Below are 288,358 nucleotides of genomic sequence, written 5' to 3'. Positions count from 1 at the left end.
CGGCGAGGCGCCCAACAAACAAGGTCCCGCTCTGGACCGCGGCTCTACTGTGGCCTGAACACCCTCACAGAGCGCTTCACGTGCCCAAACCGTGGCCGCGACCAAATACTGGTAAACTGCGTCGATCCAGGAACACCAACGGACAGGCCACCGGCACCCCAAATATAAGATTTGTGTCATGCGTTTTCTTAAAAGCTTAAAAGAAATATTTAAGTAATAATAAAAATACTTATGTTTAAAGTATTATGTTATGGCTACATTGCATATCATGTTTTAAAATAATATAAAAGGAAAAGAATATAAAATAACTTTATAATAAAGCTTTTATGGTTTAAAGTATTTACTGTTGCTTTTATTGTCTTTAAATTTGCAAGACCAGACTGCCTTTGGTGTGTCTACAAATAATCCTTTCACCAAAACTAAGATTCCATTGAACTTCGGGCCTTGGTGGTATTCCCTACTAGCCTCACTTCTGGTAAAATCTTTATCAGAATGTGAGCTCGGTAGAACACGAACAGCCTCTAAACTATATGAAATACACACATTTTTTTGAAATGATTAGCGCACTACCTACTTTAAAATGGTTGTACTAATTCAGAAACCTTCGTGGGCATGCGCTAACAACACACCAAAGATTTATCACAATCGGATGAATGGTATAGGAAGGCATATGGGACAAACAAACAAACATTAATTTTTGACGTGATAACGTCTAATAAATCGATGAACGCCGGCTGCACGCACGAAAAAGTGCCCCACTACGGATGTCCCACTACGGATGTGTCCTGTTTGCTCATTATACGCATGCGTGGCATCTCTCTTCCACTCGATTGGAACAACCATCGATTTGACTTTTCAATCATATTTTCGTCGTTCGAATTATTAATATTATGTAATTTAACGATCATCCACCGATTTTCAGCACAATCGGTACGGTTATTTAAAAGTAATGTTGAATATTCAAATACGTTTTGAACCAACAATGGTGTTTTACAGTTACACATAATAACTCAAATTACACCCGGGATCTTTTGCACAATGTTTTAAAAAATATTGTAACACATTATAAATAAGTTTGATGTATTTGGGATGCGTATTTGTTATAAAATCGTGTTATAAAAACGAAATACTATTATTCCCCTACCGTGAACCAAATTTTTATACATATGTATATGACATCTGAAACAAATAATATTCAGGTATGGCCTCGTGGCCGCGCGGTCAGAGTCGCAAACTAGCAATTCAAAGGTTGTCGGTTAGAATCCCGGCAGCTGCGAAATGTTTTTTTTGTACTTGTAAAAATAAATACGGCGCATGCATTTCAAAAGTAATAAATATATTTGAATTAATGAATGCAAATAAAAGTAAATTTATTAATTAAATTGTACATTTCATTTCACTCCTTTGTATCCATACAAAATAGTGATAATTCAATAAAAATGATTCAATTTTATTCATAAAAGTATGCAGAGGTAGATGTTTTCATACAAAAGATAGAAAAATTTCAAAAAAAAAATTCTTCCTCAAAGAATATATTTTTAATGCCTAAATGGTTTGGTTGCAAAAACCTATTGTAACGTGCCGCTGCGCTCAATATGAAAGTTCGTCTAAAGAACAAATATAGATTGGCCGTGGAAGCGCCAGGCAGAAACAGTACTAAACACATTACCCATAGGGGCACAGCGCACGCACAACAAATTTAAAATTAACCTCCCTGACAGTAGGAAAGGTTACGTGGATTGTGGTTTCAAGTAGCAGCAAATGAAAACACTCGTATGGTTTGGTTTCATTAGAGGCTTTTACTGTTGATTAGTAGTTTAGTATATTTTCATTGCCGGATTCTTACATTTGAAAATATCTTACGGCATTACAGCCATTACAAACAAAACTGGTAACAATGTCAGATTCTTATTTTTGATACATTACATTGAGTACACTAACGAATAAAATAAAAAAAGGGGGGGGGCGGGGGAACATCATTTCATGCTATACTAAGTTCAACTGTTTAGGAACATTGAGCTCGCAGGCTCGAAAAACAAATATATGTGTTTAAAATACAATATTTTATAATAATAAGGAAAACGTCCTAAAACTGGCGGAGTTATAAAGCTGTTCTTCACTTCTTTTTGAGGGGTGCCGAAAGATGGAGGGAGACTCCGTTATAGAGGCTCACGAGTTACATTTTGAGGTGCAAAATGTGGCGCCGGAACTGGGCCGCCATCTTGAACTGGTCTGGGGTCCTTGAAGCACTCTGGAATTCTTGAGTACTCTGGGATTCTGGAACCCTCTGGGATTCTGGAACCCTGCCTATAACCAATAATCCACCTGGATTAGCTTGGTTAGCAGGCAGTTTATGCCGGGCGAAGTTAAGCCCCAAAAAAAGGCACCCTAACAGGTTTGTGTGGGACGAAGTGCAGCTTACCTTAGCTGGCAGGGTGAAGTAGATAGTGGCTGTCCCTGGGGGTGATCCGGGGACGCGCGGCGCGGGAGCTCGCGTTAGCCATAGAAGAAATAATTATGCCGAAAACAAAAAAAAACTAAAGTTAAACTTAACTATTTGGGCAGCTACGAAGAAAAACTAAAAAAATCTAGGCGACATGGCCTGGCTCAGAAAGCAACTACATTATTGCCGAAAGCGGATCACGATAGCTGCTGGTCGTTACTGCGACCTGTTGCGAAGATGCGCGCTGGACGAGAGCTGCCCTCAAAATCCCTGAAATGGCGCCGGGACGCTAACTTAAAATTAAGTCCGGTCGTCTGTTCCTCTGGAGGAGGGGATCGGGAAACCCGAAGTGCTCCGAAGGGCTCCGAAAGAAAAAAAAGGGCTCCTGCGACCTATCGACTGAGTGTGAGGTCGACTGTTTCTCCTGGTGGGGATAGGATGGTCAGTAGTGCGCTCTCGCTCTCAGATGGTTCGTCCTTTCGCCGATAGATGGTGTGGGCATGCGGATCGGAGTCTCGCAGAGACCATTGCGGCACTTGGTGGCCGCCATTTTGCAAGTGGGGGGGATTTTGGCCTTGGTGTTGGTCACTGCCCCGGCTGGCCGATGACTGCTGTGGACCAGGACGGGGCGGGGGGTATGTCCGGTGAATGACCTGCCCTGGGAGACTTCGCCGGCCAGGCGTCGGGACGTGCGGCGGAGCTTGAAAAAAGGGCACCAAAACGTGTTAGAGACCGCAAACTTCAGCACACCTCCGAGAAGGGGTTGGGGTGACCATGGGAAGCTTAGGGCGGCTACTTTCGTCACGCGTAGCGCTAAACTCGTGACGAGACGCGACGGCCAGTGGATACCGTTGCTGATGATAGCCCTGTAGTCGGCTAGACCCAGCAAATTTGGTGGGAAACGGCGGTGAGAGCACTATACTGCTCAACAAGCTAACCTGCCGGTACACTCGACCGAACAAGTTTGGATGGGGGCGAAAGCAGCGGGCGAAGGAGGAAAATTGAAGTTATATAAAAATTTAAAATTTTGTAAAACTAAGAAAATAAAAAAAAATCGTGCCTAAAGTAGCACTGATTCGGCACACTATTACGGCTCAGTCTCAGGCCAAATATGATATTTCCTTTTCTTCTGTATTAATCATTTCATCAATGTTTTGTTATGACGTTGTCACGTTAAACTATCGTCCGTAAACCGACTTTACAGACAACCAATTTTTATAATATATAAAGTTATTAGGCTTTATAAAGTTACGATTTTTTTTTGCTGTACTATTGCTAACCAGCTGACTTCAACTTCAGAACTGACACCATGGAGGTAATATGACTGACACCCACTCCAGAGACTTCTAATACCTCCATGGATAGGATAAAGTGACCGAATATCGGATACTTTTTCAAAATTGAAATTTTCATAATTAAAAAAATGATATTAAGAATCACAATTTATTCCGTTATTATCTTTGTTAAACAAAGTTTACACTGACATGTATTTCGAGTACGCAAATAGTTCACGGAAATATTAAAATAATAAAAAGCAAAACAAATTGTTTTCAGTTCTGAAAAAAAGTAGCCTAATATCAGATACTAGGTGTTCCTAATATCGGATAGTAGGTGTTTTTAAAATTAGATTATGAAATAAGGTATAATTCTTCCCAGCAGTTGAACAAGTACAATACATAACTGTTAGACTTAAAGAAAAAGAACTAAAAATATATCAAGCATTGATTGCAAGGAACCTGAGTTCTGTGGCACATATTAAACGTCTGTCTGAAACAAACAAATTAACAAAATCACAAACCACAGTTTTCACAAACAAATGTTTTCCATCTGTGTTTACCAATTACAGCAAATTTTTCATGTACCCATCCTAGACAGCGAATGCACCGAATCCAGTCGCTTCCAGAATGATCTTCGCGATATGGCACACCACAGTACAGGCACTATTTATCTACACTGTCGCTGTCATCCGTTGAAACAAGAGGTGGTTCGTCCTCCAAATCCGAAACTTCCGAATCTGTGAAATTTGCCTTTAAAGTTCCTTTCTTTCCACATGCCTTAGGCAAGGCTGTCTTCCTAGAAATGGACGTTGTTGCTCCCTTCAAGATTTTTTATTTTTTTACAATTTCTTTCTTGGAACTCATTGGAAGATTCTGCTTACGTTTCCTTAACTCTGCATTTTGTAAAGAGACTGTAAGCTGTGCCTTGTATGGAGATAAAGTGATGTCGGCTGTTTGTCCAGACCTTCGACTCTTTTTAGAAGGCCCTGGTAGGCTAGGACATGGGCGTACATGTAACGGGCTGATTGTAACTGCACCATTTCTCTTCTTCTGAGCCTCAAAAGTTTTTGGAATGTCATTGATTTCATCCATGAATGTATCATGGCTTGTTCCTTCTTGGTCCTTTGTCCTGTCTTCAAATCCTTCATCAAATTAGAAAGAGGAATTTCCGGTCATGGTTACTTCATTTTCATGTTCCAAATGTTGACCTGTTTTGTGATTCTGCTTTTCTTCAGGAAGGAAATCTTGTTCTCCAAAGACTAGTGGATCAAATGGTGATATACCACACTTTATGAACACGTTTACAGCCGATTCCATGGTAACTGCTCTCATGCAGGCGCGTCCCATTAAACTTCCAACTTTGTAAACAGAAACAGCTCTGAAAGGATGGGCATCCAACCAATTTTCAATATTAGCAGAATAAAACTTTTAAATGGAGCCATGAAAGCTACATCTAAGGGTTGTAGCTTGCATGTCGAATGTGGTGGAAGGCAAATTATTTTCACCCCGTTTTGCCGTGCTAGTTCTATCACATCTAAATTTCTTATATGGGAGTAATGCCCATCAAGAATCAAACAGACAGGGTTATCAACAGTTGGCTTGACTATTTTTTAGGTTCAAATCTCTAAAATCATTGAGTTTAATGCCACATGAAAATTATGTGCAAATTAGGCTGTCAAAATTATTTAAATAATACAACACATATTTTTATTTAACATTCCCAAATTATAATTACTGTTTTTATAAATTTATTTCCATAATTCAAAGTTGTTTTTCGTGAAGCACCTTTTTGTGGTAAAATTAGACTTGGAGCCCTATTCTCGGATATCCGATATTCAGCATCCCTCAGTATCCGATATTAGGCATCATACAACTTTGGTTGTTACATTTTTCCGTGTCAAAACCAAACTTGTGTATGCATAAACAACACTTACACATTAAACTACAAAACTTGTATGTTCATCTAATGTATAGATGTGGTTTGTAACTACTCACCTTCTACCCGCAATCTGCAGTTCAAAACTCTCCTTGAAAATTTAGAAACTTCATAAAACACACAAACGATAATGGCGTCTAACACGCTGGTGACAACAGTCGCGCATTCTCGCGAGTGCAAAGAGTACTTAAAGACAACTGTTTAATACCACCACCGTTAACGTGCAGCATCTGTGTGACTTGATGTAATCTTTTGGACATACACCATTGCTAAGCACTCCCATTGCACAAATCTTTCAAAGATAATAGCAACTGTGTGTTCAAATATCCTGGTATACGATATTAGCAACCTATCCGATATTCGGTCACTTTACCCTACGACTCGCGCGCCACCTTTTGTACATTGACGAAAGCAGGGGCGAATATTCTACGTAAGCATTGTAAGCAGTGCTTACAGTTTGAAAATGTCCTACATATGTGGTAATGCATTCTGAAGTGGCATCTATCAATGATAAACGCTTGAATAGCTAACACACAGTCTTTTATCATACCGCCGCATTGACGACTTGCTGTTTGCAATTGTTAGACAGTGGACACCCCTCCCTAACCGCATGTCATCCCTACAGGCTGGCTGAAGTCGGCCGAGCTGCCTACTCGCCCTCACCCCTCTGCGGCAGCGCGACACCCCTCTGTAAGCACTTCTCCTCTTGAATACAGACAGCTGTGAGCTCTTATTGGCCAGACCTTCACCCCCTCCCACGAATGTGCGTGCCAGAGGGAGGGCGGAGGTCCGCTCAGCTGAGCATCACGTTACCATCCGCCTGTAAGTTGACAACCCAGCCGTGCACGCTGTAAGCAGATAGCTTCCAGCTTGCAGCCACTATCAGCTGACTGGAAATTCAGACACCACTTATCGAAGCGGGGAAAGGGGAAACTCTCCTCTACGATGATCTTAGCGCCATGATTGGCCTGTCAACAGCTTTCTTGTTTTAATCATGTAATGTACAGCGATTATCAATAATTGAAACGTGGTTAAAGTGCGAGATATTATAAACGCATTAGGAACAAGGTTTAGAAAAGTTTTTATTTTATGTGGTGTTAAAAATGCATTGAAAGGGTAGAACAATTTCAGCAATATCTTGAGAAACTACGTGACAGTTTCGATGGTTTCTGGTGCAAAATTGAGGATAATTTGGTAGCTTAGAAGATAGTCAGCCCAAAAAAAGAAGGGATAGATAACATTTCGGATGACAAGAATACTTGTTACAGACGATTATATTTTGAAATCATAGACATAATTCAAGAAATAATAAGTCAAAGATTTGGTGATATTGGCAGTCTCTTCTTCATTGGTTTGCTCAATTTCATTGAGTTTTCTGTTTATTCACGATCATTTCCCGAAAAACTATTCCAGTCCTTAAAATTTTCTTATGGACAATTCTTCGATTTTGCCAGACTGAGAAGCGAACTTTCCGTGGTTTATTCTTCAAACGAATTTCACAAGAACAGCGTGGCAGAGTTACATAAATATTTGTACTTGAATGATTTGCATGAAACTCTTCCCGAAGCATAGAAACTTATTTGTTTGGTGTTGACGATTCCGACCACTAGTTCATCTGCAGAAAGATCCTTCTGTCCTGAAGAGAATAAAATATACAGGTATTTCCGTAACTCTCAAGGGCAATTGGGGTCTCAGCATTGTCTTTGTTATCAATTGAAAAAAAAAAGGTATTGCAAGACCTAACAAAAAATAATACGTTTTACGAAGATATGATCAACATGTTTGCGAAGCAGGGCCGTCGAAATCAGCTTATGTATAAATAGTGACTGAACACTTGGGTTACGTTTGGTATTTTTAGAACTAAAAACATTAGTTTTTAGCTTTCCTTTCATGACACAGAGAATTAAGTTCATGAGCGTCGTCCATCTTGGCGGAGCGAGTCACCACCAGTACCAGGCTCATCAAATCTGAGGGTGAGTTTACATCTACTAAGGCAGGGATTTACAACCACTCGTGATAAATTAGTAAATAAACATTATAAACATTTTACTAAAACAAAATTCTCTATTCCTTAGGCATGTTAGTTTTCTGAACTGTCTCCTAGTAGTATATGGCCGGTTGGGCTCTCGAGGATGAATATAAGCTTCCGGTTTATGCCGAAGGGAAGTTAGAAGTTTGTGTTCCTCTGTCCATGCTTCTTGGATTCGCTGAGGACTACAAGCATATAATCATTAATTCGAAACAAGAGCTCGTACTGCTTCTAGCCAACACGCACATTAATGCAATTGTCGCTGCTGCAGAAAACCCTCAAGATGTCTCGCTAACACTACAGTCTATCGAGTGGATGCTGCCCCACATCCAAGTGAGCACCGTTGAACGAGTCAAGATGTTGAAGAACATAGAAAATGGCAAGAACTTCGATGTGCCATTCCGATCCTGGAGCCTGGAAACTTATCCTGGCTTGCCTCATAGTCAGCGTATCAAATGGATAGTAAAGTCCAGCTTCGCCACGGAAAAACCAAGATACATCATCGTCGGGCTTCAGACCGGAAGACAGCTCAATGCAGGAGTAAGTCGCTCCGTATTCGATAGCTGTCAAATACGCAATGTAAAAATATTTTTAAACAGCGAAAGTTATCCGTACGTTGACATGAACATGGATTTTGAAAGTGGAAGATTTCTTCTCGCATATCAAATGTATGCCAAGTTTCAGCAAGCTTACTATGGGCGGAGACAGTCACCGATACTGAGTCCCGACAGTTTCAAGAACAAGGCTCCGTTAATGGTGTTTGACGTTTCCAAACAGGATGATCGAATAAATTCAAACATCATCGACTGTAGGATCGAGATAACGACTAGCGGAAATATTCCACCAAACACCTATGCTTTTTGTCTGATACTTCACGATCGGCTTGCATCGTACAATTGTCGAGACAAACTTGTGAAAATTCTGACATAAATACTGTTTCGTTTTCGATAATAATTTAGTTACGACCGAGCATTGCTAGCGACAAGATGTACTGCAACCTGCAAGGTTTCCAGAGTCAAAATGGATTCGTGCTCAAGGAAATTAGCGTCACCTCCGGAGACAAGACTCGAACTCGCACCTTCCGACCTCCATATCCTTGGAAACTACTAGACGAAAAAAGTAAACGGTCGGATGAATGGCTATGTAAATATTATCACGGACTAGAGTGGGACGAAGGAAAAATTCCATACCACCAAGTAAAAAACACTATTGAAGATTTACTAGTTCAAAACGAAATAATCTACGTTGCCGGACCTGAACAGAAGAAATGGCTGAGCAAGTTGTGTGATGCATCAGTTGTAATTGTAGACCTACAGACCGACTACGGCTATTCTTCCCTGCGCAAGCTTAGTGCAATATACGACGTGCAGCCACGTGACAAGTTTGATCGTGTCTGTGCCTGTACAAACTCGCAGTTAATGCAGAAATGGCACACACAATGTTAGTAGGAGCCTGCATATATAAATGGCATACATACGTACGTGCTTTCAGTTGTCGTTCTACCCGCAAGAATATGTTTACGTTTCATCCTGCTAACGTGTACGTGAGCGCAAGACCTAGCTTCAGCAGTGTCGAGTACAGCTACTGGGATTCCGGGTACATATACAGAAACCTGTGATGGAGGCGCTCAGCATTGGCGGTTTGCGCACTTTCCTGTGTCCTACAAACCGACTCAGCAGCTGGTAGATTGTTGCGAACCTGGAAACTGTGCCGTCTATCACATGAGACCACACACAATCCTTCCTGCTAGCATCGCTGAGGTAGTCGCCTCGTCTGCATGTGCAACACCAAACATGGACGTGTTGCAACCTGTTGCGACCTGTGATGCTTCTACGCAGACGTCCAAACGGTGTGCGTCTCGTCGTCGCAGTTCAGGCAGTGAATCTGTCCCAACTAGCACTGAGCCTAAGCCCAGGCGTAGACGTGGTCACAGACGTCACCGACCATGTCTTGTCGGAGTTGTCGACGTCGCAGAAGATGACCAGCTGGAAACCTGTGTTCCTGATCCCGTGACCGGCGAACCAGTTGGAACCGGAGTCAACGAACCAGTTGGAACCGGAGTCAACGAACCAGTTGGAACCGGAGTCGACGAGTCAGTTCGTGCGGCATTAAAGACTTTGCTTGTGAAAATGCTTGATTCCTTAACCTAATATGTATTTGTGTACTTTTTATAAATAAATGTGTAAAACTTGAACTCGTGTGTTTTTTATTTCTACAATTTATAGATACCTAATAGTAAAAAAATCATTTTAAATACAGACAATATTTTGACTCATGTAGTATACCAGTAGACCAAGGGTATATAAGCGAGGTTCAGACGACTGGACCCGCAGTTCACCTCTGGCCACGGTGCAGTACGGACGTGCTCTCTCCAGTAAGTTTCGTGAGATTTAGTTACTGTTCCAATGTCGACCGGAATAGACTGTTTACCGTCAGCAGCGGGGACCTCGATGGCAGCAACGATGATGGAGTTGGAGATCCCGATACCATTTGCAGAGGAGACCACGGCAGCGGAGAGCTCAATGGCTGCGGTGTCGACAGCTGTGGAGATCCCGATACCGACTGCGGAGGAGATATCGATACGTGCTGTTCCACCATCAGCTGACGTTTCATCATCTGCATTCCAGACATCAATTAATGAAGAGCGTACATCGCATCAATGCAAATATTGTGGTGCATCAATAACCTGCAGTAGGTCTCTGACAATCTCTCGAGAGACATATAAGTGCGACAAATGCGATAAGGTTTTTCGCATTGTAACAGTCTGGATAGTCACAAGATTATGTGCATAGGAAAAGAATCAAGTGATAGTATGCTTCCATACCATCAGACATCCTCATTTATTGCTTTACCTGAGGCGATAGTCAACAAAAGAGCAGTAGTGAATTGCCAAAACTTGAAGGACCAGTTTCGTTTTAAATGAAGTATTTTGGCAAGATTTGTCGAGGGAAGTCATCAAAACCGTGTTGATAAGAGGTATTATGCTTTGGAGAATAAGTACAACTTCGATGGACTGTGCTATCCGCCACCATTAAATCAGATAAAAGTTTTTCAGAAAAATAACCCTGAAGTCTCAGTTAATGTGTATGTGCTAAATGAGGATAATGTGTGTCCGATTCGGGTAACCAAACAAGAAAGAAAAAATGATTTCGATTTGTTGCTTGTGACAAATGAAAGCGGTGGTGCACACTACTGCTACATCAAAAACTTCTCCCGACTTGTGAGACCCCAGGTTACAAAACATCAACATAAGATTTATGTGTGTAAGATGTGCTTTAAGTATTTCGCTAATCGACCTCGAAAATCAGGACTTACAGCTATACAGTGTCTTGAACAGCACAAGATTAAATGCGGAAATAAATTTTAACCAAGTTTTTAGTCATTTGTCTGTGTGTTTTTTTGTACTTGTAGTAGTGTAGAATGTATGTAATAAAAGTTTTTTTTTAAAAAGAACTTGCGGTGTTTTTATTTTCTCAAACCTGCCACTATAGTGGTACTTTTTTAAAATATTAAAGTTGTTTTGCATCGGCCAGGGATCGAACCAAGGACCTTAGTCGATCTAATCAATCAGTATATAGATTACAAATTTATTTAATGAATTTTGAACTTTTTCCCGAATCTCTAGCATTAAAATTATGAATTTCCAATATGGTGGTCTTGATGTCTGATAGGATGATGGTAGTAGAGGATTTAAAGTCTCTGTACGAATGTTGAACATGGTTTATTGAAATTATTATTTTTTACATAAAATTAAACGTTATTGCATTTATCGGGTATCGAACCGAGGACAGGAATCAATCGAATCAATATGTAAATTAATGAGTGATTTATTTAATGAATTTTTGGAACTTTTCCCGAATTTCTTTCTAAATAATTACGGATTTTCAAGATGGCGGCCAAATGACATGATGGCGGGTGTCACAGCAATAATAAATTATTACTGCACTCTAGCGGGTAAGAATTCAACTAACATGTCGTCAGCGCACTCTAGCAGGCGATAACAAGATGGTGTCTTCCAGCAGACGAAGACAAGATGGCGGACATGACATCATACTAGTTGATGATATATACCTTGTTATTGGTGGTAGGTTAGTCTGTAGGTGGCTTCTGTGGAGGAAGGATCGTTCACCATTTTTAGTTTTTTTGCACTCGTCGGGTTCGAACCGAGGACTCCGAGCTCCGTGTCGTAAATGTTTATTTTTTAAAAAATTTTTTTATTAAAATTTTATTAATTGAATTTTATTATAAATTTTAATATTTTTCATTAAAATCGGATAATAAATTTAAAGATGGCGGGCGTAACGATAATTTCTACGGTGACGTCATCCATGATGACGTCAGAGGCTTATCGGAGGCTGTAGACATGGATGCTTAAGCCTACATATGGACATTTCTAGCTGCTGGGATTTTTAAGGACTAAAACAGGAAATTTTTCCTCAAAACGGGAATTTTTGAGTCATTTTGAGTCATTTTGAGTCATTTTTGAGTCAAAAATGGCCGCCGTGACGTCACAATCCAATATGGCGGACACCGTCTCCGGCTCCACACCCTGAACCCTGATCTCGGAAATACTATCACACACTACTATAAACATTTTACTAAAACAAAATTCTCTATTCCTTAGGCATGTTAGTTTTCTGAACTGTCTCCTAGTAGTAAGTTCGTAATGATTTAGTAATTTAAGTTAAAATGGGTTAATGCATTGCTTACACATCCAATCAACCCACGCCTCGCCACTGGACGAAAGTAACCTTCCTCGTTTTTCCAAGGTCAAGTGTGCAAAGTTTCATCGCTTTCTGAAGAAACGTTTAGGATCGCATAAAGGACAAACAAACAAACATTTATATATATAATGGTCCATAATAATGTTTTTCACATACTTTATTACATGTTTTTATTTGTATGCTGTTTTACATACTCCATCGTGTTTGTTTGAACATTTTTTTATAACAATATATTTCTGCTAGATAGAAACATGAGCATTATATTGAACAGGTAGCTCATCTCAGTCACAATGTTTGCTATGGAGCACGGAGAGTATGTTTCTAGTTCTAACAACACACATCGATGAAAGAACCAGTGAAATAAATCTCTTGCATGAGGGTTATTCTATCGTTAGTTCATTAAGATATACTGCTAATGACATTAGAGCCAATAAACATAATCAATTGGTCCTATTGTGCAAGTAAGCTTTACATTCATACAGCACAACATTTTTAAAATTATACATATATACATCGCTTTTATTTTATAAAAAATAATAAAAACCCTAACATAGTTGGTTTTTCAATTATGTTTGAACACTCTGATCAAAAGTAATTGTAAGATTTCTTTCTCCTATTTGTAATACAGATTTGGGGGGCTTTAAGTAAAGATAAGTTTTAATCTTGTGTAATAAAGCCATAGTCAATACATTGTTACAAACTGTATACTTGAAAATATATTTTGATTAGTTTAACTAACCTTTTTACAATATTCAGAATACAATTTGGAATATAAGAGCTATGCAAACAAAAACCCCTGGTAATTTCTATAAACATGCTAGTTATGATCAGCAGCCCATATGTGATTTAAGTCTGCACAATCTCATCCAAAAAACTAAGACATTAACATGTAAACACTAACTTACCAATAAAAAAAATCGCGAGAGTCCTTCAGTACTCGCCAGTGATGTGTCAACATCTGACCTCGGTAACACGACAATTCAAGTGTTCTCATGCTGCAAATAAACTTATAATACGAAACTCGGACACGAAATTTGACGTAGAATTCTTTAAAATAATACCGAGTGTGATAAATATACAAAAAGTATTAATTTTAAGAAAACAAATTTCCTCCTTTTCAAAACTAACTATAATTCTGTTCAACGAGATGGTGTAATTGACTTCTCAGTGCTAGCCTAACAACAGGAGTACCAAACGCGTCGCATGTTAATGCCTCAACGCTGAACCTGCGACTTCCGTTCTATTCACGAAATTACCCCTACCAAATGCCGTATACCGAGAGTTAAGAGGTTTACACAATTAAAAAAAAACTCAATTTTAAATTATGCTCATGATCGTAAAAAATTAAACTCTCTAACTTTTTTTGGCTACAGTTTGTTTAGTAAGATCAATCATGGCACGTGAAAAATTGCAGTATTATTCACACATTTTCATTATTATGAAGGATGCTGAAAAATGAAAAACATAAAACCAAATGTACTAAAAGAAATACAAAACCCACAATGTGAAAGTGTAATTTACAAAACTAACCATGTTAACTGGTTAATATATGTGCAAGTTCAAGTCAAAACATATTGTTATCAGTGTAAAGTAATAAAAGCTTCATTTGATAAAACTGTGCGAGTCTCAGAGACAAGGTTGGAGCACAAACTGGATCGCGGAGAAGATGAGGCACCTTACGATGCACAGGGAGGACATGATCCCTTCTGCGCCTGCTCTCGCACGTAGTCATGCACGTTGAACCTCGTGTCGTCCGGGTTGTCTGAGCGGTGACACTTGAGCCGTCTGCAAACACACACTGACATGGCACATGCTGCATGAAGGCAACCTCATGACGTGAAGGGTAGACATGATCCCTTCTGCGCCTGCTCTCGCACGTAGTCATGCACGTTGAACCTCGTGTCGTCCGGGTTGTCTGAGCGGTGACACTTGAGCCGTCTGCAAACACACACTGACATGGCACATGCTGCATGAAGGCAACCTCATGACGTGAAGGGTAGACATGATCCCTTCTGCGCCTGCTCTCGCACGTAGTCATGCACGTTGAACCTCGTGTCGTCCGGGTTGTCTGAGCGGTGACACTTGAGCCGTCTGCAAACACACACTGACATGGCACATGCTGCATGAAGGCAACCTCATGGCGTGAAGGGTAGACATGATCCCTTCTGCGCCTGCTCTCGCACGTAGTCATGCACTTTGAACCTCGTGTCGTCCGGGTTGTCTGAGCGGTGACACTTGAGCCGCCTGCAAACACACACTGACATGGCACATGCTGCATGAAGGCAACCTCATGACGTGAAGGGTACACATGATCCCTTCTGCGCCTGCTCTCGCACATAGTCATGCACGTTGAACCTCGTGTCGTCTGGGTTGTCTGAGCGGTGACACTTGAGCCGTCTGCAAACACACACTGACATGGCACATGCTGCATGAAGGCAACCTCATGACGTGAAGGGTAGACATGATCCCTTCTGCGCCTGCTCTCGCACATAGTCATGCACGTTGAACCTCGTGTCGTCTGGGTTGTCTGAGCGGTGACACTTGAGCCGCCTGCAAACACACACTGACATGGCACATGCTGCATGAAGGCAACCTCATGACGTGAAGGGTAGACATGATCCCTTCTGCGCCTGCTCTCGCACATAGTCATGCACGTTGAACCTCGTGTCGTCTGGGTTGTCTGAGCGGTGACACTTGAGCCGTCTGCAAACACACACTGACATGGCACATGCTGCATGAAGGCAACCTCATGGCGTGAAGGGTAGACATGATCCCTTCTGCGCCTGCTCTCGCACGTAGTCATGCACTTTGAACCTCGTGTCGTCCGGGTTGTCTGAGCGGTGACACTTGAGCCGTCTGCAAACACACACTGACATGGCACATGCTGCATGAAGGCAACCTCATGACGTGAAGGGTACACATGATCCCTTCTGCGCCTGCTCTCGCACATAGTCATGCACGTTGAACCTCGTGTCGTCTGGGTTGTCTGAGCGGTGACACTTTATTACTTAATAAATAGGGTTTTTGTTTTTTCAGGGGTCTTAATTTAAAACTATTTCATTATTGAATTCTGTGTCCTTTCATCTTTATCTCTCCGCAGGCAACTCGACTGCCGCTAATTTCCCAGCGCAGAGTGGCCTCAGGCTGCACAGGCCCTTATTCCAAGTTGTGTTAGCAACTGCCTTGCTGTACTTAAGGCATCAGTAGCCTCAAACAGGCATCAAGTTTTCAGAAATGGCATCATTCCCTGCGCCAGTGTCTCCTGGCATGCCCGTTCGGACACCAGAATTGAGTTTTAACACTGCTGTGTGATGAGCATTACCCTGTTATAGCTTTATGAGGATTTTCTTCCCCCTCTCACCCCTCACCAAAACCATTTTTTCCCCTTCTCGAATTTCCGTAGCCGGGATTACACTCTCTTTTTGCTTTTAAGTGCCCGTAGACTGGGCTGTCTACCGTCGCTCTGCAGCGCACCACACCTGTACTAACTTTACGCCCTCTCTGTGTTCTGCTTTTCTCCGCACAGCCATGTTGTACCCCCTGTCGGCCATAGTTAAAACTACTTGGGCCCGGCACTATGCTTGCTTTCACTTTCTGTACGCCACCTCTCGTCCACTTTGGCTCCTGATGCTGTATACCTGCTGACGAGCCACCTCCAGCACCTATAGGGGTTCCCTCCCCGGGCCAAACCACTGCAGGGGCCTTGAACCTTAGCAGTACTGTGTCGGCCAGCATGTGCGATTCTTTTGCATGGCCTTCCCATGTTCTACAGTGTGCCGGAAATTAGCAATTTCAACACGGTTTTTTAAAATTTTTTTATTATTTTAAATTATTTTTGGAAATTTTATTTTGCTCTATAATTTGGTTACTAAAGGGCGATTTACTCTTTGTTAGGCTGGTGTACTCCCCTTAGTTAAACTTTGTGCCAGTAGACAGAAACACCTTTCCCAGAGACCTATAGGATCTTTTGCAGATCTAAGACTTTGTTGGCTGCCCGTTTGAAATTTCCCTAGCTTACAGGCACGTCCCAGGCCTGTAACGTTACTTCACTTCATGACTAAAACTGCACACAACAGCTCTGGACGAGTTGTTACCATTTCTCAGAGGCGAGCTGACCATAGCCTTTACCGTCACAAATACGTATTAGGTTCTCACCTCAAAAAGCACGTGATGGACGCGCGTTCCCAGCGGTGTTGCGTTTTATGGCCCCCACTTACTCCACTCCCCTCCTTCAGTTCTAAGAATTCGCCTAAGACCAATGACCGCTCATAAACCCCAGCAGACAGCGACCGTCTACAAGGGCGACTGGCATAAAAAATGTGTGTGCCAAGATGGACCGCACACGACATCTAGCGGCGAACTCGCTAACCGCCCAGCCAACTTACCCTGTAGGCCGCCAGAGCGCAGCACCTGACTGCCCCTTTATTCCTTTGTTAAAGCAGACGCCTTGGGCGAGTCGATTCTTTTTTATTTCAGACACCCTTTAACAGGTAGAGCTAAGGTCGGCCAGTGCTACCAACTTCGAAACATCAAAGTCAGAGTTTTTTATGACGCCCACTCGGGGAACTTCGGAACCTTTCGGTCCGGACGTCCCAGTCCCCCCCTCCACTTTTGATTTAACATTTACTTTTAATTACGAGACGCGGTTCTTCGCGGGACACTTCGCGTCGCGACTGCAGACGGATCGTTTGCGATTATCGGCGAATCGGCGAGACTCTGCAAGACTTCCATCCGGCCGCAACCGACTATGTAGTCGCTTAAATAAGGGATGCTATCCCTGTAATCTTCCTTATGTAGTTTAGTCCGTCTGCACAGTAAGAAACATAATAGTTAGTTTTCTTTTAAATTTTTTTTTGAAATGAAGAAAACGTCTGCGCCCAGCCTCGTATTCGCGGGATCCAGTTCCCGGCTGGCGAAGCATCGGAAATCTGAAGACAACTTCCCTGTCTGGTGAGTGACGATCCGCGACTTTCCCCAAACCTCCCCTTAACTTTTCCGGGCATTTTCTGCCCCGTATACTGTCTGTGTACAAGTTCTGATCAGTTTTGATTTGGACTGTTCGCAGACAGGGACCGAGAGCCGGACGCCGAATTTGCATTTTCATCAACCTTCCTCTACAACACACAGGCGCCCTGGCATCACTATCCCGATGGATCTCCGGGAAGCGAAGCCCCGACCTCCGGTACTTCTGTATCTTTTAACCTTTTCTGAACTTTCTTAAACTACGCCGTTAGACGAAGTTCATCAGATAAACGCCACATCTGGACTTTGAGAATACTGGGATAGTTTAAACATATTTGTATTTTTTTATTGGTTTATGTATTTTTTAATGGAACCTTTTTTTATAATTTAATTTAGGGCTAGCCCATTTTTCTCTTTAAATATATCTGAAAGCTAATTAATTAAGTAATTGATATTGTATGTCTAATTTTTTAATATCTGTTATAAATTTTCCTATAATAAATTTGACGTAATTATATTCAGACGGAATCACACCTTGTTTCTGTTCATTTCTAATAACATTGTGAAACCTTAAAGATCCCCAGCACAACAGCCAGGCTGCTTTTGCAATAATTGATCACAGGATGAAACAAACTTAAATTGGAAATTAGTTTCCCATATTTATTTTTTCTCACCCTTTCGTCAAAGATTTTTTTTCTTGTGGCGTGTCTCCGCCTTACTGGGATTTCTGGAACAAGCTCTCCATGTTGGGGTCAGAATCCTCTCCATTAAAGGAGTAAGTTCGAGCCACCGATATATTTTGTTCTTAGGTTTTTTATGGTTTTGTCCGCTTACGGAATACATCGTTTTGCCTCTTGTTCATGTCTGCGTAGTTTATTTATTTATTTTGCATATTGGGTTCAAGTACCTCCCACAAGGATAAACTCACCACTTGATCTTCTAGAACTGCTGGGTTTCCTTTGAACCGCAGTTGCTCGGCGTTACGTGTAACCCATGTCCTTGAGCCATCTCCCGCCACCCTGAAGCCGGCACGGGGCAGAGAAGTCATAACAGAAGTGTGATTTCAAGTAATATCACATTTGAGTGAACCAGCTCTACTTTCGGAACTTAGCGGAATAACTTACAAACCTTTTCTTTAAAACCAATGTCCAGTACTCTTCCCAGATAAGTCCATCTATGTTCATTTAAAAACATAATATAAAAAAGAACATTTAATCTAATTTTCTATAAATACTTATCAGCTCTTATGATATATCTATGAGAATGTCAATTAAAAATAAAAAATTAAATGGTAGCCAGGCAGGTTTTATAATAGTTAAGACAGATACATTTTTGAGAAAAAATTATTTTGAGATTCCTATTTAACATATTTTTAAGTACACCATACCTTACACCCTAAGTCATTAAATATTGGAGACATACCTAAATCTGACTTTCATTACTTGAATTTGTAAATGTCCTATAAGAATCCCTTTTGTAGATATTTACAATATTGATGCTATATTTTGTAAGACTATTATCTTCCTTTTTTGTGTACTGTAAGTACAAGCGATCCACACAAACCCTTACGAAGGCTTGTTTAGCAGCAAATTAATGTTGCCTGTGTACTAAATTAAGTAAACATTGGCTCAAAGAATCAGCACACCAAGAAATTTAAACTCCCTTAACAATTACATACAACCCATAATTAATTAGTCTATAATGAAAAACAGTATTTTAGAATCATTCCTTATGGCACATCATAGCATGCAGTAACTTGCACACTCGCTCACTCCCCAGAGGAGTTCTTGCTGCTTCCCTCGTCAACTAGGTACTTAGCTCGACCCAGATGTCAGTAGGACCATACCTTATGGCACCTTATAGCATTTAGTAACTTGCACACTCGTAGCGTCGCCAGAGGAGTTCCTGCTGCTTCCCTCGTCAACTAGGTACTACTTCGACCCAGATGTCAGTAGAATCATACCTTATGGCACCTTATAGCATGCAGTAACTTGCACATTCGTAGCGTCGCCAGAGGAGTTCCTGCTGCTTCCCTCGTCAACTAGGTACTTAGCTCTACCAAGATGTCAGTAGAACCATACCTTATGGCACCTTATAGCATTTAGTAACTTGCACACTCGTAGCGTCGCCAGAGGCGTTCTTGCTGCTTCCCTCGTCAACTAGGTACTTAGCACGACCCAGCTGTCAGTAGAACCATATCTTATGACACATTATAGCAAGCAGTAACTTGCACACTCGTAGCGTCGCCAGAGGAGTTCCTGCTGCTTCCCTCGTCAACTAGGTACTACGTCGACCCAGATGTCAGTAGAATCATACCTTATGGCACCTTACAGCATGCAGTAACTTGCATATTCGTAGCGTCGCCAGAGGAGTTCCTGCTGCTTCCCTCGTCAACTAGGTACTACGTCGACCCAGATGTCAGTAGAATCATACCTTATGGCACCTTACAGCATGCAGTAACTTGCATATTCGTAGCGTCGCCAGAGGAGTTCCTGCTGCTTCCCTCGTCAACTAGGTACTACTTCGACCCAGATGTCAGTAGAATCATACCTTATGGCACCTTATAGCATGCAGTAACTTGCACAATCGTAGCGTCGCCAGAGGAGTTCCTGCTACTTCCCTCGTCAACTAGGTACTTAGCTAGACCCAGATGTCAGTAGAATCATACCTTATGGCACCTTATAGCATGGAGTAACTTGCACAATCGTAGCGTCGCCAGAGGAGTTCCTGCTACTTCCCTCGTCAACTAGGTACTTAGCTAGACCCAGATGTCAGTAGAATCATACCTTATGGCACCTTATAGCATGGAGTAACTTGCACAATCGTAGCGTCGCCAGAGGAGTTCCTGCTGCTTCCCTCGTCAACTAGGTACTTAGCTAGACCCAGATGTCAGTAGAATCATACCTTATGGCACCTTATAGCATGGAGTAACTTGCACAATCGTAGCGTCGCCAGAGGAGTTCCTGCTACTTCCCTCGTCAACTAGGTACTTAGCTAGACCCAGATGTCAGTAGAATCATACCTTATGGCACCTTATAGCATGGAGTAACTTGCACAATCGTAGCGTCGCCAGAGGAGTTCCTGCTACTTCCCTCGTCAACTAGGTACTTAGCTAGACCCAGATGTCAGTAGAATCATACCTTATGGCACCTTATAGCATGGAGTAACTTGCACAATCGTAGCGTCGCCAGAGGAGTTCCTGCTACTTCCCTCGTCAACTAGGAACTTTGTTCGACCCAGATGTCAGTAGAATCATACCTTATGGCACCTTACAGCATGCAGTAACTTGCATATTCGTAGCATCGCCAGAGGAGTTCCTGCTGCTTCCCTCGCCAACTAGGTACTAAGCTCTACTAAGATGTCACTAGAACCATACCTTATAACACCTTACAGCATGCAGTAACTTGCATATTCGTAGCATCGCCAGAGGAGTTCCTGCTGCTTCCCTCGCCAACTAGGTACTAAGCTCTACTCAGATGTCAGTAGAACCATACCTTATAACACCTTACAGCATGCAGTAACTTGCCCACTCGCTCACTCCCCAGAGGAGTTCCTGCTGCTTCCCTCGTCAACTAGGTACTGAGCTCGACCCAGATGTCAGTAGAACCATACCTTATGGCACCTTGTAGCATGCAGTAACTTGCACACTCGCTCACTCCCCAGAGGAGTTCTTGCTGCTTCCCTCGTCAACTAGGTACTTAGCTCTACCCAGATGTCAGTAGAACCATACCTCATGGCACCTTAAAGCATGCAGTAACTTGCACACTCGCTCACTTCCCAGAGGATTTCCTGCTGCTTCCCTTGTCAACTAGGTACTTAGCTCGACACAGATGGCAGTAGAACCATATCTTATGGCACCTTATAGCATGGAGTAACTTGCACAATCGTAGCGTCACCAGAGGAGTTCCTGCTGCTTCCCTCGTCAACTTGGTACTTAGCACGACCCAGCTGTCAGTAGAACCATATCTTATGGCACCTTATAGCATGCAGTATCTTGCACACTCGTAGCTTCACCAAAGGAGTTCCTGCTGCTTCCCTCGTCAACTAGGTACTTAGCTCGACACAGATGTCAGTAGAACCATACCTAATGGCACCTTATAGCATGCTGTAACTTGCACACTCGTAGCATCGCCAGAGGAGTTCCAGCTGCTTCCCTCGTCAACTAGGTACTTAGTTCGACCCAGATGTCAGTAGTATCATACTTTATGGCACCTTAAAGCATGCAGTAACTTGAATATTCGTAGCGTCGCCAGAGGAGTTCCTGCAGCTTCCCTTGTCAACTAGGTACTACCTCGACCCAGATGTCAGTAGAATCATACCTTATGGCACCTAATAGCATGCAGTAACTTGCATATTCGTAGAGTCGCCAGAGGAGTCCCTGCTCCTTCCCTCGTCAACTAGGTACTTAGTTCGACCCAGATATCAGTAGAACCATACCTTATGGCACCTTACAGCATGCAGTTACTTGCATACTCGCTAACTCCCCAGAGGAGTTCTTGCTGCTTCCCTCGTCAGTTAGGTACTTAGCTAGACCCAGATGTCAGTAGAACCATACCATATGGCACCTTATAGCATGCTGTAACTTGCCCACTCGCTCACTCCCCAGAGGAGTTACTGCTGCTTCCCTCGTCAACTAGGTACTTAGTTCGACCCAGATGTCAGTAGAACCATACCTTATGGCACCTTACAGCATGCAGTAACTTGCCCACTCGCTCACTACCCAGAGGAGTTACTGCTGCTTCCCTCGTCAACTAGGTACTTAGTTCGACCCAGATGTCAGTAGAACCATACCTTATGGCACCTTACAGCATGCAGTAACTTGCCCACTCGCTCACTACCCAGAGGAGTTACTGCTGCTTCCCTCGTCAACTAGGTACTTAGTTCGACCCAGATGTCAGTAGAACCATACCTTATGGCACCTTACAGCATGCAGTAACTTGCCCACTCGCTCACTACCCAGAGGAGTTACTGCTGCTTCCCTCGTCAACTAGGTACTTAGTTCGACCCAGATGTCAGTAGAACCATACCTTATGGCACCTTACAGCATGCGGTAACTTGCCCACTCGCTCACTACCCAGAGGAGTTACTGCTGCTTCCCTCGTCAACTAGGTACTTAGTTCGACCCAGATGTCAGTAGAACCATACCTTATGGCACCTTATAGCATGCTGTAACTTGCCCACTCGCTCACTCCCCAGAGGAGTTCTTGCTGCTTCCCTCGTCAGTTAGGTACTTAGCTAGACCCAGATGTCAGTAGAACCATACCTTATAACACCTTACAGCATGCAGTAACTTGCCCACTCGCTCACTACCCAGAGGAGTTACTGCTGCTTCCCTCGTCAACTAGGTACTTAGCTCTACCCAGATGTCAGTAGAACCATACCTTATGGCACCTTACAGCATGCAGTAACTTGCCCACTCGCTCACTCCCCAGAGGAGTTCTTGCTGCTTCCCTCGTCAGTTAGGTACTTAGCTAGACCCAGATGTCAGTAGAACCATACCTTATAACACCTTACAGCATGCAGTAACTTGCCCACTCGCTCACTACCCAGAGGAGTTACTGCTGCTTCCCTCGTCAACTATGTACTTAGCTAGACCCAGATGTCAGTAGAACCATACCTTATAACACCTTACAGCATGCAGTAAATTGCCCACTCGCTCACTACCCAGAGGAGTTACTGCTGCTTCCCTCGTCAACTAGGTACTTAGCTAGACCCAGATGTCAGTAGAACCATACCAAATGGCACCTTATAGCATGCTGTAACTTGCACATTCGTAGCATCGCCAGAGGAGTTTCTGCTGCTTCCCTCGTCAACTAGGTACTTAGCTAGACCCAGATGTCAGTAGAACCATACCTTATAACACCTTACAGCATGCAGTAACTTGCCCACTCGCTCACTAACCAGAGGAGTTCTTGCTGCTTCCCTCGTCAGTTAGGTACTTAGCTAGACCCAGATGTCAGTAGAACCATACCTTATAACACCTTACAGCATGCAGTAACTTGCCCACTCGCTCACTACCCAGAGGAGTTCTTGCTGCTTCCCTCGTCAGTTAGGTACTTAGCTAGACCCAGATGTGAGTAGAACCATACCTTATAACACCTTACAGCATGCAGTAACTTGCCCACTCGCTCACTACCCAGAGGAGTTACTGCTGCTTCCCTCGTCAACTAGGTACTTAGCTAGACCCAGATGTCAGTAGAACCATACCATATGGCACCTTATAGCATGCTGTAACTTGCACATTCGTAGCATCGCCAGAGGAGTTTCTGCTGCTTCCCTCGTCAACTAGGTACTTAGCTCTACCCAGATGTCAGTAGAACCATATCTTATGGCACATCATAGCATGCAGTATCTTGCACACTCGTAGCATCGCCAGAGGAGTTCCTGCTGCTTTCCTCGTCAACTAGGTACTTAGTTCGACCCAGATGTCAGTAGAACCATACCTTATAACACCTTACAGCATGCAGTAACTTGTACACTCGCTCACTCCCCAGAGGAGTTCTTGCTGCTTCCCTCGTCAACTAGGTACTTAGCTAGACCCAGATGTCAGTAGAACCATACCTTATAACACCTTACAGCATGCAGTAACTTGCCCACTCGCTCACTAACCAGAGGAGTTACTGCTGCTTCTCTCGTCAACTAGGTACTTAGCTCTACCCAGATGTCAGTAGAACCATACCTTATGGCACCTTACAGCATGCAGTAACTTGCCCACTCGCTCACTCCCCAGAGGAGTTCTTGCTGCTTCCCTCGTAAGTTAGGTACTTAGCTAGACCCAGATGTCAGTAGAACCATACCTTATAACACCTTACAGCATGCAGTAACTTGCCCACTCGCTCACTACCCAGAGGAGTTACTGCTGCTTCCCTCGTCAACTATGTACTTAGCTCTACCCAGATGTCAGTAGAACCATACCTTATAACACCTTACAGCATGCAGTAACTTGCCCTCTCGCTCACTACCCAGAGGAGTTACTTCTGCTTTCCTCGTCAACTAGGTACTTAGCTAGACCCAGATGTCAGTAGAACCATACCATATGGCACCTTATAGCATGCTGTATCTTGCACATTCGTAGCACCGCCAGAGGAGTTTCTGCTGCTTCCCTCGTCAACTAGGTACTTAGTTCGACCCAGATGTCAGTAGAACCATATCTTATGGCACCTTACAAGCATGCAGTAACTTGTACACTCGCTCACTCCCCAGAGGAGTTCTTGCTGCTTCCCTCGTCAGTTAGGTACTTAGCTAGACCCAGATGTCAGTAGAACCATACCTTATAACACCTTACAGCATGCAGTAACTTGCGCACTCGCTCACTACCCAGAGGAGTTACTGCTGCTTCCCTCGTCAACTAGGTACTTAGCTAGACCCAGATGTCAGTAGAACCATACCTTATAACACCTTACAGCATGCAGTAACTTGCCCACTCGCTCACTACCCAGAGGAGTTCTTGCTGCTTCCCTCGTCAGTTAGGTACTTAGCTAGACCCAGATGTCAGTAGAACCATACCTTATAACACCTTACAGCATGCAGTAACTTGCCCACTCGCTCACTACCCAGAGGAGTTACTGCTGCTTCCCTCGTCAACTAGGTACTTAGCTAGACCCAGATGTCAGTAGAACCATACCATATGGCACCTTATAGCATGCTGTAACTTGCACATTCGTAGCATCGCCAGAGGAGTTTCTGCTGCTTCCCTCGTCAACTGGGTACTTAGCTCGACCCAGATGTCAGTAGAACCATATCTTATGGCACATCATAGCATGCAGTATCTTGCACACTCGTAGCATCGCCAGAGGAGTTTCTGCTGCTTCCCTCGTCAACTAGGTACTTAGTTCGACCCAGATGTCAGTAGAACCATACCTTATGGCACCTTACAGCATGCAGTAACTTGTACACTCGCTCACTCCCCAGAGGAGTTCTTGCTGCTTCCCTCGTCAACTAGGTACTTAGCTAGACCCAGATGTCAGTAGAACCATACCTTATGGCACCTTGTAGCATGCAGTAACTTGTACACTCGCTCACTCCCCAGAGGAGTTCTTGCTGCTTCCCTCGTCAGTTAGGTACTTAGCTAGACCCAGATGTCAGTAGAACCATACCTTATAACACCTTACAGCATGCAGTAACTTGCCCACTCGCTCACTACCCAGAGGAGTTACTGCTGCTTCCCTCGTCAACTAGGTACTTAGCTCTACCCAGATGTCAGTAGAACCATACCTTATGGCACCTTACAGCATGCAGTAACTTGCCCTCTCGCTCACTACCCAGAGGAGTTACTGCTGCTTCCCTCGTCAACTAGGTACTTAGCTCTACCCAGATGTCAGTAGAACCATACCTTATGGCACCTTACAGCATGCAGTAACTTGCCCTCTCGCTCACTACCCAGAGGAGTTACTTCTGCTTTCCTCGTCAACTAGGTACTTAGCTAGACCCAGATGTCAGTAGAACCATACCATATGGCACCTTATAGCATGCTGTAACTTGCACATTCGTAGCATCGCCAGAGGAGTTTCTGCTGCTTCCCTCGTCAACTAGGTACTTAGTTCGACCCAGATGTCAGTAGAACCATATCTTATGGCACCTTACAGCATGCAGTAACTTGTACACTCGCTCACTCCCCAGAGGAGTTCTTGCTGCTTCCCTCGTCAGTTAGGTACTTAGCTAGACCCAGATGTCAGTAGAACCATACCTTATAACACCTTACAGCATGCAGTAACTTGCCCACTCGCTCACTACCCAGAGGAGTTACTGCAGCTTCCCTCGTCAACTAGGTACTTAGCTAGACGCAGATGTCAGTAGAACCATACAATATGGCACCTTATAGCATGCTGTAACTTGCACACTCGTAGCATCGCCAGAGGAGTTCCTGCTGCTTTCCTCGTCAACTAGGTACTTAGTTCGACCCAGATGTCAGTAGAACCATACCTTATGGCACCTTACAGCATGCAGTAACTTGCCCACTCGCTCACTACCCAGAGGAGTTACTGCTGCTTCCCTCGTCAACTAGGTACTTAGCTAGACCCAGATGTCAGAAGAACTATACCATATGGCACCCTATAGCATGCTGTAACTTGCACATTCGTAGCATCGCCAGAGGAGTTTCTGCTGCTTCCCTCGTCAACTAGGTACTGAGCTCGACCCAGATGTCAGTAGAACCATACCTTATGGCACCTTGTAGCATGCAGTAACTTGCACACTCGCTCACTCCCCAGAGGAGTTCTTGCTGCTTCCCTCGTCAACTAGGTACTTAGCTCTACCCAGATGTCAGTAGAACCATACCTCATGGCACCTTAAAGCATGCAGTAACTTGCACACTCGCTCACTTCCCAGAGGATTTCCTGCTGCTTCCCTTGTCAACTAGGTACTTAGCTCGACACAGATGGCAGTAGAACCATATCTTATGGCACCTTATAGCATGGAGTAACTTGCACAATCGTAGCGTCACCAGAGGAGTTCCTGCTGCTTCCCTCGTCAACTTGGTACTTAGCACGACCCAGCTGTCAGTAGAACCATATCTTATGGCACCTTATAGCATGCAGTATCTTGCACACTCGTAGCTTCACCAAAGGAGTTCCTGCTGCTTCCCTCGTCAACTAGGTACTTAGCTCGACACAGATGTCAGTAGAACCATACCTAATGGCACCTTATAGCATGCTGTAACTTGCACACTCGTAGCATCGCCAGAGGAGTTCCAGCTGCTTCCCTCGTCAACTAGGTACTTAGTTCGACCCAGATGTCAGTAGTATCATACTTTATGGCACCTTAAAGCATGCAGTAACTTGAATATTCGTAGCGTCGCCAGAGGAGTTCCTGCAGCTTCCCTTGTCAACTAGGTACTACCTCGACCCAGATGTCAGTAGAATCATACCTTATGGCACCTAATAGCATGCAGTAACTTGCATATTCGTAGAGTCGCCAGAGGAGTCCCTGCTCCTTCCCTCGTCAACTAGGTACTTAGTTCGACCCAGATATCAGTAGAACCATACCTTATGGCACCTTACAGCATGCAGTTACTTGCATACTCGCTAACTCCCCAGAGGAGTTCTTGCTGCTTCCCTCGTCAGTTAGGTACTTAGCTAGACCCAGATGTCAGTAGAACCATACCATATGGCACCTTATAGCATGCTGTAACTTGCCCACTCGCTCACTCCCCAGAGGAGTTACTGCTGCTTCCCTCGTCAACTAGGTACTTAGTTCGACCCAGATGTCAGTAGAACCATACCTTATGGCACCTTACAGCATGCAGTAACTTGCCCACTCGCTCACTACCCAGAGGAGTTACTGCTGCTTCCCTCGTCAACTAGGTACTTAGTTCGACCCAGATGTCAGTAGAACCATACCTTATGGCACCTTACAGCATGCAGTAACTTGCCCACTCGCTCACTACCCAGAGGAGTTACTGCTGCTTCCCTCGTCAACTAGGTACTTAGTTCGACCCAGATGTCAGTAGAACCATACCTTATGGCACCTTACAGCATGCAGTAACTTGCCCACTCGCTCACTACCCAGAGGAGTTACTGCTGCTTCCCTCGTCAACTAGGTACTTAGTTCGACCCAGATGTCAGTAGAACCATACCTTATGGCACCTTACAGCATGCGGTAACTTGCCCACTCGCTCACTACCCAGAGGAGTTACTGCTGCTTCCCTCGTCAACTAGGTACTTAGTTCGACCCAGATGTCAGTAGAACCATACCTTATGGCACCTTATAGCATGCTGTAACTTGCCCACTCGCTCACTCCCCAGAGGAGTTCTTGCTGCTTCCCTCGTCAGTTAGGTACTTAGCTAGACCCAGATGTCAGTAGAACCATACCTTATAACACCTTACAGCATGCAGTAACTTGCCCACTCGCTCACTACCCAGAGGAGTTACTGCTGCTTCCCTCGTCAACTAGGTACTTAGCTCTACCCAGATGTCAGTAGAACCATACCTTATGGCACCTTACAGCATGCAGTAACTTGCCCACTCGCTCACTCCCCAGAGGAGTTCTTGCTGCTTCCCTCGTCAGTTAGGTACTTAGCTAGACCCAGATGTCAGTAGAACCATACCTTATAACACCTTACAGCATGCAGTAACTTGCCCACTCGCTCACTACCCAGAGGAGTTACTGCTGCTTCCCTCGTCAACTATGTACTTAGCTAGACCCAGATGTCAGTAGAACCATACCTTATAACACCTTACAGCATGCAGTAAATTGCCCACTCGCTCACTACCCAGAGGAGTTACTGCTGCTTCCCTCGTCAACTAGGTACTTAGCTAGACCCAGATGTCAGTAGAACCATACCAAATGGCACCTTATAGCATGCTGTAACTTGCACATTCGTAGCATCGCCAGAGGAGTTTCTGCTGCTTCCCTCGTCAACTAGGTACTTAGCTAGACCCAGATGTCAGTAGAACCATACCTTATAACACCTTACAGCATGCAGTAACTTGCCCACTCGCTCACTAACCAGAGGAGTTCTTGCTGCTTCCCTCGTCAGTTAGGTACTTAGCTAGACCCAGATGTCAGTAGAACCATACCTTATAACACCTTACAGCATGCAGTAACTTGCCCACTCGCTCACTACCCAGAGGAGTTCTTGCTGCTTCCCTCGTCAGTTAGGTACTTAGCTAGACCCAGATGTGAGTAGAACCATACCTTATAACACCTTACAGCATGCAGTAACTTGCCCACTCGCTCACTACCCAGAGGAGTTACTGCTGCTTCCCTCGTCAACTAGGTACTTAGCTAGACCCAGATGTCAGTAGAACCATACCATATGGCACCTTATAGCATGCTGTAACTTGCACATTCGTAGCATCGCCAGAGGAGTTTCTGCTGCTTCCCTCGTCAACTAGGTACTTAGCTCTACCCAGATGTCAGTAGAACCATATCTTATGGCACATCATAGCATGCAGTATCTTGCACACTCGTAGCATCGCCAGAGGAGTTCCTGCTGCTTTCCTCGTCAACTAGGTACTTAGTTCGACCCAGATGTCAGTAGAACCATACCTTATAACACCTTACAGCATGCAGTAACTTGTACACTCGCTCACTCCCCAGAGGAGTTCTTGCTGCTTCCCTCGTCAACTAGGTACTTAGCTAGACCCAGATGTCAGTAGAACCATACCTTATAACACCTTACAGCATGCAGTAACTTGCCCACTCGCTCACTAACCAGAGGAGTTACTGCTGCTTCTCTCGTCAACTAGGTACTTAGCTCTACCCAGATGTCAGTAGAACCATACCTTATGGCACCTTACAGCATGCAGTAACTTGCCCACTCGCTCACTCCCCAGAGGAGTTCTTGCTGCTTCCCTCGTCAGTTAGGTACTTAGCTAGACCCAGATGTCAGTAGAACCATACCTTATAACACCTTACAGCATGCAGTAACTTGCCCACTCGCTCACTACCCAGAGGAGTTACTGCTGCTTCCCTCGTCAACTATGTACTTAGCTCTACCCAGATGTCAGTAGAACCATACCTTATAACACCTTACAGCATGCAGTAACTTGCCCTCTCGCTCACTACCCAGAGGAGTTACTTCTGCTTTCCTCGTCAACTAGGTACTTAGCTAGACCCAGATGTCAGTAGAACCATACCATATGGCACCTTATAGCATGCTGTATCTTGCACATTCGTAGCACCGCCAGAGGAGTTTCTGCTGCTTCCCTCGTCAACTAGGTACTTAGTTCGACCCAGATGTCAGTAGAACCATATCTTATGGCACCTTACAAGCATGCAGTAACTTGTACACTCGCTCACTCCCCAGAGGAGTTCTTGCTGCTTCCCTCGTCAGTTAGGTACTTAGCTAGACCCAGATGTCAGTAGAACCATACCTTATAACACCTTACAGCATGCAGTAACTTGCGCACTCGCTCACTACCCAGAGGAGTTACTGCTGCTTCCCTCGTCAACTAGGTACTTAGCTAGACCCAGATGTCAGTAGAACCATACCTTATAACACCTTACAGCATGCAGTAACTTGCCCACTCGCTCACTACCCAGAGGAGTTCTTGCTGCTTCCCTCGTCAGTTAGGTACTTAGCTAGACCCAGATGTCAGTAGAACCATACCTTATAACACCTTACAGCATGCAGTAACTTGCCCACTCGCTCACTACCCAGAGGAGTTACTGCTGCTTCCCTCGTCAACTAGGTACTTAGCTAGACCCAGATGTCAGTAGAACCATACCATATGGCACCTTATAGCATGCTGTAACTTGCACATTCGTAGCATCGCCAGAGGAGTTTCTGCTGCTTCCCTCGTCAACTGGGTACTTAGCTCGACCCAGATGTCAGTAGAACCATATCTTATGGCACATCATAGCATGCAGTATCTTGCACACTCGTAGCATCGCCAGAGGAGTTTCTGCTGCTTCCCTCGTCAACTAGGTACTTAGTTCGACCCAGATGTCAGTAGAACCATACCTTATGGCACCTTACAGCATGCAGTAACTTGTACACTCGCTCACTCCCCAGAGGAGTTCTTGCTGCTTCCCTCGTCAACTAGGTACTTAGCTAGACCCAGATGTCAGTAGAACCATACCTTATGGCACCTTGTAGCATGCAGTAACTTGTACACTCGCTCACTCCCCAGAGGAGTTCTTGCTGCTTCCCTCGTCAGTTAGGTACTTAGCTAGACCCAGATGTCAGTAGAACCATACCTTATAACACCTTACAGCATGCAGTAACTTGCCCACTCGCTCACTACCCAGAGGAGTTACTGCTGCTTCCCTCGTCAACTAGGTACTTAGCTCTACCCAGATGTCAGTAGAACCATACCTTATGGCACCTTACAGCATGCAGTAACTTGCCCTCTCGCTCACTACCCAGAGGAGTTACTGCTGCTTCCCTCGTCAACTAGGTACTTAGCTCTACCCAGATGTCAGTAGAACCATACCTTATGGCACCTTACAGCATGCAGTAACTTGCCCTCTCGCTCACTACCCAGAGGAGTTACTTCTGCTTTCCTCGTCAACTAGGTACTTAGCTAGACCCAGATGTCAGTAGAACCATACCATATGGCACCTTATAGCATGCTGTAACTTGCACATTCGTAGCATCGCCAGAGGAGTTTCTGCTGCTTCCCTCGTCAACTAGGTACTTAGTTCGACCCAGATGTCAGTAGAACCATATCTTATGGCACCTTACAGCATGCAGTAACTTGTACACTCGCTCACTCCCCAGAGGAGTTCTTGCTGCTTCCCTCGTCAGTTAGGTACTTAGCTAGACCCAGATGTCAGTAGAACCATACCTTATAACACCTTACAGCATGCAGTAACTTGCCCACTCGCTCACTACCCAGAGGAGTTACTGCAGCTTCCCTCGTCAACTAGGTACTTAGCTAGACGCAGATGTCAGTAGAACCATACAATATGGCACCTTATAGCATGCTGTAACTTGCACACTCGTAGCATCGCCAGAGGAGTTCCTGCTGCTTTCCTCGTCAACTAGGTACTTAGTTCGACCCAGATGTCAGTAGAACCATACCTTATGGCACCTTACAGCATGCAGTAACTTGCCCACTCGCTCACTACCCAGAGGAGTTACTGCTGCTTCCCTCGTCAACTAGGTACTTAGCTAGACCCAGATGTCAGAAGAACTATACCATATGGCACCCTATAGCATGCTGTAACTTGCACATTCGTAGCATCGCCAGAGGAGTTTCTGCTGCTTCCCTCGTCAACTAGGTACTTAGCTCGACCCAGATGTCAGTAGAACAATATCTTATGGCACATCATAGCATGCAGTAACTTGTACACTCGCTCACTCCCCAGAGGAGTTCTTGCTGCTTCCCTCGTCAGTTAGGTACTTAGCTCTACCCAGATGTCAGTAGAACCATACCATATGGCACCTTATAGCATGCTGTAACTTGCACATTCGTAGCATCGCCAGAGGAGTTTCTGCTGCTTCCCTCGTCAACTAGGTACTTAGTTCGACCCAGATGTCAGTAGAACCATATCTTATGGCACCTTACAGCATGCAGTAACTTGTACACTCTCTCACTCCCCAGAGGAGTTCTTGCTGCTTCCCTCGTCAGTTAGGTACTTAGCTAGACCCAGATGTCAGTAGAACCATACCTTATAACACCTTACAGCATGCAGTAACTTGCACACTCGCTCACTACCCAGAGGAGTTACTGCTGCTTCCCTCGTCAACTAGGTACTTAGCTAGACCCAGATGTCAGTAGAACCATACCATATGGCACCTTATAGCATGCTGTAACTTGCACATTCGTAGCATCGCCAGAGGAGTTTCTGCTGCTTCCCTCGTCAACTAGGTACTTAGTTCGACCCAGATGTCAGTAGAACCATATCTTATGGCACCTTACAGCATGCAGTAACTTGTACACTCGCTCACTCCCTAGAGGAGTTCTTGCTGCTTCCCTCGACAGTTAGGTAATTAGCTAGACCCAGATGTCAGTAGAACCATACCTTATAACACCTTACAGCATGCAGTAACTTGCACACTCGCTCACTACCCAGAGGAGTTACTGCTGCTTCCCTCGTCAACTAGGTACTTAGCTAGACCCAGATGTCAGTAGAACCATACCATATGGCACCTTATAGCATGCTGTAACTTGCACATTCGTAGCATCGCCAGAGGAGTTTCTGCTGCTTCCCTCGTCAACTAGGTACTTAGCTCGACCCAGATGTCAGTAGAACCATATCTTATGGCACATCATAGCATGCAGTAACTTGTACACTCGCTCACTCCCCAGAGGAGTTCTTGCTGCTTCCCTCGTCAGTTAGGTACTTAGCTCTACCCAGATGTCAGTAGAACCATACCATATGGCACCTTATAGCATTCTGTAACTTGCACATTCGTAGCATCGCCAGAGGAGTTTCTGCTGCTTCCCTCGTCAACTAGGTACTTCGCTCGACCCAGATGTCAGTAGAACCATATCTTATGGCACATCATAGCATGCTGTAACTTGCACATTCGTAGCATCGCCAGAGGAGTTTCTGCTGATTCCCTCGTCAACTAGGTACTTAGCTCGACCCAGATGTCAGTAGAACCATATCTTATGGCACATCATAGCATGCAGTAACTTGCACATTCGTAGCATCGCCAGAGGAGTTTCTGCTGCTTCCCTCGTCAACTAGGTACTTAGTTCGACCCAGATGTTAGTAGAACCATACCATATGGCACCTTATAGCATGCTGTAACTTGCACATTCGTAGCATCGCCAGAGGAGTTTCTGCTGCTTCCCTCGTCAACTAGGTACTTAGCTCGACCCAGATGTCAGTAGAACCATATCTTATGGCACATCATAGCATGCAGTAACTTGCACATTCGTAGCATCGCCAGAGGAGTTTCTGCTGCTTCCCTCGTCAACTAGGTACTTCGCTCGACCCAGATGTCAGTAGAACCATATCTTATGGCACATCATAGCATGCTGTAACTTTCACATTCGTAGCATCGCCAGAGGAGTTTCTGCTGCTTCCCTCGTCAACTAGGTACTTAGCTCGACCCAGATGTCAGTAGAACCATATCTTATGGCACATCATAGCATGCAGTAACTTGCACATTCGTAGCATCGCCAGAGGAGTTTCTGCTGCTTCCCTCGTCAACTAGGTACTTAGTTCGACCCAGATGTCAGTAGAACCATATCTTATGGCACATCATAGCATGCAGTAACTTGCACATTCGTAGCATCGCCAGAGGAGTTTCTGCTGCTTCCCTCGTCAACTAGGTACTTAGCTCGACCCAGATGTCAGTAGAACCATACCTTATGGCACATCATAGCATGCAGTAACTTGCACACTCGTAGCATCGCCAGAGGAGTTCCTGCTGCTTTCCTCGTCAACTAGGTACTTAGTTCGACCCAGATGTCAGTAGAACCATACCTTATAACACCTTACAGCATGCAGTAACTTGCCCACTCGCTCACTAACCAGAGGAGTTACTGCTGCTTCCCTCGTCAACTAGGTACTTAGTTCGACCCAGATGTCAGTAGAACCATACCATATGGCACCTTATAGCATGCTGTAACTTGCACATTCGTAGCATCGCCAGAGGAGTTTCTGCTGCTTCCCTCGTCAACTAGGTACTTAGCTCGACCCAGATGTCAGTAGAACCATATCTTATGGCACATCATAGCATGCAGTAACTTGCACATTCGTAGCATCACCAGAGGAGTTTCTGCTGCTTCCCTCGTCAACTAGGTACTTCGCTCGACCCAGATGTCAGTAGAACCATTCCATATGGCTCCTTATAGCATGCTGTAACTTGCACATTCGTAGCATCGCCAGAGGAGTTTCTGCTGCTTCCCTTGTCAACTAGGTACTTAGCTCGACCCAGATGTCAGTAGACCATATCTTATAGCACATCATAGCATGCAGTAACTTGTACACTCGCTCACTCCCCAGAGGAGTTCTTGCTGCTTCCCTCGTCAGTTAGGTACTTCGCTCGACCCAGATGTCAGTAGAACCATACCATATGGCACCTTATAGCATGCTGTAACTTGCAAATTCGTAGCATCGCCAGAGGAGTTTCTGCTGCTTCCCTCGTCAACTAGGTACTTCGCTCGACCCAGATGTCAGTAGGACCATACCTTATGGCACCTTACAGCATGCAGTAACTTGTACACTCGCTCACTCCCCAGAGGAGTTCTTGCTGCTTCCCTCGTCAGTTAGGTACTTAGCTCTACCCAGATGTCAGTAGAACCATACCATATGGCACTTTATAGCATTCTGTAACTTGCACATTCGTAGCATCGCCAGAGGAGTTTCTGCTGCTTCCCTCGTCAGTTAGGTACTTAGCTAGACCCAGATGTCAGTAGAACCATACCTTATAACACCTTACAGCATGCAGTAACTTGCACACTCGCTCACTACCCAGAGGAGTTACTGCTGCTTCCCTCGTCAACTAGGTACTTAGCTAGACCCAGATGTCAGTAGAACCATACCATATGGCACCTTATAGCATGCTGTAACTTGCACATTCGTAGCATCGCCAGAGGAGTTTCTGCTGCTTCCGTCGTCACCTAGGTACTTAGTTCGACCCAGATGTCAGTAGAACCATACCATATGGCACCTTATAGCATGCTGTAACTTGCCCACTCGCTCACTCCCCAGAGGAGTTACTGCTGCTTCCCTCGTCAACTAGGTACTTAGTTCGACCCAGATGTCAGTAGAACCATACCTTATGGCACCTTACAGCATGCAGTAACTTGCCCACTCGCTCACTACCCAGAGGAGTTACTGCTGCTTCCCTCGTCAACTAGGTACTTAGTTCGACCCAGATGTCAGTAGAACCATACCTTATGGCACCTTACAGCATGCAGTAACTTGCCCACTCGCTCACTACCCAGAGGAGTTACTGCTGCTTCCCTCGTCAACTAGGTACTTAGTTCGACCTAGATGTCAGTAGAACCATACCTTATGGCACCTTACAGCATGCAGTAACTTGCCCACTCGCTCACTACCCAGAGGAGTTACTGCTGCTTCCCTCGTCAACTAGGTACTTAGTTCGACCCAGATGTCAGTAGAACCATACCTTATGGCACCTTACAGCATGCGGTAACTTGCCCACTCGCTCACTACCCAGAGGAGTTACTGCTGCTTCATTCGTCAACTAGGTACTTACTTCGACCCAGATGTCAGTAGAACCATACCTTATGGCACCTTACAGCATGCAGTAACTTGCCCACTCGCTCACTCCCCAGAGGAGTTCTTGCTGCTTCCCTCGTCAGTTAGGTACTTAGCTAGACCCAGATGTCAGTAGAACCATACCTTATAACACCTTACAGCATGCAGTAACTTGCCCACTCGCTCACTACCCAGAGGAGTTACTGCTGCTTCCCTCGTCAACTAGGTACTTAGCTCTACCCAGATGTCAGTAGAACCATACCTTATGGCACCTTACAGCATGCAGTAACTTGCCCACTCGCTCACTCCCCAGAGGAGTTCTTGCTGCTTCTCTCGTCAGTTAGGTACTTAGCTAGACCCAGATGTCAGTAGAACCATACCTTATAACACCTTAGAGCATGCAGTAACTTGCCCACTCGCTCACTACCCAGAGGAGTTACTGCTGCTTCCCTCGTCAACTATGTACTTAGCTCTACCCAGATGTCAGTAGAACCATACCTTATAACACCTTACAGCATGCAGTAAATTGCCCACTCGCTCACTACCCAGAGGAGTTACTGCTGCTTCCCTCGTCAACTAGGTACTTAGCTAGACCCAGATGTCAGTAGAACCATACCAAATGGCACCTTATAGCATGCTGTAACTTGCACATTCGTAGCATCGCCAAAGGAGTTTCTGCTGCTTCCCTCGTCAACTAGGTACTTAGCTAGACCCAGATGTCAGTAGAACCATACCTTATAACACCTTACAGCATGCAGTAACTTGCCCACTCGCTCACTAACCAGAGGAGTTCTTGCTGCTTCCCTCGTCAGTTAGGTACTTAGCTAGACCCAGATGTCAGTAGAACCATACCTTATAACACCTTACAGCATGCAGTAACTTGCCCACTCGCTCACTACCCAGAGGAGTTCTTGCTGCTTCCCTCGTCAGTTAGGTACTTAGCTAGACCCAGATGTGTGTAGAACCATACCTTATAACACCTTACAGCATGCAGTAACTTGCCCACTCGCTCACTACCCAGAGGAGTTACTGCTGCTTCCCTCGTCAACTAGGTACTTAGCTAGACCCAGATGTCAGTAGAACCATACCATATGGCACCTTATAGCATTTTGTAACTTGCACATTCGTAGCATCGCCAGAGGAGTTTCTGCTGCTTCCGTCGTCAACTAGGTACTTAGCTCTACCCAGATGTCAGTAGAACCATATCTTATGGCACATCATAGCATGCAGTATCTTGCACACTCGTAGCATCGCCAGAGGAGTTTCTGCTGCTTCCCTCGTCAACTAGGTACTTAGTTCGACCCAGATGTCAGTAGAACCATACCTTATGGCACCTTACAGCATGCAGTAACTTGTACACTCGCTCACTCCCCAGAGGAGTTTTTGCTGCTTCCCTCGTCAACTAGGTACTTAGCTAGACCCAGATGTCAGTAGAACCATACCTTATAACACCTTACAGCATGCAGTAACTTGCCCACTCGCTCACTACCCAGAGGAGTTCTTGCTGCTTCCCTCGTCAGTTAGGTACTTAGCTAGACCCAGATGTCAGTAGAACCATACCTTATAACACCTTACAGCATGCAGTAACTTGCCCACTCGCTCACTACCCAGAGGAGTTACTGCTGCTTCCCTCGTCAACTATGTACTTAGCTCTACCCAGATGTCCGTAGAACCATACCTTATAACACCTTAAAGCATGCAGTAACTTGCCCTCTCGCTCACTACCCAGAGGAGTTACTTCTGCTTTCCTCGTCAACTAGGAACTTAGCTAGACCCAGATGTCAGTAGAACCATACCATATGGCACCTTATAGCATGCTGTAACTTGCACATTCGTAGCATCGCCAGAGGAGTTTCTGCTGCTTCCCTCGTCAACTAGGTACTTAGTTCGACCCAGATGTCAGTAGAACCATATCTTATGGCACCTTACAGCATGCAGTATTTTGTACACTCGCTCACTCCCCAGAGGAGTTCTTGCTGCTTCCCTCGTCAGTTAGGTACTTAGCTAGACCCAGATGTCAGTAGAACCATACCTTATAACACCTTACAGCATGCAGTAACTTGCCCACTCGCTCACTACCCAGAGGAGTTACTGCTGCTTCCTTCGTCAACTAGGTACTTAGCTAGACCCAGATGTCAGTAGAACCATAACTTATAACACCTTACAGCATGCAGTAACTTGCCCACTCGCTCACTACCCAGAGGAGTTCTTGCTGCTTCCCTCGTCAGTTAGGTACTTAGCTAGACCCAGATGTCAGTAGAACCATACCTTATAACACCTTACAGCATGCAGTAACTTGCCCACTCGCTCACTACCCAGAGGAGTTACTGCTGCTTCCCTCGTCAACTAGGTACTTAGCTAGACCCAGATGTCAGTAGAACCATACCATATGGCACCTTATAGCATGCTGTAACTTGCACATTCGTAGCATCGCCAGAGGAGTTTCTGCTGCTTCCCTCGTCAACTAGGTACTTAGCTCGACCCAGATGTCAGTAGAACCATATCTTATGGCACATCATAGCATGCAGTATCTTGCACACTCGTAGCATCGCCAGAGGAGTTTCTGCTGCTTCCCTCGTCAACTAGGTACTTAGTTCGACCCAGATGTCAGTAGAACCATACCTTATGGCACCTTACAGCATGCAGTAACTTGTACACTCGCTCACTCCCCAGAGGAGTTCTTGCTGCTTCCCTCGTCAACTAGGTACTTAGCTAGACCCAGATGTCAGTAGAACCATACCTTATGGCACCTTGTAGCATGCAGTATTTTGTACACTCGCTCACTCCCCAGAGGAGTTCTTGCTGCTTCCCTCGTCAGTTAGGTACTTAGCTAGACCCAGATGTCAGTAGAACCATACCTTATAACACCTTACAGCATGCAGTAACTTGCCCACTCGCTCACTACCCAGAGGAGTTACTGCTGCTTCCCTCGTCAACTAGGTACTTAGCTCTACCCAGATGTCAGTAGAACCATACCTTATGGCACCTTACAGCATGCAGTAACTTGCCCTCTCGCTCACTACCCAGAGGAGTTACTGCTGCTTCCCTCGTCAACTAGGTACTTAGCTCTACCCAGATGTCAGTAGAACCATACCTTATGGCACCTTACAGCATGCAGTAACTTGCCCTCTCGCTTACTACCCAGAGGAGTTACTTCTGCTTTCCTCGTCAACTAGGTACTTAGCTAGACCCAGATGTCAGTAGAACCATACCATATGGCACCTTATAGCATGCTGTAACTTGCAAATTCGTAGCATCGCCAGAGGAGTTTCTGCTGCTTCCCTCGTCAACTAGGTACTTAGTTCGACCCAGATGTCAGTAGAACCATATCTTATGGCACCTTACAGCATGCAGTAACTTGTACACTCGCTCACTCCCCAGAGGAGTTCTTGCTGCTTCCCTCGTCAGTTAGGTACTTAGCTAGACCCAGATGTCAGTAGAACCATACCTTATAACACCTTACAGCATGCAGTAACTTGCCCACTCGCTCACGACCCAGAGGAGTTACTGCTGCTTCCCTCGTCAACTAGGTACTTAGCTAGACCCAGATGTCAGTAGAACCATACCTTATAACACCTTACAGCATGCAGTAACTTGCCCTCTCGCTCACTACCCAGAGGAGTTACTTCTGCTTTCCTCGTCAACTAGGTACTTAGCTAGACCCAGATGTCAGTAGAACCATACCATATGGCACCTTATAGCATGCTGTAACTTGCACATTCGTAGCATCGCCAGAGGAGTTTCTGCTGCTTCCCTCGTCAACTAGGTACTTAGTTCGACCCAGATGTCAGTAGAACCATATCTTATGGCACCTTACAGCATGCAGTAACTTGTACACTCGCTCACTCCCCAGAGGAGTTCTTGCTGCTTCCCTCGTCAGTTAGGTACTTAGCTAGACCCAGATGTCAGTAGAACCATACCTTATAACACCTTACAGCATGCAGTAACTTGCCCACTCGCTCACTACCCAGAGGAGTTACTGCTGCTTCCCTCGTCAACTAGGTACTTAGCTAGACCCAGATGTCAGTAGAACCATACCTTATAACACCTTACAGCATGCAGTAACTTGCCCACTCGCTCACTACCCAGAGGAGTTCTTGCTGCTTCCCTCGTCAGTTAGGTACTTAGCTAGACCCAGATGTCAGTAGAACCATACCTTATAACACCTTACAGCATGCAGTAACTTGCCCACTCGCTCACTACCCAGAGGAGTTACTGCTGCTTCCCTCGTCAACTAGGTACTTAGCTAGACCCAGATGTCAGTAGAACCATACCATATGGCACCTTATAGCATGCTGTAACTTGCACATTCGTAGCATCGCCAGAGGAGTTTCTGCTGCTTCCCTCGTCAGTTAGGTACTTAGCTAGACCCAGATGTCAGTAGAACCATACCTTATAACACCTTACAGCATTCAGTAACTTGCACACTCGCTCACTACCCAGAGGAGTTACTGCTGCTTCTCTCGTCAACTAGGTACTTAGCTAGACCCAGATGTCAGTAGAACCATACCATATGGCACCTTATAGCATGCTGTAACTTGCACATTCGTAGCATCGCCAGAGGAGTTTCTGCTGCTTCCGTCGTCAACTAGGTACTTAGTTCGACCCAGATGTCAGTAGAACCATATCTTATGGCACAACCAAGCATGCAGTAACTTGCACACTCGTAGCATCGCCAGAGGAGTTCCTGCTGCTTTCCTCGTCAACTAGGTACTTAGTTCGACCCAGATGTCAGTAGAACCATACCTTATGGCACCTTACAGCATGCAGTAACTTGCACACTCGTAGCATCGCCAGAGGAGTTTCTGCTGCTTCCCTCGTCAACTAGGTACTTAGTTCGACCCAGATGTCAGTAGAACCATACCATATGGCACCTTATAGCATGCTGTAACTTGCACATTCGTAGCATCGCCAGAGGAGTTTCTGCTGCTTCCCTCGTCAACTAGGTACTTAGCTCGACCCAGATGTCAGTAGAACCATATCTTATGGCACATCATAGCATGCAGTAACTTGCACATTCGTAGCATCGCCAGAGGAGTTTCTGCTGCTTCCCTCGTCAACTAGGTACTTCGCTCGACCCAGATGTCAGTAGAACCATATCTTATGGCACATCATAGCATGCTGTAACTTGCACATTCGTAGCATCGCCAGAGGAGTTTCTGCTGCTTCCCTCGTCAACTAGGTACTTAGCTCGACCCAGATGTCAGTAGAACCATATCTTATGGCACATCATAGCATGCAGTAACTTGCACATTCGTAGCATCGCCAGAGGAGTTTCTGCTGCTTCCCTCGTCAACTAGGTACTTAGTTCGACCCAGATGTCAGTAGAACCATATCTTATGGCACATCATAGCATGCAGTAACTTGCACATTCGTAGCATCGCCAGAGGAGTTTCTGCTGCTTCCCTCGTCAACTAGGTACTTAGCTCGACCCAGATGTCAGTAGAACCATATCTTATGGCACATCATAGCATGCAGTAACTTGCACACTCGTAGCATCGCCAGAGGAGTTCCTGCTGCTTTCCTCGTCAACTAGGTACTTAGTTCGACCCAGATGTCAGTAGAACCATACCTTATAACACCTTACAGCATGCAGTAACTTGCCCACTCGCTCACTACCCAGAGGAGTTACTGCTGCTTCCCTCGTCAACTAGGTACTTAGTTCGACCCAGATGTCAGTAGAACCATACCATATGGCACCTTATAGCATGCTGTAACTTGCACATTCGTAGCATCGCCAGAGGAGTTTCTGCTGCTTCCCTCGTTAACTAGGTACTTAGCTCGACCCAGATTTCAGTAGAACCATATCTTATGGCACATCATAGCATGCAGTAACTTGCACATTCGTAGCATCACCAGAGGAGTTTCTGCTGCTTCCCTCGTCAACTAGGTACTTCGCTCGACCCAGATGTCAGTAGAACCATACCATATGGCTCCTTATAGCATGCTGTAACTTGCACATTCGTAGCATCGCCAGAGGAGTTTCTGCTGCTTCCCTCGTCAACTAGGTACTTAGCTCGACCCAGATGTCAGTAGAACCATATCTTATAGCACATCATAGCATGCAGTAACTTGTACACTCGCTCACTCCCCAGAGGAGTTCTTGCTGCTTCCCTCGTCAGTTAGGTACTTCGCTCGACCCAGATGTCAGTAGAACCATACCATATGGCACCTTATAGCATGCTGTAACTTGCACATCCATAGCATCGCCAGAGGAGTTTCTGCTGCTTCCCTCGTCAACTAGGTACTTCGCTCGACCCAGATGTCAGTAGGACCATACCTTATGGCACCTTACAGCATGCAGTAACTTGTACACTCACTCACTCCCCAGAGTAGTTCTTGCTGCTTCCCTCGTCAGTTAGGTACTTAGCTCTACCCAGATGTCAGTAGAACCATACCATATGGCACTTTATAGCATTCTGTAACTTGCACATTCGTAGCATCGCCAGAGGAGTTTCTGCTGCTTCCCTCGTCAGTTAGGTACTTAGCTAGACCCAGATGTCAGTAGAACCATACCTTATAACACCTTACAGCATTCAGTAACTTGCACACTCGCTCACTACCCAGAGGAGTTACTGCTGCTTCTCTCGTCAACTAGGTACTTAGCTAGACCCAGATGTCAGTAGAACCATACCATATGGCACCTTATAGCATGCTATAACTTGCACATTCGTAGCATCGCCAGAGGAGTTTCTGCTGCTTCCGTCGTCAACTAGGTACTTAGTTCGACCCAGATGTCAGTAGAACCATATCTTATGGCACATCATAGCATGCAGTAACTTGTACACTCGCTCACTCCCCAGAGGAGTTCTTGCTGCTTCCCTCGTCAGTTAGGTACTTAGCTCTACCCAGATGTCAGTAGAACCATACCATATGGCACCTTATAGCATGCTGTAACTTGCACATTCGTAGCATCGCCAGAGGAGTTTCTGCTGCTTCCCTCGTCAACTAGGTACTTAGTTCGACCCAGATGTCAGTAGAACCATATCTTATGGCACCTTACAGCATGCAGTAACTTGTACACTCGCTCACTCCCCAGAGGAGTTCTTGCTGCTTCCCTCGTCAGTTAGGTACTTAGCTAGACCCAGATGTCAGTAGAACCATACCTTATAACACCTTACAGCATGCAGTAACATGCACACTCGCTCACTACCCAGAGGAGTTACTGCTGCTTCCCTCGTCAACTAGGTACTTAGCTAGACCCAGATGTCAGTAGAACCATACCATATGGCACCTTATAGCATGCTGTAACTTGCACATTCGTAGCATCGCCAGAGGAGTTTCTGCTGCTTCCCTCGTCAACTAGGTACTTAGTTCGACCCAGATGTCAGTAGAACCATATCTTATGGCACCTTACAGCATGCAGTAACTTGTACACTCGCTCACTCCCTAGAGGAGTTCTTGCTGCTTCCCTCGACAGTTAGGTAATTAGCTAGACCCAGATGTCAGTAGAACCATACCTTATAACACCTTACAGCATGCAGTAACTTGCACACTCGCTCACTACCCAGAGGAGTTACTGCTGCTTCCCTCGTCAACTAGGTACTTAGCTAGACCCAGATGTCAGTAGAACCATACCATATGGCACCTTATAGCATGCTGTAACTTGCACATTCGTAGCATCGCCAGAGGAGTTTCTGATGCTTCCCTCGTAAACTAGGTACTTAGCTCGACCCAGATGTCAGTAGAACCATATCTTATGGCACATCATAGCATGCAGTAACTTGTACACTCGCTCACTCCCCAGAGGAGTTCTTGCTGCTTCCCTCGTCAGTTAGGTACTTAGCTCTACCCAGATGTCAGTAGAACCATACCATATGGCACCTTATAGCATTCTGTAACTTGCACATTCGTAGCATCGCCAGAGGAGTTTCTGCTGCTTCCCTCGTCAACTAGGTACTTCGCTCGACCCAGATGTCAGTAGAACCATATCTTATAGCACATCATAGCATGCTGTAACTTGCACATTCGTAGCATCGCCAGAGGAGTTTCTGCTGCTTCCCTCGTCAACTAGGTACTTAAATCGACCCAGATGTCAGTAGAACCATATCTTATGGCACATCATAGCATGCAGTAACTTGCACATTCGTAGCATCGCCAGAGGAGTTTCTGCTGCTTCCCTCGTCAACTAGGTACTTAGTTCGACCCAGATGTTAGTAGAACCATACCATATGGCACCTTATAGCATGCTGTAACTTGCACATTCGTAGCATCGCCAGAGGAGTTTCTGCTGCTTCCCTCGTCAACTAGGTACTTAGCTCGACCCAGATGTCAGTAGAACCATATCTTATGGCACATCATAGCATGCAGTAACTTGCACATTCGTAGCATCGCCAGAGGAGTTTCTGCTGCTTCCCTCGTCAACTAGGTACTTCGCTCGACCCAGATGTCAGTAGAACCATATCTTATGGCACATCATAGCATGCTGTAACTTGCACATTCGTAGCATCGCCAGAGGAGTTTCTGCTGCTTCCCTCGTCAACTAGGTACTTAGCTCGACCCAGATGTCAGTAGAACCATATCTTATGGCACATCATAGCATGCAGTAACTTGCACATTCGTAGCATCGCCAGAGGAGTTTCTGCTGCTTCCCTCGTCAACTAGGTACTTAGTTCGACCCAGATGTCAGTAGAACCATATCTTATGGCACATCATAGCATGCAGTAACTTGCACATTCGTAGCATCGCCAGAGGAGTTTCTGCTGCTTCCCTCGTCAACTTGGTACTTAGCTCGACCCAGATGTCAGTAGAACCATATCTTATGGCACATCATAGCATGCAGTAACTTGCACACTCGTAGCATCGCCAGAGGAGTTTCTGCTGCTTCCCTCGTCAACTAGGTACTTCGCTCGACCCAGATGTCAGTAGGACCATACCTTATGGCACCTTACAGCATGCAGTAACTTGTACACTCGCTCACTCCCCAGAGGAGTTCTTGCTGCTTCCCTCGTCAGTTAGGTACTTAGCTCTACCCAGATGTCAGTAGAACCATACCATATGGAACTTTATAGCATTCTGTAACTTGCACATTCGTAGCATCGCCAGAGGAGTTTCTGCTGCTTCCCTCGTCAGTTAGGTACTTAGCTAGACCCAGATGTCAGTAGAACCATACCTTATAACACCTTACAGCATGCAGTAACTTGCACACTCGCTCACTACCCAGAGGAGTTACTGCTGCTTCCCTCGTCAACTAGGTACTTAGCTAGACCCAGATGTCAGAAGAACTATACCATATGGCACCTTATAGCATGCTGTAACTTGCACATTCGTAGCATCGCCAGAGGAGTTTCTGCTGCTTCCCTCGTCAACTAGGTACTTAGCTCGACCCAGATGTCAGTAGAACCATATCTTATGGCACATCATAGCATGCAGTAACTTGTACACTCGCTCACTCCCCAGAGGAGTTCTTGCTGCTTCCCTCGTCAGTTAGGTACTTAGCTCTACCCAGATGTCAGTAGAACCATACCATATGGCACCTTATAGCATGCTGTAACTTGCACATTCGTAGCATCGCCAGAGGAGTTTCTGCTGCTTCCCTCGTCAACTAGGTACTTAGTTCGACCCAGATGTCAGTAGAACCATATCTTATGGCACCTTACAGCATGCAGTAACTTGTACACTCGCTCACTCCCCAGAGGAGTTCTTGCTGCTTCCCTCGTCAGTTAGGTACTTAGCTAGACCCAGATGTCAGTAGAACCATACCTTATAACACCTTACAGCATGCAGTAACTTGCACACTCGCTCACTACCCAGAGGAGTTACTGCTGCTTCCCTCGTCAACTAGGTACTTAGCTAGACCCAGATGTCAGTAGAACCATACCATATGGCACCTTATAGCATGCTGTAACTTGCACATTCGTAGCATCGCCAGAGGAGTTTCTGCTGCTTCCCTCGTCAACTAGGTACTTAGTTCGACCCAGATGTCAGTAGAACCATATCTTATGGCACCTTACAGCATGCAGTAACTTGTACACTCGCTCACTCCCCAGAGGAGTTCTTGCTGCTTCCCTCGTCAGTTAGGTACTTAGCTAGACCCAGATGTCAGTAGAACCATACCTTATAACACCTTACAGCATGCAGTAACTTGCACATCCGCTCACTACCCAGAGGAGTTACTGCTGCTTCCCTCGTCAACTAGGTACTTAGCTAGACCCAGATGTCAGTAGAACCATACCATATGGCACCTTATAGCATGCTGTAACTTGCACATTCGTAGCATCGCCAGAGGAGTTTCTGCTGCTTCCCTCGTCAACTAGGTACTTAGCTCGACCCAGATGTCAGTAGAACCATATCTTATGGCACATCATAGCATGCAGTAACTTGTACACTCGCTCACTCCCCCAGAGGAGTTCTTGCTGCTTCCCTCGTCAGTTAGGTACTTAGCTCTACCCAGATGTCAGTAGAACCATACCATATGGCACCTTATAGCATTCTGTAACTTGCACATTCGTAGCATCGCCAGAGGAGTTTCTACTGCTTCCCTCGTCAACTAGGTACTTCGCTCGACCCAGATGTCAGTAGAACCATATCTTATGGCACATCATAGCATGCTGTAATTTGCACATTCGTAGCATCGCCAGAGGAGTTTCTGCTGCTTCCCTCGTCAACTAGGTACTTAGCTCGACCCAGATGTCAGTAGAACCATATCTTATGGCACATCATAGCATGCAGTAACTTGCACATTCGTAGCATCGCCAGAGGAGTTTCTGCTGCTTCCCTCGTCAACTAGGTACTTAGTTCGACCCAGATGTCAGTAGAACCATACCATATGGCACCTTATAGCATGCTGTAACTTGCACATTCGTAGCATCGCCAGAGGAGTTTCTGCTGCTTCCCTCGTCAACTAGGTACTTAGCTCGACCCAGATGTCAGTAGAACCATATCTTATGGCACATCATAGCATGCAGTAACTTGCACATTCGTAGCATCGCCAGAGGAGTTTCTGCTGCTTCCCTCGTCAACTAGGTACTTCGCTCGACCCAGATGTCAGTAGAACCATATCTTATGGCACATCATAGCATGCTGTAACTTGCACATTCGTAGCATCGCCAGAGGAGTTTCTGCTGCTTCCCTCGTCAACTAGGTACTTAGCTCGACCCAGATGTCAGTAGAACCATATCTTATGGCACATCATAGCATGCAGTAACTTGCACATTCGTAGCATCGCCAGAGGAGTTTCTGCTGCTTCCCTCGTCAACTAGGTACTTAGTTCGACCCAGATGTCAGTAGAACCATATCTTATGGCACATCATAGCATGCAGTAACTTGCACATTCGTAGCATCGCCAGAGGAGTTTCTGCTGCTTCCCTCGTCAACTAGGTACTTAGCTCGACCCAGATGTCAGTAGAACCATATCTTATGGCACATCATAGCATGCAGTAACTTGCACACTCGTAGCATCGCCAGAGGAGTTCCTGCTGCTTTCCTCGTCAACTAGGTACTTAGTTCGACCCAGATGTCAGTAGAACCATACCTTATAACACCTTACAGCATGCAGTAACTTGCCCACTCGCTCACTACCCAGAGGAGTTACTGCTGCTTCCCTCGTCAACTAGGTACTTAGTTCGACCCAGATGTCAGTAGAACCATACCATATGGCACCTTATAGCATGCTGTAACTTGCACATTCGTAGCATCGCCAGAGGAGTTTCTGCTGCTTCCCTCGTTAACTAGGTACTTAGCTCGACCCAGATTTCAGTAGAACCATATCTTATGGCACATCATAGCATGCAGTAACTTGCACATTCGTAGCATCACCAGAGGAGTTTCTGCTGCTTCCCTCGTCAACTAGGTACTTCGCTCGACCCAGATGTCAGTAGAACCATACCATATGGCTCCTTATAGCATGCTGTAACTTGCACATTCGTAGCATCGCCAGAGGAGTTTCTGCTGCTTCCCTCGTCAACTAGGTACTTAGCTCGACCCAGATGTCAGTAGAACCATATCTTATAGCACATCATAGCATGCAGTAACTTGTACACTCGCTCACTCCCCAGAGGAGTTCTTGCTGCTTCCCTCGTCAGTTAGGTACTTCGCTCGACCCAGATGTCAGTAGAACCATACCATATGGCACCTTATAGCATGCTGTAACTTGCACATCCGTAGCATCGCCAGAGGAGTTTCTGCTGCTTCCCTCGTCAACTAGGTACTTCGCTCGACCCAGATGTCAGTAGGACCATACCTTATGGCACCTTACAGCATGCAGTAACTTGTACACTCACTCACTCCCCAGAGTAGTTCTTGCTGCTTCCCTCGTCAGTTAGGTACTTAGCTCTACCCAGATGTCAGTAGAACCATACCATATGGCACTTTATAGCATTCTGTAACTTGCACATTCGTAGCATCGCCAGAGGAGTTTCTGCTGCTTCCCTCGTCAGTTAGGTACTTAGCTAGACCCAGATGTCAGTAGAACCATACCTTATAACACCTTACAGCATTCAGTAACTTGCACACTCGCTCACTACCCAGAGGAGTTACTGCTGCTTCTCTCGTCAACTAGGTACTTAGCTAGACCCAGATGTCAGTAGAACCATACCATATGGCACCTTATAGCATGCTGTAACTTGCACATTCGTAGCATCGCCAGAGGAGTTTCTGCTGCTTCCGTCGTCAACTAGGTACTTAGTTCGACCCAGATGTCAGTAGAACCATATCTTATGGCACAACCAAGCATGCAGTAACTTGCACACTCGTAGCATCGCCAGAGGAGTTCCTGCTGCTTTCCTCGTCAACTAGGTACTTAGTTCGACCCAGATGTCAGTAGAACCATACCTTATGGCACCTTACAGCATGCAGTAACTTGTACAATCGCTCACTCCCCAGAGGAGTTCTTGCTGCTTCCCTCGTCAGTTAGGTACTTTGCTCTACCTAGATGTCAGTAGAACCATACCATATGGCTCCTTATAGCATGCTGTAACTTGCACATTCGTAGCATCGCCAGAGGAGTTTCTGCTGCTTCCCTCGTCAACTAGGTACTTAGCTCGACCCAGATGTCAGTAGAACCATATCTTATAGCACATCATAGCATGCAGTAACTTGTACACTCGCACACTCCCCAGAGGAGTTCTTGCTGCTTCCCTCGTCAGTTAGGTACTTCGCTCGACCCAGATGTCAGTAGAACCATACCATATGGCACCTTATAGCATGCTGTAACTTGCACATTCGTAGCATCGCCAGAGGAGTTTCTGCTGCTTCCCTCGTCAACTAGGTACTTCGCTCGACCCAGATGTCAGTAGGACCATACCTTATGGCACCTTACAGCATGCAGTAACTTGTACACTCGCTCACTCCCCAGAGGAGTTCTTGCTGCTTCCCTCGTCAGTTAGGTACTTAGCTCTACCCAGATGTCAGTAGAACCATACCATATGGCACTTTATAGCATTCTGTAACTTGCACATTCGTAGCATCGCCAGAGGAGTTTCTGCTGCTTCCCTCGTCAGTTAGGTACTTAGCTAGACCCAGATGTCAGTAGAACCATACCTTATAACACCTTACAGCATGCAGTAACTAGCACACTCGCTCACTACCCAGAGGAGTTACTGCTGCTTCCCTCGTCAACTAGGTACTTAGCTAGACCCAGATGTCAGTAGAACCATACCATATGGCACCTTATAGCATGCTGTAACTTGCACATTCGCTCACTCCCCAGAGGAGTTACTGCTGCTTCCCTCGTCAACTAGGTACTTAGTTCGACCCAGATGTCAGTAGAACCATACCTTATGGCACCTTACAGCATGCAGTAACTTGCCCACTCGCTCACTACCCAGAGGAGTTACTGCTGCTTCCCTCGTCAACTAGGTACTTAGTTCGACCCAGATGTCAGTAGAACCATACCTTATGGCACCTTACAGCATGCAGTAACTTGCCCACTCGCTCACTACCCAGAGGAGTTACTGCTGCTTCCCTCGTCAACTAGGTACTTAGTTCGACCCAGATGTCAGTAGAACCATACCTTATGGCACCTTACAGCATGCAGTAACTTGCCCACTCGCTCACTACCCAGAGGAGTTACTGCTGCTTCCCTCGTCAACTAGGTACTTAGTTCGACCCAGATGTCAGTAGAACCATACCTTATGGCACCTTACAGCATGCGGTTACTTGCCCACTCGCTCACTACCCAGAGGAGTTACTGCTGCTTCCCTCGTCAACTAGGTACTTAGTTCGACCCAGATGTCAGTAGAACCATACCTTATGGCACCTTACAGCATGCAGTAACTTGCCCACTCGCTCACTCCCCAGAGGAGTTCTTCCTGCTTCCCTCGTCAGTTAGGTACTTAGCTAGACCCAGATGTCAGTAGAACCATACCTTATAACACCTTACAGCATGCAATAACTTGCCCACTCGCTCACTACCCAGAGGAGTTACTGCTGCTTCCCTCGTCAACTAGGTACTTAGCTCTACCCAGATGTCAGTAGAACCATACCTTATGGCACCTTACAGCATGCAGTAACTTGCCCACTCGCTCACTCCCCAGAGGAGTTCTTGCTGCTTCCCTCGTCAGTTAGGTACTTAGCTAGACCCAGATGTCAGTAGAACCATACTATATAACACCTTACAAAATGCAGTAACTTGCCCACTCGCTCACTACCCAGAGGAGTTACTGCTGCTTCCCTCGTCAACTATGTACTTAGCTCTACCCAGATGTCAGTAGAACCATACCTTATAACACCTTACAGCATGCAGTAAATTGCCCACTCGCTCACTACCCAGAGGAGTTACTGCTGCTTCCCTCGTCAACTAGGTACTTAGCTAGACCCAGATGTCAGTAGAACCATACCAAATGGCACCTTATAGCATGCTGTAACTTGCACATTCGTAGCATCGCCAGAGGAGTTTCTGCTGCTTCCCTCGTCAACTAGGTACTTAGCTAGACCCAGATGTCAGTAGAACCATACCTTATAACACCTTACAGCATGCAGTAACTTGCCCACTCGCTCACTAACCAGAGGAGTTCTTGCTGCTTCCCTCGTCAGTTAGGTACTTAGCTAGACCCAGATGTCAGTAGAACCATACCTTATAACACCTTACAGCATGCAGTAACTTGCCCACTCGCTCACTACCCAGAGGAGTTCTTGCTGCTTCCCTCGTCAGTTAGGTACTTAGCTAGACCCAGATGTGAGTAGAACCATACCTTATAACACCTTACAGCATGCAGTAACTTGCCCACTCGCTCACTACCCAGAGGAGTTACTGCTGCTTCCCTCGTCAACTAGGTACTTAGCTAGACCCAGATGTCAGTAGAACCATACCATATGGCACCTTATAGCATGCTGTAACTTGCACATTCGTAGCATCGCCAGAGGAGTTTCTGCTGCTTCCCTCGTCAACTAGGTACTTAGCTCTACCCAGATGTCAGTAGAACCATATGTTATGGCACATCATAGCATGCAGTATCTTGCACACTCGTAGCATCGCCAGAGGAGTTTCTGCTGCTTCCCTCGTCAACTAGGTACTTAGTTCGACCCAGATGTCAGTAGAACCATACCTTATGGCACCTTACAGCATGCAGTAACTTGTACACTCGCTCACTCCCCAGAGGAGTTCTTGCTGCTTCCCTCGTCAACTAGGTACTTAGCTAGACCCAGATGTCAGTAGAACCATACCTTATAACACCTTACAGCATGCAGTAACTTGCCCACTCGCTCACTACCCAGAGGAGTTACTGCTGCTTCTCTCGTCAACTAGGTACTTAGCTCTACCCAGATGTCAGTAGAACCATACCTTATGGCATCTTACAGCATGCAGTAACTTGCCCACTCGCTCACTCCCCAGAGGAGTTCTTGCTGCTTCCCTCGTCAGTTAGGTACTTAGCTAGACCCAGATGTCAGTAGAACCATACCTTATAACACCTTACAGCATGCAGTAACTTGCCCACTCGCTCACTACCCAGAGGAGTTACTGCTGCTTCCCTCGTCAACTATGTACTTAGCTCTACCCAGATGTCAGTAGAACCATACCTTATAACACCTTACAGCATGCAGTAACTTGCCCTCTCGCTCACTACCCAGAGGAGTTACTTCTGCTTTCCTCGTCAACTAGGTACTTAGCTAGACCCAGATGTCAGTAGAACCATACCATATGGCACCTTATAGCATGCTGTAACTTGCACATTCGTAGCATCGCCAGAGGAGTTTCTGCTGCTTCCCTCGTCAACTAGGTACTTAGTTCGACCCAGATGTCAGTAGAACCATATCTTATGGCACCTTACAGCATGCAGTAACTTGTACACTCGCTCACTCCCCAGAGGAGTTCTTGCTGCTTCCCTCGTCAGTTAGGTACTTAGCTAGACCCAGATGTCAGTAGAACCATACCTTATAACACCTTACAGCATGCAGTAACTTGCCCACTCGCTCACTACCCAAAGGAGTTACTGCTGCTTCCCTAGTCAACTAGGTACTTAGCTAGACCCAGATGTCAGTAGAACCATACCTTATAACACCTTACAGCATGCAGTAACTTGCCCACTCGCTCACTACCCAGAGGAGTTCTTGCTGCTTCCCTCGTCAGTTAGGTACTTAGTTAGACCCAGATGTCAGTAGAACCATACCTTATAACACCTTACAGCATGCAGTAACTTGCCCACTCGCTCACTACCCAGAGGAGTTACTGCTGCTTCCCTCGTCAACTAGGTACTTAGCTAGACCCAGATGTCAGTAGAAACATACCATATGGCACCTTATAGCATGCTGTAACTTGCACATTCGTAGCATCGCCAGAGGAGTTTCTGCTGCTTCCCTCGTCAACTAGGTACTTAGCTCGACCCAGATGTCAGTAGAACCATATCTTATGGCACATCATAGCATGCAGTATCTTGCACACTCGTAGCATCGCCAGAGGAGTTTCTGCTGCTTCCCTCGTCAACTAGGTACTTAGTTCGACCCAGATGTCAGTAGAACCATACCTTATGGCACCTTACAGCATGTAGTAACTTGTACACTCGCTCACTCCCCAGAGGAGTTCTTGCTGCTTCCCTCGTCAACTAGGTACTTAGCTAGACCCAGATGTCAGTAGAACCATACCTTATGGCACCTTGTAGCATGCAGTAACTTGTACACTCGCTCACTCCCCAGAGGAGTTCTTGCTGCTTCCCTCGTCAGTTAGGTACTTAGCTAGACCCAGATGTCAGTAGAACCATACCTTATAACACCTTACAGCATGCAGTAACTTGCCCACTCGCTCACTACCCAGAGGAGATACTGCTGCTTCCCTCGTCAACTAGGTACTTAGCTCTACCCAGATGTCAGTAGAACCATACCTTATGGCACCTTACAGCATGCAGTAACTTGCCCTCTCGCTCACTACCCAGAGGAGTTACTGCTGCTTCCCTCGTCAACTAGGTACTTAGCTCTACCCAGATGTCAGTAGAACCATACCTTATGGCACCTTACAGCATGCAGTAACTTGCCCTCTCGCTCACTACCCAGAGGAGTTACTTCTGCTTTCCTCGTCAACTAGGTACTTAGCTAGACCCAGATGTCAGTAGAACCATACCATATGGCACCTTATAGCATGCTGTAACTTGCACATTCGTAGCATCGCCAGAGGAGTTTCTGCTGCTTCCCTCGTCAACTAGGTACTTAGTTCGACCCAGATGTCAGTAGAACCATATCTTATGGCACCTTACAGCATGCAGTAACTTGTACACTCGCTCACTCCCCAGAGGAGTTCTTGCTGCTTCCCTCGTCAGTTAGGTACTTAGCTCTACCCAGATGTCAGTAGAACCATACCATATGGCACCTTATAGCATGCTGTAACTTGCACATTCGTAGCATCGCCAGAGGAGTTTCTGCTGCTTCCCTCGTCAACTAGGTACTTAGTTCGACCCAGATGTCAGTAGAACCATATCTTATGGCACCTTACAGCATGCAGTAACTTGTACACTCGCTCACTCTCCAGAGGAGTTCTTGCTGCTTCCCTCGTCAGTTAGGTACTTAGCTAGACCCAGATGTCAGTAGAACCATTACTTATAACACCTTACAGCATGCAGTAACTTGCACACTCGCTTACTACCCAGAGGAGTTACTGCTGCTTCCCTCGTCAACTAGGTACTTAGCTAGACCCAGATGTCAGTAGAACCATACCATATGGCACCTTATAGCATGCTGTAACTTGCACATTCGTAGCATCGCCAGAGGAGTTACTGCTGCTTCCCTCGTCAACTAGGTACTTAGTTCGACCCAGATGTCAGTAGAACCATATCTTATGGCACCTTACAGCATGCAGTAACTTGTACACTCGCTCACTCCCCAGAGGAGTTCTTGCTGCTTCCCTCGTCAGTTAGGTACTAAGCTAGACCCAGATGTCAGTAGAACCATACCTTATAACACCTGACAGCAAGCAGTAACTTGCACACTCGCTCACTTCCCAGAGGAGTTACTGCTGCTTCCCTCGTCAACTAGGTACTTAGCTAGACCCAGATGTCAGTAGAACCATACCATATGGCACCTTATAGCATGCTGTAACTTGCACATTCGTAGCATCGCCAGAGGAGTTTCTGCTGCTTCCCTCGTCAACTAGGTACTTAGCTCGACCCAGATGTCAGTAGAACCATATCTTATGGCACATCATAGCATGCAGTAACTTGTACACTCGCTCACTCCCCAGAGGAGTTCTTGCTGCTTCCCTCGTCAGTTAGGTACTTAGCTCTACCCAGATGTCAGTAGAACCATACCATATGGCACCTTATAGCATTCTGTAACTTGCACATTCGTAGCATCGCCAGAGGAGTTTCTGCTGCTTCCCTCGTCAACTAGGTACTTCGCTCGACCCAGATGTCAGTAGAACCATATCTTATGGCACATCATAGCATGCTGTAACTTGCACATTCGTAGCATCGCCAGAGGAGTTTCTGCTGCTTCCCTCGTCAACTAGGTACTTAGCTCGACCCAGATGTCAGTAGAACCATATCTTATGGCACATCATAGCATGCAGTAACTTGCACATTCGTAGCATCGCCAGAGGAGTTTCTGCTGCTTCCCTCGTCAACTAGGTACTTCGCTCGACCCAGATGTCAGTAGAACCATATCTTATGGCACATCATAGCATGCTGTAACTTGCACATTCGTAGCATCGCCAGAGGAGTGTCTGCTGCTTCCCTCGTCAACTAGGTACTTAGCTCGACCCAGATGTCAGTAGAACCATATCTTATGGCACATCATAGCATGCAGTAACTTGCCCACTCGCTCACTAACCAGAGGAGTTCTTGCTGCTTCCCTCGTCAGTTAGGTACTTAGCTAGACCCAGATGTCAGTAGAACCATACCTTATAACACCTTACAGCATGCAGTAACTTGCCCACTCGCTCACTACCCAGAGGAGTTCTTGCTGCTTCCCTCGTCAGTTAGGTACTTAGCTAGACCCAGATGTGAGTAGAACCATACCTTATAACACCTTACAGCATGCAGTAACTTGCCCACTCGCTCACTACCCAGAGGAGTTACTGCTGCTTCCCTCGTCAACTAGGTACTTAGCTAGACCCAGATGTCAGTAGAACCATACCATATGGCACCTTATAGCATGCTGTAACTTGCACATTCGTAGCATCGCCAGAGGAGTTTCTGCTGCTTCCCTCGTCAACTAGGTACTTAGCTCTACCCAGATGTCAGTAGAACCATATGTTATGGCACATCATAGCATGCAGTATCTTGCACACTCGTAGCATCGCCAGAGGAGTTTCTGCTGCTTCCCTCGTCAACTAGGTACTTAGTTCGACCCAGATGTCAGTAGAACCATACCTTATGGCACCTTACAGCATGCAGTAACTTGTACACTCGCTCACTCCCCAGAGGAGTTCTTGCTGCTTCCCTCGTCAACTAGGTACTTAGCTAGACCCAGATGTCAGTAGAACCATACCTTATAACACCTTACAGCATGCAGTAACTTGCCCACTCGCTCACTACCCAGAGGAGTTACTGCTGCTTCTCTCGTCAACTAGGTACTTAGCTCTACCCAGATGTCAGTAGAACCATACCTTATGGCATCTTACAGCATGCAGTAACTTGCCCACTCGCTCACTCCCCAGAGGAGTTCTTGCTGCTTCCCTCGTCAGTTAGGTACTTAGCTAGACCCAGATGTCAGTAGAACCATACCTTATAACACCTTACAGCATGCAGTAACTTGCCCACTCGCTCACTACCCAGAGGAGTTACTGCTGCTTCCCTCGTCAACTATGTACTTAGCTCTACCCAGATGTCAGTAGAACCATACCTTATAACACCTTACAGCATGCAGTAACTTGCCCTCTCGCTCACTACCCAGAGGAGTTACTTCTGCTTTCCTCGTCAACTAGGTACTTAGCTAGACCCAGATGTCAGTAGAACCATACCATATGGCACCTTATAGCATGCTGTAACTTGCACATTCGTAGCATCGCCAGAGGAGTTTCTGCTGCTTCCCTCGTCAACTAGGTACTTAGTTCGACCCAGATGTCAGTAGAACCATATCTTATGGCACCTTACAGCATGCAGTAACTTGTACACTCGCTCACTCCCCAGAGGAGTTCTTGCTGCTTCCCTCGTCAGTTAGGTACTTAGCTAGACCCAGATGTCAGTAGAACCATACCTTATAACACCTTACAGCATGCAGTAACTTGCCCACTCGCTCACTACCCAGAGGAGTTACTGCTGCTTCCCTAGTCAACTAGGTACTTAGCTAGACCCAGATGTCAGTAGAACCATACCTTATAACACCTTACAGCATGCAGTAACTTGCCCACTCGCTCACTACCCAGAGGAGTTCTTGCTGCTTCCCTCGTCAGTTAGGTACTTAGTTAGACCCAGATGTCAGTAGAACCATACCTTATAACACCTTACAGCATGCAGTAACTTGCCCACTCGCTCACTACCCAGAGGAGTTACTGCTGCTTCCCTCGTCAACTAGGTACTTAGCTAGACCCAGATGTCAGTAGAAACATACCATATGGCACCTTATAGCATGCTGTAACTTGCACATTCGTAGCATCGCCAGAGGAGTTTCTGCTGCTTCCCTCGTCAACTAGGTACTTAGCTCGACCCAGATGTCAGTAGAACCATATCTTATGGCACATCATAGCATGCAGTATCTTGCACACTCGTAGCATCGCCAGAGGAGTTTCTGCTGCTTCCCTCGTCAACTAGGTACTTAGTTCGACCCAGATGTCAGTAGAACCATACCTTATGGCACCTTACAGCATGCAGTAACTTGTACACTCGCTCACTCCCCAGAGGAGTTCTTGCTGCTTCCCTCGTCAACTAGGTACTTAGCTAGACCCAGATGTCAGTAGAACCATACCTTATGGCACCTTGTAGCATGCAGTAACTTGTACACTCGCTCACTCCCCAGAGGAGTTCTTGCTGCTTCCCTCGTCAGTTAGGTACTTAGCTAGACCCAGATGTCAGTAGAACCATACCTTATAACACCTTACAGCATGCAGTAACTTGCCCACTCGCTCACTACCCAGAGGAGATACTGCTGCTTCCCTCGTCAACTAGGTACTTAGCTCTACCCAGATGTCAGTAGAACCATACCTTATGGCACCTTACAGCATGCAGTAACTTGCCCTCTCGCTCACTACCCAGAGGAGTTACTGCTGCTTCCCTCGTCAACTAGGTACTTAGCTCTACCCAGATGTCAGTAGAACCATACCTTATGGCACCTTACAGCATGCAGTAACTTGCCCTCTCGCTCACTACCCAGAGGAGTTACTTCTGCTTTCCTCGTCAACTAGGTACTTAGCTAGACCCAGATGTCAGTAGAACCATACCATATGGCACCTTATAGCATGCTGTAACTTGCACATTCGTAGCATCGCCAGAGGAGTTTCTGCTGCTTCCCTCGTCAACTAGGTACTTAGTTCGACCCAGATGTCAGTAGAACCATATCTTATGGCACCTTACAGCATGCAGTAACTTGTACACTCGCTCACTCCCCAGAGGAGTTCTTGCTGCTTCCCTCGTCAGTTAGGTACTTAGCTCTACCCAGATGTCAGTAGAACCATACCATATGGCACCTTATAGCATGCTGTAACTTGCACATTCGTAGCATCGCCAGAGGAGTTTCTGCTGCTTCCCTCGTCAACTAGGTACTTAGTTCGACCCAGATGTCAGTAGAACCATATCTTATGGCACCTTACAGCATGCAGTAACTTGTACACTCGCTCACTCTCCAGAGGAGTTCTTGCTGCTTCCCTCGTCAGTTAGGTACTTAGCTAGACCCAGATGTCAGTAGAACCATTACTTATAACACCTTACAGCATGCAGTAACTTGCACACTCGCTTACTACCCAGAGGAGTTACTGCTGCTTCCCTCGTCAACTAGGTACTTAGCTAGACCCAGATGTCAGTAGAACCATACCATATGGCACCTTATAGCATGCTGTAACTTGCATATTCGTAGCATCGCCAGAGGAGTTACTGCTGCTTCCCTCGTCAACTAGGTACTTAGTTCGACCCAGATGTCAGTAGAACCATATCTTATGGCACCTTACAGCATGCAGTAACTTGTACACTCGCTCACTCCCCAGAGGAGTTCTTGCTGCTTCCCTCGTCAGTTAGGTACTAAGCTAGACCCAGATGTCAGTAGAACCATACCTTATAACACCTGACAGCAAGCAGTAACTTGCACACTCGCTCACTTCCCAGAGGAGTTACTGCTGCTTCCCTCGTCAACTAGGTACTTAGCTAGACCCAGATGTCAGTAGAACCATACCATATGGCACCTTATAGCATGCTGTAACTTGCACATTCGTAGCATCGCCAGAGGAGTTTCTGCTGCTTCCCTCGTCAACTAGGTACTTAGCTCGACCCAGATGTCAGTAGAACCATATCTTATGGCACATCATAGCATGCAGTAACTTGTACACTCGCTCACTCCCCAGAGGAGTTCTTGCTGCTTCCCTCGTCAGTTAGGTACTTAGCTCTACCCAGATGTCAGTAGAACCATACCATATGGCACCTTATAGCATTCTGTAACTTGCACATTCGTAGCATCGCCAGAGGAGTTTCTGCTGCTTCCCTCGTCAACTAGGTACTTCGCTCGACCCAGATGTCAGTAGAACCATATCTTATGGCACATCATAGCATGCTGTAACTTGCACATTCGTAGCATCGCCAGAGGAGTTTCTGCTGCTTCCCTCGTCAACTAGGTACTTAGCTCGACCCAGATGTCAGTAGAACCATATCTTATGGCACATCATAGCATGCAGTAACTTGCACATTCGTAGCATCGCCAGAGGAGTTTCTGCTGCTTCCCTCGTCAACTAGGTACTTCGCTCGACCCAGATGTCAGTAGAACCATATCTTATGGCACATCATAGCATGCTGTAACTTGCACATTCGTAGCATCGCCAGAGGAGTGTCTGCTGCTTCCCTCGTCAACTAGGTACTTAGCTCGACCCAGATGTCAGTAGAACCATATCTTATGGCACATCATAGCATGCAGTAACTTGCACATTCGTAGCATCGCCAGAGGAGTTTCTGCTGCTTCCCTCGTCAACTAGGTACTTAGTTCGACCCAGATGTCAGTAGAACCATATCTTATGGCACATCATAGCATGCAGTAACTTGCACATTCGTAGCATCGCCAGAGGAGTTTCTGCTGCTTCCCTCGTCAACTAGGTACTTAGCTCGACCCAGATGTCAGTAGAACCATATCTTATGGCACATCATAGCATGCAGTAACTTGCACACTCGTAGCATCGCCAGAGGAGTTTCTGCTGCTTTCCTCGTCAACTAGGTACTTAGTTCGACCCAGATGTCAGTAGAACCATACCTTATAACACCTTACATCATGCAGTAACTTGCCCACTCGCTCACTACCCAGAGGAGTTACTGCTGCTTCCCTCGTCAACTAGGTACTTAGTTCGACCCAGATGTCAGTAGAACCATACCATATGGCACCTTATAGCATGCTGTAACTTGCACATTCGTAGCATCGCCAGAGGAGTTTCTGCTGCTTCCCTCGTCAACTAGGTACTTAGCTCGACCCAGATGTCAGTAGAACCATATCTTATGGCACATCATAGCATGCAGTAACTTGCACATTCGTAGCATCACCAGAGGAGTTTCTGCTGCTTCCCTCGTCAACTAGGTACTTCGCTCGACCCAGATGTCAGTAGAACCATACCATATGGCTCCTTATAGCATGCTGTAACTTGCACATTCGTAGCATCGCCAGAGGAGTTTCTGCTGCTTCCCTCGTCAACTAGGTACTTAGCTCGACCCAGATGTCAGTAGAACCATATCTTATAGCACATCATAGCATGCAGTAACTTGTACACTCGCTCACTCCCCAGAGGAGTTCTTGCTGCTTCCCTCGTCAGTTAGGTACTTCGCTCGACCCAGATGTCAGTAGAACCATACCATATGGCACCTTATAGCATGCTGTAACTTGCACATTCGTAGCATCGCCAGAGGAGTTTCTGCTGCTTCCCTCGTCAACTAGGTACTTCGCTCGACCCAGATGTCAGTAGGACCATACCTTATGGCACCTTACAGCATGCAGTAACTTGTACACTCGCTCACTCCCCAGAGGAGTTCTTGCTGCTTCCCTCGTCAGTTAGGTACTTAGCTCTACCCAGATGTCAGTAGAACCATACCATATGGCACTTTATAGCATTCTGTAACTAGCACATTCGTAGCATCGCCAGAGGAGTTTCTGCTGCTTCCCTCGTCAGTTAGGTACTTAGCTAGACCCAGATGTCAGTAGAACCATAACTTATAACACCTTACAGCATGCTTTAACTTGCACACTCGCTCACTACCCAGAGGAGTTACTGCTGCTTCCCTCGTCAACTAGGTACTTAGCTAGACCCAGATGTCAGTAGAACCATACCATATGGCACCTTATAGCATGCTGTAACTTGCACATTCGTAGCATCGCCAGAGGAGTTTCTGCTGCTTCCGTCGTCAACTAGGTACTTAGTTCGACCCAGATGTCAGTAGAACCATATCTTATGGCACATCATAGCATGCAGTAACTTGCACACTCGTAGCATCGCCAGAGGAGTTCCTGCTGCTTTCCTCGTCAACTAGGTACTTAGTTCGACCCAGATGTCAGTAGAACCATACCTTATGGCACCTTACAGCATGCAGTAACTTGTACACTCGCTCACTCCCCAGAGGAGTTCTTGCTGCTTCCCTCGTCAGTTAGGTACTTTGCTCTACCTAGATGTCAGTAGAACCATACCATATGGCACCTTATAGCATTCTGTAACTTGCACATTCGTAGCATCGCCAGAGGAGTTTCTGCTGCTTCCCTCGTCAACTAGGTACTTCGCTCGACCCAGATGTCAGTAGAACCATATCTCTTGGCACATCATAGCATGCAGTAACTTGTACACTCGCTCACTACCCAGAGGAGTTACTGCTGCTTTTCTCGTCAACTAGGTACTTAGCTAGACCCAGATGTCAGTAGAACCATACCATATGGCACCTTATAGCATGCTGTAACTTGCACATTCGTAGCATCGCCAGAGGTGTTTCTGCTGCTTCCCTCGTCAACTAGGTACTTAGTTCGACCCAGATGTCAGTAGAACCATACCTTATGGCACCTTACATAATGCAGTAACTTGTACACTCGCTCACTCCCCAGAGGAGTTCTTGCTGCTTCCCTCGTCAGTTAGGTACTTAGCTCTACCCAGATGTCAGTAGGACCATACCTTATAACACCTTACAGCATGCAGTAACTTGCCCACTCGCTCACTACCCAGAGGAGTTACTGCTGCTTCCCTCGTCAACTAGGTACTTAGCTAGACCCAGATGTCAGTAGAACCATACCATATGGCACCTTATAGCATGCTGTAACTTGCACATTCGTAGCATCGCCAGAGGAGTTTCTGCTGCTTCCCTCGTCAACTAGGTACTTCGCTTGACCCAGATGTCAGTAGAACCATATCTTATGGCACATCATAGCATGCAGTAACTTGCACACTCGTAGCATCGCCAGAGGAGTTCCTTCTGCTTTCCTCGTCAACTAGGTACTTAGTTCGACCCAGATGTCAGTAGAACCATACCTTATGGCACCTTACAGCATGCAGTAACTTGTACACTCGCTCACTCCCCAGAGGAGTTCTTGCTGCTTCCCTCGTCAGTTAGGTACTTTGCTCTACCTAGATGTCAGTAGAACCATACCATATGGCACCTTATAGCATTCTGTAACTTGCACATTCGTAGCATCGCCAGAGGAGTTTCTGCTGCTTCCCTCGTCAACTAGGTACTTCGCTCGACCCAGATGTCAGTAGAACCATATCTCTTGGCACATCATAGCATGCAGTAACTTGTACACTCGCTCACTACCCAGAGGAGTTACTGCTGCTTTTCTCGTCAACTAGGTACTTAGCTAGACCCAGATGTCAGTAGAACCATACCATATGGCACCTTATAGCATGCTGTAACTTGCACATTCGTAGCATCGCCAGAGGTGTTTCTGCTGCTTCCCTCGTCAACTAGGTACTTAGTTCGACCCAGATGTCAGTAGAACCATACCTTATGGCACCTTACAGCATGCAGTAACTTGTACACTCGCTCACTCCCCAGAGGAGTTCTTGCTGCTTCCCTCGTCAGTTAGGTACTTAGCTCTACCCAGATGTCAGTAGGACCATACCTTATAACACCTTACAGCATGCAGTAACTTGCCCACTCGCTCACTACCCAGAGGAGTTACTGCTGCTTCCCTCGTCAACTAGGTACTTAGCTAGACCCAGATGTCAGTAGAACCATACCATATGGCACCTTATAGCATGCTGTAACTTGCACATTCGTAGCATCGCCAGAGGAGTTTCTGCTGCTTCCCTCGTCAACTAGGTACTTCGCTTGACCCAGATGTCAGTAGAACCATATCTTATGGCACATCATAGCATGCAGTAACTTGCACACTCGTAGCATCGCCAGAGGAGTTCCTTCTGCTTTCCTCGTCAACTAGGTACTTACCTCGACCCAGATGTCAGTAGAACCATAGATTATTGCATCTTACAGCATGCAGTAACTTGCATACTCTTAGCGTCGCCAGAGGAGTCCCTGCTGCTTCCCTCGTCAACTAGGTACTTAGTTCGACCCTGATGTCAGTAGAACCATACCTTATGGCACATTATAGCAAGCAGTAACTTGCACACTCGCCCACTCCCTAGAGGAATTTCTGCTGCTTCCCTCGTCAACTAGGTACTTAGTTCGACCCAGATGTCAGTAGAACCATACCTTATGGCACCTTATAGCATGCAGTAACTTGAACACTCGTAGCGTCGCTAGAGGAGTTCCTGATGCTTATAAAATTACGAAGCCAGTGATAAGGAGGATAGTTGAGTTCAGACTATCTATAATTACATTTTGTGACATACATGGTTGTTAAAACCACCTGACCTGTTAGTGTAAAGGAGCTACACTTGTTACTAGACAAACTCCCTCATTTGTATCATGAACCTATATAGAGTGAAGTTTGAACTAAATGTGTGTATACTTAGCCTAGTGTAAGCGCTCTCACATAGTTTAAGGGCAATTGAGGGGTTTAGTAGTCTAAAGCGAACATGCCACGTCACGTCGGGTGCCGGGTCGTTCCCAGCAGGCAATCCACCAGCCAGCACAGCACTGCACTACCGAGCAGACCACGTGTGGGACTGCGAGCCACTGAACTACCGAGCAGACCACGTGTGGGACTGCGAACCACTGCACTACCGAGCAGACCACGTGTGGGACTGCGAGCCACTGCACTACCGAGCAGACCACGTGTGGGACTGCGAGCCACTGCACTACCGAGCAGACCACGTGTGGGACTGCGAGCCACTGCACTACCGAGCAGACCACGTGTGGGACTGCGAGCCACTGCACTACCGAGCAGACCACGTGTGGGACTGCGAGCCACTGCACTACCGAGCAGACCACGTGTGGGACTGCGAGCCACTGCACTACCGAGCAGACCACGTGTGGGACTGCGAGCCACTGCACTACCGAGCAGACCACGTGTGGGACTGCGAGCCACTGCACTACCGAGCAGACCACGTGTGGGACTGCGAGCCACTGCACTACCGAGCAGACCACGTGTGGGACTGCGAGCCACTGCACTACCGAGCAAACCACGTGTGGGACTGCGAGCCACTGCACTACCGAGCAGACCACGTGTGGGACTGCAAGCAGGAGCACGACCATAGCCGGCGGGAGCGGGGAACGGGGAGGACGAACCCGCCGCACGTCTGCCCGGACTCTCACGAGGTCTCCCGAGGAACCAGCAGTCAGCTGCAGTCGGCGACCACTGTCCTGGTGGAGGCAGCTGAGCAGCGAAGACACCAGCGACAGCAACACGCCAATCAGGATGCGGCCAGGGAGGTGGTCGAGACAACTACGCTGCGAGTGCGAGTTGGAGTTGGAGTTGGAGTTTTCCAGTACGGATGATGGCGTCACACAATCCCGGAGCCAGGATTTGCTAGTTCGGAAACAGTCCAGAAAGGAAACTTCGGGTGGGGAGAAAGAACCAGCAGAACGACGCGACGGTGGATATTTAAAGCCGAGCACTAGAATAGTCTCCACCCACACAGCCACAGGGGTATAGTTGATACAATGCTAGATGGTTTCCCTTAACCAGTAATGGACTTGAAAATTCAATCGTTTATTTACGTGCATAGTGAATCAGTATGATTTTGTAAATAGAACAGTAGGGGCTCAATATTTGCAGTTTAATTAAAAGTCACTGTTGGTTAAGGCCTACCGGACTGTACATAATAAATTCCAGGCGCACTGCACGCTGTCATAGTTGTGAACGTTAACTTATGATCCAATTATATGTAATCGGTTTTATGAAATTTAATTTATGGTGGGCCAACTATATATTTATCACATGATAAATATCAAAATATAAGTGTTTAAACATAATGCCTGCCAGATGTGGAAACTGCCTAACAGTGAGTTGAAAACTGTGTCCATTTGAAACTTTTTATTTTGTTATGTATTTTCAAGAGGAATTATATGTATTATTTTCAGAAATAGTCTTTGTCATCGAGTGTCGTCGTTGAGTCAGTACTCCCAACGGTTCAAAACAAACTTCCAAAGTATTAGGCTCTGTATGCAATATATATAATTTAATTAGTATTTCTTAATATTGGGGTTAATTTTTTCCCAAAAAAGTTAGAGTTATTTGATAATGGACGAAAGTGTTTTAAAATTTTAACGGAATGTTATTTTTAATTTCTTAAAGTATATTTCTCTTAGAAAACAATTAAGTTTACATAGCCGCCAAGCGCAATCTGACTTGTCAGCCCCATCCAAAAATCTACGACTGCCAAATATCGAGACAACTGTCGTTCAGACATGGGGAAGCGGTCATGTTGCTAATCAAACAACTGCAACTTAGTTATAAAATACATGGTATTTTCATAAAGTCTGATTAATATCGTAACATTTTTGGGATTATTTAGAAGTGATTCCACACAATTGTGTTTTGCATTGTAATAGGTTACAATCATAATTATTTAACTCTAAACAAATACTGCACTAAGGCTGTGTGTGTGTGTGTGTGTTCCTATGAAATTTCACAAATATCTGTCATAAATGAAAATGTTAAAAACATATTCTAGGATCAAATTTAAATATAAACTGTACTAAAAACCAATTAAATAAAATAAATAAAATTCAAAAACCTTAACTAATAATCATGTGACCTAGCCATTAGGATTAAAATTTAAAAATATACAACTAATATTATTATTAGAAACCAAAAATAACTTTGAGAAGACAAAGGTTCTGCAATACTTCAAGTTTCAATACAACTATGGAACTTAGTATAGTTGTGTTGGGACTTTATGGTCGATAGTCTGAAGTTCAATGCAAGGGAGATTAGTAAAGGACTTTTAAAAGCAGTGTGAGTAGAGCAGTAGAGTCACCTGGCCACAGTCATGAAGGTCAGCTCCACGTTCATGCCGGTCTTGGCAGATGTCTCCATGAACGCAACATTGTACTCTCTGGCCAGTCTGTGGCCTTCATCCTGGTGCACTTCGCGCTCCGCCCCGGAGTCCGCCTTGTTGCCTGTGCACACAAATATGTACACATCAGCTGGTAGCCCGTACACAGTGTGGCCGGCAGGGCCACATTTTTACGTGTAATTTATTTTTGTTGCTGGTCTCTAGTTTTACATGGTTTTTTATTTCACGTATTTATACGCCTTTTTTAATTAATGTTAATTTTTCTGTAAATTTTTTTTAATTATATTTGTTTCTGTTAATTAGTAATACGCCGTTTGGTAGCTATCGATTATGAGTTTAAGAACATCGATTGTGTTTCACGTAAATACCACTTGGCGAGCGCCCGGCGGTTGGCTGATGACGTCAGATATTCGGCTTGCCGGGAGTGAAAATCAGCTGGGGCCGCGTGGAGTGTGTGGCGAGCGACCGTCGAGGACAGAGCCATGTGACGGCGCGGACTGGTGTGCCGGACGGCAACGGGCGACGAAGAGTATGGGGGTGGAGACTCCACGCTGGGTGACAGGGCAATGGTTTGCCCTGTGATACTGAACTTATCAAGGTAAAGAGAGGCCGCAATTTTGATTTTTACCCTCGTGGTGCTGCACTGGTTTTTGGCAAACCTAGTGAACTGTGTATTTTCCCATACTAAATTTTATTTGGACGGAACTTTTATTAGCCTGTTTGGTGAAGAGACCCATTCGTTTCACACGTTGTTCCAGTGTGAGATTTTTTAAAAAGGTCGCCCGTTTGCCTGTAGTTGTAATAAAAGTATAAGTTTGGAAGAAACGAACATTTTGCAATTTGTTTTTGAGACTTTGTCTTCGTAATTTGCATACTTAAAGTTGGCTTTAGCTAATATAATCAGTTTGTGCAGTATTATTAAAAGTATGCGATCTGTATTGGACTACATGCGCAGTCTGATGTTGGTTGGTGCGGCCATTCTACGTTTTTATGAAATCATTGGCAAGTTAATAAAGAAGTAAGACTTTGTTTGAAGTAGATGATAAATACTTCTGCGGTAACATAGTTATGTTACGTGAAGAGTTTTTGCTACATTTCCCTTAAAAATAAGATAATTTTTTTTTGATCATCGTTCACGCCTTTGTGAATTCGTACCTATGGCCCGGCGTGGCATTAGACTCTGGAGTTGGTAAGGAAGGTCAGGAAGCCAGCGCACGCCTAGGATATTAACTTTGTTTTTTTTGGCAAGTCTTTAGCAACGAACATCAGAAGAAAGACTCTGTTGATTGAGAGTTTAAGAACTTTATTTAAATAAATTTTTTGTACTTCAGTTTTATTATTGTAGAATTTTTATATATTTGTATTGATTGTCTTGTTTGATTTTTGGTATTAGGGCAGTCAGTAAATTTTGATATTTTATAGTGGCCACGCCTCACGCCCTTATATATTTTTATACTTGTTGTTATCAGTATTTATATTTTTACGATGTTTTGAAGGTTATTGTTAGTATCGCAAATGGGGATAAGATGCTGCCATTATTAACGTCAGCTTTTGTAACTAAGCTTGTATGGTTATGTATAGTAAATACTATTTTTGCAAATTTCTATTTTTTAATAACATACGTCCAAAGTCTTGCCTCTTGTTTGTTTAATGGTTACTCTGCTATTATATCCTTTGAAGTTTTTGGCCTGACCCCTGGGCAGTGGTGTGGGGAATTTATATTGTTTAGCTTTTTATGCCTGGTTTTAATATTTATTTTTTCCCTTCGCGCCCAGAGTGAGTCGGGGACGCAACCCCTCTTCCAATTAAGGAGGAAGAAGGGTTACAACCTGCGCCACTCTGCTGGGCAGAGACTTTGGACTTTTGCGATTTTGCTGACTTCTTTGATTTTTTTAATAATGGCAGTTTCTTGGATTTATAAACTTCCCAAAGAACAGGTTTACGCTAATTTGCAAGCAGCGGGAGTAGAGAGTGGTCTGGAGGATGACATTGATACCTTACGCAGTTTAACTAGTTGTAACCCTTCTTCCTCCTTAATTGGAAGAGGGCTTGCGTCCCCGACTCACTCTGGGCGCGAAGGGAAAAAATAAATATTAAAACCAGGCATAAAAAGCTAAACAATATAAATTCCCCACACCACTGCCCAGGGGCAGGCCAAAAACTTCAAAGGATATAATAGCAGAGTAACCATTAAACAAACAAGAGGCAAGACTTTGGACGTATGTTATTAAAAAATAGAAATTTGCAAAAATAGTATTTACTATACATAACCATACAAGCTTAGTTACAAAAGCTGACGTTAATAATGGCAGCATCTTATCCCCATTTGCGATACTAACAATAACCTTTAAAACATCGTAAAAATATAAATACTGATAACAACAAGTATAAAAATATATAAGGGCGTGAGGCGTGGCCACTATAAAATATCAAAATTTACTGACTGCCCTAATACCAAAAATCAAACAAGACAATCAATACAAATATATAAAAATTCTACAATAATAAAACTGAAGTACAAAAAATTTATTTAAATAAAGTTCTTAAACTCTCAATCAACGGTTTAGTCTTTCTTCTGATGTTCGTTGCTAAAGACTTGCCAAAAAAACAAAGTTAATATCCTAGGCGTGCGCTGGCTTCCTGACCTTCCTCACCGACTCCAGAGTCTAATGCCACGCCGGGCCATAGGTACGAATTCACAAAGGCGTGAACGATGATCAAAAAAAAAAAATTATCTTATTTTTAAGGGAAATGTAGCAAAAACTCTTCACGTAACATAACTATGTTACCGCAGAAGTATTTATCATCTACTTCAAACAAAGTCTTACTTCTTTATTAACTTGCCAATGATTTCATAAAAACGTAGAATGGCCGCACCAACCAACATCAGACTGCGCATGTAGTCCAATACAGATCGCATACTTTTAATAATACTGCACAAACTGATTATATTAGCTAAAGCCAACTTTAAGTATGCAAATTACGAAGACAAAGTCTCAAAAACAAATTGCAAAATGTTCGTTTCTTCCAAACTTATACTTTTATTACAACTACAGGCAAACGGGCGACCTTTTTAAAAAATCCCACACTGGAACAACGTGTGAAACGAATGGGTCTCTTCACCAAACAGGCTAATAAAAGTTCCGTCCAAATAAAATTTAGTATGGGAAAATACACAGTTCACTAGGTTTGCCAAAAACCAGTGCAGCACCACGAGGGTAAAAATCAAAATTGCGGCCTCTCTTTACCTTGATAAGTTCAGTATCACAGGGCAAACCATTGCCCTGTCACCCAGCGTGGAGTCTCCACCCCCATACTCTTCGTCGCCCGTTGCCGTCCGGCACACCAGTCCGCGCCGTCACATGGCTCTGTCCTCGACGGTCGCTCGCCACACACTCCACGCGGCCCCAGCTGATTTTCACTCCCGGCAAGCCGAATATCTGACGTCATCAGCCAACCGCCGGGCGCTCGCCAAGTGGTATTTACGTGAAACACAATCGATGTTCTTAAACTCATAATCGATAGCTACCAAACGGCGTATTACTAATTAACAGAAACAAATATAATTAAAAAAAATTTACAGATAAATTAACATTAATTAAAAAAGGCGTATAAATACGTGAAATAAAAAACCATGTAAAACTAGAGACCAGCAACAAAAATAAATTACACGTAAAAATGTGGCCCTGCCGGCCACAACAGAAATATGTACACTTGCCACCCTACACATTAGACTAGTAGTATGTAAAAGGGGCACCGAGCACACGGTCCAGGTTGAGGAGCTGATAAACAGACTGCCATTTTGGACTGTGATGAGTAGTATATAATAGCCGGTCCGAGCCCAGGCTTCAAGGCTGAGGATTGTCGACGCCGTCTTGGATTGTGATGTCACGGCAGCCATCTTGGATAATCTTGAAGTTTGACCTTGACCTTAAATATTTGCCAGAAATGACTCAAAATTTGACGAAATTTTCTCAAAATTCGCCAAACTCTGACCAAAATGTCTAGGTTTTTTGGGGGAAAAAATCCCGCAAAAAATATTGAAAAATAAAAAATTTCCATATTTCGAGGGAAAAATTCCCGTTTTGAGAGAAAAATTCCCGTTTTTGTACTCAAAAATGCCAAAGGCTTGAAAATTTCTAAAAGCGGCTTAAAGTCCTAATATCAAGCCGCCATAAGCCACCAAGGTCATGACCTCGACCATTAGGACGACACGGCCACCATCTTGAATTATGAAATAACCATTACAATTATCGTTACGGCCGCCATCTTGATAATCGAGAAAAAATTTTAAATTTATAAATAATTAATTAATAAAATTTAAATAAAAATATACTGACATCTTGGATTATGATGTCACAGCCACCATATTGAAAAAAAAAATATTATTATCAAAACATTAAACAAATTTAAAATTAAAAAATTATCAAATTGTAATAAGATTTTAATTTAAAAACACACTTAAGTCATGAAGTCTTCAGTTAGAACCCGGTGAGGTCAAAAACCATTATGGCAGATCTTTCCTCCACAGAAGCCACCATCAGGCTGACCTCTCGCCACTAATTACAAGGTATAGATATCGCCAGCTAGTATAACGTCACATTCGCCATCTTGTTTTCTTCTGCTGGAGGCCGCCATCATGTTTTCGTCTCCTGGAGGCCGCTATCTTGTTTTCGTTTGCTGGAGGCCACCAACTTGTTTTCATCTGCTGGAGACCGCCATCTTGTTTTCGTCTGCTGGTGGCCACCTTATTGTTTTAGTCTGCTAGCGGGCACTGCCCCCCATGTTAGTTTAATTTTTACCCGCTAGAATGCAGTAATCATTTATTACTTTGGCGCCCACAATCTTGACATTTGGATAAAATCTTGGAAATCTCTAATTACTTAACTATAAATTCGGGGAAAATTCCAAAATTCGTCAAAACAATCACTTTATAAAATAAAGATTGATTAAAAATGTAATTTTATGTAAAAAATAATAATAATACAATAAATATGACAAAACATCCTAAAGAGCAGCTTAAATTCCTTTACTACCAGACTCTAGTAAGCCGATGATGACATATTGACAGCCATCTTGAAAATTCGTAATAATTAAACTATAAATTCGGTGAAATATCCAAAAATTATCAAAAATGCATTCATTAATTTACTGATCAATACAAAAAACGTTTATTTAATTAAAATTACCAAAAAATAACGTTATCTCTCGTACGTGGTCGTGTGCCCAAAGAGCAGATACACAACAATGAATTGATTTGTTGTAGGGTGTGGTGACATTGAAAACACACAGCGAGCCATGGCGTCGCGGACATACAGTGCCTGCATGAGCATGTAAGGACACAGAGGCGGGCGCTGGTGGCGTGGCACTCACCCAGCAGCATGATGACGACATCGTCCTGGGCATATTCCCGGATCTCACCGAGCCAGGCACGGATGTTGTCGAAGCTGGTTTTGCTGGTGACGTCATAGAGCAGCAACAGCGCTGCAACAACACCCCAGCAGGGCCATCACGAGGGAGGAACAGAGGGGCAGGAATCACAGGGGGCGAAGAGAGGGTACTGTTGAACAGGGGCAGGGGAGCAGAGGGGCAGAAGAGCCCCGGTTGAGTTTGGACATTTTTTTTAATGTTGTGTTTACCCTGATATGATAAGAAAAAATTACACCACTATTGCCCGGAAAATTTTTAAACATTTTAAATCCAACCTGCAACTTAAAATTTGACGATGGTTAAATTAATTTATTTTAAGATATTTTGATATTATTTCCTGATAAAATATTCTTGCCTCAATTTTATAAATGCTTAAGATAAAATTTACTGTATAGTCACATAACTATACATAAAATAAAATCTTTGAAATTTTTTAAAATGTGAAACCATGAATGGACCCGCACATTAAGTAAAGAGAGTTTAATTTTCTTTGTCCCACGAATGTCCAGACAGGCGAGGCGCGGGGCCCGGGCGACTGCCCACGCTCTGGTGCACGCGTGCTAACAGAACACTGCCAAATAATACATGTCATCTAACACAAATGAATTCAATAAAATAACACTAACAGATAGTTGTTAGATGTTCTGACTAGATGGTGTGGTGAAAGGGGTTACTCGCAAAATCTTCAATAAAGTTGTATGTAAAATATGCTGCAACTGAACTTAGCCTCAGTAGGTAGGTTTGGTGTTATGGGGGCACTGGGTCTAGAGTCGGGAACCAGGGAGCCACGGCGGCCATCTTGGATGACCTTGACCTTGACTTCAATGGCCATCTTGGTTTCCGCCATTTTGTTTTCTAGAACATTCCTTAATTTTAAATTATGATGTCAAGTCCACGATTTTGTTTTCTAGTACCTACTTTCTGCCATTTTCAATTATGTGGTCACATCTGCCATTTTTGTTTTTTAGAACTTTCTGCCATTTTTAAATTACTATGTCGCAATCCAAGATTGCGCTCCTTGTGGTCAATTATTGCACTAAATATGATGGCACCCTCTGACAACTAATTTTTGAAGTCTAAATGTCTTGCTCTCAGGTAGCCTGAAGTAGAATTAAAGATGGTGACACCCTCTGGCAACTGATTTTTTAAGTTTTAACGAGAAGCCCTCTGGCAATATTTTTTGAAATTTAAACATAGCACTCCCTGACATACGTCGCTGCTACTACTACTGTTAGCTTAAAAACATACTTTTAAAGCATGTAGCTATACCTTATCTGTTTCTTTATTCTTCAACAGGTCTGTTAGCCTAGCGGATAAAGTTGTATGTTTTGGATTGGACTTTTGGAAAAGTTAAGTACTATCAAGAGTGGTCGGAACTTAGATGTGTGACCACGATGTTTGTACAAAATATGGCAGAAAAACAAGATGGTGGTAACCAGCAGACTAAAACAAGATGGTGGCCTCCAGCAGACCGGAGATGCTAGTGGTTTTGGATTTTAAGCCTCTTTTAGAATTTTTCAACCTTCGACATATTTGGGGAATAAAACGGGAAATTTTCCCTCGAAAAGGGAAACATTCCCCCGAAATATGGAAATTTTTGGGTTAATAATGAGGACTTTTGAGGTGTTTTAGGGGATAAAAAGGGAAATTTTGGATGTATTCAGTGATGGCCGCCGCCTCATCACTTTTCCGCCTGGCGTGTAAGCTCCATTATCTTACTACTGAAATATGTACTTATATAATATCCACAGGACTTTATTGGATTGGTAGCGATAGCAAGTTCATTTTTTAAAAAAAATATCACTATCGATCATTTATATCTATGTATATGTTCATCTTTGGATTTATTTTACAGCAATTCCAGGGTACACTAAACGTAGATCTTGATTTCAACTGCCATCGTTCATTATTGGTCAATAGCCATTTGGACGCAGCAGGACTAAACCTCTGAGGCTACCACCAACAGTCACGATATCTGCTCCTGAATAACCAACAATATTTTGGAGAAGAAAAGGGGGGGGGGGGAGGTTACCTAGCCACTCCTTCTGCTATTGATCTCACTTTTATTTCATAAAACTTAGAAAATACCTTAAAATGGGAAGTTTTTGACAGTAATTGGGGTAGCGATAATTATACCATACTGATAATTATGACTGACAAGGATAAGGACCATATCTCAAATAAGAGCAACATTTATGACTATCCTAAACTCCAAACTAAAAAGGCCGACTGGAATTGATTAAAAAAAAAATTAGATAAATTTATACAGAACATTCCTAACATTTTGACACAAAATATTGAAACATGTTATTCATTTTTAATTTGCAAATTCTTTCAGCAGTTCATGCTCCATGATGCAAACAAACAATTATTACCTTTTATGCATAATGGTGTAATGATAATCAAATAAAGTCAAATGGAATGCTTAAACGCTCTGAAAGTATATAAAAAACCACCCCACTTTTTAAAAAAAAATACAACTAAAAAGACAACAAGCGCTTGCGAAAGATACGTGGGAAACTCAATAATCGCGAAAGCTGGATAAAATTTTGTAATAATGTGTCTTGTTCATGTCCACTAAATGAGTATGGTCAAAATTCGGGCACCTGTATTGCAAAACCACTGTTTCATAGCGGGAAAGAATATGCCAAAACATGTAGCCTATTTCAAGATTTCCAAAAATGTATAACAATTTTAAGAGAATAATTTATATTGCATAGATTTCTCATTTTCATTTCTTTAATACATATTTTTTACTTATAAATTATTATTAAAAAATGATATCGTTGCTCAACAAGTTAAACAATTCATATGAATTCGCTAAATTGCAAGTACTCGAAATTAAAAGATAATATTCAGCTACAGAATTTCAACTTATTGATTCTAGGTTTGGGAGAAAAAATTGTATTATAGATAGAAAGTATAAAATTGCATTACTATATCTTTATGAAAATAAGTTTGATATTTTTTTATTTTTAGAATTTATAAATGGAAAAGATTTTCTAGCAAATTAAGTTTTAAAAGACATGAGAAATGGAAAATCTATGCATGATATGAAATTTTCTTGGATTCATGTAATTTTATTGTTACCTTGCTTTTTTATTTGTGTCACTTTTATTGTACATTATAAATATCACAAAAATGTACTGTCCTAGAAAATACACGATTTCATTATAAAATATCACAATGTCATCTGCGTTGGAATCTGTAATTTACAAATATTTAACTGGAAAGAAAAGAATTTGTTTTTTGAAAAATGTTCCCAGTAAATAGTCGACTGACGTACTGCGGCACCACTTACACTAGGCGAGGCCTCACCAGGCTCGGGCATCCCGGTCGTACACCCCGCAACAGTGTAATGGAGTCCGGGGGAATTTAACAGGGAAGTGAGCTAGTGCACTATAATCGGGCTTTTAGGTAGAAGTAGCGTGTTATTATATTATACATGGTTGCGTATGCAGCCTGCCACTCGGTGTTATATTCCGCTCTAGTGTGGGTGCTGTGTTGCACAATACAGTCGTGGTAGTATTGTGTATGCTCTTGTTTGTGTTGCAGTATTTGTGCCGTACTGGATTCTGATACTTTAGCCACGTAAAACACAAGTACTGCAATAGCAACAATCAACAACAACACACACTTGCCTATAGCTTGTGACGAAACCTTAACAAAAAAGTGATGTTTTCAAAACATATATTTTTTTATATGGCTCCAGAATTATACGTTTTCCAGCGTAAACAAATACCAAAGCTATCAGGGTATCATGCAAAACCTATGACTGACGAAACAATAACAATGGACAGTTGACAGCTAACAGTTTAAACAAGGCTCGCTAGGGCGCTAAACAAAACACTATATTTCAATCCTTCAATAAAAGATAAGTAGTCTGTGTCACACGAATGCAAATTAAAAACTGTTAAGTCGGACATTCTCACCAAAACAGTTAGTTCATCACAAAACTATAGTCTTCATGTTACAATTGCTTCTCAGGGTTTTAGTTTTTGATATTATAAATTTTTCTGGCTAACAGTAATCCATTGGTAGACACAAAATCCATTCAAAGGACCACTGGGCCAAACTAGACCGATATTCGCAGTGTTGGCGAACAATAGCTTGTTTACAAAATGTCAATTGGACACAGATCATCGTAAGGGAAAATTAGATGGTTGCGTTTCTATTGTTATGACCTCCAATGGCGTAACAAGGAATTGTTACCTGCGGTGCGCCGTGGGGGAAACAGCTGCCAGCACAGGAATCACCGGTAGGACGGCCGGTGTAGCGACTTACTTACGGCTATTATTGCGTCGCACTCACACACACCCTCAGTCCTATAACGCATCTCGGTCTATCGTGTATAGGGTCTACGAGAAAAGCAGTTGCTATTTCAAAATGTCAAAGTTGAAGTCAAAATTGGCGCCTAAATATACGGCTGAGTGTACCAGGAGGCACGAGGAACTACCCAAAGAAACGGAATCTGGAGTTTATATACCGGCGCCGGCGTGCCGACGCCTTGCTGGGATTGGTCCAAATTTGGCGCCTAGGCGTCTAACGCAACAATTGCAATAAACAACAATCCGAATTAAAAGTTACGTAGTGGTGCATACACCACAACACCCGTAGTAATTATTGGCGTATTAGAAAAAGTTTAATAAAATTGTACTTAATAATTAATATGAAAATACTTCCCGCGGCTTCCTGATAAGTTACAGGTGTGAAACCCCACTTCCGGTTATTAGAAACTTGGTCCACGAAGTACTGCGTCTATAGAATTCTCTCAAAACGTAAACAATGAAACAATGGAGCATAATTCATGGCAGAAACGAGCACGGGAGGCGACAGTTCATAATTTTTATGTTTTTAAGGTTTATATTTATTGTATTTAACTTCGTGTGGGCCGTGCATCAGCGGGAAAGAGAAAGTAAAATCAAGCATTTTTCATTTTACTGGCTGCCACAAGAAAGTTGTCGCTGAAGTGGAAGGTACCCAACAGATAGGGTGATGCCTGGACCACCGCACATCTCCCGTGCTCCATCTGGACGCAGCGAGGTGCAACTCGGCGTGAAACCAGGGATCAGGCGGTACTGTACGGTACTGTACGGTACTGACCATGTGCGTCCCTGTAGTAGGCGTGTGTCACGCTTCTGAAGCGCTCCTGGCCCGCCGTGTCCCAGATCTGCAGCTTCACCTTGCTGCCGTCCACAGTCACCACCTTGTTCTGCAACACGCAGGCACCACACTCTCTCTTACAACACGGACATACGACAGCTTATTCATTTTCATCGTCTTGTAAATAAAACGCGGAGCGAGTAGACTACCCTTTCGCGTTAGGTGGCCCTGTCCAGTAGGGTACATTAAATAAAGAAATTTGAGGCAAAGAATATTCATGAACAGAATTAATATCAACAAATGCTTGTAGAATGACAGTTATAAGTAAAAGGAAAAAGGGGATGCGGGAACAATGTTATTCTTATGGGATTAGCTCAGACTGTTTGCTTGATGAGACAACACTGCGACAACACTGCGACACTGTATTGACAGTTGCCACAGCCACTGCAGGCCTCGTGGTCCGTGTGCCAGAGCCGAGCATCGAACCAAGGACTTGTGAGGAGTCCCAGGCCACTGCCTCTTGTTGGATGACATTATGTCCTCCATTTTGCATTTCTGCCATCTTGGAAATCTGTAATTATTCAGTTAGAAATTTGGAAAAAATTCCAAAAATTATATTTAAAAAATTCTTATTAAAATAATGATTGATTCGATCGATCCTTGTCCTCGGTTAGATCCCGACAAAGCCAATTTAATAAAATATTAATTAAAATTTCCAAAAAAAAATTTAAAATTAAGAAAAAATTAATTGGAATACTTTTAAAAGCTACACATAGAGTACTTAGTTCAATTTTCGGCGAATGCACTTGTGAAAATAAACAGCCAATTTCCAAGAAAAAAGCTTCCACTAAACCGATTGACTACTAACAAACCTGATATTAGGATACAGATCAGTATGATGTCATTGAAGCCATCTTGGATCCACCAGCCTATTTCATCTGCTAGTGATTGTTCTCATACAAGTTTAATTTTTTACCTTCTAGACTACAGTATTCCCAGACAATAAACTATCACGATATCCACCATCTAGTCGGACATGTTGGCTTCCATCTTGGAAATCTGTAATTACTAACCAAAAAATCGGGATAGATTCTAAAATTCATCAAAAAATCAACAATTAATTTCCTGATTGATTCGATCGATTTCAGTGCTTGGTTAGAACCCTGGTCGATGCAAAAAGTTAATTTCAAGTAAAAAGATTTTTTTTTATTAGAGTTTACCTTTAAAGAGACTGGTTCAAGAAATAAAACAACAAAATTACAAATAAAAAAATCTTTTAGGGCCGACGTATATTCTAAAATTACAAAAACAAAAACAAAAAAAAATCTAGATTTTCTCGATTTCTACAGTCTTTATGGAGTGAGAGTCCTTTTGCGTGCCTTGGCATGTGTTTTCAGTATAGTTCTGGATAACAGTCGATTAACCACACACGTCTGTTCAGTAGCCAGACAAGTAATCGGCGGTCAGGTCCGTTCAGATTGTGACCAGGCCCGACCCGGTGAATAATTATGAATTTCCAAGATGGCAGTCAATTTGTCCAAATCGGCTTATGGAGGTTGGTAGATGAGGAATTTAAGCTGTTTTTAAGATTTTTCACCATATTTTATTGAAAAAGTGTTTTCTTACCCACAATAATTTTTTTTGTGTTAAGAATCTAACCACAGACAGGAAACGATCGAGACAATCGCTACTTTAATAAGCGAGTTTTTGATGATTTGTGGAATTTTTCCCAAATTGATAGCTTAATAATTATGGATTTTCAAGATGATAGCCCAGATAGCATTGGAAGCTTACTGACAGACGTAATACATTTCTTGGCATTTGTGGCGTGTGTCAGTCTGCTGGTAACCTCCGTGGAGAATGGATTCGTCGTCTTTATTATGCCCTCACCAGGTTCGATCAGAAGACTCTATGACGTTTTTACTAAAATTTTATTTATATTGCAATTATTTTTTTTATGAATTTTAATTTTTTCCCTATTTTATAATATGGCGGATGTGACATCATCCAAGATGGCGGCCGAGATCAAGGTAAAGTTAAAAGCTCCCCTCCAGAGGCTTATTGGAGGCTTGTAAATGGGGAATTTAAGCCTCTCTGGGGACGTTTTAAGCCTCTGGCATTTTTGGGAGAAATAAAACAGAAAAATTTTAAGTGAAAAGAGTATTTTTTCCTCGACATAGAATTATTTTATTATTATTGAGATTTTTGGAGGAATCATTTCCCTAAAAACTGGAAATAGTGGCGTATTTTTGGTATATTTAGGCAAATTTGGAGTCTTTTTTGGAAAATTTTGGCAAAATTTTGAAAGTCAATATTAAAGTTTAAGGTCATCCAAGTTGGCCTTTTTGAAGTCACAATCCAAGTTTGTAAACCCCATCCACAATCAACAACATTGATCCTGTAGCAGGAGGCTCATTCAGATACTACATAATATCGATTTATTTTGACGGATTACATTCTTTTTTTTTTTTTTCATATCTACAGTATGATGCATCTCAGAAAGTGTCATCGTAAAGAGAGGCATTAGAGTTTGTAGTGTCTGACATTATCTGACATTTTATACTTATGTATGGAGAAAGGTTCGGAGTCAAAATATAGTATGAGGAAGACGGCTATTATTGAAACATGGTACATTTGAACATAAGATGCAGAAAGTGACACTCCAACAGCGTAACATCGGAAAAACACCACTGAAAGCCGCACGCTGTTATTTCCGAGAGGTGTGTTGAGGCGACCTCAAAGGGCGAGCGGTGCCACTCACAGTGAAGCCGATGCCCACAGTCGCGGAGAAGTTCCCGGACTGAAACCTGCCGGTATCGAACTGCACGAGCAGAGAGGTCTTGCCGACCCCGCTGTCTCCCAGGAGGATTGTCTGCAACAGCAAGACACTGCACTACCTCCGCACTGGCTTTTATCACTTTCCTGGATGAAAGGGCACATCAAATAATATGCATTAACCGAGTATTAGAAACTTAGTTTTCTAATCACATGCATACCTCGTGCGACAGATCGCACATATGATGGTTCGGAATTAAGTTGTCTATAACCTCAGTCAGTAAATAAGAATAGTAAACTGGCTGGGGCCAGTCGCGTCATTCCGCGCCGACCCGACGCCAGAATTGTCCAGACAGGCGTCGGCAGCTCTTGCGGCGTCCCGCGGAACTCCCAGCTGCGGAGGGGAGGAGGGGGGAGCGGCGACCCTTGTAATCCACCAGGCGCGCGGCACGTCTCACGTTGCGGCGGCCACGTGACGCCAGTGGCCGAGCTGGGCCGCCAGCCCGCCGCGGCCCTGCTCACGTTCCTAACTATATATATATATATATATATATATATATATATATATATATATATATATATATACTAGCACCGGAGAATAACTTTAAATTCGCAGGTCTCTAGCTAAGGAGCATCACTTTGATGACACATCAATAGGGGTAGTAACTGAGTTATTCAAATACCTGAAAATTGTCTCTACAGTTATATAATCATATAAGTTTATTTTTTTTAATACTCTTTCAATTTAATAATGTTTGAATCAGGCTGGTGATAGAATTAATTTGATTTATTGTGCTTATCATCACATATAATAGAAGTTTATACTGCAGGATGAAGAAATGAAATGGAGATATTTGCAATATACATTAATGTTTATTGACACGTCACTCATACAGTCGTCGCTTTTGTTATGTTCTTAACGGGAGATTAGTGGTTATAGTACATAACCCTTGAAATTCCGCCCTTCGGCAATCTTTGTGGTTTGTTTGCTGTTGTTTTAGATTCAACTAAAGTGTCTAGCCCGGAGTTTCAAAGCCGTGTCTCGAAAATAGTCGCAATACATGTTTTAAGTTCCCGGCGGATGTAGGTATGCTCGGTTATTAATAACGGACATAACACACTAGACCTGGCCAGTCCAGTAAGTGTGTTTGCACGAGGAGTTAAATTGACACGATTGGGCTAGGCTCTACACCGAAATGCACGGGTAATGAAGTGCACAGCCGAACAAGACGCACCTTGTGCACCATCTGCTCGACCTCCTGCTCGGCTCGCTCGTGCAGCCGCAGCACCCCCGCGGGCGGCTGGTAGTCGGGGTAGCCCGTGGGCGAGGGCCGGCAGTACTTGAGCGCCGGGGGACCCAGCCCGCTCTCCGAGGCCTCGAACACGTCGTCGCTCATGCTGTCGTCCGTCGCCAGCACCTGCTGCAGTCGGTGGGCCATCAGCAAACAAGTGTGGCACAACACAACATTTACCCTACTAAATACAAGGGAAACTCTCCCAGAAATATATGTTTTTAATGTTAACTGGTAAACACGCCTTTTCAGCTATATGAATACTCTTTTCAGTTTTATAAATAGTATGCTTAAATATAAACAAAACAGATTATGACCTGAATAGATATATAGAATTTATAGGATAACATATACTTATTTCTGCAAAAAAATGATAACATTATTAAAAAGAAAAATGGGGAAAAAATGAAAATATTCAGCGTCCTTTAAACTTGTTTTAGTTAACCTATTTTCAGTCATAATCTATTTAGATAAATGTTAATTCTTTTTACTTATTTACTGGATGTGACATGGGAGAGTGCAGATGATCTGAAAAAAAAAGTACTTTTAGATTTGACAAATCTGCTGCCAGTTTGTAGGCTTGGACAGCATGTTTAGGCAGATCACCGGGCTTGGATAACTACTTCATTTTAAACATACTAAGCTCTTCCTTCACAGCAGAAAAAACAACGAAAATTTTTTCAGGCAAACTCAGGTCCGACGTAAGGTCTGGCGTAATAAGTTTCTGAAGTTCGTAAATTTTAATGATTTCGTAATTCTAGAAGAGAGTTCACTAATAAGATAATCTGAGACTGGCACATAAATACTGATTCAAAAATACTCTTCCTCAGACTCTGCGTCAATATTTTATATATTTTTTGTAACTTAATACCCTTGGCTTTTTTAATTAGTTCCTAAATTATGAGCTGACTATTCTACATTTACTCAGAAATATTTAAACTTATCATTGCTGTTATTTCGGTTCCCTTTTATGAATAATTTTGGGGTAATAACTAGCTGCATTGCTTTGAATGCATCGATGTACTCAGTCTGTAGCTTTCGAGCCAAGGTAAAGTTAACCCTAAAATATCACCTACACCAACGACATAGACGACAAACTCCGATGGCAGAATGCAAGATAACAATACAAGTGCATTGTTTCTCTCATATGATGTTTGAGCTATTGTCTGTAGAACTGAGTCGAGAACAGGGAGAGCCTCTAAATATTTAAATGTGGTAGTCAATCAAAAATGTTTTCTACTGAATAAATCGCCCACGAAGCAGACTTAACTTATAGCCAAAGTATGCTTTTGATTAGCACAATAGGCGTAAAGGGCCAGTGGCTGCACCTTTATTAGTCTAGTTTGAAGGCCTTTAGACTTTACGCTTAAATTTGACCCACCGTCAAATGCATGACCACAATAGTTTGTGGCAATGATTTGCTCCATAATATTTTTGTCTGTCTTTTTATAATTTTAATTTTTAAATTGTAATTATTTTTCAGTTGCTCACATGGTTTGTTATGTAAGTGATTTGCTGCTTTGGCTTTATATATTTTGTTTTTCATCAATTTGGCAGACATTTACTGTTGTTATGGCTTTGATTTTCCGGTTTAAGCTCAATTAATTTGTAAATGTTTTAAAATTATTTTATAAAGCTTCGGTAATAAAAAAATGTCAATTAAAGGCTTATTCTAGACCTGGCATTTTATTTTAAGTCCATATGCTCCTGTGACTAACTTAACTTCATTTTGTGAGACTTTTTCGAGGAGGGAGCAAAGCCAGTTTTAAATCTGTATGGAAAATGGTTTCTGCAATTAAAAAAATTAGTTTCAGAACAACTTGAGACGTCTTGGCGAAATGCAAAGCACGTTAGCAAAGCAATAGTTGAATGGTGGCACAGGCAATTCTGGTACAATGATGTTCCCTACGAGGCAACTTACTTGCATAACTGATCGTTGTATATAAACGGAAACCAAAATAAATTTGCCAAAATTTGGCATTTTCAAATTCCAAAAACATTCTCCAGGTGTCACGTCTCGCCAAAGGTGTGACCTTTGATACACACATCACAGGGCATGCCTCGACAAGCTCGTAGACCATTCTTCACTACATTGCACATCGTTATGTTATGTCCGTAAACATATTTCCTGAGCGAACCGCACCGCCCGATCACGCCAAGTATACCCATCTTACTCCTCGCATGGCTTTCCCTTCTTCCAAATATGTCACAACATCCCCTACTCCCCGGGTTCCACATTCGCGCGCGAAGCCAGCTGTCCACTCTGTTAAAGTATTTTTATTATCACAGTCATGTTGCTTTTTACCATATACGTAATTATTTATTATTTTCAATGTTCTCACTAAAATGCTTTTAAAAGATAATCACAACTATGAAATATTAATGCGAGACATTCGGTCATACTGTTTTATTGACACGGCGCGGCCTGTTGACATTGCCGTTATCCCATCTGGAGCCTGAGCTGACGCAGCACGTCCTTACGTTCGCTGATTTGCACTGCGAGGTGAAGTAACGTGGCTATTATCCAATAGCAGGCCTTCTGGCCACTAGGTGCGCAGTGCGCAGTGCGCAGGCGCCCTCGGCGTCCTACCTTGGTTCAAAGTTCTGCAGCGGCGATGATTTCATGCAGGTGGAGCCATTACAGTTACACTACAACTCAAGGGCGGAGACCATCCCCCAATGGTCGCACTATCAACAAACACGAATACCCTTAACACATGCAATACCAACTCACTAAAAGCCACAAGGCACATGGGTGATCACTACGTAGTAGGCATAACAATGTGGCACACCGCCTTAATTTAAACTACCGCCACGTGGGCGGAACAAAATGTGTATCCAGAAGTCCTCAGGTCGAGTTGATTGAAAGGGGATGACTAAGTGCGGCTACCCGCAGGGCCAATGAAGGGTGATGGTGATGGTGATGGTGATGGTGATGGTGATGGTGATGGTGATGGTGATGGTGATGGTGATGGTGATGGTGATGGTGATGGTGATGGTGATGGTGATGGTGATGGTGATGGTGATGGTGATGGTGATGGTGATGGTGATGGTGATGGTGATGGTGATGGTGATGGTGATGGTGATGGTGATGGTGATGGTGATGGTGATGGTGATGGTGATGGTGATGGTGATGGTGATGGTGATGGTGATGGTGATGGTGATGGTGATGGTGATGGTGATGGTGATGGTGATGGTGATGGTGATGGTGATGGTGATGGTGATGGTGATGGTGATGGTGATGGTGATGGTGATGGTGATGGTGATGGTGATGGTGATGGTGATGGTGATGGTGATGCGATGGTGAGAGCGCCACCAGGCGCGGTGGCAGGATGAGACACCAGCCTGGATCCGCGCGCCACCTCGGCCTGGCATGGCGCGGGTGTTTCCAGCCTGCTCACGCAAAAACATAATTGCTTACTGTTTAATCCAAGTTCGTTCCTGCCTCCTTTTTCGTGGGGGCAGTTAGTGTCTCCGCGATGGTTACAGTCGGGGGCGGTGGGCAGGGCAGCAGTTACCCATGCCCACGTCTCCCACGCACGTGAAGCCAACTGTCCACTCTGTTAATGCATTTTTATTATCATAGTTCTATTGCTTTTTACCATATACGTAACCATTTATTATTTTTGACGTGACAACGTCTAATAAATCGATGAACGTCGGCTGCACGCACGAAAAAGTGTCCCGTTACGCACATTGTCCCGTTACGCTCATTGTAAGCTTGCGTCGCATCTATCTCTCTTTCACTCGATTGGAACAACCATCGATTTGACTTTTTCGAGGCACATTAAACTTGAAACACTCCCATTCGTTTCCTACTTTTCCTATCATCGTCCTATCCTTAACAGAATAACACAAATTGGAAGAAGTTAAATAGCAAACATGTATAAAAGTTATAGTTAAAATAATTTCTTGGTTAAAGTAATAAACATATTTGAATTAATGAGTGCAAATAAAAGTAAAATTTTCAATTAAATTGTATATTTCACTTCACTTCTTCTTTCTATCCATACAAAATAGTGATAATTCAATAAAAATTATTCAATTTTATTCACAAAATTATGCAATCATTTCATCAATGTTTTGTTATGACGTCACGTTAAACTATTGTCCGTAAACCGACTTTACAGACAGCCAATTTTTTTTATTGTTCCCTCTTAAATTATTTTAAAAGATAATCACAATAATGATACCTAATGTTACAAGTTATTTACTTCAAATTTAACCTTCAAATAACATTAAATTAATAAAATTCACAATATCTTGCACTGAATGTAATAATTGTTAAAAGCAAATACACTATATTTTTTACCAACAAATCATAACTACATTAGCTGTACATTTCCTCACTAGAAGTAAAGATGGCAATCCGCCTAGTACTCCCGGCGAATGCCCTAGAATGGCATTCCACTTCGGACCCGCAATAGCCGTGACAGCTCAGTGGCAGCCAGCAGGAGCTGCCCGAAACTGCTTTGTTAAGCAACTATTCTCAACAGGTATATAAACCACCTGATTTCCAGTGTGTCAGTTCCCTCAATGTTGCAACTTTTTTGTCGTAATAATCATTCTGTGTTCGTCTGTGCTGTCGTCATTGTGGTGTCCAGAATATATGGATGTCCATTTTGCCGTTGTGTTACCCACATTACCTGTTTTATATCATCGTTGGTTTCGTTTGTTTGTCGCTGTGTTTTCCCGGGTCTTTTATTGTCTTTATTTACTGTTCTTGTTGCAACTGTCTCGTCGTTAGCCTACAGTGTTCGCCTGTGCAGTGATATTATTTCTGACATAATTCTCTGTGCTCTCTATGCATTTAACCTTTGACATCTGCTAAATTTAGCTTGTTTTCTGAGTATTTGTATATTCATCTTTATTGTATGTTATCGAAGTCTGTCATGACATACCGAGTAACCAGCAACGGTGGGGAGATTTATGATAATACAATACAAGAATGGGAGGAAAGAACATGACTGGGTCATGTGACCTTGGAAGTGATCCAAAATGCTGCTGAGCACAAAAGCGAAGAGGTGGACTGGCGTGAAGTTACATACGCTAAGAGAGGAAGAAGTCTGCTCCGTCACCAACATGGCAGTATCTCGCAGCAGGTAGCACGGTAGGTGACAGGGCACATTTGGTGTTGCACTGCAAAGTGTTGGTACACTTGCACGTGCTCAGACCCATTCCATCTGCAACAACCCACACACCATTTTTACCTTTTCTAGCCTATGATGGAGTATAGCTAGAGGCTATACATTTTCACTGTTGACAATCTTTAGGCCAAGCTTTACAAAGTTTCACATCATTCATTTATGCTCAGAGAATTAATAAACTATTATTGTGGTGGCTGTCTGGCAGCAACAGGCTGTTTCTCACGCTGGAAAGGGCATACCGCAACCGCCAATAATCTCAACTGCTGCTGTCGGGCACAAACTGGCTGTGAAGAGCGAGACTGACTTACCTTAGGAACCAACATCAGAAACAAAGATGGCGAACTCAATCAGTCGAAGTCAAGATGGCGGTATCCACTAAACGAAAGCAAGATGGCTACCTCCAGAAGATGCTGGTGGTGCCAGCATAACGAAAAGTGTAACTAACGGTATTATGGTACTCGCTGATGTCATCGTAACTAAAATTGCAATGCATGGAAGTGGGGCACGCGATGATGTCATCGTAACCTACAATGTAACACTCAGATGTGGGGCGCTCGATGATATCATTGTGTTTTTTAATTAAATTTTTAAAACAATATTTTTTATAATTTCCATTTTTTCTAAGTTAGTAATTACAGATTTTCAAAATGGTCGGCATGTCATAATTAAAAATGGCGGAATGTTCTAGAAAACAAAATAGCGGAAGGAATCAAAGATGACCGTCGGGGTCAAAGGTCAAGGTCATCCAATATGGCCGCCAGAATTGATGTAATCCCATATGGCTGCCGTGGCTCCCGACCCTGGACCTAATGTCCCCATAAATATTATATATTTACCTATTACCTAGATATATAATGTTATGTTTGATAGAAACTATTTCATTTAATACAAAAGACCATTTGGGAGTGCATACTCTACCTTGAAGCGAATTTCATGTTATATTTTATTATATATATGTGTGTGTGTGTCTGTGTCTGTATCTATTATAATTATTATCATCATAGCAAAAATTGATGGTTCTGAAGGGTTGTTCATAATGCTAATATTAATTACAATTTCACTGAAAGCACCTACATGCAGGGGAGGGGGGTCGAGTCACGTGGGATGTAATGATGTAATATTATCATTGATATATGAGTATTGGGTCATAACCAATAATTACGATGTGTTATAAATTTTACTCATACAGATTATAACACATGTTTGTAAGATCGTCTGAAGTTAAAAGTGACTATGGGTGCTATCATTATTACACACAAAATGCAAAAACTAAATTAAATGCGTTCAAAGATACATTACATGTTGAATGGTTATCATAAAGATGTAATATTATCGATCAATAAACTAAGTATTTTAAGCAACAACTCTAATCAAAATCACAAAACCGGATTAAATAAATTATAAATTAAATTAAATGGTTACCTGTCACGGAAATAAATCATTTACGAAATCATAGTTATTTTTCTTACTTCTTATAAACTTACAAACTTCTGTTAGGTGGGCATACTTACATAGTCACAGCATCATTCCACATTTGTGATTTTCTGAATTTAACACCAGACCTACTATACTACCTCTTGAAGAAAACTCTCAGATTGCAGACAAGCCGAATTATGGTGTTACTGTCCCCCGAGAATCGATTTGAAGGTGGCTCTTGCCCATTAAATGTTTGTGTAGTCGGGCAGAACGGTCAACAGTGTTGTTGAAAAGGGATGTATATTTCCTGTAATTATTAAGCTACAGATTTATAACTACAAATCCCCTAGAGTAAGTAAGCATGCCGCTGTTATGAACATTCAACGCTTACCTAGCAACATTTTTATTTTTGTTTAATGTGGATCATTGTGTAACCAGGGCCAGTTATATTAGTTAAGTGTTTTAATTGTTACCACTTATAAACTAATATAAAGCGTTAATATTTTACTTATAATATGAAAACGTAAGTTTCTTAACGTATCTTTATAATTTGAAACCAATCTGGTAATAATAAGTATGACTATTTGTTGCGTCACATAATGAGCAATTGTGAAAACGTTTATAGCGTAAGCCTTAAAAATCTCGAGGGCCTAAAAATCGAAAAATTGACACGATAAATTCCTAGTACTTAGTTGTATGTTTTTAACAAATACCATCAGTAACACTGTGCCAAAATTCAGCTTCATTTTTTGTGACAGGTTCGAGTCATTCTTTATCTAATTTGACTGGACTACAATACTTAATGAAAGTGTGTGTTTACTCGGCAGTCAATAAAATATTTTGAGTAAAGTTTCAAGAGAAATGAATATGAGAGAGTATGTGTTGTGTATACGTAAGTATGTATAGCAAATACATGTTCGGCCTTAAAAATGATTGCGATTACTTCGCAAATGCTGTATTTTCTCTCTCTCTCTCTCTCTCTCTCTCTCTCTCTCTCTCTCTATATATATATATATATATATATATATATATATAACATTTTTATATAAAATATATCTGATAATTATCTTTGTGAGAGAAATTATTTGTAAAAGATTTGACAGAATCAGATACATAATGGCATATGAAGTTGTTGATTTAGAATATAGTTTTACTGCCTGAAAATAACAGTAAATATTTCATGTTATATGAAATATGTATTTTTAACTTAATTAATTGTATTGTGAACTTTGAATAATTTCTGCCTATATTATTTTTGCTAAATAATACATTTAACAGAACGTAATCAAAGAAAAGTAGTCATCTTTTTTTCCTAGTTCATCTAGTAATATCTACACAAATCGAAGAGTTATTACGTACGCGGTTATTTTTTTTTCTATTTTAGTATAACAGCTGTTAAAGTAAAATGATAAGGCTTGAAAGCATATTAGCAGCAGGTAACTGCAGGAATAGTAACTCACGGCCAGCTGCTATGCTCCCAGATGACCGCGCCAGCTACACTCGTGCCAACCTCCCAGCGCCAGCAGCCTGCAGGTCTGCGCATGCGCGAACACGCAGCCAGGTCTGCGCATGCGCGCGAGTTCACGCGGAGGGAGTTGTATGTCAGGGTGTACGCACTATATCTAGAGGTGTAAAAGTAACGAAAAAAATCGTACCCGTATGTATTCGTTACTATAACAATTAGTACTCGTTACTATCATTACGTTACTCGTTACTTCTGATACCGCATAGCATGCTATGTTATGTTGCAGCAACGAATCGAGTCGTATTGCGTACGCGTACAGTATCAGTATGACGTCGCGTAAATAATAATAAATAGAATATAAACAATTAACAATATTTGATAATTAACCGTTTTTGTTAACCAAGAAACAATTAAATCTCATTAGAGCGGCTTTATTTTATCATCTCCTTTAAGATAAGAACAAAAAACACGTGAAAACACGATAATAAAAAACAAAAACATATTTCTAATTTGTAAAAAATACTTTCTTACGTTGTTTCTGTTCCAATCTCAAACTTTGTCTACACACACATACCTTTAATAAACAGTAAAAAACTTGGACGACGAATTTCCAAATTATACTTTACTTAAAATAAACAAACATCGTTCTTTGTAACGTAAATTCATCGAATATGCGCGCGCATGCGTAAAACATAGGAAAAATGCGAGTAACGAGATGCAGCCGTGTGTAACGTTTCGTTACTCGTTACTAGATGGCGCACCCGTTACTCAGTACCGAATACATACGGTTTGCTACAGCTCTAACTATATCTTATATAGTCTTTGCACTACATGTAATATCACATGTAATGAGCGCCTGTAATGCCACACCACTAGCTTCTCCCAGCACTCACGAAGGATGACATCAGCAGGATTTAAATATGTACATAATTCTGTAAATATGTATTTATTTTCAATAGCCTTCACACAAACTCGAAAGCAAACTGAAAAGATTCACTTCCCGTCTTATATCATGTCTAAACATCAAGATACAAAAATATCCCAGGCTGTTGCGGCCATTTTCACGAGTCAACAGTCAACCTCTGCGTGGCGACTCTGAGTTGACTCTTCGATGATCTCGCTGTCGGGCGTCATGTCCGCGAGCATATCAAGTTGATTCTATTTTCCTGGTCGGCGTAGGATTTCCTCATTGGAATTAAATGCTCTATACTGTCAAATTAATTTAGTTAAAATTGGTAACTACCTAAATCTTTAAGTTTTTGAAAATTGTATATAGTAAAGTGTGGTGTGAATGTTTTTTTTTTGAAGCTCTGGCGAGGCAAGTGCTTAGCACACACGATCATCTAACTTGTTCTTAGAACCTCGTGGCTTACAAGTCACAAATACTGTTTTTTCCAACCTGTATTTAAAGGTAACTTGAAAGGGTGCCAGTCATTTCTATTAACCCTTGGAACGATTGTTAGTGTCCCTTGTGAGAAGGCGAATACATGTTTTCTAAGGGCATCGTGCGGAGCCGACAGTCAGTTTGTGTGTTTCTCGACCTGCGTAGCGCAGTTGTCGGACTGCAGGCCCACAGGCCCACAGACCCCGCAGGATGGACTCGTCCGCGGACAGGTGTGTGTGGGCGTGGCCCGCCAATCAATGAGCGCTTGGAGGGCATATCGAGCGAGCCAGATGCGCGCAAGGTCGCTCACACTCACACTCTGGCCAGTCGGTTCTAAACCAACAACAGGGGTCACATCTGGCTTGTCTTAGGAAACCAACTTCGTGCGTCTGTGCTGCTGTAGTTGGGGTGTCACATCGCTGGGTTCGCCTGTGCGACTGTGTTTTCCAAAATCAGGTTTTGTCATCATTCACTCTTTCGTTATTAATCATTCATTCTTTATCTATTCCTCATTCATTCACAATCAATAATACATGATTCATTCATTAGTAATTTATCATGCATCCATCGATCAGTATTCACAATTCATAATTTACTTATTCACCATTAATTTATCATTTATTCATCATTCATTTACCATTCATTCTTTCATTTGTCATTTATTCATGTTACCTTCTTTATCATTTTGTAGTTGTTAGATGTCTAAGGCACCCCTTTGATGAATGAGGAATATAACAATCAATTTAATATACAAAATAAATTATTAAAATTTCAGTTTATTTTAATATTGTGCAAATGAAAAAAAAAAATATTGCACAGTGCGACACACACATTCGGAAATAAATTAGCAATATTGAGGTCTGTTGATTGTTTGATCAATTTTAGAGGCTGCAGAGTAGAATCAGAAATGATAAGTCTTGTGAATCACTTTAAGATACTTGCCTTCTTCTGTTAAGTCTGAGCTCACATCACTGTTGTATTCTTGAACAAACTGATGGCTGGCCGTTTCAATTTCACTCTCTGTTAGTTCCAGATAGTTCCAAAGAAAAGAAAAGCTATTGTTAAGAATTTTCAGCGATAAAAATCTTGAAATGAAATTTCCTACCAGTGCATCAATTATTTTGAAAAACACTTCAATCTTAAAGCAATGTTTTTGTTTGACTTGTACTAGATGTATACGGAGCTTAATTTTTTTGTCCTTACAATTGGGAATTCAGTTTCTATTGCATTATTTTCTACAACATTTTTAGCTTCTGATAACAATTTACCTACTGTAGGGCCGCGACGTCTTGGCGTGTCGTTTTGCGGTGGAGCGGGGAAGAGTAAATGAGAGGGGAAGCAGCTGCGCGCGCACATCAGCCGCTATGCGGTTCATAGCAAAAACATCAGGCGCCACGCTCTCAGTCTGAAGTGAACAATGGAGACCGACACAGGACATTCAAGATACAATAAAGTAATACATAGTGGGGAGAGGGGAATTATAAGTAGTGTAATCCAGTGTTGTGATGAAGAAGCTGCCAGCAAATGTCTGCTAGTACCTCTTGCAAAAGCAACAGAAAGAGCTGCGCGATACACAGGTAGGCCTATAAGCCAAAGATCAGTTTCGCTTATCCGAAAACACAACAGAGAGACGCCAAATAACAAACAAACAACACCAGGCAAAAAGGTAATTATAACTTTAAATAATAATACTTACATTATAAGTTTTTCAACGCATTCCCCGTAATTTCACCCGCGGTTTGTTTGTTTTGCATTTGGCAATTTTCCAGACTTTCTGCACCGCTTGTTAGAATATTTGTTAGCTACAAGTGTAGCCGATATTGCTACACATTATATTGCATTATATTACATGATATTATATTACATTACATACATTATACATGCATATACATTATATATTGCATTGGGTATATATTTTATGATATATATGATTTTATGTATATTACATTAATATATTATTTATTTACAATTTATATATACATATATATAACACTCCTTTATTTGACCGTAAAACAGCCTCTCATGTTTAATTATTCATTTCAGGCAAAAAAAACTGGGAAACGTTTTTTGTCAGTTGATGACTTTGATAGAAGAGTGATCAGAGACACTATCCACGAATTTTATGCAGTGAAAAAACGATTTCCCACAACAAGGAAACTACCGCCAGTTTTGAAAGAAAAAATCGGATGGAGTTGGGGAAAGACATCGCTGCGTAAAATACTCAAAGAAATATGTTTTTTGTGGAGAAGAAGCCAATATAAGCGAATGCTTCTTCTCGAAAGATCTGACGTTGTTGCTTGGCGATCACGGTACCTGACTCAGATGAAACAGTGCAGGGAGGCTGGGAAGAAGATATTTTACATGGATGAATCCTGGATTGACACTAATTTAACCTTTCAGAAATGTTGGCAAAAGAAATGTGACGTTGAAGGTGTAATGGCAACAGGAAATGCAGCGCACAGACTGATAGTTGTACGCATTGGTTCTAGGCAGGGCTTCCTTCCCGGAGCCTCTCTTGTTTATAAAGCAGGCACAACGACAGGAGACTACCACGGCCAGATGAACTCTGGAAACTTTGAAAAATGGATTACGGAAAAAGTGATTCCAAATTTTCCACCCGCTTCAGTCTTGGTTATGGATAATGCTCCATACCATTGCAAGCAGGAAGACAAACCGCCATCAAAGTACGAAAGTAAATGTGCAATGATAGCTTGGTTTAAGAGAAAAGGTATGAAATGTGACAATAAAATGCGGAAAACAACACTTACAGAAATTGTTGAAAAACATCGACCGAGAGAAAAACGTTTCAGAGTAGACAGGTTAGCTGAGCTACATGGTCATCGTGTAATTCGTCTGCCTCCCTATAATTGTGAATTAAATGCTATTGGGCTCGCGAGGGCCAAAATGAAGCGTTTAATTCGTGAGAACAATACATCTGGTGAACTTTCGTTGCAAGCGTTGCAGTCGCAAACCACCTTAGATTCCATCACAAGCACCGACTGGGAAGGTTACTGTTAACACGTGGTCAGTAAAGAGGACGAGTATTGGGAAAAGGACTGTGCCATGGAGGATGTATTGGAAGGTTTTATTATAAATATGTGTAATGACAGCGATGACAGTGCATCTGAACATAGTGACGCAACTACTGACAGTAGTGATGAATCTGTTCTTGCTGTCCCATTGTGAGATTCATATACACGCTGCTATGCAACACTGTTTATTTCAGATTCTCTAAACGGCCAAACTTTGTTGCCTGGTTTTAACCACCCATGGCATCTAATTTTCGGAAAATGTCATCCTGCGTAACATAAGGTACATTACTGTGAAGTTTCAAGTCTGTAAAATATATATACTTGAAAAAAAATGGCAATTTTTGATATTTAAAGTACCCGCCAAAATTTCAACGATGATGAGGACTGCACTAACAATGACATAGTCGTTGCCATAGAGACGAATGAAGCATCAACAAAGCAACAGCCGTTGCCATGGTGATTTCCTACCAAAAACTGGAAATTTTGATATATTACGCCCCCGAAACTCCCCTTGGGATCGGATTTCCGCAGAATCCGTTCTTAGTGAGCGTCTATATCACAAAATGAGTAACTATGCTAAATTTCAAGTCAATCGAGTGTATAGTTTTAGAGATCTCGTGATGAGTGAGTCAGTGAGTGGTATTTTATCCCCTTGGGGGTAGAATTAATCAAAATCCTTTCTTAGCGGATGCCTACGTCATAACATCTACCTGCATGCCAAATTTCATCCCGATCCGTCCAGTGGTTTGGGCTGTGCGTTGATAGATCACTATGTCAGTCAGTCACCTTTGAGTTATATATATTTAGATGTTACTATTGTGTTATGACTGTGTTATTTTTTCTGTTTTAATACTATTGTTGCGAAACATTGTTACTATTATCGTGTTTTTAATGTTAACATTATTTCACACTGCTGTCATTCATCAATTTTAAATCTCTACTGGCTGCTAAATAATGTTATAATAGCATTCATTCGTGTTATTTTCTGAGTCAAAGTACTAAACGTTTTGTCAGTATGTAGGATTGTACATGAAAAGAATATACGTTTATCTATGGGTCAATGTTTTATAAAATACCCGAGGATGGTTTGTCAGAAATATGGTTTTCGGCCCCCTCGAAATGACTAAAATGGTTCTTTCAGAGTGCTGTTATGGAAAAAATACCAACCCGAGTGCATAAAAGTGTTAAGGTTCTTGACGTGCGTGAAAGTGTCATGTCGATCGTCTTCACGTTTCAGCCAAACCAAATGGAAAAGAAAGCATTAGCGAGGGAGTTACCTGCAAGTCTTAATTAATTGTGTTTCCTGCAGCAACCCTCAATTACAAATTTAGTTCTTAACTTAAAAGTATTGTATAGCTATGTTTAACTATGTTTAACTAAGCTGCCCAGTCGAGCAATTAGTGCACTACCTTTAAATAATAAATTACCGTAAAGCATTATCGCATCTTTGTATCATTAAGATCTGCGCTGTGTTGCACCGTACGTGAGATTGTTCTCGACCAATGTTTTCGGAACGGCATGGAGACTTCCAGGCCGTTGCTATCAGCGGAGCAGGCAAGGCGGGACGTGTCGATTACAAGGTCGCTGAGCTCTAGGGAGTCCACCCGCCAAGACGTCGCGGCCCTACAGTAGTTGCGTAGTTTACTCAAACCTTTTACCAGACTTTTGATGTTTTCCATCTCAGAATCTATACTCATTTCTACAGACTGCATCAGCTGACTTCTGTAGTTAACCCAAATTGAGGACATAACCCCACAGCGAAATGATTGCAGGTATTCAAGTGCACCTGCAATCGTATATGAATCTATATATATATTTTTTTCCTCTTCTTGTTTTGTTGTCTTCCAAACATATATGCTTGATATGCTTGTACAAAGTTACCATGGCCATGATTGTAAACATGATATCTTAAAGTTTCCAACTTGTAATTTTTGTCTATGCATAAAAAAAGTCTTGAAATGTAACCAGGCACCTCCGTTTCCCGGGCCCCAGATCGGGTGTGCAATTTGTGGTGTTCACGGACTAGAGATAAAGGTGTGAAGTGCCACTACACTGGTGAGGGGTTTATTCTGTAATTACAGTTAGAATTTTTTTTTTTTTTTTTAAAGATTGCTGTCTGTAGGCAATCATAACTAGTTCAAGATTTCTGAAACTTCATTTAGCATTCAGGCTCTGAATGGCTACAACCTGCGAAAGTTCTTGTTAATAATGTAGATTGAAGTATTTTAGCATATATTCGGTTTACCATTTGTAAAATGATGTACATGATGTATGAAATGATAATTATCCAAAGTTATTTATAGTAAACGTGTGTATAATGTAATTATTTATTACCTTGCGATTGTGCCTTACAAAAGATAATTTATCAGACGCCAGGAGCTTATAGGGGGTATTTTTTTCTCTATTATATTTAAAATATTCATTAGTCAATGATTGTGTTCATTCCATTCTTTTACTTTTAACAGCCGTATCACTATCTAAAGTGAAATGAAGAAAACCAATCTCTGGAATACATTACTTACAACTTAAAATATGAAAGAATTCACAAGTTGAAATAAGTGTTTTAGTCCCCAAAAACAAATTGAGAAGAATGCCACTGCTGATGAAATTAGAGGTGAGAGTTGGCTATGCATGAAAAAACAATACAGTAATTGAAATAAATTTTAATAACATTTACAGCTACAAGCTATATACTTCATTCTGTGTACAGAAAAGTTATTACACTAAATAGTTAGCCATTTTCTACAGATTCTCAATGCTGATGTCTACTAGGCACAATCAACCAACAGTTTTATAAATAAATGACGTAAGATAAACCACTAGCTATAACTTAATGAAATGGACACTTTAACCAAAACAAAAAAAAATTTGTTACAAAATATTTACAAGAAACATAACACTGGCTACAAATAACTCGCAAAGTTATTGACTTTCCAATAAAAAAAATTAAGTACCCAATTTTTATAAACATCATTAAAATTTTACTAATAACTCTTCACAGATCCACTACAATCATTTCTTCCATTATCTCTCGCATTAAGTACATCAAACTATTATGATCAAACATAAAATATTATTTAAAATTAGCTCACAAATTTATGATATTTTTGTAATTAAGAATTTAAAAAATACTATCCAGTGACATGTATACATCTTAAATGGCTATATAGACAATTTATTATCTACAAATATGTTTTCACATAGTGTACATTATACAATGCAAGATTGCAACATATTGTAAAAAATATACAACGGTAATAGTGACATAAGTTATTTGTACAAGCACAATTTAGAAATTTTAAAATATCACTTACAGATGTACAAAATAAAATAAAAGTCCACAAGCAACAGAAGTGAGTGCATAATCATTATGAGAAGTTTGGGAGGGTCAATCAAAAGATTCTGGTTGAAAAGCAATTATCGTCAGTCTCGTTTCTGACAAAATTAGTAGTGAATACAAAACCCGTTTTGTTGTTAGATGAAAAATAAAACCACCTTTACGCCTTTGAATAAGTAGATGGAGAGCATGTGGCTTGTGTTCCTCAGCTGTCGGCACGAAGGGTTTGTTCGTTATTCACAATCACTTGCACGACGTATCCGGGCAGCACCTTCGCCTCCTCGATGCGAAGCTTGTCTCCCAAGAGCTTGCCCCCGAAGAACCACCGCTGCCGCGATGGCTCCAGCCCCTCCTGGCTCTGCAACCACACGTGTTCCCCAACATCACCTTTCAAAACACATTTACACTTAAATGGTCTACAATATTTATCTATTAACTAAAAACTTTGGCTTGGAAAAAAGATTTAGCTATACTTTTCCAAGGTTTTGAAGCATTTACTTTCTAAAATATATGAGAAATCAAAGAAAACTAAGGAAAATCTAAAATAAAAACTGTAAATTTAACAAATAATGGGCAATACAAAATTTAAACACCTAAAAATGTTTTGTTACACTTATCAGCTGCTTACCGCCACTTCTTGGGAGAAGAGCCACAGCTATGCTGTCACAGGGCCATTCATTGGTCAGCGGCCTTGCAGCCGTACTCATGTCAGAGTGCTACTGGGATATGGCTTATGGGCCACTACATCAATTGCATTATGGCTGTGCTGATTTACCAGAGAGCTTCTGGGTATTAGGTTTATGGGCCTAATCATCAGTGACCTCATGGTCATGACTGTGCTGATGTCACAGAGAGCTACTACGGATTAGTCCGTAACTTTGCTGCTGTGCTTATGTCACAAATTACTAATGGGGATTGGTTTATAGACCTCATTATCAGTAACCTCACGTCTGTGCTAGAAAAATCTCCCGGCGATCGAGGCTTCCACAGCCTGGGAAAAACCTGGCGCTCGGGCTATGTGTCTACAGCTCGACACAGTCATTTGAGAGTATGTCACAGAGAGCTTCTTGGAATTGGTTTATGGGTCTCATTTTCAGTGAGTGGCCTCATGGCGGTGCTGTGCTGAAATCACCGAGAGCAACTGGGGATTGGTAGATAGTCCTGTGGAAAGGGTGCTGCATTGCATCATCATGCAAGGCTTTACGTCTGGCAAGGGAAGAAAAACATTTTTGTGCATTGTGGGCCGGGTCTTTAGATTGTACTGCTGAGGGTCTGCAGTGGCAATATACTGGACAGAGCTGATTGACTGAGACTATAGCTAACTAGAGCTGGCATTCTAACAGCTGATCAGAAGTTGGAGCAAGATAACGCAAGAGACGTTTAAGATAGGTTAGGTATTTATCTCACTGTACAGTAACGCAAGCTGTTGACGTATTTATCAAAGAAGTTATTTATCATCAGAATTTAAATATAAACATCTTGCTGTACACATTCTCTAGTAATACCAATGATGCTTCTTTGTTCAGAAATTATAAATAAAGTAATTTTCTGGATCTTTATAACACCATTAAAAATTATGAGTGGTCATTTTTTTTACAGTTCTTCCAATGTTAATGATCTTGCTGATCAATTAACAAACTGTATATCCAATAAAATGAATACCTTTATACCATAAACTTCCAAAAAGACATCTAATTATTCCCTATGTTTTTGTAGTGAATTATTTCAAGCTGTAAAATCGAAGAAACACTTTCACAAACTATTTAAAAATGAAATAACTTGTACTATTATTCACAGTTATCTCATTTTCACAGATAGGTGAAATTTTTTATTTAACATGATGAAATTCAGTGGATCTAGACCATGATCAACAAATATTAAGAATAACCTCATGGCTTATGGGCCTGGTTTTGGTTTTGCCAAAATTTAAATGCAATGAATTACACATGTTTTTAAGCCATACATGTAACTATATATATAGAGAGATAGAGAGTTATATAATATATAACTATATTATAGTTTATTTCTTTAGGATCATTTAAAGACAAATGTAATATACAACTCGGCGATAGGGCTACCTACATTAACTCATCACATAATTTTTAAACAAACTTCGATGAATAGGACGAAGAAGTATTTGTGAGCAGTATTCAATTAGATCATTGAATTCTGCATTAAACTCATTTGTAATTTCTCAAATAGTCATCCTCACTATCACTGTTAAAGAACTAACCTCGTATAATATCTAGCCACTTTCTTTTCTGATGCTTGTTAGCTCCAGGTTAACCAGCTAGCCAACAGTTTATCTACGGTAAACTTTAATCGAAAGATTATCTCATAGTAAAGCATTAACTGAATGTCGTAATACTAAAATAAGAGCTATCTAGCAGTTACGTTTTAGTGTTAGGTTTACCCAAAGTTCATAAAACCGCTACTTTGACATGGTCGGGGGTATTGTAAATGAGGCGTACGAGTTTATTGGGCGCCACCGTGTCAAGGGGCACGGACCCGGCGGAGACTCTCGCCTCAGGGCGTGACTCGACCCCCTTGCTGCAGTTCTCGGCGACACCTGAACCTGGCCCGATCTCAGCGCCGGGCACGCTCTGATGATTAGATGGGTAGGTTCTTAGGGTGTCCCACACGCCAGACGTCGAGGAGGCAAACACGTGATCCGGCACTCAGACAACACGCACGTGGTAGCACTGAGCTGACTGTCACGGGCGCGTGCGCACAGATTGTCCACATGTTTAGTTACGAATCCAACTCTACAAGGTAACTCATACTCCAATAAACACTCCGCGGTACGTCCGGTTTACGTCGAGTTCAGCTCCCTCTCACCGCGATGACGAAGAAGAACTGCCGGGAAAAACATGGCTGCCGGGTAGCCTCAACAAAAGCCTCTCGCGCCATCTTTTCCAGGTCCGTGGCACTCTATCCCCCCACTACACACGCGGCGGGAGGTTTGAATGCCGTGGCTGGAGGGGACGGTGGGAGGGTACTGGCGTATCGGGCTCGGAGGCTCGGACGATGTCAACTTAATAGTTTCAGTCTTTAATTAATTTTTCCTACAGATTTTTTTTTTTAAATTTCATCTACAGGCCTAACGGACTCGATGGGCCACTTCCCTTCATGGACCTCTTCGGCCTTCCTGTCCAGATGCTTGCGTTAGCTGTGGGACAGATAACTTATGCCCTATCATAACTCTGGGCACAGCAACCACACCAGATCTTAAGCATGCAGTCACGTAGCACGGCTCAGGTGTTCTTGGCATAAGTCTCACACTGACAGATAAGATGGTTGTTTCCTGAAACGCCTATATCGTCTGGCTGTACGTCAGCCGTGTTCCCCGCACTCATCCTGTGATTGGCTGCATGCAGGGCTGATAACAGGATGCCAGTGAAGCACATTTCCCACTACACGAACATTTTCTCTACCCCGTCTTCCCTCCAACTCCTGTGCATTGTGCATTGCGAGCTCCCCCCCTCCCCATGATGCTCTAGTCCTGCAGCACCCAGTGTTTCACGATCACCCCGTGTTCTCTGGTACTAGCTCGCTTTCACGCCACCTCTTGCCCTGTTTGTCACCTAAATTCAGGTACCTAAGCCTCTATTTGGTGTTGCACGTGCCATCTTCAGCGCTCCGGGTCGATTACCATTTCTTTCTACTGCCCGAGAGGGCCTTTAATTTTGTCTCTCCTACCCCTACACAGCAGCTCGTTCGGCGGTGTTACTGAGCTCGTGCGATCTAACTACTGGTGTCTCGCTGGCAAAGTACTACGTAAACATTTAGCCTGGATGTAGTTACGGAGAAAAGGAATTCTTAATTTTTATCACGTAGAGTTTTAGTTCCTTTTCCTCATTTAATCAGAGTTTACTTTGATGCTCGGATCAGCTGGTTCCTGATGTCTTGACTACTTCCCAAGTTTACCCACTCCAGCATTAAGTAAGATCCACTGGTCTTTCCCCATAAGTTGAGACTTTAGGTGTATATTTTTGCTAGACTCTGGTCTTTTTACCCTTTTATCACTGCGCAAGGTATTCTTTTTGTGCAGTGGGGTCCTAGGCTCCGGCCTAGTCCAAGCTCCCAGTCCATCGCTCAGAATGGATTGGCTGCCAAATGTCAAGTTCCCTTGGTCCCACTGAAGTAACGTCACGGACAGACTTGCAAACTGCCGGCATGGAGCAGCTAAGTCTCCCCAATAATGAAACCTTCAGCAGCCTACTAGATTAAGTAAAACTTATAATACCATCAGCACTTAGTCCAGTGAGTGAACATAAACTGTTTTAGTATTAACATAGGAACTAATCAAAATATCCTATTACACTAGCCTATAACATGAGAATTACACTTTAAAATGTCCTTACTCTTACTACGCATTGTGTTTGTTTACTGATTATCATTTAAAGTTATACATGATGTACAACTGATCAGTTATTTAATTCCTTTTTTTAAAAAGAAATTTGGGTTAAGATATTTTATTAGTAATTTCTTTTAATACTATTATTCAAACATTCTTGTGCTTAATAATTTTTGTTGAATTCATGTTTAAACTATGAAATTTGCAACTAGTAATAACAAGATAAGAGAACAAACTAGGAGTAACCATTTTTATTTCTTAGTTTATATTTTCAAATTAGGTCCTTTATCAATAAAACCAAAACTTAAGCAATAAAATCTAGCAGGAAACTTTTTAATCTAAAATAAAAACTTTTTTCTTACAGATAATAGATAAGGCGCATAGTCTGTGATCCACATAAGTATAAAACAGTTGTATCAGATTATTATAATATAAAATTATTAAAATTTAATTGCAAAAATGGGTTTTATTTAAGTATCCATCTAAACATTTTTAAAGAAGAAACGAGTGTGTCACTTTATTTAGCACGAATTCAATTTATAATTGGCCACAATAATTTGTTTTCGGGCGAAAAGCACATCCATTCTTCTGTCTGACTTTGGAGTATAATTTCTTCCTAAATTAGATAAAATTTTCTATTTGAGTACACATTTATCATGTAGGAATTTCAAAATGCTTATTTTTATTTATGTTTTAAATATTTTAATTTTTATAATACTGACAAAAAATTTTTTTTTATAATTACTGCAATTCCAAATTTTATTTTAAATCTGTTATAAAATAAATATCCATCCAGTACCGAACTAAGAGAAAGCAAGGAATATGTAATTGAACATATAGGAGTCTGAACATTTATAAGTTTAAGCTAAAGAATAAGTATTAATCACACCGAAGGTGGATTAATTATATAGTGACAAAATGGTGAATACAAAGAAAAGCAGCTGATATAAAAATAAAAATTATACTCAAGCACTTGTGGTAGCTGATTAATAAGTGTAATGGTTATAATTATTAAATATGGACCATTTAAATAGATACCGTGTTTTCTCGTATAATCGTCGCACATTTTATTCTAAAATCAATTTTGAAAAGTAGGGGTGCGACGAATGTGCGGAAAATTTTTTTTTTGTTAGGTAAAGTCATTCATAAAAACAAAACCCGTTCATGGAAAGTATGTTTATTTAAAAAAAGGTGGAGTATACAAGAGCACGCCAAACAATCTATATTAATAATTCCTTAAACAAAAACCTTTCTTCAACTTTAAATAGAAAAAACCAAACTCTAACGCGAACGCAAGCCACTTGAACCTGACGTGAACTAACGTGTCGTAGTACACACTTGCCACGAAAGAATGTGGGCTATCAAATGTAGTTAACTCTGCACCTGACAGAGAGCGCGCTCGTTGTATGCACTCGGCGAGATATTGATATTTGACTACGTGCACGCGCTCTATACGGGAAGCAACATAACCAAACATGAATGATGCGCTGGCTACATTTTTATAAGCGGTACGCCGCGGCAACGCAGACAATCAGATAAAGAAAATTATGTTTAAAAACGTCTTTATAAGAAAATTTACACGTCAAACAACTTCTTATTTTTCTGTTAATTTATTAAGTAAGTGGTAATGACCGAATAAATATTAGATTTCTACTTTAAAATACATAGTTTTATACAGAAAAGATACCTACACAAAGCGCTCAGCATCTACTAGCGGGACCAAAAACATCAAGCGACGTTTACGCGAGAAGTTTTTCTATCCCAATTTTGACTGCCTAAAATATGGTTGCGACGTTTGCACGCGTGCGACCATTGTGCGATAAAACACGGTATTTATGTGCTGTGTGTCAAAATAAATGTACAAAATAAATGAAAATCATGAGAATGTGAAAACACTTATCAGTTATCACTAACTTAGCTTATTTACTGAACTTGCTAGAATTTTGAACAAAGGCACAGTCTAATGTTCCAAACCACTGTTTTCAATTCAACACATTTATTTTATAAGTGAGAAGTTATTTGAAAGGAACTCTTGATACATGGAAGTGCTACCATCATAAATATTATGTGCAGTTTGTGGACAGCAAGACAATAAAGTTCAATACTGTGAGAAAAAAATCACAACAGAATGGCAGCCAGGTAGAGACCAGCCAAGTGTTCCTCCCGAGAATAGTAGACGCCAGAGAGGTGTCGCAAAATCACAACCTGTTAATTAGTTGTAAATATCAAAAAATTGCAGTCATAGTCTGAGATTCATCGTACAAGCAACTGTGATCAGAGTACCAATATTATTGATCACGCCCGCCGATCTGGTAAATACAGGAGCTTGGAAACAACGATTGCTCCCGTACCACCAATGGCGGGGCAACTTTCAGTAAACTGTGACTGCTCTCAAACAAGTAAATGAAATGCAGCTTTACTTCCCTTGAAACTGTGACTGTTCCCAAACAACCAATAGTAGCACATAGAGATGGATCATAAAATCACATCTTTGAATCAGTCACAGACATCAAGTAATGGCACGACTAGCACTACAGTCAATATGGAAACTGTGATTGCTCCTACTTCATTAAACTGTGAATGCTCCCAAACCACCAATAGCTACACAGCTTCAGTTCCTGTGAAACTGTGATTGTTCTTAAACAACCAATAGCACCTTTTCTTTTACCATCTTATATATTTATTATTATTACTTTTTTTTTACTTTGTGAAAAATTGAACATTACATATTTAAACACCAATACTACTTCACTGGCCAACAGAGTACAGCTCCTGTTCCTACCACAATAAATACAGGAAAAGCTATTTTATTTGTAAATTATGATTGTAATAATATTTTATGGAGCTATTTTGCAGCATTACATAGCAATGGCAGTTGTTGACGAAGTAAAGGAAAATAATATAATATTTCAGAGGTACCTTATAATTAACATTTTTTTTTGCAATTTTTGAATTTTTATTTTTAACGTTAATTTTAGTAGTAAAACATTTTATAGTTTGGCGATATATCACTTGATTTATCATTGTTTTTATAACAAAACTTTCTTTATGCAGTATACTTTATTTATATTAATTACTATAAATTCATTAATTGGTTTCTTTATGGGTACATGTTTTCAAACAACTTGCATTCGTTAAATCAGCACATGCTGTTTACTCAATTATTACTTACACCATTAGAGCAGACACCAAGAGGTGCTTGGACTGTGATTGGATCACAGCTAGAAACCTCCACCTCTAGTGGACAATGCCTGACATAGGGCACACAGGGCTGCTCCGGTTGAGAGAGGACAGTGTGAAGAAGAGAGAAAGGGACTACGAGTGGCCTGTACACGAGAGGGAGGCAGAATGTTTCTCTGCCTCATCACCATTCTTGGAGGAAAAACTACAGGTTTCGAGGTCTTATGGGCTTTGTGCCCTAAGGCAGGTGCCAACCTTACTCAAACTTCAGGTTACGAGGCTCAAGGAAAACAAAATATGAGTCAATAATACATTTTAAATGAAAGCAAAACACCAAAAATTGATGAATGACTTGCCATACCAACCAAGACAGCAACTATAGTATGATCACCCCCCTTCCTCCCCTCCTTTTGTTAATAATATTTCAATTGACTAGAACACAAATATGTGAAAAGCAAAAAATGTAAAAAAGAAAAAAGTTAGGAAATTTTAATTTATTATCTTCTTATGAGAAAACAATAATGGAAGATACCAGATATAAACTTAACCAAATAAATTGCCAAGATAATCTTACAATTTTACACAATAAATAGAACTTAATTATCTGACACTACAAAAACCACAGATCCAGGCTTGTGGTATTTCAAAATTGTTTTCAAAGTTGAACAAAAATATTAAGTTCTTAGGCCATAGCTATGACCATTTCAACATATCCAGCTTTTTTAATATGATGAGATTGCCTTACATTTTTCTCTGATATTGTGAATTATCACACATTAACATTTAATTAATTTAAGTTTTTGTCCAAAACAGTTTAATTAAACAGACACAGTCCCCTTCAAACAATTGTATGGATCAGCATCTTCTATCAAGTCTATACCTTAAGGCTACACACACAATATATGCATAGAAATATAATGCCAAACTAATGAACATCTTAGGACACTATCATTCCCAATAATTCTCAATTTAGTAATACAATTTTTAAAATGTAAAAATCAAATTAAATAAAAAAAAATACCTGAAGTTTCTTCTTGGCCATGGCGATAGAGTCATTAGAGCAGACAGGCAACTTTACATCAACACAAGTAGATGACAGTCGCAGCTTCAACACTAGATCTGTGCCTCCATCCACCGGTTCTGCAAGACAAAAATATCACAGTAAATAACTCTCCAGCCACACACACATCTTCAGTCCAAAAACTACTGCAGGCCCAATAGCCTCACAGTAAGCCAATCTCGAAACAACCACCTCTGCAGTCCAAGAACTCTGCAGACCAAGGGCCTGAAAGTAAACCAAACTCCGGCCACACACCTCTGCAGTCCAAGAACTCTGCAGACCAAGGGCCTGAAAGTAAACCAAACTCCGGCCACACACCTCTGCAGTCCAAGAACTCTGCAGACCAAGAGCCTGAAAGTAAACCAAACTCCGGCCTCACACCTCTGCAGTCCAAGAGCCTGAAAGTAAACCAAACTCCGGCCACACACCTCTGCAGTCCAAGAACTCTGCAGACCAAGGGCCTGTAAGTAAACCAAACTCCGGCCACACACCTCTGCAGTCCAAGAACTCTGCAGACCAAGAGCCTGAAAGTAAACCAAACTCCGGCCACACACCTCTGCAGTCCAAGAACTCTGCAGACCAAGGGCCTGAAAGTAAACTAAACTCCAGCCACACACCTCTGCAGTCCAAGAACTCTGCTGACCAAGAGCCTGAAAGTAAACCAAACTCCGGCCACACACCTCTGCAGTCCAAGAACTCTGCTGACCAAGAGCCTGAAAGTAAACAAAACTCCGGCCACACACCTCTGCAGTCCAAGAGCCTGAAAGTAAACCAAACACCGGCCACACACCTCTGCAGTCCTAGAGCCTGAAAGTAAACCAAACTCCGGCCACACACCTCTGCAGTCCAAGAACTCTGCAGACCAAGAGCCTGAAAGTAAACCAAACTCCGGTCACACACCTCTGCAGTCCAAGAGCCTGAAAGTAAACCAAACTCCGGCCACACACCTCTGCAGTCCAAGAACTCTGCAGACCAAGAGCCTGAAAGTAAACCAAACTCCGGCCACACACCTTTGCAGACCAAGAGCCTGAAAGTAAACCAAACTCTGGCCACACACCTCTGCAGTCCAAGAACTCTGCAGACCAAGAGCCTCAAAGTAAACCAAACTCCGGCCACACACCTCTGCAGTCCAAGAGCCTGAAAGTAAACCAAACTCCGGCCACACACCTCTGCAGTTCAAGAGCCTGAAAGTAAACCAAACTCCGGCCACACACCTCTGCAGTCCAAGAACTCTGCAGACCAAGAGCCTGAAAGTAAACCAAACTCCGGCCTCACACCTCTGCAGTCCAAGAGCCTGAAAGTAAACCAAACTCCGGCCACACACCTCTGCAGTCCAAGAACTCTGCAGACCAAAAGCCTGAAAGTAAACCAAACTCCGGCCACACACCTCTGCAGACCAAGAGCCTGAAAGTAAACCAAACTCCGGCCACACACCTCTGCAGTCCAAGAACTCTGCAGACCAAGAGCCTCAAAGTAAACCAAACTCCGGCCACACACCTCTGCAGTCCAAGAGCCTGAAAGTAAACCAAACTCCGGCCACACACCTCTGCAGTCCAAGAACTCTGCAGACCAAGAGCCTGAAAGTAAACCAAACTCCGGCCACACACCTCTGCAGTCCATAAACTCTGCAGACCAAGAGCCTGAAAGTAAACCAAACTCCGGCCACACACCTCTGCAGTCCAAGAACTCTGCAGACCAAGGGCCTGAAAGTAAACCAAACTCCGGCCGCACACCTCTGCAGCCAAGAACTCTGCTGACCAAGAGCCTGAAAGTAAACCAAACTCCGGCCACACACCTCTGCAGTCCAAGAACTCTGCAGTCCAAGAGCCTGAAAGTAAACCAAACTCCGGCCACACACCTCTGCAGTCCAAGAACTCTGCTGACCAAGAGCCTGAAAGTAAACCAAACTCCGGCCACACACCTCTGCAGTCCAAGAACTCTGCAGTCCAAGAGCCTGAAAGTAAACAAACTCAGGCCACACACCTCTGCAGTCCAAGAGCCTGAAAGTAAACCAAACTCCGGCCACACACCTCTGCAGTCCAAGAGCCTGAAAGTAAACCAAACTCCGGCCGCACACCTCTGCAGTCCAAGAGCCTGAAAGAAAACCAAACTCCGGCCGCACACCTCTGCAGTCCAAGAGCCTGAAAGTAAACCAAACTCCGGCCACACACCTCTGCAGTCCAAGAGCCTGAAAGTAAACCAAACTCCGGCCACACACCTCTGCAGTCCAAGAGCCTGAAAGTAAACCAAACTCCGGCCGCACACCTCTGCAGTCCAAGAACTCTGCTGACCAAGAGCCTGAAAGTAAACCAAACTCCGGCCACACACCTCTGCAGTCCAAGAACTCTGCAGTCCAAGAGCCTGAAAGTAAACCAAACTCCGGCCACACACCTCTGTAATCCAAGAACTCTGCTGACCAAGAGCCTGAAAGTAAACCAAACTCGGGCCACACACCTCTACAGAACAAGAACTCTGCAGTCCAATAGCCTGAAAGTAAACCAAACTCCGGCCACACACCTCTGCAGTCCAAGAACTCTGCTGACCAAGAGCCTGAAAGTAAACCAAACTCCGGCCACACACCTCTGCAGTCCAAGAACTCTGCAGTCCAAGAGCCTGAAAGTAAACCAAACTCCGGCCACACAGCTCTGCAGTCCAAGAACTCTGCAGACCAAGAGCCTCAAAGTAAACCAAACTCCGGCCACACACCTCTGCAGTCCAAGAGCCTGAAAGTAAACCAAACTCCGGCCACACACCTCTGCAGTCCAAGAGCCTGAAAGTAAACCAAACTCCGGCCACACACCTCTGCAGTCCAAGAACTCTGCAGACCAAGAGCCTGAAAGTAAACCAAACTCCGGCCACACACCTCTGCAGTCCAAGAACTCTGCAGACCAAGGGCCTGAAAGTAAACCAAACTCCGGCCGCACACCTCTGCAGTCCAAGAACTCTGCTGACCAAGAGCCTGAAAGTAAACCAAACTCCGGCCACACACCTCTGCAGTCCAAGAGCCTCAAAGTAAACCAAACTCCGGCCACAAACCTCTGCAGTCCAAGAGCCTGAAAGTAAACCAAACTCCGGCCACACACCTCTGCAGTCCAAGATCTCTGCAGACCAAGGGCCTGAAAGTAAACCAAACTCCGGCCACACACCTCTGCAGTCCAAGAACACTGCAGACCAAGAGCCTGAAAGTAAACCAAACTCCGGCCACTCACCTCTGCAGTCCAAGAACTCTGCAGACCAAGGGCCTGAAAGTAAACCAAACTCCGGCCGCATTCCTCTGCAGTCCAAGAACTCTGCTGACCAAGAGCCTGAAAGTAAACCAAACTCCGGCCACACACCTCTGCAGTCCAAGAACTCTGCAGTCCAAGAGCCTGAAAGTAAACCAAACTCCGGCCACACACCTCTGCAGTCCAAGAACTCTGCTGACCAAGAGCCTGAAAGTAAACCAAACTCCGGCCACACACCTCTGCAGTCCAAGTACTCTGCAGTCCAAGAGCCTGAAAGTCAACCAAAACCCGACCACACACCTCTGCAGTCCAAGAGCCTGAAAGTAAACCAAACTCCGGCCACACACCTCTGCAGTCCAAGAGCCTGAAAGTAAACCAAACTCCGGCCGCACACCTCTGCAGTCCAAGAGCCTGAAAGTAAACCAAACTCCGGCCACACACCTCTGCAGTCCAAGAGCCTGAAAGTAAACCAAACTCCGGCCGCACACCTCTGCAGTCCAAGAGCCTGAAAGTAAACCAAACTCCGGCCACACACCTCTGCAGTCCAAGAGCCTGAAAGTAAACCAAACTCCGGCCACACACCTCTGCAGTCCAAGAGCCTGAAAGTAAACCAAACTCCGGCCGCACACCTCTGCAGTCCAAGAGCCTGAAAGTAAACCAAACTCCGGCCGCACACCTCTGCAGTCTAAGAACTCTGCTGACCAAGAGCCTGAAAGTAAACCAAACTCCGGCCACACACCTCTGCAGTCCAAGAACTCTGCAGACCAAGAGCCTGAAAGTAAACCAAACTCCGGCCACACACCTCTGCAGAACAAGAACTCTGCAGTCCAAGAGCCTGAAAGTAAACCAAACTCCGGCCACACACCTCTGCAGTCCAAGAACTCTGCTGACCAAGATCCTGAAAGTAAACCAAACTCCGGCCACACACCTCTGCAGTCCAAGAACTCTGCAGTCCAAGAGCCTGAAAGTAAACCAAACTCCGGCCACACACCTCTGCAGTCCAAGAGCCTGAAAGTAAACCAAACTCCGGCCACACACCTCTGCAGTCCAAGAGCCTGAAAGTAAACCAAACTCCGGCCACACACCTCTGCAGTCCAAGAGCCTGAAAGTAAACCAAACTCCGGCCACACACCTCTGCAGTCCAAGAACTCTGCAGACCAAGAGCCTGAAAGTAAACCAAACTCCGGCCACACACCTCTGCAGTCCAAGAACTCTGCAGACCAAGAGCCTGAAAGTAAACCAAACTCCGGCCACACACCTCTGCAGAACAAGAACTCTGCAGACCACGAGCCTGAAAGTAAACCAAACTCCGGCCACACACCTCTGCAGTCCAAGAACTCTGCAGACCAAGGGCCTGAAAGTAAACCAAACTCCGGCCACACACCTCTGCAGAACAAGAACTCTGCTGACCAAGAGCCTGAAAGTAAACCAAACTCCGGCCACACACCTCTGCAGTCCAAGAACTCTGCAGACCAAGGGCCTGAAAGTAAACCAAACTCCGGCCACACACCTCTGCAGTCCAAGAACTCTGCAGACCAAGGGCCTGAAAGTAAACCAAACTCCGGCCACACACCTCTGCAGAACAAGAACTCTGCAGACCAAGAGCCTGAAAGTAAACCAAACTCCGGCCACACACCTCTGCAGTCCAAGAACTCTGCAGACCAAGGGCCTGAAAGTAAACCAAACTCAGGCCACACACCTCTGCAGTCCAAGAACTCTGCTGACAAAAGCCTGAAAGTAAACCAAACTCCGGCCACACACCTCTGCAGAACAAGAACTCTGCAGACCAAGAGCCTCAAAGTAAACCAAACTCCGGCCACACACCTCTGCAGTCCAAGAGCCTGAAAGTAAACCAAACTCCGGCCACACACCTCTGCAGTCCAAGAGCCTGAAAGTAAACCAAACTCCGGCCACACACCTCTGCAGTCCAAGAGCCTGAAAGTAAACCAAACTCCGGCCACACACCTCTGCAGTCCAAGAGCCTGAAAGTAAACCAAACTCCGGCCACACACCTCTGCAGTCCAAGAGCCTGAAAGTAAACCAAACTCCGGCCACACACCTCTGCAGTCCAAGAGCCTGAAAGTAAACCAAACTCCGGCCACACACCTCTGCAGTCCAAGAGCCTGAAAGTAAACCAAACTCCGGCCACACACCTCTGCAGTCCAAGAGCCTGAAAGTAAACCAAACTCCGGCCACACACCTCTGCAGAACAAGAACTCTGCAGACCAAGAGCCTGAAAGTAAACCAAACTCCGGCCACTCACCTCTGCAGTCCAAGAACTCTGCAGACCAAGGGCCTGAAAGTAAACCAAACTCCTGCCACACACCTCTGCAGTCCAAGAACTCTGCTGACCAAGAGCCTGAAAGTAAACCAAACTCCGGCCACACACCTCTGCAGAACAAGAACTCTGCAGTCCAAGAGCCTAAAAGTAAACCAAACTCCGGCCACACACCTCTGCAGTCCAAGAACTCTGCTGACCAAGAGCCTGAAAGTAAACCAAACTCCGGCCACACACCTCTGCAGTCCAAGAACTCTGCAGTCCAAGAGCCTGAAAGTTAACCAAACTCCGGCCACACACCTCAGCAGTCCAAGAGCCTGAAAGTAAACCAAACTCCGGCCACACACCTCTGCAGTCCAAGAGCCTGAAAGTAAACCAAACTCCGGCCACACACCTCTGCAGTCCAAGAACTCTGCTGACCAAGAGCCTGAAAGTAAACCAAACTCCGGCCACACACCTCTGCAGTCCAAGAACTCTGCAGACCAAGAGCCTGAAAGTAAACCAAACTCCGGCCACACACCTCTGCAGTCCAAGAACTCTGCAGACCAAGAGCCTGAAAGTAAACCAAACTCCGGCCACACACCTCTGCAGTCCAAGAACTCTGCAGACCAAGAGCCTGAAAGTAAACCAAACTCCGGCCACACACCTCTGCAGTCCAAGAACTCTGCAGACCAAGGGCCTGAAAGTAAACCATACTCCGGCCACACACCTCTGCAGTCCAAGAACTCTGCAGACCAAGAGCCTGAAAGTAAACCAAACTCCGGCCACACACCTCTGCAGTCCAAGAACTCTGCAGACCAAGAGCCTGAAAGTAAACCAAACTCCGGCCACACACCTCTGCAGAACAAGAACTCTGCAGACCAAGAGCCTGAAAGTAAACCAAACTCCGGCCACACACCTCTGCAGTCCAAGAACTCTGCAGACCAAGGGCCTGAAAGTAAACCAAACTCCGGCCACACACCTCTGCAGAACAAGAACTCTGCTGACCAAGAGCCTGAAAGTAAACCAAACTCCGGCCACACACCTCTGCAGTCCAAGAACTCTGCAGACCAAGGGCCTGAAAGTAAACCAAACTCCGGCCACACACCTCTGCAGTCCAAGAACTCTGCAGACCAAGGGCCTGAAAGTAAACCAAACTCCGGCCACACACCTCTGCAGTCCAAGAACTCTGCTGACCAAGAGCCTGAAAGTAAACCAAACTCCGGCCACACACCTCTGCAGTCCAAGAACTCTGCTGACCAAGAGCCTGAAAGTAAACCAAACTCCGGCCACACACCTCTGCAGTCCAAGAACTCTGCAGACCAAGAGCCTCAAAGTAATCCAAACTCCGGCCACACACCTCTGCAGTCCAAGAGCCTCAAAGTAAACCAAAGTCCGGCCACACACCTCTGCAGTCCAAGAGCCTGAAAGTAAACCAAACTCCGGCCACACACCTCTGCAGTCCAAGAGCCTGAAAGTAAACCAAACTCCGGCCACACACCTCTGCAGAACAAGAACTCTGCAGACCAAGAGCCTGAAAGTAAACCAAACTCCGGCCACACACCTCTGCAGTCCAAGAACTCTGCAGACCAAGGGCCTGAAAGTAAACCAAACTCCGGCCACACACCTCTGCAGTCCAAGAACTCTGCTGACCAAGAGCCAGAAAGTAAACCAAACTCCGGCCACACACCTCTGCAGTCCAAGAACTCTGCTGACCAAGAGCCTGAAAGTAAACCAAACTCCGGCCACACACCTCTGCAGTCCAAGAACTCTGCAGACCAAGAGCCTCAAAGTAAACCAAACTCCGGCCACACACCTCTGCAGTCCAAGAGCCTGAAAGTAAACCAAACTCCGGCCACACACCTCTGCAGTCCAAGAACTCTGCAGACCAAGAGCCTCAAAGTAAACCAAACTCCGACCACACACCTCTGCAGAACAAGAGCCTCAAAGTAAACCAAACTCCGGCCACACACCTCTTCAGTCCGAAAACTCTGCAGGCAATGTGTTGTTTAAACTGTGTTTCCGCTACCACCGTCAAAATTCTGTTTGCATATCAGGCTCTTTCTCTTGTAACTCTGTCTTTTGAATTTGTTTGCTTAATCATACAGTATGAACCTATGATCGGAACCTCTGCATTGAATCAGTCCGATTTTTCATCTAAGCCTTACGATTAATTTAACTCCTTTCTTGGCGTGCACGAATAAATTCCATATAAAAAGATGTTGAATAATTTTGCTCCTATATTTTCCTTGTCTTAAAATGACTTATTCAGCTATGTTTTGACACGCAATTAATATTCACATCTGGATCTGTGGATTGTGTATTCCCTACTAATTCTAGTCATTTAGCAAGCTTTTATTACTGTTGATGTCAATTTCAATTTTTTTTTCATTATATTAAAACAGATGTTTTCGAAAAGTTTATTTTAATACCTGTCTTGTCAATATAGTATTTTGTCTGAGCTAGTACAGTGACTTGCCTTAAAGTAATTTGTAGTTTTACTACACCCGCAAACATGTCTAACATCTTTTGTGTGTAATTTTTGGCAATTTTTTTTGAAGTTATACTTCTAATGCGACTTCTAACAAGGTTGCGTTAAACGTTTAACGCTACCATGGAGAATATTACGCTACCATGGAGAATTATTTGCATGCAATTAAAAACTATTTTTTAATGATGCCAAAGAAGTACAACTTCTCACGCGCGTACCTAAGTACATGCACCCATTTTTTGATTGGATGTCAAACTATTCAATATAAAATTTTGTGTCACTGAGTTTATTTAAACCCTGGTTCTTGAATCATTATTTACAGAAACTAATAAATAAATAAATAAATAAATAAATAAATAAATAAATACAGTTTGTTCTGGGGTGGCAATCCTTTTAAACTGGAGTTGTATGTTATAAACAAATATTGTCTTGTCCAGTTCCCTGGTTCATCAGCCTTCGCACACTGGAGCTGCCAGATGTCCTAATCAGAAGGAATCCAGCTGTTAATTTGCATGTGCTATTGTATCATTGTAAGCAGGTTTGAAACATCCTCCGACAAAGGTACCATCACAAAACATTTCAAACCTGCACTCACTGTTTTTCTAGAAGCAGTTTTCTCTGTGATTTTTTTTTTGCATGTCACCATGGCATGTTTGGCCACGGGTGTATGGGTTTACTTGTTACATCACACCGATTTGGTGATTTTCTGGAAGAAAATGAGGTGCCTTTCAAAATGTTCGAGATCATGAAAAAACTATGTTCAAATAAATCCAGCACATACGAGGTTCCTGGGAGGCATCATCCAAGCCTCAACCTGACTGTGACCCGGCTAATGTAAGTCGTACCAATGACTCTTCATTTAACCTTAAATTATTTATTTCCCAGTCTCAAGGCTTTCCCGAAGCTAGAGGGTAATGATCTGTCTTAGCCCTTTCAAAGAAAGCCACACAAGTGCAAATCTTGCAATGGTTACATTCAGCTGTTGAGCGAGAAAGTGGCTCAAAATTACTCCTTTCAAAAATTTAAAAAAAAGTTTGTTGAATTGTTTTGTCTGCCACAAGCACTGGAAAACTTTTAAGTGTGAATTAGTTTTTTAGATGCAATCTCGGTGGTGACATATGCAGAGGTGCTTGAGTTACTGCTGTCAAAAACTATAAACTGATGCAAGTTTTTTCAGACATTGTGTCTACTTCGGTTGTGCAACACAACACCATTCTTGCCCTTGTGTCGATAACGTGTGTCGCACGAGGCCGCGTGCACAGCGGGTCCCGCGGAGTGATACCTGATTCAAGGACAGTTTATGAGCTTTGGAATGGTTGAGCTGAACAATTGTTAAGTTTGTCTGCAAGTGAATTAAATACAAAATAAATTTGCAAAAAAAGTTATTTTACTAGTTTGATCTGCTACGATGCAATCCCTGGCCGGGTGCTGAATCCGGCACATAGCAACAGTTGCCTGATGCCTTCCAACGCTTTTTCCCACAGTCTCTGAGCTCTGTCCCTCTCATCATCGGCTACACTATTGCATCAACTTCCCAGACAAAAAACCATGGCTAGAAAAATTACATACAGAAGAAATTAGATTGCAGTTCTTATTTACGCACAAAGACACACAAGCAATAAAAATAATATATTAAAGCACCAAAAAATGTAAATTGACACACCAACATGTAAAAATAGATTAAAGGGCTTATTCACTGCAAAGGTAGCAATTCCTTAAAATAAATGGTAACGCATGAGATAATATAAATTATGATTATAAAACAACTGGTGAACTTATAACTGCTTCCTAGAAAGAATAACAAACTGTTACTTAAATTGTATGAAAGAAAACTAACCTTAGCATTTACTATAAGATAACTTAATAAAATGTAAATTTAACAATTTATCAAGTACAATTTACTATAAGATAACATAACAAAATTGTAAATTTAACTATTTATCAAGTAGGAAGGTTGCTGTTTAAAATATGAGAGTAGCAATCAACAGACAATTTTAAGAAAAGACAGCATTGGTACAAATAATACAGCAAACCATAAGGGCACATCCAAAATTATAACAGTGCCAAGGATAAAAACAGTTTACACATAATAACAATTACTAACATAAACAATAAAAATCCTCTCCAGTATCTTTATTGTTTCAGTACTATAAAACACGTTCCCAGATTAAATTAATCATAGAGAACCTTCCAGACAGTAATCTCCCCATTATGAATTTTGAGTTCCAAAAGTTCCTTTCCACTTATCAATCTTATCTTTTTACTACTCACTTTTAGTAAATCACTTTCATACTGTGTAACAGTTCGCTTTATGAAATAAAAAGCAAACTTCCGTTGAAAGTTTTTTTTTTTCGAAAGACGAAACAACTGCATCCAATCACATTCAAACAGTTCTATCCCTCATTCAACTAGTACATCCGACTTTCGAGAATTGCTCACTACTCGGGCGATGAGAATTATCAAAAAATAACGTAGACTAAGTCTTTTCGCAAAATCTTTCTGGAAGTACACGATAAGTGTGTGGCCACCAATCTGACCTCCCCTGGCTAACCGCAGTAGCCACGAGCCGAAATGCCGACGATGATGGTCACAATTTATAATTAAATGTTCGAAATAACAAATAAAACAATAGGTTAATCTTTTAAGACTCCGGCATGGCTCTAACCACCGACGTTTAATTATTTCTCCCAAACTTAACTACATTTTTTGTGAGACGCCGCTGAAACGCGCCTTCGCAGTGCTACGATCGACAGACGACTGGTGAACTCATGGCACTGTGTCCTTCACACAGGGAGGAGAAGTCACATGACCTCACCGACCAATCACACATGCACTTCATTCACACTACAAATCACAAGCCAATAGGAATACAAGACATAAATTGAAAACAGTTTTCTATACACAGAGCCAGGGACTTTACATTCTCGTTCTCTCTCCCACACCGTGAGACAGCAGTTATCACTCAGTTCCCATGACTAGTGAGGAGTCCTAGCTTTTGTCTCTGTTGGCAGGGAATCCCAGTGTCTGTCTCACTCTTTCTTACAAATCTCATATCCCTCTTTATCTCTATTTACATCCGCCACAGACACAGTTCCTTGTTATAGAACCATTATGCAATATGTTAATGAAAGTTAAAAACAGCAATCATTATTCAAATTACTTGACAAAATTACACTTATTTAGAAAAACCTGAAAAGTAGGCCAAAACAGGCAAAAATCCAGTACAACGGCTTATTTGTGAACAATTACATAGAAAATAGTAATGATTTAAAATGTCTGTTAAAATACAACGTACATTCTTAAAACACACAGCAAGTGCAAATATCAACCCTTAAAAATGGTAAAATATCACTAGAAAAGCTTTTCAAGAACTGTAAATATCAGGCAAACCTTATTTACAACATATATTAATATCCATAATGTCTGCTTATACTCATTCAGAATACATATACTATATACTGCTCAAAAAACATTGACTTATTAATACTTACATATACAAAAAAGAGTTTAAAAGAAAATGATTTAGCTGGGAGGGCAGTGGCCTTGCAACGTTACAACTGGCTGTAGAAAAAATATATCTAATAAAATTTGTAATAATAAAATTTTAATACACAGATATGTTCTCTTCTTAAGGTACACAGCCCTTAAAAATCTTATTTATTAAGAAACTAAAAAAAAATTATGATACTATCAGCTAGTCCATTTTCTTCCATGCTCAACATTATTTTATTGGTTTTATACTGCAATAGAGCCTCCAGTCTTTTCACGTAACAAATCAAAGCATTAGTTTTAGGTCATGGCTTCTGTTTATTACACTAGAGTCCCGTTATAGCGAGGTGTCACGGTTCCGGGTTTGATCCTCGCTATAACCGTGTCCTCGTTATAACAGAATTGGACAAATTTTGGCCCCCAAAAATTAAAATTAACCGAAAATAACATAAAAATTGTGTTTAAACCTGTATAATTGGAAAATAACAGGTTATATTAACGAAATCTTAATTTCTGTGAGCAGATGTGTGAATTCTCTTTAAAACGATACCCCATAAGTACGGATGTGATCACCGATTGCGTCAAAATAACCAGAATACCCTACCATCCACGTAAGTATAGCATCTCAGCCCGCAGCCGACGCAGCATTGTCCTGCTATCTATTGTCGACGCGGGCAGTCTGCTGGCGGCCATGTTGGTTCGGGATGTTGCTAACAGGTGGTGCTAGTGTAGCACGATGATTTAATTCCTTACAAAAAAGCAGGAGTGCGTCTGCGGCAACGCACGTACGCCTCAAACGAAATAGTCGCTGGAAAACTATACTTTTTTCATTTAAAGAAACCTGTCAACTTTTTTTGAAAATAAATTTGGGATTAAACTCAAACCATCACCACCCCTTTCCCGGACAGATACCGCAACAACTGACCGAAACAAAAGTTACAAGAAAACTGCCCTAGCGATTCGGAAATAAATACGGTAGTGCCTACTAGAGGTGTAAAAGTAACGAAAAAATGTGTACCAGTATGTATTCGTTACTATAACAATTAGTACTCGTTACTATCGTTACGTTACTCGTTACTTCTGATACCGCATAACATGCTATGTTATGTTGCAGCAACGAATCCAGTCGTATTGCGTACGCGTACAGTATGCCGTCGCGTAAATAATAATAAATAGAATATAAACAATTAACAATGTTTGATAATAGTTTTTGTTAACCAAGAAACAATTAAATCTCATTAGAGTGGCTTTTTAATATTATCTCTTTTAAGATAACAATAAAAAAACGTGAAAATACGCGATTATAAAAACAAAAACATATTTCTAATTTGTAAAAAATACTTTCTTATGTTGTTTCTGTTCCAATCTCAAACTTTGTCTACACACGGCAGACGGCACAGATAACTAACGGAAGTTTGATAAAAGAAAGAAAGAATAGGATTCTATTTTTAAAGCCACGCACTTAGGTGGCGACTGCAAGGCTGAATAATGTGACAGGCGTCAACGGCAAGATGTCTAATAGCGAGCGAGAGGGGTGGAGATAAAGCAGACAAATAACAAAAGCGCGCTTCAAGCGCTCACGCCGTAAATTCCTCAAAAATACCTCGTTATAGCCGTGTTCTCGCTATTACCGTGCTCGCTATAACGAGATTCTACTGTATTTATTATTACAGCAGAAAGCTGCAGCTTTAAACGTAAATTTTTTATTTTCGCCCATGTTTGTGTTAAATTTTATCTATGTTCCTGCTAAACAATATTTGCTGCCAAACACCTCTTGGATGAACTTGCTCTAGGAATTGCGGGAATAACGCCGGGGCATGCCACTTGCACACGCACCTGAGCACTCGGCCGGGGAGTCCCGCCCACTGTCCTCCTTCACTATGTTGATCGGGTAGGACAGGCAATACACAGGCACTTGGTAGCGCGCGCCCAGCTCGTCGTAGCACTCCGTCAGGAAGCCTGCAACAGCCCAGCGCCACCAACACTGCTCTTACTACCAGCTTTATTCTCAACGTCATGATTCAAACTCATTTCAGGAATTTTGGAATAGTTTATGAGTTCTCAGATCTATTTTTAATGAGTGTAAATTTTGTCCAATTGGTTTTGTTTAAGGTACGGTACAATCGTGATTTAAATTAGTTAATTTGTGAGGTATTTCTCTATGCCAGTACAATGTTTATTGAATGTGATGTCGTTGGTAGAAAAAATAAAGTTTTTGATTTTAGAAAATATTAAATAAAACTAATCAACTTGAGTGTTCATGAGGTGAAACTACAAAAAAACATGTATAAAACAGAACCTCCTAACAAGGTACATATGTTTCAAGAGCACATTATTAAGTAAGGGTACTTGTCTTTATACCAAAATAAAGAAGATAATCATTCAAGAAGGCTCATAAAGGTAAGTTCTCACTATTTATCACTTTACTGTGAGCAAAAAATGTATGTTTCAGATTTTTGGAATTTCAATACACATGTGTGTATGTATATATGTACAGGGACTGGAAGTAACGCGCTACTAGTAACGACGTTATTTGTAACAGTTACTTTTTATGGTAACGATCGTGGTAACGCAATATATTAGGTTTTCAGTAACTGTAACTGAATTACATTTTTCTGCCTTAAAGTAACGATAATTGTCGTTACTTCTTGTGTTACATTTTTTTAATGTATTTCTTATTGAACGAACAACGATTTGTTGATTTTTTCAATCCCAGAACGAAAATCCCGACAAGCATATTATTTGCGATGGTATTGCTTGTACTTGTAAAACTGCTGTTGGCTAGCCTGCGCTCGTATTTTGATTGTCATTTATTTAATATTTGCGACATGCGGGTTTACTGCTGTGCTGTTTAATTAATTAACCTACCTGTGCACATGAGCGAAAGCAGTGACATAATCGAATGAAACGAGAAGCCTAGAAAGCAGTCCAGAATTTTCGTTGCCGTGGCCTTCATGTTATCTTTAAAAGATTTGTGCAATGGGAGTGCATGACTTGATGTAAGTTTTTGGACATACGCCATTGCTAAGAACTTTTTCTGTTGAAGAAAAACTAATAAATAAAATAAATAAATAAAAATAAAAATAAAAATACTCAAAAAAAGATACAAAAAACACACAAAATTAAGCAAACAATTGCTGTTGTCAACAAGGATATGAACACCACAAAATATTCCGAAACAGGAATATGGTCAGCAAACAAAGAAAAAACAAAGAAAAATGTACTAAGAGAACGAAAAAATCCCCACAAATGATGACAACACAAAAATATTGAAACCCAAAATAATTCAGCACAACAGTTGAAGCGAGACAAAAAACATGACAAAACGAAAAAACAAACAAATACAATAGTTTTACCTAAACAGAAACAAGCGACGTTTCGGGAACTGTTATCTGCTCCCGTCCTCAGGCAGAGACGCACATGGCACGGAAACACAGGTGCGACTGAGAAGGGGCTGGAAAATGAGGGTATTTATCAGAGAAAGGGCTACATCTTGCTCAGCCAATGACAGACGGGCTGTCTCCCCATTGGCTGTGCACCATGTAGTTAAAGCGGATTGGTTATGGTGGGTTGAGTATTGGCTATTGTTTTGTGCTGCAGGGATGTTTCTCTCTTTATCAAAGGGATCCACATATTTTTTAATTCAATGCTCTGCTGGCTGAAAATATTTTTATTGCTAATAATGAAGGCTGATTCTTTGATTTTCCTTTTTATTTTATCGGATTCCTGTATGAGTGGTGTGGAGTCTTCCCAGAGAATTTTGTGGCTATTTTCCCATGTATGTTCAGCAAGTCTGGATTTTAGGGTTTCACCCTTCTTGCAGTTGTTTTTGTGTTCTTTGATTCGGGTGGATAGAGCTCTGCCAGTTTCACCTATGTACATGTGGCCACATTCACAGGGGATTTGATACACACAGTTGTGAGTTTGTAATTTTTCTGTGGCTGGTTTCACCTTGGTAACAATACTTTTAATAGTAGATTTAGAATGGAATGCTGTTTGAAGTCCATATTTATTTCCTAGGCGTCTTATTTTTTCTGAAAGCCCTTGAACATATGGAATAACTAGGGTTCCTGCAGGTTTCTCAGTTTCTGTGGATTTGAGTGTTTTGTTGGATTTCAAATGCTGTTTGATGGTGTTGACAGGGTAACCATTGGCTATGAGTTCTTTTTTTATATGATTGTGTTCAACCGCAATAGATTTCTCATCAGAACAAATAATCTCAGCTCGGTTGGTTAGTGTGTGAATTATGCCAGTTTTTGTTGTTTTGGGATGGTTGGATGCAAAATTAAGGTATTGGCCTGTGTGCGTAGGTTTCCTGTATACTTTTGTTTCCAGGCTGTTGTTTTTTCTGCTGACTAGTACATCCAGGAAAGGAATGCTACCTTTGGTTTCTTTTTCATATGTGAATTTTATTGATGACCATATTCCTGTTTCGGAATATTTTGTGGTGTTCATATCCTTGTTGACAACAGCAATTGTTTGCTTAATTTTGTGTGTTTTTTGTATCTTTTTTTGAGTATTTTTATTTTTATTTTTATTTATTTATTTTATTTATTAGTTTTTCTTCAACAGAAAAAGTTCTTAGCAATGGCGTATGTCCAAAAACTTACATCAAGTCGTGGCCTTCATATTCTAATTTTTTCGAAGTTCGGTCCACTGATAAAAGTAACCTTATTGTGAAGTGCTTGTTGTGTGGTGCTGCGAACAATTTTGTAGTGTGAACTAATTACTCAATGTAATTTAAGAGCTATTTAAATGTTTTCAGTTTAAATAAACATATATCTTTACTAAACACAATATGTTATATTAACTTTTAATTATAACAATATTATGTATCACATTTTTAGTTTTTCACAAAGTAACTGTTAAAGTAACTTACAGTTACTTTTCTCAGAACTGTAACTGTAACTGGTTTATTTTCAGTAGTTAACTTGTAGTTGTAACAGGGTTACATTTCCAATGGAGTATTTGTAACTGTAACTGAGTTACTTTTTAAAAGTAACTTTCCGGTCCCTGTATATGTAATTATATATCTCTTCTATAAAGTAATCCATATTGTATAGTCTGGATCATGCAAAATAATTGCTACTCCTTGACAGATCCAAAGTCAGGTAAAATAATTGGACAAAATATCTGATCACTAAAACCATACAAGACAACTTTTACAACAGTGTGAGCATACAAACTTCTAAAGGAATGGGGCTGCAAACAGAGAGAAAGGCTATAGTTTAATGAGGCTTTAATTTTATTATTTTATACCTATGTATAGGTAAGGAAGCCACCAGAGTTGCGAGCACATTTGTTGAGCAGAAAAGGTCCTACATGAAAGGTTTTGGGTATTAGTACTGTTACTAATAAATACATGAGATTTGTTTCTTTTGGAACTAAAAGCTTTCCCTTATTTATAAAAATAAAAAAAAAATAAAAAAACTAAAGTTTTCAAGCTGTAACAGTCCCAAATTATAATTTACTAAAGAAGTTACTGTATACTCTAAGCCTGAATTTCATGGATAAGTAGAATCTCGTTACAAAGTACATCAATAAAGCCTCAACTTTTATACTTAGTAATGAACATACTTTATTCTGAAAGTTACCTTTAAACCTTGTATTTTTGAATTTTTAAAAATAAAGTAGTAGGGGATCAAATGTTACATTAGCTTGGAAGCAAATATTTGTAAAACAACAAGAATTAAAAAAAAATTACTGAACCATGGTTGCTACAGAAATAGAATCTTATAATTCCCTGACTTTTCCCTGTTTTCCAGAAATTTAAGAGAAAAATTCCCTGACTTTCTTATGAAGTTCATACCATAAATATTAACGTGCATATGATTAAATGTAATATAAAAATTTCAACATGAGGTAAAATAAGGTTTTTTTATTATGTTATTTTGACGGCAGAATTGTGAATGTGTTTTTTTTTTTCCTTTGACATGGCTGGTGAAAGCTCTTCGGCCCATATTGCTGAATTGAATACTTTTGTAGCACAAAGTGCAGTACGCAGAATTTATGTTTTTAGCAGAGTGTTTGATATGCTGAAACTGTGACTACTTGAGCCAATTCTCCTTAAAAGTAGTTTTCTTCGACATCTCTAAGCTAAAAAAAAGTACATATTAATATTTTCAGGTTAGGTTAAAAAATTATTGTTTACGAATTCTTAAAAAAATATTACTACACAAATACAAAAACTATTACAAATTCACACCTAGCAATATAACGGGCCTACTTAGAGAATTACAATAGCAGCATTACAACATGCAATACTCTTACATTCTTACAATGTTAACTAATGATTCTGGGGAAAAACATGTTCAGTTATGCATATTTTTTTTATACACAATGTAAGTGTCACGCAACAGAACTCACGGATTATAATGGTTGAAAAAAAAAGTAATTAAAAAAATAGTTAGAAAAAATGCAAAAACATAACCGCACACAAAAGCCACGTGTTTTCGTATCAGCTTGGTAGTTTTCAAAATGAGAATTGGTATTGCTTCTTTATCAAAATGCACTTTATTTTCTTATGATCGCATCAAAAACTAACTTCACCTGAAACAAAGCCTTTAAATTCACGTAATAAGCTTTGTATTCATCTTATTCCACGTGAAAATAGCCTTCAAAAGATAAACGACGCCATGCCCGTTCTGTAGTTCACTGCATGGAACGGAACAAAACACAAAGTCTCAAGGGCAAATTAAAAAGGATCAAAACACGAATAAATGAAGGCCGGGTTCGCTAGTGAACAAACGAGTGCCTGGATTGGCCAGAAGTTATGGTGGGTGGTTGTAACAGCCTATTGCAACGGACAATCGTAGACCAAGTAAAAAAAAAAGTTGCAGTTGCTGTGTGCCTTAAGCAGCAGCCTTTTAGCGGAGTCGTTCGGTAGCGGTACGAGCGCATCAAAACAAAGCTTTGTTTGAATTATAAGCAACTTTAAAATTTCCAGAATTCGTAGAATTTTCCCTGACATTTCCCGGAATTCCCTGACCATTTTAATTTCCCTGACATTTCCCGGTTTTCTAGTCCTGTAGCAACCATGTGAACTTAATACAGTAGCCTAAATTCTAGGCCAACATATACAAAATGACAAATGGGTTAAACTATTTTGCAGATATGTACATTTATTGGGATAGAATTCCCTCGTCATCTCCTAGGCGAAGTCTCTTGCGACCAGCAGATAAAGATGACAGTTCATACAGTTTAATAATTTTTTCGCGATCTTTTATTATTGTTGACAGTGTAGTGGGAACCAAACCAAACGACCGTGCCACATCTTCATTTTTCCTGACGTTGTCAACTTCTTTTAAAATTTCCACATTTTCCTTCAAAGTAAACGGCTTGCGTTTCTTTTTATCTTTTTGGCCATCCATCCTGATTAAAATAAAATATTCAATCAACAATATTGTTTTCCTCGTGCCACGTCAAACGTAAACAAACCTCTTATCCATAGATAACCATAGCTCCGCACTAGTAGTGTGAGTCGAGAGCATGGCTGTGCCAGGCAACATTCCGACCTTCATGGCAAAACAAAGCGTGTCGGCCATGTTGTGACACCAAAAAGTTCAAAAATTAACCTGCATAAATTAGCATTATTGGATTTTCTATTTTGTATATAATTTAAAATATAATTTTTATTTAACGTTTGTATCTGCGGTAATTGAAACTTTTAAAACGTGCTCTATAAATAACCAAAAGATGGCGCAGCTAAAAACAATTGTCTTGAAGAGGGGCGAGACAGCAATCGATTGTTTAGATCGTCTCGTGCACTAAGTGTGTGATCCATGGAGGAGGACGAATGGCGCATTATACTGTACTATGATTCTATGAATCGTTGATACAATGTTTGTTTACGTTTTAGGTTTTATACTTGTTAACGATTCTTGAAAGTGATAAAAATAAATTTTAATGTACATTTATATTAAAAAACCCCTGCACAAAATCAGTAACTATCATGTAAAATTTTCCTGATAACTGGAAAAGAATGGTCGTTGTATTGAAAGGTAGGATACGTTTTTAACGTTAAAGTGAAATATTTTTTCATTGTTTACATAGGTGTTTTGAGCGGGAATTTAAAATCATACGTTGAACTGAAAGATACGTTATTCTGAAATACGTTGTAACGGAATTTCACTGTAATTGCATAAATCTAGCGGAGCTTTCTGTAACTATTTGTAATCATTATAAGAATTTTGGAATAGTTTATAAGTAATTTAAGGACAATGTTATTGTGTGTAAAATTTTGTGTTCGGAGCCTATTGTGTTTTGTTTAAGTAAAGTATCAATCATGATTAAAATTGGTTGGTTTGTCTCTACACTAGTGCAATATTTATTAAATGTGAATGTTTTGGAAGAAAAAAAAAATGTTCTAGAGTTTCGAAAATATTAAAGACTAGCTGCCCAACCAGGCTTCGCACGGCTATACTAATGGAAAAAAAAATTAATCCACATCTCCCATTTACAGTAATGGTAAATAAAAGAAATTCAGTGAAAATTTATTACAATGCTGTATAATGTACCGGAGAGAAAATGAATAGCACCGATGGTTTCCCGACTCGTGCACGCAACGTACAACTGATGTACCAGTACTTCGCTATGGCAGTCTACAGGCAGATCACTCTTGCGCCGCTCATTATACATGCCCCTCCTTGTGGGTACGCCACTACCGCGCGATGCCCGTTGCCATGGAGACGCAGAAGGCATGAAAATGCAAAATCCTGTTTTCATGCAAACAAAGTACCCACTGCTGCCTGGTTTTAACCACCCATGGGATCTAATTTTCGGAAAATATCATCCTGCGTAACATAAGAAACATTACTGTGAAGTTTCAAATCTGTAAAATATATATACTTGAAAAAAAGGGCAATAAAAAAACAAATTAAACACAGAGAGAGGAAAAAAAAAAACAATAGTTTAGGTTTGCGATTTAAAGTGATAAAAAGTATTTAAATACGAATTGAACTCTAATGAGGGTACTGATTGCTTCGTTGTTAATATCACACGGGTGTTTTTTACTTGTATGGAAAAATTAAGAATGATAAGGCATCTAGTGCGTGGCAACAATGTTAATAGGCAATCTAGCACCTGCGGCATTGTCAACACACACTTCGTACGTGTACTGCATGTTGTATCTAACCCCCTCCAACGCATTTGATTCTAAATTGGACTTTTAGTAAGGATCCCTAATGTTATTGATAATATAATATAGCCTATAGCCTTCCTCGATAAATGTACTATACAACACTGAAAGAATTTTTCAAATCGGACCAGTGGTTCCTGAGATTAGTGCATTCAAACAAACAAACTCTTCGATGACAAATTTACTTGTGTATAAACCAAAATTATGTAATGCTTGATATTATTACAGATAGCCTCCTATTAAGATAAACATGTTTCAAGAGCATATTATTAAGTAAGGGTACTTACTGGTCTTTATATTTAAATGAAAGATAATCATTCCAGAAGGCTCATAAAGATCATTTCTTCACTATTTATTACTTTACTATGACCATTAATTTATAAATTTTAACATACCATTGGCACCCACAATCTTTATAACATAAAAAAACTATATAAGTGTTAACTAATGGCACAGAAACATGTGAACAGGTGAACAGGTGTAGATATAGAGGCGAAGTGGTCACCATTAGGAACGGACACGTTGGCCCCGTCCAGGATGGCCTGGGCCAGCTCGTAGTCGGAGGACTCTGCTGCTACCGCCGCGGCCCGCAGCGCGTCCCAGATCTCCTTGCGGCCCTCGAACGCCGGGGCCGTGTCCCAGAACTCATCGCGCTTGCTGCGCAGTTGCCCCTCCGTCAGTGGGACGTCCGACTTCCAGCGGATTGTTTCGTGACACAGAGGGTGGTTTTTTCTGGTGCTTCCTGTGTGCACAAAGTCAACAGTGACACAAGTCTCTTAATAGTGAAGCTTAAAAGTCCAATGTCTGAAGGCTGTTTCAATGTTATTTACTGAAGATGTATTTTAATTTTTTTTTTTCACCGAAAAGTTTACAGATATTGCAAAAATGGAATAAGTCATTGAATTTGTTGTGAATCACATTTTTTTCCCTCTCTTAATGCATAAAATCTGCTAAGAATTATTGTGGCATCTAACAAGGGTTTTTGTGTGTGTTGACGCCTACCGCCAATGCTCCTCTATGTCGCATAGACCGCTATGCCTTATCAACGTCTCACGAAGGCGCGCGCACCGGAGTGTAGAAAGTGCAACGGGGCGAACGCCAGGTAACAAGTGCTACGTCGACGGAAGGATCCGGCCGGGTGTGGCATATCCCTCCGCCGAACTACAACAAATGTAATGTATGTATTTTTTTCCACAGGATATTATTAGACATTATTTTCATTATTTAACACTTCATTTTCTCCAAAATTATGTTTCACAGTGCGCCTTGTCCCAAACCTGCCCGGTTCAGTTTCCCGCGAAAATCAAACGTTTCCGCGCGCGCGCGGGGGGGGGGGGGGGGGGGGGGGGGGGTTGCGCGCGGTGAGAGCGGCAGTATTCTTCCGGAGCTCATAGAGGCCGGCAGCCTCCGCACAACACAGGACCAGCAATTCTTATTTTCACTAGTTTCAATAGTTGTAATTTTTCGCAAACCTTTTTCTTTCAGTTCCGTGGTCGGCCTCGACTTACCGAGTGGTATTTAACTTAATCATTCAGTGCTCCAAGACGAGCGTTTGTTGTGATACGTAATTGTAATTGTGGAATGTATTTTTGATCAGGATTTTAGTGTGTCATGTTAGGGTTTGTTTTTGTAATCACCGCATCATGTCCAAGTGTATGACCTTACCGGGTAATAAAATCGTGAGCCGCCACTAAGTGAGTGGTAGCGCGTGCTACGATTCAATTTTGGACAACCGTTACAGCCAGGACGGGCAGCACTATGTATAGGGCTGTGCCGTCATAAATTAATCAGACATCAGCCGGTATTTTCTTGTTCTTTTCAGGCGTCCCGAGTGGCCATAACAGCTCGGGGGGCCCTACTGCGTTGAACCACTACCTCTAGCCACAAGGCCGATCCTACCCTGAGATCCCGAACAATACTAAAATCACGTAAATTTTCATAGAGGTAGCGAGCGGGGTTCGTGTCAATGTGTTCAGAATAATTTTTGTTTTTCATATTGATATCAGTTGTGGTTTTCATGAGACAGCCAGTTTTATTCAAGGGCACCTGGGTTTGAGAAAAGAACTTTCAAATGAATTGTCATTTTCTGTATAAAGTTTGTTTTGAGGAATCAAACATACCCATTTCACCAAAAATGTTTATTTATTTACTAACTAGCGTAAATAAAATACAGATGTAAGTACAAGTTGTGTAATTCAAGTATAAACAATGAAACTATAAATCTAAAGGTACAAGGAAGAAAATGCAAGGATAAAGATGTGTTGCATGATATATATTTAGTAGGGAAGGAGAGACAATTTTTTCTGAAGATAACGTATTGAACACTGAAAAAAACATACCTCTTCAGGGCAGTAGCCAAATAAAATAAGGAAGAAGCTGTTGGTTTAAGTAAGAAGATTTATAATGATGGTCCTAGGTTTGCAACATCAGAAAGATCAAACATATGCATGGCAGACATGAATGACAAGGTTAGGCCTATAGGCCAAGTTTAACTGGAAGTTATACTAGGCTGTAACATATAATGAGAGTGATTTGTGAATATGATTAGAACAAATTATCTCTAATGTTGAAATCAGACCTAACACTCACAGAAAGGTGTTATTTTGGCCCTGCCTAATTCTAGAGGATGAGATGTTATTTGCTCTAGTTCTGGTATCGCTAAACATAAACAAGATCTCAAGATACGTCACCCAACTGCTCTTTCCAGGGACAACGGACTTCAGTTGGCAGAGGATTTGAAAACAATGGCAAAATAGAGATTTGCCCTTAGCAAACATTATGTTCTTGATGTAAATAATACATAGAAGTCTATGTATTAAAAGTTTCATTTAAAAACATTTGTCCTAGCATTATTGGTTCATCAATTTCTGCAGAAGAAACAGGCTTAGCCTAAACAATTTAGAATCCTTAGAAAAACCTATGACAGCAACTGGAGAGATGTTTGTGATTTATGGTTTTTATGAAATGGTTTAAGAGCAACTTACAGGACTTTAAATTCAAGATAAACCCTAACCAAATTTAACTAGATTTTTGCAGATCCAGCCAAGATAAAATTACTACCAGGCATAGGGCAAAAAATCCATACACACACAGAAGGCTCAGAAAGAAAAAACACATCAGTATTAGCTTGTGTTTCAGCTTCTGATATAACCCATTCTCCTTTGGTAATTTTTTAAGCAGACAATCTGGGTCAAGTCTTATTTACGAAACCGGATTTCTGATTGGTTGAGGAAAAATGGAGGGCAAATCAATGATGTCATATTAGTAGGGCAAAGAGGTAGGAAAAAAAATTTGGAAGTAATAAAAAATTGGTGGAACTGGAGGGCAATGTTTTGATTGTGGCATGTAGGTAATGGTCATAAGGTGAGTAAAAATCTTTTGTTTTGATAAATGGAATATTTTGAAATATACCTACAAGAAAAGTCACAAAACATGTGAGTAAATTATTAATAAACAATGTTGAAATTGGTTTTAAGAGAAAAAGAGGTAAGTCTGATGATGTAAAAGTGCAACATGTGATACAAGTATGTTACCTTCTAACAGACTAAGCGAGTGGGAAATGTGGGTCATGGCAAAAGAACTGTTGGTGCAACATTTTTCATGTATTTCATTGTAGTATATTATGGGTTTAGGGTGTCGTAATAAAGAATGAAAAGCTACACAGCATAGTTTAGTTTTAGATTCTGGCATTTCATTATGTGAAATAGAGAAATTTCGAAATAAATATTTCCCTGTAACATGAAGTAGACTAGCGTCCCACCCGGTCTAGTCTACTTAACAATACCGGCAATGAATTCCTCAAAATTTACGACTATTCCGCAACTTTTATTTTTCAAAATCATGAACTTTTGTAATAACTATAGCAGGTATTATATTTCACGCCCTAAGTTGAAACATATTGAGACATCATTTTGTTAATGATAAAATATTGGTATCGCAAAACAGACTATAGCGGTAGTGATTATATAGTCTTGTTTATGATACTGAAAAAGCAAAATATACAAAAAATTAAATACTTGAAAAATAGTGTGTTTAATGTTCCCCGCCCAAAACCGCCATATTCATGCACTTCTCCCATAAGAATGTAGGGGTGGTACTGACGTAAGCGATGCCATCTTGGAGACATCAACTCCTGACAATCTCAGGTCAACTTGGAAAGGTGAGAATGACCCAAAGAACCAACAATGAAGATGAATGCATTTTAATGTTGTAATATTCTATCGTGTGATTGAACTGATATTAAATAAAAGTAAATATGTGGGATCTATGTAACATTGGTTCGTTGATAATAATTAGGTCTCAAAAGAAAATCATCTAATTAAATAATCAATGTAATGGTATTTATTATATTTATTCTCAAATAATCCTAGAGTAAATTTATGACAACTTTTAATTAATAACCCATTAAGTAGACATATTATAGCAAATAAAAAGAAAAAGGAAATAATTATTTTAAATCAAATTACATGCAAATTTACCTATCTCGATGACCCATTGATACTGATGAATTTTTCATCATTTAATTGTAAGTACGTGAGACTCTAAATTTATTAACATTTTTAATTTTTAAATAAATATGCTCCGGCTTAGTTCAGGGGAGGGACAAAGGAGACATCGTTCTCCCAAGACTTCTGGTCTCGTCCTCGACCTCTTCAGGATACTCGTACCGTCTTGCTGCAGAACAAAAAAACTAACTACGACCCAGGAGGAATACTACTGGAAACCACTCTTCTGGACATCTTTCAGGATGGGCTGAAAAGTCTGTATATTGGTTGTATCTCACCAGCGTCGACAGGAATCGCTGCATGCAGAAGATCGGTCATCTTGAAGCACACAAATGCAGATTATGATTCCCTATAGCCCTTTTGGGGTAAAGTCTGACTGTCTTTACTGAATACTGACAGAAAAGCTAGCTAAATATGCGATCGCAGCATCTCTTCTGGTACTCTGCGCACAATTCCCGCATCCAGGAACTGCAGAACGCACGGGGAATTCCGCTCGCTTAGCCGATCCAAATTTCCAGTCTCTCCTTTTTTTTTTATCACTATCAAACAACAACAACAAAAAAAAAAGTCCGCCCCAGCGAAACATACCAACTAGGAGGAATAAATCAACAAACTCTTTCTTTACCTGACGAGAATGCAAAACTTAAGACTCTAGCTAATAGCGCCCATATGCTGAATCAGTCATAGACAGAACAATATATATGAATTAGGTAATTTTGATAAAGAAGAATAACATAACAAATATCGCTGACACCTAGGTACTTGTGGCGTATTTGTGGGTCATCGCACTCAGTATTACCATGCATTAAAGACAAAATTTATACATATTCTTAGTTATATAACAAAATATATATGAAGCTAAAACATAATAATAATAATAATAATAACAACAAACATGTAAACATGCTTCAATGGTTACAATGTAAATAGAGATGTGCAAATGAAGGAAAAAATACTATTGCTTAAATAATTTAATTAAGATATTTATTCTACTAACATGATTAGAGGTATTCTTTTCAAATTTAGGCCTGCAACTTAATTAGAAAAGAGTAACTCCATAATTTTTGACAGCCAAATTCTTTCAGTGTTCTAAAGTTGGTTTTATTGTGTACATGTAATTTAAGTTTTTTTTATAATTTGAGTAAAAATTAAAAAAAAAAAAAAAAATTGTGTCATTTATAAATTATTTTCTCAATGAGATTTTTATCACCGAAGTGTGTTTTCTGTATTTTCAAGAATGTATGTACTGTGTGCCATAATTTCAATATCAGGCTACATCTAACCAAATTTTTACAAATAAATCACAAAGACATCTCACATTTTATACAAGCCCCATATTGCTGTAGGATGTACTGAAGTAGAAGAACAGAGTGTTTCCGAATAGTCCGAGAGTCATTTCATAATAGCCCCCAAGCTGAAGCTGTTATCAAATGCAGTTTTATTGCATTTTTGCTTTTTATAATACAGAATAATGCTGAACATTGTTTCTGACTCAAATGTAAGGTAATTTTATTACGTTGCGACTTTTCAGAAAATGATTAATAAAATTCAGAAAATACTTTTCTCCAAAACTAGAGATGTTCCTGTATTTACCTAGAAAACAGCATCTTTATACTCCAGCTAATTTCTGAGAAATCACCATTTATAGCTTACATTATAACTACTGTGCATTAAAGCAGCCATTGCCACTTTTTTTAATCTTCTTATAGGATACGGAGAATCACAGAATCTGCGAACCTAACATTCACAACAGTCCATTCTGAGGCTGCGTTTGTGCACGTTCTGTATAAATATTACTAATTTGTTAGATTATGAGAACAGTCGTTTAGATTAGGTTAGCTCATTTAAAAAATACTTTTATATATTGTGGATGGTTAATTAGGTCAAAATAGCTACATTATAAATACTGATATGCAATATCAAATTTACACATTTTCAAGTTAGTTCAAAATCGTTTACTTAAAAATAAAAAAGGTGGTGATTAAAGTTTAGTTTTTTTATTCATATTAGCCCCGCCTGACCCTAACAATCATATTAAGCCTGTCACAGTTAAAACTTTATTTTGTATTAAATATATCTTATCTGCATTATGTACTTGGAATTATTTCCTGGCCAGTTAACACAACAGCATTATACAGTGGATTGGGGAGCACACAAGCAAGGGAAATGCCAGAGGTGAGGAGAGTGGACACCTGCTGGATGTGGTCTTGTAAGACTGGTGGAGGTGGTGCTAGGCAGTATGGTGATGGCGGGGATCAGCAACCACAGGATACCGGTGTGGAGATTGGGTTAGGGTGGAGGAATGGAGATGAAAGGCGAGAGAAAGCGTGGGGGTAGAGCAAACAGATCAGGGGCAGAGACAATTTTAATGGCAGAGAATCATAGGTGGGTCAAGATTTAGGGGTTAGACGAAAAATGGATGGCCTTCAGAAACATACTGGGGCGGGTGGGGGAGCGTTTTGTGTCAGAAATAATAATTGGAAAAGGGGGAGAGATCAGGACCATCAAGCGGAGATGCAGGAGGCTGCATGCTAGGGCCAAGAAGCTAGGAGGGGAAGGGCTAAAAGCAGAGATGAAGGAGCTGGGGAAGGAACTGGGGAAAAAGACAACGGAGGCAAGGGATGCCTACATGGAAATGCTGATGGATGAAGGTGGTAGGGGGAATTGGGGCGGATCTATATTGCTATGTCAGAAGAGTAAAGGGGGAGGCGGAGCTACCTGTAATGAAGGAGAGAGACGGGCAGGAGCAATAACTTTTTTTTTTGTCAGATTCAAAATAAGAAAGATTGTTTAGCAAGTATATAGTTGGAAGGGGCAAGAGATTTAGGAGGTAGGGGAATAACAATACCTGGGAGTAACCCTACAGAATAACCTAGGTTGGGGAAAGCAGGTGCAGCGGGTGGTAAAGAAGGGGAGGAGAGGGCTGGGGCTGATTGCTAGGACACTGAAGGGGGCAGGACGGAGAGTAAAGGAGAAGGCGCATAAAATGTTGGTGAGGCCTGAATATGCAGCGGAAATTTGGGACCCATACCTAGGGATATAAATTAAGGAACTGGAAAGGGTGCAACATAGAGCTGCAAGATGGGCGATGGTTATGTGGAGAAGGAGGAAAGGGCCGAAGGATGAGAGACATAGGCCATCTGTGATGATGGAGCTGGGATGGGGCACACTACACAGGAGGAGGACAGTAGAGATATTGGTGAAGTGTTTTAGCGTGACAAGGGACGAGGGGGGCTGGGAGATGCAGAGACAGGTTGAACAAAGGGGTGTATAGAGGGAGGAGGGATCATGGGTGGAAGATTCAGAGAGTGGAGAAGAACGGAAAGAGGAAGGCAAGTATTCCTGGTGAGGACAGGGCGGGAGTGGATTGTGATTGAGAGAAAGATACTGGATGTGAGACGAGGAAAGGACTTGAGGAAGAGGCTTCAGAAATTGGGAGAGCAGGGGGGGAAACTCCTTTCCGCCGGGCGGAAACCCAATTGCAAGTGTATCAATCAATTTCATTAAGTTGTGTTAGATGGACCCACAACAAAATAGTGCTCAATAATTGAAACCTACCTAATCAAAAATTTAAAATTAGGAATTGATATGTTCAAATATGTTTTTCCGTACACACATAAACACTAGCCACAGAGATAAACACTAACCACAGAGGGTCTTCCTACGTCATAATGAATACACGTAGTGTAGACATAAATAACTTATTCTAATTATAAACTACAATCAAACGTGGAGAATCAAGTACACTCAGGAATTTTCTGACCCATTGAAATTAAACAACATCGTTTTATGACATAGTTTACTTTATAATGAAATGCAAGTTTATAATTTACAACTTATTGCCACAAAATGTCACAAATGTAACAGATTTTTCTATATTAAAAAGAACAATCAAACAAGTTCTATTAGAACATCATTCCTACTCTCTGATAGAATTCTTTGACCTAATAACAGATAAGAAATCTAAACTCTGGTAAATCTTATTTAAATCCATCACAAAACGAGGAGAAAAATATTGGGTTTTTTAAACTAACACTTCGCTCTGAGCCTTAGACTTGAGTTTATACCATTTCTTATGTACCGTAAAACGGGGTTACTTTGCACCTGTGGGGTAGGTTTGCACCAAAATGGGTAAAAGATTAGCTAATTTGCCCTACTAAAGTAAATTTTTAAAATAGAGAAATTTTCAGGTCATCTGTTTGGTTGGCATTTCTGAACTTGTTTTAATCAAGTGTTTTGCGATTCCCGCCATTTTATAACTGTGTGTAATATCTAATCTCTGGATAACCTAAAAGTACATAATTTATATTGTGGCAAAATTGTGATTTTTCATCAACTGAGAATTATTTCATCAGGTAAGTAATTATCTCAGTGTGTTCGAAATTTGTCTGGCTTGCTACTACACAATTATTTTTTCAGTTTATTTGTAAATGAGATTATATTACTCAATAATTGATAATGGTTGATACTTTGCACCAAAAGTGGGGAAACATTGCACCACTCCGAAACATGCGCAATATACCTATTTTCTATGTATTTTCTATTATATGTATCTATTTTTTTAAATAGGTATGGCCTTATTAGTTATTAAGCCCACTTTTAAGTGTCCTCTACTCATTGTAGAATATACTACGCCATCTTGGATTTACTGTATTGGAATTTTTTATTAACTTTTTATTAACAGCTAATTTTCAACATTTTGCTTTAAAAGGGCATACATATTGATTAAATGACATTTTTTATTTAACTATGATGGAATCATTCAAGTAATTTGGCTTGTTTAATAATTGTCACCATATCAGCTATTATTTTAAAAGACAAAGTCATAAATTCTATTTTCCCTGATTTTAACTTTCTAATTTGGTTTTTGTAGGATGCCTAGGAGGTACCAGCGCAAGCTGGGAGCGAGGACATACCGTGACTACTCTGATGATCAATTAAATACCTGCTTGGAAGCTGTAAGGAATGGGATGTCACAAAGGGCAGCAGCTCAAAAATATGGGATTGCTAGAAGAACCATTAATTATAAGTTGAAAAACCAGCATGTTTCTACTCCAGGGAGACCTACAATATTTACTCTAGCAGAAGAATACCATTTTGTTTCTTGCATAATAGAGCTAAGTGAATATGGTTTCCCTGTCGATTCATTTGACTTCAGGGTCATAGTTAGATCGTATTTAAATCATTCTGGGAGATCTGTGCCTGCATTCTCACAAAACTTACCAGGAAGAGAATGGGTGCTATCATTTTTGCAGCGACACCCAGAGCTCACTGTCCGGTTTGCATCGAATATCAAAAGAAGTCGTGCTGCAATCACCCCTGACATTTTAAGAGCTTACATTGGAAACTTGGCCAGTGAGTTGAGAGGAGTTGAACCATGTAATATTTGGAACTTCGACGAGACCAACCTAACAGACGACCCTGGCAACAAAAAAATTTTCACAAAGAGAGGGACTAAGTACCCTGAGAAAGTTAGGAATGTCTCAAAGGCTAGCATCTCTGTGATGTTTTGTGGGAATGCAATTGGCGAAATATTACCACCGTATGTTGTCTACAAGTCCAGTTGTTTATGGACCACATGGACTGAGAATGGTCCTCCAGGAACCCGTTATAACCACACACCTAGTGGTTGGTTTGATTCCCAGACATTTAATGATTGGTTTGAACGACTGTTACTTCCGAGACTGAAGAAAAGTGATGGAAAAAAGGCGATCTTATGTGACAACCTGTCTGCACACATATCGCTTCATGTCATCAAACTGTGCAATGAGAACAACATCTCCTTTATATGCCTTCCCCCAAACAGCACTCACCTCACACAGCCAATGGATGTTGCTGTCTTCAGATCACTTAAGGTCACTTGGAGAAAGATTTTAGGAGAATGGAAAGACAGTGATGCTGGAAGGAATGCCGTTCTGTCTAAACAGGAGTTCCCTCGTCTACTAAAACAACTTATGGAAGAATCAAATGCTACTATAGGTCAAAATCTTATTTCGGGATTCCGAAAATGTGGAATATATCCTGCAAATGTAGACGAATTGCTTTCTGCAATTCCTTCAGCAAATAAGGCAGTCGATTGCGAGACCATTGAAAAGTCATTTTTGGAATGCCTGGAAAATCACAGGGCAAAGTTTACTCAGCCTCTAAGGGTCGTTAAGAGAAAGAAGGTTACAGTCGAGCCCGGAAAAAGTGTAGCATATGAGGAGTTACTATGCCCAACCCAGGACACTTCACAGCACCCACTAACTGCTAAAGATGAAACCCACAAGAAAATAAGACAAAGCAGTAACAAAAGGCAGAAAGTTGTAACACAATTCAATGAAGATGAGGATGTTGATGGTCCAGAAGATGCCACTTCAGATGCTGAGAGTGACTCCGCTATGCCGACATACACAGCCTTAATGTTGAATGAAGCTCAAGAAGACGATGAAGCAACTGACGTTTTCAATGGCGAAAAATCAATTAGAGATGTTTTGGCACTACCAGCCCCTCAGAAGATAGTTGGGGAACATGTGGCTTTTCAATATGAAGGGGAAATATTTCCGGGCAAAATACTCAAAGTCGGCGATGAAGAGGCAGAAATTTCATCAATGGTGCGATCAGTGAAATCCTGGAAGTGGCCTGCAAGACCAGATGTATCTACATATGATTGGGAGGATGTCATTGGGCACATCAACCCTCCGAAGCAGATTTCCAAAAGGGGAGTGTACAGAGTTGTAGAACTAGAGATCAAGTGGTTGTGATGGTGTTTTGTGAATTTCAACATGAAATATGACTATGAATTTTACATAATTTTTTGTGACAGCTGCCAGATTTCATAGTTTTTTGTAATTTTTTGGGGGTTTTCTAAGTCAAAATATATGTTTTTTTTAATTTAAAAAAACAAAGCTTTGTGGCAATCAATTGTGCCCTGCGTTTAACTTTGCACCAATCGTCATTATACATCCAAATACCATTTAAATAATATTGGTGCAAAGTATCCTACTCACATGGGTAACTTTGCACCACATTATTAATTTATGCTAGGCATATCAGGTTATTAATTAAGTTCATAATTATATGTAGATAGCATCATTAAAGTCTAAAGAAATAAATTAAAGTATAAACATATTATTTTTTAATTTACTAACAACATAAAGAATCGCAAAACAAAAATAAATGGAAAAATTGGTGCAAAGTAACCCCGTTTTACGGTACCTAATTTTTTTTCCTTCTCTCTTTCTTACTATTGAAATGTAAAATTACTCTGTAATATTTAGTTTTTGTGGTTGTACAGTATGTTTGTATATATGTCTATAATTGTATTAATTGACTTGTTCTATATCTCGGAGCCCTTACCTCCATTTGGTATCTACAGATCAAAAACTGAATAAATAAATAAATAAATAAATAAATAAATAAATAAAATAATCTTGACCCAAATGAGAGCACACCAAGGTTAAAGGAAAAATCATCAACGTTTAAATCAAACTTACCAGAGTTTGGACGAGTAACATTCCCAGAAATATTTTCAGTACCATTATTCCTGTTTCGACTGATTCCTATGCAGCCTCCCATTGTAAATACATCGAGTCATGCGGCATTTCACCAATATGTTTTAGCTCTTCACAAACAATATCTTCCATTTTCCAACCATTTTTAAGTAACAGTTGCGCAGCGGTCGAAACTAACAATTGAACATTGTCACCACAAGATGTCTCTATACGTCAAGTAACATAAACTAATTGAAATAAAATATTAGTTATAAAAAACGCATTATTATTAACAAATTAAAATAAACATTTCTAAAGCTCTGGCACCTCTAATAGAATTTGTAGATTTATATTCTCTATTCTCAAAATGCAAAATCAAAAATAAATATTAAGATAACTGTTTTGAGCAATTAAAGATTTCGGACGTCGGCTGTCCGTCCCAAGCATAATAAAGTACATTTAGTTTTTAGTTAGGTTAGGAAAAAATTAGATTAAAGAGTAATGCAATGCGCTGAGAAATCTCGAGAAATGAAAACTAAACTCACACTCCACTCGAACTCAAGAAATTCTCGAGTATTTTTGGCTGGACTCTACAAGCGGCCCCTAGTCTCGTGACAATTTCTAACTCCATGACTGAGACCAAAGTGAGACGAACCTAGGCGGTGTGGGATTTGCATTTTGCATTGTGGTGAAACTGGAATTTGATATGGCGACGCCCTGGCAAGGAGGTTATTTTGAGTCTTTGGAAAATTCGAATATTATTTCTACAAAATGTATTGATATAGTTGCAGGTAGAATTGTTTCAATATTACAGTTACGTTTTATTTCTAAATAACCAAATGTGTTTAGGAAGTATTATGTTTGTAGTATATCTGCATTGTGTTATTCATTGTTTTCTTAGACATTGACTATTGCTAAATTCTATTGTAGTTTTCACATGAGGAGTAAGGAATAATGTTAAATTAATGTTACCTACATGTGTGTGTTACGCTCGCAATTGGGCTTTTACCCCGTGGCAAAAGTCGCCCCCTTTCATTCTCCCCCTCCTTTTAGTCTTCTCCAGAGATCCCTTGCATCTCGCACCCCTAACATTCCTGCATCTCTCACCCCTAACATTCCTTCACTCCTACCCTGTCCTCCCAAAAAAAGTGTTCCCTACCTCTTTCCGTCCACCTCCATCCACCCATGATCTCTCCACCCTTCATACCCACATCTGTGTACCCTAGGACCTAGCTGCCCCCAGCCTCCCTCTCTCATTATCACCTTATACAGTCTGACTAACCTTTCCACCCTTCTCCCTTGTAATGCTTGATTGAGGATAAGTTCGACTTAATCCAAAACCATGGCATAGTTATGGTACCAAATCTAATTTGTAAGAAAACATATAGTACATCAGGATGTCATTTTTATAAAAAAAAAAAAAAAAAAAAATAGTGTTTAAGAGAATAGACATAAGCTTTGTGGTAGATCAATTTGTTCTCTTACAGAGCCCTGAACATGGTGTGAAAATACAATTATTAAAAATGCCAAGTTTTAGGGTGAATAATTTAAAAATACCAAACTGGGGTAGGGCCAGACTACTACACTGTAAAGAATGTATGCTTGTGTGTGCTCAAGTTTTTTAAATGCAGAGCTCTTACTTGTGTGTTAAACATCATGCTGTACTAGTGTGCAATATAAGGAACCTATTTGTATTTGATGATGCAGATATCCAAAATGGCCAAGCAGGAATTCTGCAGCTGGTGGAAGAGCTGAATGTGCTGCTAACGAGCAAGGAAGCAGAGTCGCGCCGTCAGGGAACACGGGTTCTTTCTGACGTGCTGCAAGCCCTGCCGCCAGCGCTACTGCGTGACTCGGAGCTGCAGTCGCTGGCAAGGTTCCTGTGCGACAGACTCAAGGACCACCACTCGGTGCTGCCAGCCGCACTGCAAGGCATCCTGGCCCTTGTGAGCTCTAGCTCTCTCAGATGTCTGTAGAACCACCAGCCCACAAACTACTTTATATCTTACTAACATTTTTTAGAAATTTATTTTCAGTTTTGTGACCAAAAAAACAATTAGGTATGTAGTATTATAAAATTAAGATCCGTTCTCAAATTTTATTAAAATAATAAGTTTACACATGAGTTTGTTTTATTCCTCATTTTGAAGAATTTTAGAAAATGATAATTTTTTGTAGTAAAGTTGATTTTATAGGGTTGTAATATTAGCTTTTAAAAATTATTTTAATAGTTCATAAAATTGGTTTTTTATGTGTACCTCTTGTATAGTTTTGCTTGCTTGGATCTAAAATGATTGATTGTAATAATTCATGACTATATAAAGACTATTGGCTGCCATTAAAGAATATCAATGCTACAGTATTTTAGTGAATGAGTGGAAGTGCAATGAGAAGTTAAATGAAATATAGTAAGCATCAAGAATTTACGGAACCGTGAAGTAAAGCCATGAGTACCCAGTATAGTACTTTGTGAGACATCAGGGAGTCAGATCCAACACAAATATTGCTAGAAAACTTCAATGCACTTGTGGGGCTTCTGGCAGTCCCCTGCAGCAGAGTTATTATTTTAATTTTTTTTTTTAATTTTGTCAAACGACTTAAAGGTCAAACTGATATAATGTAATAAACTTGTTGCTCCCAGTTAAATGATAAATTCCAGCCGTTATTATTATAATCCTTTATCTGTGACCAATAGAAGTGGAGATATTATTTATCGACCCTCATCCTGGTTAGGCGTAGTGCAACACAGTTCATTGTTCATTCCCAAGAGGTTATTGGCCTTTTACAATACACTAAATGAGAATGGTGCACCTAAAGGGATTGGCCGAATGTGTGTGAAGCACATAGGGTTTTAACTCACCACAATACATGAGTTGAGACTATTGAATCGCAAGGTGACAGCTGAATGTGTGTGAAGCACTTGGGTGTTTGTGCAGGTATCCATGGTGAATCTACCAGCCACTTCCGCGGCCCAAATATTAGCGGCCATCTTTCAAAATGTTCCTGGCAGTTCACAGACACAAACTGACCGTTACACACTCTACAGAATACTGCAACTTCTCTGTGACAACAATGGTACAGGTGAGTTGGACAAAAATTAATTTTAGGTTTAAATAGCGGTTAGTTTAAGTATCTTGTTGCCGGCACAAACCTTGTTTATGGGTGTTTGGCGGTGTTGTGTGGTGCTTGGCTGGCTGTGGTGGTTTGTTATACAAGGTTGTCACCCGACCTGGAAAATGGAGAAACTTGGAGTTAACAGTGGTTTTTTTTTTGTCTGGTAATTCTGTGAGAAATTCCATGAATTTTAGAACCATCAGGTATTGTTTGCTTGTCTAGCAAGCTAAAAAGAGCTAGTTAAACTTCACACCCTCTGTACATTAATTTTAAATACCTTTTTTGGATACTGCTAGAGCTAATTGAAATACTACTTGCTGTGCCTATAAAACTGTGTAACTTAAACCATTTTTGAGCCTCAGCAGTGGATTTGACGTGTGACATAGGTTGCCAGGAATGTGTGGAAGGGGGGGGGGAAGCCTGTTGCTTTTGTTACCTCCACTGCTGGTGAAATTACCCTTTGACCCGCAGTGAAGCACAACTCTGGCACTCTCTGTCAGGAGTTACTAAACTCGCAAACTAAGTACGTTTCCAAAACACCGCAGCACACAACATCCTTTAACGAAGGTCCTAAATACAAAGATTGGTAGAAATAATATTAAGAAGAACTGCATGGAACCAGGAGAAAATTTACACTAAACTTTTACCAATTACAACACCAATTTTTATTTTATATTGAAGCAGTTCGGCACTGTTCAGCATTCCTTCCCCTCCTTTCATTTCCCCTCTCCTCCTTTCCCATCCCTCTCCAACTTCCCCTTCCTACCCCCCCTCTTCCTCTCTTCCCCGCCGCCTCACCAGCGCTCTCTGACGAGTGGTTTACCGGGCCTATATACTCGGCTCCTAGCTTATTCGTGGCAGTCTCTCGGTCGTCTGACTCGAAGGCTGTCACTGTGGCGGTGGCGCTGCGTTCTGGTTGTATTAATTATTTATTAATGAATTTTGCATCCCGCCGGAGTGCACAAGGAGCGCATTATTATTATAAATTGCTAAATTGTTAACCTGTAACTAACCCATATTATGCATGTCATATGTTTTCGCTCTAGAGGCATTTTACTATGAATAAATAATATTTTTGTAAAGCCTTATATAATTTTCTTACAGCACCAGTTGTCCACTTCCGTTGGGTTTTATAGTTAAAAACCCCTCCCTGTTTTCTCCTTTTCAGTCGTAGTCTAGACGGCTACAATATTATAATGCGCAGGATTACTCAAAATTCATAATGTGCAGATTACTGAGATTGAAGTTCTCTATGAAGAATTAAAAGCTGGAAACATTTTTAATCAAGCTCAGCTAACAAAAATTCTTATGACAGTTTTAATAATTATTGTCATGTCTATTTATCCTTGGCACCTGTGTAGGTAATTTGAGTTGTGCCCTAATGTTATGCTGTATTATTTATTATACCAATGCTCTGTCTTTCTTAAAATTTTGCTTTTGATTTGTCAGTTTAAACAACATACAAGTGCTACTAAATTAGGTTAAGGAAAACTTATCACAAATGTTATAGTCTTACAGGAATACTTTACATTTAAACGTTCCTTTTCATTTTGAATAACAATATATAATAAAACTTAATGTTTAAGTTGGTTCTGTGTTATGAGCTCTAATTTGTGTCCAAAATAGTAAGCTATATTTTTGTAAACACAGTAATTTTTCATAATATATAAATTGCCTTAAAAATCCTGGATAAAAACCTGAAATTTGGTTTAGCCATAAGAGTGGCTACCCAGTTTTAGTAGCTGGTTGCAGCCACCAAACACCAGGCTATGTGTTGTTTGATGACAGCTGTGGTTTTTGTTTCCAGAGCTGGTTGCTGATGTTCCAGACTTGGTGTTAGGCATCATTTCTATGATTGATGGAGAACGTGACCCCAGAAACCTTTTGTTTATTTTTTCCTGGCTACCCAGGTTTATAGCTTCCTTTCCATTGGGCCACCTAGTTGAGGAGATGTTCGAAGTTTTGGCTTGTTACTTCCCTGTGGACTTCCGCTTGGTAAGTTGGGTTCAGGACAGTCTTTGGCAAACTTATTTGCACTTGATGTTTATCAAGGATTTTTTTTTGTTTTGAAAAATGCAAGATTCTTTACTTGTAATTTCTTTTCAACTATGACTTCTCATTATCATAATTTCAGACATGCTTGCAAATATGAATCAATTGTAGCAGTTCATTAAGTTTTCCTCGAAGTACGTCTTTATGAATGGTACTTCCAAATTTATGATTGGAAATTTGTCTTGGTATTATTGCATTTTTTATGTTATTGTTACTTTTCAAGGGCATTGCACTCTTGTAGCCCAAATTAATTTTCTTTGGGATTAATGCTCGTACAATTTTTGTTTATTTGATCTGATAGTGCCTCACATATTGGAGAGACATTTTGTGTGTGCTGATTGCTTCTAATAGATGATAATCAGTAGTTTTGTCTCTTACATCAAGAAACTTTAAATTTTTAGTGTAAAACTATGAATGGTGCTCTTTATTTTGTGTGGAAGAGAAAGTTTTGATAGTGTGTAAGGAAATTATGAAACTGTTGCTAGAGGAGTGAAGTGGAGATGTACCAGTGTAGATAATAATTAAAACATTTTTTTAAGATTATGCTATTTTTAACTTTGTACTTCAGATTATTTGTCTCGTGTGCTTTGTGTTATATTTTTTTGTTTGCATAGGGGGTAAGTGACAACTGCAGAAAACATAGTAGTATCGTGCATGAGGATTTTGTGAAGTTAAAGGGTTCAAACAAGGTTGGAAGTATTTTTGGATAAATTTTGAGAACAAGATTGCTGTGACAAAGGCCAGGTTATTATTTATGATATCTGGTTTAATAAATGCATAAATCTTGCCATCAAACCAATTTTACTAAACAGAAACTACAAGTGCAAAGCAAGCAAGTCATAGTGCGTGGGTTCAACATAACCGAAGTATCTTCTGTATGCACAGATATTGAAGAGGCTGTATATGAGATGGGACTACAGTTGATAAGAAGTATGTACTTTCATTTGTAAATTGAAGGTATGAATATAGTTAATTTGAAGCATGCGCCCGCCGGCTCCTCCCCTCCCCACCCCCTTCCCTTCTGACGGATGCGTGACTTAGGCTCCTCCCCTCTCCAGGCCTACTGACTGCTACACTAGTGCCCTCTAGCTGGGGTATATAGCTCTGGTTTTAGCATAAGCTCGGGCTGTTCTGTTCGGGTTCGCAGTCTTCGTCGGTGGTGCTGCGATGTCGCCATCCTGACGATGGCAAGCTTCATTTTATGGTCGGTAGCTTGCTTGTGGCCACGCGTACTGAAGTTGCGTTAGTTTTGACACTGAGTTTCGGATTGTCCTTAGACGGCGGGCGTGGCCGTTATACTACTTTATAGCTGCTTTAGTGGTGACTTGCGGGTCCCATTGTATAGCTTGCTTACGTTTTTCGTGTATGCTAATTAGACCCCTTTTTGTTTTTTGATCTTGGTCGCGCATTTCTCAACCTTAAGGTTCCGTGCTTAGTGATCCTTGTTACGCAGCTCCATGCCCGGACAGACAGCACGTTTCTTTTGTAATTATTGAATTATATATATACATATTGATGTGTTCAAGCACTGTTACTTACACCCTATTAGAATCAACGGTTTTATGTTGCTATCGCACTAGGTTGCTGAATATTAAAGATGTTATGTGGTGGGTGCCACCACGTGGTTCGTGGGCACGTGGACCCGGCGAGACTCTTTCTCCTGGTCGTGACGTCGCCCGTGTGAGGCGAGACACGCAACCCTATTTACCTACGGTGGCCCTAACACCCGCTCTCAGCGTCGGGTACGCTATCACCATGAAACAATTATCCCAAGTGGGCTCTAGGCGTCCCACACGCCATACACTCCTTAAGGACACACGTGGTTAGAATTAAAGATGGAGACTTCAATGCGCCTGAGTTTTATTCACTCCGTCCTCTTACATATTTACTTATTAAGCGGTTAAAAAGCCAACGGCATGAATCAGCTTAGAGGAGGGCCAGGTCAACTCGTGGCCTGACCGACGATTCGCAACGCAGTCGATTTCAAAAGCCCGGCTGAGCAGAAAAAAATATTTACGTTAAAGAGTCTTTCACCCGGAGTAGGCCTCGAAGCGGTTAAAAGCGATTCAGAGAAATTATTCCACGGCCGGATGCTAAAAGATCAGTTCTTACCAAGTATTGAAGGCGACGAAGTACAGCACGCGTCCTACTCCGGGCGGTTCCAAGATTAGACTGCTGGCTAGGGGGTGTCATGGCGCCTCCTTCCGCTCCCGTTACCGTTAGCTGTTCAATTTACATTTTTACTTACAATGAAATATGAATAAACATTTAGTAAATCAGTATTAATTAAGTTACTGCCTCTGCTCCTTCCACCTAATTAACAAAGCTAAATAAAAGAATTACAATAATGAAAAGTTAATTTGGTAGTTCTCTTAGCGGTCGCTTGTGGCGCTGTAACGTCTGTTTAGAAAAATGGACCTGCAAACATACGACCCTTGGGAATTAAAAGATAAAATAAAGGTTGACAATTCTTATTTAATAATTAGGATTTACGGGGAAGCCGCACCGACTCTAATTACTGGCCTCTTGTATGGCCGCAACACACACACTCACCTACACACGCTCGCCGTCGGCGGGACGTTTGAAATAGAGGGTGCTGGTGGGAGGGAGGGGTGCTGCCGTGGACGGGTCACATCGGGCTTAGGAGGGGCGTAGCCCTGGACGACGTCAACGTATTTGTTTGAGGGCTCATGTACTCACCCACGTGGGTATTGTAAACCGCTATTGTATGGGCATGCAAGTGTAGGTAATCCCATATCTGAGAATAGTATGTACTGCGGTAATCTTATTGTTACGGTATTTTATATTTTGTTTTAAAATTAGTGGTGTCATTGTGCCATAGTGCCCTTAAACACACCTCTTTGGAGAAGGTTAAATGTAACGTAACTAAGCCTCTTGGCACTTACTGGGTCATATATGCGTCGTATTTGCTATAAAGGTACTTATTATAGGGTCCTATTGTCAGAATATTAAAGGATTGTATACGTAATACACTTACTGTATTTACACACACACACACACACACACACACACACACACACACACACACACACACACACACACACACACACACACACACACACACACACACATATATATATATATATATATATATATATATATCATCTTGTTAGCATCTGTACTACGTATTTATATTTTTGAATCTGATTTTATTGGATTCTAATAATTTGAATAAATTTGATACTATTTTTTCTAATTGTGCCTTTTGCTTTCTTGTTCACGATTAGGCTACCACATATTACGCTCTGTGTGCCCCTAACAGAAGGGGTTATTTGTCTGCGTGCTGTTGGTATAGTGCTGAGGTTGAGGTGGAGTGTGAGGTACCTTGCCTGCCCCCACCACGATACTTCAAATGTTATATACAAGTATTGCGGATTTGAATGTCATTTAAGTTTCCAATGAATATCCATCTGTTTTCTCTATTTTTCCCCCCTTGGAAGCTACTTGAATGTTTTTGGGCGTGTTTACACCCTTTTCATCATCTACAATTTTGGGCGTGAGTGGATGTCCTTCACGCAAGTGGAATACTAGAGTCGACTGCACAAACATGCGAATTAGTGTAGCCCCATCCCCTGTTTGGCAAGTTGTGACGGCTGTTAATTCTCCTGGAACCTAAGAGTGTGGTTCTTTTTTGAATTTGCCATAATTCCTTAAAATTGGGCGTATGAAAGAAGCTTTGCAGACGTGAACATGCAATATGTTGTGATGGACTATTCAAACTGGATTTTATTTATGTTTTGAAAGGTACAAAGAGGAAAATCTTAAATTATATTACGTTATACAGGGTTTGTTCGGAAAGTAATAGGACTAAGTCAATTTAAAAAAAATTTATTGAGCCAATCGTTACAATTCTTTAAAAACTTTCAAATTAGGCTCCTGCGTCGATGCAGCGCTGCCACCACGATTTCCAAGCATTGAAGGCGTCACGGAAGGCATTCTCCGGAATAGCCTTGAGAGCCGCAGTGCAAACTGCTTGGATTCCCTCTTGTCGTCTCAAAATGCTCGCCTTTCATCGGCCTTTTCAAGCAAGGAAACAAAAAGAAGTCCGAGGGGGCCACATCTGGGCTGTAGGCTGGTTGCGGAAGCATTGGAATGCCGGCCTTGGTCAGGTAGCTGTTCACAAGAAAGGCGGTGTGAGCCGGGGCGTTGTCGTGGTGCAACTTCCAGTCGGCTGCGATGTCTAGTCGGACCCGATTGACCCTTCGTTTGAGTCTCTTGAGCACTTCCACGTAAAACTTGGCGTTGACGGTTTGTCCAGGAGGAACAAATTCATGGTGGACGATGCCTTTGATGTAAAAAAAGACAATAAGCATCGTTTTCACTTTGGATTTGCTCATTCTTCCCTTTTTTGGACAAGGAGACGCCGGCGTGTGCCACTCGGAAGATTGCCTCTTTGTCTCGGGATCATACTCAAAGATCCATGACTCGTCACCTGTCGTCACCTGTGATTACGTTATTCAAAAATTGGGGGTCACTTTCAATGTTCAAATTTTCTTGGCACACTTCCACTCCCCGCAATTTCTGGTCGTTAGTGAGCACTTTTGGGACCATCTTCGCGCACACCTTGCGCATGTTCAAATGCTCCGTCACAATGTCATGAACCACAGATTTTGGTAAATTTAACATCTGGGCAATTAAACGAATACTCAGTCGACGGTCTGAGTTCAAAACTTTGCACACACGAGTCACATTGTCGGGGTTAGTCGAAGTCGAAGGTCTTCCAGCAGGGTTTTCATCGGCGACCTCTTCCCAGCCCTCCGAAAAGGCCTTGTGTCACCGAAACACACCACTTCTTGCTAAAGCATCATCTGGGTAATCCCACTTGATTATATCAAACGACTCTGTCGCAGATTTACCGAGTTTCACACAGAATTTAATCGCGTACCTCTGCTCTAACGAACGCTACATTTTCTGCTTGGACCACTCACAGAAACGCGTCGCGCGAAAAAGCCTGTCCTGACTCTCCAGCTGCTCGGAGACAACTGACCAACCGCTCGTTCGTTAGCTAGGAACCCCCTCTACCGAATCCAGTCGGTGCGCGCACACTCCGAAGTACAGTCGCGGCGGAAGAAAATCAGTCCTATTACTTTCCGGACAAACCCTGTATATTACCATGCACAAGATATATTTTAAGATGTATGTATTTTGGTGGTGATACTTTCATAAAAACCTTATTGCCATTTGTATTTCTTGTAAACATAGGTTTGTCATACTGATTTATTTACTTTTAAGTTGCTCTTAAATGGCCAGGAAGAATTTCTGTGATTTTTATATATTTTGCTACTATCACATTTCCTTAATACTCTGCTTTTTGATATTTAAACACCAGTCAGTTGTTTTTGGCTCTCATTCTTTTTTTGTCGGAGCCCTTTTTAATGCCCAGGTGCCCTTAATTACTTTAAAATTTAAATGTTACAATGCCGTTGAGGATAGATGGAGGGCCAGTCCAGGTGTGGGGACGAAAATCACTAGCTGGTAGTTACAGCAGCGACTTTCAAGTGTGCCACCCTGTTTGGAGTGTGATAGTGGTGATAGTACTGTTGTTAGTAGTAACTTCACTTTTCACACAAATGATATTGAGTTGGATTTTTTATTTACCCAAGGAACAAGTTTTGAGGGAGTTGGAGGGTGGGGGCATAGTGACACTGGAGTAGGAAGTTGAAGATTTATTACACCTCCAATTATTTAGTTATTTAAAAGTGAAATAATGAAAAGATCTGAGTTTGGTAAAAATAAGGTAGCATGCAATAAATTATTTGGCGTCAATTAGAAAAATATGTTTACTGGAGAGTGTTGAACGTATTCCCCCACTAATTCAGAGCAATGTTGAGGGATTAATAAAATTTGTATGGAGGTTGATGGAGTCAGAGAATTACTGATTTTCCAGGATGATTCATGTTTGTTAAAATGTTTATTGGGAAAGAGTGCAGGAGTAGCTCGCACGGTACTGGTTAAATGTTAGAGTGAAAATTTTGATTAGGATAGGACAAAACAGATTTTGTGTGAAAATTGGTGTCTCCAAATGCATAGAGAAAGTTTGATTAAGAAGCATATGTATAAATTTCAGCACAATAATGAGTTGACCGAAAGTTTTGTGGAGATAATTTGAAGCATGGAAATTGTTTTTTGTTTGCTTGTGGGATGAAAGAAATTAATTGAATTAATTTTAATAAATATGCATCCTAGAGGGGAGGACCCTGTAAGGAGTATCGCTGTTTACGACGATATTGCATGCAGGGCGCGATGCCGCACGCATGTCTCCTGCAGCTCGGGTCACTGACTTGATATTTCAGAGATTTTTCATTTAACTATGCAAACTGCCAGCGCACGGGCGAAGTGTGTACGCTGCGTTAGAAGAAGAATTACGCTGTGTATTTCCCTGTGTACAAGCTGCAGCGAGAACTTCAGGCTGGCTGAGTGTCACTCAGTGGCGTATGCATTATTATATTTGCCTGTAACTGCTTTAGTGAAATGTAATATTATTTATATTAATATTATTTTAGCAATTTTTTTCAATTACCAGTGCACATAAATAGCTTTATATACTAGTTAGTTGTAAGGTTCCTAAGGCACCCGTTGAAAATGATGAATATGACTTAACACTTTAATTAAATATACACACAATTTTTGTTAAAAATTAAATTTCTTTTAATACTGTGTTATAGAAACACAACTCTATATGCCTGCACATTGTTTGATAAATCTATCTTGATGATGTTTTATTTGTGTATTTCAAACATAATAATGTACCAAACTAAAGTGTGTGTTCCTAAGAAAATGATAAAATCAATTCCCACAATTAGCTCTGAGGACTATCACACTAAGTTTCATATACTTGGAATGGGCACCTTACTTTAAAGAAACATGAAAAACTATCTCAAATAATTCTGATGTGACATTACTAATTATGTATTTTAGTGTTATTTCGTTAACAACGTATTTTCCATTCAATGTTATAAATAGATACAGCTTATGTCAGAATTACTAATGATTCCAAGCGTTTCGTGATTCTGTCAGTACCATAAATAAAATCGTAAATTGATAATTCTAAGTTGTTAATCTCAAAAAGCAAAACAAAATCACATGATACAATACAAATGAAATGACTTGTACCCAAATGTAATTGTCTTATTCTGAAACTTGTTTTCAAATATATAATTGCATGCTCTAGCTTAGTTCAATGCTTGAAGAGCAAGACTACTGAGTCTGAATTACTCAAATTCATGTGAACAAATAAATTATTTAAACATTGTGCATCTAAGATGAACTAATCTTGTCAGGTAAAAAAGTGTTGTGATATCGAACAGAACTATTTTGGATAAAGATAAATAATTTATCGATGTCATCTTGCTGTTTTCGCAGAAGGCAGATGATCCGGAGGAAGTATCGCGCGACCAACTGGCTGCAGCGCTGCAGAACTGCCTCGTGGGCTCTCCGCAGTTCAGCGAGTGGTGCCTGCCGCTGCTGCTCGACAAGCTGGGGTCCTCGCTGCACCGGGCCAAGCTGGACTCCCTGCGCCTGCTGGTGGGTCACCCTGTTTCCAGTGTGCAAGTACATCCCTCAAACTTTATTAGCAATAGAGTTTTTCTTTTTCTTCTTTTCTTCTCTGAATAGATAAAGAACAGATAAACATATGTGGCAACAACCAACTTATTGATCAAAAGGATAACATGTGCATTACCGTCATTCAGGTACAAAGGAATTTAGCATAATGATGCTAATCAAGAATAAGCGATGTACAATATGACAAATACATCACTGTAAAGCTTCAAGTAATATCTGGAAAGCTGTGCGACCACATCAGTAGATCAAACATGGGATTACGCACAAAAATATTAATTTTTAAATAGCACGTCATCTAAACAGACAGCTAGACAAAAAAAATTTACCTTTTTTCCAAAACAGAAAATAATTTTAATTTATTTTGCCAGGGAAACAGACTCATGACATCCATTAGGCAAATGCATACCTTCAAGAAACATTCAGTGAACATAGCATGATATTTCTTACTCAATTGGTTATAGATGTTTATCAAAAGATAACACACATATGGAATTATATATATATATATATATATATATATATATATATATATATATATATATATATAAATTACAAAAAGTGAGTATAGACATGACATTTATACCCAAGTAAACGATGTGGAAAGGCAAACCACACAAGAGAAAACTCAACAGCGCAGGCTTGCACGCTACACTGCTCGGTTAGACTTTACCGCAAAGCTAGCTGTCAAACTGCGTGCACCAAAATTACGATGCAAACAATTAACAGCCAAGGAATTAAGCAAGAACCAAAGTGTATAAATAAACTGTAAGGCAAATTAATTAATACAAGGCATAACGGCATAAGGAATACTGCACGCTACAGCCAGACATGTGAATGAAACTAGCAAAAATGTTTTTATCTCGAAAGGCAAAATATATAGAAAATAAAAGATAAATTTAAATAAAGAAATACAAAACCCAAAGCAACAGGCAATAATGCGGCACACAAGACTCATGTAGGCATGACATGGCTGTAAGGGACACACAATTCACTAACACCAGCACACGAAAATTAACTTTACTGAAATTTCTGCTCTGAGCGGTGATTGAAAATACGATTAAACTGGTGCACAGACATTTATTTTTACGTTAATGTGCAGCCACCATGCACTAATAAAAGACGTTACTCACAAAGAAAGAACTTAGGCCATGCTGACCTCTGGTTCACGTCGCAAAGAAAAGCTAACGGACTCTAATAAAAACTAAAGAAACATGGCTGAGTGAAAATTTACATAAAGACAAAAATGAAGTGACCTGTACCAAAAAATAATAGCAGACTAAGACAGAGGGACCAGGGCCCAAGGGTTTTATAGGCTTTGCCCCTACACTGCGCTCCGATGAGGAAGGGGAACAACAAATGACAGGAGGCTAGACGTCGCACTGTTGAATCAGACAGTGGAGAAACACTGCAGTGTTGTTCGAAAGTATGAGGCAAGTGTTGTTCCTTGCCGGTCTGAACTGACTCCCTGCGCCTGCTGGTAGGTCACACTCTTCTGGAGAGTGTGGTTTTATAGAACTCTGTGTCCAATAAATCCTCTGGTGGCTCACAAGGGCGTAGTGAGCGGCCGCAACACATACGGAACCGCCTAGTATAGTAATCATTAGCCTTTCAGCTCAGGAACTCTTAATTATCGTTTTCTCTCAGGGGGGATACGGATACTGCCTTAGAGGCGTTCAGGCGTAATCCCACGGATGGTAGCTTTGCACCACCGGTCGTTCGACCGAGTGCGAAGGACGCAATGGGCACTGAACATGGTGCTTTTGGTGTAAGATTTACCTCTTTTTTCTCCTTTTTTTAAACTTCAAAAAGTCTTTATGCCACTACACGTTTGTGACATGTAAACTTTAAGTGTGAAATGTGAAGGTGAAACAGTTCATGATGTTCGTTGAGGAATGTTTCTGCGAGCGGGACATACTCCCCAGTGCATGTGCGTCAATTTTGCTGAAGAGAAAATGCAGTGCGAAATATAGAGGTATAGCTCAACCCAAATAGCTTGTAGAATAGGAAGTAAAATACAGTACAACCCGGTTATAACATTCCCGTTTTTAACATTTTCCCGCCTATAACACCATAATTTCATGGTCCCGTCATTTCTCCATTTATCACAATGCTTTAATTTCCTGCCTGTAACAATATTAAAATTTCTACATTCCCGCCTTTAACGTTCAAATTTGCTTTGATAACTGCCACAATTTGCAGTATCCCTTCCTTCAAAGTCATAATTTAGAGCGAAACCATAGCTATAAAATACAGCACGCATATACAAACATCAGATGTTTACATTTGAGTAGTTCACCATAGACGTGGTACACACACACTCCACAACTTGCACCGGATCGACTATCAATATGGCGTCCTGTTCGCACTTAGCCTATGACTTGTTCCTTTATACTTATGATGCGCATTTTGTGCACTGATACATGGTCGGAAACAGTGCTACTGTAGTCTATGGTGCTGGTTTTTGTTTCAAAGGTTTAACACCTTGAGATGGTTAACTGTTCTATGGATATATTCACGGCTTTTGTTTGTGGTTAACCTTTACCGTATTTATTTATTTTTTTTTACTTATTGTAGTCACGGTCGTATTTAATTAAAATACGCCGTATTGAAATTTTATTCAGGTTTTTGTACGGCTATGATGGCCGATAAATATAAGCGAAAATATATTCTGTAGCTGAAAAAATTCAGTTTATTAACCAAGTGGACAGGAACCTCAACTAAACGCGTGTTGTGATTGCAAAAGAGTTGAATATTTCTGTTTCGACTCTGAACTGTATCGTACAAAATATTTTTTTTTTCTTTAGCATATTATTAGGTATTATCTATAAATAAAATTAACCAATTTTCCACTCTATTTCTGTACTTAGTGTATTACTCCTGTATTTTGTGTTGTTTTACCTATTATTTTTAATTTAATCAATCCACGCGTAATTTTTACAAAGTGAAGATGATTTCCTGCTTATAACATTTTCCTGCTTATAACATCTTTTTATGTTGGTCCCTTGGAGAATGTTATAACAGGGTTGTACTGTAATGAACTAAAAACTTATGAAATGGGGGCAAACTCAAACCAAGTTCACAACCAAACAGTCTAAAAGTGCCATACGACATATTCATATCTGCAAAATCAAACTAAAAACACTTTTTGCCCAAAAGCTGACAAAGTTATTTCGGTCCACGCCATGTCATAAAACTCGTGACACTTGTGAGCGTCGCAACTGCTTGTGGGGAGATACCCTGCATCTCGCACAGTAAACTGCTCACCTACTGCACTGTGCAAAAGACGAAACCCCTTAAAGTTCTATTCAAAAAAGAGGCATGCTCCAGCAAAATACAGTCGTTAATACCAAGGCTTTAGGGCTCCCACAATGATGACAAAAGAAAGCTTGCCCTAAGTTTGTGCTCGTAACACGAAAGTAGTGTGCACACCAAAAAAAGGTTATGGAGCTCAGAGTTTAGTGCACACAAGTGCTTACATAAACAGCCGGGTTCTCGGCTGGGTGTTATGCCATGAACACCTTACGTGCAAGAATGTTGTCCAGCTCGATGACACCTCGCAAATCAGCGTTGCCATCGGGTATGCCACAGTTGTGCATCGAGATGTAGCATGGTCGGAAAGGTGCGTCCGACACCAACCACTAGAGACACGGAAATTTCGCGAATCGCGATATCGCGAAATAACACCGCAATTTACCTTAATTCGCGACAAAACACCGAAATCGCACAGCATCGAGAAATAAAACTGATAATAATGAATTAGACCACCCATGCAAGACATCGCGAAAAACAAGTAAACACGACGTTGACGGCACATCGCCATTTTTCTAAGTTTCAACATGGCCGCTTTGTAGAAATGAAAGTAAATAATGATTTACAGTATTCCCGTCACGTAATCATTACAATTTGAAACGAAAGTAGTAATTGCAATCATAAACTAATTAAAAAGAGAAAAATGTACCTGAGCATCAACACAAAGTTAATAAAAAATACCGGCGATGTTTTCAACACAATATAGCTGCCATGATTTTCAACCCGCTGTATTCACACATTAATCTTGTAGAGAAATATAAAATTTTAATTCTTCCTTTCATGTTGAACAGTTAACAACCTCATGCTTTCAACTACGTTTGACTGGCTTGGCAACCTACTCGTTAGAGCTGTAGGTGTAGCAAACCGTATGTATTCGGTACTGACTGAGTAACGGGTGCGCCATCTAGTATCGAGTAACGAAACGTTACACACGGCTGGATTTCGTTACTCACATTTTTCGTATGTTTTACGCATGCGCGCGCATATTCGATGAATTTACGTTACAAAGAACGATGTTTGTTTATTAAGTATAATATGGAAATTTGTCGTCCAAGTTTTTTACTGTTTATAAGAAAGTATTTTTTACAAATTAGAAATATGTATGTTTTTGTTATTTATTATCGCGTATTTTCACGTTTTTTGTTGTTTTTATCTTAAAAGAGATAATATAATAAAACCGCTCTAATGAGATTTAATTGTTTCTTGGTTAACAAAAACTGTTAATTATCAAATATTGTTAATTGTTTATATTCTATTTATTATTATTTACGTGACGTCATACTGTACGCGTACGCAATACGACTCGATTCGTTGCTGCAACATAACATTGCATGTTATGCGGTATCAGAAGTAACGAGTAACGTAGCGACACGATAGTAACGAGTACTAATTGTTATAGTAACGAATACATACGGGTACACTTTTTTTCGTTACTTTTACACCTCTACTACTCGTAAACATGAACACATGGCACTACGCCGATTGATAAGCAAAATCAGTGACCTTTAACTGCCGTAACTACACTTCTCAGCAAATGCAATACGACCGCAGAGCAAGTGAATACGGCGTCAACGGGACAAAGAACAGCAGCAAGAAATATTAAAAGAATACTAAGTTGAGACATGCCGTGCCGAGGCAGCGCGCTAGGCGACACCGGGCCGTGCCGAGGCAGCGCGCTAGGCGACACCAGGCCGTGCCGAGGCAGCGCGCTAGGCGGCAGCGGGCCGTGCCGAGCTGTTTCAAGCCTACAATTTTTATTTGCCAATAGTGTTGACTTTAGAGTGCAGTATACGAGTATACGCCGTGCCACTATTATTTAGCCAAGCAAAACTTGTAGGTCATAAAACCATTCTCAAAAGTTAAAGTAAACATGAAAAACCAAAACAGCGAAATAAAACCGAAATTTGATTTTTTCAAAACGAAATTTAAGGAAAAATAAAACCATTTTTACGGGACTCTACCAACCACTGCCGAGACAAAGCTCTGGCTGGCAACATCAGGTTCCACACGAGCGAGGCTCGTAGTCGATGGTGGTGCCGCGCCGCACCAACTAGCTAGCATCCCGCAATGCTGGGGCCCATGGTAGTTTAAAATGAATAAAGTGTGAGTAACACAAAACAAAATTTAATTAAATAAACTTACAACACTGGTAATTAAAGTAAATAATTGAAAATAAGTACATAATTAAAAAATCAAACCCATGCTATCACAAGGCTTGAGGAGTAATAGCGTCACAGCCATAGCATCATGATGGTGGGTGGACGGAAAGGGCTTCCGTGGAACAGGCCAGTCGCCTGCAGACTGCAGCAGTGATGTTCACCTGCTGTCAAGGCACGTCCTGAGCGTGACACATGAAATGGGAGTGATGCTGTAAGTCTGGAGAAACTAAAATTAAAAACTTTTAAAAATTAAAAAAAAAAATGAGAGGTAAAATGAAATATTTTCCTTATATTAAAAATGTATAAAGCCAATAAATCCTTCAGATAATAAATTCAGTTGTGCCATAAAATTAATAAGTCTAGTGGCCTACTCTTTCACATCTTTTACATGTTTTCATTCAGTATTAGGGAGATAAATTAAAACATAACTATTTTTTTTAAATCTTTGAGGGGTATTTAGGCCACACGCTGATATTAAATAGTACTGAAGTGATGAAGCAGTACTCGTTACACTGATTCACACAGACAGTCGTGTTTCTTTAACTGATATTAAATTGTGTACATTATACTTGTACTTTTGAGAAGGGTTTTAAATTATTCTGAACTACTTGCAGTGACTTGCTGTTTGTGACTTATTTTAAAAAGTATTTAGCAATTTAATTACTTTTTTAAGTAACAAAAGTTGTGGATTTTAAGTTTTACGGGGCTGATTAGTTTAGATTGTTGTTTGCTGGATACTTGGAGGAGTTGTATCAGCATTGCTGAGTTAGTGATTTCATACTCCAACATTGAGGCAAATAGTTATTAAGTAAACTCTCAAGCAAGCCTAGTCTCAAGTGCTTTTATAAGTTAGCCTATTGTAAGGAATGAATATATTTGAAAAACCTTCATTATATCACAGCAACAAAAAAAATGATTAACAAAGATTAAAGTCCATACTAATACCACCTACTACATATTTTCTTCATGCTTTTAAGGTTTTTCTGTATGTAATATTCTTGTTGCTGGTCCCTCTGAGAGGTGTTGCTTGTGGCAGGCGGCGGGCTGCAAAGTATTCCCGTGCTGCGACCTGCGTGCGTCCTGGAACAAGCTGTGGCACCTGCTGCTCCCTGAGATGCTGCCCGGCACAGACCGTGAGCTGCGCGAAGAGGCTGTGCACAGTGTTCAGGCACTGGTGCAGGCAGCCACAGTCTCGCCCGACCATGCCTTCCTGCACCAGCTGCTCTCCACTCTGCTCGCAGGTATCATTGTCATTTGAAATTAAATGATTTTCCAATAATCACTGATCTCAAAATAACAATTACTGCCAATGTTTACTTTTGTAATAAAACAGTAAATAATAATCACTGTAAAATACGCCAATGCTTCTTAGAGGGGCTTCGGTATTAGCATCAGGAGTGGGGACTAATTTAAAAATAGACTATGTTCACATATAGAGTAACATTAAGTTTGATATAAAATCTATTGTAGAAAATGTCCAAAATCCATAAATGACAATAATATAATATGTAGTTAAATAGTTTAAATATCATCTGAGTGTTTGTTGCTACACATTAGAATTATTATTGTGATGTGTAAACTGTTTATATCCCTGACAGGTTTTAAAGTAAGTTTAGTTGTGCCCTTATGCTTTGCTGTAATATTTATACCAATATAGTGTTTGTTGATTGCTAATCACATAGTTTAAACAACTTTCGATGTGCCACCTTCTGCCGCTGGTAATGGTGATGGGTGTTGCCATAGGCGCGAACTAGCATTTTAAGCGAGTCATGCGTGCTAGTTGACAGGTAGAGCACGAACACTTATTCAGGGCATTCCGTTATCACGTGGTCACAGCAGGTGTTACCTGACAGGAATACCCCCAGCTGTTATAGCCATCAGGGACCCTGTGCTACAGGTCGACTAGTTAGTTACGAAATTAGAATAGAGGTATTCTGTTAAAACTGTCTTTATTATGCATTCTTCACTCGTACTGCACTACTCAGTACATGGCCTGTTTACTGCGGGAGTCTCAACTCGACACAGCATGCTTGGTATGTTCACTAGCTTGTGACTACGAGTACAGTACTGGTTTACGCATTCAGCAATGACTGGCTCTCTGGGCCTTGGACAGAAGTTATTGTGACAGGCACCCTCGAGACATTCAACCTTGAATTGAAAACCGGCAAGCTTGTACATTTGGTATGTGCTTGTGATGCTGATTACATGTGATAAAATAACAAATACAGATTACTAGGGACCTGAAAAAATCGCGATCGCGATAAACCCTAAAAATAACGCGAATTTTGATGTTTTGAAGCTAAAATGTGATTTTCTCATTTTTTCCGTCTTTGTCACGAATTTCAACACAAAAGCATGAATGTTACGTTTCTTCTCCCCAATACCAAGAACCATCACGGTATCTTCACATGCTGGGCCGAGGGTTAGAACAGCTTAGTTGAAAAACTACATGCTTTGCCTTTAAAATGCGTTACTTGTGCCAGTTTTGGCCACTGTTATTTTTCTTTATGGCTTTTGAAATGTTTACAGAGGGCTGGAAGAGCTTAGTTGAGAAACTACACGTTTTGCGTCTAATGTGCGTTACTTATGTCAGTTTTGACCTCTTCTTGTTTTTCTTTGTGGCTTTTGAAATGTCGGCAGAGTGCTGGGTGAGTAAGCTTGGTTGAAAAACAACACGCTTTGCGTCTAAACTGTGTTACTTATGCCTGTTTTGACGCTGTTGGTTTTACTGCCTTGGAAATGTCTCCGTGAAGCTGAAGCGAGAGGGGACAGGGGGGTGACAGGTGACGACACTTTGGACTTTCCCTGAAAAGGATTTACGATTGGGGGGAGGGAGGGAGGGAGGGAGACAGCGCTAATGGAACTCGCCACAGGATGCCTCAGCCTTCCTCCTTGCTTTGTTACTGCCGTGAAAGGCCGCCCCCTCCCCTTGTCAAACATCTATCTTTCCTCCGCTGCCCCCTCCCCTTGCCTAACATCTATCTTTCCTCTGGCGCTCCACATCCTCTGTTTATATGTTAGCGCTCAGAACGTCTTTTATGCTGCAGGCGACCAAACTATTTTTTTTATAGCTGCCTGCTTGTTGTTTTAATATACCCTTGTAAACATTGCCGTTATCAACATTTCCAGGCTTAAATGTTAATTGCTCCACATAAGAAATGCCAAAAAATGTGGTTAGTGCAAGGCAACGAGCTGATGAGTTCAAAAGTGATGGTATTTATGCATCCGATGCTGTTACACTAATGTGTAAATACTGTAACTGCAGAGTTACATTTGAGAGAAAAGATTCTGTGGCAAAGCACATAAAAAGTGACAAACATGTGAATGCCAAGCAAAAATTCTCTAGTGGTCCTTCCGATAGGAAATTGCAGACATCTGTTGTTGAAAATTTCAACAGTGTCAAACGGCGAAAGATAGACATTGAAAACTTGGCACTGAAGACAACTGAGGCGTTCGCGAAAGCAAATATACCCCTGGAAAAATTGGAAGATCCAAACATAAAGTTGTGGTTGAATGAATTCATTGAAGGTGAGAAGTTTTTAAATTTACTTTATTATGTAGTTCCAGTTATAATGTGGTTATAAAATCCATAATTAGAATGATGCATTTCTTATTCAAACCTGTGTTTATTATGTAGTTCAAGAAATCATAGAATAACTTGATTTTAGTATGTCAATTAATTATATTTTAGATTGTAGTGCATAAAACATAGCTGTATATGCTATACAAAATGTATTTTATAAAAAGTATCATCTGTAAATAAAATAATTATCTGACTTTTCTTTTGGTTTTAGGTGGTGGAGATTTACCATGTGTAAAAACTCTAAGGGAGAAATATACACCTCAGTTGGCAGAACAACACCTCAACAAAGTCAAAGATGTTGCATCAGAAAATCCTTTGTATATACTATGTGATGAAACCACTGACAGCAAGGGAAGGTGTGTTTTTGTAATACTGTTTCAAGTTAATACAGCAATATTTGATACTGCAAAACTTCTAGTTGCTTCCGTTAGTTTCTTGCAGAAGGCAGACGCTACAACTTGTGCTCAGGCTATAACAGACTGTATTAGCAAGTATGGTGTTAAGTACCAGAATATCATGGGACTCGTAACTGATTCTGCCAGATACATGACCAAATGTGTCACAAGTCTGCAAGTGTTGTTTGGTGATCATGTTGCTCACATCCAGTGCTGGGCTCACAAACTCTCCCTTGTCGGAAACGTGCTTAGTAGTGAACTTACTGAAGTAAACTCTGCTGTGGTGAATGTGAAGTCTGCATTCCTAAACACCAGGAAAAGAAAGCACCTGTTCCTCAAGTACTTGGAAGAAAAAACATCACAGCCTGCTTCGCCATTTCCAGTGCCTGTCATAACTCGCTGGAATTCCTGGTTCAAGTCTGTGTTTTATCTGGCTGAGAACTTTGTTCACATAATTGCATTTTTCAGGGGGTATGAGCTTCAGGAGGTGGGTAATGCTGGTATCAGGTACTTGTCTTCATTATCTGACAAGGATGTTAACATTATTTTAGCTCAGTGTGTGTTCATCAGACATCATGCAGCTGATCTCGTGAACCTTCTGACCAAACTTGAAGGTTCAAAGTATACAACAGGTCATACTCTGTATGGTGATGTTGAGTGTATCCGTAAAGATTTTGAGTGTGTATCAAAGGGTGTGATTTGTTCTGCTTTTGAAAATGCTACCCGTAACTTAAATACTAGTGACCAAGCTCGTGCTAGGCACGAATGCCAAAAGGCTACAGCTTTGAGCATGGACAAAATGCAAATGTTGTTGAACAATGACCCTTCTGCGGCAGTATTTAAGGCTTTAAATAAGTGTTTCAACCCAAAGAACATCATCCTTAACAAGACAGAAGATGTTATTTCAGTAATGAAATCCATTCCTGAACTCAGTAATTTTCAGAACACTGAACTTTTCAAGGGTTACGAAGCCCTGAAAGAAGATGTGCAAGAGATTTGCAAGACTGAAAATCATGTAGATATGTTGAAAGTGCTGACTTCTCAAAGTATAAATTACCATAATTTTGCATTAGCAGCCCTCCGTGCTGTTTACAGACCGACAAACAATGTTTACAGTGAACGTTTACTTAGTCACTACAACTTAGTTGTCACAGACAGAAGGCAAAACCTGAAAGAAAGAAATGTTGAAGTGTTCACTATGCTGTCATTTGATGACTGAATTCCTGATTTATAATTTGAATATTTATGAACATTTACTTTTTTTTAAAAATAGGATAAAACAATTACTTACAAAACAAAATTTCTGTAAAGTTATTTATAAACATTAGTTTACGGTTTGACCTTTAAATGCCGTCAAATAAAAATGAAAAAAATAAAAATAATAACCTCGCTTTTTGTTGCGAATTTTGTAAAAAATAACACCGCTTTTAAGAAAAAATAACCTCCCTTTTTTCAGGTCTCTACAGATTACTCTACAAATTACAAGTAGCGACCATCCTTCAATGGTTATGCCGCAAAATACAATACCCTAAAACACAAAAAGTCAATACAAAAGAACTCTTCGATACATGGGTGATTATTACTATTAAGCTTAGTTGCCTAACATAGCACAAGGTCATAAACTATGTTTACGTCACGTGTACGGAACAAAGCACGTGCCCCGAAAGTCCTTGGGCCGTATTAAATGAAAAGACTTGGTGACACTTTTCGGCTAATTGGTAGCCCTGCACTGTCAAAGCAAGGAACGTCTTGGCGACTAGATTCTAATCAGTGAGGTCTGGGCTGTGACTTGCATCCAGACTAAAAATTTAAAATTAGTTAGAATATGCTCGTTCATGGGCACACACACTTAAATTACTTGGCCCGTGAGTTCAATCCGGCCATGCAGACTACCCACAGGACCTGCAGCAGAAGAATTCAGAAACTTAAGCTATTGTAGTGATGAAGTTGTTGAACAAAAGTTGAAGGGTCCCGTTAGGATGGTACGTGCCTGGTCTGCTTGAATGTGATGAACTGACCGAGGCTGTGGTTTTCGCGTACTTCCGCAGCCCGGTTCCTGCAATAGCGTGTCTTGCACAAAAGAGTAATGCAATCCGTGTCCTCAGCCTAATTGCATTAAGACACAATTTGTCATCTATTCATTAGAGTCTGTTCTTGTGAAAAACATTGTTTGGTAATTGCTTGATTAAAATTATAACAACATTAATGAGGTGCAACAACACTGGTTGATTGCAGCTCGGGCAACAAACGATATGCCAGCGGTGGCTTGCGTTCGTGGCATTGCACTGGCTTGCCTGTGCTGCGCTGGGGTGCGTTCTAGTTACACATGCCTGGGCGAGGCGGCGATGTGCCATAGCGACCTGTGCAGGTTGGAGGAGCACCGACGGATGGGATCAGTAGAGACCTACCTTCACTAAACAGCTGCCCAGACGGCATTAGTTTGTAGGTTAACATTTGATCGTAGTATTTTTTTTCTCTCAATGTTCTCGTGTTCCACTTGCAATGCCATTATGGGATATTTAAAAGAACAAAGTGTGTGTTTGAAATTTAGTTTCCTGTTAAAAAAAAAAAACAGAAGCCTACCAAATGCTTCAACAGGCTTTCCAGGAGGATAGGAGACTAAAAATACAATTTAGAAGAAAATTGTCATCATTATGTGTGCTTTATCACAGTGATGGACATATTTATTGACTGAGAGCTGAGAGTGTTTGCAAGTACAAGAGGTATCTAGACGATATGGTCCCAGTAGTAGCCAGTGTGTGTGTTTTATTTCAGCAACAGACTCCTGTATCTGCGACGCACAGTTGAACCTGTTTGCACCGGCAGTTGGCCTGATCGTGGCTGTGAGCGTGGTGTCGGCTAATGCATGTCACATCGTTGCTTCCGAGGTCAGTAGTCATTTCTTCTTTTAGCTTGCTGTAGTTGTGTTAGTTTCTCATCGTGCAATTGTTTGTGGAGACATTCTGAACTGGAGATTTTTATTAAAATTTAATGGTTTCTGGTAATTTTTATTTATAATTTTTTTATGTGGCTTTATTAATTTATGAAAATTACTTAATACACATGCATGACATATTTTATAAAAACTTGTTACAATATGAAAAATGCTCATAGTTAGTACTCTCAAAACAGGTACGTATAAAAATATATTTAAATATTGTATTATTTAAACAGATGCATGGTACGGAAACACAGGTGCGACTCAGTCCGTCTGCCTGAGGACGGGAGTAGATAGCAGTTCCCGAAACGTCGCTGGTTTCTGTTTTGGTAAAACTATTGTGTTCGTTTCGTCTTTTCGTTTTGTCGTGTTATTGTCTCTTTTCAACTGTTGTGCTGAATTATTTTGGGTTCAATATTTTTGTGTTGTCATCATTTGTGGTGGTTTTTTATCGTTCTATTCTGTTTTGGAAAACTACTGTGTTTGTTTCGTCTTTTCGTTTTGTCGTGTTTTTGTTTTGTTTCAACCATTGTGCTGAATTTTTTGGGTCCAATATTTCTGTCTCGTCATCATTTGTGGTTTTTTTTTCATTCTCTTAGTATATTTTTCTTTGTTTTTCTTTGTTTGTTGACCATATTCTTGATACGGAATATTTTGTGGTGTTTATATCCTTGTTGACAACAGCAATTTTTTGCTTAATTTTGTGTTTTTTTGTCTTTTTTTTGGGTATTTTTATTTATATATTTCTTAATTTTTATTTTTTATTTTTTCTTCAACAGAAAAAGTTATTAGCAATGGCGTATGTCCAAAAACTTACATCAAGTCATGCACTCTCATTGCACAAATCTTTTAAAGATAACGAAAAATAACGCATTGACACCAGGGTGACGCACCCCTGTTTTTCTTTATAAACCTTATTGAATTTTGCAGTGCACTAAATAAGACATTGTGGCAAATGTTAAAATTGTAATTAATACATGCTAATTTAACCAATTAAAAAATTGCAACAAAATTGCAAAAATAACAACTCTATATAAAAAATAACCAAAATAAGTAACTATTGATTAAGATTTTTTTTTAACATGAACAGAGTATCTTAAATGGCTAAGATAATAAATAAAACATGGTTATAAAAATATTTATTGACCTTAAAAAAATTCATGCAAACAACCTAGCACATTCTTAGTTAAAGTGTTATTATTAGCAGGTGGCAGGAGTTATGGAACGTTACAACCCTAAAGTTCAGTGCCACATTTATCTACTTTGGCCCTGACAACTTATCTTGACTACTTCTTTACTTCCTCAAATGAAAGACATGCATTATCCCACTTTTTGCCACTCCAGATAATTGAAATGGTACATTCTTGAGTAGTGTCAGTGGCGTAGCGTGCCATCTCGGCGCCTGGGGCGGGAAACCCATTTTGCCGCCCCCATTCTATAGGTGCTTAATTAAAATTAAATTTCACATGCAATGAGGTACCTTTTATTGAAGTTAAAATAGGATGAGCGGTTTTACAAGCGGATTCTACGGGCCTTATGAGCAGCGAAGTCAGAAATAACTTTGTCAAAATCAATATTAGCAGCCAATTCTTGTTCAATCGACAATATAGTCAAGTTTGATAGTATAGCGGAGTTATGTTCTTATATATTTTTAATGCCTTTTTGGTAATTATATTTAATTTTCGGAGCTCCGAAGTATATGATCAAATTATAATTTTTCGGGGGAATTGTTAAAGTATTTTTTTAGTATTATTATATAGCTATTTTTTATAAGTAGTAATAGAGTATGTATTTTATGATGGATGCACCGATTTGTGATGAAACGATTTTATGATACATATATATATTTATTTATTAAATGTTGTCATATAAATTTTGCGTCTTTTTAACTTGCTGCCTCCTCTCACTGTTCGCAACCTTATTAGTATTTTTTAAGCCTGCTATTAGTTTGGATTTTAATATTTTTTTGGGTTTACCTGCGCTCGCGGTACGGGCCAATATATGAGTTTTACTGTGTCCCAGTTTGCGGAAGTTGTTTGGTTTGCCTTGGGTTAAGGTCAAACTTTACAGTACAATGCGTAGTACTAAATTCAATGAGTGCGAAAGAGAGGCATCGACACGGGCCGACGCTTGAAACAAAATATTTTGTATGAGTAATTAACATAATAAGGGGTGCCGCTCAACTCGGCTCGCGCGCGCCGGGCGGCGCGGCGTGATGCGATGTTGCCGTTCGTATGTAAACAAATAAACGTTATAAAGAGCTCTGTCAGTGATTTCGCAGTTTTTCGTTTAAATAAATATTAAAAAATTGTTGGTGCGCAAAATTTTAGATAAAAATGGAACATTATAGTGTGTCTAACACAGGTAATGAATGAATCATAGATCAGATCTCAACCCGCTTCACCGGCGACCCGCCCCCGCGGGCTGCCGCCCGGGGCGGGCCGCCCCCTCCGCCCCACCCACGCTACGCCACTGAATAGTGTATCAATTTTTGTTCCTGTAAATCGCAAGAAGCATTAATGACTAAATTTTTGTTGTTATCAGAGACTTGTTAAACTTTCATTAAACAAATTAACATATTCTATTAAAAAATACACTAAGTAAAAAGCTGTATATATTTTATAAAAACTACTTAGTTTAAACATAGATTAAAACTGTGTTTTAAAACATTGTGGTTTAAAACAGTAAACCGTGGTGGGTGTGCCGCAGTTAATGGAGCAACTGCGGGCGAGATCGGAGCCGAGGGAGCGTGAGGGTGTGCTGCAGGAAACACACAGGGTTGGTGGTGTGTGGTGCTGCAGTGTGTAATGGAGGGAGCACGAGGAACTGCAGTGACTGCACCAGTGTCGTGCAGCTGGTGCCACAGTGGGTGGAGCAACTGCTAGCGAGATCGGAGCCGAGGGAGCGTGAGGGTGTGCTGCAGGAAACACACAGGGTTGGTGGTGTGTGGTGTGTGGAGCTGCAGTGTGTAATGGAGGGAGCGCTAGGAACTGCAGTGACTGCACCAGTGTCGTGCAGGTGGTGCCACAGTGGGTGGAGCAACTGCGGGCGAGATCGGAGCCGAGGGAGCGTGAGGGTGTGCTGCAGGAAACACACAGGGTGTGTGGTGTGGGGAGCTGCAGTGTGTAATGGAGGGAGCACGAGGAACTGCAGTGACTGCACCAGTGTCGTGCAGGTGGTGCCACAGTGGGTGGAGCAACTGCTAGCGAGATCGGAGCCGAGGGAGCGTGAGGGTGTGCTGCAGGAAACACACAGGGTTGGTGGTGTGTGGTGTGTGGAGCTGCAGTGTGTAATGGAAGGAGCGCTAGGAACTGCAGTGACTGCACCAGTGTCGTGCAGGTGGTGCCACAGTGGGTGGAGCAACTGCGGGCGAGATCGGAGCCGAGGGAGCGTGAGGGTGTGCTGCAGGAAACACACAGGGTTGGTGGTGTGTGGTGTGGGGAGCTGCAGTGTGTAATGGAGGGAGCACGAGGAACTGCAGTGACTGCACCAGTGTCGTGCAGGTGGTGCCACAGTGGGTGGAGCAACTGCGGGCGAGATCGGAGCCGAGGGAGCGTGAGGGTGTGCTGCAGGAAACACACAGGGTTGGTGGTGTGTGGAGCTGCAGTGTGTAATGCAGGTACCCCGAGGAACTGCAGTGACTGCACCAGTGTCGTTAAGGTGGTGCCACAGTGGGTGGAGCAACTGCTAGCGAGATCGGAGCCGAGGGAGCGTGAGGGTGTGCTGCAGGAAACACACAGGGTTGGTGGTGTGTGGTGCTGCAGTGTGTAATGGAGGGAGCGCTAGGAACTGCAGTGACTGCACCAGTGTCGTGCAAGTGGTGCCACAGTGGGTGGAGCAACTGCGGGCGAGATCGGAGCCGAGGAAGCGTGAGGGTGTGCTGCAGGAAACACACAGGGTTGGTGGTGTGTGGTGCTGCAGTGTGTAATGGAGGGAGCGCTAGGAACTGCAGTGACTGCACCAGTGTCGTGCAGGTGGTGCCGCAGTGGGTGGAGCAACTGCGGGCGAGATCGGAGCCGAGGGAGCGTGAGGGTGTGCTGCAGGAAACACACAGGGTTGGTGGTGTGTGGTGCTGCAGTGTGTAATGGAGGGAGCGCTAGGAACTGCAGTGACTGCACCAGTGTCGTGCAGGTGGTGCCGCAGTGGGTGGAGCAACTGCGGGCGAGATCGGAGCCGAGGGAGCGTGAGGGTGTGCTGCAGGAAACACACAGGGTTGGTGGTGTGTGGTGTGTGGAGCTGCAGTGTGTAATGGAGGGAGCGCTAGGAACTGCAGTGACTGCACCAGTGTCGTGCAGGTGGTGCCGCAGTGGGTGGAGCAACTGCGGGCGAGATCGGAGCCGAGGGAGCGTGAGGGTGTGCTGCAGGAAACACACAGGGTTGGTGGTGTGTGGTGCTGCAGTGTGTAATGGAGGGAGCACGAGGAACTGCAGTGACTGCACCAGTGTTGTACAGGTGGTGCCTCAGTGGGTGGAGCAACTGCGGGCGAGCTCGGAGCCGAGGGAGCGTGAGGGTGTGCTGCAGGAAACACACAGGGTTGGTGGTGTGTGGTGCTGCAGTGTGTAATGGAGGGAGCGCTAGGAACTGCAGTGACTGCACCAGTGTCGTGCAGGTGGTGCCACAGTGGGTGGAGCAACTGCGGGCGAGATCGGAGCCGAGGGAGCGTGAGGGTGTGCTGCAGGAAACACACAGAGTTGGTGGTGTGTGGAGCTGCAGTGTGTAATGGAGGGAGCACGAGGAACTGCAGTGACTGCACTAGTGTCGTGCAGGTGGTGCCACAGTGGGTGGAGCAACTGCGGGCGAGATCCGAGCCGAGGGAGCGTGAGGGTGTGCTGCAGGAAACACACAGGGTTGGTGGTGTGTGGTGCTGCAGTGTGTAATGGAGGGAGCACGAGGAACTGCAGTGACTGCACCAGTGTTGTACAGGTGGTGCCTCAGTGGGTGGAGCAACTGCGGGCGAGATCGGAGCCGAGGGAGCGTGAGGGTGTGCTGCAGGAAACACACAGGGTTGGTGGTGTGTGGTGTGTGGAGCTGCAGTGTGTAATGGAGGGAGCGCTAGGAACTGCAGTGACTGCACCAGTGTCGTGCAGGTGGTGCCACAGTGGGTGGAGCAACTGCGGGCGAGATCGGAGCCGAGGGAGCGTGAGGGTGTGCTGCAGGAAACACACAGGGTTGGTGGTTAATGGTGTGTGGAGCTGCAGTGTGTAATGGAGGGAACGCTAGGAACTGCAGTGACTGCACCAGTGTCGTGCAGGTGGTGCCACAGTGGGTGGAGCAACTGCGGGCGAGATCGGAGCCGAGGGAGCGTGAGGGTGTGCTGCAGGAAACACACAGGGTTGGTGGTGTGTGGTGTGTGGAGCTGCAGTGTGTAATGGAGGGAGCGCTAGGAACTGCAGTGACTGCACCAGTGTCGTGCAGGTGGTGCCACAGTGGGTGGAGCAACTGCGGGCGAGATCGGAGCCGAGGGAGCGTGAGGGTGTGCTGCAGGAAACACACAGGGTTGGTGGTGTGTAGTGCTGCAGTGTGTAATGGAGGGAGCGCTAGGAACTGCAGTGACTGCACCAGTGTCGTGCAGGTGGTGCCACAGTGGGTGGAGCAACTGCGGGCGAGATCGGAGCCGAGGGAGCGTGAGGGTGTGCTGCAGGAAACACACAGGGTTGGTGGTGTGTGGTGTGTGGAGCTGCAGTGTGTAATGGAGGGAGCGCTAGGAACTGCAGTGACTGCACCAGTGTCGTGCAGGTGGTGCCACAGTGGGTGGAGCAACTGCGGGCGAGATCGGAGCCGAGGGAGCGTGAGGGTGTGCTGCAGGAAACACACAGGGTTGGTGGTGTGTAGTGCTGCAGTGTGTAATGGAGGGAGCGCTAGGAACTGCAGTGACTGCACCAGTGTCGTGCAGGTGGTGCCACAGTGGGTGGAGCAACTGCGGGTGAGATCGGAGCCGAGGGAGCGAAAGGGTGTGCTGCAGGAAACACACAGGGTTGGTGGTGTGTGGTGTGTGGAGCTGTCTTGTGTAATGGAGGGAGCGCTAGGAACTGCAGTGACTGCACCAGTGTCGTGCAGGTGGTGCCACAGTGGGTGGAGCAACTGCGGGCGAGATCGGAGCCGAGGGAGCGTGAGGGTGTGCTGCAGGAAACACACAGGGTTGGTGGTGTGTGGAGCTGCAGTGTGTAATGGAGGGAGCACGAGGAACTGCAATGACTGCACTAGTGTCGTGCAGGTGGTGCCACAGTGGGTGGAGCAACTGCGGGCGAGATCCGAGCCGAGGGAGCGTGAGGGTGTGCTGCAGGAAACACACAGGGTTGGTGGTGTGTGGTGCTGCTGTGTGTAATGGAGGGAGCACGAGGAACTGCAGTGACTGCACCAGTGTTGTACAGGTGGTGCCTCAGTGGGTGGAGCAACTGCGGGCGAGATCGGAGCCGAGGGAGCGTGTGGGTGTGCTGCAGGAAACACACAGGGTTGGTGGTGTGTGGTGTGTGGAGCTGCAGTGTGTAATGGAGGGAGCGCTAGGAACTGCAGTGACTGCACCAGTGTCGTGCAGGTGGTGCCGCAGTGGGTGGAGCAACTGCGGGCGAGATCGGAGCCGAGGGAGCGTGAGGGTGTGCTGCAGGAAACACACAGGGTTGGTGGTTAATGGTGTGTGGAGCTGCAGTGTGTAATGGAGGGAGCGCTAGGAACTGCAGTGACTGCACCAGTGTCGTGCAGGTGGTGCCACAGTGGGTGGAGCAACTGCGGGCGAGATCGGAGCCGAGGGAGCGTGAGGGTGTGCTGCAGGAAACACACAGGGTTGGTGGTGTGTGGTGCTGCAGTGTGTAATGGAGGGAGCGCTAGGAACTGCAGTGACTGCACCAGTGTCGTGCAGGTGGTGCCACAGTGGGTGGAGCAACTGCGGGCGAGATCGGAGCCGAGGGAGCGTGAGGGTGTGCTGCAGGAAACACACAGGGTTGGTGGTGTGTGGTGCTGCAGTGTGTAATGGAGTGAGCACGAGGAACTGCAGTGACTGCACCAGTGTTGTACAGGTGGTGCCGCAGTGGGTGGAGCAACTGCGGGCGAGATCGGAGCCGAGGGAGCGTGAGGGTGTGCTGCAGGAAACACACAGGGTTGGTGGTGTGTGGTGCTGCAGTGTGTAATGGAGGGAGCGCTAGGAACTGCAGTGACTGCACCAGTGTCGTGCAGGTGGTGCCACAGTGGGTGGAGCAACTGCGGGCGAGATCGGAGCCGAGGGAGCGTGAGGGTGTGCTGCAGGAAACACACAGGGTTGGTGGTGTGTGGTGCTGCAGTGTGTAATGGAGGGAGCACGAGGAACTGCAGTGACTGCACCAGTGTTGTGCAGGTGGTGCCACAGTGGGTGGAGCAACTGCGGGCGAGATCGGAGCCGAGGGAGCGTGAGGGTGTGCTGCAGGAAACACACAGGGTTGGTGGTGTGTGGTGTGTGGAGCTGCAGTGTGTAATGGAGGGAGCGCTAGGAACTGCAGTGACTGCACCAGTGTCGTGCAGGTGGTGCCACAGTGGGTGGAGCAACTGCGGGCGAGATCGGAGCCGAGGGAGCGTGAGGGTGTTTTGCAGGAAACACACAGGGTTGGTGGTGTGTGGTGCTGCAGTGTGTAATGGAGGGAGCACGAGGAACTGCAGTGACTGCACCAGTGTCGTACAGGTGGTGCCGCAGTGGGTGGAGCAACTGCGGGCGAGATCGGAGCCGAGGGAGCGTGAGGGTTTGCTGCAGGAAACACACAGGGTTGGTGGTGTGTGGTGCTGCAGTGTGTAATGGAGGGAGCACGAGGAACTGCAGTGACTGCACCAGTGTCGTGCAGGTGGTGCCGCAGTGGGTGGAGCAACTGCGGGCGAGATCGGAGCCGAGGGAGCGTGAGGGTGTGCTGCAGGAAACACACAGGGTTGGTGGTGTGTGGTGCTGCAGTGTGTAATGGAGGGAGCACGAGGAACTGCAGTGACTGCACCAGTGTCGTGCAGGTGGTGCCGCAGTGGGTGGAGCAACTGCGGGTGAGATCGGAGCCGAGGGAGCGTGAGGGTGTTTTGCAGGAAACACACAGGGTTGGTGGTGTGTGGTGCTGCAGTGTGTAATGGAGGGAGCACGAGGAACTGCAGTGACTGCACCAGTGTCGTACAGGTGGTGCCGCAGTGGGTGGAGCAACTGCGGGCGAGATCGGAGCCGAGGGAGCGTGAGGGTTTGCTGCAGGAAACACACAGGGTTGGTGGTGTGTAGTGCTGCAGTGTGTAATAGAGGGAGCAAGAGGAACTGCAGTGACTGCACCAGTGTTGTACAGGTGGTGCCTCAGTGGGTGGAGCAACTGCAGGCGAGATCGGAGCCGAGGGAGCGTGAGGGTGTGCTGCAGGAAACACACAGGGTTGGTGGTGTGTGGTGTGTGGAGCTGCAGTGTGTAATGGAGGGAGCGCTAGGAACTGCAGTGACTGCACCAGTGTCGTGCAGGTGGTGCCACAGTGGGTGGAGCAACTGCGGGCGAGATCGGAGCCGAGGGAGCGTGAGGGTGTGCTGCAGGAAACACACAGGGTTGGTGGTGTGTGGTGCTGCAGTGTGTAATGGAGGGAGCGCTAGGAACTGCAGTGACTGCAGCAGTGTTGTGCAGGTGGTGCCGCAGTGGGTGGAGCAACTGCGGGCGAGATCGGAGCCGAGGGAGCGTGAGGGTGTGCTGCAGGAAACACACAGGGTTGGTGGTGTGTGGTGTGTGGAGCTGCAGTGTGTAATGGAGGGAGCGCTAGGAACTGCAGTGACTGCACCAGTGTCGTGCAGGTGGTGCCACAGTGGGTGGAGCAACTGCGGGCGAGATCGGAGCCGAGGGAGCGTGAGGGTGTGCTGCAGGAAACACACAGGGTTGGTGGTGTGTGGTGCTGCAGTGTGTAATGGAGGGAGCGCTAGGAACTGCAGTGACTGCAGCAGTGTTGTGCAGGTGGTGCCGCAGTGGGTGGAGCAACTGCGGGCGAGATCGGAGCCGAGGGAGCGTGAGGGTGTGCTGCAGGAAACACACAGGGTTGGTGGTGTGTGGTGTGTGGAGCTGCAGTGTGTAATGGAGGGAGCGCTAGGAACTGCAGTGACTGCACCAGTGTCGTGCAGGTGGTGCCACAGTGGGTGGAGCAACTGCGGGCGAGATCGGAGCCGAGGGAGCGTGAGGGTGTGCTGCAGGAAACACACAGGGTTGGTGGTGTGTGGTGCTGCAGTGGGTAATGGAGGGAGCGCTAGGAACTGCAGTGACTGCACCAATGTCGTGCAGGTGGTGCCACAGTGGGTGGAGCAACTGCGGGCGAGATCGGAGCCGAGGGAGCGTGAGGGTGTGCTGCAGGAAACACACAGGGTTGGTGGTGTGTGGTGCTGCAGTGTGTAATGGAGGGAGCACGAGGAACTGCAGTGACTGCACCAGTGTTGTACAGGTGGTGCCTCAGTGGGTGGAGCAACTGCGGTCGAGATCGGAGCCGAGGGAGCGTGAGGGTGTGCTGCAGGAAACACACAGGGTTGGTGGTGTGTGGTGTGTGGAGCTGCAGTGTGTAATGGAGGGAGCGCTAGGAACTGCAGTGACTGCACCAGTGTTGTACAGGTGGTGCCTCAGTGGGTGGAACAACTGCGGGCGAGATCGGAGCCGAGGGAGCGTGAGGGTGTGCTGCAGGAAACACACAGGGTTGGTGGTGTGTGGTGTGTGGAGCTGCAGTGTGTAATGGAGGGAGCGCTAGGAACTGCAGTGACTGCACCAGTGTCGTGCAGGTGGTGCCTCAGTGGGTGGAGCAACTGCGGGCGAGATCGGAGCCGAGGGAGCGTGAGGGTGTGCTGCAGGAAACACACAGGGTTGGTGGTGTGTGGTGTGTGGAGCTGCAGTGTGTAATGGAGGGAGCGCTAGGAACTGCAGTGACTGCACCAATGTCGTGCAGGTGGTGCCACAGTGGGTGGAGCAACTGCGGGCGAGATCGGAGCCGAGGGAGCGTGAGGGTGTGCTGCAGGAAACACACAGGGTTGGTGGTGTGTGGTGCTGCAGTGTGTAATGGAGGGAGCGCTAGGAACTGCAGTGACTGCACCAGTGTCGTGCAGGTGGTGCCACAGTGGGTGGAGCAACTGCGGGCGAGATCGGAGCAGAGGGAGCGTGAGGGTGTGCTGCAGGAAACACACAGGGTTGGTGGTGTGTGGTGTGTGGAGCTGCAGTGTGTAATGGAGGGAGCGCTAGGAACTGCAGTGACTGCACCAGTGTCGTGCAGGTGGTGCCACAGTGGGTGGAGCAACTGCGGAGCCGAGGGAGCGTGAGGGTGTGCTGCAGGAAACACACAGGGTTGGTGGTGTGTGGTGTGTGGTGCTGCAGTGTGTAATGGAGGGAGCGCTAGGAACTGCAGTGACTGCACCAGTGTCGTGAAGGTGGTGCCACAGTGGGTGGAGCAACTGCGGGCGAGATCGGAGCCGAGGGAGCGTGAGGGTGTGCTGCAGGAAACACACAGGGTTGGTGGTGTGTGGTGCTGCAGTGTGTAATGGAGGGAGCGCTAGGAACTGCAGTGACTGCACCAGTGTCGTGCAGGTGGTGGCACAGTGGGTGGAGCAACTGCGGGCGAGATCGGAGCCGAGGGAGCGTGAGGGTGTGCTGCAGGAAACACACAGGGTTGGTGGTGTGTGGTGCTGCAGTGTGTAATGGAGGGAGCACGAGGAACTGCAGTGACTGCACCAGTGTCGTGCAGGTGGTGCCACAGTGGGTGGAGCAACTGCGGGCGAGATCGGAGCCGAGGGAGCGTGAGGGTGTGCTGCAGGAAACACACAGGGTTGGTGGTGTGTGGTGCTGCAGTGTGTAATGGAGGGAGCGCTAGGAACTGCAGTGACTGCACCAGTGTCGTGCAGGTGGTGCCACAGTGGGTGGAGCAACTGCGGGCGAGATCGGAGCCGAGGGAGCGTGAGGGTGTGCTGCAGGAAACACACAGGGTTGGTGGTGTGTGGTGCTGCAGTGTGTAATGGAGTGAGCACGAGGAACTGCAGTGACTGCACCAGTGTTGTACAGGTGGTGCCGCAGTGGGTGGAGCAACTGCGGGCGAGATCGGAGCCGAGGGAGCGTGAGGGTGTGCTGCAGGAAACACACAGGGTTGGTGGTGTGTGGTGCTGCAGTGTGTAATGGAGGGAGCGCTAGGAACTGCAGTGACTGCACCAGTGTCGTGCAGGTGGTGCCACAGTGGGTGGAGCAACTGCGGGCGAGATCGGAGCCGAGGGAGCGTGAGGGTGTGCTGCAGGAAACACACAGGGTTGGTGGTGTGTGGTGCTGCAGTGTGTAATGGAGGGAGCACGAGGAACTGCAGTGACTGCACCAGTGTTGTGCAGGTGGTGCCACAGTGGGTGGAGCAACTGCGGGCGAGATCGGAGCCGAGGGAGCGTGAGGGTGTGCTGCAGGAAACACACAGGGTTGGTGGTTTGTGGTGTGTGGAGCTGCAGTGTGTAATGGAGGGAGCGCTAGGAACTGCAGTGACTGCACCAATGTCGTGCAGGTGGTGCCACAGTGGGTGGAGCAACTGCGGGCGAGATCGGAGCCGAGGGAGCGTGAGGGTGTGCTGCAGGAAACACACAGGGTTGGTGGTGTGTGGTGCTGCAGTGTGTAATGGAGGGAGCGCTAGGAACTGCAGTGACTGCACCAGTGTCGTGCAGGTGGTGCCACAGTGGGTGGAGCAACTGCGGGCGAGATCGGAGCCGAGGGAGCGTGAGGGTTTGCTGCAGGAAACACACAGGGTTGGTGGTGTGTGGTGCTGCAGTGTGTAATGGAGGGAGCGCTAGGAACTGCAGTGACTGCACCAGTGTCGTGCAGGTGGTGCCACAGTGGGTGGAGCAACTGCGGGCGAGATCGGAGCCGAGGGAGCGTGAGGGTGTGCTGCAGGAAACACACAGGGTTGGTGGTGTGTGGTGTGTGGAGCTGCAGTGTGTAATGGAGGGAGCGCTAGGAACTGCAGTGACTGCACCAGTGTCGTGCAGGTGGTGCCACAGTGGGTGGAGCAACTGCGGGCGAGATCGGAGCCGAGGGAGCGTGAGGGTGTGCTGCAGGAAACACACAGGGTTGGTGGTGTGTGGTGCTGCAGTGTGTAATGGAGGGAGCGCTAGGAACTGCAGTGACTGCACCAGTGTCGTTAAGGTGGTGCCACAGTGGGTGGAGCAACTGCGGGCGAGATCGGAGCCGAGGGAGCGTGAGGGTGTGCTGCAGGAAACACACAGGGTTGGTGGTGTGTGGTGCTGCAGTGTGTAATGGAGGGAGCGCTAGGAACTGCAGTGACTGCACCAGTGTCGTGCAGGTGGTGCCACAGTGGGTGGAGCAACTGCGGGCGAGATCGGAGCCGAGGGAGCGTGAGGGTGTGCTGCAGGAAACACACAGGGTTGGTGGTGTGTGGTGCTGCAGTGTGTAATGGAGGGAGCACGAGGAACTGCAGTGACTGCACCAGTGTCGTGCAGGTGGTGCCACAGTGGGTGGAGCAACTGCGGGCGAGATCGGAGCCGAGGGAGCGTGAGGGTGTGCTGCAGGAAACACACAGGGTTGGTGGTGTGTGGTGCTGCAGTGTGTAATGGAGGGAGCGCTAGGAACTGCAGTGACTGCACCAGTGTCGTGCAGGTGGTGCCACAGTGGGTGGAGCAACTGCGGGCGAGATCGGAGCCGAGGGAGCGTGAGGGTGTGCTGCAGGAAACACACAGGGTTGGTGGTGTGTGGTGCTGCAGTGTGTAATGGAGTGAGCACGAGGAACTGCAGTGACTGCACCAGTGTTGTACAGGTGGTGCCGCAGTGGGTGGAGCAACTGCGGGCGAGATCGGAGCCGAGGGAGCGTGAGGGTGTGCTGCAGGAAACACACAGGGTTGGTGGTGTGTGGTGCTGCAGTGTGTAATGGAGGGAGCGCTAGGAACTGCAGTGACTGCACCAGTGTCGTGCAGGTGGTGCCACAGTGGGTGGAGCAACTGCGGGCGAGATCGGAGCCGAGGGAGCGTGAGGGTGTGCTGCAGGAAACACACAGGGTTGGTGGTGTGTGGTGCTGCAGTGTGTAATGGAGGGAGCACGAGGAACTGCAGTGACTGCACCAGTGTTGTGCAGGTGGTGCCACAGTGGGTGGAGCAACTGCGGGCGAGATCGGAGCCGAGGGAGCGTGAGGGTGTGCTGCAGGAAACACACAGGGTTGGTGGTGTGTGGTGTGTGGAGCTGCAGTGTGTAATGGAGGGAGCGCTAGGAACTGCAGTGACTGCACCAGTGTCGTGCAGGTGGTGCCACAGTGGGTGGAGCAACTGCGGGCGAGATCGGAGCCGAGGGAGCGTGAGGGTGTTTTGCAGGAAACACACAGGGTTGGTGGTGTGTGGTGCTGCAGTGTGTAATGGAGGGAGCACGAGGAACTGCAGTGACTGCACCAGTGTCGTACAGGTGGTGCCGCAGTGGGTGGAGCAACTGCGGGCGAGATCGGAGCCGAGGGAGCGTGAGGGTTTGCTGCAGGAAACACACAGGGTTGGTGGTGTGTGGTGCTGCAGTGTGTAATGGAGGGAGCACGAGGAACTGCAGTGACTGCACCAGTGTCGTGCAGGTGGTGCCGCAGTGGGTGGAGCAACTGCGGGCGAGATCGGAGCCGAGGGAGCGTGAGGGTGTGCTGCAGGAAACACACAGGGTTGGTGGTGTGTGGTGCTGCAGTGTGTAATGGAGGGAGCACGAGGAACTGCAGTGACTGCACCAGTGTCGTGCAGGTGGTGCCGAAGTGGGTGGAGCAACTGCGGGTGAGATCGGAGCCGAGGGAGCGTGAGGGTGTTTTGCAGGAAACACACAGGGTTGGTGGTGTGTGGTGCTGCAGTGTGTAATGGAGGGAGCACGAGGAACTGCAGTGACTGCACCAGTGTCGTACAGGTGGTGCCGCAGTGGGTGGAGCAACTGCGGGCGAGATCGGAGCCGAGGGAGCGTGAGGGTTTGCTGCAGGAAACACACAGGGTTGGTGGTGTGTAGTGCTGCAGTGTGTAATAGAGGGAGCAAGAGGAACTGCAGTGACTGCACCAGTGTCGTTCAGGTGGTGCCGCAGTGGGTGGAGCAACTGCGGGCGAGATCGGAGCCGAGGGAGCGTGAGGGTGTGCTGCAGGAAACACACAGGGTTGGTGGTGTGTGGTGCTGCAGTGTGTAATGGAGGGTGCACGAGGAACTGCAGTGACTGCACCAGTGTCGTGCAGGTGGTGCCGCTGTGGGTGGAGCAACTGCGGGCGAGATCGGAGCCGAGGGAGCGTGAGGGTGTGCTGCAGGCGCTCACGGCTCTGCTGTCTGCTTGTACGACCCATGGAGCGCAGGCCTCAGGTACCTGTTGTTTTCTTTTTGCCAGAGAGCGATGCATGTTCCTAAGGGCCAACTAAGCTGACTTATATACTACTACAGTATGGCGTGTAACTGTTACAGCTGGTGATGGTGTTTTTGAAGTGTTTTATTTTGTAAGCAGAATTATAGGGTAGTACTTTATTGTTATTGCATTAATGAAGTTGACATTCATTGTGCTGTTATCAGATCTAATGGCTGAACTAAGTTTATTTTATTTAAATTTGCGTTGATTTTTTATGTTTATTTGATGGTTAGTACTGGTACTTATTTTTATTATTTATGATTAAAATAACTTATGATTAAATAAGAAAAGGCACTAGGTTTACTCAGCTATCCAAACATTGACTGTAGAAACTATTGGCATCTATTAAAATATGTCGTATCACTCTCCTCTAATCCATCCAAGTAAAAAAAAAAAATTATTTTGGAATTACATGACTGAACATAAAAACTCCAACAAAAGGGCATATCCGTGAGGAGGGGAGACAGCTTCCCTCTGTTCTGGAGTTCAAAAATAAAGCACAACTGGGGCATGTGGGTCCTGTAGAAAGCGAATTATTAAACATATTTTTGTAAACCGTAAGTAGCATGCCCCATGCTGAAGGCGGGACAGGTCCTGTGGTCTGACATATTTGCACCCACACGGACCCGTGTTATGGCTCTGTCATCCAGAGATCCACTGGGTCTTTGATCTTCCACGTGATGGCACCCTGGATGATCGACCAAAGGCATTATCAGTAATGTGCCAGACAACCCTTAAGTTATGTTCAACAGTGCAACAATTTGTGTACAAAATTGTCACAAAGAGAGAAACTAGCTAATAACCAGCTTGTAAATTGTATTAGTTTTGATATTTTACCATTTTAAAAATTGTTTGTCTGTGTGTGTGTATATAGACGTGTCTGTCCGTATATTTCACCTGGCAGCCACAACTACCCCTGGAGAACACTGGTGTTTGTGTGTGGCAGTAACGTCGACTCCTTGTTGTGCACTGTGTTTGTTGTGCGATGGTGGTGGGCATTTTCATGCATTTCGACTCAAGTTCTGCAAAGTGTTCAGAATCATCTACAATGTTCAGGATTTCTCCAGTTTGGTGTGTGTGTGCCTGCAAAGTGACTACTGGCCACCAAACAGCTGCGAACTACCAACTGTCACTGAACGTACTGTAATGACCGAGAATGTTCTAGACCAGAAGGATCAAGAATATTCTGGAATATTCGAGGACCATAGCGTGTATATGGTGGAGATGGCTTCTGACACTAAATATGTCGAAAGTATGATGTGTATGCATCCATTTATTTTTTTATAAATAAAAGGGAATGGATAAAAAAAAAGTGAAGCATTGAAAAGTAGAAATTTAAAATTTTATAGTGAAGTTTGAAAAGTGCAAATATGAAACAAAAAAATGTGTAAGAGAGAACTTTTGAATGATGTTCTTGCTACCAACAGAACAATACCTAGTTGTTAACACACACACACACACACTCAATTGTGACCCTTGCATTCAGCTTGTTAAATACTTCCACCAAAGTTCTGAGTTAGAAGGGGCTAACTTACTGCTACAGAAGTTTTGGCCGACCAACAGCACAGGACACCGTCGTTGGGACTCAAAGCAACCTTACCCATGTGTCATGATCATCAAATTCTTTCACAAAAGTGTTGTGTTGGAACAAGCTAACTTTTAGCTGCTGAAGTTCTTTCTTGTTGACTGCGGGGTTGTGTCGTTGGGACACACAGCTAGCCTTAGCAAATGTGTCAAGCTCTTTAATTTCAAAGCACTTGCTTCGTGAAACACAGATGTTGCTCTGATATGTCTTCCTGCACATACAGATTCATTATTCAAGAGCTCTGCACACAGTTCCGAATATGGCACCTTTGATTCTTGCTCGTCCATTTGAAGCTAGGTGGAGGGGCCTTGACCTAACTCCACCAAGCACATATCAAAAACACAGAGAAAATGATTGGGTTCTTAAAATTAGGAATGATGGCAAGTTCTAAGTAGTGTTGAACACACGAGTACCAAAAATATAAGCTTCTTTATTACGTGAGTATAAATGGAAATGCAAATATAATATTTTGTATCAAACACAATAAATACAAGTATGCATATACTATATGAAAGCATGCAGGTACATTAAGTAGCAAACATAGGTAAATCAGAATCCTTGATTCGAATACAAGCACTGCAGACCAGTGATGTTAATGCAGAGAAAAGAACTATTTTCTTTAATGGCATATTAATACAAGCCAAAAGAGTACAATGCAATAATAATTTTAATGATTTGGGTAAGTACAGCCCACGGCAATAAAGGGGCAATAAATACATTTAAAACACAAAACCGTACAAGGCAAATAACAGCGACGCGTTGCTATAATAAGAAAGATAAAACAATGGTAGCAAAATAGACGGCATAGTGGCTAGGCTCTTAGTGAGCATCGTTATTACATGCTAAAGGTACGGAGCATACTCGGCGTGAAAAGCAAAGAAGTAAATAATGACCCATGAATGAGCTGAAGGCTCCAAGCGAACGTTAACAATTTACGTTAGGGTCAAACAGGATTACGGCGCGCCCACCACACGCAAGCAAGAATCTGGAAGATAATCATCATTGCCGAGTACGTACCACACGGAGAGCCCAGCCGGCCGAATGACTGTCACGAGGTTGAAAGAATCCACAACAGTGAGCACACAGCCCAAGAGGGTCGGTACTTATACCAAGGCCGCACTACCCACTAGGGACCAATTAATTTAGTTAAAAATAAAATTAACAAATCTAGTTTGAACTTCTGTTTAACTAGTAATTACAAAGTAATTTGTTAGGCAACAACAAAATTTACAGTATAAATATAACCAGGCCAACAAGAATTATTATTAGTTAACTAAAAACGAAAATAATAGGCATTTAGCATATGAATGTGGCACTATTGCACAATACATATAAAAATGGTATTTAACCTCCAATCTTTTTTGGGCAATAAGTGTGTTTACTTTCTTTGAATGATTCTTGCAATGTTGAAGCTTTATGAAAATATTTTAAATCAAGTGTAATTACTGCTGTGTTGTGTTAGGGAATATTTTTAATATAATTGGGATCATACACTTCCAGTATATATATATGTGTGTGTGTGTGTGTGTATATATATATATATATATATATATATATATATATTTATTTATTATTGAAGCAATCGGTAATAAGAATCAGATCCCTGCAACGGAAAGGTGTCTGTAATTTTTTGGGTTTATTTTAACTTATAGAATTTGACCATTTTTTCAGATTAATTTAATAATTTTTTTGCTAAAATTAAATTTGTATTAGATTTTAACAAAATAAAATGACACAAATATAAGGATTTTATATCTTTACATAAGTAAAAGTTAAAAATATCACGTTTGATCAGGGTCTGTAAAATATTTTCATTACATTTTTAAGGATTCATTGAGAAGTAATGTAAGATTACAGTTATATCTGTACCAGCTGTTTTATGTATGTATATATATTTCTGTGTGTGTGCGTGTGTGTGCGCTGGTGCGTGTACACATAAGAAACATACCAAATTGTGTTTATTTATATGACTGTCAAACTTAAAGCCTATTTTATATAATTATAATTTCATTGTAACAAGTTATTAGTGAGGATATTCAAGTATTTTACAAATAAAATCTATCTGAGACCTTGTGGTAGTCATGTGTAATCAATAATGAAAAATGTAAGTATACCAAGTGCCTGTGCATGTGACTTACTGTGTTGTGCAGGACACGTCACAGCAGACATTGTGATGTTGTACGTCGAGGCGGGTCGGGACGTTTCGGTGGCGCTAAAGACCAAGGCACTGCAAGGACTAGCAGCAGTGGCGACGCTGACTCAGGTTGACGTGCGCCCGCATGTGTACCAACTACTGAGTGATACTTTAAGGCAGGAGAACTGCAGTAGCACCAGGTGAGTGGATATTGTTCTGTTCTTTGAGGAGGAATCTCTTGATACATTACATCCACACACATACATATATATATATATATATTAGACACCTGCGAGTACTCGAAATTCGAGTTTCGAGTCGAGTTTTTTAGTAATACTCGAACTTGAGCTCGTGGCTTTTCAACAACTCAAAATTCGAGCGAGCTTTTCTTGCACTGTACCTTTAGAAAAAAAACAACTCTCATTATATCGGAATAAAAGTCTTACAACACTATTATCCTTTACTTTATAATGTAACATGATCTACCGTATACACTAACACCTCATTTTTACGTACCCGTGATTTACGAATTTCAGTGATTAATTTTTTTTTACTTCTGTAATTTTCCTCATAGCATTAATGTATATCTTTCCCGCTTTATGCGGAAGCATTTCCCGCATTTTACGGTAACAGAGCTGCATTTAATAACGTACAATCAGAAACGTTTCGACGAAATAAAAGTTTAAAGTGAATAGTGTGAAGTTTATTTATTATAATGCTTCATTTGGCATTGTAAACAACCTTGTCTTATTTTCGTTAGCCACGTGTCACAGTAAACAATACAGCCATGAACCAAAACGTGTGTGACTGGAATGCGAAAATTAAGTTCAGTTTAATATCTATACCCTTAAAACGTTAATGTAACTTGCATGAAATGAGTTGCAAATGTTGTTTTTACATAAAATAGTCAAATAAGTTTTAAAGCAACATAACCAAGTTTCTGTAAAAGATTGCCGTCTTCGTGCATGTTCGGAGATGCTCGGTTTACATCAATAGAACATTTTGGAAAGGCAGTTGGCGACTGTGAATTTGCAAATATTGAAACGGAAACGTTTGTAAATTTTTGGCAAAGCAGCATCCTAAACATTTGAATTTTATTTTTTAATTATTGATGTACTCTGAAAATACTATTTGAAAAACATATTTATTATTTTATCATCTTGTGATGCTTAACTCAGTATAGGCCAAGCCAAGTCAGATACGTTTCTGTTGACAAGTTCGATACATTGATATATCGACCACGTGACTAGGAGTAACAAACTTCAATGTACCAACTTTTACGGATTTATTCAACATTTTCTTTCTAACTATTTATTCGTTTTGTTTGTAAAAACCAAAATAATGTACTACAATAGCAAACCTAATAATAATTATTTACGTTGTGATGGTTGTTTCCAATGATTACAATTAAAAAACATTACATTTTGGTCAATTTTGTTGGAATATCTCAACTACTACCGGATCAATAAATATATATATTTATTTTTCAGCAGTTGAAAACTGATCGCTACCGGGATTTGTGTGTAATTAAATGCAATTAAGCGTGGATATTTTTGCGAGCAAAATCGTAAAGAAGATTTCAAAAATCAGGTTTTATGTTGTGAAAGTAATACGTTTTGAGTGTTGAGATGGAAGCCACATCCTGCTATACAAGTAGCAAGCGAGAGACTGTTTTCTTCTGCAGGAAATACAGTTACTTTAAAGAGAGAGAATCTCTTGCCACAACATGTGGAACAACTAATTTTTTTTGCATGAGAGACTTTTACCTAACCAAAGTTGTTAAAATAATTTTGTAAAAATCTTCCCTCATTTTAAATTGTAATAAACTGATTGCAAAATTTTTCTTGTGTAAAAACTCTATTGTAACCACAGTTTGTTTGTACAATATTTATAATTAAATGCAGTTTCACAAATTCACTACGTAAATTTCTGTAACATACTGTAAATTCCTGTTAATACAATTCTCAAGGTTACCAAGAAATTTAGAGTTAGACTCATTAACAGGAAATTTTTTATTAAACGTGTAAAATTCTAAAATTTTATTTGTTTATAGTGCCAGTTCTAATTTTTTTACCATTATGCAGGAAATATTCGTAAGTAGGAATTTTTTTTAATACGGTTTTACTGTTACAAAAAAAATAATTTTTTTTTTGGTACACTGATTTTGAATTAATATGTGAAAAATGCTACTCGCTCGACTTGACTCGGACTCACGAGTTTTTGCCTATAACTCGACTCGAACTCAACTCTACTTATAAAAACCCTGCTCGCAGATGTCTAATATATATATAACCACAGGTTTGTGTGCTGGATATAATTAACAAATAAAACTTGTTATCATCAAGAACATCTCAGAGGTGCAAGTAGTAAAACAAGGTAATACATATTTAGAAATACCAACTCTTATTCAGTTCAACAACTTGTTGATTGCTAAACGGGTAGGAGAAATTAATAAAAGATAAATAACAAACAGGTATCTCATGATTTGTGCGTTAACCTTTTAATAACTTAAGTTTTTAAACATTTTTGAATTTAATTAGAGAAATAACAATAGTGTTGCTAAGTATATTTTTTTCAAAATCCCACAAAGAAAGATATTAAATTTTGGGTCTTATGGATTATCATATCTCAAAGTTTTTAATTTTAAAATGACTAAAAACTTCATTCTTAGAATGCTTAAACTAGAGATTTTGTAGTTAAGAGAGTCAGAGTTTCATGTTAAAAAATTTTTTTAAAGATTAAACAGGATCACATTTCTTTTGATTTAGTTACTGCGCACAGGCCTCTGCATGGGATTTCTCAGCGGATCATCAAAGATGTACACTGAGAACAGTGGCACCTAGAGAAGGTGCGCATCTCAGGAGAATAGAGGCAGGCAGCTTAGAAGGGAAGAAAGTTGATGCAAACAGAACCTGCCAGCTCCCACTTGGGGTTCCCACTGTCAAAAACCATACTGAGCAGTGGTGAAAAACCAGAAAATTAAAGAATGCACAGGATTGGCAAAACTGTTTAAAACAAATTAGAATTTAGAGCTCCACTTACCACTTTGGGTGAAATCCTGCAGTTACTTCCCAGGAGGGTCGAGAAAGTACAGAATAGCAGATACACCGGTGAAGAAAATTATACTAAAGTACTCCATGTTGATAAGAAAGAAAATAACAGGGAAATTAACCCCCTTCTTTATTGGGACTACATCCCTTGTTCTCTTCAGAGAGACTTCCAACCAACAAAAACAAACAACCATACATTAGGCTTTCCGTGAGGTTACAGAGAGACGGCCTGGAGGGGTTGGTTGCTCGCATGATTAAAGAGGTCCTAGAGCGGAGAAGAGGTTTGTAAGAAGTTTGGTAGATGTTTCGTTCAGTGCGACATGCAGGCACAGGGGCCTGACATTAGTTGGCAAAGTGGTCACGAGATGGCGTACAGGATGCGAAAGCAAGCATGGACGTTGGGCCAAATAGTATCATCTTTGGCCGACAGGGAGAGAGTACCAGTAGTTTGGCTCAGCGAGGACTATTCATGGTATCTTACGGGAAAAGGGATGGGGTGGTGGTGTAAACTTGGTACTTAGATTGGCCACCAGGTGTCGAGGTGCTGCGGAAAGGCAGGTGAGGGTCCAGTCCAAAAGGCACTTTGGGAAGGGGGGGCTACTGAAGTGAGAGGAAGAACAAAAAAGAGCATAGGTGGAAGTGAAGAAACCTGGCATAGGGCACTGTCAGCAGTGAGGAAGGCACGGAGGTGCATCCAAACGTAACGCCAGTGTCTTACGAAATGTGCCAAATCACACCGGCGGAAGACACGGTGGCGTGTCTGAAAGTATAGTGCCTGCACAGAGCACTTGAGACTGTACATGTGGGCAGGCGGGGATAATGTGAAGCACGGGATAAGGAACTGAGTAGAGTATGGCTTCCCGGTGCTGAAAAATTAGCTGTGGTCACAACTTCATAACTTATTTCACGCAACCAAAATCAGTCAGTAGGCCTCGGAGGGCTCACACTTTCTCACATAATACAGTTCACAAATGACGTGTTGTGACATCACACTCAGTCTTTACCATGCCTCCAGCGGCGATAAGCGGAACTACTTGCTGCGTAAATATAAACTCATTAAATAAAGTCTATTTCCTACCTAATTTTACATATCAATCAAACCCACATTCCCAAATTTACATTTTAGTAACATGACTTCAAAATCTACAAAAATAAATAAATATTTAAAAATACAATTACTACTAATAAGCTTCAAACTGTTTCCAAACTTGATAAAACTCAAATCTTATGACTTAAATTTGAAGCTTACCGAGACAATATTCTCATCAGAGGAGGCTTCAGCCTGCGATGGAGGTATAATTTAACAAACAGTTACTATATATTCCTAATTGTAGGGATACCCTCTTTTATCGCATAATCGTCGCACCTATATTTTAAGCCGTCAAAATTGGGATAAAAAAACTTATCGCGTAAACGTCGCATTATGTTTTTGGTCCCGCTATTAGATGGCTAGCGCTTTGTGTAGGTATTTTTTCTGTATAAAACAATGTACTATTTTAAAGTAGAAATATTATATTTATTCGGACATTACCACTTACTAATTTAATTAACGGAAATACAAAGTTGTCTGACGTGTAAATTTTTATAAAAAACGTTTTTAAAGTTATTTCCTTTATCTGATTGTCTGCATCGCCGGGGTGTACCGATGTAGGTATCTTTTCCGTATAAAACAATGTATTTTAAAGTAGAAAGCTACCTAATATTTATTCAGACATTACCACTTACTTATTTAATTTTCATTTGAGAATTTTATTGTCTGAAAGACGAAACAACCGAATCCAATCACTTTCAATATGTTGCTCACTCATTCAACACATATATCCGCCTGTCAAAAAATGCTTGCAGCTCGGGTGATGAAAATTAACGGAAAACAAACGTAGCTTAAGTCCTTCAGTAAAATCTTACTGTAATTACACTAAATCTGTGCGGCCTCAACCACGGCCGCACTTGGCGAAAACGCCACCGCCGCGAGCCGCCAAACGTGCCCTCGCCTCGCAGCAATCGACAGACGACTGGTGAAGTCATGCCACCTTCTTCATCACACAGGGAGGAGAAGTCACATGACCTCACCGACCAATCACACACCCGCTTCATTGACACTACACATCACAAGCCAATAGGAATACAGAACATATACACTGAAAACCATTTTCATACACAGAGCCGGGAACTTCACATTCTCTCTCTCTCTCCCACATCGTGAGACAGTAGTTATCACTTATTTCCCACGACCAGTGGGGAATCCCAGCTTTTGTTTCTCTCTTACTGGGGAATCACTGTTTCTTTCTCACTAGCATTTACAGGCCTCTTATGACTCTTTCTTTCTACACATCACCTCAGACACAGTCCCGTGTTCTATAACTATTATGCAACACGTTAATGAAAATTATGAACAGCAATCATTATACATATTACTTGACAAAATTAAACTTATTTAGAAAAACCTGAAAAAGTGGGGCAAAACAGGCAAAAATCCAGTACAGCTGCTTATTTGTGAATAATTACATAAAAAAATAGTAATGATTGAAAATGTCTGTTTAATACAAGGTACAGTCTTAAAACACATAGCAAGTGCAAATATCAACCCTTAAATACGGTGTTTTCTCACATAATCGTCACAGATTTTATTCTAAAATCAAGTTTGAAAAGTAGGGGTGCGACCATTGTGCGGAAAAAAATTTTTGTTAGGTAAAGTTATTCATAAAAACAAAACCCGTTCATGGAAAGTACGTTTATTTAAAAAAAGGCGGAGTATACAAGAGCACGCCAAACAATCTATATTAATAATTCCTTAAACAAAAACCTTTCTTCAACATTAAAAACTCTAACACGAACGCAAGCCACTAGAATCTGACGTGAACTAACGTGTCGTAGTACACACTTGCCACGAAAGAATGTGGGCTATCAAATGTAGTTAACTCAGTACCTGACAGAGAGCGCGCGTTGCATCCAATCGGCTGTTGGTGTGCATGTCACAAATTTTAATAAATAAATAATAATAAATATCGATATTCGACTACGTGTGCGCGCTCTATACGGGAAGCAACATAACCAAACATGAATGATGCGCTGGCTACATTTTTATAAGCAGTACGCCGCGGCAATGCAGACAATCAGATAAAGGAAATAACTTTTAAAAACATCTTTATAAGAAAATTTACACGCCAAACAATGTCATATTTTTCCGTTAATTTATTAAGTAAGTGGTAATGACCGAATAAATATTAGATTTCTACTTTATAATACAGCGTTTTATACGGAAAAGATACCTACACGAAGCATTCGGCATCTACTAGCGGGACCAAAAACATCATGCGACGTTTACGCGAGAAGTTTTTTTATCCAAATTTTGACAGCCTAAAATATGGTTGCGACGATTACCCGCGTGCGGCGATTCTGCGATAAAACACGGTATATAAAAACGGTAAAATATCATTAGAGAGACTTTTTAAGAAATGTTTACATTCATAAAAATAGTTTAAAAGAAAAATATTTAGCTAGGAGGGCAGGGGTCATGCAACGTTACAACTTTTTAAATAAACGTACTTTACATAAATGGGTTTTGTTTTCATAAATAACTTTACCTAACAAAAAAAAATTTCCGCAAAATCGTTGCACCCCTACTTTTCAAACTTGGTTTTAGAATAAAATGTGTGACGATTATGCGAGAAAACACGGTACTTTTAGCAGGGTAGATGTGTTGTTGGTGTTTCAAAAATATGACCATTTCAAGTAACAATATTTTATTATATAATGCGCATATAGAATTCAATCCCCAAAAATAATACAATAATTGAGTCAATAATTTGATACTGATCAGAATCAATAATGAGTACAACACATATGCAAGGTGTGTATCTGATGTGTCTTGGGTATAGTAAAGCACTTGGTAAATATGAAGTTGCACTAAATATTTAAATGGCTTAGCAGCCAAATTTAAGTTTTGTAAATGGAGAGTTTTTAAATACCTAAAGTGAATACATATTTCAAAAAATTACTATAAGTGTATTGCTTATTAAATATTTGGTTACATAGAGTAATAACATGAATAAATAGGAACATGAAAAAAATATATACAATCAATACAATACATAGGGTTACAGGCTGGGCCGTCAAATCAAAATATGTCAGTAATACTGTTAGGGCATACATTGACATTACACCACATGGGTCATGTGCGACAAAACATTACAATACAAGAAATACATCAAAGACGAGGCCAATGAGTCAACGTGTCAAACAGGGCTCCGATCATGGGTGTGGTTCTAAGGGACACTGGGAAATATTGCGAATAACCAAAGCAAAATATTAGGGTGGGATCTTTAATAATCGCAACTATTTTTTTTACAACTGATACAAAAGAGATACATTCTACCAAGTTTTACTGTCCTTCAATATAGTCACCAGCATTGTGTGCAACCCATTGCGAGTGATGTGGCATTCCTTTAGCAGCGCCAGTTGTGTTGATAGTTGCAGTGCAGTTGTCGACAGCTTGAAGAATCTCTGGAACAGTTCTGAAGCGAGTGCTGTGAAGTAAGAATAAGAGTGGTGGCTGATACACCACCGCACTGTCACTGCTGTTCCAGGAGTGAGGCAGTGGCGTGCCTGCAGAGCTACGCAGGTGCGTACCCCACTGAGGTGCTGGGCTGGTTGCAAGTGCTGGAGACACAACTGGACGATGGTATGCACCACCACTGTACCACATTATATCATTTATGCCTGGCATGTTAGTTGGTATCTGCAAAGCCTCAAAACTAATGTTTCAAATATTTTTTAATTGATTTAAATAACAGAATTGAAGCTCTTGAGAATTAAATTGAAACCAATTAGTCCACAATTTAAATTTTAAAAATACTATATTTAGGTACCCTGAAAAATGGCCAAATGACAAAGTTGTGAAAACTACGAATTTAGTGTTAGTTTATTTTTTATTTAAAAGTAAATTTTTGTGGAATCAAGAAATAAGGTGAAAAATACGACTGAATTCTAAAGTTTTAATTTTGAATTGCAATTGCAAATTCAGAATTAAGATTTAAAAATTAATTGTGTACATAAGATATGACCTTATGTATACTAGTGTAATGGTTTAACTTGTACCATGATTAGATGGGTCATTTGTGAATCATATGTTGACTTAAAAATTAACCGGCATGGTTATAGTATTTTATATTTTTCTTAAGAACAATTATTAACTCCAATTACAGCCCAGTAGATTGTGTTTTTAGCATAAAATTATAATATTTCAAGCTGGTAAATAACCAATTTTATCAATGTTAAAAATGCTACATTGAACAAATTATCAATTAGCAATGGTTCGTAACCAAAATGCACTTAAAATACATACAATACCTAGAAAGACCTAAAATTCAGGTTATACTCTATACAACTTGACTGCATCCTTACCCGTTTTCACTGGCTGGAATTACTGTCTACTAAAAAGTTTATAATTGTTAAGTTTTTCATCCGTAAACCCACTTTCAAACTCCATTTCTGAAAACATCAAGCGATACGTCGTAGATGGAAAAAAATTTCTGTATGTTTAATGTCGTCCAGGGCTATGCCCTCCCTTGAGCCCGATGTACCTCGCCGCTGCAGACCCCTTCTCCTCGTACCATCACCCTCTGTTGCAAACTGCCCGCTGTGCATGTGTACGAGAGTTTGAATAGTGTGCCACAATCTACCGCGGGAGGGCGCAGTCATCTCAGTCCCGTAAATTAAATAAATGATTTGAGATGTAACTTATTTTATTTGTTTCCTAGTGTTTTATGTTTTAGCGGACGATGTGACCACTTCAAGACAGGTACTTTTTAATTGTAATGTGATAAAATACATATTCGAGACCCGGACATTGCTGAACAGTCCCGAAGCCGCCTTGATTAATATTTTAGTTCATTTTAAATAGTTTAATTAATCAATATTATATTATTGTTTGCAGCCATTGGGCTAAATGTAAGTAAGGTTTGTGTGTAGTCATTCATTCCTTTTTCTGGTGGCACGCTGTTCCAAATGTTTGTAACTGTCATCGGCTGGAAATGGGCAGGTGACCTGCCTCAAGGACGCACTGAGAGGTGGTCAGTCAGTCGCCGCTGCTACCCGAGGTGGGAGCTTCGCTTGCCCGTTGTCTTCTACTTGTCCAAGTCCATCTGTTCTCTTAAATTATATGAATCGCTTTCACATAAATTCATGTCTTACCTCGAATAGTAGACTGTTTTTCGTAATTACTATTTTATTCATCAACTAAATTTTTATCATGCTCTACGAACTTTAATTCTATCCAACCATGTGGTTCTCTGGACCAACTCTTAAACTGATTCTTGCCACCGGCTTCTTAGCTGTGTAATATGATGTGGAGAGAGAACGGATGTGTGTCATGAACAAATTCATGAAATGGGAATAGTTGTTTCTTTTGTGAGAGCGACCACGTGTAACGACAATGAGCAGACAGATGCGTGTGGGCCGCTTTCAAGAGTCTAATTATTTTACCACTTAAAATATACATAGAGTGTCCACCACTTATAGTGGACGTAGTGTTTTATCGTAAATTGGGGGTATGAGTCTCGCTACACACGGACGACGTCACGGCGCTGAGGTAGGAGTAGCCGGGTCCACATGCCCAAAAAAAAATATGTGGTGGCGCCCAGAACTTAGTCTGACACATTCCTTAATCAGAAATGACCCCCAGTGCAATAGTTGGTTAGTTTAGTTGTTTAAAATACTTAAAATAGTGTGAACAATTGGTTAGGTTTGGTTAGCTACAAATACTTAAAATCATTATGAACTACCAATTTAGAATGTTCCTAGGTAACCAAACAGGGTTTCCACATTCTGGAAAATCAGAGAAGTGTAAGTTTTTCAGGGAAAGTCAGGGAAGGTGATTCACTTTAAAACCTGGAAAAGTCATGAAAATTCCTCAGTGATAGTTATTTGAGGGGGGAATGTCATGTTCCGGTATGCTATCACCCAGACTCTGAACACATTTTTTTCCAATATGATATTTAAGTGCAAAGTCATACAATTTAAAGTATTGTATGCAAGGTTCTGTTTGAACTATGGATGGTGTAGGTAGGTTGTACTTATCTCTTTAAGAAAATTGCAATACAAGTAAATTATTTTTTAAAAAATCATGAGAAAAAAATGTAGTTTTTGTCATGGAAAAGACAGGGAAATTTTTCTTCAGATTTGTGTGGACACCCTGCTTAACCTAGCCAATCATCCATACCGTTTGATAGTATTGTTAATACAGCTAACTAACCAGCCGTATTAGCCATAGTGTGCAGCTGTGAGGACACTGTCAGCGGGTGTTGTAGATGTGTTGACGATGAGGTGCCTGGACGGCCTGAGTGCAGTGGCTGGCCACGAGCCCTTCTTGTCGCACATCTTGCCAGGAATGCTGCGGAGGCTCTTGGACCCTCAGCAAGCTGCCCTTTGCGGGGTCATAGCTCGCTCGCTCAGGTCTGTGTGTGTCTGCGATAGTGGCAAGTAGTGTTAAGTGTGTTCTTCTAATTGCTTATGCTATTAATATTTACTTTAACATATCCAAAGTGCAATGAAATATCTGTGAATTGAGAATTTTTTTAAGAGTAACTATTGTTTTGTTTTGTTTTTCTGTTTTTTGTGATTTAGGCTTGTAAAATGTGTGTGATTGGTTTGATTTAAGAGTAATATTTTAATATAACTAGGGATGTGCGAAAGTGACTTTATCCACACGAAATGAAAGTGAAAGAAAATTTATCAAGTTTCACGAAAGTGAAACGAAAATGAATTTTTCTATGAGATAAATATATTCTTAACGAAAGCTAAGCGAAATTTTTTAATTAACAAAGAAAAAAAGTGCCCCAAAATTTGCTCTTCAGTAATAAATTCTATTACATAAATCATTTTTGTACCTTTTGATGTATATATAAATATTACTATTTAATATAGTCAACATCCGCCCTAGACCACACAACACAGCCCCATGTCACTCGTAAATTTCAAGAATCAATCCAGATCTTTCAGCGCACAGACTATTTCCTTTACAGTCGTAATGTCGCAGTCTATGATAATATATTTATCACGTGCATGGTACTGATGAAAAAACACGTGACTACTGCGGAACGGCCGTCATCTTGCACCACTGTCACACATGGCTAGCTCAGGAAGCTGTAAACCAGGCAAGGGACATGGTCAAAACAAAACATAACAAATGGTTGCTGCCAAGTGACTTGTTGACCTTTTTGTCTAATTGGCTGTATATTATGAGGATTTTATATGCCAGTCAGAGTATGTATATTTTAAATAAAGCAGACGACAATGTTTTTGTTTGGCTGTGCGCGAATAAAAGTAGGTACGTTCTTTGTTTATGTGTATACGGTAAATACTAAATAGTGTACTAACAGTTCTGGAATGTATGTTTTACGAATATAGTACCTACACTACTGTTTGAAAGCAAATGAATCAGGTAATTTTTCAAATATTGCATGATTTTGTTTGGATACCTAGGCCTACTGTAATCACGGTTGAATTTTGTTTACTTTATCTGCCATGTTTGTTCAAATTATGATTTTACCGTATTTTCATTAACGTGAGTTTTTTTCATCACCACGTAAATTAATCTTAATGGAAATCTTTTTTATAATTAATGTCATTATATGATTTGCATATGTTATTACATTATTAGTAATAACAAGCAAATCATATAAAGACATTACAGTAGAATCCCAGTGCTAAGTACTTACAGGTACCTCAAGTTTTTGTACTTAGTACTGAAACATGCATACATATCTTTACAAAGAGAAAAAAATATATAAAAAAAATAGCTACAGGAGAGCCGCAATGCCATATGTATTCGCAACTGCGACTTGCTTTTTTCCCCTTGTCTAGTTCTCTGAGTATATCCACTTTTTCCTTAAGCGTGAATTGCTTTCGTTTCTTTTTATCTCCAGGATCATTCATATTGTAGCACAAATATAATGCGGTGTCTAAATAACGTAACCTGAAAATAAACTCAACAATAACAATAAACAATCCCAGCACAGACATCAAACAGTATTTTTAGCGTAGCGTAACACTTTTGTCTAAATAATTAATACTTCTCTCAAACCTCCGTCTTTCGATGTATCGAATGGTGTTGTGTTGCTCACGTCGCATACTACGTACGGTATAATCTATGGTTGTGCGCGCAACTGTTTGTTAACTTTGTTTTGAGAATTTAGAGGTTAGAAAATACGTTGCGGTGGTATTTGTGTATCTTTGTTCTACTACATTAATCATTTAGCTGGAAATTTATTTACCAGTTTAAGTAAATTTTGGTGTAGTAATGCCACGCTACTAGTAGAATTTATATATACGTTATAGTGAAAATATGATACTTTAAACTGAAACCGTTTTGCATGGCGAAGATACGATTTTTGGCGGGGACTTAAAAAAAAAATTCGTTAAGTGAAATATACTTTATAATAAGGTACGTTATTGTACGGGTATTCTACTGTACATTTTTATTAAATTACGATTTCTTTTTCAACTAGAACAAACGAACTTCGGTAAGCTATTGAACTTTCGTTTGGCTCGAAATATTTCGCTAAAAACGAACTTTGACAGATGAAATTCTTACCGAAATCGAAAATGAAAGTAGCAAAATTTCGATTTCGGTATCGGTATACCGAACATTCGCACAACCCTAAATATAACCATTGCAAGCATGTTCTACAGAGTATTATGATAGCAGTATTTGATTTGGGACGTTTTCCTATTAGTCTATTCCAAAAAAATATAGTAATTAATATTAGTACTTTAATAAGTGGATTTTTTTCTATCACAATCTTTTACAAAAAAAGTTTTGAAGAACTCACAACCATCTTAAATTTTCAGTGTTTATTATTTTGTTATTTCCTGCATAGTATTAATCTATAACTTTTATAAGACCAAGACCAGATTAAGTAGCCAATGCTTATGGTATGTAGTCTTATATTTGAAATAGTATCCACAATCCACAGGCTGCAGACAAGCACCGTTTCTCTTAAGCATGAGTGTGGCCTGTTCCAAGCACTGTAGAATTTCAAAACAGAGTTTGCATTCCTTTGTAGTTTCCTGATTCCGTCGCTTGATAAAAAATATTACCTGGTATTTTTCACTTAAATTTTTAAGTGAAGTATATTACTTTGGGATTATGTCCGCAGGGTGATCATGGTCACCCTGGGTCAATGCTGACACCTAGGGTCGAATTTCTAGTTATTTGAGGTCCAAAAGAGAGAGAGAGAAAAAAGTTAAAACTTCAGCCTGTCCCCTTTGTCTTTCGTTAAATTATCTCTTTACACAATCTTATAGTATTTTTGTGAGCTGCCGACAACGCGACCGCACGTGCGACAATCAAGTGACAAGTTGTACAATGAGGTTGCCTTCCCTTACAAAGGTCAAAAAAAAAAGGAGGCAACCCCGTGGGTCAACCGGCCAATCACAATACAGAACCAGACACATGACCATTTACCATTTAGGGAAAAATACGGATAAAGTTGTTGCCTCCAGCGAACCTTCTGGTTTATTACTGCGCAGTCATGCGCCTACATGATGGGTTTTCCCAACAACGCACTAACTTGCTGGCGACAGTGTGTCGCGTCCCTGGTCTTTTTTTTTTTTAATTTTAACTGACAAAAATAAATAGAAAAAAAAATTATATTTAACTTTATGTAAAATCTAACATAATTAAAAATGAATAATTAATAGTTAAGCATAAACAAAATATTTTAAAGGCCTCTTTATAATATAAGAATATTATTATTAAATAATTATGAAACCTTACGAAAACATCAGCACATAATTGTTAGTTAAAGTGTTAATTTAATAGAGGGGCAAGAATTATGCTGTGCTACACAATCAGTGTTGATGTGTACCTTGCAACTTTTAGTAGAAAAGCTTACCTGCTGATGGATAGGAAAACAGCAACAGGAGACAAAAGACAATGATAAAAACCTTTGCAACATAACATAATTCCTGCCCCCTGCTACTAATAACACTTTGATCACCTAAATCATTAACCACAATTATTTTTGTTATTGGTATGTATTCTAGTGTTTGTCTGTATTTGCTGTGATCATGCAAGTATGTGGTATGCTTCCTGAATTGGCCAATTGCAGATGAGCCCACCTGCTGCGGCTTTCCCTCAGGTTGTGCTTGCATGTTCTTGGTGCCGACAGGGGATTGTCCACATATTTGCAGTGATTACTTTGTTTATCTGGTTGTGTTGTATCCACCGCAAAAGCCGTGTGACTGTTGGTTAGCATGTGACAAATATAAATAAGTAAATAAATAAAATTGTGGTCCCTGAATAATTATTTCTTGTATTTTTCTTGTAGCCGTCTCTCTCTGCTCCTATTTCAGCTTAGGGTAACTTCATGAGTTTGTTCAATTAGCTCCAGTTGTGTTCGTGGCAGGACTTGCAGCATAATGGAATCTAGGTTCATTCCCAGTATGGTGAAGTGTTTCTGCTGTTTTGTGGGATTCACTGTGTTAATTAATGCTGTACAAGTAGTTGTTGCTCTGTGGGATTCATAATGCTAGTTGAGCTATACTTGTTTCTACTACTCTGTTAGATTCACTGTGCTAGATAAGCCCTACATCTGTTTACTACCATGTGGGATTTACCCTGCTAGTTGAGCCCTACATCTGACTAGTACTACTGTGTTTGAGATACCCTGCTAGTTGAGCCCTACCTCTGCCTACTATTATGTGGGATTATACTTGCTAGTTGAGCCCTACTTGTGTCTACTACTCTATGGTATTTGCCCTGCTAGTTGATGCTGTATGTGTGTCTGCTGCTCTGCAGGATAAACTTTTCTACTTGATGCCGTGTGTATTTCTGCAGTTCTTTTTGATTTACTAAGTTTTATTGTTGCAATACGTTTGTTTACTGCCTTGTGGGATCACCTTGATATTTGTTATTTTACTTGTGTCAACTGGCCATTTTAATTCTCTGCTTTAGTTCATTCTTTATGTTTTATGCTATTATTTGTAATAATCAATCCTTGTTGATGTTGTTTATATTGTACTAGTATGGCTATAACAGATTTTATATTGTCCGTACTAATATTGTAAATTAATATTTTGGTGGTGGTTATAATTGAAGCCAAAAAATGTATGCTAAATTATTTTTTAAGCACTAAAATTGACTTTGTGTAAATCTAGTCATTAATGTGTTACTTGTAAAGAAAAATTTAAATTTAAATTTAAGTTCATGTTTGATTACTTTTTTTAAATCTTGAAATGACTGGTTTGTGTGTGTGTATAGACACACACACAGTGTTAGAACAGGGTTGTACCATGGATGCAAATGCACAGGAAGGTGGTAGAGGGCGAAGGCAGTGGTGCGTCGGCATCGCGGTTCCTGCACGAGAGATGTGACGTGGTGTCACGCGTGCTGGCCTGGTGGCAGAGAGATCCTACCCCTAATGCCGTGTGCGACCCTGTCGTAGTGGCTGACCTGGTGGTGGTGCTGCTCTCTGTGGTGCTGTCATTGGACTTCAGGTGATAGTTTTTGTTTCTCTTCTTCTTTGAAGTATTCATGTTGCTTGCATCAATAAAGCAAGAGCACTTTTCTAATATACTAACCACCTCTAAGATTTATACCATTCCAAAAACATTTGCATGTAAGAATGTTGTGTATGTGTTTTCCTCACAATAAAGACTTGGGAAAATACGAGGGTCTCAGTACTAAGCACACCAATTATCACTCTAAACTACATGATTGTTGATATTATAGTTACATTGTTTAAAACAATTGACTTTTAAATTCAAGGCAGGGCTTCCAGTTGAAGTTCTCCTTGTTGCTGACGTCCTCTGCGACTGGACTCACCCTTTGGACGGGTGATGTCGTTCTCATCATTTCGACTCACACTCGTTGGTACTGCGTGCCAAGTCTCTGCTGGTAGATCTCAGCAGCTCCTCTTGCTCCTTGAACAAATGACTATTAGGTAACTACTCCGTAAGTGTGTCGCCACCTCTTTTCCCGACTGACTCAGAGTGGTATGATGGAACTTACCCTACCAACTCACTCAGTTGGTCACCTTGAAGTGTTGGGGTGGGCAGGCATGACAAATGTGGCGGCAAGCCACCGTATCCCCCCCCCCCCTTCTTCCACCTGTACAATCGTCCTGGCAACCACCATGTATCACAGCATCTTTGCTCTCTGACAATGGCTTATGAACTACATTCATAAAACTCTTTTCCTTATAATTTTTGTCTTTTTTTCCTTTGAATTTTCGCTTGCTGTTTCAAAAAAGGCCATGCAAATCTGTTAGTTAATATGGTATAGATTTATTAATTTAAATAATTTTAACTTCCGTGTGTTTGAATTGTGATTTTTACCCCATTAAGTGTTTTTAGTGAACTAGTTCTACAGTATGCTACTACGACACGACCATGTTATGCTATACTGATGGGACCCAAATGTAAACAAACACTTTGTTTGTTTACAAACACTAGACTGCATGAATGGCAAATGATAGTTGTCAACACACGAGTGCAAAAGTAAATACTTTGGTTCCTAACACTACCATGCCCTGTTTGCCATGAATTTAAAACATAAATATGGAAACTGACCTGTAGTACAAATAAACAATAACAATGGGTGATTTTCCAAAAGATTTTAATAATATTAAGAAAATGAAGGCAAATCAACAACATAACATTGGAATTACATTTAAACTGGCAGGTTCTGACACTTGTTAAAGTTCTCTGAGTCTCTACAGGCACAATGTGACTAGCAAAATGTTATTTAAAATTCAGGACGTTATGATGGGCACCCGGCTCGACAACAGTCCAATTCACAACTCAGTCTCTATTTTTGGTCTCCAACACAACACGTAGATGCCGTTTACACATTAGATAATGGTTGGGTTTGCTCCGGGCTAAAACTCTGTCGGTAGGCTATTTCTACCCCCAGGACCTCTGGGGGCACCGCGGACAGTTACTATTAGCTTGCACAGTCTCTGCTATAAAACGTCTCGTAGCGGAAATCACAGTGTAAGATGAGGGGAGTTTGCAGTCAAACAATGTGCTGGCGCCGACTCAAGGCGACCACGCCTTACCTTGCGAATGCTGCGCTGGCTCAGCAGTCTCCGGTCTGCATGACGGCGGTCCCAAGGAGTGCATTGAGATGCACCAGTATGCACCACACACTTTAGGTCACCAGAGCACTCACACGAGGCAAAGTTCCGGCGCGCGCATCGTTATTTCCCGGACCGCGGACGCGTTTGCGAATTCGATAAATACAGTTCCAGTTCAGCTGTCAGTATTAATAATATCGAAAGTTCAACGTAATTGTCGCGATTCCGCAGCCCGGAATCGCGGGCAGCGAAATCTTCCCACGCGAAGCGACACGAGCTCGGACTCTGCACAGCGGACTGACTCTCCGAGAAAATGCCGGGCGGCTCTTTTATACGTCCGCAGAGCGTCACCAGCGGCCTCTCCTATTGGCTCGTTTTTAAGTTCAGGCGGTTACCGATTGCAGCTAATACTCAACTCAATTTCTTAACGGGAGTTCCGTAGTTCATAACGTCCAAAATGCATAGAAACGTAAATTGAATATAAGTTCCACTGTAATTTAAATACTTTAAATAAATATCAACATTGATAATCTGGCGGCGGGCGGCGGGAAAGAGGGCGGTCTGGCACTGGCGCGCATGCGCTGTCACACTATCACTTCAAAAGCTGCCTCCCAGCACCGTCCGAATATTTACCAACACCGCGGACCATTGTTGTTTAGGCCCCCTCAAACACCGTTTATATGTCCTTAAATATGCCCTACTGACCATATATATATGTGTGGGCCATGTATCGGTACATAGTAATCAAAAAGTTTGGGATATCATTATATTTAGAGTCGCAGTATTTTTGGGTAAATATGGTATGGTTAGTAATATTTTCCATGATAATGCGTATTTCTGTATTAAAAGATTAGACAAATGAATTAATAAAATTTCTTGGACATACACATTTTCAGTTTTGTACTATTAGTCATAAAAATATTCAAGAAATTCGTAACTCCCTAAATCTGATGTATAAAAATCAGTTATTCCGAATCCTTGAACTTCCTGAAGAGTTATAACTATTGATACGGTCAACACGAATCTTCATGTTTCTAGTGCGGCCTCCAAGGATTACAAAATCTGCTCACACAAAGAAACATCTTGCTTTGTTAATAGCATAATTCCATACACTCACTAATTCTGAAATTTAAAATTGTCTAACTTAGCTGTCGTAACAACCAAAGAACAAGGTAGCTGTGATAAATAGTACAGACTGAAACTAATAAAACCTTGGAAAATATAAGAAAAACAACTGAAGACATGGTTTGATACATGGTTGTTCTAAAACTTAATAATATGTAATTTAAAAACCAAAATTAAATTGTACCAACATTAAACACTAGGTGGAATAAAATGGCTCCTAAGATTACTCTCTTCACCATTACACAATTCCAAACATAAGAATTTACTAAATTAAAATAATAGAGATAATGAATATAGTTACAAAACATTATACCAAACGTAGATATCATGAAACCTTTACTTCCCAAAAATGTAAATTGAGCAAGGTAAGAAATATGTCAACTCACACACTGTTGTGCACTGTGTTACATCCATGTGTTAAGTCCATTATCGTTGTGCTGACAGTTATAATTTATTTTAAACTAACTGAAGTACCTGGTGTTGCCTGGTCTGAACTACACTTGGGAGCTGATTTTCAGAAAACCTCTCTCAGTTAATGGCTATATATTATAAGGAACATCACTGTTAAACATCAAGTCTGTGGGCCATATACATAATTGAAAAATGAGAAATTTTATCTCTTAATACCCCCGCAATATTTTAACCAAATTTGAACTGTCTATGCAATTTTAAACTATCTCTATGCAAAAAAAATCATGTCGATCCATTGCTCCATTGCTGTTGAAAATAACCGTAAACAAATACACCATAGATATATGTGTATCTTGAAAACATGCATATTAGGTATGAAGCAATTAAGTTAAACAAAGTGATAAGGAAGTGCAGATATAAAGTTAAAGTTACTTGGGTAGATATTAACTAATACAAATCCAACCCAACTTTTAAAGCAACCGATGCAGTGGGAGTTGCCATGGAGATGCAGAAGGTATCTTAGATGCAAAAGCTTGTCACTATGGATAAAAATAAAGCTTCAACAATGCATAGCAAAATCCATTCAGCCATTTTAGCATGGAGAAGTAATTATAGAATTACGCTCCAGTTTTATCTCACAGGGACCATGCATTTTTCAGGATAAAAAGTAGCCTTTGGAATTCTCTGACCCATGTATATGCAAAATATCATGTACTTTCGTTGCTCCGTTGTTGCATGTAAGAAGGACAAACTAACAAACATATTTTCACATTAAAATATTATTAAGGATGACTAGACTGATTCTCATCTCTGAATAAGGCATTTAGCTGATAGTGGGGATGTAAGTTATGTTGCCGAACAACCATGTTAAATGGTCTTTTATATATTTTACTCTTAAAATTTTTTTTTGGTATCTCCACAGGGTTTTTTGTTTTAGTTCTAAGTCAAACAAAATTAGTCTTTCATTTGACTTCGATGACCTGAAGCTTCCCTTATCCCTAGAAAATAGTGTTGGGAACATGGATAATCAACTAATCTGTCTAGTAACTACCGTATTTGCTCGCATATAGGTCGCGGAAATTTTACCAGATTTGAAGGGGAAAAAATGAAGTGCGACCTATATGTGAAGAAAAATTTTTAAAAATTTTTGAGAAATATTTTTTACAATATTTTACTTTAAAATGCAAAAAAGAAGTTTATATAGGTATCGGCAATGTACACATACAGCGAAACCCCTTATTTACGTTATCGTTATTTACGTTTTCCCGTTATTTGCACTATATTCTTCAGGTCCCGTTTAGTTCCCATTTAGTCCAATAGTAATACAATACTTTCACGCGAATTACGTCTCAAATCGAAACCATCCCGCTATTTACGTCACGTAACAACCATAAACAACCAGAAAATACCGTGGGTACTTTAAGAGTAGATAAGATTAGCTAGTAGGCCTAAAAACATAGTGAAAAACGTAACGTTTATAGTCGGCAATGAACATTTTAAATCGCAAAATATTCATACAGTGAAACCTCGTTAATAAAATACTGGTTATTTCAAAGTTCGCGTTTATTCAAACACTTTTAATTCCCCTTCAGACTGGGATAGCATATTTAATGTCAATCAATACGGTTAATATGAAATATTCGTTATTATGTATTACGAAGTAACCTCACGTCCGCTCACGTAGTGTACTATTGTTTTATTATCGGATAAACCGAATGAAATTTTAGAACAAGAATCGCACACTTTAGTCACGTGCACGCAGCTTCACTATAATTCTGTTAACGGCAAATAATTTGTACGGTAAATGGTCTACTTCGAACAGCAAACATTTTACGACCACGTCTTGTTTTGTTAACAACCATATTTTTCATAGACAACAGAAAATAGTGCAGTGCTACAAACTGTAGAAAACGCGGCTATTTAAAGGAAATTGCTTTTATTGAAATTAATACCTTGATTAGAAAAATATTTATTTGAAAGATAAATTTCCCATTTAAAGAATTTTACGCATTTTAAAAACAGAATACAAACAAGTAGAAGCCCACAATAACCTGAGAGTTACAATACAAAACCGTAACCACACGCCGCATGGGCTGTTCCAAGAACATGGCTCCCTTTACACCAATGAACTGCTCGCGTTAGCTGCTGCTGTTCCAACTGAATACCGCGTCCCCCGAGGTGAACATGCTGTCATACGGGACTCATGGTGCATGATGTTGGGTTGGTCACTCTGACACTTTTTTTTATCTGTTTACTTTTGTTGAACTAACCAGCGTGCTGTAAAATGGCGAAGCGTAAACGGAACGAGTTATCTTTGTCAGCAAAAATGGAAATTTTAAGTAGCATCGACAATAGCGGTAAGTCTAAAACGGAAATCGCGAAAGCCTTCAACATACCGTTGTCGACTCTCGACGATAGTGAGCAAGAGAGAAAAATTAGAAGCAGCGTGCACGAGTGGTAGTTGTACAAAGGGAAAAAAATGTATGCGTGGTCCTCAACACAAGGAACTGGAAGATAAGCTACTGGAGTGGTTTCATCAGATGCGGGATGGTAACATACCCATGTCCGGGCCAATGATCCAACAAAAGGCAGATTATTTTGCACTGACACTGAAAATTGATGACTTTAAGTGCAGTAATGGATGGCTGCAGCGATTCAAGGAGCGAAATAATCTGGTTTATAAAGCTGTTTGTGGAGAGAGTGCAGCTGTGGACAAAGATGCTGCACTTGATTGGCTAGGTTCTGTGCAGCCAGTTTTGAATAAATATGCGCCACGCGACATATTTAACATGGACGAAACCGGAATTTTTTATAACTTGCTTCCAAACAAGACATGGGCCTTCAGAGGAGAATCTTGTCATGGTGGCAAACATAGCAAGGCACGAATCACTGTTTTGTTGTGCTGCAACCAGGATGGTAGCACAAAGCTGAAACCTTTAGTAATTTCAAAGTCAATGAAACCTAGATGTTTCAAGGGTATTGATACTGCTCGACTGCCCTGTGATTATGAAGCAAATGAAAATGCATGGGTAACGAGTAAATTGTTCCAGTCGTGGCTAATCCAGTTTGACAGGAAGATGGCAATTCTGAACAGAAATGTTCTTCTATTGTTAGATCGTTGTGCAGCACATACAGCTGAATAATGTCACACTGATGTTCCTGCCAGCAAATACAACCAGCTTCATACAACCACTGGACCAGGGCATCATTGCCACAGTCAAGAGGTTCTACAGGACACGTCTAGTGAAGTACCTCATTAGGCAGCTTGAGCTACAGAAGTCTTCTCAGCCAAGGTGGAATGTGTTTGATGCAATGAGGAACATTTCAATGGCTTGGGACAGTGTATCAACAGCAACAATCCAAAACTGTTTTGCCAAAAGTGGGTTTGGCAAAACAGATGAAAGTCCCGAAGATGAAAGTTCAGACCTAGTGGAAGGCTGGGAAGAACTTCAGCAACATGGTGCTTCTGGCAACTTCAAAGATTATGTTCATGTTGATGATAATGTGTATACAAAAGCTGCACCACTGAATGAATGTGAAAGTGAGCTGGACAAAGTTGTTCCAGTTGTATGTGAAGATGGAGAAGAAGAAGAAGAGAGTGATGATGTGGATGACGATGTTCACGAACTTCCAAGCAGAAATGAAGCTTCTTCAGCATTAATTGTCTTGGAAAATGTTCTGGCTGCTAGTGATGTAGACACTGATGTCTTGTCTTCCTTCGACAAACTTTGTAGTGCAGTAAAGGACATTTATGCAACTAAAAAAGTGCAGAAAAAAATCAATGAATTTTTCAAGCCTCTTTAATTCTCTATTTGACTAATTTTCGAGTAAAAAATCAATACTTGATTTTGTCGATTATTATTAATGTGAGCATATGCACCTGTTAATACAAACCTTGTTAATACAAACTGCAAAATTTTAGGTCCCTTCAGGTTTGTATTAAAGAGGTTTCACTGTTTTTTATAACATGAAAAGTTGCTTTTATTTCTAAACATGTAATAATTTAAGCCTAGGCGTGTAAAAGTCCGAGTAATTAAAGCAGGAGACAATCTATAATGCACGAGGGAAAAACGTAAACTCACGAATGTATAAACGTGGCTGATTGTTAAGTTCTGATACTGTATTTATGTCACAACTTAGCCGAAATACTGGTACGAGACAAACTTCACAAGATAAATTGAGCGGAGTCTTGGTAACTGTTTTATACGTATTTTATAATTTCGGAAATATTGTACAGTTGACGCATATTTATTAAACTAACAATTTATTCCTGGGGATCGTAATTAATTAATTATTGATATCAAGACATCAAGATGAACGTAAACTTGAACATCTCACGGCAGCGAGAAAACTGGTGCGTATACCAATAAACTGGTATTAGAACTGGACAAAACTGGTACACGGGAGGTGGAGCTTATATTTTTTTCCGCTAAGCTCGCATCTATTGGCTGGCTGCTGATGGATGGTCACGAGTCTGGGCGGAGCGTTGAGTGAGTTATACTGCGCATGCACAGCTCAGTGAACAAAGAGAGCTAGCCGGCGCGCCGTAACAGCAGCTGACAGAGTACAATGACCTTTCTCCGCGCACGGCGCGCCATTGACGGTAAATTTCCATCAATTTGCGGCCCTTTTATTTAATTTTTTTTTACTGTGGTGCAATGCGTATGTGTAATGAATTACCGGTGCGACCTATATGGGGGGAATCTTAAATACCAAATTCAAGACCTCAAATTATGGGTGCGACCTATCTGCGATGGCGACCTATTTGCGAGTAAATACGGTATGTTTTCAGGCTGGCATCATTTAAATTGCACCTGGCTGTAATGTTGGTAATTATTTCCACAGTGCCCAGAGCAGCTTGGTGGAGAAACACGTCCCAGCATTCCTGAACACCTCATCTGTGCTGCACATAGAGCCATTCCAGTCACATCACATACATTCAGTGAGTATTCATACGCATTAATTCTATTAAATATTCATAGTTTTTTTACAATCTTAATTAAATATTTTACTCTATATTATAAGAAATATTTTAAACTATAATTTAAATATTCATTTTGCAGTCCAATGGTCTTTATCAGACTAGTTCAAAAGAATATTAATTTCTGGTTGGGACAATTTAGTGTTAGAAATTGTTTTGTTATTTTGTTTAATAAAGTGTTCATGACACACAAAAAAACTAATTACTTTCTAAACATATGTATCTCAAGATTGGTATATGATTACTCATACAGAATTCAAAAATTATGATTGACTTAACATGACTTCCGTGGAATTGTCAAATTTTACTCATACATGAAATGGATTTACCAAGGTGCTAAATTAACTGTCAAGTTATTTTAATATGTTAAATGACCTTGCAGAATTAGCGAGTTTACACATAACAATATCAATCCAATAACATATTGAACACGTGTACACTTATTTTAAACAATTGCAAAATCCCTGGTCGTAGTACAAATCAACATTTTCGCAATTGGCATCAGCCTTATTTCTTATTTCAATAAGAACAATCGAAGGCTAGTTATCAAGTAAGACTTCAGCTGGATTGGACCATGTTATAAAATTTGTGGGCTCGTTGTTCAGGAAAGTGTTCCCTTACGGCAAAATTGGAAAAAAATACAGCTGAGTAAGAATGAAAACATCAGCTATAATTGCAGAAATGGAAGAGGAAACTCATGGAACTAATGTTGAGATCTTGAAAAGTGAAGTTTTTTCAGTGGCAACGGATGGAAGCAATCAGGGCGATGCAAGCTGTATTCTATCGTTACTTTCTACAACAAAGTGACATTTTGGCACATGCAGAAGTGGCAGACATGAACTCTATTCGTACTGCTTCTTTCTGCAGTCTAAGGTTCTTTGTTAAAAAGTTTCCCAGCATTGTGGTGAAGAGTGAAGAACTGAAGACCAAGATATGGATTCAGAAGTAGACTTATTGGAAACAGAGATTTGCTCTTTTCAGGTGCAAGAGATTCCAGAAGAGGTGGCAAAACAGAGCAGAAATATACAAAGTGGTCATTGGTTGGACAAATATAAAATCCAGACAATACTTTAAAATATGCCAGACTTTCCAGTAGACATCTGCGAATTGTGATTTTTCAGTTCGAATTGAATTCGAATCGAATCGAATTTCAAAAAAATTCATGAGTTTCGAATTTTTTCGAATCAAATTTGAGAATATTTATTAAAATAACATAGATCATTAAAAAATTTTAACATACCACCTTTAAAAAACTTATCACATAATTCACAGTTTAAATCAAGTAACTAAAATTAAAGTGAGACTATAATGAAGAAGCACAACCAGATTCTCAAAAATTAAAAAAAAAAATTAATTATATGTCTGTAGCAGTAACATAAAATCATACTAATTATTGTATTTTGTAAATTTACAGACTGGCAATCATTAGTGTGTTTGAAAGTTTGACAGTTTTAGTTGGTTATTTTATAAAGTGGAACATGGCTATGCACATTATTTACAGTAAAACTTATTTCCACTTTTCATGGGGTCAAAGTAAAAAAGTTTAAAAAGTGGGGAAGTGTAAATAAAGGAAAGACCATAAAAAGTATCACAGCTTACCTTATTTAGTATGTTTAACTTTGTAACGCCCCTCGTGCCTCAAAATTGAATTATTTTAAATTAATTAAAAAGAGCCTTGGAAACTTGCTGGGTAAGAATAATAAGAAAATAAGTTTATTGACCAGAGGTGGCACGAGGTGGAGAACAAGACAATTTAGAACACCCTGACACAAGCAACTGGGGAGCTGGTGGATCGTTTAAGGGAAGAAGGTATGTCATAAATAAATTAACACTACACAAGTAGCTTGGTCTATAGGTTCCCTGTTTTATTTAAAAATGTAACTAATGAATTCTGTTTTCATTTGATTTGGCATTTATAAGTTTCCCAATTAATGATATTAACAATATGCTTTAGTTTTTCGAGAAAGGGCCGGCCCTAATTTAGTATAACAACACATACTCAACTTTACCAACAAACAATTACTTAAACAAAAATTTATTAGTATCACACCAAAATTTGATTTGACCAATTATTACATCGATGATTAGTTTCATTGATTCTACATATTCTTGAGGAAAGCACTGTTCGCTGGTAGGCTATTCATTCGATTAATGTAGTTCGTAGCTAGAAAGTGGGGGGGGGGGGGGGGGATGTTGATTTCACATTACCACCCGGGTCTTCAAAAAATAACGTCGGGTCGCGGAAACATCTCTTCTAACATGACCCGCAGTGGAGGTGCAGGATCACGAGCTGGGAGCAATTTGTCTCTCCAGCACTTCGACCCTGTCTGAAACCCAAATCAAATTCAAAACGATTTAGACTTGCTTCCAGACAGTCCTACACCGTCGGCGCAAAAGGCCAACAAACGGGAATGGGGGTGAAAAGGCCGGATTGTCACTCACCAGACAGGGAAGTTGACTTCTATTTACAGATGCGTCGCCAGCCAGGAACTGGATCCCGCGAATACGCGGCTGGGCGCGGTCGTTTTCTAATTTCAAAAAAAAATTAAAAGATAAAAAATAACTATTACATTTTATACTACGCAGACGGACTAAACTACTTGAAAAAGATTATAGGGATAGCATCCCTCATTTAGGCGACTACCTAGTCGGTTGCGGCCGGATGGAAGTTTTGCAGTCTCGTCGACTCGCCGATAATCAAACGGTCCGTCTGCAGTCGCGGCGCGAAGTGTCCCGTGGAGAAACGTGTCTCGTAATTAAAAGTAAAACTTGAATCAAAAGTGGAGGGGAGGACTGGGAGTCCGGACCGAAAGGTCCCGAAGTTCCCCGAGTGAGGGCCATAAAAAAAAACTCTGATTGAAGTCTCGAAGCTGGTAGCATTGCGTCGACTTTAGCGCTACCTGTTGGGGGCTGTCTGAAATAAAAAAGAATCGACTCGCCCAAGGCGTCTGCTTAAACCAAGGGTTAAAGGGCGCAGTCTAGTGCTACACTCTGGCGGCCTACAGGGTAAGTTGGCTGGGTGGTTAGCGAGTTTACCGCTAGGTATCGCGGGGTGGTCCATCTTGGCACACACATTTTTTTTATGCAAGGCATCCTGGGAGACGGTCGCTGTCTGCTGGGGTTTCTGACCTGTCATTGGCCTTAGGCGAATTCTTAGAACCGAAAGAGGAGGGGGGGAGCAAAAGTGCAACGACGCTGAGAACAAGCGTCCATGACGTGCTTTTCGAGGAGAGAACCTAATACGTATTCGTGACCAGACTTACTTCTCTCAGCAGCTCTCTGAGAAGTAGCAGCTTGCAGCCCAGAAGCTGCTCTATGCAGTTTTGGTCGTGCAGGGAATTAAAATTACATTCTCGGGACGTGACTGCAGGCGAGAGAAATTTCAACCGGGCTGACCATGTCCACATTAGACAGCAAAATATCAGAATGGCCCCCTGGGAAGGGGCGTCGGTCCACTGGCACAAAGTTTAAAACCGTGTTGTACACCGGCCTAACAAAAGTAAATCACCCCCATTAACAACCAGATAAATTTAAAAAAATAAGAAATCCCCAAAAAATTTTAAAATTATAGAACAAAAATTAAAAAAGTGACGAAATGCCTAATTTCCGGCACATACTCCCCCGCTTGAATGCGGAGCATATAGGAAAAAAAAACAACACTTACACTGCTCAGTAAAACTAGTACCAGGTTCGCCTGTATCCTACTACTTACAAAAAATTATGTTGATCAAATCGAAGGTGTATTATAATTGTCTAAATCACCCTTAACGGTGAATTATGTAATTAGGAAAGTTGATCTCAGATGTTGGGAATGATGTCCGTGACAAAACTCTAAACATGGGCGCTGTGAGGTGGGCCGAAAACACTAGGCCGGAACCGGAACTTGGTCCGTCGGGTGCCAGTTATGAAAGGTGGGGATTTGTGTACCCCTGAAAATAGTCTTTCTATAAGAAGCCGAAGGCATTGGGACTCAGCCCTGCACAGTCAGGCGATGGAGAAGACGGTCAAATTTGCTGCTTGCCCGAAGGCGAAACAGAGCCTCTGTCCCAGAGTGACACAGGACCTAAGGGTGGAATTCCCTTGGCGGAATTTTAAATTATTGGGGATGAAAACCCCAACACATCAACAATATGTAGGAAAGAATGAATTTAAAAATATTAAATATTCGATAAATTAAGAAATTTCAGCGCATATCACTCTGATGTTTATTATTATTAACTAATATTTATTATTTAAATGTATTCTGCAAACAAAACGATAAATTAACGACTCTTCGCACTCAAATTTAAATTATTTAAAGAAATGTAAAATGCAATAAACCAACAATTATAAATCAAAAAGGGGATAAATTATAATGGAGCGGTTAGATCTTCCATGACTGCTGATAGGTTTCGCACTGCCTGAGAGGGGGTTTGAACATAGGCCGTCCAAAGATGAGTGGTGGGAATGTAACCCAAAGAACACTCGAAAATGGTCATGAGATTTTTCACTCAGAGGGCCAGGTCTTGGCTCGTTGGCTCAGAGGACCCTAACTTTTGCGCCGCTCGTTGGCTAGCTTGACCTAGCTCCTATTTTAGAAAAACACATAAAAGAAACCAGTTTGCCGTCTGGAAGTCACGTAGCTCTTACTTAAATAAAGCAATCTCATTGATAACAATGTAAAAGAAATACAACTTTGGGGTAGAATGCAAAAGAAAAAAGAAAAATGGCTAGATGTGACAGCTTCAGTGCTCAGACTCTATGTACGTCACTGTACATCACATTTACGTGCAAGGGAAAATAAAGAAATAAACATGTACAAGTATTAACGCAAAATCAGTACAAAAAAACACTACAAACATTATTTTTTGCTTACTTTACGAATTATGGTTATTAAAAAAAAGGAACGTAATCAGAAATTAAATATATGAAATCGTGGAACAAGATTCATGAAGATTCAAAAAATATCAGAGAGGTATTTCTGAGTAAAAAAACATTAAAACTATTTACGTCAAGTAGCTTGTTAAAGACTGAAATAAGGTATGTAAAAATTAAAAATTAAAATATCTTAAATTACCTAGCTTGTGCTAGCCTAGAAACGGATGCGTAAATAAACCCAAATTAATTAAGTGGACCTCTCGTTGGGGGTTGAAAGTATTTCACCCTTCTCGGTGATTACCTTAAATATTAAAATGAGACTAGTCACCTCGTAGCTGCTTAATTTCGGGGAAAACTTATTTTTATATGCGTGATTATATTATTATTATTGAGCAAAAAAAAAGGATGCCTGTTGCCCTACTACTTGTAATAGAAGCCGAATTAATTCCATGTCCTTTGACTGTAACACTTTATAAGTCCAAGACAAGATTAATAATTAAATAGAGTCCATTTAAACTTGGTTTGAATTATTTAAAATAAATACTAAAAATCATTTAATAAATAAAAAATATTAATTCAAAGCTTAAATTTAAATTACCTGTATGCTTACAACTATTCATGTCTTTGCTATATTAATGAAATGAAATTCATCCCTTTGATCTCAGATTTTGGATATCGTGTAGGAACACAAAATGGGCGCTATGAGGGAGGCCGAAACAAGGGAAATGCGTCCTTGAGCACTCAGTGACTAATGGGGACTGTAACCCCTGTAAATGGGTATGGTAACCCGTAACTTACAAACTAAATTTGGGAATATAACCCCTGTACATAATTGTTTCGCTGTCCATAAGAAGTCGAAGGCATTGAGTCATAGCTCTGCACAATCTGACGATGGATCAGACGAAATGATGAATTTAATACTCGCTTAAAAAGCGAAGTACACCTCGGTCCCGGATACCTACATTTATTAACTCACATAGGCTGAATATGTTCAAGCTCTGACGGTTGATCAGACCATCAGGCTGAAGCAGAGAGACCTACGAGGGAATTTCACCCCTGAGTTAGTTCGGGTTCGAAACCCGAAAGATCAACGAATTTGGATGAAAAATTGATTATGTAAATAAAATTTAGATTATAAGAAATTGACTGATATAATATTGTAGTTATTATATAATTTTAATTAATCATAATTCTTGCACTCAAATTTAATAAAAAAAACTATAAGTAACATCGTAACATGATATATTATGATCCTAAAAAAAAGCTAATTTTAAATTAATTATAATCTCGCTGTCGGATCTTCCATGGCGGGCACAAAAGTTCACACTGCCTAAGAGGGGATTTGAACATAGGTCGTCCAAAGGGTGAGTGCTGGGGATGTAACCCAGGGAACACTCTATGGTCATAGGATTTTTCACCTAGAGGGCCAGGTCTTGGCTCATTGGCTCAGAGGACCTCTCGCGATTTAACGCCTGAATTTAGTGCTGAACTGTGACTAGCTTGACCTAGCTCGACTTTAGAAAAACACGAAAATAAACCTTAATGCCACCTTGGAAGTCACAGTTGCTAAACACTGTAAAATAATAATGAACATGAAACTAATAATTTTAGGTAGAGAGCAAGAAAACAATCAAATTTAGTGTACAGTGATGCACGAGCTACTGTGCTCAGTTTTAAATACGTAGTTGTACGCCACCTTATAAAAGAAATTGATACCGATCCAAAATAAATATAAAAGTTAGTAAATGGTTTACTCAAAAATCATAATTACAAAAATATTATTTATCCTTTACTTAGCCGTCTTAGATTGATTGGCAAATAGCTTATAGAAAACTTGCCTTTAAAAAAAGGTATAGTACTCTATCTTATAATAAATTCTCTCTTCATGGCTAGCGTAAAAAGTATTGGGGATTCAACCCGTATATATAAACAATTTAATTCAGTAACCTTTCCTTAAAGGCATGAGTGATTGCACCTCTCGTTGGGTGATCACGAAATAAATCTAAACAAAAGCTAGGCACATGGATGTGTATGGTGACACAATGAGTCGAAGTATATTCACTTTGCTTGTGAACGATGCAATAGGATTAGAGTACTTGTTAAAATTACTTATGAGCATATTCTTATTTTATGTTACTTAATGAATGGACCCTTTTTTAGATTTATTTTATGTATTATTAATTTAAAATACTTAATCGTTAATTTTAAGATACTTAGAACAGTGGCGTAGCGTGGGTGGGGCGGAGGGGGCGGCCCGCCCCGGGCGGCAGCCCGCGGGGCGGGTCGCCGGTGAAGCGGGTTGTGACCTGATCTATGATTCATTCATTACATGTGTCAGACACACTATAATGTTCCATTTTTATCTAAAATTTTGCGCACCAACTATTTTTTAATATTTATTTAAAAGAAAAACTGCGAAATCACTGACAGAGCTCTTTATAACGTTTGTTTGTTTACATACGAACGGCAACATCGCATCACGCCGCGCCGCCCGGCGCGCGCGAGCGAGTTGAGCGGCACTCCTTATTATGTTAATTACTCATACAAAATCTTTTGTTTCACGCGTCGGCCCGTGTCAATGCCTCTCTTTCGCACTCATTGAATTTAGTACTACGCATTGTACTGTAAAGTTTGACATTATCAAAGGTAGCAGCTGTAGCACACATGCTACAGTACTGATCTTTGTTTGTTTTAGTGCATCGTGAAGTACCGTTACGCAATCACGCTTTACTCGTATGTTTGTTTCGCGAGAGTTTCGGATATGGAACGAAAGTCATTTTGATTGTGTTTCGATATTTTAAATACTGTTGAATCTTCTAAAACTAAACATTTAGAACTTTACCCAATCTTTGAACTAGTTTTTGAAAATGAAAAGGAGTCAAAGAAAGTGGTGCAGAATTCCGCAAAAAAAAAAGGCTAAGAAAGAATCAAATGCGAAGAAGTCTCAAGGTGCATTACTGAAATATTTTAGTTCCAGTTCTGGTTCGAAAGCCACGTTAACGTCTTCGGTGGCATCCTGCAGCAGCGGAAGTGATTCCAGTGAAAGTAGGTATATTGTCACGATCCACCTTCAGAGGGGGGGGGCGAGAATCGTAGCTCTTTACATAGAAACAACTCGCTTGGCATCAACTAGTCTTAACTTCATAAAATACTTTACTGTACCTAGGATCATAGGTTCGTCATCCCGTACAGGATGTCTGGTGAGAGCTGAACTAAGGAGATTTTGCAAAATAACATAATACTTAATTAAAATTATTTTATTCTTAAAGTCAAATACTCAACATCATTTTAAAGAACATTTAAATAGCGGGATTACAATTTAAAACAATAATCTCTTTACTTCCTTAACGATTGAACGACCTTACAAGAGAGAGAATGAGAGAACTTCACTAAACACTTCCCTAGTCCTTCCGAATACCTCAAATCATAATTAATACTTAAAATTAAAACAAAGATAAGTCCATACTCACATTTTCCGAAAAGCCTTTCTTGATCGATTACTTTAAAAAAATAACGTAGGGGCCTCTCCTGCCCTTGAAATCCCGAACGAACATTACATTTTAAAAACTATGACGCGTGACCCCTGACGAGGGCCATAGCCTCCGCCCGAAAGCTTGACGACTACATTATGACCTAACTTAAATTAAACGACTCGTGGCCTCTGGCGTCGACCATAGCTTCCGCCCGAAAGCTTGAATTCCTACATCACGAACGAACTAACAACTCGTGACCACAGGTGAGACGCATAGCCTCCGCCTGAGTGAGCCTGAATTCCTACATCACGAACGAACTAACAACTCGTGACCACAGGTGAGACGCATAGCCTCCGCCTGAGTGAGCCCCGAGTCACCAATCACTTGCGCTTAAATTCGCGCGCCCTGCCGCGCCTACCATAACAAAAGCTCGTTATTGAAGTCAAATTTACTAAACAACTAACTAGAACATCTGGGAAGACTACCCCCCCTCTACCCCAATGTGCAGGCCACACCGCGCGGCTTGTTACGACAGCGCGCCCCAGTAACTGCGGCCCGTGGCTGCGCCAGCGTGCGGCCAAACAAACAAACAAAATTCTGCAAGCCCGCAGCGCGCCGCGCCGGCCCCGTGCCCCAATTACTTGGTCACGCCACTTGCGCTGACGAGTGAACAGAGCAGCCAGCCCAGAGTCCCGTCAGTAAAGTCCCTAAATTTGATTTCAACAACCCTGCAAAATTTCAACCCGCGACATAACCCTCCCCTCACAGAGCTCGAGCCCCATCGAGCTACCTCAAAATTACAAATTGTCTTTTTCCATTAAACCATAACTATAAATTCCTCATTTCACAAAAATAATAATTTTCTTAGTTCCTTGCTGTCTGAACATACATCTAGATTCTGCATAAGATTTATTTTAAAACAACAAGTATTCATAAAATTAAATGTAAAACTTTTATCTGGTTTGTTCTCACAGGAACCTTCAGAGGCTCGAGTTCTCAATTCTAAAAAAATTGTTCTGTTAGTGAAGCTCTCTTTACAAATTAAATTACTGTTCTTAGTTTCTCAGTATTCGTTAAACAATGTGCAAATTCTTGATAATTATTATTTTTTTTTTTTTCGGTTTCCGTTTAATACCATACTTCTTTCGTTCTTCAAAAAAAATTAAGTGTCCTTACAGTGTTTCAATTAATTAAACTCTTATCTCGTGAAGGTTGGTGCAACTCCTCGAAGTCAGTGTTGTCGAGAAGAGTAGCTCCCTGGGCTGGCCATCAGCAAACACCACTCAACTCCAACAGCTACTGGACTGGCTTCCAGGGCAGCTCACAACTTCTCCCCACATCTGCTTCGGAGTTGTGCCATCCTCATCACGAACAGATTACAATTCTGAAACATCATCAACAGGCATTACCATCACGCCTGACAAATACAAAACTAACTACTAAACTGCAATCGATGGGCAAGGATGCAAACACACAAAAAAATAAAATTAATTAATTCAACTGCTAACATAAAGTATCCCACCCTTAGCATAATCTAATCAGGCAAATAATTTGATAGGAAAAACTTAAGGAAGGGAAACATGACCTCCAATGATTTTCCCTAACTCTTGAGTCTTGATCTTCTCTATACAGCAAATAGTCCCCACGAAGTAACTGGGTTGAAGGTCAGTTCACATGACCCACCCATAACCTCTTCTACTCTTCTTTTCTTCTGGGGGCAACCACAATGCCCACCAATCTCTCTCCATGGTGCCGAACCAGCTATCCCATGAGAGTAAACAACGTAGTCAATAGGAGCGCAGAGGGGAAACACCAATCTCTGGCTTGTCGAGTCATAAAACTGCTTTATCTTCTTCTTCTTCTGAGTAAAAATATCTGACTAACCTTGCTTCTATTCTTCCAAACAGTAAAAGTTCATCAGGTATCTTCATGAAAGAAACATTCTAACTAATAATTCTTCATTTTTCTTCTTCTTTATTTCTGTTAGTTGTAATAGAAGGCCATGTTAGGGAGGTTATAGGGAAAAAGAGTGGCCAATTCCCACCCCATCACCCACCTAGATCATGACTAATTAACTTTTAAATTTTCTATTTCAAACAAATAAAAAAAACATTTTTTTATTCAAACTTTTAAATTATAATTACTTTTACTTCATAACCTCAAAAGCTAATCAATAATTCTAAATGAAATTGTGATTTACTGCATCCTTGTTCCATCCGATCTGTTTGTTTATAACCTTTCTTGTAAAGTATAAAATTTTCAAACATTACTAATTCAAAAAAAAATTAAATTCTGGTGTCCTTTGAGTTACAATTAACTTTACTATTTCTTAGCTTGAAATAATTTAAGTTTTCAGAACTATTTCATTGTCTAATTCACAACACTTAAAAATCAACTCAAAACAACAAATCATCAAAATCAATAAGATCATCTGACCTACCTATCAGTACTGTGAACTTGAACTGTTCGTACACATTTATAATAAGCTATTGTATTTAAATTCCAACCTAAATAAGGTTTTAAAAAAAACTACTAATCCCTCTGTAAATTAAGAAAATTAACTTTAAAAATTAAACTTAAGGTATTAGTTCTTTTTGACAGCTACCACAACTCACTAGTTCCATTACATTACTATAACCTAAAAAGTTCTGTAAATAATGTTTATAACAAAAAAAAACTCCAGTTACTGTCTTCCATAAAAAAAAATAAAACTTTACATGACCTTATTAATCTCCACTTGTAAGTCCATGGCTGCCAGCTTTCTCTTCTCTTGAATCTTCAGTCTTGGCTCTTGTTTCAGTGATCTTGTATCTTGTCTCTCGAACTCTTGTCATCTTGTAAACTGGACTGCTGCTCAGCTCATCTTAAGGAATCTGTAACAGTTTCAAAAATACATGTTAATTTAAATTACATAATTCCTGTTCTTTGGTCCTAAAAAAAAATTGTATTATTAGTACACATTACCCTGAAACAACATTATTATTCATTGTTTATTACTTAAAAAAAATGCTTTACCATAAAATCCTTTTTTGTTCTTTTCATTAGGCCTATTTATTTTCCTTCTTCTTAATTAAATTCTGCTTCAAATGTTAATCCTAACTTAAGACCTACCATCTATTTATTATTCATTACCTACATTATTTATGTTACCCTAAAATTCCCATAAGTTTCTAATACTTCCTATCAAAGACATTCTCTCTAAAAAAAAATTTACTTGTGACTCTTAACTTAACAAACTTAAAAAAAACTTTTACACTAGACTTAACTTATTATTCATTCTTAGTTACTAAATTTCTATATGTAAACTTTAGTACTTACAAACAAAAACTGCCTATTTCTCTCTACCTCTTAATCTCTTTCAATTATTACAATAATAATGTTACCTTGCATCTTTAAACTTTCTTCTTTTCAATTAAATTAGACATCTCATAACAATAAAAATTCTGCCTATACTCTTCTTATGGGTGTACAAACCAACAACAAAATTTCAAATTCTCAAGTTTCCTTATATTTAAATTATGCAATACAAATAACCTCTGTGGTGCCTGTACCCTTTTAGGCCTACCACCTTCTCCTCTCACAGCATGACAACTCTTATTCCTCGGGGTCTGTATTCACTGTTCCAAATCAAATATCTCAAAAAAATTAAAAACAAATTTATTATTTTAAGAAAACAAAAATTTACATTGAATTTACTATGGAGCCTGGAAATCTTAATGTCTCACAGCAGCTAACATGACTAAATCCCATGGAACCCCAGGTTTACATAACCTGTGCCCAAAAATTTAAGCATACCAGGCTTTCCCTGCACTGGTTTTACAGCATCACACACTATTTAGGGCCCCTGATCTGCCATCAGTCCCAAGGAGTTTTCCCACAACCCCTCTCTACACAAGCGCCTACCGCATTCCTCTCAAATGGCTATCGGTTTTACGGCATTCTTTTGGGATCCGACCATCAAGTTAGGGCTAATCGAACACTAAACCTCCATACTTCCAAACTAATGTAAATCAATTAAATTTTCTCTGTAAATTCTAAAAATCAAAAAAAATTATTCCAACATGCCAAAGAAACTTCCAAAAAAAATTCATAATCTTATCTTCAAACCATTAAAATAAAAATAAATAGATTACTCTGTTTTCTCCTTAATAACTGTAAACTGTCAACAAATATCATGTCGTAAATTTTAACTATGCTTACTGACTCTTAATCATAAAATCTCATTTGTCCTAATTAATAAACAACCGATTTCCTTAAAATCTCACTGTATCTCTCACACTCAAACTTCACTGGTTGAATATCTCAATAAATTCAAAAACAATTATCTAAACTCTTAAAGAAACTCCTCCCCAATTATTCAAATTACTTCACCTTATTTTATTTCATTACTTAAAACACCTTACTCAAAAAAAATTAATTAATTATCTAGCTATCTTCCATTATTATTTAATTACCGAACAAAACTTTCTCCTAAATTAATTTAGTAAAATTCAATTTCACATTAGGCAAGTACACTAACTCTCTACAGCAATGTTTCTCATTTCCCTCCTTCCTAACTGAATCCAATCTTACTTAACCTCCATGGAATTTACCTCACAAAATAACCAAAAATTTCACTGTAGTGCCTATCTGCTATAGGCCCACTACACAGGGGGCTCTAACCCCACCAACAAACTTCATTGAAATGGTACCCTATCCCATACAGGATAGCCACTTCGGTACTACCATGGGGAACTCCTGCCCCAAACTACTCACAACTCTCAGGATTCTCCTGACCCTTAATTCCGTAGTCAGCCCATCTCCTATGGTCTGCGCTACAATTCCCTTTCTTCCCAGGGACACAACGCCTCACCTTAGGGTCCCTCGCCCTAATGAAAACATTAATTTTGTCTCTCTGTTCTTTTGGAGTAAATTCCCTCTACACACAAAATCTAGCCTTCCCAGTTTTCTCAATGCTTATCGATTTTATAGTGTACCTCCTTAATAATGTTTACAAATCCCAAAAAAATATTTTTAAAACCGAGGTAGTATTTAACTAACAAAAACATAAACAACTTACAACGAAACACTTCTAGCCTATACATCATACACTTCTTAAATTAAATTACTTACATACTGAAAGTTCCTCTTCTTCTAAAACACACTTAAATTTAAATTTATTTAACCAATAGTCTATTTTCTTATCGCTAAGTTACCGTACAGCTGATCAAAACAAGGTCACGGCCTGTCCACGTCTCCGTATGAGCCCGTGACGTCACCGAATTCCATCAGGTGCGCCAACCCTCGCTTGCGGTTCCTCCGTTCTCCGCTAGGTCTCAGCACCTCCCCGTCACGTGTTCACTCTGCCACGTCCACTGACGTGTCGTTCTGAAACAACTCTCAACATTTTTCTAATTAAAACAAAACATCACTATAAATTCTATAACTCTCTTTTACATAAACTCTCGTTTTCTCTTTAATTCCTTTCTAACGTTTATCCTTCCCTCGACTGATTTAATTCGTACGTCTCGTCTCCTACGCGCACGAAAACAAAACAAACTTCTCTTGAAAATAATTCCTATTTACGAAAAAAACTTTATTTTAAATTATAATTCTCTTAACCTACAATCTTAAAATGAACTTCAATTAAATTAAACCACTTGCATTATCTCTAATAAGCATTTAACTTATAACGTATTCTCCTCACGTAATAATCCCCGATATAAATCTACAATAAATTCAACGACTTAAAACAACTTATCACTATAAACTTTATCCTTACAAGTATCCTCAAATAAACATCTGTTACGTCAAAAAAAAAATCTCAAAGACTTCCTCCACTATAGACTAAAATTCCGTAATCCTCTCCTCAAGTAAACTCTTAATAACCTGCTATCAGAAGCTGAAACTAACTTAATAATAAACATAAAAATCTACCTCTCTCTCTCTCCAGAAATAGAACCTATCCGGCGAACTCTACCATTTCTGTCACGATCCACCTTCAGAGGGGGGGGGCGAGAATCGTAGCTCTTTACATAGAAACAACTCGCTTGGCATCAACTAGTCTTAACTTCATAAAATACTTTACTGTACCTAGGATCATAGGTTCGTCATCCCGTACAGGATGTCTGGTGAGAGCTGAACTAAGGAGATTTTGCAAAATAACATAATACTTAATTAAAATTATTTTATTCTTAAAGTCAAATACTCAACATCATTTTAAAGAACATTTAAATAGCGGGATTACAATTTAAAACAATAATCTCTTTACTTCCTTAACGATTGAACGACCTTACAAGAGAGAGAATGAGAGAACTTCACTAAACACTTCCCTAGTCCTTCCGAATACCTCAAATCATAATTAATACTTAAAATTAAAACAAAGATAAGTCCATACTCACATTTTCCGAAAAGCCTTTCTTGATCGATTACTTTAAAAAAATAACGTAGGGGCCTCTCCTGCCCTTGAAATCCCGAACGAACATTACATTTTAAAAACTATGACGCGTGACCCCTGACGAGGGCCATAGCCTCCGCCCGAAAGCTTGACGACTACATTATGACCTAACTTAAATTAAACGACTCGTGGCCTCTGGCGTCGACCATAGCTTCCGCCCGAAAGCTTGAATTCCTACATCACGAACGAACTAACAACTCGTGACCACAGGTGAGACGCATAGCCTCCGCCTGAGTGAGCCTGAATTCCTACATCACGAACGAACTAACAACTCGTGACCACAGGTGAGACGCATAGCCTCCGCCTGAGTGAGCCCCGAGTCACCAATCACTTGCGCTTAAATTCGCGCGCCCTGCCGCGCCTACCATAACAAAAGCTCGTTATTGAAGTCAAATTTACTAAACAACTAACTAGAACATCTGGGAAGACTACCCCCCCTCTACCCCAATGTGCAGGCCACACCGCGCGGCTTGTTACGACAGCGCGCCCCAGTAACTGCGGCCCGTGGCTGCGCCAGCGTGCGGCCAAACAAACAAACAAAATTCTGCAAGCCCGCAGCGCGCCGCGCCGGCCCCGTGCCCCAATTACTTGGTCACGCCACTTGCGCTGACGAGTGAACAGAGCAGCCAGCCCAGAGTCCCGTCAGTAAAGTCCCTAAATTTGATTTCAACAACCCTGCAAAATTTCAACCCGCGACAATATGATTCCTCCATCTAGAATCATGCATGGCCTAGAATTACTCTAGTTATTTATTATTATTATTTATTTATTGTTTACAAAAGTTACAATATTTCTTACATTAGTCTCGCAAAACCTATTCACCTAGGTTTGTCTGCGAGTACGGAGTCACACTCGTTCATTAAATCTTATTTTATAATACACTTAAAATTGCTCTAATAGCTGTTTGAACATTGATTATTGTTTAAAAAGTATGGAGTATATTAACATAAATTACATTGAGTTAAGGTACATCTTTTTAAGTTTACGACTGAATTTTGTCCTGCTACTTCAATTTAAAACTTCAATAGGGGATGTTTTGTAAATCTAGTAGTAGTCTAGGAATTTTTTTTTTGTTTTTGGATAACTTGATTATGTATGGTACCTGTCACAAAGAAAACATAATTTTTCATTTAGCTCAAAAATGGCGCCAACGATTTTTCTCAAATTTCTCGTCATTTTATCTTTTAATAACATCTATAACATGGCTTACTCAGTCAGTTTTTACCGGGAAACTCTAAAAAAGGTAGCTGCCATACAAAATCAATTTTGTTTGTAAATTTTCCTATAAGCCCGGCAAACAGCGCCGTCACCAAAACCACTTTTGTTTTGTGATAGATAAAATACTTATTTGAAATTCTAACGTGTCCTCCGGCCAATATTCATGGGAATACATAACTTATTTTACAGGTACAAGAAGAAGACGTACCTGCCGTCGCAGTTGGAAGTAGTTCTGGTCCCACCACAGAGCAGGGTCAAGACGAAGTCGACTCATCAAAAGTACCTCAAGCATCTAGTCATAAGCCTGCATAAAAAGTGAATGTTGCCAAAGAAGACATAATTGAAATCGTGCCTTCTGCTCCTGCCGAAATCAAAGATGTGAATCTCGACGATGTAGGTTGCTGGCCTTCTCCTATGACCGACGAAGTAAGAACGCTTCTAGTACGTCGCGGATCTGACTCAGTACAGCACATCGATTCCAAATTTGCCGATGTTGTTCGCTCAGGGACTTCAACGAAAGGCGGTACCCGAAAACTAACCAAAGAGTGGTTCTACAAACCATTATCTAACGGCGAAAAGGTTCTCCGAACATGGATGGTGTACTCGCCTTTGAAGCAATCCTTGTATTGTTTTTCTTGCAAGCTGTTTGGCAATTCCGGCTCTAACTTCGCATCTGAAGAAGGATTCAACAAATGGTGGAAGCTAAATCCAAGAATAGGAGACCATGAAAATAGCCTGGGCCATGAACAGAGCTTCTTGAAATGGAAGGAGTTGGAAGTTCGCCTGAACTGTAAAGCAAACATCGATCAGAAACAACAAGAAGTTTTCGAAAGTGAGGAGAAGAAGTGAAGGGATGTACTGTACAGGTTGCTGAATATTATCCAGTTCTTAGCCAAACAGAATCTGGCCTTCAGAGGACACCGAGAAGACATTCGAGGAGATGATAGTGGCAATCGCGGGAACTTTCTGGAGTTAGTGCACCTCCTAGCTAAATACGACCCTCTTCTAATGGAACACCTGACAAAGATAAAGCTGGGAGCAAGAGTCTCAGTTTCGTATCTATCTCCAGAAACCCAGAATGAATTTATAAACTTACTGGGACAGCAAGTTCGATCCACCATCATCCGTCGTATTCAAGAAGCTAAATATTATTGCGTAATCTTCGGCAGTACACCAGACATCTCCCACAATGACCAAATGAGCCAAGTTCTGCGATATGTACATATCGAAGGAGAAAAAGTCGCCGTGGTAGAATCTTTCATTGACTTCTTCGAACCAAAAGGAAAAAATGCAGAAGATCTCAGCAACGATATAATCGCGAAGATAACATCAGACAGACTGGACATACAGAATCTGAGAGGACAGGCCTATGACAATGCTGCCACAATGTCAGGGATCCACAATGGAGTTCAAGCTCGGACTAAAACACTGAATCCGAAAGCTATATTCGTTGCATGCACAAACCACTCACTAAACTTGGCTGGGGTACACACTGCTTCTGAATCAGTGGATTCCGTGACGTTTTTTGTAACTCTGGAGAAGCTGTTTGCCTTCTTTTCCGCATCAACTGTTCGATGGAACGCTTTGGTTGCCATCACAGGTCAAGCAGTAAAACGAGTCACTGAAACGCGCTGGAGCGCTAGACATGTAGCTGTCAAGATGCTTAAAAATAAGTTTGAGGTAGTTCTTGAGGTACTGGAACAATTAACAGATTCATCTGAAACTTCAAAAACAAGATCGGTAGCCAGTCTTCTCCTGACAGCCATGCAGTCATTTAACTTCCTAACTTTTCTTGGCTTTTGGGCTGCAGTGCTACCTGAAGTAGATGACGCACAGATTTACCTGCAGCAACGAGGACTAAGTGTGGATAAGTGTGCTCAGAAACTCTGCGCTTTGAAAACCCTCTTAGTGGAAAGTAGAGACCGTTTTGTGCAAGAAGCAATTGACTTTGCTAAGAATCTCTGCGAAAAACTCGGAATCGAACTCAAAACGAGAATTCGCAGGAAAAAACGCATGCATGGCGATGAATCTTCTGAAGATGCAGCTTTGTCTCACGAACAGGAAATCCGTCGAGAGATTATCGCATCATTCGACAAGATCATTCAAGAAATGACGACTCGATTCAAGCAAATTCAAGAAATATCGGACACGTTCGGATTTTTGATGCCAGCGAAACTTTTGGACAGCAAGTTCGAGTGTGATCTTTCCCATGTATTAGAAGACATCGACAAGGACGAGTTTCAGATGGAGCAGAAGCGTCTTCAGCAGTTTGTTGTTTTTGCCTGTTCTGAATCAGAGGAAGATATAAGTGGTAAAGGACCACTGGAGCTCCTCCAGTTCATTCAAAAACTGAATCTCGGAATTTCGGTTCCAAATATAGTCATCTTGATTCGTATATAAGTATTTGACTTTGGCAATTAGTGTTGCAAGTTGTGAGAGAAGTTTTTCGAAGTTGAAGCTAATCAAAAATTACCTCAGATCTACTATGAGCTCCGCTAGACTATCAAACTTGGCTATATTGTCGATTGAACAATAATTGGCTGCTAATATTGATTTTGACAAAGTTATTTCTGACTTCGCTGTTCATAAGGCCCGTAGAATCCGCTTGTAAAACCGCTCATCCTATTTTAACTTCAATAAAAGGTACCTCATTGCATGTGAAATTTAATTTTAATTAAGCACCTATAGAATGGGGGCGGCAAAATTGGTGGTCTCCCGCCCCAGGCGCCGAGATGGCACGCTACGCCACTGACTTAGAAAATGATAAACAATAGAAGTTTCTTAACATTAGCTAAAACAAAAGGTTTATATTATCATATTATTTGTATTGTTAATATTATTATAAGGTATATATAAAATTATTATGTTATATTTTAGTAACCCTAGATTAGAAAATTCTTTGCTGCTAGATTTAAAGCAGTATAGATTATTTATAGTGCTTGTTTTGTGACATAAAAATTATATTATTAGGACCTACAAAGCATGGGTAGTTTGTTTACAAAATACGTGGCACGTGGGTGGAGCACACAGGACAGGAGAGGAGGTTCCGCGCGGTTGGCGGCCCTGTCATGTGGTGAAGAGATAACAAGTCGGCGTGCGCAAGACGCCGAGAGACAAAACAAAAAATACCACGATGTCCGAAAGGACTTTGATGATCTGTTTTTCACAAAGATGGCCTGGTTTGCAGGCGGATGTGTTATAAAATAAAACACAGATAAAGGGAGGAATTTAGACAAACTCAAGGCACTGTCGGCCGTGAGGAACAAACTAGATTACAACGTATTGTTTACGCTGCCGGACAGGGGGGCAACGACATGACCTTGCCTCCTCCAGCCGGTGAGGCGAGAGGGGGAGGGGTGAAGAGGATGACAGGGAGAATGACACGCGCGCTTGATAAAGCGCAAGCCTGAGGGTCGTCGCACCGACACGACGGAGGCCGCGCGGTGTCTCACCGCGCGCAAACTCAATCACAGTGGGACGTAAAACTCAAAATAAATTTTAAAATAGAAAAAGCAATATAACTACCGGGTGTACCAGCGATCAGTTCACAATGTTATTATTACAAAATTTGCTATCACAAAATTTAATTAATTTTTTTCTATATTTATTATTATTTTTATTTTAGGTATGCCTACTCGATTTAGGTATGCCTATAGACCAAACCACGCTCTGCTACCAATTGTAACGCCCCTCGTGCCTCAAAATTGAATTATTTTAAATTAATTAAAAAGAGCCTTGGAAACTTGCTGGGTAAGAATAATAAGAAAATAAGTTTATTGACCAGAGGTGGCACGAGGTGGAGAACAAGACAATTTAGAACACCCTGACACAAGCAACTGGGGAGCTGGTGGATCGTTTAAGGGAAGAAGGTATGTCATAAATAAATTAACACTACACAAGTAGCTTGGTCTATAGGTTCCCTGTTTTATTTAAAAATGTAACTAATGAATTCTGTTTTCATTTGATTTGGCATTTATAAGTTTCCCAATTAATGATATTAACAATATGCTTTAGTTTTTCGAGAAAGGGCCGGCCCTAATTTAGTATAACAACACATACTCAACTTTACCAACAAACAATTACATAAACAAAAATTTATTAGTATCACACCAAAATTTGATTTGTCCAATTATTACATCGATGATTAGTTTCATTGATTCTACATATTCTTGAGGAAAGCACTGTTCGCTGGTAGGCTATTCATTCGATTAATGTAGTTCGTAGCTAGAAAGTGGGGGGGGGGGGGGGGGATGTTGATTTCACATTACCACCCGGGTCTTCAAAAAATAACGTCGGGTCGCGGAAACATCTCTTCTAACGTGACCCGTAGTGGAGGTGCAGGACCACGAGCTGGGAGCAATTTGTCTCTCCAGCACTTCGACCCTGTCTGAAACCCAAATCAAATTCAAAACGAATTAGACTTGCTTCCAGACAGTCCTACACCGTCGGCGCAAAAGGCCAACAAACGGGAATGGGGGGGAAAAGGCCGGATTGTCACTCACCAGACAGGGAAGTTGACTTCTATTTACAGATGCGTCGCCAGCCAGGAACTGGATCCCGCGAATACGCGGCTGGGCGCGGTCGTTTTCTAATTTCAAAAAAAAATAACTATTACATTTTATACTACGCAGAAGGACTAAACTACTTGAAAAAGATTATAGGGATAGCATCCCTCATTTAGGCGACTACCTAGTCGGTTGCGGCCGGATGGAAGTTTTGCAGAGTCTCGTCGACTCGCCGATAATCAAACGGTCCGTCTGCAGTCGCGGCGCGAAGTGTCCCGCGGAGAAACGCGTCTCGTAATTAAAAGTAAAACTTGAATCAAAAGTGGAGGGGAGGACTGGGAGTCCGGACCGAAAGGTCCCGAAGTTCCCCGAGTGAGGGCCATAAAAAAAAACTCTGATTGAAGTCTCGAAGCTGGTAGCATTGCGTCGACTTTAGCGCTACCTGTTGGGGGCTGTCTGAAATAAAAAAGAATTGACTCGACCAAGGCGTCTGCTTAAACCAAGGGTTAAAGGGCGCAGTCTAGTGCTACACTCTGGCGGCCTACAGGGTAAGTTGGCTGGGTGGTTAGCGAGTTTGCCGCTAGGTGTCGCGGTTAGGTCCATCTTGGCACACACATTTTTTTTATGCAAGGCATCCTGGGAGACGGTCGCTGTCTGCTGGGGTTTCTGACCTGTCATTGGCCTTAGGCGAATTCTTAGAACCGAAAGAGGAGGGGGGGAGCAAAAGTGCAACGACGCTGAGAACAAGCGTCCATGACGTGCTTTTCGAGGAGAGAACCTAATACGTATTCGTGACCAGACTTACTTCTCTCAGCAGCTCTCTGAGAAGTAGCAGCTTGCAGCCCAGAAGCTGCTCTATGCAGTTTTGGTCGTGCAGGGAATTAAAATTACAAACTCGGGACGTGACTGCAGGCGAGAGAAATTTCAACCGGGCTGACCATGTCCACATTAGACAGCAAAATATCAGAATGGCCCCCTGGGAAGGGGCGTCGGTCCACTGGCACAAAGTTTAAAACCGTGTTGTACACCGGCCTAACAAAAGTAAATCACCCCCATTAACAACCAGATAAATTTAAAAAAATAAGAAATCCCCAAAAAATTTTAAAATTATAGAACAAAAATTAAAAAAGTGACGAAATGCCTAATTTCTGGCACAACTTTCAAGGATAAAAATATTAATAAAAATATTACAGCATAAGGAAGTTGGACAAAAGAAAATTAACAAATTTACAGTTTTTATCGGTTAAGCATCGCACATTTTATTCTTAAATCAAGTTTGAAAATTAGGGGTGAGACCGTGGGTGTACTATTATGCAAAAAAAAAAAAAAGAGTAAAGTAATCTATAAAAACAAAACCTATTCATGGAAAGTACGTTTATTTAAAAAGTAGACTTTGCGAAAGCACGCCAAATAATTTAAATTACCTAATGAGTGATGCAATAAAACCATTTTATTCAACGTAAAAAAAAAAAAGGAACCCGTAACAAGAACGTGACTTGTAACTATACGCATAACGATCGTGCGGGTTAACTCGGTTCCTGACAGAGCGCGTGCGTGCATGCAGTCTGCGAACTATCTATATAAATCTTCTACTACGTGTGCGCGCTCTATATGGGAATACAGGAATCAACACAACCAAACTGGCGCTGCTTACGTTTTTATAAGCGGTATAAAGGGACTCCCAAGACATTAAAGATGAAGTTTATAACTTTTAAAAACATCTTTAAAACACGATTTACACATCAGATTACTTTGTAATAGGCTTAATTAAGTTAGTAAGTAGTTTTATCTGAACGAATGGCGTAAACTGCGTAAAGCAATAGGCACGTTGTAAACAACGGGAATTTATTGCATTACATCAAATGAGGTTAAAATGGGACAGAAATAAAATGGTTCAAATAACGGGAAAACGTAAATAACGGCAACGTAAATAAGTGGTTTCGCTGTATAATTTTTGTAAGTGGAAGATGTAATTGTCCATTTAAATTTCTTTTAAACATCAGGGTGAGGAGGGGGATGTCATATATTAGTGTATCTGGGTCAGAATTTGCAAGTCGAATTATTGTAAAATGAATTTAATTTGAATTGACGAATCGAATATCAAAAAATACGAACTCGAATTCGGAAATTTCGAATATTCGCAGAACCCAACTTTCCAGGGCAATGCTTATCATTCTCTGTATCCCACACAGCAATGCAGATCGTGAAAGGATTTTTTTCACAAATTTAAACAAGAACCCAATTCAGAGCAAAAATGTGTGATGCAACTCTAGAAAAACTGGTCAATCAAACTGAAATCATCACAAGGAGGACTTTATTATGAACAGAATTTCGATGCAAATTTTTTTAAAAAGGCCTAAATCTTCAACATGCATGTCATTGAAGAAGTGAAAATTATCTGCATTTAATTTGTACATGTGCTGAAATACTAACCCAACCTCAATTTCCAATTTCATAATCAAAATTTGTTTAAAGTTACATAATTTTTTGTACATAAGGAGATTTCCTCTAACAAACTACAAATGTAACCAATTTAAAATAACATTATTTTGTGAGCAGACCTACGTGTGAAGTTGTTTGCATTTGTTCCTATTGATTGTTGGAAACAGTTTTAAGTGATTGACGTGAAATATTAATTTATGCACATTAGTGCCTATAATATTGTATGTTGTTAGATATATTTAAGCGTTTTCACAAGCCACAGCAAAAATTCACAAACTAAAAATCCTTAAGATTTTGTTTTTATCAGGGTTGGCAGCTATGACATTTGTAATACTATGGTATTTACAGGTTCATTGCAACTGTTATGGCTTATGATGTTCATTTGTTTTGTTTAGTTTCCCGGACTTTCGGCAAGGTTTTATTTGGTGTGGTCACGAGCGTCAGTGGCCTCGGACGTTGCCATGACGACGCATCATATCAACAACGCTCCGTTGTGTTCGAAAAGTTCCGTGTACCATAACATTTTAATTGGTCGATTGGAAGAAAGACACCTAGCGTCGATGTTTGGATTGGTTGGCGAGTGCCGACAATGCAAAATTTAAATATATAGAAAAAAATAGTGTAATCTGACGCCGGGAAGTTGAAGTAATTCTGCATTAATTCCCGTGTGGAATTGTACTATTTTCGGCAGATCAGCGTTCAGTGTAGCTACGAAGCGGTAGCTAAACGCAAGAGTTAATTACCGTTTACATCGGTAAATGAATGCAGGGCACGGGAACAACTTTACCGTGAGATATAAGGTTTAGAATCTTTATGCCTTATACCAGGATTCAGGTATGGCCGGCTGCATTAACATTTAGTGACGTTAACGCCGTACATCTGTAATTATGTCCAAGCGAACATATCCTAACATCTCTCACGTTATTAGAGATTAACGTGTCTTCTATAATTTTGAACCCATGCGTGTTTTAACAGTGTTTCTATAATATTATAGGCCCCTTCTGGGAGGGGTGCTCTCAGAATGATTAATCTGATTGCCGTAACAAAAGGGATAAACAACAGTGCTATAACGAGTAAACAAGGGGTTTCCAAAAATGACTGTTACCAGAACAATTTATTAAATAATTTATCCAAGGCGATCAACAACTGCCAAAGTTCATTACATATGTTCAAACATGGGAATTTCACATTAACATGCTTTCCAAGAGCAAGTTATTAACAAGAGCATACTCCATCATGATCTCAAGTATGTGTAAAGTTATTTTTATTTTATTAACACGTTATTGTCCCTCGTCATTAAATATGTTCCTTTATCAATGCAGATTATAAATTCACACTAAATATTGAGGGTTACAAATTCATTCTCATTGGACACACGCGGCAGAAAGCCCCATATTACACAAAGCGAGCCATCTTAAATGATCCTCAAGGCACAAACATACAAAAGTGGTTAACACGCCATACATCATAAATTTGCACTCTAAATAGTTATAAAAAAAAAAGGAAAGACTTGGTAAAGAACAAACAGAGAATGTGCGCACATTAATTACACAAAGAATAAAAAGTGATAAGCTTCGCTGCCAACGCTGGGACTAGCATTCCTATCCTAGCGGGTAAATTACAGAGCCCTCACGAAAATTGTCTCGCAGTGCGCGAACCACAAATACATCTCGCGAGTCACGGTTGACTAAAGGAGGAAAAACTCTAAGAATTACTCAAAACAGAATTTAGAAGGTGGCAGCTGAGACAATGATTTAAAAAAAAAAAAAAAAATAGTAAGGAAAATTTAAAATATTTACGTTAAAAAAAACGGGGGCGGCCACCGCGCCCCATCAAAAATCACTTAAAGTCAATATCAACCGTACCTTATCAGCGAGAGCAAAAGTATGTTGATCGGTCGGAGTCCCAGCGTCGAAACAGGAAGAGGAAGGAACAAGCCCTTATAAAAACTACCCAGGTGGCGCTAGCGTCGTCAACCGCCGACCGAAGAAACGAAAAGAGGGGAGCGGGAGGGGAGGGTTTTCAAGCAAAAGTAAATGGTGGGAAAGAGAGGGAGGGAAGGCCGTGTGCACGGGCGCCTATGCCGCCCGTTACAATTTTATTTAGTGGTGCACCGATATGACTTTACCGATTACCGATTCGATTACCGATTATGAGAGCAATAATCGGCATATACCGATTCAGTTACCGATTATAATGAGATTTTTTTAAGTGTAATAATGCACACAAAAATTTTTATTCCCATGTGAATTTAATAACAAGATTAGGTAAAATTGAGAATACAGTTATAATAACAGTATAAAAATATATAAAATACACTATTAAGTCATTGCAAAGTGTAAATTAAATTAACTTCTATTTAAATATTTGTTATTGTAAACAACTTGAACTATAGTCTAATAATTGTAATTTACAATGGGTAAGTTTTTGTTGCGGAAAACTAGCATTATTATCGACTATCACATAAGGTTGCATCAAGAAATTACTGTTTAACAATGTAAACATGCTGCTTTATTTTGTTCACTTGAGTTTATAGAAAAATGTTTCCACACTTCACTTCTTTTCTCCCTACTCGCCATCTCACTATAATTATATAAAAATGACTAAAAACCAATTCTAGCACATGTTATTTTATTTCTGTTGACTGAATATATAAAATTATAAATACTTTTTCACTTTTCACGTCACATACAAATAACACAACAACGGATAATGTTACCAAAGACGCCTATAACGAGTTTGTAAAACGCAGTGATAAAAACTAGAAAGTATCGGGACCACGATTTTGAACCGCTACTACGACTCGAAAAGATCGATTGTCATAGAATCCACTGCAACTGTTTGTGGTATTTTGATTGCGTGCCATCTATTTTACGTCTCTGGCTATAGGTAATGAACAAGGCCACTAAACAAACAATTGACGAAACGTAAATAAACGTGTAGGAAAAATGTATTTTTTTATTTTTTTTTATTTATTTATAAGCCTCCATTTCTCCAGGCAGCCTGAAGGGGAGTTGTCAATACAAAACACATAGGACACTCACATACAGAACTCAAATTCAGTACAGCGGATATTTTGTCATGGTGCTACCAGCAAATCATATACAGTAGCAATTAATATACAGTTTTGATACATTAAATTATATAACATATATTAAAAAATAAAAACAAAAGTGGGACTTATATACATATGTAGCTAGATACAAGACAAGACAGATACAAGTCATAAATAGTCAATGTTTACAGAGTATTTAATATACAAAACAGATACAATAACTATATTTGCAGAGCATTTAATATAATCACTTTTCAAAAAATATGAATCACCCATCTAAAAACTCTTTAACAGAGTAGAACGCTTCTTTAGTTAAATACTCTTTTAATTCCTTTTTAAATTTCTTATCATTTCTAGTATTTATCATATGTCTTGGAAGTTTGTTAATTAATTTTATGCCACAATAGTACGGGCCTTGTGCAAATATATTGGTTCTATGCCCTACTATCTGTAACTTATTTTGACCCCTGGTATTACATATATTCATGTATATCACTATTTTGTTTAAAATTTATATGTTGAGTTACAAACAATATGGTATGATATATGTACAAGGAGGGGAGTGTAAGAAAGTTTAGCTCCTTGAAGAGAGGTTTGCAATGGTACTTTTTATTTTTACCTTTTATTATTCTTAGTATTTTTTTTTGAAGGCGAAATAATTTAATTGCTTTACTTGAGTTTCCCCAAAAAATAATACCATACTCAAGGATAGATTGAACGTTTGAGAAATATAGAGCTCGGACAGCTTGAGTCGAACAAATATTTTTAATGGTTTGCATAGCATAACACATAGTGCTTAATTTTTTAGAAATAGTGTTTATGTGCACATTCCAGGATAGATTTTTATCAATTACTAAACCAAGAAATTTTATTTCATTTTTAATTTCCAATTTTCTGTTTCCAATAGGCTTAATTTCGTCTTCCAGAATTAAATGTTTTGACCGTGAAAATTTCATTATAGTGGATTTAGAAATGTTGAGGACAAGTTTATTTTTTTGGAACCATTTATTGAGTTCACTTATCACTGTATTTGTTATGTTTATAAAATCTGTTTTTTCAGTTCCTGATATTATTACACTTGTATCATCAGCAAACATAGTTGTTTCACCTTTAATTAATCTTACTGTTTGTGGAAGGTCATTGATAAATAATATAAATAATATTGGCCCCAATATCGAGCCTTGAGGTACACCAATGGTTACTGGATTTTTTTGCGAAATGTATTCTATTAATCTTCCATTGTTATTTCTATGAGTAATTGCTGTAACTTGATAACGGTTATGTAAATATGATTGAAATATTTTAAGTGGTACTCCTCTTACCCCATATGATTCTAATTTTGTAATTAACAACTTATGATCTACACAATCAAAAGCCTTAGAGAGATCAGCAAAAATACCTAAGACATGGTTTTGTTTATCGAAAGAGTCAACTACTTTGTTTATAAAGTGATATATTGCTTGTTCTGTTGATTTCCCTTTTAAAAAGCCAAACTGATTTGGTGATATTATTTTATATTTTTCTAAAAATGCTATTAACTGGTGGGCAATGATTTTTTCAAGAATTTTTGAGAAAGAAGAAAGTACTGCAATAGGCCTATAATTGGTCATACTAGTAGCTTCTCCCTTTTTGTGGATCGGGATTATTTTAGCCCACTTTAGCCTATCAGGAAACACTCCGTTTAGTAAACAATGATTAAAAATATATGTTAGTGGATACTTAATGGCATGACAGCATTTTTTTATTATGGTCATAGGTATTTCATCTAAGCCAGCTGAATTCTTTGCTTTTAGAATGTTTACTATTTTAAGTATATCATTTTCAGTAATTGGATTGAAAATTATAGATTCTTGGTTTATGTTTATTGAACCTTTGTCTTTTTGAGGGATGGTAATATCAGCTATTTGTGGGTCAGCTTGCCTTACTAGTTCATGAGGTACTGTTGTAAAAAATTTATTAAACTCATTGACAATTATAATTGGATTTTCAACTAGGCAGTCCTTTATTTTTAGAGATAGATTTACATGGCAGTGACCTTGTTTAGTTTCTTGTTTTATTAAATTCCACATTTGTTTACACTTATTAGGTGCTTTATCTATTATATTATTATTATATAGCTTTTTAGCTGTATTAATTAACTCTTTATATATCTTTTCATAATTTTTAATATATATTTTTTGACTTTCACTTATATTTCTCCTTTTTTCTTGGTAGAGTGATCTAAGTCTATTGTATGAAATGTGAAGTCCTCTAGTCATCCATTTGTTGGAAGTGTTGTTTTTATCCTTTACTGTTACTTTTGGGAAGGCTCGTTCAAATATCCGTGAGAATGTGTTGGAAAACACATTCCACGCCATATTAGAGTCATTCTGAGAGTATACCTCGTGCCAGTTCTCCTTCTGTAGCAGGTTATTGAAAAGAGTAATTTTATCATCATTAAATTTTCTTCTATTGTAAGTTGTAAACAACTTTTTAATTTTGATATTACTATCTAAAATAGATTTTTCTAGTGCAATGATTTGGGCATCATGATCAGACAGGGCTGTTACATAGTTTAGAGATGTGTAGTGTATGTGATTTATGTTTGTTATGATGTTATCTAGGGTGCTTCTATTTGAGTAGGTTATTCTAGTGGGTTCAGAAATTGAGCATTTTAAGTTAAATTGTAGGAGGAGGTTCTTGAAAGTGTCTGTTTTATTATTACTTTCACTCATATTAATATTAAAGTCTCCACAGATTATTTGATATCTGCTCTGTTTCCTTGTCATAACTAAGATTTTTTCAATACTTGTGAAAAAAAATTTTAAGTTAGAGGTAATAGGTGATCTATAAACTACAATAATACAAGATTTTAGATGAGGTAGTATTACACAACCTGCCTCGATAACCTTATCCTGGCACCAGTTTTCCAGTTTTAAGACTTTGAAGGCTGTGTTGTTTTTTACATAGATGCAGACTCCACCCCCACTAACTTTATCTCTACAATAGCTTGTTGCAAGTACATATTTATCGAAATGACAACAGGAAATCTCTTCCTGTTTTAACCAATGCTCTGATAAACATAGAATGTCAGGTTGCAGCAAGTATAGAATATTTTCAAGTTCAATTTTTTTATTTCTCAAACTGCGCATGTTTTGGTGCATGATAGTAAATTTTTCAGATAAACTTGGCGTGGAAGCATTTGAGAGTTTAGAGTTTCGTATGGTGTGATTTTGAGGTTGGTTAACTTTAACTTTAAATGCAAGGGGTGTGCATTTATTTTCCTTTAAAAGATTTAATCTAAAAAAGGTGGCTTCATGTTTTTATTTTTATTTCCAAGTAGCCATTTATCAAGAAAAGTAGATTTTTTATTGTTGGGTTGTAGTTGGGGACTATGATTGACTGTTTTATTTTTAACAAGGTTTTTTCCACTTGCTAACCAGTGTTCTAAGAAAGTGCGTTTATCATGCTGATGTTGTTTAACCATTTTAAAAATACTGCAAATTTTGGATGCTACATAAGATTTCCCAGTTCTATTGAGATGTTGTCCATGAGTAGTGTGCATGTCTCGACTAACATCAGTTACATCAATAAAATTTACATTTGTGTAAAGCATGCAAACACCCTTGATTTTACTATTAGTTGTTTTGATTGCTTGGTTAACACAAGAGTTTGGGACCAAATCGTGCCTGTGAGGTAAACTTACGACCACTACTGTTTTCTCCTTTAGCGATTCCAGGCTTTCTTCAAGTAGATGCACCGCTCGGTCTCCTTGATCCCTTGCCACGTCGTTAGAACCTCCTATAATCACCACACTGTTATAAGTTTGTAGGCATTTGGGGTCTTCTTTTTTTTATTGTTCGAGGCAATGAGATTTATTAAACTTAACGAAATATCTGTAATTATGATATGACAGAGTTAGATGAATTTTGTAATATATACAAATATTACGGTATATTGTCCTAAAATGTGTAACAAAATATGACACGGTAAAAACCTACTTAATTACGCCGGGACGTAAATAATCGGCAAAGTAATCGTTAAGATAATCGCCGATTACGATTAATCGGTAAGTACCCATAATCGCCGATTTCGATTCATCGGTATCCACATCGGTGCACCACTAATTTTATTGGATTTAAACGTAATTATGAACGAACTGTCACATACAGGTCCAGTGGTCTTAGGAGTCAGGGTTTCGTGCCTGACTAGCTGGAGCTAAGTAACAAACATAATAACGGAAATTGACATTGACATTCAACAATTTATGAACTTTTTGTTGCATGTGCCCACCATAGCAGAACCGAGGTTTGAAATAATTGTTTTGTCTTCGTTTTCTCGAGAAAGCTGTTACTGAGGTCATGTAGCCTATGTTACACTTGTCAATTATTCATTATAAAATAAATATTTTTTTTATTGTTATGACTAACTACCATTTTGTGTTTTCATTAATGATCACTAGGTTATGTTAACCATAATTCAAGGTGCCCAAATCCATAACATTATTAATTGGTTTATTATTATTATATATTTTTCTTTAGTGAATGCTCATGATAGTTTACAGAAACGTTTGTCACGTACAACGTGTGGCTATTGTACAGAATACAGTGGCACACAAAACGTGTGGCGTACGTTTACACATTCAAAACAAACATTGGCCATTTTTAACTTACTTAAGCCTGATATTCACTTTTAGACACAACGATCTCGCATCCGTTTGACTCAGATTGGAATCTTACTAAAAAAAAACTTCCAAACATTTGGATTAGGGATTAAAATACATTCTTGGCATATTCTGGCCTATCAGAACTGTCCTTACAAAATTGTTCTGACCTCAGGGATTTTGCTAATGTGAGTTATATATGTAACAAACAACTATGTTACTTAACTGAACTAATAGCTACATCTAATTTGTGGTTCTAAAATGAATACTTACAATAAAATACTTCAAAATACAATTAAAATTCACTAATATAAAAAACAAAATAATTACAAAAACGCTCACCCATTGGCTGTCGACAGACTTAAGAATTCCCAAGACATTGAAACTAAAAAAATTAAATAAATACATTGCTAAAATTATTGCTCAGATGCAAAACGCAGAATTGCAAAGAAGTAATTTGGAATAAGACATTAAATTATGAAGTTAACCATTTCAATAAATTTGTAGCGATTTGAAGAAGAATGTTTCTTATAACATTAGTTAAATCTTAAAATGTCAATAGAGGTTAATATACCAAAGTTTTTAATTATTACAATCAAGAATAACACTTCTTATACAATTATTTTGCTGTCCCAATACAGAAATCTTGTTATGTCAACTAAACTTAAACTAATCCTGTCCCCTTCTTGTTAATGAACATTAAACCAAAAATATTTTTTTTTGTTAACAGTCCATAACCATTAATAAGAGCTTTAAGAACTAATTTTAAACTGCCCTTTGCAATCCACAGTTTTATTTAGCATTAGGAACTATGTTGCATATCTGGAGTTGGTCAACTACTTAAAAGTAAAAGTCATACTAATGATATAGAGAGCAACACACATTAACACAGTTAGGTGTATTTTCATCGAGAGACAATCTCTTCCTCCCTCCCTTGCATTTCATGGCCTGCATGACTGGACCTGTCAATTAATTAGTTCAGTTTGCACATTGAGGCTCTTGAAGACATCTACTAAAAATAGTCATTATATGTCAATGTTTTAACCACTAACTGTTCTTTAACATCCTACTAAAACTAAATTCTTAATGTGTGATGAACACGTTCATTGTTGGTGTAACGGAAGCAAAGCTCTATGTTGGTTCCGCAGTCCAGCCGCGTTATAGCTTCAGGTACGAGTGGACAACTTGAAAATAGCTGTTCAATGATTTTAAATCATTTGGAATGTTTGAGTATGTTTGAAAACTAGTAACATTATCAAAATAACATATTTGAATTGCAGATGCAGAATCTAAATAAATATGCATGTTATCGCTCCCAAAAAGATGTACACAGGTTCCTGAGGGTTTTGTGGAGTTCTCATTCCTGTCTATGTGCACCAAAACAAGTGCCGGAGATTGTGTGCAGAGTAGAGCTTTAAATACTTGACTCAAGCCTATTAAAGCTCAAAAACTTTCAGCAGTTTCCTTTTTGTCTAAGGAAACTAAAAACACTAGCGAAATTTCACTGATACAAACCTAGAGAAATCTAGGAATATTATGTACTTAGTAATTGTGAATCTCGTACAATGCAGTTAAGCAAATTATTTAATAGGCATTCATTACAATTTGAGTACCATATTTACGCATACATATATGGGTCACACATTTTATGCCGATCTTTAGTTTAAAAATATTTAGTGCAATTCTTATCCATGAAAATTTATAACTTTGGGTAAAAAAAAATTTTTATTGCAGAGTGTCGTTGAGTATGTGTGTGAATAACTATCTTGTGTTGGTTTTCAATAATCATGCTTCGAGTGAATATAAATTGTTTAGTTAGAGTATTGCAGCAGTGTATAAAAAGTACTATGAAAGACGCCATTGTGCTCATCTGCCTGGCCGCCGTGCCAGTTGCCCAGCCGGCACCGACGAGTGACCTGACTTGCTGGTCTGGCATTCCGCTGGAGGAGGAAAATATAAAAATAAACCAGCCAATTGTGTGTGTGCATTCTGTAAGTGCGTGAAGCCATGTGGCGGTGTTGACTCTCTCCTTCACGTGTCTATTTCTACAGGTTTTTAAAACCCAACTGTAACCCAACATCATTGTTTTATTGCGCAAAACCTGAAACTCACCCATGGTCGACTCCTAGCACGGTCGTGCGATGTTGCTTGTCCAAGATCTGTCGTGTAAGGATCAGCAGAGGTATGCTGACATGAGCTTAAATTAAATAAACTAGGAAGAATAAGCCTCCACCACAAGAAAATAGTCCCTATAAAAAGAAGGGAGAGGTCCCTAGGGAATACTGGAGAGGGTAGAAGGGGCAGGTGGAGAAATTGATGGTGAGGACTTTAGGAACATGACTTTGACGTCGATGAATTGTAGAAACTAAAGAAGGGCAAGCGGTGATAACATGAACAAGAGTTCGGTGCAACTCCTAAGCCTAAAAGGTCCGTAGTACACGAGCAAAATGTATCTAAGTAAGTGTTAGACAATGTACAGTGTAATACACAAACTATGCATAACAATTACTTTGCGAAGAACGTAGATGGACGAGAGTAAGTTCTTCAGCTAGAGCACTGGCCGAAAGGAGGGGGGGGGGGGGGTATAGCCAGTGGATGAATACCCGTGCCACAACTGGATGTGCTGGCAGACAAGCTGCTGCGCACGGCTCTCCAAGGCACGGACCCAGAGCGCACCTCCTCAGCACTTGTAACAACACAGTTTCAGTTTGTCGTTGTGTGATGTCGCAGGTGGCACTGTGCGAAGCCCTGCTAGCAGGCCTGTATGGTGGCGTGCGCGTGCCACAACTGGATGTGCTGGCGGACAAGCTGCTGCGCACGGCTCTCCAAGGCACGGACCCAGAGCGCACCTCGGCCGCACGACTGCTGGCGTGCTTCGTCAACAAGAAGCAGGATGGTAAGTCCTAGCTACTCTAATGACTATCCATCACAGAAGAAGGTGATGGGGTTTGTTAATTTTTTTATGTACACATTTATTACATTCTTCAGGAAGTCTAGTTCCCCCACTGTTTATTACTTTATTTAAATATTGCATAATATTAAAATTTATGTCTATTTTAAAAATATGTCTCATTCATCTCTGGCTTGGACTCATAACTAAGCATTTATTTTATAGAGAAACTTAATAACATTGAATCAAAAAGCCTACCTTTACTTTTTTTTTTTGTGTAAAAAGGAATACCATTTTCACCCAGAGAGAGTAAAAAAAATTGAAAAAATTATATCCACCATTGTTGTGTTAATTAATTTAAATCACACAAAGCATTTCAGGATTATTAGCAACTTTATTTTACGATTACAGCCATTACAGTAATTCTTAAGTAAAGTTCAAATGTGACAAGATTATAGTAAAATATTTTGAAAATATATTACCCTAGAACTTTTTTACGTATGTGAAAAACAGGCAGCACAAAAAATAATAACTAGTTATTAAGTCTACAAATTAAGTCTACAACTGTGCAAAAGTCGGGGCTAATAAAAAAAACTAGGCGGTTGTGGTTTGTGTGTTCAGCAAAGTGACTAGTAGTCAATGGGATGTAGACTAAATAAATGTGATATGAAGCGGGCTGCAAACGAGAGGCATGATACGAGAGCTAACAGCTAGAGATGTACCCATTTAGTGAAGGGAGCTGTCAGCGTAGGCTAGGACAAACGTAAAAAGATTTAGTGAAGCGATAGTGCAGCACTGGGATGTACACTAGTAATAAGGTATAGCAGAGTGTATGATCGGTAAAGTGACCTTGCAGCACTGGGATAGACACTAGTAATAAGGTATAGCAGAGTGTATGATCAGTAAAGTGACCTTGCAGCACTGGAATAGACACTAGTAATAAGGTATAGCAGAGTGTATGATCAGTAAAGTGACCTTGCAGCACTGGGATGGACACTAGTAATAAGGTATAGCAGAGTGTATGATCAGTAAAGCGACCTTGCAGCACTAGGATAGACACTAGCAATAAGGTATAGCAGAGTGTATGATCAGTAAAGTGACCTTGCAGCACTGGGATAGACACTAGTAATAAGGTATAGCAGAGTGTATGAACAGTAAAGTGACCTTGCAGCACTGGAATAGACACTAGTAATAAGGTATAGCAGAGTGTATGATCAGTAAAGTGACCTTGCAGCACTGGGATGGACACTAGTAATAAGGTATAGCAGATGTATGATCGGTAAAGTGACCTTGCAGCACTGGGATGGACACTAGTAAGAAGGTATAGCAGAGTGTATGATCGGTAAAGCGACCTGGTAGCACTGGACACTAGTAATAAGGTATAGCAGAGTGTATGATCAGTAAAGTGTCCTTGCAGCACTGGGATGGACATTAGTAATAAGGTATAGCAGAGTGTATGATCAGTAAAGTGACCTTGCAGCACTGGGATAGACACTAGTAATAAGGTATAGCAGAGTGTATGAACAGTAAAGTGACCTTGCAGCACTGGAATAGACACTAGTAATAAGGTATAGCAGAGTGTATGATCAGTAAAGTGACCTTGCAGCACTGGGATGGACACTAGTAATAAGGTATAGCAGAGTGTATGATCAGTAAAGCGACCTTGCAGCACTAGGATAGACACTAGCAATAAGGTATAGCAGAGTGTATGATCAGTTAAGTGACCTTGCAGCACTGGGATAGACACTAGTAATAAGGTATAGCAGAGTGTATGATCAGTAAAGTGACCTTGCAGCACAGGGTTGGACACTAGTAATAAGGTATAGCAGAGTGTATGATCGGTGAAGCGACCTGGTAGCACTGGACACTAGTAATAAGGTATAGCAGAGTGTATGATCAGTAAAGTGTCCTTGCAGCACTGGGATGGACATAAGTAATAAGGTATAGCAGAGTGTATGATCAGTAAAGTGACCTTGCAGCACTGGGATAGACACTAGTAATAAGGTATAGCAGAGTGTATGAACAGTAAAGTGACCTTGCAGCACTGGAATAGACACTAGTAATAAGGTATAGCAGAGTGTATGATCAGTAAAGTGACCTTGCAGCACTGGGATGGACACTAGTAATAAGGTATAGCAGATGTATGATCGGTAAAGTGACCTTGCAGCACTGGGATGGACACTAGTAAGAAGGTATAGCAGAGTGTATGATCGGTAAAGCGACCTGGTAGCACTGGACACTAGTAATAAGGTATAGCAGAGTGTATGATCAGTAAAGTGTCCTTGCAGCACTGGGATGGACATTAGTAATAAGGTATAGCAGAGTGTATGATCAGTAAAGTGACCTTGCAGCACTGGGATAGACACTAGTAATAAGGTATAGCAGAGTGTATGAACAGTAAAGTGACCTTGCAGCACTGGAATAGACACTAGTAATAAGGTATAGCAGAGTGTATGATCAGTAAAGTGACCTTGCAGCACTGGGATGGACACTAGTAATAAGGTATAGCAGAGTGTATGATCAGTAAAGCGACCTTGCAGCACTAGGATAGACACTAGCAATAAGGTATAGCAGAGTGTATGATCAGTAAAGTGACCTTGCAGCACTGGGATGGACACTAGTAATAAGGAATAACAGAGAGTATGATCAGTAAAGTGACCTTGCAGCACTGGGATGGACACTAGTAATAAGGAATAGCAGAGTGTATGATCAGTAAAGTGACCTTGCAGCACAGGGTTGGACACTAGTAATAAGGTATAGCAGAGTGTATGATCAGTAAAGTGACCTTGCAGCACTGAAATGGACACTAATTATAAGGTATAGCAGAGTGTATGATCGATAAAGCGACCTGGTAGCACTGGACACTAGTAATAAGGTATAGCAGAGTGTATGATCAGTAAAGTGACCTTGCAGCACTGGGATGGACACTAGTAATAAGGTATAGCAGAGTGTATGATCAGTAAAGTGAACTTGCAGCACTGGGATGGACACTAGTAATAAGGTTTAGCAGAGCGTATGATCAGTAAAGTGACTTTGCAGCACTGCGATGGACACTAGTTAAAAGGTATAGCAGAGTGTATGATTGGTAAAGCGATCTGGTAGTACTGGACACTAGTAATAAGGTATAGCAGAGTGTATGATCAGTAAAGTGACCTTGCTGCACTGGGATGGACACTAGTAATAAGGTATAGCAGAGTGTATGATCAGTAAAGTGACCTAGCAGCACAGGGTTGGACACTAGTAATAAGGTATAGCAGAGTGTATGATCAGTAAAGTGACCTAGCAGCACTGGGATGGACACTAGTAATAAGGTTTAGCAGAGTGTATGATCAGTAAAGTGACCTTGCAGCACTGGGATGGACACTAGTAATAAGGTTTAGCAGAGCGTATGATCAGTAAAGTGACCTTGCTGCACTGGGATGGACACTAGTAATAAGGTATAGCAGAGTGTATGATCAGTAAAGTGACCTTGCAGCACTGGGATGGACACTAGTAATAAGGTATAGCAGAGTGTATGATCAGTAAAGTGACCTTGCAGCACTGGGATGGACACTAGTAATAAGGTATAGCAGACTGTATGATCAGTAAAGTGACCTTGCAGCACTGGGATGGACACTAGTAATAAGGTATAGCAGAGTGTATGATCCGTAAAGTGACCTTGCAGCACTGGGATGGACACTAGTAATAAGGTATAGCAGAGCGTATGATCAGTAAAGTGACCTTGCAGCACTGGGATGGACACTAGTAATAAGGTATAGCAGAGTGTATGATCAGTAAAGTGACTTTGCAGCACTGGGATGGACACTAGTTAAAAGGTATAGCAGAGTGTATGATTGGTAAAGCGATCTGGTAGTACTGGACACTAGTAATAAGGTATAGCAGAGTGTATGACCAGTAAAGTGACCTTGCTGCACTGGGATGGACACTAGTAATAAGGTATAGCAGTGTGTATGATCAGTAAAGTGACCTTGCAGCACTGGGATGGACACTAGTAACAAGGTATAGCAGAGTGTATGATCAGTAAAGTGACCTTGCAGCACTGGGATAGACACTAGTAATAAGGTATAGCAGAGTGTATAATCAGTAAAGTGACCTTGCAGCACTGGGATGGACACTAGTAATAAGGTATAGCAGAGCATATGATCCGTAAAGTGACCTTGCAGCACTGGTATGGACACTAGTAATAAGGTATAGCAGAGCGTATGATCAGTAAAGTGACCTTGCAGCACTGGGATGGAAACTTTTAATAAGGTATAGCTGAGTGTATGATTAGTAAAGTGACCTTGCAGCACTGGGATGGACACTAGTAATAAGGAATAGCAGAGTGTATGATCAGTAAAGTGATCTTGCAGCACAGGGTTGGACACTAGTAATAAGGTATAGCAGAGTGTATAATCAGTAAAGTGACCTTGCAGCACTGGGATGGACACTAGTAATAAGGTATAGCAGAGCATATGATCCGTAAAGTGACCTTGCAGCACTGGTATGGACACTAGTAATAAGGTATAGCAGAGCGTATGATCAGTAAAGTGACCTTGCAGCACTGGGATGGAAACTAGTAATAAGGTATAGCTGAGTGTATGATCAGTAAAGTGATCTTGCAGCACAGGGTTGGACACTAGTAATAAGGTATAGCAGAGTGTATGATCAGTAAAGTGACCTTGCAGCACTGGGATGGACACTAGTAAGAAGGTATAGCAGAGTGTATGATCGGTAAATCGACCTGGTAGCACTGGACACTAGTAATAAGGTATAGCAGAGTGTATGATCAGTAAAGTGACCTTGCTGCACTGGGATGGACACTAGTAATAAGGTATAGCAGAGTGTATGATCAGTAAAGTGACCTTGCAGCTCTGGTATAGACACTAGTAATAAGGTATAGCAGAGTGTACTATCAGTAAAATGACCTTGCAGCACTGGGATGGACACTAGTAATAAGGTATAGCAGAGCGTATGATCAGTAAAGTGACCTTGCAGCACTGGGATGGACACTAGTAATAAGGTATAGCAGAGTGTATGATCAGTAAAGTGACCTTGCAGCACTGGGATGGACACTAGTAATAAGGTATAGCAGAGTGTATGATCAGTAAAGTGACCTAGCAGCACTGGGATGGACACTAGTAATAAGGTTTAGCAGAGCGTATGATCATTAAAGTGACTTTGCAGCACTGGGATGGACACCAGTAATTAGGTATAGCAGATCGTATGATCAATAAAGTGACCTTGCAGCACTGGGATGGACACTAGTAATAAGGTATAGCAGAGTGTATGATCAGTAAAGTGACCTTGCAGCACTGGGATGGACACTAGTAATAAGGTTTAGCAGAGCGTATGATCAGTAAAGTGACTTTGCAGCACTGGGATGGACACTAGTTAAAAGGTGTAGCAGAGTGTATGATTGGTAAAGCGATCTGGTAGTACTGGACACTAGTAATAAGGTATAGCAGAGTGTATGATCAGTAAAGTGACCTTGCTGCACTGGGATGGACACTAGTAATAAGGTATAGCAGAGTGTATGATCAGTAAAGTGACCTTGCAGCACTGGGATGGACACTAGTAATAAGGTATAGCAAAGTGTATGATCAGTAAAGTGACCTTGCAGCACAGGGTTGGACACTAGTAATAAGGTATAGCAGAGTGTATGATCAGTAAAGTGACCTTGCAGCACAGGGATGGACACTAGTAATAAGTAGGGCCACCTGAATAAAAATGAGGTATTTTGTCATTATAAACATGTAAAAGCGGTATAAAAATTCATTAAAAAAACTGAAAAGCGGTGTTAAAAATCGGCAAAAAAAATTACTGGCAAATAATATTATTTTTTAAAATTATTTTTCCATTGAATTTCCTATACAAATATGCATATATACTTTTTATTAACTTTAGAATAGTATATTAAAACTAATTAACTTAGCATATAATATATAATGCATTTATATTCAAGCCACTTAATGCATATACCTTGCAATAAATTTTAAAAATATATACATATGGTATATTTATATTGATAATTTATTTAAAATGTACAACAATGTTGTATGCTTGAAATGGTTGGCCGGAAGTATCAGACTGCAGTTACAGGAATCAAGTCTTTTCGCAGCCACTCCACACTATATACAATACATACTTGTGCAATACTTGCGCATCATAAATTTACTTCCTTCATCAAAAATAAAAAATCCATCACTTTTAAATTCTTTTACACGTTTTTGGCATGTTGAACTAACCAACAATTAATTACTTCCAAGAAATTTTTTTTTTAATTTCAGTACCTAATGTGTTGCATTCATTGTGAATACTGAACATTTCCAGAACGGCACCATTTTGGAATAGTGGCGATATTGCCTTTTAAAAACATTGTGCTGTATTGGATGGATAACTTACAGTTCAAATAGAAACCACAAGCACAACCTGAAATCTTCCGAAGTTAAACGTTATCTTAGGTTAGGTTGGCGTTATTTAAAATACTTTATTGACCGTAAAATAAAAGTATTTTAATCCTTTAAATATGGTGCTTTTTTACTTGCGATCGGAAAACTTCGGAACGGTTCGGGTGAGCGGCTTTCTACATCTGGATAGACACATCTATGCATAGAAAGAGTCTGTGACTCTTTGGTCAAATTTGCAGTATCAACAAAGAAGATGGCGCGTGACTTCGTAAATAAAATATATTATCACGATCGTTTCGACGGATGGTTCTATTTAATTTTTTTCCGACAGCTTTATATATACGATAAGTTATCTGAGGTTAGAAAAAATATATTATAAATTGGTAACGTTGCTACGGGAAAAAAAAATACCGTTTGGATTCCAATCCACGTCCCTTACCGCATGAATTTATGAGAATACAAGTTTAATACTCTACTCACGTCAGATTTTTAAGGATTGTTGAAATTTCTTGCCGTGTTTACAGTTATAAAACGTATTGCATATTATTTTCGTAGTAAGGTGGTACAAGTTGGCACAGTCTCTGTTGTGTTGAACAAAGTAGTTAATAAATATTTATTGCGTTTTTCGCATGTTTTATCGTGAATTGTCAAAAAAAGGCAAATTTCGTGGGAAAATCAGATTTAATGAATATTTCACGTTTTTCGTTGTTTTTTCGCGATCACGAAAATTGCATGGCCCTAGTAATAAGGTATAGCATAGTGTATGATCGGTAAAGCGACCTTGCAGCACTGGACTGGATAATAGTAACTACGTAATTAGGTATAGTAGAGTGTATGATCGGTAAAGCGACCTTGCAGCACTGGGATAGATACTAGTAATAAGGGATATTTGAGTGAGTGTTGGGTAAAACGAAGGTTTAATAATCTTTTTTAACTATTAAAATGTTGTTTAGTTGTATAATTTATCACATTTTGAGTATTTTGCTGTGGTTGTGATTTATATTAATTTGTGTTTAGGTAGTAGTGTGTAATATTTACTACTAATGCAAAAATTTTGTGGTGTGCTGGAGGCCTGTATGGTGATAAATCTATATTGTACCAAAGGGTATTTTTTTTAATTTGTTGAATAATATTTTTTCCACTCACAGTTTTTTTTTAATAAAAAAAGGTAATAGTAAGCATATTTCCATTTTGTGTTACTCTAACCAACGAAATGTGAAGTCAGGTGTACTTGAATTATTTATAGTTTTTTTTTTAGTTATCTGGTTTGCTTTGTTTCCTCTACTGATAGATAGGAGGCTTTAATAATTAATTAAAATTCAAGTAACTTTCTTTAAGGATATATATGATTGGATGTAACAATATTGTAAACTAAATTCCTGTTTTTAATTTTTACAATAAAAAAGAGAGTGCACGGCAGAGGTAGAGCTGAGCTTTTCGGGGCAGGGCCGCAGCTGGTGACAGAGGAGGCAGCGCAGGGATCCGCGCAGCTGGTGACGTGGGTGTGCAAGGCGCTGGTGATGCGCGGCCACGCGGAGGCCGACCACTGGACGGACAGGCTGTTCACCCTGCTGGCCTGTCCCAGAGAGGGCCCAACCGCAGCCCGGGGGTTCCAGATAGTACTGCAGGAGGACGCTTGCTTGTCTGCCCGCTGCCATTGCATTGTTAGGTGAGTCGCTATCCCGACTGAAGAGCTAGAGGTGTGTGGTGTTTGTTTGCATCTATTGTTCAGACAATGTCTGATGTTTGTTTTAGGCTGTTATACAAGCAGAGGTTCTTTCAAATGGTGCTGGATCGCTTTCCTTCTTTGTTGGTTGCACCGGAGACGGGCCGTTCCAACTATCACCTCATGTTGGCTCACCTCCTCCAGGAAGTCGACCCTGCCGTCGTCACGCTACACTTGCCGCAGGTGCTTACCGGTGTACGAGTAGCACGAGCCCTTGAGTAGGCCCGCTCCAGCTACCACCTAATGTATGCTCACCTCCTCCAGGAAGTCTGTGTCAAGCCAGACATCACCTGCTAGTATGGCCTGAATTGTACATACGTAAGCACTTAGCAGAAAATATAATTCATCAGAGTTGCATGTAGTCTGGTGTAAAGTTCTGTCTTAGACTATTGATGGTGATATTCATGTAAAAGCATTGATATTAATTTGGATTTGTATTCTTCGCACGATGAAAAAAATTACAGTTCCTTTACAAGATTTCTCCACACGAAAAACACTCTCTCACTTCTGCCGATAATTATTCTCAGTCCTGTGCCTTCATAAATGATGTCTCTAGCGACCTTATCTAGAAACTGCGAAACTACTTCCTGTTGGATTAATGGACCACCCTGGCCTACTTTGCACATTTAGGTCCTAATTTTTAGATCAAAAGTCCAAAGCTTGGTCCCAGCACCCAGACATGAAATATCTGCTTCTAAATGCTTATCAAATGTTATTTGTAAGCCGCTGCCCAAGCTTGACCTTCAGTAAATGACAGTACGTGAATGATGACTAAAAAGGCTGCGTGATCAGGTGATCACACACTTCCTCGTAGGGACCAAGCGGTTATGACCTCGGCAACCAATCACAGCACAACACAGTACAAAAACACAACATTATACAAATATCTTAACCCTCGCAACAAGGCTTTTCCTGCAAGAAATTAATTGTGAACAATCACAAAATCTTTACTGATTGGCTGACACAACAACGTGAGAGAACATCTGCCATTTTTCCCATCATAAGAATTACATACGAACGCACCAGAAAGTCTCTGTACTAAAAAATATCTAAAATGATAGGTGCCGCCATGGTGTCCAACACAATTTTGCAGAAACATTCTTTTAGCTTTCAGTTAACTCCAAATGTAAAATACTGGTATACAAACCATATTTAAAATGAATAAAATGTAAAAAAATGCATTTATAAAAATAATAACCTACAAACAAAGTGAGAACCAGAAAAAATATTGTGAAACGGCTATTCTGAGTAAAATCGTTAAATATTGCAATTATAAGAATGTTAAGAATTATATAAATAGAAAAATGGAAAACTATCTTGCGCCATATAATCATCTGATACACTGTCCGGTTAAAAAATACAATTTTATAAATACTCTTTTTTATCGCATGATTGTCGCACTGAATCCAAATTTAATAAAAAAAACGTCTCGCGTAAACGTCACATGATGTTTTTGGTCCTGCTATTAGATTCCGAGCACTTTGTGTAGGTATTTTTTCCGTATCAACTATGTATTTTAAAGTAGAAATCAAATATTTATTCGGACATTATGACTTACTTATTTAATTAACGAAGTCTGATGTGTAAATTTTCTTCTAAAGACATTTTTAAACGTTATAACCATAATCTGCTCGTCTGCGTTGCATCGGTGTACTGCCTTTAAAAATGTAGCCAGCGCTAGCTGGCATCATTCATGTTTGGTTATGTTGCTTCCCGTTAAGAGCGTGCACACGTAGTCGAATATCGTTATCTCGCCAATTGCATGCAACGCGCGCTCTCTGTCGAGTGTTGAGTTAACTACATTTGATGGTTCACACTCTTTCGTGGTGTGTACTACGATGATAGTTATGCATTAGTTCAGGCTCGCATTCGGGTAACAGAATATGTTTATCTATTTAAAGTTGAAGAAAGGTGTTTGTTGCATGACTTATTAATTTAAATTGTTTGGCGTGCTTTAATATACTCTACTTTTTAAATAAAATAAACGTACTTTCCATGAATGGGTTTGGTTTTTATTAGGGATGGGACGATTCCAAAATTTTCGATTCCGATACCCGATTATAGATTCCTTAAAAAGTCCTTCGATTCTCGATTCTCGATACTCGATACTCACGTAGTTTACTTAATATTAAATAATTCAAATTCTATTTGCAACATTTTTTTTTTCAGCTTTCAATAAATTTAATGATGTAGCATACATCATAAATTCATATTTATCAAATTTGAGTACACAACTAAGTTATTAACATTAACTCATATAAATGTTTACATCATTAGAAGTCAATGGCTCATATGTCAAAGGGGTCAAACTGATCTAAAATTTGTTTTGTAATACGGAATAAACTATAAAAAAAAAATTTAAGTTTTCCTTGACCAGTATAAATTATTTTCGTTCATACAACTTTCCTAACTTAGAGAAGTGTACAAATTAACTAAAAAATTTGTGAAATGAAATAGTAACAAAATTAAGCAACAACTAGAGAACTAGCAAATGAAAGTGTTGTACTTGATTGTGGTATTTCGGCATTGTGGTAACGACCCAACAAAATCTATAAAACACTGAACAACTAATCATCATCGTCACACCATTCTAAAATGGATGTTTGTTTACATTTTTACGCTTTTTTGCGCTATTTAAAATGCTTGTGCTGCCCCGTACGGCTGGGTGACGAAGTAAAGATAGTTCCCAAGGTCCCCTATAAGAGTTTCCAGAGCCTGGTACCTGGTTCGCCCGATAATCTGCTTGATACTACGACGCTGTTCTAACTATATGCCAGCGCCCCCGGCTGACGTGGTATGGCCACTCACGTAAGGCTGTTCCAAACACCGTTCGCCCAATCATCTGCTTACTTTTGTATTTATCCGTTGTCGCTGTTCCAAGCTGACGTCAGTGCCCCGAGCAGTGTGCGTAGGCTTTAAAACTTCGCCTGTTTGTCTTATCTATCCAAACATTATGCCGGAAAGGAAAATAAACGCCGTAGTTTTGCGTATTTTTAAGCTATATTTTTGGGTTTAACATTATAACGTGAGCGTGTGTAAGCTTTTGTTTGCTTTAGTGCATTTATGATTAATGTTCAGTGGCGGCCATGTTGCGGTGTTTGTTTACTAGTGACGAGACAAGTCTTACCTAGTATTTAAATTTCCCGTAAAAACATTACGATTTCACTTTTTAATACTAAATTTCGTGGATAAACTCAGTGTTGTGGCGATTTCGCGTAAAAACTGTATTTTACGGTGATTTCGCGTTTATCGTCGTTTAATCGCGATCGCGAAAAGAACAGGCCCCTACTAATACGCAGTGATAATTTTTTTATAAATAATTTTTGTACTTTGACTTGTGTATAACATCGACCCAAGTTTTAGATATTGTTTATTTGGGGAAATATGACTGTTATATATGCGTCTAGTCAGTCATAACCCCACTCAAAGAGTCGTTAAATAATTGTATCTGGCAGATTTGCAATGATGTGAAATGATTTTTTTTTGCTACATGCGGGAATCGACTTTAATCATCGATTCTCGATTATCAATTATTTAAGTAGAATCGGTAGGTATCGATGAAATTGGGAATCGGTTTTCCCATCCCTAGTTTTTATGAATAACTTTACCTGACAAAAAAATGTTTTTACTCATAAAAGTCGCACCCCTACTTTTCAAACTTTATTTTAGTATAAAATGTGCGACGATTATGCGATAAAACACAGTACTCTGTAAAGCTGGGCAGGGTAGAGGTCTGGAAGGTTACAAGTGGACCCAGACATCATCACTTGGCACTTGGCATCATCACATGCTGCAGGTGGTGCCAGCATACAAGTTGCACAAGTTGCACAAGTTGTCACGTGCATTGCCTGCTGGTGGTCAGAAACCAGGCAGACACCACCAGTGTAACAGTCAACTGGGGTTCACTAAATTACCTATAAATTGGATTTCATTCATAAGCTGTGAAGCAAAAATATTTAAACCTAGAGCCATAAGTCATGGTGCCATTTAAATAAATGAAATTTATAGGTGATACCAAATCAGGAGATAGTAAACTATGTTCAATTTAATGAAACAAGTTTTGAAAAATCTAAATGGTTTTCCAAATTCTTTACACATTACCACAAAAAAAATTACAAATCTTTTTGTCTGAGGGAGCATAGCCAGGCACGGCATTAACATTGGATTTACAAAGTCGAGAGGCTGCAAGATTGATAGATGACCTTCCATTAGTCATTCCCAGCGATGACCTCGGGCACAGCAATAGTGCGTGCGTGGATCTCGACAAGGACAGCTGCGTGAGTGTGCCCCAAGGCCCATTCGCTTCTTTATAGTTAGTTTAGCCGGTCAGCAAGCAGCAGTTGACGGAGAGACGTGTGCAGGTGTTGCCACTACTGCTGGAGGGTCTGGCTGTGGAGGACCCCACACTGCTGCTGGCGGCTGCTCGCACACTGCAAGGCTTGCTGCGTGCCAAGCTCTCTGCTCTGCACGCTCATGCACACACGCTGGTCAATAGGCTGTTGGCTCTTGCAGTTTTCCCTGCTGACATGGTAACTACACCCCTACCAATATTTACATACGTAGTATTTATTAAATCATTAATTGTTCATCAACTGTAATTCATTATCATATTTCACCATATTCATCATTCTTCACATATTTTCCATTTTCAGTTCATTCTTTATTATATTCTTCATTCATTCGCCTATCCATTACTCGTAATTCATCCATGCCTCATCAATCATCATCCATAATCATCTCCATCTCCTTAGTAGTTGAGACATGTACCGTAATCACTTGCGTAATGTCCGCAGTAATTTGACCACATTTTTGGCCAAAAAAATGGGGTGCGGACATTATGCGAGGAAAAATACAATATTTTGTGTTCTATTCAAGTCGTGCGTCTTTGTTCTAATGAGAGGGCAGGGGAGGCAGCGACGCAGCAAGAGGAAGAGAGAGGCAACGACTCCGCAGGAGGGAGAGGCAGTGCTATGAATGGGGGGGAGAGAGGCAGAGGCAGCGCCTTGTCAGGAGGGGAGAGAGGCAGAGGCGTGGCTTAATCTCCCTCCTGCCAGCTATCCAGCCAACCAGACAAAGGAGTGTTAGAATCCTTGACCCACTTCCCTTCCTCCTTCACTTCCCCTCTTCTTCTCCGACAACACTCCACATCAACACAGCGCGAGACCAGCTTTCTTTATCTTTATGTCGTTTGAGATAGGACTAACTGCTTACGTCTGGCATGCCTCACGACGGTCCTACTGAGAACGGACACTTACAAAATCACCTCCCGCCGCTCACAATACATGGCTTGTTGTTTGATGCATGCCAAGCTGCCCTGCCCTCAGATAAACCCAGAAAAACACGTTTTTAAATTTTTCTCAAAAATGTATACAAAACAAGGAGGGGGGCTTATACGTGGGCGGGGCCTTTGACCGTGCTTTGTTCAGTTCAACGAATTTCCCCACCCTTTCAGAACAGGAGAGAAAGGACAGCTCAAGGTCACAGCTTTGTTTACAGAGCCATCAACTTTCCATTCGTACTGCGTCCTTTAGGGGTGGCCAAAGTTGTGTTGCCGTAGACGACTGGTGCGGACATTATGCGAATTTTTAATTTTTTCTTTTAAGGATATATAAATAAAGGGTGCGGACATTATGCGAGGGCGGACATTACGCGAGTGAATACGGTATTTCGATTTTTATTATGTTTGAAAACACATTGATCACTGAACAATAATTTTTTTTTTCAAATTTACTATTTTTATGTGTCTTTGGAATATTTATTTATATTTTTTGGGTTTGTTCTCCATGTTTTGTTATGTGTTTAAATTGCTATGACTTACCTTAAAGGCAGTTTAATTTTTGTATAACAAAATATGTGATGGTAGTTGAAACCAAACACTAGATTGGTACATTCAGTCGTGATCTGAATGTGATGGCTGCTGCATGTAAATTGAAGAATATTAAGATTGTGGATTAAAATTGCTGGAAAATGTTAGTTCTGTTCCAGAAACTGCTAATTAACATTTACAGTAGTATAAGTTATAAAGTGATAAATAATATACAGTACAACCCTGTTATAACATTCTCCAAGGGACCAACTTAAAAAAATGTTATGAGCAGGAAAATGTTATAAGCAGGAAAATGTTATAAGCAGGAAATCATAAAATTACATCTTCACTTTGTATAAATTACGCGTGGATTGATTAAATTAAAGAGTATAGGTAAAACAACACAAAGTACAGGAGTAATACACTAAGTACAGCAATAGAGTGGAAAATTTTAAAGATGGACGAGTTGAGGTTTTTTGGCGTCGAGTCGAGCTGAGCCGAGTTTAGCAATTCATATTTCGAGTCGAGTCGAGTTCGAGTCACCAAATTTTTGAAGAGGTCGAGTCAGTTCGAGTATCATAATTTTATAATTTTTTGCATCGAATATGATAAATAAAATATTACTACACCCATTGATATCAAAATTGTGTATCCAAGATGCATCTGCATTATTTAAATATTTTAAATGATTAATTAGAAAATCATTATGTTATTTAAATATTTTAAATGATTAATTCAAATCATTATGTTATTTAAATATAAAAAACTAAGCTTTATTTCAACATGATTTCACAGTATCTTTAATGTAGCTATCCTAACCAAATCAACCGTCCACAATGTTTTAAAGTATTTATAATGTAGCGAACCTAACCTAATTGACCATAGTTATCATGAGTTGTCCAAAATAAACATTCACGGACACACTGCAAACGAAAAATATGGCGGCGTACAAATAAATACCGTTGCCTTGTTTATGGTATTTCCTTTTATCAACACCGCCATATTTATTTACAATGAACAAAAAAAAAAACGAAGATGTACGATCGGGAGTTTGGCTCTTTCGTTTGTGAAAAGAAGGCTTTCCGAGTTACGTAACTTTTTTTTTTCGATCCACCGGCAGATCCCCACATGAACAAACAGCTCAAGGCATATAGGCCTTGTCACATTGTCACATTCTCAATGTAAATACACTTTTCGCGGCAAGATTATTCGCCCGGAACTTGTTACAACTACAAGAATATCAATATGTTTTTAAATAAATATTTCATGCATTTGATTTGGCGATCAGTAACTGATTACCAAATAAAATGCATGAGCGTTGTTATTATTATATTTTATTCAAACAAAAGGAAAGTAATTTTATCCTAAACGTTATTGACACGCAGCGCTGCGTAGCGGAGCACAGCTAAATTTAGTTCCAAAATGCAAGGCTGGCTGGCCTAACACGCAGCCATTTTCACGCATCACGGTTTGGTGTTATTTACTAAATATTACAATATAATTATTTTATGTTTTTATTTTTAGGTTACGGAAATCTCTTGTTTATACGAGTTTTTATAAACGGGGCACGATAAACGTGATGATTATTAATAAATGTGCGTTTTGCAACATATTTTTCTTCAGTGAAAATCCATTGACGTATTTTGTAAACAAATGCGGTACCGTATTTGAAGTAAACACAGGATGAAAAAAAAATGAAAACAGTGCACGCTGTTTTCCAAGCCTTTTTTTTAATATATAAAATGGTCATGTGACATATTTTGTCCTATAAACTGTCGCCACTATCGACAAAATCACGTTCATAAATGAAGTTAGGCCTAGGTTTGGTTGCACGTGTTTCGAGTCTCGAACTTTATAAAATATGTGACTCGGTTTTCGAGTCGAGTCAATCTGACCCAACTCGGCTCGGCTCGACTCGATAAACCAAGACTCGACCCATCTCTAGAAAATTTGTTAATTTATTTATAGATAATACCTAATACAATGCTAAAGAAAAAAATGTTTTGTACGATACAGTTCAGAGTCGAAACAGAAATATTCAACTCTTTTGCAATCGCAACACGCGTTTTGTTGGGGTTCCTGTCCACTTGGTTAATAAACTGAATTTTTTCAGCTACAGAATATTGTGAGGTAGACTGCAGCTTACCCCCATGCCCTGATAAAATGGCAGTTAAGCCACTTTTTTCCAACTTTGATAGCAGTATTGTCTACAGCCAGGCGGCTGTTATTGGCTAGGAACTACTTTCTTGCGCCCTGATCCACTTATTTTTTAGCTTGAAACTTTTGCGTGTGAACTAACTTGTAGGACGTCAGTAATAGTGGTTAAACATTTTCTGAAATTAGACTTCGTTAGAATAAGTGAGCTTGCTAAACAGTGGTGAAGTCAAATTCTTTCATTTGGAGTGTGGCGGAGGGATACGGACTGCCGGCGGAAGAGGTGACTGAGGAAGAAGAAGGTTAAGATGGAGGAGGGGATGCTGTGAGAAAACGTGGGTGTAAGGTGCACAGGGGAGGAGTAAGGAAGCGAGACTGAAAAGGGACTGGATCAACGGGTTGCGAGTTGGTTGAGTGGAAGTGATGCGACAAACTCTTGTGTAGCCATTTTTCGGTAACCACTGAACCGCTGGAAAATCCCTTTGGTTGGGGAGTTGTGCAACAATCAATGGCGCCCGAACAAACGTGAGTCGGGGGTGGAAAACGTTACAATATGATTTTCACTTATATTTATCGGCCATCATAGCCGTACAATAACCTGAATAAATTTTCAATACGGCGTATTTTAATTAAATACGACCGTGACTACAATAAGTGAAAAAAAAAAACAAATTACGGTAAAGGTTAACCACAAACAAAAGCCGTGAATATATCCATAGAACATTTAACCATCTCAAGGTGTTAACCTTTGAAACAAAAACCAGCACCATAGAATACAGTAGCACTGTTTCCGACCATGTATCAGTGTACAAAATGTGCATCACAAGTATAATGGAACAAGTCATAGGCTAACCAGCACGAACAGGACGCCATATTGATAGTCGATCCAGTGCAAGTTGGGGAGTGCGTGTGTACCACGTCTATGGTGAACTACACAAATGTAAACATCTGATGTTTGTATAGGCGTGCTGTATTTTCTAGCTATGGTTTCGCTCTAAATTATGATTTTGAAGGAAGGGATACTGAAAATTGTGGCAGTTGTCAAAGCAAATTTCAACGTTAAAGGCAGGAATGTAGAAATTTTAATATTGTTACAGGTGGGAAATTAAAGCATTGTGATAAATGGAGAAATGACACGACCATGCAATTATTGTTATATAGGCGGGAAAATGTTACAAACGGGAATGTTATAACCGGGTTGTACTGTAGATCATAGTTGCAGAATTCACCTTGCAGAAGATTATTTTTAATGTTTACAATATTACGATTTATAGTAAACGTTTAGAAAATTTATTTCTCTTGGAAATGATAGAACAACGACACGTAAGTGATTGTGAAGAAACTGTGATGTTATGAAGTTGTAAATCGCAGAAAATTTACCAGAAAAAATTTTCCATGACGTGGGGGTGGTATCGATTATATTCCACTAACATTGGAGTTCTTGGAGGTAGCTCATGAGTTTGAGATTCAGTAAGATTTTCAGGCAGAGTTCAACTTGCGGATTACTATGTGGATGACCAAAACTGCCTGTACTCATCACTGATGAAATTAACCATCGTTTTCTACTAGATTCTCAAATTCAAAGGATTTTCATCAAGGGAGTAAAAGGGTGTTTAGCCAAGTAAGACAGTGAGACTGTTTGTGAACTTTCGCGTAAACATTGCCTAACTAAACTACTCGTTACATTTACGTATTCAAATTCTAATCTAGCAAATACGTTAAATATTCATGATTTGACATACATATGGCTTTTTTTAAACTTACGATAACTTAGAAAGTTTGAGGATCCAAATGGGTGCTAAACTATGGTATGGATGTTGAAGTTACTATAGTTAGTCTCTGGTTAAATGTTAATTGGGTCTTTTACTCTGACATGACCTTGTGAAAAATACATACATAGTTAGTATCGCCCAGCACGTCAATTCTGCTGGCGGCCGTAGGCACAGCAAGGCCCAGGAATAGCAGATATCGCCCAGCAAATCCATTCAGCTGGTGGTGTGAGCACTGTGAGACACAGAAATAGCCTGTATCACCCAGCATATTCATTCTGCAGGCGGTCATGGGCATGGTGAGCCCCAGAAATAGCCTGCATTGCCCATTGTGTCCATTCTGCTGACGGTCGTGGGTATGCTAAAATATAAAATAACCTGTATCACCCAGCACGTCCATTCTTCTGGCAGTTGTGGGCACAGTGAGACACAGAATTATCCCATATATAGCTAAGCTCTTTCATTTTGCCGATGGTATAGGCACAGTGAGCCCCAGGAATAGTATTTCCTAGCTTGTTCATTTGGGCCGTAGTATGGGCACAGAGTCCCAGAAATAGCCTGTATGGCCCAGCACGTCCATTCTACTGGCGGCCGTGGGCACAGCGAGCTCCACATAAAACCTGTATCACATAGCATGTCAAATTTGCTGACAGTCGTGGGCATAGCAAGCCCCATAAATACCTGTATCGCCCAGTGTGTCCATTCTGCTGGTGGTCATGGCACAGTGAGAAACAGAAATAGTTTATATCGCTGCATCTGCAGTAACACCTTCTGGATTCAAGAATTAGTTCCTGGATTACTCCACATATTGTGAGGTCCCAGTGCTAGTTCTCTGTTTTGACTTTCTATTTCACCATCTACTTTTGGCTCTAAAATTCACAGCTTCCTTCTGGATCAGCCACTATCCTTCAGGATGGTCTTGCCTATGTGCCCTCAGTCGCATGCATGCAGATAAGTGAAATAAAGAATGTTAACATTTGTTTAAGATAACCTGAACCTTATTGTAAATATTTAATTTCGGCTCCGAGTAAAACATATTAAACACCGAAATTTTCTTCAAAAGAGACTATGTTAAAGATAACAATATATATAAATAATTTTTAATTTTTATCTCTGGATTAGTACATGTGTGTGTACATATTTAAATGATAATATAAATGGTTTTTGTCAACTTTAATGTTATTTAATCACTGCCAGCTTGTTCCTAATAACATTTTTTTAATTAGTCTTTAACGAGAATGTTAGAGTTATACATTTTTAATTAATTGTTTATATTATTGACATGATAACCAAAATGCACTTATATATACACATATATATATTCTGAAGACATGAAGATTATATATATATGTGTGTGTGTGTGTGTATATATATATATATATATATATATATATATATATATATATATATATATATATAAATAAACATCCTATTATTAGAACCACAATTATATGGTGAATCGCGAAATCGCGAAATTTTCCGCGAATTTTTATGGAAAATGTGAAAAAAGTGATTTTTAAGAAAAACCGCTAAATAACACCGAAATTACACAAAACAAGTCTCTTATATTTTAGTGTGAAAAGCTTGATAGTCAAGACTTGCCCGGGTCCTAGTTGATAAGCTGGAAGAATTTCCTGCTTTGCATTTCTATGTGCTTCCTCTAATCAGCTTTAGGGCGCCGTCTGGTCAGCGTGTGTGTTAGTGAAGCGGGATGATAAGAGCGATGCTCAATGGTAGTTCTAGCGCGGTAAAACCTCTAAGTGCAAGGCTCTGAACTGGCGCGCAGTCATCTTGTTCCCGTCAGATAACTGTGAAATTTGAGCGGTGACCGTAACATTATATTGCGGAAAAATAAGGATAAAGATGTAATGTATTTCCCTCTGATACTTTCAAGAAATTTGTAACGGGTTTTTTACACCTAAAACTTCGAAAACATGCCTTTTAGCCATTTTATCTCCTCTAAATCCTCTTGATCCGATATCAAAAGAACCAGTTGGGTATTAACAAATTCTAAAATGCCTTTTGTAAACAGACTCCAGTCGGATATCTAGTGTAGTTTGGAAATCGCGTAGGTTTTTCGTGGCTGTGCGCGGCACACGACTGTAGTTGCCATGCGTCACGCGCCGAGAATGTTGTCCGGCAGGAAGGGCGAGTATAGTTCATTTGCGGTCAAAATGAATACTTTTACGGCCCTGCTAAATTTTTCCATTAAAGAAATTTTGAAGTTTCAGTGATTTTCCAGCGGAAATAATGTTGTGTAACTAACAAGCAAATTGTATCAAAATAATTAACGGTAAATGGCTTTCGCGGGGGCCCTTAAAATTTTTTCATTTTACCAGAAATGGACTATACAAACCTGGCTTTCGTAGCACGCAGTTTGAAGAAGGGGAGGAAGGATGTTGACAGTTTCACATGCCAAAGGATGATGAGGGAGGAGGGGGAGATAGACACGATGGTTCGTATTCATGGGGGGGATGAACCTTGAAGTCTGGACAAGGGAAGGAGAGGTAAGCCGTATGACGTCATGCATCCGCCGCCTGTGCTGCCGCCATCCTGTCTAGACGAGACCCACCTACGTTGCACAAGCTATTGCTGCCGTATTTTTTAGCAGAATGTTCATTTTTTTTTTCTCTTCTTTTACGAACATTAGTACGATTATTATAAACTCACACAAAATATATTCTGCGTGTTAAATTACTTTTTATAAGCTTTTATTGTGAGTTTTACCATTTTTTCCCCAATTATTTTTGTTTTGGTGCCAAAATATCAGATTTTTTTGACGGTTCCTGAGAATGTATGGTACTTTTTAAGAGAAAATGTTTAACCAGAACATTAAAATGTTGATTACATGTGATTCTAAACAACACAATAGGCCCAACTGCTATTTTTTATGTCACAATCGTGAAATATATTGTGTAAGTACCATGAATAGCTTAAAAAACCCATTTTTTTTTAAAGACGAAATAACGACGAAATGTGTGGTTTTAAATTACTAAATCAGATTCAAAATAAAACCATATAATCTTGGCTCTACCTATTATTTAAAAAAGTGAAGTAAAATAATATGTTTGTAAGTTTGGAAAACTATGATTAGGAAAATCATAAATTATTCAAGGTTCGGGAGGAGGGGGGGGACACAACACTGATAGAGTTGTAAAGGTGGATCATAACATATGAGAAGTAGGGAAATATTTAAATAGAAGAAATTAATAATCAGAGAATCTGGTTGTTGACGAGCAACTTTAATAGAGATACATGGTCTGAAGACAAGAAGAACACCTAACAGGTGTTTAGCCATGCAAAGGTATTATATAAGTTGTCTATGGCACCCACATATTTTTATAAACTCTTATTGTAAACTTTTTATTGAAATATCTGACTGTTGCATTATTCTCCATTGTCTATACAGACCAATGACAAGCAGCATCAGAACATGAAGCTGCCTGGTATGGCTGCTGGATGTTGTTGTAGCAGCCAGATGGCAGTGGTTGAGTGGCGTGCTTGTGTGTGCAGAAGGTGCGTGTGGCTGCGCTGGAAGCACTGCTGCAGCTGTGCAGCTGTCCCACACACCTGCTGTTGCCCCTGAGGAGTCAGGTACGTGTGCCCGCCCACACAAGGGATAGTTCATGATATAGTCGTTAATGTTTAATAATGTTAGTAAATTAATAGCTAATTTGAATCTGCAATTATATTACTGTTTAACAAGGTATTTTGCAACTGTGGTTTGTGTTTGAATCTTAAGTCTGTTTAAATAAATACTTTTCTTAATTAAGGTACTCCTGGGAGGGTGATGACGGTCATCCAAGGCCAATGCTGATGTCTGTGGTCAACTTTCTAGTTTAAAAATAAACTTTGAACAAAAATTTTAAAAAATTACTCTTCGGCCTAGCCCCAACCAACAGGTGTGACATGACTGCGCGCAGCGACAATCGAGCGACTAGTTGAACAGCAAATTTGTAAAAGGGTAGAAGTAAGGGCCACAAAGGGCTAGAAAAAGGCTCAAAAGGAGTGGAGTTGTTGGTACTATTCACCAGAATATGGGGAAGTTCTGTGGTATGTAATCCCTTGGAGAAGCAGTCTGCGGGAGCGGAGATACGGAAGCAGTAGACCGAACTACAAACCAACACACTACGAGCGGACAGAAATTCTCTATTGCAAGAGACCCGGTAGAATGCAGAAGTGCTGGAGGTGGTTCAACACGCTATCCAGAAGAAGTATTTTCGACGACTCGTGGCAAGGGCCGGAAGAGTCGCCTAGTTAAGGTGCCCAAAGAGGCTTCAAAAAGGAGAAGTGGGTAGAGAAAAGAAATGTGGGTGGAGCTGCAAGAAATAGGGAGGAGTAACTGCTTACTGAGTGGCGTAGCCCCATGTGGTAGAAGCGGCGTGGTAGTGCTAAAAGTTTGCGCAGGCGCTGATAGATTGTGTGCCAGGATGCAGCAGTCAGGGATGACAATCAGTTAATTTTTAACTGCCATTGAAAATTTTAAATATTAAGTACAAGTCTAGAGGTCTACGAATTAGGTTTTTCTGCACTACTTTGAGAACTTCCCTGGAGCAATTCCTGATTTATTTAAAATAACCCTAAAATACTTTTATGTAAATTTATATTTTTAATTTGAGAACATTTTTCATCGATTCAGAACTGTTGACTATTTTGGGCCAGACATACTGGCTGCGCTAGTTAGTTTTTACTTATTCTAGTTATTTAGTTTCCTAGGAGTTTAAGAGTTTTTAATATTTATTTTATGCATTTTAATATATTTATATCTCAATTTATTTTAGCTAATCTGAACATTTTTTGTTTGTTTTTATTGTAAAATCCCCAACATACTATGTAAAAGTAAAAGAGTCATGATGTAGTAATTATAATTACTAAGTTAATTTTCAAACTACAGATTTCAGTTTAATTAAGAGGCCATATTTTGAAAATAATTAACAAAAACTGTTGGAAACCCAAACAATTTATCTTGCATAGTTGTCACCTGTCAACCAGTACTATCTTACAGAAACTGTTAACTACACACTGTACTTTATTGTATTAGTTCTTTCACACTGTTTAATGAATTTTAATATGATGATCAGTATTTTAAAATTCCTTGTTGAAAATCAGGTCTAAAGCCGGGGTTTAATATTTTCCCCAGTATTTTTTCACATTAATCAGAGCCGTTTAGTTATATAATTTAAAATTTTGGTCTGCTAATCAAATGATTGAATAGTCAATGAGTAGAGACCCCGAAAAATGGTGAAGTTCGAAATTCACGAAATAACACGAAAATTTGATATTTTAAACGAATTTTGCGACTTTCCTTTGATTTCGACATAGCCGCGAAATTCACGAATTTTCGCACGAAATTCGCGCATTTTCGCACAAAATAATGCCCTTATGTCGCAAGTTCTATTTATTTACGACATCATAAACATAGGCGTGAGATAAACATAGACTGAATGACTAGTGCCGTGATATTATCTTCGTTTTGACACGTTACTGAAATCCACGTATTTTTATTACTCTGTTTACAAGCAGTAAATATTGCCAACGCAAATGAAAACAAAATGTAACAAATGTCAACAATCGATATGTGCGCACTACCAACATAACAAAATTGACTGTCCACAGTTTTCGTGTTGAATAATGGTCGTTTCTGCCGCAAGGCGCACTGGTGTCGATTTTTCTAACCTAATTTAATCGCATGGAGCTAAGATGGCAGTCATTTTTGCGTGCACATATCTATCAGTGTTTACAAATACCGTCCATATTTTGTAAGTTTTGTGATACAATTGAATTTATGACTAAGATGCCGAAAACTTCGACGCGAAAGAGAGATGAAATCGGATGGATTTTATATTTTTGTTCAGCGGGACAAAATATGATGTGCAAGTTCTGCAACGTGCGGGTTGATTGGACACACAAAACACGTGCAAAAAGCATGTGGCAAATGACACACACAAAACAAAACAGAAAAGACAATTATTTTGTCAAGCAAATTCTACCGTGTCTAAACAAATCTCGATAAGCGACAGCGTGAATAAAGCATACAAGCTTGAAAGTGCAGAAAACAAGAATTTGTTTCTGATTTTGTTAATATAATGCTGTAAGTTAACATTCCTTTGGAAAAAGCTGATCATCCAGCTATGAGGGAATGGTTTAACATCCATGTTGAAGAAGGTTAGCCTTATTTATTTAGAAATGTTTTCCCCCTCTAATAAAAGTTCATATGTAGGCCTACAATATTATCGATTAACTTACCTTTAGGCCCAACTTACCTTTACTTCAAATAAATATGCAAGAACCTCAGATTAACAAACACATAAATAGGATGGATTGCATTGTGAAATGGTGAGCACACCACAAGAGATTTTTGACTGATTGATTGATAGTTTGACTCTGTAATCCAGCAGTAATCTCGAAAAGGTTAGGTTTGGCTTAGAATTGTTTTGAGTAAATTAGCCCATTAATATTTTCAGCGATAACCTTATAAATGCTACCTATTTATAAGTATATTGTTAGTTATGTATACATTTTAGGTGCAGGGGATTGGCCATCAGCCAACACTCTTAGAGAAACTTATGTCCCGAAAATTGGCCAGGCAAATAAGGAAGCAGTAAGGCACGCTGTAGAAGACAAACAGATTGTATTCTTGTGTGATGAAACGACAGACAAAGTGGGCGGATGTAAGGCGGAGTCTGCTACTTTGTAGTGCCTATCCGCTATGAGGTTTTTTTTACACCGCCAATGGCATATAATTTTTTCACTATTTTTTGGGGTCTCTACCGATTGCTTCTTTTTACACCGATTTTTTGCACCGCTTGCTTTTTTTTACACCGATTTTTTGCACCGCTTTTGTCAATTTTTTACACCGAAATGAGCCAGTTTTATTTACCATTTTCTGGGGTCCCTATCAATGAGGTTTGTGTGCAGAAATGTAGTTAAAAACATAATTGTGTGTATTTATCACACACACCCTTTATAATTTTAAAGAATTCAACATTAAATTTTTTGTCAAGAGTGAGTTTCGTATTACAAGTGCATTTGCAACGTGAGAACACACACATTGGTTGGTTGCCAAGGTTAGATGTTGCCCATCACTGGCGAGTACTGAAGGACTCGGTGCGTGCCGTGTGCCAAAGGTGCTGCAGGGCCTGGGGCAGTGCGTGGATGACCGCAAGAGGCTGGTGCGCAGAGCTGCGATGGCAACGCGCAACCGCTGGTTCCTGATGGGCACGTCTGCCGAGCCCGCTTGCTCTTGATGCCCTCTTGTCGTTAGACAGCATGATACAATACCATGACTGATGCAGCAGTCTCAGATTCTCCACAAGCCACCAAACAGCCTGCACTGTTGAGATAACCTGTATATTTGGTAGGTTTGTGCTGGTACAATTACCATGTAACCACCAGTTTTCACACGTTTAGTTGATATATTCTTTTCTCGTATTAAAATTATATTTTTTAAGAGTGTAAATTTTTAGAACTATTTTTTCTGTGGTTTTTACTTTATTTAGTTTTAAGTTCCCATACAAAATGTTCATCTGAAAAGTTAAATATGATGTTAATTCTGTATGTATTAATATAATGCAAATAAAATTGTATATATATTGCCCTTGATTAAGCTGGTTTTAAAGGAAAAAAGGATTGAATAATGGGAGATTTTTTTTAGCTCTCTTAGTAGGTCATTAATGGTATATTAGAATCTTTTTACACGCTTTATATTAGCTTCACCTGTATGTTTGTATGTATGTTTGTTTGTATGTTTGTAACAGACTTTTTTGGGTGCGATTTTGACCCACTTTAAACGGCTAGATTTCATTCAAACTTTGTAGATTTATCGAGGACCGATGACAATACACTAATTTGATAAGATTATTCCATTATTCAATTTGCAAATTAAGATTTTTGTCATTTTATATAATTTCACAAGAAAGAGTTCGCACATGAGCAAAATGTTTTTCTTTACAATGTGCTAACTCTTTTCTTTCAGTTTGTCTTTGGTGTGATATAAACAAAGCCTACTAAATATTGTGACATTTAATTAAATGAAAAGTGATAATGGGTTGTGTTTATTGTGAGCAATATACTTTCTTGAAGAGAATATTATCTATATTTGTAAAAATATGAAAAAAAAAAAACCAGGAAATAAGGGCTTTAAATGTTGTTTCTTTTGTTAAATAGAGAAACACAATTACGTCTTTGTTTCATTTTACCAATTAACCAAGAGTGAAATCCTTACTAATATTATAAATGCGAAAGTAACTCTGTCTGTCTGTTTGTTACCTTTTCCCGGTTGAACGTGTAACCCTTCTTCCTCCTTAATTGGAAGAGGGGTTGCGTCCCCGACTCACTCTGGGCGCGAAGGGAAAAAATAAATATTAAAACCAGGCATAAAAAGCTAAACAATATAAATTCCCCACACCACTGCCCAGGGGTCAGGCCAAAAAAATTCAAAGGATATAATAGTAGAATAACCATTAAACAAACAAGAGGCAAGACTTTGGACGTATGTTATTAAAAAATAGAAATTTTGCAAAAATAATTTTTACTATACATAACCATACAAGCTTAGTTACAAAAGCTGACGTTAATAATGGCAGCATCTTATCCCCATTTGCGATACTAACAATAACCTTTAAAAAATCGTAAAAATATAAATACTGATAACAACAAGTATAAAAATATATAAGGGCGTGAGGCGTGGCCACTATAAAATATCAAAATATACTGACTGCCCTAATACCAAAAATCAAACAAGACAATCAATATAATATATAAATATATAAAAAAATATTACAATAATAAAACTGAAGTACAAAAAATTTATTTAAATAAAGTTCTTAAACTCTCAATCAACGGTTTAGTCTTTCTTCAGATGTTCGTTGCTAAAGACTTGCCAAAAAAACAAAGTTAATATCCTAGGCGTGCGCTGGCTTCCTGACCTTCCTCACCAACTCCAGAGTCTAATGCCACGCCGGGCCATAGGTACGAATTCACAAAGGCGTGAACGATGATCGAAAAAAAAATATCTTATTTTTAAGGGAAATGTAGCAAAAACTCTTCACGTAACATAACCATGTTACCACAGAAGTATTTATCATCAGCTTCAAACAAAGTCTTACTTCTTTATTAACTTGCCAATGATTTTATAAAAACGTAGAATGGCCGCACCAACCAACATCAGGCTGCGCATGTAGTCCAATACCGATCGCATACTTTTAATAATACTGCACAAGCTGATATATTAGCTAAAGCCAACTTTAAGTATGCAAATTCCGAAGACAAAGTCTCAAAAACAAATTGCAAAATGTTCGTTTCTTCCAAACTTATACTTTTATGGCAACTACAGGCAAACGGGCGACCTTATTAAAAAATCCCACACTGGAACAACGTGTGAAACAAATGGGCCTCTTCACCAAACAGGCTAATAAAAGTTCCGTCCAAATAAAATTTAGTATGGGAAAATACACAGTTCACTAGGTTTGCCAAAAACCAGTGCAGCACCACGAGGGTAAAAATCAAAATCGCGGCCTCTCTTTACCTTGATTTCTTCTGTACCACAGGGCAATCCATTTGCCCTGTCACCCATCGTGGAGCCTCCAACCCAATACTCTTCGTCGCCCGTTGCCGTCCGGCATACCAGTCCGCGCCGTCACATGGCTCTGTCCTCGACGGTCGCTCGGCACAAACTCTCTCCGCCCAGCTGATTTTTTCTTCCCGGCAAGCCGAATGTCTGACGTCATCAGCCAACCGCCGGGCGCTCGCCAAGTGGTATTTACGTGAAACACAATCGATGTTCTTAAACTCATAATCGATAGCTACCAAACGGCGTATAACTAATTAACAGAAACAAATATAATTAAAAAAATTTACAGATAGATTAACATTAATTAAAAAAGGCGTAAAAATACGTGAAATAAAAAACCATATAAAACTAGAGACCAGCAACAAAAATAAATTACAAGTAAAAATGTGGCCCTGCCGGCCACAAACGGCTGAACGGATCGTAATGAAATTTGGCAAGGAGATAGATTATATCCTGGGGATGGACATAGGCCATCTTTTGTCTAAAAAAAAATAAATTTTAAACGTGTTAAAAAATATATCTTAATTTTATGTAATGTGTGTCATAGATATACAAACTGTTAGTGACATTCCTCTATGTCTGCCGAGCAATAGCTTTCAAGCCATTACGTTACGTTTTGCTATTGTAAGGAACTAAGTAGAGAGTAAGAAAAAATAAAGATCTTGACAGTTTGTAGTGTCGCCATATTTGTTTCAATTTTCAATACCGATTTTTAAATTGCAGAAAAAAAATCATGTTTCATAGACACATAAATAGTGAGTGTGTCATTTCTCTATGTCCACGAGGTCTCGCCGCGTCAATTTTCTCCTTGGGGCGAATCCGTCCGCTTAATTAAATAAACAGCTTTTATCGTTGAATGATTTCATGATTTATGTCATGAAAATCTGCTCTCATAAGAAAGTTTGTTTTATAGACATTCAATAGGTGTCACTCTCTCTCTGAAGATCAATCTATGAATCGTTACAAATTTTTTACCTTTATTTTTTTAGTTTGATTTGATACAATATGATTTCACTAAAAATCAATTTCTACCCCTTCCTATTTTCATTTCCACATTACGAAGTTTCACTTCTTCCGCGCGGAGGGACTCCACACGCAATATTTTTGCATGCAATTAAAAACTATTTTTTAATGATGCCAAAGAAGTATAACTTCTCATGCGCGTACCTAAGTACACGCACCCATTTTTTTTATTTAATTTCTTCTATATATATTTTTTCTTCCTACCTAGGGCACTCATAATTCTTTTAAATTGCACGTGTATGCTTTCAATGTCATTCGAGTTATACAATTTTTTTTGTCAAATTGGTCATTATTTATACTTTGTTTCATTTTGGAAACATACGTATTTTAAGTATTATGACAAATAAAAAAAATTAGTTTCACTAACATTCTTAGGTTTTTATTGTGTTGATAGTGTCAAGTTTAATATTATGTAGGTACATAAATTCTTAAACTTATAAATTTCTTCGAAATTTATTCATAGGTTGGTAGGGCCTACTAATATTTTCTATTTGTCAATATTGTTATTTTTTTTACAGTACAGTACCTACTTATTTGCAAGGAGTTTGGTTTAGTGTTTATAAATTTTTTTGTCAAATTAGTTGTTATTTATATTTTTGTTTCATTTTGGACTATATATATATATATATATAAATATATATATATATATATATATTTTTACTTAATTCAAAGATTTGTGGCGTTATAACGATTCGTTATATACAAAATAAACAGTTCAACGCCGATTGTAATTTTTGTTGCTTTTTTATTTTTTTCCTAACAAAATGCCCCGACGAATCCAAACACTTACAATTGTTCATTCACTCGTTCCACATGTATATCTGCCCGTCGAAAATACTGCTGGTAGCTCGCATGATGAGAAATTACCGAAAAATAATAGCGTAGATTGAAATCCATCAGTAATGTTTTACTGCAAGTACACGAAGATGGTGCGACCTGGAAGAGGGCCGCACCCAGCGAAAACGAATTCCGCCCCGAGCCAACTGCCGACGAAGGTGGCCGCAATTTCTAATTAAGTTATTGTCCGAAAGAATATAAAACAAATTAGGTTGATTTAAAATTCGGCCTGGCTCCGACCACCAACGTGAAATTATCCATTAATAAATTACATTATAAATTGGCGAGAAGCCACCGAACGCGACCTACTGTGGCAGCGATCGACAGACGACTGGTGATCTCATGCCACTCTCTTCTCCACGCAGGGAGGAGAAGTCACCTGACCTCACCGACCAATCACACGCACTCTTCATTCACGCTTACAGATACAAGCCAATCGTAGAACAAGTTACAACACATGAAAAAATCTTTTACATACAGAACACTGGGTTTCCCCTGATCGGTCTCTTTTTAATTTCACATTGAAATCGGGGATTTCCATTCTCGTTCTCTCTCCCACACCGTGAGAGAGCAGTTATCACACATCTCCCACGACCAGTGGAGAATTACCGTCTATCTCGGTTGGCGGGGAAGCACTGTTCCTTTCTCACTCTCACTTACAGGCCTCTCATGCCTCTCTTTCTAACCATCACACAAGCCCAGACACAGTCCCGTGATTTATAATTATATTACAACACGTTAATAAAAATTAAGAATAGCAAGCATAATACAAATTACTTTACAACATTAAAATCATTTAGAAATATCCTGAAAAAGTAGGCCTAAACAGGTAACAATCTAGAACAGCGGCTCATTTGTGAAAAATTACATAAAAATTACTAATGATAGAAAATGTCTAATAAAATAATAAATACCTTTTTAAAAACATAGCAAGTGAAAAATATCAACCCTAAAATATATAACAAACGGTAAAATATCATTAGAAAGACTTTTTAAGAAATATTTACATTCATGAAAATAGTTTAAAATAAAAATTATTTAATTAGGAGGGCAGGGTTCTGCAACATTACATTACCCCCCCAACTTTTCAATTAAATTAACACTACATTTAATTGAAAAGTTACAAAAGTGAAAAACTAATCTGTACAAAATAAATACAATGCATCCAGTAATTAAAACACTTGTTTATATATAAATTCAAAAAACTGTTACTTAAAAACTGTAATAACATCAATTCTTTGTTAAAAAGCCAAAAATTTTAAAACATATCTCTTACTACAAAATGTCAACAACTCTCCACAAACGGTTATCTCCCTCTCATCAGTGCAAAATACAAATAACTTTGAAACTGGTTTCTCTATAAGCTTCAAGCAGACACCCCCTGGTCAACGAAGAATCTTCAACAACAACAAAAAAACTCTGAACAACTTACTTTTACAACTGTGGAAACCTCGACACCAGCTGTAATAACCTTCATAACTACCTCAACGATGACGAAAAATCTTCAACTCCAGGAATTACGTCTCCACGACCACCTTGACGACGATAAACACAAAAACTTCAACTTCAGGAATTACGTCTCCATGACCACCTTAACGACGATAAAAACTTCTTGACGACGACAAAAACTTCCCACCTTAACGACGACGACAAATAACCTCCAAACAAATTATCTCCTTTAAAATCCCTTAAAAAACCGCTGTTACTCTGATTCTCTGCTGCTTCTGATAAACTCCTCAAATCCCATGAAATAACCACTTTAACCCACAAATTCACCAATATCTCCTCTCCTCATATCTGCACTAACAAAAACTTGACAACACTATCGCTTTAAAACTGTTGACACGAAATTTTCCTATATCCCATCCAAAAAAAAAACAACTTCTAAAATTCCAAATATCTTCACAATACCACTATCATAACTTCAACCACTGGACAACACTTATTTCAAAATCAGAACTAATCTGCTAAGACACAGTAATTCACATAGTAAACTTTCCACAACAAATATAATTCCAAAAAACATTAAATTAAAACTTTAAACTTTTTTATAACTCACTACCTTATCACTCATCATATTCAAATTTTCTTATTAAAATGTTACACCTCATAACATTTGCATCAAATACAGACAATATTAATTCTTTATCCACACTGCATTTTCATTTGTTTACTTTATTCACTTACAATTTTTAGTATCATTAACCATAAAATAAAAAATACACAAAAACATCATTATTACACATTAAAAATACACAAACTCTTCCAACTGCCTTCTCCATGATTCCTAACTCCCTCATTCCTAGCTCCCGAGCTAGCCGAAAGGTAAGGGACGCTCATTTACAACCCTTTTAGCTGCTAGTCAGCTCGGCTAACCTATTAACAAATTACACACAAAAAAAATATATACCCACAAATTACATAAAGTTTTTCCAAACTCCCCTATCATTGCTTCCTAACTCCTGAGCTAGCCGAAAGGTAAGGGGCGCTCAATTACAACCCTTTTAGCTGCTAGTCAGCTCGGCTAACCTATTACACAAAAACAAATACACACAAATTATTATACAAAGTTATACCAAAAATTACACAAAACATAAACATGTTAAGCTTATTTCAACAAGAATTTCCACACTGCGTAAAACTATACATCAAAAAACATATAATTGTTTATCCTTATCACTTATCTACATTAATTTACATATTCTGTCCTTAACATTTTACTGTATTTTCCAAGGTTTAAGTAGTGATACATGCCAATTTACACCATTAACCTTATAAACATTATGGCCTACAATAGATTCTATTGCAAAAGGTCCATCGTACAAGTGAAAAAATTTATGAATTTTTTGTTCATACAGTGAAGACAATTTATGGGACGCTATAAGTACTTCGTCCCCTACTTTAAAAACACAAGGTTTAACTCCTTTGTCAAACCTACTTTTCCTTTCCTCTGCCTTAGATAACAGTCTTTTCCCTGCCTTTTCCAATTTGTCTTTTACTCTCACCGTATCATTGTCTGGATAATCGATTAGTTCTTGCAGTTTTGAAGTAGGTAACATTTGTTGCATTAATTCTATTGGTGAAAAACCTGTGCTTTCATGCCAAACATTGTTTATAATAGCTTCCACTTCACTCACAATATTAGCCCATTGGCTATGGTTTTCACTACAGTACAATCGAAATAACCTACCCAGTTCCCTCATCACTCTCTCCACTGGATTAGCAGCTGGATGGTACACTGCTGTATGGCCTAGTTCAATACCAAGAATACCAGTTAATGTTTTCCATGCCTCTCCCCGAAACTGAGGTCCATTATCTGAAATAATTTTTTGTGGTACACCTACTTCCTTTGCATACACATTCAAAATTTTCTCTGTTACCACTTGAGCTGTTGCTCGTTTGATCGGGTACAATTTAACATATTTCGTGAATACATCAAGAACAACAAAAATGTATTTTACTCCTCCCCTTCCCTGTGGTAGTGGACCAAACAAATCGACACATACTACCTCTAATGGCTTAGTTGCCAACACATGTTGCATGACTCCTTCGCACTTACTGTTCATTACTTTTGTCTGTGCACATGGTAAACACTGTCTGATTACCTTAGCCACAGTTCGGTACATGTCTCTAAATACACAAAATCCTTTTATATACTGTACAGTTTTTCTTACACCAAAATGTCCACACTCTGCATGCATAATTTTACAAATTTCAGTACTTAAATTATTCGGTATACATAAAACCCATTGTGACAATTCATTGTTTACATCCTGAAACAAGTAGCCTTCCTTAACCACAAATTTTTCCTTTATAATACCTCTACAATTTGTAGATTCCAACTCTTTAATTACAATTTGTAATCGAGGATCTTCATTAATTTCCTCCTTAAGTTGCCCTGAAAATTCCTTCAATCCTTCATTAACTTCCTGCATTTGTTTACAAATTCTCCGAATCTGAAACTCCTGTGCCTGAGTGGCCTTCACGTCTGCAATTCCCCTGGAAAGAGCATCAGCTACTACCTGCGTTTTCCCTGGAACATGTTGTATGTCTAAAGTGTATTCCTGTAATGCCAAAATCCACCTGGTGATTCTACCGTGTAACAATTTACATGAATTTATATGGCACAAAGCCTTGTGATCTGTTAACACTACTGTTTCCCTGCCATAAATGTAAGTGCGAAATTTAGAACATGAAAACACAATACTCAACAATTCTTTTTCTGTGGTGGTGTAGTTTATTTCTGCAGTGTTGAGTGCCCTGCTTGCAAAACTTATGGGTACCTGCTCCCCCTCCTCATTCACTTGAAACAACATGGCCCCTACAGCCTCGTTTGATGCATCACAAGCAATGTAGAACTTCTCGTCTAACTTCGGATGATGCAACAACACTTCCTTCTCTAACTCCTGTTTGAGTCTTTCTACTGCTTCCTCTTGTTCAGGTCCCCACTCCCAACTCTGCCCCTTCTGCATAAGCTTTCTCAACGGCCCACAGATTCCACTGAAATTTTGTATATATTTCCTAAAAAAATTGAAAAAGCCAATGAAGCGTTCCAACTGTTTACGGTTTTTAGGGGAGGGATATTCCCTTACTGCTTTCAGTTTCTCACGGTCAATATGGATGCCCTCTGCATTAACTACATTACCGAGAAACGTTATCTCATCCTTCAGAAATTCAGATTTTTGTAAATTTGCTGTCATTCCCCCTTCTTGCAGTTTTCTCAAAACCCTTTCAATAATCTCAGTGTTCTTCAAATGTAGCAGTGGCAATCATGATGTCATCTACATAAATTGTTACCATATAAAGAATTTCAGGTCCTAAAACTGCCTCGAGCCCCCTAATGAAATGACTAACCGAAACATTTAACCCAAAAGGTAGCCTTTTAAAACAATAAGTTTTTCCTTGATAGGGAAATGCAGTACAAAGCCTAGATTCAAGTGCCAAAGGAATTTGCCAATATGATGCAACCAAATCGATTTTCGAAAAATACGCAAAACCCTCAAATTTTTGTAACAATTCGTCCACTGGTTCTGGTGCTTCTCTGTCTGGGATTATAATTTGATTGACTTTCCTAGCATCCAAACACAATCTCACCCCCCCATTTTTCTTTTTGACCACTACCATAGGATTCAAATATTCAGAACTGCGTCTCTCGATAATGTCTGTATCTATCATATTCTGAATTTCTTGCTCCACAGCAGGTCTCAACTGATATGCTACTGGATATGGTTTTTGAACGAATGGTTGGTGCTCTCTCAAATTTAATTTACATTCATATTTATTATTTAGTCCTGGAAAATTTGCAAAAGCTTTGTTTTCTACATGTAGAATTCCCCTTAATTTTTCCTGTTGCTCTACAGTACCACTATGCAAGGTTATCTGATCTACATCATTTTTTGTATATTGTTTTTCCAACAAATTACACTTCAATTCTGTTTCTTTTAAATTTTCCCCTCGTATTATCCTTAAACTAAATGATTTTGCCTTTATTTCTGCTCCGAAATCAATGAGGGTTCCTGCCACATGTATCCACTGCATAGAGTAGTCTATTATAACATTATTTCGCTGCAGCCAGTCTGCCCCCAACACAATATCAATACTGAGCCCTTTAACAATTAGGAACACTACCCACATTGCTACCTCTCCAAATTTTATCTCTAGTAGTACCTGTTTTTTGACATTTTTATTCCTAATCCCTGTGGCTCCAATTATGGTTACATTTGAAACTGGAAATACTGCTGCAGATTTTGAAATTTCATTACCTAAAGACATAAAAAATTCTTCGGACATGGCAGTCACCTCACTACCTGAATCAACTAACATATTGGCTTCCTTACTGGCACAGACAATTTTACCTTTAATGTATGGGCATATACCTATTTTACCTTGAACAATGTTGGTAGGCCCTTCTGCTTCTTTTAATAGCTCTTCCAGCTCGTGTGAGATTATTCCAGACTCATTTGTTTGTATTGTATGACATTTTGATTTGACCCCTAGGTCACACTCCTGGGAGGGATTTGGGGCTCGATCCTTCCCGCTTACCTGTTTAAATTACGGTTTTCCTGCCTCCTTGGTCCATTCCCATATCTGTCTTGCCTGTCCTCACCTTGCCTTTGCTCCTGCTGACGTGGCTCTGGTCTCCACCTGGGTAGCTGATGGTCCCCCCGCCGTTCCTGTACTCGCAGTGGTCTTACCTCTTGCTGTTGACCCTCAGGATGGTGACCTCTATCTCTGGGTGGTCCTCTTGGGTCCCGATGGTCTGGATCTCTGCCCCTCAGTCTTTCCTCCCTTTCATTTCTCCTGTCCAACGTTTCCAACAAATCGATGACCTCGTCCACAGTTCTTGCCCTGGCCCCTAGAATGCAGTTCTGTACTTGCTGGAAAAAATGATGAACAATATGGGAGATAAAACGTTCATCAGTTATAGGGTTGTTCAAAAATTTTGATTGTAGATACAACCTTCGTACATATGGTGCCATGTGACCATCCCTATGCCGGTATTTTCCTGTAAACAAGTACTGCAGGAAATCGTCCTGAACATAAATTCCCCAATACTTATTCAGAAAGGCTGATTTCGCTTCTTCAAAGGTTCTCCACTCACTTTCTTTATGCATGGCCCATTGCAATGCCGCTCCATCTAATTTAGTTACAAACAGTTCTACCTGCTGTGCATCTGAACCCTTTAGATATTGACGTCAGCCGGGGCTACGCCCCATGAGCCTAGTCAGTCTCCGTTTCCTCAACATTCCTCTCCCCTTCCCCGGCATTTGTACCGCCATGTACGTAGTCGTGTGTTTGAATTGCGCGCCACGAACTACCACAAGAGGGCGCTTAGAAGCAGTGCGGCGATCCCTAAAATTGCTATGTTAATATTAATTGTAAGCCTTTTTGTTGTTTTCATCCATCTTCGCCCCAGTGCTGTGTAGTTTACTTGTGTTTCTTTAATTTAAATAAGTTACCTTAAATAACTATAGACGTTGCCCGGGCGGACCCGAACAGGCACGGACTTGGACGAGGATAGGAATGCTTTTATATGAATTATCATTAAATAAGTAAATAGTAACAAACTTTCCATTGTCAGTAATTTTTATATATTTTTAATGTTTATCTGTAATTTACTCAACTTTCGCCGGGGCACGGAGTCGTAGAATACAGTAACGGTAATTGTGTTGGCGCGAAGGGCGCCATGTTGCCACCTGCGAGCGATGAGCTCAGCCCAGTCCATCTTCATCACTGACCGAGAGCAGACGCGCCAGCACCCCGGGGACTTCTTCAGCACTGACCAAGTAATTCTGTCTCGTTAATTATTTCTGAATCTCTTTCGTACGTCATCCTCGGGGCAGCTCTCGGTCAGCGGACTGTTTAATTAATTAATTGTCTCAGTCGAGTTTTTTTTTCATCACCGTGTAATAAGTAAACTTTGCAGCATGGCCACGTGTGCGGACCATGCCTTCACCTAAACCGATTCGTGCCTCAGGCTTTTTAACCGTGTAATGTGTAACGTGTAACGGGCGTGTAGAGAGACGTGTTAGTGAAATTAAATCTGGAAAATAAATATAAAGTGAGTATTTATTTAATCACGTGGTGAGTGAGTCTAGGAGTGTGGCGTGCCCGACGCCTAGAGCGGGCCAGGTCTGGGTAGCTAGGATAGAAAGGGCTGGTAACTCGTCCCCACTTGGGCTACGTCACGCCCTGAGCGAGAGACTCCGCCGGGTCCACGTGCCCTTCCACGTGGTGGCGCCCATAGTTAACATCTCGAAATCACCGGCAATGCGCGATCAGCCCTCAAATGGCGCCCAAGAGCGTGGGGCGAGTTACATCTTCCGCGAAAACCAGACCTGTACGAGCGTGTGAGATAGGCGGTTGTTACGCGGAGCGCGCGGAACTAAAGTTCGCGCTGGAACTATTGTTCGCGCGGAGCGCATAGCGGGACTCTGGCGCGCCGGCCACGTGACCAGCCGGGCGCGCGCTTCCAGGAATTCGCTGCGAGCAGCCAGGTGGCCGCATTCCTCGCGACAACAGCAGCCGGGCCAGGTCAGTGTGTGTGTGTACCGCCATCCGCGTCGCGTCGCGTAGCGAAGGGAAGAGGGGCAATCGACCGGCCTCACCACCACACGACCATGTCGGACAACCACGGACTTGACAAAAATCCGGGCGCGATTAAGGCAAGTGAGTTGTTTCAAAAGAATAGCTTATATTGTGTTATGTGCGCGCGACCGCGCCAGGTGAGCGGGACGGCGATTTCTTCGTGGACGGACACGTGCGTGTGCGTAGGACAGTATGAAGCGCAGCCGAACCACGAGCAGGCAGAACGGGCGGATCAGTTTGAGGCGGGACACGGGAAGTGCACGGATGCGGAGTGTGAGGGCAAGACGCGGGAGGGAGGCTGGTGCCGGAACTGTCGCGCGTTCAAGCACACGGCGTGTCTCGCGAAGTCCGAAATAATCTCCTTTCAAGACGGGTGGTACACGTGCCAGTGGTGCCACCACGTGAGAATAGCGGGCCCGTCAGGCCGCAGCCCGGTGAGAGACGCCGCCGACACACCACGGAGCAGGGTACCTCTCATAGGACACGTGGAGCTACCGGAATTTGCGGGCAGAACCAGCGACGATCCGCGGAGATTTGTACACGCGTGTCGGGAACGCCTGAATCGCTACGGAGTGCCGGAGTGTGAGTGGGCGAACAGGGTGAGCACCGCGCTCAAAGGCGACGCCAAGACGTGGTGGCAGATCGTCCAGGAGTATGACATGCCGTGGACCGAGTTCGCGAGATTGTTCGAGGCCAGATTCGCGGACGTGAAGACAGAGATGAGAGTGCGGACGGAGCTGTATTGTCTCGAGCAAGGCGCGACGGAGGCGGCGGAGGCGTTTATCATGAAAAAAATACGTCTGTACAAGCGGCTGTTTCCCGGAGAAGAACCTACCGGAGTGCTGGAGCGGGTAGTTGAGCTGATGCGCCCGGAATTTCGCCCGTATTTACGCCCGATGACGCGGCGTCCGGCAGAGGAGTTCGTCCAACAGGCGCGCGTCTTAGAGCAGGACCTACGAGCTGTCAGACCGACCAGGATCCACGCCACCCTGAGCACCAAGCAGGAAGACACGACGCCCGCCGACACCAAGGCGCTGGTGCCCTACACGGCGCCCACCCGAGACCAAGCTAGGCGCGACGAACCCGGACCGAGCGGCCACGCGCAGCTGACATGGCGGAGACGGACTACCGGCGGCAGCCCACCACCTCAGTGCCACACGTGTCCACCAGGCACGTTCCATTGGCACGAGAACTGCCCGGTGAGGAACAAGTTCCGGCCTGACTTCGCGGCGCAGCAGCCGTCGGGAAACGGACGGCAGGGGGCGGCGCGCTAAGACAGCCCACCTCCCCCGCCTCACCTAACAACAACAGACCTACGGCGGCGGGGCCTCTCCTGGGTCACGTGGGAGCGGCGGAGGCCGACCTGTTGCGCATTCCGGTGGTTGTCAACGGGCGCGCAGTCCACGCGCTTGTTGACACCGCCGCCAGCCACAACTGTGTGGCGGCACGCGTGATTGGCCGTGACAACTTCGAGTACCACCCGGGCCAACTCCAGCTGGCTACCACGGGGGACGCCTGCTACACCCAGGGCGTCGCGACGCTGGAGGTGGACGTGCGGGACCAACGGTCCGTCACGACGGCGCTGGTGGTGGAGCAGTTACGTGATGACGTCATTCTGGGGCTACCCTGGCTCTACGAGCAGCACGCAGCCATCGACATCCGGGCCGGCTGCGTCCACGTCGGCACCCAGGGGCGGCGGACCATCCACGGGCTGGGTAAGCCTACTCCACCAGCAGTAAACCAGGTCAGTCTCGACGAGTTCCAGCACGGAGTTCCCCCCGAGTTTCGTGCTACCATCCAGCAGGTCCTCGATCATCAGTGTAATGTGTTTGCGTCCGCGGACCCGCTGAAACGTACCACCATAGCTGAGCATGCCATCCCGACCCATCCTCACGAGCCAATGTTTATCCCACCCGGTAGCTACGGCCACGTTGGTAAACAGACCATCCTAGACCAGGTTCAGGACATGTTGCATGACGGGATAATTGAGCCTAGCGAAAGTCCGTATAATTTCCAGGTCGTGTTGGCAGAAAAAAAAGACGGGAAACTACGCTTCTGTGTCAATTTCAAACCTATCAATAGAGTGACAATTAATGCCCCACCCCCCCTGCTGAACATGGCCGACACACTTTCAGGCCTGGGTAACGCCAAGATATTTTCTTCCCTCGACCTAAAATCTGGGTATTGGCAGGTGCCGATACGTCCGGCGGACCGACCCAAGACGGCGTTCACAGCCCCAGACGGGCGGAGATTTCAGTTTTGCGCGATGCCATTCGGCCTACAGGACGCCCCCGCTACCTTCCAAGGGATGATGACACGGGTCTTAGACAACTACTCGGGCAAGTTTGCGGCCGCGTATCTGGACGACATAATTGTTTGGTCTCAGACGTGGGAAGAACATGCGCATCATTTAGCATTAGTCTTGGAACGCCTGGCGAGCCATGGTCTGACATGCAATCGCGAAAAATGCCACCTGGGGACCACAGAACTAGATTTCCTGGGCTTAGTGGTTAACGCGGACGGAAACCGACCCACGGAAAAACAGCTGAGTGTAATTATCAACAAGGAGCCCCCACGCACGCGCAAGCAACTGCAAAAGTTCTTGGGGCTAGCTAACTGGCTGCGAGCCTTCGTCCCAGAGTTCTCGGTAGTAGCGGCGCCGATGACAGAACAGCTGTCACCCAAACGTCCGTTCAGGTGGACCGTGGAAGCCCAGAACGCTTTTGACGAGCTAAAACGCAGATTTCAACAGTGCCACTTACTCGCGCGGCTGGACCCAGGCAGACCCCTGATCGTACAAACAGACGCGAGCGAGAAGGGCATCGGGGCCATCCTGTTACAACTCGGCGACGACGGCGAGCCTCGGGTGATTGAATATGCAAGCGCCAAGTTCGGCGACGTCGAGCAGCGGTATAGCGTGAACGAGCGTGAGTGTCTAGGCGTAGTTTGGGCCCTCAGACGCTACCGCCCACACCTGGAGGGGCAGAAATTCGTACTGAGAACTGACAGCCAATGTCTCAAATGGCTGGCCACGATGCAGGGGCGACGTTCGAAGCTGACGCGTTGGGCCATGCTTCTACAGGCCTTAGATTTCGAAGTCGAGCATGTACCGGGAAAACAGAACGAACTAGCGGACGAGCTGTCGCGAGATCCGGACGTCACCGTCACAGCCTGTGACGATGCGGAGTGGGAGGAGCTTTTGCCACCACCCAGCGGGCGCATACCCAGGACCCCGCGCACCCCGACAACCCAAGCCGCATTGTGTGCCCTAAACCTTAACGTCACACCGACATTACCGCCAGGCGCGGAGCTTGATGACTTAGACGCCTACGTGCGAGCGGCCCAACTCACGGACACAGACACACAGGAGATCGTGCGCCGTTGCGGGAGCGGAGAATGTGAAGGCTACCGTGTATTGGACGGGACACTGCAGGCGCGACCTAAGGGGACAGCTGGCCAATGGCGGACGTTCGCGCCAGCCGCCACCCGCCGGGAGGTGTTTGACATGTATCACGTGAACAGGCTAGCCGGACACCCCGGCGCAGACCAGACGCGACGCGATCTGCGGGAACAGTTCTACTGGCCAGGGGTAAACAAGTTTGTACGGGACTGCGTGAGGAGATGTAAACATTGCCAGAGGCACAAGGCGCGCCGCACCGACGGGACAGCCCAGCAGGTACCCAGGCAGCCCACCGAGCCATTCCATACAGTCGCCATAGACCTAATGGGACCATATCCCCGCACACCCCGAGGGAAAAGATTTTTGTTGGTGGTGACAGACTGCTACACGCGTTGGGTGGAGGCCTACCCCCTGGCGAACATCCGCGCCGGCACCATTGCACGCAGCCTGGAAACGGAGTTTTTTCCTAGGTGGGGGTACCCCCGGGTCCTGTTGTCGGACAATGCCACCCAATTTGTCGGGCGCCGGTGGGCGCAGCTGGGGAGAAAATGGCGGGTAATCCTACACACCACCCCCGTGTACCACCCCCGCGCGAACCCCACGGAACGACGCAACCAAGAGGTGAAGGTTCAACTGCGGTTGAGGCTCGCGGATGACCACGCCCAATGGGACACGCACATCCCGGACGTTCTGTACTGCATCCGGCGACGGGTGAACGCGGCAACCGGCGAAACACCAGCCACCATGGTCCAGGGGCGGAACCTCACCCTCCCCGGGGAGTATCACGTGCGGCAACAACAAACGGACCCGGACGTAGAGAGCCCCGAAGGACGCCTGAGGCGATTGGCCGAGACGCACGATAGGGCGCGACGTAACCAGGCAGCTTACCAAGCACAACGCACACCCGAGACGACCCGCCCGCCCCCTGAACTGAAACCAGGCCAGCTGGTTTACGCGAGGCTCCACCCCCTCTCCTCCGGCCGACGCAACTTCTGCGCCAGCCTGGCGCCAAAGTGGTTTGGCCCGGTGGCGGTGGTCAAGGCGGGGCCCACGGCGGTCGTGATAAAGTTACCCTCAGGCCGGGCCGCGAAATATCACCGGGACGATGTGCGCTTGGCACAGGAAGAGACGGAGGCGGCGGACGAGGCGGAGACGGGGCAGGAAGAGACGGAGGCGGCGGACGAGGCGGAGACGGGGCAGGAAGAGACGGAGGCGGCGGACGGGGCGGAAGAGACGGAAACGAGACGTGACGGAGCAGGGACGCGGCAGGAAGAGACGGAGGCGGCGGACGAGGCGGAGACGGGGCAGGAAGAGACGGAGGCGGCGGGCGGGGCGGAAGAGACGGGAACGAGACGTGACGGAGCAGGGACGCGGCAGAGAGAGACGGAGGCGGCGGACGAGACAGACGGGAGGGCGGCCGCACAGCTGGTCACGTCCACCCCAACAGACGGGGACGGGTTCAGAGGCTTCCCGGACCTGGGGGCGGGACAGGCGACGCCCCTCGCAGTCACAGATGTCCGGCCGAGGCGGCTGTTCGAAGACTCGGGGAGTGACGTCTCGCCTTTCAGGGGATTTCTCAGGGACACGCCCGGAGTGACGGAGGGCCAGTCGACATCCCAACCACTGATAAGGTGGCCGGAGGAAGTAGAGAGTAGGCCGGGTTCGCCGGACGAGCCATTATGGCCGCTGCATTACTCGTTGGCAGACTCCACGTTCAGGGTGACAGTAACCGAACCGCAGGAAGACGAAACACCGCGGGAAGAGAGGGGAGACCGGGCGTCACAAGACCCAGTTCCGGCTCCGCGATACACGCTACGACCCCGAGGGATCGCGAGGAAGCACAGCTGTTGTTGATAAGGGGGCGACCACGCCCACAGGCGACCCAGCGGAAACGTCGACATGACCGGCTATTCGAGGGGGGGGCAATTGACGTCAGCCGGGGCTACGCCCCATGAGCCTAGTCAGTCTCCGTTTCCTCAACATTCCTCTCCCCTTCCCCGGCATTTGTACCGCCATGTACGTAGTCGTGTGTTTGAATTGCGCGCCACGAACTACCACAAGAGGGCGCTTAGAAGCAGTGCGGCGATCCCTAAAATTGCTATGTTAATATTAATTGTAAGCCTTTTTGTTGTTTTCATCCATCTTCGCCCCAGTGCTGTGTAGTTTACTTGTGTTTCTTTAATTTAAATAAGTTACCTTAAATAACTATAGACGTTGCCCGGGCGGACCCGAACAGGCACGGACTTGGACGAGGATAGGAATGCTTTTATATGAATTATCATTAAATAAGTAAATAGTAACAAACTTTCCATTGTCAGTAATTTTTATATATTTTTAATGTTTATCTGTAATTTACTCAACTTTCGCCGGGGCACGGAGTCGTAGAATACAGTAACGGTAATTGTGTTGGCGCGAAGGGCGCCATGTTGCCACCTGCGAGCGATGAGCTCAGCCCAGTCCATCTTCATCACTGACCGAGAGCAGACGCGCCAGCACCCCGGGGACTTCTTCAGCACTGACCAAGTAATTCTGTCTCGTTAATTATTTCTGAATCTCTTTCGTACGTCATCCTCGGGGCAGCTCTCGGTCAGCGGACTGTTTAATTAATTAATTGTCTCAGTCGAGTTTTTTTTTCATCACCGTGTAATAAGTAAACTTTGCAGCATGGCCACGTGTGCGGACCATGCCTTCACCTAAACCGATTCGTGCCTCAGGCTTTTTAACCGTGTAATGTGTAACGTGTAACGGGCGTGTAGAGAGACGTGTTAGTGAAATTAAATCTGGAAAATAAATATAAAGTGAGTATTTATTTAATCACGTGGTGAGTGAGTCTAGGAGTGTGGCGTGCCCGACGCCTAGAGCGGGCCAGGTCTGGGTAGCTAGGATAGAAAGGGCTGGTAACTCGTCCCCACTTGGGCTACGTCACGCCCTGAGCGAGAGACTCCGCCGGGTCCACGTGCCCTTCCACGTGGTGGCGCCCATAGTTAACATCTCGAAATCACCGGCAATGCGCGATCAGCCCTCAATATCCAAAAACTTTTTCACACTTTGTGATGAACTGTATTGGGGTTGCCCCTCTGTCATCACCATAGAATTTCGGTACGCTTTTCTCAAAAATGTTAACTTCATCAATCGTAAGTACTGTACTCCTAATCCCTCCATTAGAATCTCCCCTAATTTTTCCCAATTTTTCTTCTATTTTTTTCAAACACTCCTGTCCAACCTCATCTCGAAACTTCTCAAATTGGTTACCAATTCTCCTATTTTCCATCAAAACCTTTTCAACATTAACCTCAAAATGGCTTTTGACTTCCTCAATTTCCCTCTCATTCAACAAAATACCCCTGGCATTCTCATTTACTTTACCATGCACCTCAATGAGTTCATTGTGGTCCCTTTCTATGCTAATTTGAACTTGACTGAAATTTTCCTGTAATGCAGATATTTTCCCCCTATTTTCCTGAATTTCGTTTCCCCATTACAGTTTTCCAGGCCAGTCTGTAGGTTATCAATTATCGACTCACATTTCTCAACCCTTTGTTCACATGTACCCAATTGTTCTTTCATTTCTGTTTGTACCCTGTCAATTTTAACCTCCATCTTGACCAGTTCCTGTTGCATTTGTTTTATCATTTCGGATTTCACCTGTGAAATTTCCTGCCTTATTTCCTGCGTGTTTTGTGCTAGACCCTGTTCTAATTTTAGAGTAATATCCTGTTGTCCCTGTTTCATTTCCTGTTTTAATTCCTGTTTTAACTCCTGTTGTCCCTGTCTCATTTCCTGTTTCATTGACAAAAGTAACTGCAAGATTTGGTCTGACCCCCCCATAACCTCAACTGGACTGCTAATTGTGCGGGGTTCCATATCCTGACCTAGTTCGGCAGGATGTTCCATGTCTACAAGTTTTTCCTGTTGACATGAAAAATCCTGTTCAATTAAACTTGTCTCCAAATTTGGATTTGACTGTTCGGAATTTTCTACATTTTCCTGAAAACCCATAAAATCTGATTCGCTACTGTTGGTACTAGATTTATCCATGTTGACATACACAAATTACAAAATTTTACACAACTACAAGTTAAATTCTCTAAATCAATACAAATAATACAGTTTTCTTAAATTTTCCACTTGCTATCATCGGCGATTCATCCCACATTGTCCCGCGAAGTGACGATCTCGAAGTCCCGCGATGCAACAGGCCTGAAGTCCCACGGTGCCTTGGGTCACTCTGTCCCTCGAAGTACCGTTTTCCGTCGTTTCTCCGGAACACTTCACTCGCTGAAACAGCTCGTAGACTCTCGTCGCGGACAAAAACCGCCTTCGCCGCTCAGCTGCGCCGATAGTTCTGGAAACACTTTGCCGTTTTCTTCTAAACTGTTCACTATTTATCGTAGATTGTTGTTTTTTAAGGTTATCGTAGTCGCAAACTTGTTTTGAGAATGTTTATATTTTTTATTTACTGCCGAAAATGTCCGTCTTAACCTCAGGGTCGTGTCCAAATTCAAGCCGCGCGGCCGGGCGCCAAATATAACGATTCGTTATATACAAAATAAACAGTTCAACGCCGATTGTAATTTTTGTTGTTTTTTTATTTTTTTCCAAACAAAATGCCCCGACGAATCCAAACACTTACAATTGTTCATTCACTCGTTCCACATGTATATCTGCCCGTCGAAAATACTGCTGGTAGCTCGCATGATGAGAAATTACCGAAAAATAATAGCGTAGATTGAAATCCTTCAGTAATGTTTTACTGCAAGTACACGAAGATGGTGCGACCTGGAAGAGGGCCGCACCCAGCGAAAACGAATTCCGCCCCGAGCCAACTGCCGACGAAGGTGGCCGCAATTTCTAATTAAGTTATTGTCCGAAAGAATATAAAACAAATTAGGTTGATTTAAAATTCGGCCTGGCTCCGACCACCAACGTGAAATTATCCATTAATAAATTACATTATAAATTGGCGAGAAGCCACCGAACGCGACCTACTGTGGCAGCGATCGACAGACGACTGGTGATTAGTGATGGGTCGTTCGTTAACGATTCGTTCAAAAAGAACGAATCTTTGAGAGAACGAAATCTTGCGATTCGTTCGCGATGTAAAGAACCGGCTCTTTGAGAGCCGGTACCTTGAAAGATTCGGAAGAACGAAAACGCGGAGAGAACGAGAGAACGAGATGAGAGAACCGGCCACGCGCCCGGTCTGATTCGTTCGTGAAATGATTCATGACGTCAGGAGTCTGAAGAATTAGTAATCACAGCGTGAGCATGTTCATAAGAGCAAACGATAACTGATCAAATAAAATAGGGTAACATGAAAAGTATCTATACCTGAAAATGTCAACTGTTAAGTTGTTGTTTTAAAATTGCGTTTTCACATTCACATACACAAATTTGGGGGGAAAAAAACATGAATTAAAAATAACAGGGAAAGTAACTACAAATGTTCACACTTACCATTTAGGTGTTAATTAATGTACCTACTTCATTTTTCTCTCTTCATACTGAATCGCAGTAGTAGTATTCAATTTTTGTCTTTTTTTCTCTAAATGTGTTGGTCTACATGTAAACACTTTACTCTCTCTAGAGTGTAAATAGCCTGTATATTAATATTTGTAACTTAAAAAGTAATACAATATAAATAATCTTGTTTCATATACGCAACTGTGATTCACTGGCTACGAAAAGCAATGTTCAAGTACTAGCTATAATAGTGCGATTACAAATTAAAGTTAAGAAAGATCACTTTCGTACCTAACATTCTTAGATTTAATGCTCCCGTATTATATAGAATCACTGCATGAAGCATTTGCAGCGATCAACAGTCAATAATTTTATAACAGTCAGTATACAACTAGACGTTTGAAATTTCATTTACCCATGCAGAGTAGATAAAGATAACCACCCACGCGATCCAGCCTCCTCTCGTTATCAGGTCACGCGATAACGAGGGGAGGCTGGAAGCAAACACGTAGCCAATACTCTAAAGGATGAACGAGTTACGTCACCTGATAAAAGAGCCAGATCCTATTCACAGAAAAGAACGAAATGACCGAGATGAACGAATCTTTCACGGAACTGATCCGAAAGTACCGGTTCGGTCAAAAGAACCGTTCTGCCCATCACTACTGGTGATTAGTAGAGGTGGGTCGAAAAGTATCACCCTGATACTTTGTCACTGATACGCGCCTGTATCAGGAACGGCAAACGAGTACACTTGAAAAGTATCAGAGACTTTAGTATCAGTTCAGAATTCACCTGGAACAACACCACGGCCAATGAGCGCAGTACCCGATCGCAGATGACGGTCACTTGGGCGGAGCTTGTGAAAGGGGAGGGAGCAGGAACGACGAATAAGGGATAAAGAAGGGAAAGAATGTAGGGGAGGAAGCGCAGGGGAAGGCGTTGAAGCCTTGAAGGAGAGGCGCAAAGCGATATTGTTACAAGCAGGGCTGCCACTCATGGGTTTTTCCAATGGTGTTTGGGTTTCTGGGTTTTTAAATAATGAATTCCAACAATTCTAGGTTTTTTATAATTTTAAATATTTTTATACCTAAAACAATAATAAAGGTAGTAGCTACTGTATCTGTTGCAATATCTGTTTGATAAATGCAAACAAGTCTGTGTGTTTCACACACAAAAATACATATAAACACAAAACTAGTTTTCAAGAAGCTAAGTCGAATATTAAATTAGACACATTCTTCAAAGAGGCTTGCAGAACACAAAACCAATGCAACAATTAACCTTCAAACCAATCTTGTAGAATCAGACTCTGAATAAAGACTAACGTACATGATGCAGTTTTATAAAAACAATTACCGGTTTAAAGAATGCAGTGATGGTGTTTGTTTTGTCATGTATATATTTGTAGGTTTTTTTATGATATGTGCTGGTCCAAGAATTACTTATACAGCCATTTTGCTGCAGTGTAATTTTCTTGTATTGGTTGTATTTAACCGTTTTCAGTCTTGTAAGGTACCTAATTAATTGTTTTATATTAAAACCAGTTATGTTTATATTTTTGAATTAGTACGCAAACATTTTCAACGATAGCATTTTAGACGCATCTGGGTTTTTTACCCATGTGTCTGGGTTTTTTTGTAGGTTATCTAGGTTTTTCATGAATATCAGAGTGGCAGCCGTGGTTACAAGTCGTTTTGTTTATTGTCCTACTTCAAAGTACGCTCAGTGCGCAGTGCGTGCACCGTCTCGTTCAATAATAAAACTAATGAAATTTTAATATTAAAAAGTACATTAATACAAGATATAATATTTATATTTGTGCACCTAACAGCTATGAAAATGCAAATAAATTCTCAGTTGACACTAATAACAGATGTAATCAACATATGGACTTTCTTTTTTCGAAAACAATTAGTAACTAGTGTTTTATACATTAAAAATTCACGATTTTATCAAAAATAAAAAATAAAAAAACAGATAGGTACATTCGTGAGCATACTATAATAATGTTTGTTCAAATGTTTCTTCAGATTAGTCGATGATTTATAACTCAGTTTTTGTTTACACAAATTACAATTAGCAAACTCATTATTTTCCGTGAAAAAATTCCACACAAATGAAGTCTTTTTCGTGCACTTATCCATTCCTTATTTCACTATAAAGATACTAACTACAAAGCATGACAGCCCGCAACATGGTGATACACGGCCAGGACGAACTGCAGTGAATGTTGAACTGATTGATACTGGTTGTATAAGGCGGGCATGAGAGTATCAGAAGTAGAGAATTACCAGGCGTGATAAATAATGTATCAGATTCTCCTTCCGGTCGCACGGTCTGCGTACGCGGAGCTTTGTTGCCTCCTGGGACCGTCTGATACAGAAGTATCAGAGACTTGTAACATGGTACAATGCTGTATCAGTATCAGGTTGGAACAGATACCGAAAATTGCTGTAACAACCCACCTCTAGTGATTAGGGATGCAAACGATACATCGATGTTTTCAAAACATCGATGTATCGTTCATGAAACATCGATGTTAGCATCGATGTTTTGAAGAGCGATACATCGCCGATGCATCGACGAAAAAGTCGAAAAACATCGACATCGTTCATCATTAAAATTACCCTAGTTTTTTATAATATTTTGGCTATCATTTCATGAATATTTATTGAATATATAAAAAACATTACTATACGACATTTAGTTTTCAAGATACAATTTTTTTAACTGTCTATACTTACTATAAAAACCTAAATTTTTAAGTAGGTATCAAAAATGTAAATACTGAACTATTTGGTTGATTTCAGTATTAATTTTTTACAGTACTTTAAGGTGTGTAAAATCATTTGGAAAAAATAAATACCGTTAAAAAAATTTGTTTACATAAGAATTTTATTTAAATTTTGAAAAATATAGGGAAAAAGCAGCGAGAGTTCATGGACAATTTCATAGCTTGTTGTACATACAAGCAGGGGCGCAACAAACAGGGGGGCAAGGGTATTTTGCCCCCCCCCCCCCTCTGAAACCTTGAAGTGGCGGCAAACGGGGGCAAAGAAAGTGCTGTACAAGTCGGATATGTTATTTCCACTAGCTGTGTAATCAATTTTTAGATAATAAAACTGCTTGTATAGCACCATTTTCCACCTTGAAATACAAATTTTCCCGGGGGAGGACCCCCCGCCTCAATAGGGGGGATCGATAATACTTTATAAAAAGGTATATTGCCCCCCCCCCTTGAAAATTTAGTTGTTGCACCCCTGCATACAAGCTAGTGATTGGTACCGATACGGTCTCGCTAGCTCTATCGAGAAAATTAATGTTACATTTTTAACCTGCACATACATTTCATGCTTTTTCCCTATTTTTGACGTGACAACGTCTAATAAATCTATGAACGCCGGCTGCACGCACGAAAAAGTGTCCCGTAACGCAACGTTTGTTTCGTCTTTTCGTTTTGTCGTGTTTTTGTTTCGTTTCAACCGTTGTGCTGAATTTTTTGGGTTCAATATTTCCGTGTCATCATCATTTGTGGGTTTTTTTCAGTTCTCTTAGTACATTTTTTTCTTTGTTTTGTTAACCATATTCCTGTAACGGAATATTTTGTGATGTTTATATCCGTGTTGACAACAGCAATTTTTTGCTTAATTTTGTTTGTTTTTTTGTCCTTTTTGGGTTTTATTTATTTTTTATTTTTTTATTTTTTTAACAGAAAAAAGTTCTTAGCAATGGCGTATGTCCAAAAACTTACATCAAGTCCCACTACGATGTGTCCCGTTACGCTCATTGTATGCTTGCGCCGCATCTCTCTTCCACTCGATTGGAACAACATTAGATTTGACTTTTCAATCATGTTTTCGTCGTTTGAATTATTAATATTATGTAATTTAACGATCGTCCACCGATTTTCAGCACAATCGGTACAGTTATTTAAAAGTAATGTTGAATTTTCAAATCCGTTTGTTGACGTGACAATGTCTAATAAATCGATGAACGCCGGCTGCACGCACGAAAAAGTGTCCCGTAACGCACATTGACCCACTACGATGTGTCCCGTTACGCTCATTGTACGCTTGCGCCGCATCTCTCTTCCACTCGATTGGAACAACCATCGATTTGACTTTTCATTCATGTTTTCGTAGTTTGAATTATTAATATTATGTAATTTAACGATCGTCCACTGATTTTCAGCACAATCGGTATGCTTATTTAAAAGTAATGTTGAATTTTCAAATACGTTTTTGTACGCACAATGGTGTTTTACAGTTACACATAATAATTCAAATTACACCCGGGATCTTTTGCACAATGTTTTAAAAAATATTGTTACACATTATAAATAAGTTTGGTGTATTTTGGATGCGTATTTGTTATAAAATTATATTATAAAAACGAAATCATATTATTCCCCTACGGTGCTGTCATCTA

General features: G+C 41.2%; 3 protein-coding genes across 8 annotated transcripts; 1 reads left to right on the top strand and 2 right to left on the bottom strand.

Moving 5' to 3' along the window:
- Positions 1-12,548: 12,548 nt before the first annotated feature.
- On the bottom strand, positions 12,549-88,574 carry LOC134530037 (ras-related protein Rab-37-like). 5 transcript variants are annotated; one of them, XM_063364566.1, is made up of 8 exons: positions 88,444-88,574; positions 85,469-85,603; positions 80,364-80,546; positions 79,115-79,225; positions 76,354-76,462; positions 71,194-71,304; positions 65,782-65,923; positions 12,549-14,194 (listed from the first exon to the last, which is right to left on the bottom strand). In XM_063364566.1, exons 2-8 carry the CDS (start codon positions 85,502-85,504, stop codon positions 14,086-14,088), a joined length of 801 nt encoding a protein of 266 aa, XP_063220636.1. In that variant the 5' UTR covers positions 85,505-85,603; positions 88,444-88,574; the 3' UTR covers positions 12,549-14,085. The 5 variants fall into 5 exon arrangements, with proteins under 5 accessions (XP_063220636.1, XP_063220635.1, XP_063220638.1 ...); XM_063364565.1 differs by having other exon boundaries at positions 80,364-80,549; positions 88,444-88,526; XM_063364567.1 differs by lacking the exon at positions 12,549-14,194 and adding an exon at positions 14,349-14,500 and having other exon boundaries at positions 88,444-88,493.
- Positions 88,575-95,511: 6,937 nt separating this feature from the next.
- LOC134530044 (ubiquitin domain-containing protein 1) lies at positions 95,512-138,062 on the bottom strand. The gene is made up of 5 exons (XM_063364581.1): positions 137,376-138,062; positions 125,901-126,137; positions 118,096-118,218; positions 104,760-104,878; positions 95,512-96,559 (listed from the first exon to the last, which is right to left on the bottom strand). The coding sequence occupies exons 1-5, from the start codon at positions 137,455-137,457 to the stop codon at positions 96,407-96,409; spliced, it is 714 nt and encodes a 237-aa protein (XP_063220651.1). The 5' UTR covers positions 137,458-138,062; the 3' UTR covers positions 95,512-96,406.
- On the top strand, positions 137,729-263,724 carry LOC134530043 (MMS19 nucleotide excision repair protein homolog). 2 transcript variants are annotated; one of them, XM_063364579.1, is made up of 19 exons: positions 137,729-138,163; positions 139,080-139,318; positions 140,309-140,453; positions 142,294-142,481; positions 149,922-150,083; positions 156,627-156,831; positions 162,344-162,456; positions 176,659-176,779; positions 180,555-180,738; positions 188,175-188,269; positions 190,896-191,040; positions 195,901-196,086; positions 204,048-204,144; positions 237,542-237,707; positions 245,537-245,759; positions 245,846-245,999; positions 250,178-250,345; positions 259,059-259,139; positions 262,673-263,724. In XM_063364579.1, exons 1-19 carry the CDS (start codon positions 138,079-138,081, stop codon positions 262,790-262,792), a joined length of 2,877 nt encoding a protein of 958 aa, XP_063220649.1. In that variant the 5' UTR covers positions 137,729-138,078; the 3' UTR covers positions 262,793-263,724. The 2 variants fall into 2 exon arrangements, with proteins under 2 accessions (XP_063220649.1, XP_063220650.1); XM_063364580.1 differs by having other exon boundaries at positions 138,101-138,185.
- The last annotated feature ends 24,634 nt before the right edge of the window (positions 263,725-288,358 follow it).

This window comes from Bacillus rossius, chromosome 3, assembly GCF_032445375.1.
Source record: "Bacillus rossius redtenbacheri isolate Brsri chromosome 3, Brsri_v3, whole genome shotgun sequence".
NCBI classification, from domain to species: Eukaryota; Metazoa; Arthropoda; class Insecta; order Phasmatodea; family Bacillidae; genus Bacillus; species Bacillus rossius.
Note: the sequence above shows the minus strand (reverse complement) of the source record. Positions and strands in the feature narration are given on the sequence as shown.

Coding starts and splice junctions, on each gene's coding strand:
- LOC134530037 (XM_063364565.1), bottom strand. CDS start 85,504: ATGTTGGTGACGGAGCAGACTTCTTCCTCTCTTAGC. Junction 76,463..79,114: donor CTGTGGGCATCGGCTTCACT/GTGAGTGGCACC, acceptor TGCGTGTTGCAG/AACAAGGTGGTGACTGTGGA. Junction 71,305..76,353: donor CTACTACAGGGACGCACATG/GTCAGTACCGTA, acceptor GTGTTGTTGCAG/CGCTGTTGCTGCTCTATGAC.
- LOC134530044 (XM_063364581.1), bottom strand. CDS start 137,457: ATGGGAGGCTGCATAGGAATCAGTCGAAACAGGAATAATGGTACTGAA. Junction 104,879..118,095: donor CTCCCCGGCCGAGTGCTCAG/GTGCGTGTGCAA, acceptor TTTGTCTTGCAG/AACCGGTGGATGGAGGCACA. Junction 96,560..104,759: donor TGGCCAAGAAGAAACTTCAG/GTATTTTTTTTT, acceptor GTGTGGTTGCAG/AGCCAGGAGGGGCTGGAGCC.
- LOC134530043 (XM_063364579.1), top strand. CDS start 138,079: ATGGCGACGCCCTGGCAAGGAGGTTATTTTGAGTCTTTGGAAAATTCG. Junction 139,319..140,308: donor TGCAAGGCATCCTGGCCCTT/GTGAGCTCTAGC, acceptor GTGTTTGTGCAG/GTATCCATGGTGAATCTACC. Junction 150,084..156,626: donor TGGACTCCCTGCGCCTGCTG/GTGGGTCACCCT, acceptor TGCTTGTGGCAG/GCGGCGGGCTGCAAAGTATT.